The following is a 288,358-nucleotide window of genomic DNA, read 5'->3' as shown; positions in this document are numbered from 1 at the left end:
CACGCCAGGCCTCCCTGTCCATCACCGACTCCTGGAGTTCACTCACTCTCACTTCCATCGAGTTGGTGATGCCATCCAGCCATCTCATCCTCTGTCGTCCCCTTCTCCTCCTGCCCCCAATCCCTCCCAGCATCAGAGTCTTTTCCAATGAGTCAACTCTTCGCATGAGGTGGCCAAAGTACTGGAGTTTCAGCTTTAGCATCATTCCTTCCAAAGAACACCCAGGGCTGATCTCCTTCAGAATGGACTGGTTGGATCTCCTTGCAGTCCAAGGGACTCTCAAGAGTCTTCTCCAACAGAATAGGATAGTGCTAATATACATGCTTATAGACTTAAATGCAAAACCTAAAACTATAAAAGAAGTTAGAAGGAACATTAGAGAAAATTTTTGTGACCTTGGGTTAGGCAAAGATTTCTTCAATATGATATCAAAATCATGACCTATAAAATAAATAATTGATAAACTAAACTTTATTGAAATTAAAATTTACTTTCAGAAACACACTGTTAAGAGAATGGAAAGGCAGATAATAGAATTGGAGAAAATATGTTCAAGGTACATATCTGTTAATGCTTCCCTGGTGGCTCAGATGGTAAGAAATTTCCCTGTAATGAAGGAGACCTGGAGACACAGACTCAAACCCTGAGTTGGAAGATCCCCTGGAGAAGGGAATGGCTACCCACTCCAGTGTTCTTGGGGCTTTTCTGGTGACACAGACAATAAAGGATCTGCCTCCAATGCAGGAGACCCGGAGACTCAGGCTCCATCCCTGGGCTGGGAAGATCCCCTGGAGAAGGGCCTGGCAAGGGACTTGAATCCAAAATATATGTTCAAAGTATAATAATAATAAAATGAAGAACCCAATTTAAAATGAGCCAGTGCAAGGGAATTTGGGGAGTGGTATAACTGTTCTTTATGATAATGTGGTAATCAATATATGACTCTATGTATTTGTCAAATCTCATAGAAATGTACCGCACAAAGCATGAATATTACTGTATGTGAATATACAAATATCAAACAGACTGTGTTGTAAATGATTATTGTAAGGCTATAAAAAGAGTGTGTGTGTGTTAGTCGCTAAGTCCTGTCTGACTCTTTGTGACCCCATGGACTATAGCCTGCAAGGCTTGTCTGTCCAAGGAGTTCTCCAGGCAAGAATACTGGAGTGGGTTGCCATTCCCTGCTTCAGGGGATCTTCCCTACCCAGGGATCGAACTTGGGTCTCCCACACTGCAGGCAGATTCTTTACTACCTGAGCCACCAAGGAATAAAAAGAGAATTGTATAAATACTCTAGTTGGTAAATGTGTTTCACATGAAAGTGTGCTATTTTGAAGCTGGTTGCATGTATGCTATGGTTAAACAAATAAGTAGATAAATTGTGGAAAATGGGAACTAGGTTTCTCACTGTCAGAGAAGCTACAAATAGGCAAAGGGAAAAGGTGAAAATGAACTTTGGGGTTCTGGATTAGAGTTGAAGATATCAGTATGAACTCATATTTCTATACTCAGATATATATTTTAACACGTAAATAATTATATATGTTTGTGTATACATGAGCCAGCAACATATATTTTCTAGCTCTGTCTACTAAAAAGATCAGTAGCAATGATATCCTAGGAATAAGGTACAGATTCAGTGCCCAGATCTTGGTTTCTAAATCATATTTTCCAATAAAAGAAACCACAGCACCTTGGCGAAATTGGTGATGGTAGAGTTGGGGTTGGAAAAGCACAAAATTAGTTTGCAGCTTATTTTGTGTCAGAAAGCAAGAGAGTTCTCACAAAGCAAACAAAAGCATGTCAAGGGGATACAAGAGCCAATCTGAAAGATCCCCTAATGGTCAAGTCTGGAACAATTTGAGAACAAAATAAGTAAAATAGCATGGTATTGAATTATAACCCAAAGAGTGAAATAAATATATATGATTTTAAAAGACAGTTAAAGATTAATGATAGAGTGAGTAAGTAAATGGAGGAGAAGTGAGAAATATCCTTTACTAGAGCATTCCAAAAAATAAGTGTAGAAGGAATGAGGGAAATAGGAAATCACCATTAGCAAAATAGTGAAAATTGCTTCAGGAAGAACCACTGATCAAGGCTAAAGTTAGTGAGTGAATAGTTGAAAATAAATAAAATAATCAAGTAACTTCATATATCTCCCCCATAATATGTATTAATTCTTATATATAAATGGTGTAAAATTATTGTATTTATTAATTACTGTGATTGCTGTAACATATGGCCAGCCACTCATTCTTAGCTATGTCTCTCTCCATGAGATGGAGTTAAATTCTCCTCAGCTTGAGTGTGAACTGGACCCTGTGACTTGTTCTAACTAATAGAGTATAGAAAGGGAGAAAGAGTAACTTTACAGAGGAGAAAACTTGCAGGTATCACCGTAACCAAGTGGTCTACATCAATAATGCCAGTGGTTATTCATACTGATATCATGTACCCCTGATAGGATGTGACGAGAAGGGTACTTCATATCTCTGGTATTTGTTCCCTAAACCGACAACTGCAATGAAATCATGAGAAAATAATAGACAAAAACACAAATCAAAGAACATTCTACAAAATATCTGACTTGTCCTCTTCAAAAATACTGTGGTCATGAAAAACCAAGAAAGGTTGAGAAACAGTTGCTGATTGAAAGAGACTAAGGACATTCGCCAGCTAAATGAGAAGAGGTATCTTGAACTGGGTTTTGGAAAAGCAAAAGGAAATTAGTGGAAGAACTAAGTGAAATCTGGAAAAAGTCAATATTTTGGCTAATAGTATTACATTAATGTTAAATTTTAAATATTTTTTTAAATTGAAGTATAGTTTATCTACAATGCTGTGCCAATCTCTGCTGTACAGCAGAGTGACTCAGTTATACACATATATATATATTTTAAAAATATTTTCCATTATGGATTATCCCAGGAGATTGGATAAGTTTTTATTTTTAATAAATGCGTTATGGTCATGTAAGATGTTAACATTAGGGAAAGCAGAGTGAAGGGTATATGGGAACTCTCTGTACTCTTTACAACTCTTCTGTAAATTTAAATGTGTTTCAAAATTAAAAGTTTTATGAAAATGAGCAAAGTTTTAAACTAATACTTCACCAAAAAATGTATACTGATACCAAATAAGCAAATAAAAAGATTATCATTGTCATGACATATTAGGGAAGTGCAAATTAATACTACAATAGCAATACTGGTACAAACATTAGAATCACTGAGATTAAATAAAAATAAAATAACCCAGCTAACCATACTGAATGTTGGTAAGAATGCAGAGCAGCTGGAATTCTCCTAATTGCTGGTAAAAATGTAAAATAACCCTACCATTTTGGAAAACTGTTTGGTAGCTTCTTAAACAGTTAATTTTACAGCTACCATACAATCTAGCAAGAGAAAAATAGCACAAATTCATATATAGACTTGTACACAAATGTTCATAACCATTTATCTTATAATAGCCAAAAACATGCAGACAACTAAAATATCCATCAAGAAATGAATAGATAAATTGTGGATTGTTCATTTAATAAAATACTACTCCTCAGTCAAAGAAATAAAATACTGATACAGACAACAAGGTGGGTGAATTTCACACTGATTACGTTGAGAGAAAGAAGTTAGACAAAAATAATATTGCATTGGCCAAGAAGTCCGTTAGGGCTTTTACAGAAGATGTTGCAGAAAAACCCAAATGAACTTTAATGTATGACTTCATTTGTACCATACTCTAGAAAATGCAAACCAATTTCTATAGTGACAGAAAGCAGATGAAGGGTTACTTGGGGAGAGAAAGATGAGTCCTTGATGGAAGAGAGAGATTACCAAGAGGCATGAGGAAACTTTGGGAGTCCACCATCTGGATTGTGGCAGCATATTCATGGGTGCATACACATATTAAAACTTTTCAGATTATATATGGTAAATATGTCCAGTTTATTATATGCCAATCATCCTCCAATATATCTGTTAAGGGTATTATACCTATTCTTATATTATGTAATTAATCTTAAGAATATATGAATTTTAGTTAATTAGCACAATGCAATATGTAAATTTAAATCTAATGAAATAGTGGTTTAAAGTATTGGTTCTCAAACTTTAGCATGCATTGGAATCTCCTCCTGGGGCTTTCTCAAACACAAATTTCTGGGCTTCACTCCTAGAGTCTTTAATTCACTAGATTTGGAGTTGTACCTGATGATTTGCATTTCTCATAGGTTCCCAGATGATGCTGGCTTTGAGAATCTTGCTTTAAAGTATTGGTTTGGGGATCAGAAACACCTAGGTTTCAATCCTGGATATTTTGTTTACTAATAGCATGACTTCATTGCATTTTTTTATGTCTCTAAGGAATAGATTCCTCTAATGTAAAATGGGGATGGTAATATTTGTCTCACAGGATCATTGTACAAATTAAATGATTATAGTGATTAGCATAATAATTATTAATATAATAAGCAACCATTAAGTGGTAAATAGTATCATTATTATGACATATTCTAGGCCACTCATCTTTCAATGGGTGCTTTGGTTCACCCATATTTTGCAGAGTGGAGAAAATTAATGAATAAGCCAAGTATTAAATGTATGAGGCTTGAATAAGGACAAACTTTATTATTAACCACTGTAGGTATGGATTTTTCTTCCTTAGATGTTGATAGCAATGAAACTATAAACATGTTCTCCTGGGCTGGCTTGATTTTGCTTGCTCATGTTCTTGCTACTTCAAACAGTACTAGATGTACTTTGTTGAAAATTGCAAGGTCACATTTATACAATTAATATACAGGCTGCTGCTGCTGCTGCTAAGTCGCTTCAGTCGTGTCCGACTCTGTGCAACCCCATGGACAGCAGCCCACCAGGCTCCCCCGTCCCTGGGATTCTCCAGGCAAGAACACTGGAGTGGGTTGCCATTTCCTTCTCCAATGCATGAAAGTGAAAAGTGAAAGTGAAGTCGCTCAGTTGTGTCCGACTCTTAGCGACCCCATGGACTGCAGCCCACCAGGCTCCTCTGTCCACGGGATTTTCGAGGCAAGAGTACTGGAGTGGGGTGCCATTGCCTTCTCCGAATATACAGGCAGTTCTCATTAATCACAGATTTCATATTTGCAAATTCACCTATTCCCTAAATTTTATATGTAACCTCCCAAATCAATAATTGTGAGATTTGCACAGTGGACATGTGCAGAGTGGCAAACTATTTGAGCTTCTTAAAACTCACACTCTCAGCTGAGGTGGAACAAGATGACTCTCTGCCTTTTGTTTTAGCTCTCATACTATACGTCACTCTCCTTTTCACAATTTATTTAGTTCCATGTTTTGTGTGTGTGTGTTTTTTTTAATAGTTTTGTGTTTCTTGTTTGGTGATTTTACATTGAAAATTGCCCTCAAGCATAGTGTCAAAGTGCTGTTTAGGGTTCCTATGTACAAGAAAGCTGTGATGTGCCTTACTCGTGCATTTGGATAAGCTTTTCTCAGACATGGCTTACAGTCTGCTGTAAGTGCTGCTGGCTATAAGCCAGTATTAGTGGATCAGTCATATAAAATAAAATAAAGGGTCTTTGAACACACAAAAAACAAAGATTATCTACTGACTAGTTGACAAAAATGTTGTGCCCACAAGCCCTTAGAAATCTAATCCTGTGTTTCCCCTGGGAGCACTGGTTCAGCATTTGAGTTCCCAGCAACTTTATAAAACCACAAATAATGAGAACTGACTGTGTATAACCATGTACCACCTATGCAGTTGACCCCAAAGTCAAGGAAAAACCACCAGAGAAGCTGGCAAGCACCCAACATTGAAATCAGCATCTTGGGAAGGGGTGAAATGCTTACCAGAAGCTTTGTGGTATCACAGATGTCTGTTGTATTAATAAATATTTGGATATAGGTAAGGGTCTGGTCCCCATATTAATTTTCCACCCTCCTCCTCTAGGGAGGTGGTTCAGCCTGCACTGAAGAGCCATTTGCTTTACCAGTCATCTCTTCCCCTCTTCATGCCCTACTAAGGCAGAGAGACTAAACTGTTTGTTGCACATTGTTGTTGGTCAGGGTCAGGCCCTATGCATTTTTATGTCACAGAAAATGGAGAAAAAGGGACAGAAAAGAGTTGGAGAACACTCCCAGGGTATGTTGTAGAGAGAGACTAGTAATGGGACCCCTGCTTAAGTGACTAGTTTTTTGTTTTTTGTTTTTGTCTTGCTTACTGAGATTTTCCTCTAGCATTAATAAGAAGTCTTAATCATAGTGACATGTTACTGTTCCCCATTCAGATTTCTTTGACTTGTCAGTGGTTTCCCTCTGAAGTTTTGGAAGAAGATTACATGAAAATCTTTCATTCAAAAAATGAGGGGACAGAGACCAATTGTTGATGATCAGAGAGTGAAAAGAGGAGAGGAGTTTGTTTCAGAGAATATAGCAGAACTAGCCTTTAAATCTTTTAACATCTAGCCCTAAGGTTCTGATTTTTAGAGTTGAAAAGAATGCCACAAGTTATTTTTTTAAAGCATGGACGAGTTTTGACACTTCAGGTTGCACCTAAATAGCTGAAAAGCCTTTTAAAAATATTCTCTGAAGAAAATGTAACTGTGCATATCTGAACTGGAGTTTTGAAAATAGGTACTGTGCAGTTCTTTGGTAATACGATTTAAGGAAAATGGAAAAACTTCTTGCAGAGAACAATTTGGAAAGTATGGAGCTGGGGAGTAGATATGCATGCCTGACTCTATAGAATTTGTTCCTATATAGACAGAGCAACAGGAGTCTTTTTGAATAATATCTTTATGAGTCATAGGAAAAGAAACTGCAAGGGACTTTGGACTGATAGCCTCATCCTTAAGCCTTAAGGTTTAAGGTTCAAACATAAGTGGTAACATAGGTCATTTTCATCCTCTAGATGAGTGAGTGTCCTGAAAAAGGCCAGTTGACACTCTAAAGTAGGGAATCATAGACTCATGGATGTACCCAAGTTCCATGTCCAGGTACTGGCAAGGGATACCAGCTTTGAGTGAAGTATCAGATAACATCCTCAAATCTCCTAATTTGTCCTGAGAAAGCTGATCTATATGTCTATAGGAGGGTGCAGTGTGCAAAAAAATTGGGAAAGTAAACTCCCAATTAAAAGAGCTGAAATCCTGGTGGTAAGAGGGTCCTCTCAATTTAGAACACAGTCAATGTGTGTCTGGGTGTGTTGAGGTAAGGGGGAACAGAGCAGCAAAGTACCTGGTGACACTGGGTCCATATTGGCAGTGAAGTTGATAACAAATCTTAATGTAACACCTGAGGGTGAGAGGGTAACGGGCAGGAAGGCTAGGGGTCCCCAAATGGAGGAAATAGGCTGCAAGTGTCAGAAATTTTTTTCTCTCTCTTAAGCATATTGAAAAGCAGAGACATTACTTTGCCAACAAAGGTCCGTCTAGTCAAGGCTATGGTTTTTCCTGTGGTCATGTATGGATGTGAGAGCTGGACTGTGAAGAAAGCTGAATGCCGAAGAATTGATGCTTTTGAACTGTGGGGTTGGAGAAGACTCTTGAGAGTCCCTTGGACTGCAAGGAGATACAACCAGTCCATTCTGAAGGAGATCAGCTCTGGGATTTCTTTGGAAGGAATGATGCTAAAGCTGAAACTCCAGTACTTTGGCCACCTCATGTGAAGAGTTGACTCATTGGAAAAGACCCTGATGCTGGGAGGGATTGGGGGCAGGAGGAGAAGGGGATGACAGAGGATGAGATGGCTGGATGGCATCATTGACTCGATGGACGTGAGTCTAACTCCAGGAGTTGGTGATGGACAGGGAGGCCTGGCGTGCTGCGATTCATGGGGTCACAAAGAGTCAGACACGACTGAGCGACTGAACTGAACTGAACTGAACTGAAGCAGCAGGAGGAAACAAACCACAAGTGCCAGATGCTTTTTTCCCTTCTCTATACAAAATTACAGTCCATGGGGTCACAAGAGTCAGATACAACTTAACAACTAAACCACCACCACCACCACCATACAAAATTAAAAGGAAGTTTCTTTTAAAATTCTGTGTTGCCACGATGACACCTGGTTCCACTGGAACTTAACTTTTCTCAAACCTAGAGCTAACCATTGCATTTTTCTTATGGAAATGTTTTTCTTAAGCTATGTTAATGAACTATGTATTTACCTTAGACTCTGTCTTTCTTCAAGTCAGTTCCACCTAAGACTCAGAACAGATAATGGCTCAACAAACCAGTAGGTTTTACTCATGGAACTGTTCTCTTAAGCTATGTTAATGAAACTATGTATTTGCTCTGAAATCTGCCTTTCTTCAAGATTCATGTCAATTGTTTTATGGCCCAGGATGACTCATCTTGTGTCAATGCTATCTCAAAATGCATGCTGTGGGTGTGGGGCCTGGTGCCACTCTCTGAGTTTTGAGACATTTCCTTTCTCTAGTTAGCAGCCTGCTAATAGGTATATAACTTCTTGCTAAAAACTAGCAAGGGGGCACTCTTTCTGCTTCCTTCTGATGTCTATGTCAGAAGCTTTCTCTGTCTCTTTTATACTTTAATAAAACTTTATTACACAAAAGCTCTGAGCAATCATGTCTCGTCACTCTCCCCGGCTCGAATTCCTCTCCTCCAGAGGCCATGAATTCTGGCATCATTCACAGCTCATAGCAGCAAACTTTCAGAGGGGACTTCCCTGGTAGCCTAGTGGTTAAGACTGTGCTTCCACTGCAGAAAGCATGGATTCGATCCCTGATTGGGGAACTAAGATCCCACATGGCACAGCCAAAAAAAAAAAAAAAAAAAAAATCCCTAATGCAACACCTGATGATTAAAGCCCCATAAAGCTAGAAAAATGTGGCAGCAACAGATGGAATAGGGAAATTGTAAAGTCCAATAGGAAGTCATGAACTGATACTGATTCAGCCAAGGGAGATGAAGGGGACTTGGGTAGAGGACAGCTTGAGGTCCTCACAAATTTTCTGGTGGGGTGCGCCAATCCAGTGAGTATTTTCAGTATAATTGCTACTCTTATGCACATGACTAAAAGTCCTTCCCAGACTCATGCATTGTGACCTGAAGAAACAAGGATTAATCAAGCAGCATACTGCCCAGTGGCTGAAGTTTGGTGACAGAGAGAGAATCAAGTATAGCAAGTGTGTATAGAGAGCCACAGTGCATACTATTAATACATACTTAGTGGGAGTAAAGACACATTTAAAAATTTCAGAAAATAGTTGAAAGCACAAGGGTCATCATCAATACAATCAGCAATAATAGAACACTTACCATATACTGAATACTGAGAAGGCAATGGCACCCCACTCCAGTACTCTTGCCTGGAAAATCCCATGGACAGAGGAGCCTGGTAGGCTGCAGTCCATGGGGTCGTGAAGAGTAGGACACGACTGAGTGACTTCACTTTCACTTTTCACTTTCATGCATTGGAGGAGGAAATGGCAACCCACTCCAGTGTTCTTGCCTGGAGAATCCCAGGGATGGGGGAGCCTGGTGGGCTGCCGTCTATGGGGTCGCACAGAGTCGGACACGACTGAAGTGACTTAGCATAGCATGCAAAATGAGAACTATCAAGGCAAGCAAAAACTGTATTCGTGGTGTATTAAGAACTATACTACTGTGTGTGACTGATTAGAGCTAGAATAGAGGAAAAAATGAAGTGTTTTGGTTGAAGGAGCAAAAAATTGAAATGGCTATGAAATAGTGGCAAGGTGGTATATTGAAAAAAGGATTGGATCGGGAGTTGACGGCTGTTCATTTGGAATTTGAGTCCTGATTATAGCATTTTAAAATTAGAAAACTATATCAAGAGAGGTAATTGACCCAAATTGCAAGATTAGAGTATTGTTAGAATAGCGATTAGCTCTATCACTTGTAGACCATGCTCCTTCCACTCCACCTCACTTATGTATCCCTTAAGATACATAAGGGCAGTATCTTAAGCCTTATGGTCAGTGACACTTTTACAGAAATACTTTATAAAGAAAAGGGAGAGACTAGCAGCCACGTGTTATTTAGTCTTCTGGGTTATAGTGCCTGCATTTAGACATGATAACAGCATGTGCTTAAAAGCTCCAGCCTGCCTATTATTAAATATTAAAGACATTCTTTAGCACTCTTGCGGTTCTTAACACAGTAAGACTTTGCAGCTAACGTGGTTTCAGAGTTGGGGGAGATGGAATTTCGCAAATGCCTATTGTAAAACAAAGTAAAATTACCTTGGTCATAAAGAACATAATCATTTTCTTAATGAACACACCCTGGAACCCTAACAGCAGTATATCAGGATCATTTACAATCTATCAGGCAGTTAGTGACAAAGAATCTCCCTCTTGCCTTCTCCTCCTTCCACCACCCCATTGCAGTGTAGTCATGGGTCTGCTTCCAGAATGTGAAAATGTGTCTCTAGGGATATTGTGTTAGGCAAATGAAAGCAAGAAACTAATCTTGGGGATCTGGTCTACCTCTGAAGGAGAAGAACAAAAGGGCACTGAATTAATGCCTAGAATTTCATGTCAGATTCTTGATTGTTTGGGAAATGTTTTGACTGCACTATGAAATGCAATTTTTTTCTAAGTTGCGTTCCCCTTAGTCTTCCACTCCTCCCACTTAAAAGAGGCTTCATTAATGGAAAAATTGAGGTGTTGGGGTTCATCTCACTTATCCTGAAATCTCCTGCTATGGTGCTCCGGATCAACAGTAGTTTCTCTGATGCTCTGGCATACCTGGAGGTCAGTGGGACCAAAAAGCCTCCCTTAATTCACTGAAAGGTAACATGCATCTATTAGCATTTATTTTATGCTAAGTATTTGCTAAGTTTTATGCATTTTACTTTTTAATCCTCACAGAGGTAAGTATTATTGTTCCTACATGTCTGCAGATGATGAAATGGGTCTAGAGAGACCAAACAACATGTCCTGGGTTATATAACCAGTAAAAGGCTAAAGAAGACTCATAAATTCCCTGCTTACATGTTTGATGAAGATAAATGAATGAATTTCCAATAAAAAAAAATGTCTCCTAGCACTTTTCTATCCAATTTGGGACTCTTAGGTCTAACATAAAAGTCCTGGTGTTGCCTTTGAAACACTAAAATTTAGGAACAGAAACATCACTTTCTCATCCTATGGTAGACTCAGGATTCACCTTCAAATGAAAAAGTGTGCTTCCTTTTATTCAAATATTGCACAGGCCAACAACACATGAGTAAAATCAGTCAGTCAATCAATAAAACATCTGCATGCCATTTCCTAGACATCTTCTTTCCCCTCCTCTTACCTTCTGTCCTTATTCAACTTCTCAAATTCTTGTTTGGATGTATTAAAATGAAATTAAACCTTTTCTTAAAAATCTTCAATAATTTTTCACTCCTTAGCATGAGAAGAATTATTTTCCAGCTTCATCATGCATACTACAACTATATTTCTAAGAAATATAAAAACACCTAAGCAATGTAAATGCTTCTAGTAACACATCAACTGAAAAAACTCCCTTAAAAGTTCCTTCAAAAAATTTAGAAATTCAGATCTTGGTTTCTAATATCACTTTCCAATAAAAGGATCTAGGGCTTCTTGGGAAAATGACTGATTCTAGGACTCAGGTTCCATCCCTGGGTCAGGAAGATCCCCTGGAGGAAGGCACAGCAATCCACTCCAGTATTTTTGCCTGGAGAATCCCATGGATAGATGAGCCTGGGCTACAGTCCTTGGGGTCGCACTGAGTCAGACACAATTGAAGCAATTTAGCATGCATGCACAGAACTGGGGCAGGAAATACACAAGATGTACCTGGAGCATCTTGTAGTGCCAGAGAGTAGTGAAGTGCTCAAACAAATGTAACCACAATGATGGGGTAGGTCAAAGGGGCACATAAACCAGCTGAAAGAGTTTCCAATGGCAAAAGTTGGAACAATTTAAATTTACATTATAACCCAAAGTATAAGATAAATATCCATGAGTCCATTTGGAATATGAATGACTGACTGAATAGACAAATAAATGAGGGAGTATAGGCAAACCTTCTGTGTAGAATTTGAAATAATTTATGTAACTACTTTAACTCAAGTAGGTAGAACATAATTCTTCATTTTTTGAGTATGGACTACACTTAATGAATAGCTTCCAAAGAGTACGGTGTGGAAAGGAAGAGAAACAAAAGAGTAGCTTACACTGTAGAAATGTGACAAACTGTATCAGTGAGATGATCAAGGTTAACATCAACAGTGATTAGTTATGGTGATGGTATGCAATCTTGATATGATGTGCTGAGAATGGCACTTCACTCCTGTGATTTTTCTCCCCTAAACCTATAAGCCTAGCTCAATAATCAGAAAAAACATCAGACAAATCCCAAGTGAGGGATAATCTATAAAATACCTGATCACTACTTCTCAAAACTGTCAAAGTCATCAAAACCAGGGAAAGTTTGAGAAATTGCTATAGCCAAGAGGAGTCTAAGGAAGCATGATGACATGTCATATGGTGTCCTGGATAGGATCCTGGAACAGATCCCAAGGGACATTGGGTAAAAAACAAGAAAATCTGAATATTTTTAGTGAATACTGTATCAATATTAATTCATTAATTGTGACAAATTTACCATAGTAATATAAGATAGTAATAATAGGAGGAACATGGTGTGGGGTATTTAGGAATTCTTCATATTCTCTTCACAATTTTTCTATAACTCTAAAGGACAATCTCTTTAACAAGTGGTGCTGGGAAAACTGGTCAACCACTTGTAAAAGAATGAAACTAGAACACTTTCTAACACCATACACAAAAATAAACTCCAAATGGATTAAAGATCTAAATGTAAGACCAGAAACTATAAAACTGCTAGAGGTGAACGTAGGCAAAACACTCTCAGACATAAATCACAGCAGGATCCTCTATGACCCACCTCCCAGAATATTGGAAATAAAAGCAAAAATAAACAAATGGGACCTAATTAAAATTAAAAGCTTCTGCACAACAAAGGAAACTATAAGCAAGGTGAAAAGACAGCCTTCAGAATGGGAGAAAATAATAGCAAATGAAGCAACTTACAAACAACTAATCTCAAAAATATACAAGCAACTCCTGCAGCTCAATTCCAGAAAAATAAACGACCCAATCAAAAAACGGGCCAAAGAACTAAATAGACATTTCTCCAAAGAAGACATACAGATGGCTAACAAACACATGAAAAGATGCTCAACATCACTCATTATCAGAGAAATGCAAATCAAAACCACAATAAATGCTGGAAAGGGTGTGGAGAAAAGGGAACCCTCTTACACTGTTGGTGGGAATGCAAACTAGTACAGCCACTATGGAGAACAATGTGGAGATTCCTTAAAAAACTGGAAATAGAACTGCCTTATGATCCAGCAATCCCACTGCTGGGCATACACACAGAGGAAAACAAAATTGAAAGAGACACATGTACCCCAATGTTCATTGCAGCACTGTTTATAATAGCCAAGACATGGAAGCAACCTAGATGTCCATCAGCAGACGAATGGATAAGAAAGATGTGGTACATATACACAATGGAGTATTAATCAGCCATTAAAAAGAATACATTTGAATCAGTTCTAATGAAGTGGATGAAACTGGAGCCTATTATACAGAGTGAAGTAAGCCAGAAAGAAAAACACCAATACAGTATACTAACACATATATATAGAATTTAGAAAGATGGTAATGATAACCCTGTATGCAAGACAGCAAAAGAGACACAGATGTATAGAACAGTCTTTTGGACTCTGTGGGAGAGGGAGAGGGGGGGATGATTTTGGAGAATGGCATTGAAACATGTATAATATCATATAAGAAATGAATTGCCAGTCCAGGTTCGATGCAGGATACAGGATGCTTGGGGCTGGTGCACTGGGATGACCCAGAGGGATGGTACCGGGAGGGAGGAGGGAGGGAGGTTCAGGATGGGGAACACGTGTACACCCGTGGTGGATTCATGTTGATGTATGGCAAAACAAATACAATATTGTAAAGTAATTAGCCTCCAATTAAAATAAATAAATTTAAATTTTAAAAAATAAAAGTATTTTGAAATAAAAAGTTAATTTAACAAAATGAACTAAAAGCCAATTCAAATCATGCTGTACCAGTTTCCCAGGGGAAGAGGGTGGAAACTGAATATGGACCCCAGACCTTCGCTTATATATAAACATCTATTGAAGTACCCCTTAGGATCCAATTTGTTGAATTATTAACCCATCTGTGAGTTTCCATCACTCATGTTGACATACATCTGGTAATGGAGTTGGTATCTATATGTAGCTTCTACAGTAAGCTTCATGACCCCTCTTCTCCTTCCCCCTACTTCCCACTCACCCACTATACCATCTCAGAATCAAGCAACAGTGTTAACTCAAAAAATGTATATATACCACATTAGAGGACCTCGTTAAGAAATTGGTATCATAGGAGGTTAATTCACTAGATTTTTCACTGCTGACAATATTAATTTATTTTGATTTTTATTACTTTTTCACATTTGTGCTCTAACCAGTGCAAGTAAGATATTGAATGCAGTAAGTCTCAGTTGCTTTTTCCCTCGGTTTTCCATTTCAACACTCTTGTCTATGTCAGCACTGAATATGGGGTGGGTAAAGTTTAAAATAAGGAAGATTGCCTAGGATAGATTGAGAAAAGTTTGTACCTGAAGTGAAGTTTACTCATTATACTTCTTATATCCCCTTTTAAGTTCTCTAATTGGAGTCAGAAACTGAACTTTATTGTGGTTTCCCAACAAGAGCAAATCCAATCCTCCTAAAATAGAGTCTAATGATGCTGTTCTGCAAAGAATATAATCAATCTGATTTCTGTATTGACCATCTGGTTAATACATGTGTAGAGTCTTCTCTTGTGTTGTTGGAAGAGGGTGTTTGCTATGACTGGTGAATTATCTTGGGAAAACCCTATTACCCTTTACCTGCTTTGTTTTGTACTCCAAGGCCAAATTTGCCCATTACTGCAGGTATCTCTTGACTTCTTACTATAGCATTCCAGTCCCCTATAATGAAAAGGACATCTTTTTTGGGTATTAGCTCTAGAAGGTCTTATAGGTCCTCATGGACCTGTTCAACTTCAGCTTCTTCAGCATTATTGGTCAGGGCATAGACTTGGATTACTGTGATATTGAATGGTTTACTTGGAAATGAAGAGAGATCATTCTGTCATTTTTGAGATTGCATTCAAGTACTGCATTTCGGACTCTTTTGTTGACTATGATGGCTACTCCGTTTCTTCTAAGGGATTCTTGCCCACAGTAGTAGATATAATGGTCATCTGAGTTAAATTCACCCATTCCAGTCCATTTTAGTTCACTGATTCCTAAAATGTCAGTGTTAACTCTTGCCACCTCCTGTTTGACCACTTCCCATTTGCCTTGATACATGGACCTAACATTCCAGGTTCCTATGCAATATTGCTCTTACAGCATCAGACCTTGCTTCCATAACCAGTCACATCCACAACTGGGTGTTGTTTTTGCTTTGGCTCCATCTTCTCATTCTTTCTGGAGGTATTTCTCCACTGATCTCAAGTCGCATATTGGGCTCCTACCAACCTGGGGAGTTCATCTTTCAGTGTCCTATCTTTTTGCCTTTTAATACTGTTCATGGGGTTCTCAAGGCAAGAATATTGAAGTGGTTTGCCATTCCCTTCTCCAGTAGACCACATTTTGTCAGAACTCTCCACCATGACCTGTCTGTCTTGGGTGGCCCTACATGGCATGGCTCATAGTTTCATTGAGTTGGACAAGGCTATGGTCCCTGTGATCAGTTTGGTTAGTTTTCTGTGATTTTGGTTTTCATTCTGTCTGCCCTCTGATGGAGAAGGATAAGAGGCTTATAGAAGCTTCCTGATGGGAGAGACTGACTGTGGGGGAAACTGGGTCTTGTTCTGATGGGTGGGGCCATGCTCAGCAAATCTTTAATTCAATTTTCTGTTGATGGTCGGGGCTGTATTCCCTCCCTGCTATTTACCTGGGGCCAAACTATGGTGGGGTAATGAAGATAATGTGGACCTCCTTCAAAAGGTCCCATGCATGCACTGTCACACTCAGTGCCCCCGATCCTGCAGCAGGCCACTGCCAACCCACGTCTCTGCCAACCCACACCTCCACCGGCAACTCCTGGGCACTCACAGGAAGTCTGGGTCAGTCTCTTGTGGGGTCACTGCTCCTTTCTCCTGGGACCTGTTGTGCACAAGGTTTTGTTTGTGCCCTCCAAGAGTCTGTTTCCCCAGTCCTGTGTAAGTTCTGGCAGTTCTATGGTGGGGCAACCTCCTCCAAAAGGGCTTATGCCATGCCCAGGTCTGCTGTACCCAGAGCCCCTGCCCCTGTGGCAGGCCACTGCTGACCTAGAAGAAAAGCTATGACCAACCTAGACAGCATATTAAAAAGCAGAGATATTACTTTGCCAACAAAGGTCCATCTAGTCAAAGCTATGGTTTTCCCAATAGTCATGTATGGATGTGAGAGTTGGACTATAAAGAAAGCTGAGTGATGAAGAATTGATGCTTTTGAACTATGGTATTAGAGAAGACTCTTGAGAGTCCCTTGGACTGAAAGGAGATCCAACTAGTCAATCCTAAAGGAAATCAGTCCTGAATATTCATTGGAAGGACTGATGCTGAAGCTGAAGCTCCAATACTTTGGCCACCTGATGGGAAGAACTGACTCCTTGGAAAAGACCCTGATGCTGGGAAACATTGAAGGCAGGAGGAAAAGGGGATGACAGAGGATGAGGTGGTTAGATGGCATCACCGACTCAATGGACATGAGTTTGAGTAAGCTCTGGGAGTTGGTGATGGACAGGCAACCCTGGTGTGCTGCAGTCCATGGAGTCGCAAAGAGTCGGACATGACTGAGCAACTGAACTGAACTAAACTGATGTTGTTCTACCTCTTTATCTTCCCTTTAAACAATTCTTCTTTATTCAGTGCTTTTATTTTTGTCAGCTGTTAAAAGGGAAGAAATTCATATTCCTATTACATTAAGAAGTGACTGGTAGAAAACAAGAGCTGTTCTTCTTGAAGGTATTGCATGTTAAAAAGATTCCCTGTAATGGCACTCCTATAGTAAAGAGTATAACAGGAAGTTGTGAGGGATATGTTTTAATGCAGAGATCTTTCTTATATTCCCCAAGTTTAGGGAGAACATGCTTAAATCAGGTCTTGCCCAGGACAAGACCAGGCTTTCCCAAGACAATCATGTTATCACCTGTTGTCAAGGAGTAATTATGGAAACTGGTGGAAACTAGTTTTACTCTCAAAATTTCCCTAATTTGTATGATAAATTATATGAACACCTATCAAATTCACCCAAGGTGAAATCTCATTTCAGCACATCAGTTTTTATATATGAAGTGCAGAAGTGATGAGGAAGCCAGCATGCTAGTTACAGGGTATTGTTTGGCTCCCCTGGTGGCTCAAGAGGTAAAGAATCTGCCTACAAAGAGAGAGATCAGGGTTTGATCCCTGGGTCAGGAAGATCCCCTGGAGAAGGAAATGGCAACCCACTCCAGTATTCTTGTCTGGAGAATTTCATGGACTGAGGAGCCTGGTGGGCTGCAGTCCATGAGGTCACAAAGAGACGGACTTGACTGAGTGACTAACACACACTATTGACAACAAATGGAATTTTGTTGCTGACCGGATGTAACTCATTTGTTCCTAACTCCAAACTATTTTGATTTCTTTATAAAGTTAACTCAAGATGCCAGATGATTTTCACATTCAGTTCCACATTTTCAGAGAACCTCTCGGAAATGTTTTAAATTCCCTAGAAACAAATAAGAACAGTCAAATACACTGCACAACCACGTACACTGAAGTTTTCTGTTGAACATCTAAACTTTGTTCAGCTCCTTATGTGTGTAACCAGAGATATTGATGCTATTTTCAAGTTAATATTATGTGTGACATATTATTTTTATTGAAGCAGAGTTGATTTACAGTTTTGTGTGAATTTCTGCTGTATGGCAAAGTGACTCAGTTATACATATATACAGTCTTTTTCATATTCTTTTCCATATGGTTTATCAAAGGATATCAAATTCCCTGTGCTACACAATAGGACTTTGTTGTTTAACTTTTCTATATATAATAGTTTGCATCTGCTAACTCCCAATTCTCTATCCAACCTTCTCCCACTGCTCTCTCCTCCCTTGGCAACCTCAAGTCTATTTTTTATACCCATGAATCTGTTTCTGTTTTGTAAATAAGTTCATTTTGTGTAATATTTTAGATTTCACATATAAGTGATATCATATTCATTTACCTTTCTCTTTCTGAATTACTTCACTGAGTATGGTAATCTCTAGGTCTATCTATGTTGCTGCAAATGGCATTATTTCATTCTTTTTAATGGTTGAGTTAATTGTTCAATTGTGTAGATAGATAAATTCCATCTTCTACCACTATTGAATATTGTTCTCTGTGCTATACAGTAAGGCCTTGTTTGTCCATTCTCTGTATAGTAGTTTGTATCTGCTAATTCCAATCTCCCAATCTTTCCCTCCCCCCATGTGTGAGATGATATTATTATTGGTAGCTTTCAGGACCATTTTCTCAGAAAATGAAAATCAAGGACTTCCCTGGTGGTATAGTAAATAAGAATCCACCTGCCAATGCAGGGATCACTAGTTTGATCCCTGGTCCAGGAAGATTCCACATGCCACAGAGCACCTAGAGCCCACGCTCTGCAACAAGAGAAGCCACTGCAATGAGAAGACCACACACTACAAGGAAGAGTAGCCCCTGCTCTCTGCAACTAGAGAAACCCATGTGCAGCAACAAAGATCCAGCACAACCAAAAATAAATAAATAAAAATTAATTTTCACAAAAAAGAAAATGAAAATGAGATACAAAATCATCTTGGGGGTAGGAGAACAGTCATGAACTGACCTCTGTGAAACAACATCCCTTTGCTTGTTTGATTTGGGTTGCCCCAGGACCCATGTTACTGTGTGGCTCCCTAGGAAAGACTGTTTTCTGTCAAAAGCTTTGGTTTTGTTTAGTTCTTTGAGAGCTTTGGGGAAGTGAACTTTAGGGTTTTGGTTCTCTGACATTTTATTTGTGAAGGAACTCTAACATAGGAAGTAAAAGAGCATGTGAACACTCCTGCCTTCCCTTCCCTCTCTATCTCCCCACGTCAACCCATGATGTGACTCCATGGGAACTTTTGAGAAACTCTTGTAGCCCACTAGGCTCCTCTGTCCATGGAATTTTCCAGGCAAGAACACTCGAGTGGGTTGCCATTTCCTACTCCAGGGGATCTTCCTAACCCAGGGATCAAACCCACATCTCTTGTCTCCTACATTGGCAGGTGGATTCTTTACCACTGAGACACCTGAGAAAACCAATGACAACTACATAGGCCATGTAAGCACTAGGTCTGCCTGTAGCATTTGGTGTGATCAGGGGTCCATCCTTACAGATGACCACAGATGAAGAGAGAGGGGGAAGGAGGGATACAGAGGAGGAAAGCTCAGAAGGGTCACTTGTTAAAGACCATCAGTGACCCATGGCTAGACATCATCTCCCTACATTCTGAGAGAGGAGAAATCTGAGGAAATATCCAACATCTGGTAATTATTCACCTGTGTGCTAGCTAATAATTGTGGTAATGAGATGGAGCAAGGCCAATCTTCTTCCTGCTGTGCTTTTATTAGTGAGAAATGGCATCTACTTGTCATGTTTCCATTTTTACAGAATGTATAACCTGGGTGAGAAGAGGATAGATAAGATGCAGTTGAAATAGTGGGGTTGCAAAGTAGGGAGAGCAAGTAGTAATGGGACAGGGCCTCTTGGGGGAGAAGCTTGCTGGGAGTAAAGAAGATAGGAATGAGGTAGAACAGATTCTTGTTAGAAAAGAAATCTAGAAAATATACTAGTCACATCTTTCCACTGTTACAGAGAACTTTGCTGTGTAACAAGCAACCTTAAAACTTAATGACTAAACATTATGATGATTTTTGCTTGGAGCTTAGCTGAATCAAGGACATCTAGGATCTCCCTCATCTTCCAATAATCTAGCATCTTTTCAGCATGGCTCTGGCTTCATAAAAGAAACATTACAGGAGGGAAATCCTCAATATAAAAGGCTTATTGATAACCTACAAATGAAGAAAATCAGAATGCTAGATTCTAATTCTTGCTTTGCCTGCAACATTGTCAACTTGAGTGATTTGCTTTACTTCTGTAGATGTGGACCTTAGGTTCTTCTTTGAAATTAATGAATTGACTAAATAATTTAGAAGCTTCTTTACAGCATATTTACAAAGAATATGCTACTCTTGCCCATTTCCCTAGAACCTTGTATGGAATCTGGAAGCATGGTAGAAAATAGTGTATTGACTGCTATTACTTCATGGTCCAAATCAACCCACTCTCAACTCTTATTGTCCTCTGCTTCAATTCAGCACATCTACTTTAGTGTTCCATCAAACTTCCCTTCTACTTTCTTAGCTAAGCTGTTTCATTCATGCCTATCATAGATTGTCAGTACTCACCCAGATCTCTTAACTTCAAGTCTAGTGTACTTTTCATTACAGCTATCCCACTCCTAGGCATGCATCACTTACTCTCATCACCCCATCCCACTAAGCTTCAACCTCTAAAAACCTTCCTAATCCTTTAAAGCCTAATTCGATATGATCTAGCATATAACCCTTGTTATTCCAATAGAAAGTGACCCCTCCATACTTTGAACTACATTTTTTCCTGATAATTGCTGCTACTCACATGATATTCATCTGTATGGTTTACATTCCCAAATACAGTGTAATACAAAGAGCCCATTTCACAATTTTTATCAAAAGCCCAGTTGAAAGAATTGGTTTTTGTGGAGGATTGTTGAAATGATGTTCAGGCAATCTACTCTGTTAGACAGTTTAAAACTTATGCCTGGTTCAAGTTAGACCTTTCAGATCAGATCAGATCAGTTGCTCAGTCGTGTCCGATTCTTTGCGACCCCATGAATCGCAGCACACCAGGCCTCCCTGTCCATCACCAACTCCCAGAGTTCACTCAGACTCATGTTCATCGAGTCAGTGATGCCATCCAGCCATCTCATCCTCTGTCGTCCCCTTCTCCTCCTGCCCCCAATCTGTCCCAGCATCAGAGTCTTTTCCAATGAGTCAACTCTTCACATGAGGTGGCCAAAGTACTGGAGTTTCAGCTTTAGCATCATTCCTTCCAAAGAAATCCCAGGGCTGATCTCCTTTAGAATGGACTGGTTGGATCTCCTTGCAGTCCAAGGGACTCTCAAGAGTCTTCTCCAACACCACAGTTCAAAAGCACAGTTCTTCGGCACTCATCTTTCTTCACAGTCCAACTCTCACATCCATACATGACCACTGGAAAAACCATAGCCTTGACTAGATGAACCTTTGTTGGCAAAGTAATGTCTCTGCTTTTGAATATGCTATCTAGGTTGGTCATAACTTTCCTTCCAAGGAGTAAGCGTCTTTTAATTTCATGGCTGCAGTCACCATCTGCAGTGATTTTGGAATGCAGAAAAATAAAATCTGACACTGTTTCCACTGTTTCCCCATCTATTTCCCATGAAGTGATGGGACGGGATGCCATGATCTTCGTTTTCTGAATGTTGAGTTTTAAGCCAACTTTTTCACTCTCCACTTTCACTTTCATCAAGAGGCTTTTGAGTTCCTCTTCACTTTCTGCCATAAGAGTGGTGTCATCTGCATATCTGAGGTTATTGATATTTCTCCTGGCAATCTTGATTCCAGCTTGTGTTTCTTCCAGTCCAGCGTTTCTCATGATGTACTGTGCATATAAGTTAAATAAACAGGGTGACAATATACAGCCTTGACATACTCATCTTCCTATTTGGAACCAGTCTGTTGTTCCATGTCCAGTTCTAACTGTTGCTTCCTGATCTGCATACAAATTTCTCAAGAGGCAGATCAGGTGGTCTGGTATGCCCACCTCTTTCATAATTTTCCACAGTTTATTGTGATCCACACCTTTAAAGCTACATAATTGTACTGAACTGTCTTGTCCTCCACAATGAAGCTTTTTACACTGACTTGTGTCTTGGTGTCATGTCTTCAGGTTTCAGTGAGTAATGTTACAGAGTCTACTCCTCAATATGAGAGACATGTTCTTGTCAACATCATCCAGTGTCTCCCATCTCAGAAATATATTTTAAAGTAAATGTTTCACTTTCTCTGAAGTCATGTTGGCATTTTTAACTTATGAAGAATGGGAATTCTAATTCCACTGCTTTGTTGTTTTGGTTATTGCTGTTGTTGTTCTGTTTTTGATTGTTTATTTTGGATACCAAAAGCCCCAGAGTCACAATTGTCATGCAATTACAATGGATACTCTGTTCTTTATTAATTGAAAATTGTAAAAAACAAATTTTTTTTCTTAAATTCATCATTTATTTTGAAGGCTGTTTTTGGCTTCTTTACTGTATTAAATTCTACTCTTTTCTTATATATATATAGATATTTTTAAATTTGTTTTAAAATTTTATTTTTTCATGATTCCATCTTATTTAATTCTTTAATCCATCAAGAATTTATTTTGATATACTTTGTGATGAAAAGATCTATACATTAGTTCAAAATATTCAGTCAATATTAATAACATAGGCTTTTGAATAATAAAACCTCTCCTGATTATGAAGAAAAATGTTCTTTTTCTACATTTTGGAATATATAAGTAATGCATGAATACATTACCACTGTGACAAATTCCAAGAATGTAGGTAAAGCAAATTGCCCTACTCAGTCTCACAGAGCCCGTCAATTTCATTCTTTTCCCTAAAGGAAATTTTATCAGTTCAGCGATTATCCTTCCAGCTCCTTTCTATGCTTTTAGGTGCATATATAGACATGTCAAATATATAGTTTCTTATATGGGGATTTATACATAAATGTATTTATATAGTATACATTGTACTATAACATTTTTTTTTTAATTTCACTGATATTGTAGAGATCAATCTAAAGTAGAGTCTTTAAATAGAGTTGGTTCTTTTTTAATAGATTCACGATATCCCATTGGATAAATAATAGCTTAATTCATAACTTTCCTTCTGATAAGTTTTAGGTTATTTCCAATTTTTCACTCAGGAAAAAAAATGATTCAATAAACTTTCCATGCATCTTTACACTCCATAGTAAGCATTTACATTGAAAGATTGCCACATAACTGGAAGTGATAGATATATCTCCAGAAAGGCTTTATCAATCTGTACCTCTCCTGACAGTATGTGATAATAAATAGGTTTCATCATCCTCAACAAAAGTGGATATTTTAATTTTTTCCAAACTTTTGTGCATCTAAGTATGTCAGAATCATATTTAAGTTATCTTGTAGTTACTTATTTATTCAATTCAGGCAATATGTAGCATCCTTTGACTTCTTCAACTTCAACTGCTACCCATGTAATATAAGAAATGTAGAACCTTTTTCTTTCCCCAGCTCTTCCTTCCATACCTCCCAGTTTGAGAACAGGTAATCTGGAATTTCAGAGCCAGACAATCATCACTAAATACATATGTAATTTATATCTCATCTTTTTCAAAAAGTATTTTTTATGTTTCATTCTCTTTTGTAAGCCTGTTTCCAACCACAGCTGTATGATTAACAGTTTAGTGTTTAAATTCAGAGTATTATACTGCTACTTTCCTTTTTTATTTATTTTCATTCTTCCATTCTTACTGGAATAACTCTTTCCCTTTTGTTAAATTAATATTGTCTTAGGGCAGGTTCCCTGGAAACTGACTCAAAGACAGAGATCTATATACCAGAGGTTGACTGGCGAGTGATCTCAAGAATAACACTAGTAGGGCAGTGAGGGAAGTAGGGTCGACAGGGGCAAATGAACTGTCAGGCAGTTGCAACAAAGACTTCTGCCAATCCCATGGAAAGTTCTGGAAATGGAATGGTCCTTCACAGTTGTCCCCAAATTTGGGAACAAGAGGCCAGCCCTTTGTACCTCTACGTGGACCAGTTGTGTGGGCAGTCTGTCCTCTGGAGAAGTGTCATTTTGGATTTCCACCTGCTGAAGACAATTCCTAGAGAAAGATGCAACTATGAGGTCTCAGCAGTCAGCACTCTTAGCAGTTGATAGAATGAATATTTCTGTCTCAAAGTGAGAGAGCTACAGTACCTATTACATTAGCAAATTCATATGAAATAGCATTTTTAACTCCCAGATTCTTTCCACATGAAGTTGCATGGATACTGTTACTTGCTTTCTGGAATTTAATGGTGTGGTGAAAATATGAAGCTGGTTAGATTCTTATTCATTTCTAGATAACCTGTTTTGTCTGCCCAGACACATTTTTCTTCTTTGCTCCAAATTCAAAACTTCCACCAGAGTATGTCAGATATGAGTGCCTATTCATTAATCATACTTTGTACTCAACAACTGAAGACCATTTTCTTCTGTTTTACCACTAATTACTGCATTATTTCCTTTGTTTTTTCTTCAGGAACACTGATTTTCTTCAGGAAACTGAGTCTCCATGCTATTGTCTTCTTGTTCTTGATCTTCTCTTTCTTTGGTATCATTTTTTGCCTATTTTGTTCCTCATCTCCAGTGAATCCTTTTCAAACTGGTACTGACCAGGCTTCTTGGCCTTCCCCAATGAATAGAAATTGACTAGAGGCCAGACAAGAAAGTCAGTCAAGGCTTTATCAGGGCTCTTGGGCCACTGGTTACAGGAGGGAGCTAAAGCAAGTAACAAGTTTGCTTGCCTGCTCACCAAGATGGAGGGGGAGGGTACTTCCTTATCTGGGGTAAGGGTAGGGGTGTGTCCAGGGGTCCAGCTGGAAGGGTGGCTTAGGTGTTTAGCTCACCCCTTTGTGGTATTGAATGCACAGGTGGGGACATACCAGTACCTGCTTTTGTTCCCAACAATTTGTGTTTGCTCCTGGCTCTTCAGAAGTGACAAACGGGCTTTTTGTCTCTGTACCTTTTGGTCTAGCATTTGCCCCAACTGTGCATGCACACATTTTTTTTTTTTTTTTAGTCCATTTATAGTTTCTTTGTGTTTTGTTGCTGGAGGAGAGGTATGTCCAGGTGTAAGCATTGCAGCACTGCAGCAAAAGGTTCCCGGTCTCAGATCTATCTCAAAATTGGTGTTCTTCATCACTGATTTGCTTTTCTGCAGAGCTAAACCTTTTCTTTCCTGATTGCACTGTGAATTAAAATTTTATCATGACATTTATCAAGACACAACTCTTGGTGTCTTTTTCCCTCTCAGCTACTTCCCTCTTCATTTGAGCCTGTCTTATCTAGTCCTTTGTCATTTCAGCCACTGTTCCTATCATCTCACTTTTTATTCTCCTTGTTACAATCTATATGATTTAAATTTTTTTTTCTTTGAGAACAGCCAATGCTTTCTTTCCATAAGCTGTCTTTGTAATGTGTAGCATAGGTTTAAGGAAGTATGGTCATCTCTTGCACCTTGAAGTAAATTTTCCTGTTTTCTGATATTCTCAAAATTTTTTGTCAAGAATCACTTTTTTCACATATCATGAGATGATAATGTTCAATTCAGGCTCAATGTAGATTCTCCTCATCCTTTCTCACTGTCCAATCGAGTGCTAAGATCATTCCCCTTTGTGATATTTAGCTGAATGACAATTGATGTATATAGCTCCTAACCAAACATCTGGAGTCCAACAACCATTAATCCATTGTGCCTCTGCTAATCAAGAAGGAATTTTCTCCTGCTCCTGTGAATTTGTCCAGGTGACTCAGTGGTAAATAATCTGCCTGCCAATGCAGGAGATGCAAGAGACCTGGGTTTGATCCCTGGGTCTGGAAGATACCTTATAGTAGGAAACAGAAACCCACTCCAATATTCTTGCTTGGAGAATTCCATGAAAGGAGGAGCCTGGTGGGCTACAGTCCATGGGGGTCACAAAGAGTCAGACATGACTGAGCACACACACACACACACACACCCATCTGTGAATTTACATGAAGGAGACTAATTAATTCCCAATAAGCAGAAGCATTCTAGGGTTCTGTGGTTCTTTTTTATGTATGTATGAATTTATTTAGCTATTTATTTCACTAAAATATTGCCTAAAATCTCAGAGATTCTAGCATACAGAGCCTTGCTTCATCTCTTCCAGCTTAAGATTTCAGCAGGCAATTTACCACCATCTTGGCATTTAAGCACTGCTATGCACAGTGCTGGAGCAGTGAGTGGCCAAGAGGAGATACCACACATCCAAGGTCAGGAGCAGAGAAACCCCAGTAAGATGGTAAGAGGGGTGAATTCGCATTTAGAATCAAACCCCATTCCTGCTAGAGATGCTCAGAGGGCTCAAACAAACCTCATATGCACCAGGACCCAGGGACTCCACAGAGACTGAGAAAGAACTGTGTTTGAGCATCTCCTGTGGAAGTATGGGTCAGCAGTGGTCTGCCGCAGGGACAGGGGCTCTGGGTGTGGGTATGGCATAAGTCCTCTTGGAGGAGGTCACCATTAACCCCACCATAGAGCTGCCAGAACTTACACAGGACTTGGAAATAGACTCTCGGAGGGCACAACAGAATCTTGTGCACCAGGACCCAGGAGAAAGGAACAGTGATCCCACAGGAGACTGTCCCAGACTTGCCTGTGGGAATTTGGGAGTCTCTGGCAAAGGCATGGGTTGGTGGTTGCCTGCTACAGGGTTGGGGGCATGGACTGTAGCAGTACATGCATGGGATCTTTTGAGGGAGCTCACAATTATCTTCATCACCTCCACCATAGTTTGGCCCAAGGTAAATAGCAGGGAGGGAATACAGCTCCAACCATCAACAGAAAACTGGATTAAAGATTTACTGAGCATGGCTGTGCCCATCAGAACAAGATGCAGTATCCCCCTCAGTCAGTCTATCCCATCAGGAAGCTTCCATAAGGCTTTTATCCTTCTTCATCAGACAGCAGGCAGAATGAAAACCACAATCACAGAAAACTAACCAATCTAATCACATGGAACACAGCCTTGCCTAACTCAATGAAACTATGAGCCATGCCATGTAGGGCCACCCAAGACAGACAGGTAATGGTGGAGAGTTCTGACAAAACGTGGCTCACTGGAGAAGGGAATGGCAAACCACTTTAATATTCCTGCCTTGAGAACCCCATGAACACTATGAAAAGGCAAAAAGATAGGACACTGAAAGATGAACTCCCCAGGTCGGTAGGAGCCCAATATGTGACTGGAGATCAGTGGAGAAATAACTCCAGAAAGAATGAAGAGATGGAGCCAAAGCAAAAACGACACTCAGTTGTGCATGTGACTGGTGATGGAAGCAAAGTTCAATGCTGTAAAGATTAATATTGCATAGGAACCTGGAATGTTAGGTCCATGTATCAAGGCAAATGGGAAGTGGTCAAACAGGAGGTGACAAGAGTGAACGTCAACATTCTAGGAATCAGCGAACTAAGATGGACTGGAATGGGAGAGTTTAACTCAGATGACCATTATATCTACTACTGTGGGCAGGAATCCCTTAGAAGAAATGGAGTAGCCATCATGGTCAACAAAAGAGTCCGAAATGTAGTACTTGGATGCAGTCTCAAAAAGGACAGAATGATCTCTGCTCATTTCCAAGGCAAACCATTCAGTATCACGGTAATCCAAGTCTATGCCCTGACCAGTAATGCTGAAGAAGCTGAAATTGAATGGTTCTATGAAGACCTACAAGACCTTCTAGAGCTAACACCCCAAAAAGATGTCCTTTTCATTATAGGGGATTGGAATGCAAAAGTAGGAAGCCAAGAAACACCTAGAGTAACAGGCAAATTTGGCCTTGAAGTACACAATGAAGCAGGGCAAATGCTAATAGAGTTCTGCCAAGAGAATGCACTGGTCATAGCAAACACCCTCTTCCAACAACACAAGAGAAGACTCTACACATGAACATGACCAGATGATCAACACTGAAATCAGATTGATTATATTCTTTGCAGCCAAAGATGGAGAACCTCTATACAGTCAGCAAAAACAAGATGGGGAGCTGACTGTGGTTCAAATCTTGAACTCCTTATTGTCATTTTTGACTGAAATTGAAGAAAGTAGGGAGAACCACTAGACTGTACAGGCATGACCTAAATAAAATTCCTTATGATTAAAAAGTGAAAGTGACAAACAGATTCAAGGGGTTAGATCTGATAGACAGAAGAACTACGGATGGGGGTTAGTGACATTGTCCAGGAGACAGGGATCAAAACCATCCCCAAGAAAAAGAAATGCAAAAAAGGAATATGGCTGTCTGAGGAGGACTTACAAATAGCTGTGAAAATAAGAGAAGCCAAAAGCAAAGGAGAAAGGGAAACATATATCCATTTGAATGCAGAGTTCCAAAGAATAGCAAGGAGAGACAGGAAAACCTTCCTCAGTGATCAGTGCAAAGAAATAGAGGAAAACAATAGAACAGGAGAGACTAGAGATCTCTTCTATAAAATTAGAGATATCAAGGGAACATTTCATGCAAAGATGGGCTCGATAAAGGACAGAAAGGTATGGACCTAACAGAAGCAGAAGATATTAAGAAGAGGTGGCAAGAATACACAAAATTATACAAAAAAGATCTTCACGACCCAGATAATCACAATGGTGTGATCACTCATCTAGAGCCAGACATCCTGGAATGTGAAGTCAAGTGGGCCTTAGGAAACATCACAATGAACAAGCTAGTGGAGGTGATGGAATTCCAGTTGAGCTATTTCAAATACTAAAAGATGGTGCTGTGAAAGTGCTGCACTCAATATGCCAGCAAATTTGGAAAACTCAGCAGTGGCCACAGGACTGGAAAAGGTCAGTTTTCATTCCAATCCCAAAGAAAGGCAATGCCAAAGACTGCTCAAACTACCACACACTTGCACTCATCTCACACGCTAGAAAAGTAATGTTCAAAATTCTCCAAACCAGGCTTCAACAGTAAGTGAACCGTGAACTTCCAGATGTTCAAGCTGGCTTTAGAAAAGGCAGAGGAACCAGAGATCAAATTGCCAACATCTGTTGGATCATCAAAAAAGCAAGAGAGTTCCAGAAAAACATCTATTTCTGCTTTATTGACTATGCCAAAGCCTTTGACTGTGTGGATCACAATAAACTGTGGAAAATTCTGAAAGAGATGGGAATACCAGACCACCTGACCTGCCTCCTGAAACATCTGTATGCAGGTCAGGAAGCAACAGTTAGATCTGTACGTGGAACAACAGACTGGTTCCAAATAGGAAAAGGAGTACGTCAAGGCTGTATATTGTCACCCTGCTTATTTAACTTAAATGCAGAGTACATCATGAGAAAGGCTGAGTTGGAGGACACACAAGCTGGAATCAAGATTGCCGGGATAAATATCAATAACCTCAGATATGCAGGTGACACCACCCTTATGGCAGAAAGTGAAGAGGAACTCAAAAGCCTCTTGATGAAAGTGAAAGTGGAGAGTGAAAAAGTTGACTTAAAAGTCAACATTCAGAAAATGAAGATCATGGCATCTGGTCCCATCACTTCATGGCAAATAGATGGAGAAACACTGAAAACAGTGGCAGACTTTATTTTTGGGGGCTCGAAAATCACTGCAGATGGTGATTGCAGCCATGAAATTAAAAGACATTTACTCCTTGGAATAAAAGTTATGACCAACCTAGACAGCATATTAAAAAGCATAGACATTACTTTGCCAACAAAGGTCTGTCTAGCCAAGGCTATGGTTTTTCCAGTAGTCATGTATGGATGTGAGAGTTGTACCATAAAGAAAGCCAAGCACCAAAGAATCGATGCTTTTGAACTGTGGTGTTGGAGAAGACTCTTGAGAGTCCCTTGGACTGCAAGGGGATCCAACCAGTCAATCCTAAAGGAAATCAGTCCTGAATGTCCATTCAAAAGACTGATGTTGAAACTGAAACTCCAATACTTTGGCCATCTGATGAAAAGAGCTGACTCATTGTAAAAGACCCTGATGCTGGGAAAGATTGAAGGCAAGAGGAGAATGGGACGACAGAGGATAAGATGGTTTGATGGCATCACCGACTCAATGGATTTGAGTTTGAGTAAACTCTGAAAGTTGGTGATGGACCAGGAGGCTTGATGTGCTGCAGTCCATGGGGTCAGAAAGAATCGGACATGACTGAGCAATTGAACTGAACTGAATGTTTCAGTTCTAGGAACTTGAAATCGTCAAAAGATTTGTTTTTAGAGCAACTATAGGGGATGGAACAGCCCTGGCCAACTGGTAAGCACGCCATACGGGCTGTTATCTTGTTTCCTGGCTGGGTTGGTTCCATGTCTCTCAGATGGGGTGGTGGAGAAAAAGTGAAAGTGAAAGTATTCATTGCTCAGTTGTGTCCAACCCTTTGTGACCCCTTTGTCTGTAGCCTGTCAGGTCCTCTGTCCATGGGATTTCCCAGGCAAGAAAACTAGAGGGGATTACCCATTCCCTTCTCCAGGTGATCTTCCCAATTCAGGTATCTGAGGTGGATTCTTTACCATCTGAGCATCAGGAAAATCTATTGTGATAGATACCTCCTGGTAATTGGCAGACATTTTTTTCTTTCTCTTTTATTTTTTGGTTTTTAAACCCACAAGTTAGCTTGTGCCTGAGCCTCCAAAAGGCTTTTTTTTTTTTTTTTTTGCCTACTTCCTTTGAGCTCTAGTGTTCACCTTCTCTTGTTCTGCTCTATATTTTAGGGAGCACACCTTTCCTTACAGACTGGCTTCCCCATACTTCCCTGTCAGGTGGCTTCTGGTTAGGTTCTGTGAAAGAGAGACACTTCTGGGAGATTGAAATATAGCAGGAAGTAAGAAGCTGAAGTATTTCTCTCCCCCTCACTCTCTGCTTCAGGTATTGCCTCTGGCAGGGACTGTGACCCCTTCATGACTCCAGCCTCTTCAAGACTCCAGCTTTCAACAGACAGTTCCATCCACTTTCACCTTACAGATCCTTTCTTGATTTCAGCCTTCACCTGATGATCCCTTCCTAGGAACTTCTTGCTCTTCCCAACTTCTAAGTTGTTTCACTCTGCTGTATTTTGCTTCTCTGTTTTTCCATCAAGTGTGTAATCCATTCTCTTTTTTAGATCTTCCCTTTTTGAAAAACCTAGAGATGTTTCTGTTTTCTTGACTTAAACTTGACTAACACATTAATTTTTTCAATTTCATTTTTTCAAACTGGTTTCTTTTTGTTTAATAGAAATTCCTTCTAGGGTATGGGAGTTATAAATTTCCAGTATTGTTGCAACTTACATTCTTATCCATGGCTTGATAATACTTAATACTCTTAATACTCTTAATACTCATAAGAGTATTTCAATAGAGATAGTACAGGAGAGCAAATGAGATGCCATTAGCTAACAGCTATCACAATACATTTGTCTCTGGCTGCACAATTAAGTATAATTTAATTATATCCTGAGGCCATTGTTCTTTGCAGGAATCTATCCCCAATTACAAGGTGAAAACCATTGTGAAAAAACTTTGAGTCATTACTTTATCTGAAAACTAGTTTTATGATATGTTTTTGTGAGACTGGATATTCTACTATAAAGAGTTAGTGGCAGACAGAGCAAGGAATTTTTAGAGATGCAATATCCTAGGAAGTGATATTGTAGTTGATGAAGGTTTGCCAGTAATTGTTCCCATTTATGGTTCAGTATGTGCTATTAGAAATGTTCATTCTGGAAACATTTGGCATGGTATTTGTAGAGTTTGGGATACCCAGAACCACTGGCACTTCTGGCACCAACTGCAAGTTTGAGGACCTCCCAAGACCACCCTCTGATACCAATTTCATGTTTGGGGTCTCTAAGAACACTCTCAGCTTGAATAATTTAATAGAACTCAAAGAACTCACTGAAAGCTATTATACTCCTGGTTGAAGTTGTTGTCTAGTTTCTCAATCGTGTTCAACTCTTCTGCTACTCTATAAACTGTAGCTGGCCAGAATCTGCCTGCAATGTGGGAGATGCAGGTTCAATCCCTGGGTCAGGAAGATCCCATGGAGAAGGAAATGGCAACCCACTCCAGTATTCTTGCCTGGAAAATCCGTTGGACAGAGGGAGCCTGGTGGGCTACAGTCCGTGGGGTTGCAGAGTTGGACATAACTTAGCGACTAAACAAAAACAACACATACAAACTTTTTCATAACAAAATAAGGAGGAAATAGTCATGACATATACAGTCCCTGTTTCTGTCACTGATCACATGGTCACAGCTGGTATTTTTAGCTGCCTTCTTACACTACCCATTCCACATTCCCTTTGTCTTCCCTTTACCGTTGAGTTACCAGGGAAGCCCACCTAGTTGCAGTATATTACAGTCAAAAGATACAGATTAAGTCAGCCAAGGGGAGAGATATATGGGGAAAGTTTAGGAAAGATCCAAGTGTGAAGCTTTCAGTTGCTATCTTCCAGTGGAGATATGAATAGGATTAATTTTTCCTGGCAAAATTGTGTAATACCTGAGCCTTGTTGTCCAGGGTTATTGGAACTGAGTCACAGAAACACAATTGACTCCTGAAATGTGGCTAGTCCTTAGTCTACAACCTCTCTAGAGGTCAAGGTGATACTATAGGCCCCAAGTTTCTACCACAAGTCACATTGTCAGACTATCTAGTGTGACTCAAGGTTCTCAAGGTAAACATAGACACTCTTATCAGCCAAGACATTGCAAGAGCTCAGAGATCACCTCCCAGGAGATGAGGGTAAAGATCAGACCTTTCTTTGTGTATGGTTGATTCTTTACCACATAGTGACCAAATCTCCAGAACTAAGCTAGAGTTCAAAACTTTTATAGGAATGATGGAATTTAAGCTTACTGATTTTCAGGAGTCAATTAATGGGAAGGGGACCAGTAGCCTCTACAATAGGAGCTCATGGATAGTCTATGCTTTGTAGTTGACACAAGCATACATCATTGCAAGGTCAAACTTCCAGTGACTTTGTGCCTCATCAAATACAAATAGTGATGAATTATTTCTGATTGTAGTCTCTTATTAACATTTGTTTTTTCCCTCAGAAGAATAAAAATAAACATTGGAAATAAAGAAATATATTAGATGACCAGACTATGGACTCTGGTTCATAAATCCCATATAAAATTACCACAAGAATAAATTGTAGGTTAAGTGCTTGATGTGTACTGGAATTTTATCCTGATTATCAGCAAGTAGTAGGAAGTATTAGGGTTTCCCAAGTGGCACAGTGGTAAAGAATCCACCTGCAAATTCAGGAGACAAGGGTTTGATACCTGGGTGGGGAAGATTCCCAAGAGAAGGAAATGGCAACCTACTCCAGTATTCTTGCTAGGATAAGGACTCTTTGCTTGGGGTTGCAAAGAGTCACACACGACTGAAAGACTGAGCATGCATGCATGCATGCATGCAGTAAGAAGTACTATTTCACTTGAAAGGCGGGGGTGGGGGGAACTGCAAAGCAATTTAGGACTTATTAGTCTTGTGCTGTGCTTGTGCTTAGTCGCTCAGTCATGTACAAATCTTTGCAACCCCATGGACTGTAGCCCACCAGGCTCCTCTGTCCAGGGGATTCTCCAGGCAAGAATACTGGAGTGGGTTGTCATGCCCTCCTCCAGGGGATCTTCCCAACCCAGGGATTAAACCCAGGTCTCCTGCATTGCCGGCAGATTCTTTTACCATGTGAGGCACAAGGGAAGCCCAGTCTTATTAGGTCCTTAATCCTGTGGTTAAAGTACTCCTACTTGAAACTGGCGGGGACATTCTGGAAAGGATGTGCAGCACTTTCCAAAGTTGAACAGTGTAGCCATTTTTGCTTTTTGTTAGATGTTCAATATCTATATCTAAGCTTACTTCTCTTTACAATAAGGCGGTAGAGGTGTAAATGTCCAACACATAAGGAAAGTATATTCTCAGAAGAGCAAAAAGAAAAGAGCTTTATGAATAATTTAATCAAAGCTCACAAGTCAAAAGATGAAAATACTTGATCTACATTTGGTTTCATGGTAACTCTCTCATTCTCTTCCATGGGTTAAATATGACAAAATGACAGAGTAGGAGCTCCCAGACATGGTATAATTTGGGAAGGGACAAGGGAAACTGACTTTCTTCCCCAATTACTGATCTCCAGTGAAGCTCAGGTCCTCCTCACCCTCCAAACAAACATGCATTTCACTAAGTTTGCAAGAATTCAAGGACATTGACTTAGGTAGTAGACATAGGCAATTCTGTTTCTCCTTCAACTTTGGAACAGTTCCCATAGAGCATCTTCTGCCTCTATCCCCAGGAACTTTGAAGTGTGTTAGTTATATAAACTCTGCTCTGGGTCTTAACATAATACTCACAGCTTTTCTCTTCTTTCACTTGCTCTTCTTCTGTGAGGTAGGTTGCTCTTTCTTCACCCCTGGAATGGCAATATACTTTCCTAAGCAGTTTTATACTTCCTACTTACGTATCATCATTAGAAGTGTTCATGTGTTATTTTCCTCTTTTTACTTTATCCAACTGATTATGCCTAGGTTTGGGGAGAATATCTGCCCCCGAACTTCCATGAACCAGACTGTACTATACTCCTATTCTACCAAAATAACTGGGAAAGATGGTAGTCAGTTAATGTGATGCTATAACCAATAATTTTTGAAATCTCAAAAGTTTATTTAAATTCAATTGTATTTATCTCTCTCATGATATCATAGTCTAATACACTCAGTAGGGGACAGCTTTTCTTGACATGGCCATCCATAAACCTAGGTTCCTTCCATTTTTTAATGCTTCCTTATAATTTTAATTCCTTCATATGCAATATCTGGCCTGCAAGAATTCCACAGAAGGGAAAGAGTGGGATATATAGAAAGTTTTTCTTCTTTTTTGGCTGCATCTTGGTGGCATGTGGAACTTCACTAGTCAGGGATTGAACCTGTGTCCTCTGCAGTGGAAACATGAAGTCTTAGCCACTGGACCACCAGGGAAGTTCAGCTGGGGAGTTTTAAGGTCAGGCCTGGAAGTAGCCTACATCACTCTGCCCATATTCCACTGGTCTCAGAACTCAGTTACGTCACTTAGACCTGTGATGACCTTGTTGTGGTGATTTTGTTGAATATTTGTTCAATATGTTGTGCATATTGTACATTGTTCAACAATTTAAAATACATGTGTAACAGTTATAAATGGCCTCAAGAGACAATTTAAGCAGAAAGGAAACAAAATATCGTGAACATAAGATACTCTGAGCCCCACTGGACATGAGCATCTCAAGGCTAAAGTTGGAATTACACAAACCTTGCATCCTGTTGAATTCTAAGATTTCAGGGAAGTAGGCCAGGAGAGTGGGCCTTGTGCCAGTTCCAGTGGATAGCTAGAGTTACATAGTACAGTAATGGGAGAAAAGTGGTGACTGAAAAAAGGGCACTCTCCAGGAAAGATGGCAACATTGGCCAGCTGATGACTTTGGTAGCCAGGCTTAGGGACAGAGGGAAACAGCTATTCTCATGTAAAGGTTAGAAGAACAATCTTGGTCAGACTGTAAACTACCTTTGAGTACTCTGATGAACAATCATTGCACACAGAGTTGTTTCCTTTCCTGGCATATATTCTCCTTTATCCTTTAGAACCCTGCTGATCAGATCATGACAGGATTTCCTGTCTGCATTAGTGAGAGAGGAGTAGTGGTTGTAAATCATATTTTCAAATTATTTGACACTCCTTCATTAAGAGGTGGAGTTCAATTTCCCTCTCCCTGAATATGGATTAGCCTGAATGATTTGCTTCTAGTCAATACGATGCTGGTGGCTCAGTCAGTAAAGATTCTGCCTGCAATGAGGGAGACCTGGGTTTAATCCCTGAGTGGGGAAGATCCCCCAGAGGAGGGCATGGCAACCCACTCCAGTAGTCTTGTCTGAAGAATTCCCATGGACAGAGGAGCCTGGTGGGCTACAGTCCATGGGGTTGCAGTCAGACACACCGAGCAACTAAGCACAGGAATACAATGCAGTAAAATTGATGTTGTGTAACTTTCCCAGACTATGTCCTAAAAGGCTTTCATCTGGCTCTCTACTGCTCTTGGGACCTTTGCTCTTAGAACCCAGGTGCCATGGTGTGAGACAGTTCAGGCCACACAGAGATACAACATGTACACCTTTGGCTGACAGCCCCAAATGAGGTCTCAGCCAACAGCAAACATCAAGGGGCAGATATCTGAGTAAGGAAATCTTCCAGATAACCTCAGCTCCAGCTGACTGTAACTGCAAGAAATACCCCAAGCGACAGCCATCTAGCTGAGCCCAGGCAATCCCTAGAACTGTGAAAAATACTACTAATACTATTAATAATAATAACAATAACAAAGGTTTTTTTTAATACAACTAAGTTTAGGGTGATTTTTATGCAGCTCTAGATAATTAAAACAAGAAACAAGGCTATGGAAAAGCCATTCTCATTTCCCTCAAATTCCTGCATGCATTGAAGGCACTTTAAGCTATAGTGTTTGAAAGACTAGAATACTTGAAGCCTAGTGGCAGTACCAGGAGAAGGCTATGGCACCCCACTCCAGTACTCTTGCCTGGAAAATCCCATGGACAGAGGAGCCTGGTAGGCTGCAGTCCATGTGGTCGCTAAGAGTCGGACACGACCGAACGACTTCACTTTCACTTTTCACTTTCATGCATTGGAGAAGGCAATGGCAACCCACTCCAGTGTTCTTGCCTGGAGAATCCCAGGAATGGGGGAGCCTGGTGGACTGCCGTCTGTGGGGTCACACAGAGTCGGACACGACTGAAGTGACTTAGCAGCAGCAGCAGCAGTGGCAGTACCAAGGAGTGAGGAAAGTTTTCCAACAGTCTCCAAAAGTGACTCCACAAAGAAAAGAATATTGGAACAGCAAAAATATATGTTTCCTAGGTCTAATGTAAAATGTGAATGAAGAGAAACACCTTTGGAAAACTTTGATATGTTAATGCTTCTGTAATGAACAATCAAAGTAAAAACGTGTGAACAATACAAATGCAGGTTCAAGGCATAGGTTACAACCATTCCTACTCCTGTCCAAAAGCAGATGGCTTCCCTTAAGCCATTTATTCTCTCTGAAATTTTTATATCACTTACACAATGTTGATAACTTGCCTACCTTGCAGGATTCTTTTAAGAATAAAATGAGATAGTGTTTATAGTTCACTGAGCCCAAAGCTTGACAATACCCAGCAAAAACACAGTAAATATCAACCAATGTTATCACATGACATGTTACCACTATCAATAGCATCTGACGCTGAGCAAATAGTACTCTGGTAGCCATCTATGTCTGATAGGGCCCAGTTTGGTATTTTCATGCTGATTTCTCTCTCCTTTTGAGACTTGGGGCAGATGCCTGATTGTAGCTCAGCTAAGTGCATGCTGGATGATCTCGAATGAGTTTGTTGATCTCCCACATTTTCCATCTGTAAAATGGGGATGATAACAGATACTGTACAACGTGGTTATGAGAATTTAATGGGATTACACTGCTCCTTGGCAAAAAAGCTGTGACAATACTAGACAATGTATTAAAAAGCAGAGACATCACTTTGCTGACAAAGGCCCATCTAGTCAAAGCTATGATTTTTCCAGTAGTCATGTACAAATGTGAGAGCTGGACCACAAAAAAGGCTGAGTGCCAAAGAACTGATGGTTTCAAATTGTGGTGCTGGAGAAGACTCTTGAGAATCCCTTGGACAGCAAGGCTATCAAACCAGTCAATCCTAAAGGAAATCAACTCTGAATATTTATTGGAAGGACTGATGCTGAAGCTGAAACTCCAATACTTTAGCCACCTGATGCGAAGACTCGTTGGAAAAGACCCTGGTGCTGGGAAAAATTGAGGGGATAAGGAGAAGGGGGTGACAGAGGAGGAGATGGTTGGATGGCATCACCCACTCAAAAGAAATGAGTTTGAGCAAACTCCAGGAGATGGTGAAGGACAGAGGAGACTGGCATGCTGTAGTCCACGGGGTCACAAAAAGTCAGACACAATTTAGTGACTGAACAGCAATAATAACAACATGAGGACAAAGGCCACCTCCAAATCAGGAAGAGGAATAATTATCTCCTTTCCGAACAGTATCATTCACTCCAGTACTCTTGCCTGGAAAATCACATGGATGGAGTAGCCTGGTAGGCTGCAGTCCATGGGGTCGCTAAGAGTCAGACACGACTGAGCGATTTCACTTTCACTTTTCACTTTCATGCATTGGAGAAGGAAATGGCAACCCACTCCAGTGTTCTTGCCTGGAGAATCCCAGGGACGGGGGAGCCTGGTGGGCTGTTGTCTATGGGGTCACACAGAGTCGGACACAACTGAAGCGAATTAGCAGCAGCAGCAACAGTGTCATTTGCATTTTTTTAGTTCATAACTTTTTTTAAGAAAGTGTCTTTTTTTAAAAAAAATTATTTATTTGGCTGCACTGGATCTTAGTTGAGGCAGAGGAGCTCAGTTGACCCTCGACATGTGGGCATAACTTAGCAACTGAAAAACAACAAGAATGCGGGCTCTTAGTTCCCCAACCAGGAATCAAACTCGTATCCACTGCATTGCAAGGCAGATTGTTAGCCATTGAGCCATCAGGGAAGTCCAGTTCATAACTTTTAAGGAAGCTGTAAGGGAAACAATTATTAGGAAAACCAAACAATCTTAGTTATCTTTTTTTCTTGACGTGCAGCTAGTGTCTTTTATTTTGCTCCCACTGTTTACAAGTGGTGTCGATGGGGCACTACACAGACTCATACCAGTGGCATAGAACCTTCTGCCATCAATGACAGAGACAGCTCATGATAGAATCACCACAAATGGATATGGCAAGGCTCCAGAGCCAACACTACTCTCTCTCTGTTCTAAGCAGCCTGGGATTGAGGCTCTTCGAAGGGACATTACCTTGAATCATGGATAAATATAACATTATTTCATTGAGACTAACCCATGTTTTTTTTTCATTATTCTTTGTTTTTTCAAAAATAATTTTTTTCCCCTCTATTCCCTGTTGGGCAGAAGTGGGTGATTATACAGCCAATCACTGAATATTTCTGACAAGGGCCTCAGTTGCTATAGCAACACAACCTAATTAAATTTATAATTGAATTTGTAGACTTTTGATTTCCAATAGATGCCTCTTAGAGGGAGCATTTTTTGCATATTTACTCCCATTAAACACCACCCCATTCCACTCCCCACTCCTTGTAGGAGAATTGTCACTTAAAACAGCATCCATTTGTTTTTATTTACATTATTTTATTTTTTATTTTTCTGAGTATTGGTAAACATATTACATGCTGGAAATTGTCAATATTGATTCAGATTCCAAATAGAGAATGTGTTATAATTCAATATGTACTTTAAGAACGTATTAATATTTAAGAACCCAAACCTTCAAATTATACCTCAATTTGTCAGAGGTAATACTACTCTGTCTCAATATTTGGAATGAATTTAACATGCATATTTTTTCTCTCTCTACAGCCGCTTTTAGCCATAAAGAATTGAATTCATATCAATGCATAGTACACAAAATGGAGAAGGAGATTTGTAAATACTAATTATTCAAATCCAAATCTATATATTCCTATTTTTCTTCCTGATTTTAATACTGTCAACATTCAGGCAAATTGGTTTCTTTCTCAACATTTTTCAGTAGCACATTAAGTTGTGTTAAATTACAAGAAAAAATGAGAAATTCAGTACCAATGAGAAAGTACTACTGTAATGAGTGAAAAGTTGCTGCTTGAGAATCATGTCAATAGTTCATAAATTTACAACCAAAAAATGCTGTTCTCTTTTTAGACCTCCAGCACTTTCTCTTCCAAAGCTGTAGAACCTTAGTTACATGCCAATTTCTAGTTTGCTGTCTATTGCTCTATGATTCAGGAAACAAAAACAAAAATTATAGCTGAATGAATGCTCATTTCTTTATGTCACTTTAACCTTGTGAATGTTGTTGCTGTTGTTTAGTTGCTAAGTCTTGTCTGACTCTAAGTCGTGACCAGATGAACTACAGCATGCCAGGCTCCTCTGTCCTCTATTATCTCCCCGCATTTGTTCAAATTCATGTCCACTGAGTTGGTGATGCTATTTAAACATCTCTGTCATCCCCTTCTCCTTTACCTTCAATCTTTCCCAGCATCAGGGTCTTTGACAACAGGTATTTTTCCATATAAATATTTTAGAATAAGTTTATCAAGTTTCTAAAAGAAGTCATATTGGCATTTGATTGGAATGTCATTGCATCTGTAGATTACTTTTAATATTTAAGTGTTCTGCTATAACTAACTGCATTCCACATAATTTTATATAAAATTATGTCATTATAGTTCAGTTATAAATGTTTTCTAATTTTTAATATTATTTCTTCTTTGACCTGTGTGATACTTAGTAGTGTATTTCTTAATTCTATAACACTTGAATTTTTAAAATTATCTTTATAACATTGATTTCTAACTTAATTGTTTTGTGGTCAGAAAAGATAGTCTATAAAATCTTTTGGACCTTATTGAGACTTGCTTTATATGCCACTTTATGGTAAATTAAAAAAAACTTATTCTATGTGTATTTAAAGTTAACCTTGAAAAGAATTTAACCTTGACCAAAAGTTGTGGTAAACATTTTAGCTACTGATGTAAAATATTTAATGATTATAGACAGGTTCAGATTTTCAGTTTCTTCTTTTCATTTTAGTGAGATTTAATACTTTCATCAAATATTATTGTACTTTATATTTTTCTTATCATTTATTTATAATCTGCTGTTATATCCATTCATTGAGTTTTTAAAAATTTTTCAGTCATATTTCTGTCACTTTGAGATGCTTTAATTTTTTTCAAATCTTCCTGTCTATTTGCATAGTTTTATGTTCTTTATATGTATTTTAACTACTCATATCTTTAGAAGTATCTAACCTATTGAGAAAATTGATGGTGTTTCTAACTCAACACCTGCATTATTCTGAGACTGATTCTCTATTGTTTTTGCTGCTTTGCACTTAAAGATGTTTTGCACTTTTAATGTTTTACTCCTTTTGACTGTGAGATCCTATTTTAAGGAACCTGATTTAAGAGAATTCTTTGAGGTAATGCTGAAACTCAGTTTATTCAAAGGAGATTTGCATTTATTTCTGTTAAGCACCTAGGGCATGGTTAGCTGGGGACCACTTTAACTAAATCTCCTTAGGTTTTATCTGATCATCCAGATTGTGTCAATCCTAGCTGCAATCTACATGAGGAATAATTTGCTGTTACATGTATTCTCAAGGGAGATTTCCCCCTTCCATTCATTACCAAATTTTAATATAAGCATTTTCTTTTAGTCTCCTTGTGGGAAAAGGTGTCTGCTGCTGCTGCTGCTAAGTTGCTTCAGTCGTGTCCGACTCTGTGCGACCCCATAGACGGCAGCCCACCAGGCTTCCCCATCCCTGGGATTCTCCAGGCAAGAACACTGGAGTGGGTTGCCATTTCCTTCTCCAATGCATGAAAGTGAAAAGTGAAAGTGAAGTCGTTCGGTCGTGTCCGACTCTTAGCGACCCCACGGACTGCAGCCTACCAGGCTCCTCCGTCCATGGGATGTTCCAGGCAAAAGTACTGTCTAATTCACTCTTATTTTGAAGGCATAGTTAGTTAGTTGGGTTTTAGTAATAAGCATGTGTGTAGGCATATGAGTGCTTTCCTACTAGACCCTTTGCTCTGGGTAGGCTCAGAGCTTTGTATCCTATCCTTTATGCCTATGAGGCCAGGACATCATAAGCACAAATTCACCTGGTTTGGCAAATGCTTTCAAGATCAAAGATAGATTAATGGTTCCTTCACCTCTCTGAGTTTTTGCTTTAATTTAATTCTCAGCTCTGAGTGATGGCTACTAATTTGAAGGCCCATTGATAAACTACAAATAATTAAATGTTTTCTCTAACTGGTTTTGAAGTTATATTTAGTGGGAGGGTTTTTTAGGGCATGTAGACTGCTCTACTGCTGTGTAGGAAAGTGATTTCACATGTTTTTATTCTCAAGCTTCCTCAATTATATGTATTTAGTTTTAGGGTTTTTTTAAGTTTTATTTTTATCAGGGAACTTTGTAAAATGCTTAACAATTTTTGCTGCTTCAAACTGTATGAAATTAAAAAGAATCCAAGTCTTATATTTGATCAGTACAAGTAGAAAAGTACATTTTGTAGGAATAAAAATATGTTCCCCTGATAGTTGCAATTCAACGATTATTAGAACTAAGAAAAAGTGTAAGTGTGGAAATATTATAAACTGTTAACTTTTAAAATTGGTTTTTCTTTTTTTTTGGTAAGTGTATTCACTAATTCTATTCATTACCATATGACTTGCCATACCTCCTATGGGATCAGTGTACCTCCCCAGTTCACTCCTGGTTGGATAAGGGAGAAATTTGAATCCATTTTTGCATTCAATCATCAAAATTATTGGATAACTGTCATATTGAAGAGACTCTGCTAGGTATTGTGGGAAATATAAGGATGAATGGTACCACCTCTCTGCCCTAGAGTAGTGAACAGTGACACAGGAAAGACAGATGTATTCATTAAAAACACAAGGTAGACAATAATGAGGGCTTCCTTGCCACAGACGGTAATGAGTCCTAGAGACTACCAAGAGAGAATAGGGAGAGGAGGAATAAATTCCATCAAGAGAAGTTGGCAGTGGTATACTGGTAGATGTTTAACAACTGAACCTCTGGGGATAAAAGCCCTGATCTGTACCATTTGCCAGTTTCCATGGTATAAATATTTTCACCATGGCCAGTTTCAAGCTACCAGTGTGATGTCAATTGGCTCAAAGTTTTCTGAAAATGTGACAATTGACTTTAGAAAGGTGGTACAAGGTGGTTGCTGATCACCACTGTGTTGAGAACAGTTTCTTGTAGTAGAACTGAGCTATATGTCTTTAAGAAAATAATATTCTGGTATATGTGTAAGGAAGAACATTCCAGACAGAGAGGAAAATTTTAAAAAGGCAGAAATGTGGTAAGATCTAAAATATATTTGAATAATACCTGGTATGCAAATATGGATGCCTGCAGTGCACATGGTGGAAAGAAAGGGAAGAGGAGCACGAGAAAAAGATGTCTGGGAACCGTTTGGACTGGTCTGTATCCTTACGATGATAAATGGATTCACTGAAATGCAACAGATACATGCAAACTTCAAAGTCTTGACTTTTGCCTTAATTTTTTAAATGTATAAATGGTGATAAAACCAATAACAATGACCCACCATAAAACTACCAAATTAAACATTATTAATACAGTTGATGAATAGATTTATATATGCACTCACAAACATATATATAAACTTTCCTTTTTCTATACATATACATATATAAGAAATTATAAATCTATATTAACAATTATGTAAGTAATATACAGTATTGCTTATATATATTTAAACTTTATAAAAATATTTTATGGGAATACATGTCATATTTATGCTTCTGTAATTTACTTCTCCTTTCTCATTCATATTTTATTTGTCTTATTCTTTCATATTGATACTCATAGTTTGAATTCATCCTTATTGGTGTATAATAATCCATTGCATATATAGAACAAATTTTGTTTATTCCATGGGCATTTAGGTTGCTTCTCACTTTTGCTTATTATAAAAACTTCTGCTAAAAACACTTGCCTTTTATATGTGAGCTATAACCTCCCCAGGGCAAATACCTAAGCATGCATATGCTGCACTATAATGTGTCTTCATTTTCAACTTTACTAAATCTTACCGAGTTATTGCCTACAAATGATGGTATAATAACACCTCCACTAGTTTCCATTATTCTACATTAGTACTAGTCTTTTCATTTTTTTCCAATAATGTTGCAGGGAAATGGTATCTCATTGTGCTGTTAATATACATGTTCTATGACTTGTGAGGTTGAACATCTATTCATTTACTTTTAAGTTATTTTTTCACTCTTTTGTGAACTCTATTTTCATGTAATTTGCTGGCTCATTTTTTAGTTAATGTATTTATTAACAACGTTTAAAACCTCTATGCCCCGGCCTCTCTGTCACTCAAATTCGAGATCACTATCAGGCAACTTATATTTCCCAAGATACTGAAGCGATCTTATAAAACTGTTATGAACTTTAATCTCATTCACCCTCACAAATAGATGTTATTATACTTAGCACAGAAAAAATACTGAGAACTGTGTTAACAGACCTCTACCCAGTTCCCAGACTGACAATTGGGTGATGCACATGCAGGACAGATCTCAATACCACTGTAAAGTCTTTGAAAACTGAACTGACTTTGAGACCAGAGTCCACAGAAGATGTGTTAGAGGTTGCACCTTGGATCTAAGCAGGTCAAGTGCCTGCTAAAACAATTATATATATATATTCTCTATAGAGCATAGATAAGACTCAGTTCATGATCTAATATTTAAGCCAATCAGGATATATTCAAAAATTATATATCATATAGAGAATCATTAAAATCTCGACTCACATGGGAGAAGATAATTAACAAATGTCAATACTGAGATGGCAAAGATATTGGAATGATCTGATAAAGATGTTAAAGAATTCATTTTAAAAATGCTTGAATGGGCAATCATGGGATTTCTTAAAACAAAAGTTAAAACAGAAAGTATCAACAAAGAAAGAGACGATATACATAACAAAATGGAAATTTTAGAATGGAAAAATATAAACTGAAGCAAAAAATAAATAATGGAATAGAAATGATAATAGATAGACAGTAATGGAATGGAAATGACAGAATAGTCAGTGAACTTGAAGGTAAATCACTAGAAATTACCTAGACAGTAAAAGAAGAAAAATACAGAAAAAATAAAAAGAACCACAGAAACTGTTGGACAATAAAAAAAGACCTAACCTTCATGTCATTGCAGCTCCAGAGGGGAAGGGAAAAAAGGGTGAAAAAAGTTATTGAACTACATGCTGACTAAAAACACCAAAGATCAAACATTTAAGAAGCTGAGTGGCCCTAAGATAGGATAAACCTAAAGAAATCCATGCCCAAACATAACATAATAAAAGTGATGACAACTAAAGACAATGAAAAAAATCTTCAAAGCAGTCAGAAGAAAAGGACACATTCCTTATAGGAGAATAATATGCAAGTAACTGGGGATTTCTCACCTGAAAGCACTGAAGCAAGAATGCTACAACATTTTCAAGCACTGAAATAAATAGCTGCCATTCCAGAATTCTATATCCAGTAAAAAAAAAAAAAAAAATCTATAAAATGAAAGTGAAATTCAGACATTCTCAGATGAAGGAAATTAGAATCTGTAGAGATCTATCCTGAAGTAATTTCTAAAGAAAATTCTACAGACAGAATGAAAGGAAACTTGAATCATCAAGAATGATGGAAAGTAATATAAATGGTAAATATGTGGATTAATATAGAAGACTACTTGTTTTGAGTTCTTTAAAACATGTTTAATGGTTTTAAGCAAAAACTATGTCATTGTCTGATGGAGTTGTCCATATATGCAGTGTGTAATATACACACTACCAAATGCAAGGAGAAGATAAAATGACCTATACAGAAGCAAGGTTTCTATATTCCTATTAAAGTTGTAAAACATTGATTCTAACTAGACTGGGAAAGTTAAGTATGTATATTATAGTCCCTAGACATTACGTTGCCAACAAAGGTCTGTCTAGTCAAGGCTATGGTTTCTCCTGTGGTCATGTATGGATGTGAGAGTTGGACTGTGAAGAAAGCTGAGTGCCGAAGAATTGATGCTTTTGAACTGTGGTGTTGGAGAAGGCTCTTGGGAGTCCCTTGGACTGCAAGGAGATCCAACAAGTCCATTCTAAAGGAGATCAACCTTGGGTGTCCTTTGGAAGGAATGATGCTAAAGCTGAAACTCCAGTACTTTGGCCACCTCATGTGAAGAATTGACTCATTGGAAAAGACTCTGATGCTGGGACAGATTGGGGGCAGGAGGAGAAGGGGACAACAGAGGATGAGATGGCTGGATGGCATCACTGACTTGATGGACGTTAGTCTGAGTGAACTCTGGGAGTTGGTGATGGACAGGGAGGCCTGGCGTGCTGTGATTCATGGGGTCACAAAGAGTCGGACACGAATGAGCAACTGAACTGAACTGAACTGAACTGAGACCAACCACTAAATACATTATACAAAGATATGTAGTCAAAATTACAATAGATAAATTGCAACAGAATACTAAAAATTGGTTAAATATGGGAATTCTCCAGCCGCCCAGTGGTTAGGACATGGCACTCTCAATGTTGGGGCCAGGTTCAATCCCTGGTTGGGAACTAAAATCCTGCAAGGCACTTGACATGACCAAAAATGAATAAATAAATAAAAATTGGTTAAATAACTTTTGAAAAGGGCAGGAAAAGAAGAACCAGAGGAAACAAATAGGAAAAATAAACAGTGGTAGATCTGAATACACATATCAATAATAAGATAAAATGTAAATAATTTAATTATTCAACAAAGAGAATTTTGAAATGATATTTGAAGAAATAATCCATATGCTGTTTACAAGAAGCTCATTTCAAATATAACAATATAGTAGGTTAAAAATTAAGGGAAAAAGAAAGATATATCATGCAAATGCCAGTTTATAAAAACTGGAGTGGCTATATTAATATCAAAGTAGGCTTTAGCACAAAAAGAGATATTATAAGTTGATAAAAGCGTAGATTTTCAAAGAAGACAAAATCCTAAGCATGTAGTCACTTAAAAACTGCAAAATAGATGAAGCAAAAATTTACAGAAGCAAAAAGAAAAAAAAGTAAAAAACCCCCACAATTATAGTTGAAACTTTTAACATTATTTTTAGTAACAGAAGTAGTAAATAGAAAATCAACAAAGATACTGAACAAAGCCATTAATTGACTGGATCTGACATGGCATACGGTCCCATCACTTCATGGCAAATAGATGGGGAAACAGTGGAAACAGTGTCAGACTTTATTTTTCTGGGCTCTGAAAAAATCACTGTAGATGGTGATTGCAGCCATGAAATTCAAAGACTCTTACTCCTTGGAAGGAAAGTTATGACCAACCTAGACAGCATATTAAAAAGCAGAGATATTACTTTGCCAACAAAGGTCCATCTAGTCAAGGCTGTAGTTTTTCCAGTGGTCATGTATGGATGTAAGAGTTGGACTGAACTGGCATTTAAAGAACATCCCATCCAACAAAAAAAATAATATACATATATTTCAAGTGCACATGGAATATTCACCAAGACAAATCATATTTTGGAGCATAAAATAAACCTTCAGTTCAGTTCAGTTCAGTCACTCAGTCGTATTCGACTCTTTGTGACCCCATGAAACACAGCACGCCAGGCCTCCCTGTCCATCACCAACTCCCAGAGTCCCCCCAAACCCATGAGTCCATTGAGTCAGTGATGCCATCCAACCATCTCAGCCTCTATGGTCCCCTTCTCCTCCTGCCCTCAATCTTTCCCAGTATCAGGGTCTTTTCCAATGAGTCAGCTCTTTGCATCAGGTGGCCAAAGTACTGGAGTTTCAGCTTCAACATCAGTCCTTCCAATGAACACTCAAGACTGATCTCCCTGAGGATGGACTGTTTGGATCTCCTTGCAGTCCAAGGGACTCTCAAGAGTCTTCTCCAACACCACAGTTCAAAAGCATCAATTCTTCAGCACTCAGCTTTCTTCACAGTCCAACTCTCAAATCCATACTTGACCACTGGAAAAACTGTAGCCTTGACTAGATGGACCTTTGTTGGTAAAGTAATGTCTCTTCTTTGTAATATGCTAAGTTGGTCATAACTTTCCTTCCAAGGAGTAAGCATCTTTTAATTTCATGGCTGCAGTCACCATCTGCAGTGATTTTGGAGCCCAGAAAAATAAAGTCAGCCACTGTTTCCACTGATTCCCCATCTATTTGCCATGAAGTGATGGGACCGGATGCCATGATCTTCATTTACTGAATGTTGAGCTTTAAGCCAACTTTTTTACTCTCCTCTTTCACTTTCATCAAGAGGCTCTTTAGTTCTTCTTCACTTTCTGCCATAAGAGTGGTGTCATCTGCATATCTGAGGTTATTGATATTTCTCCCGGCAATCTTGATTCCAGCTTGTGCTTCATCCAGCCCAGCGTTTCTCATGATGTACTCTGCATATAAGTTAAATAAGCAGGGTGACAATATACAGCCTTGACGTACTTGTTTTCCTATTTGGAACCAGTCAATAAGCCTTGACAAATATAAAAGAATTTAAATCCTACCAAGTTTGGTCTTTGTCCATAATGTGTGTCCAATCAATGAGTTTTTATGTAAGATAGGGAAGAAGTCATGTTCTCTATGGCAAAATGTGCAACACAAATTGACAAGGGGAACTCCATCTACTTCAAGAATGGAATTGCCACTAAGGGATTTTGTGAATAAAATTTAGCTGCCTTGAATAGTTCTTTGACAGAGAATATGTGGTTTGTGAGAATTACAATTTTTCTTTTTATAGAAAAAACATTGCTGAAGATTAATAATAGAAAGCTAACAAGAATATCTCCAAATGTTTGGAAATTAAACAACTTATGGGCTTCCCTGGTGGCTCAGCTGGTAAAGAATCTGCCTGCAGTGTGGGAGACCTGGGTTTGATCCCTGGATTGGGAAGATCCTCTGCAGCAGGGAAAGGCTACCCAATCCAGTATTCTGGCCTGGAGAATTCCATGGACTGTGTAGTCTATGCTGTCGCAAAGAGTCAGACACGATTGAGCCACCTACACTTTCACTTTCACTTCTAAATAATCTGTGGGTCAAAGAGTAAGTCTCAGGGAAATCAGAAAATATTTTGAGTTGAGTGAATATGAAAATACAAATGTACAAAAATGTATGGGATATAGCTAAAGCTGTACTTAGTAGGGAAATTTATACTATTAAAATACTTCTATTGGAAAAATACCTGTTGTAAAATATTATTATATTTACATATTATTATTTATTTACAATTAGTAAACTATAAATTGGTAAATTGTAAAAAAGGCTTCCCTTATGATTCAGCTGGTAAAGAATCCGCCTGCAGCATGGGAGTCCTGGGTTCGATCTCTGGGTTAGGAAGATCGCCTGGAGAAGGGAACACTCCAGTGTTCTTGCCTGGAGAATTCCATGGACTGTATAGTCCATGAGTGAGGGACTTTCACTTTTCACTTTCATAACTAATAATATATTATTAAATTTCATAATAACATGGCCACAAAAACTATCTTTAAATTTCAGAGAAAAAGTAAGAATAATTTGTATGCCAATATAAAAGACTTGGATTAAATTTCTCAAGAGTAAAAGTAGAAGCTACGAGTCTTTGAGCAATTTTCTCTAAATTCTGAGGGAAAATGATTTCTAAGTTGGAGTTCCATTCAAATTACCAATCAAAATTAAAGATGAAAATCAATAACATCTTGGACACCGAAGGTCTCCAAAATGGCTCTTGTGCATCTGGCCAGGAAAATTCCTAGAAGGGGTGCCTAAACCAAACAAGGGAATAAACTAAAAAGGAGAAAAAAAATTGGTGTCCAAACACTAAAGGAACTAACTAGGCAGAGAAAAAGGAAATTCCCAGGATTATGTAGAGAGGGACTTCTAAGATGACAGCAGTAAAACATGCTTGAAAAACACACATTCAAATTTAAACAGAAAGAAGATGGAGGTATCCAAGTGAATGTCTCTTCCCACTATCCCTTTAAAGAAATGAACTGATATATTTCAACTGAGAGGAATTTCACAGCTTTATTGGTAAGTGTGGAAATAATTGCTGATAGGAAAATAAGAAACTAAGCAAATGAGCAAATGTGGTAATTATACTAATTTCCAGGAAAAACAAAGGTGTACAAGAAAGGAAAGATAATTATCACATACAAGTGGCTTAACTCTGTATAATACATATTGAATTATGATAATATAAACTCTGAATATTCAATTTGTCAAAAATGCGATATAACTGTTAGAAGAATAGGGAGGAACACAAAAGTATAAAAATACAAAATTCTGATTTCTTATCACAAGAAATTAATGTGTTATGTTTGAAGATGAATAAACAGCACCATGGTATGTTATTTAAAAATATGAAGATGAATACTAAAAAGAAAAATCTAGAGGAATTGAATTGCTCCTTCTGGGGAAAGAGAATCACATGTAGAAGTAATGTGATTAATGTTTAATTATAAACTTTTAGTAGTATTTCACTTTTTAAGGTATGTATAGTACTTTGATATAAATAAAAAGAATTTTCAGTGCTTAAGCATAATTACAGTCCTTTCCAGTAAATAGTAACAGTAGTAGAGGTATTGAAAGTGAAGTCACTGAGTCGTGTCCTACTCTTTGCGACCCCATGAACTGTAGCCTACCAGGATCCTCTGTCCATGGGATTTTCCAGACAAGAGTACTGGAGTGGGTTGTCATTTCCTTCTCCAGGGGATCTTCCTGACCCAGGGATTGAACCTGGGTCTCCCACATTGTAGGAAGACACTTTACTGTCTGAGCCACCAGGGAAGTCCTAAGGTATTAGCTAATCTTTATACACTGCCTACAGTGTGGCAGGGCCTATGCTAAGAGTTTCCCATTCATTGTCTTATGTAATCCTCACAGGCTTCATTTGAAGTAGGTACTTAGGTACTGTTTTTCAGAAATACATTAATATGTTAAAGTTTAGAGAGGTCTCATAAATTATCCAAAGTTAGTATTTGGCAAAAGGCTTTGCTAAGATAATGATCTTAGCCCCTGACTACAGGCCTCAAGTTCTATCTATAAAGTGAAGTCTCTCAGTCATGTCTGACTCTTTGCAACCCCATGGACTATACAGTCCATGGAATTCTCCAGGGCAGAATACTGGAGTGGGTAGCCTTTCCCTTCTCCAGGGGCTCTTCCCAACCCAGGGGTTGAACCCAGGTCTCCCACATTGCAGCTGGATTCTTTACCAGCTGAGCCACAAGGAAAGCCCAAGTATACTGGAGTAGGTAACCTACTCCTCCAGCAGATCTTCCCGACCCAGGAATCGAACTGGGGTCTCCTGCATTGCAGGCAGATTCTTTACCAATTGAGCTATCAGGGAAGTTCTATCTATACTCGGATTTTATAGTTTTAGCAGTCTTACTTACCTCCCTGGAGTTTTGTAGCCTTCCAGGGAGAGGATAAATGTGAAAGGTCTTTAAAAAGATTAAAAACTGTGGAAGAGCACATTGTCTTGAAAGTCACTAGCAGAATGTAAAATGTAAACTTTCCTTTTCTGCTGGATGCTTGCTTCACTGTTTCCATTGCCATTTCCACTTCCATTTCCATTTATACTCTAGATTTTGCTCCCTGATTATCTCTTCCTAGCTGAGTCCCAATCCAAAATATAGGCTGTAGTTTCAAAACTGCCATGTTTGGATGGGTGAATATAATACAGGAAGACGGTTTCTTCCTTCTGCTCTTACCACATATGCTTCCCCCTCTGCCCACCCCATTCTTCCTAAAATCAAAGAGTACAGTCACAAACAAAAATTCACTTTTATAACTTCAATACTCTTTTAGTCTTGGGTTTCTATCATTGTGCCACCTATTATACATATTAAACAACAAAAGATGATGTAAGCATTTCTTCTAGAACTCTGTAAAGTGACAATATAGGTTAGATGGCAGACAGTAAAGTTTTTAAGGATCTTGCTTATGCTTCAGTCATGTCCGACTCTCTGTGACCCCACGGACCATGGCCTGCCAGGCTCCTCTGTCCATGGGATTCTCCAGGCAAGAATACTGGAGTGGGTTGCCATTTCCTTCTCCAGTGATAAAGTATGAAGTGAGTGAAGTGAAGTTGCTCAGTCATGTCTGATTTTTTGTGACCCCATGGACTGCAGCCCACCAGGCTCCTCTGTCCATGGGATTTTCCAGGCAAGGGTACTGGAGTGGGTTGGTATTTCCTTCTCCTTTAAGGATCTTAGTAGGATAGAAAAATAAGTTTATACATACATACTCTTGCTTTTCAAAACAGGAAATTTGACATTTGGCTAGAGTTAGAGTTCTAAAAATAACTCTCATGAATCAAGTTTTCTTTGCCCCATCACAGCCTTCCATCATTGGCCAGTGCATTGTGGATAACATCCCAAATGTTCAGGTCTGTTCTTCATTTCAATTCCCTGTCTGCTTATTCAAGATGAGAATCCAGGGACAGAAATAACTCAGGAAAATAGCAGGGGAAAAGCATTTATCAGCAGGAAGCTAAGGAAAGCACATTCATGGATCAATCTCTTTTAAGTCAGCAAAAAAGGAATTCCTCTCCCCAGTGCCACAGACCAAGTATAGAGGGAAATTGAAAGCACTGGAGAAAATATTCAACTATTAAAAAGATTTCAAAATGAGTTATCTGAATAAATAACTGCCTCTCCATTAACTGCATTGATCACGTTCTCAGACACAATAGTAATGTTACAACGAACATTTCAGTCTTTTCAAGAGACTGTCTCAATTAAAAAGCTGCATAAAGGCTATGATTATCTCCAGGGACTGACATTATTCACCATCAACATGAAAATATGGATTGTAGTAGTTCGTAATGTGTCAAATTTGATCAATTTTGACATTGATACATCCTTAAAACATCACCACAATCAAGATAGTAAATACATCCATCACCACTCCAAAAGTTTCCTGATTATCTGCTTCAGTGGCGTCCAGACAAGAAAGTCCTCAGGGAGAGGTAGAATGGAGGACAAGAGAGAAAGAGTTTTCCTACATCCCATAACAGTTCAGAGAACTCTCAAGTTTTTCTATGTTATCTTCACCAGCCAAAGATCACCAAGAACACTTTTAAAGAAGTTAGTTTTATTATTATTGCAGCAAGGGAGACTGTACACCATGCAGAAACAAGGGTGTTTCTGAAAGAGGAAATGGGTAAGGGGAGGGGATTGCTTATTATAGAACTGAGTGTTGTGTTAGTTAGTTTTATGTGTATATTGTTTGTTTTGTGAATGGGAAGGTTCAGGAGACAAGGGTCTGTTTTGAATTCACTGCTGTCAGGAATCTGCAGTAATTTGAAAACTGATTCAGTTCAGTTCAGTTCAGTTGCTCAGTCATGTCCGACTCTTTGCGACCAACCCCATGGACTGCAGCAAGCCAGGCCTCCCTGTCCATCACCAACTCCTGGAGTTTACTCAAACTCATGTCTACTGAGTCAGTGATCCCATCCAACTATCTCATCCTCTGTCGTGTTGAACTTTTCTCCCGCCTTCAATCTTTCCCAGCATCAGGGAGTTTTCAAATGAGTCATTTCTTCACATCAAGTGGCCAACTACTATGCGTTTATTTTTACCTAAGAGGTAAGAGTGGCACAGACCATGAACTCCTTACTGCCAAATTCAGACTTAAATTGAAGAAAGTAGAGAAAACCACTAGATGATTCAAGTATGACCTAAATCAAATCCCTTACGATTAAACAGTGGAAGTGACAAATAGATCTGATAGACAGAGTGGCAGAAGAACTATGGATGGAGATTCATGACATTGTACAGGAGGCAGGGATCAAGACCATCCCCAAGGAAACGAAATGCAAAAAGAAAAAATGGTTGTCTGGGGAGGCCTTACAAATAGCTGTGAATAGAAGAGAAATGAAAGACAAAGGAGAAAAGGAAAGATGCATCCATTTGAATGCAGAGATCCGAAGAACAGAAAGGAGAGATAAGAAAACCTTTCTCAGCGGTCAGTGCAAAGAAATAGAGGAAAACAATAGAATGGGAAAGTATAGAGATCTCTTCAAGAAAATTAGAGATACCAAGGGAACATTTCATGCAAAGATGGACACAATAAAGGACAGAAATGGTATGGATCTAACAGAAGCAAAAGATGTTAAGAAGAGGTGGCAAGAGTACACAGAAGACCTATACAAAAAAGATCTTCAAGACTCAGATAATCATGATGGTGTGATCACTCACCTAGAGCCAGACATCTTGGAATGCGAAGTCAAGTGGGCCTTAGGAAGCATGATTATGAATAAAGCTAGTGGAAGTGATGGAATTCCAGTTGAGCTATTTCAAATCTTAAAATATGATGCTGTGAAAGTGCTGCACTCAATATGCCAGCAAATTGGGAAAACTCAGCAATGGCCACAGGACTGGAAAAAGTCAGTTTTCATTCTAATCCCAAAAAAGGGCAATGCCAAAGAATGCTCAAACTACCACACAATTGCACTCATCTCACATGCTAGTAAAGTAATGCTCAAAATTCTGCAAGCCAGGCTTCAATAATATGTGAACTTCCAGATGTTCAAGCTGGATTTAGAAAAGGCAGAGGAACCAGAGATCAAATTGTCAATATCCACTGGATCATCGAAAAACCAAGAGAGTTTCAGAAAAACATCTATTTCTGCTTTATTGACTATGCCAAAGCCTTTGACTGTGTAGAACACAACAAACTCTGGAAAATTCTTCAAGAGATGGGAATACCAGGCCTCTTGAAAAATCTGTATGCAGGTCAGGAAGCAACAGTTAGAACTGGACATGGAACAACAGAGTCATTCCAAATCGGGAAAGGAGTACATCAAGGCTGTATATTGTCACCTTGCTTATTTACTTCTATGCAGAGTACATCATGAGAAACACTGGGCTGGAGGAAGCATAAGCTGGAATCAAGATTGCCGGGAGAAATATCAATAACCTCAGATATGCAGATGACACCACCATTATGGCAGAAAATGAAGAAGAACTAAAGAGCCTCTTGATGAAAGTGAAAGAGGAGAGTGAAAAAGTTGGCTTAAAGCTCAACATTCAGAAAACGAAGATCATGGCATCCAGTCCCATCACTTCATGGCAAATAGATGGGGAAACAGTGGAAACAGTGTCAGAATTTATTTTTATGGGCTCCAAAATCACTGCAGATGGTGACTGCAGCCATGAAATTAAAAGACACTTGCTCCTTGGAAGAAATGTTATGACCAACCTAGATAGCATATTTAAAAACAGAGACATTACTTTGCCAACAAAGATCTGTCTAGTCAAAGCTATGGTTTTTCCAGTAGTCATGTATGGATGTGAGAGTTGAACTATAAAGAAAGCTGAGTGCCGAAGAATTGATGCTTTTGCACTGTGGTGTTGGAGAAGACTCTTGAGAGTCCCTTGGACTGCAAGGAGATCCAACCAGTGCATCCTAAAGGAGATCAGTCCTGGGTGTTCATGGGAAGGACTGATGTTGAATCTGAACCTCCAATACTTTGGCCACCTAATTTGAAGTACTGACTCATTGGAAAAGACCCTGATGCTGGGAAACATTGAAGGCAGGAGGAGCAGGGGCTGACGGAGGATAAGATGGTTGGATGGCATCACAGACTCAATGGACATGAGTTTGAGTGAACTCTGGGAGTTGGTGATGGACAGGGAGGCCTGGTGTGCTGCAGTCCATGGGGTCGCAAAGAGTTGGACACAACTGAGCGATGGAATGGAACTGAACTGAACTGAAGATGTAAGATGGGGAAAATGGGACTAGTGTATTCATTGAAGAAGCAGTTGTCACTCATGTTAACTTAGAAGGTGATGTGGTGGTGTTTGGTCATTCTTTGCCTAATGCCTCTGTTAATCTCTCTGACTATCACTTTGATCTTTGTATTTTTTTGTTTCATCACAGTCAAGAGGGAGACCTCATCTGATTTTGATATCCTGTGATATTGTTTTTGTCCCCCAAAGGAACACCATGCCCTAAATGGAAGCAACTAGATCAACTTCCAGGTATCAGCTGTCAGGATTGCTATATTCTTTTTCTTTAGAACAGCATTATTGAGTTATAATGGACACACAAATTACACATACTTAATGTGTATAATTTGATAAAATTTGACATATATGCATCCTTGAAACCATCACCACAATCAAGATAGTAAATACATTCATAACCCAAAAGTTTCCTGATGCCACTTTGTAATTCCTCCCACCCCCATTTCTCTATCCATCGACAGCAACCACTGATCAAATTTGGTCATGAAATAGTTTGCATTTGCTAATTTTATAAATTGAATCATACAATACATACTCTTTTGTTGGGCTTCGTTCACTTTTATAGTACTTTTGAGATTCACTCATGTTGTGTGTACCCGTAGAAAGTTCCCTTTTTTTTACCGCTAAAGAGTATCCCTTTGTATAGACATAACTATTAATCTGTTGGTGAAAATATATGTTGTCACTAGTTTTGGGCTATTACAAACTACACTGCTATAAAATTGTTATACTAGTTTTTGTATTGACATTTGCTTTTGTTTTTCTTAAATATCTTGGAGTGGAATGGCTAGATCATATGATAGATACATGCCAATTTTTTTACAAGGCTCTGGACTGGATTTGCCTGGTGTTCCGTCAGTTAAGAATCTGTCTGCCAACATAGAGGACACGGGTCCAATCCCTGGTTCAGGAAGATTCCACATGCTGCAGGACAACTAAGCCTGTGTGCCACAACCACTGAACCCCAGTGCTGCAACTACTGAAGCCTGAGTGCCCTGGAGCCCATGCTTGGCAAGAAGCCACCACAGTGAGAAACCTGCACACTGCAACTAGTGAGTAACCCCCACTTGCCGCAACTAGCCCCAGCTCAGCCAAAAATAAAGAAATAAAATTATATATATTTGTATATATATTATATATATATATAAACTCTGGGCTGTTTTTACCTTTCTCAACTTTTTGAGTTTTAAGTAAGATATCAGATATCTTAGAATAGGCCTTCCCAGATGGCACTAGTGGTAAAGGACCCACATGCCATTGCAGGAGACATAAGAGATGCAGCTTCCATCCCTGAGTCAGGAAGATCCTCTGGAGGAGGGCATTGCAACCCACTCCAATATTCTTGCCTGGAGGATCCCATGGACAGTGGAGCCTGGCGGGCTACAGTCCATAGCATCACAAAGAATCGGATGCAACTTAGCACAGCACAGCCCATCTTAGAATAAAACATTTCACCAGTGAGGGGGCAGGTGGAGGAAATGGTATTTGAAAACCACCTTTCAGCTAATCCATTTTGTTTAAGATAAGATAACTGAGACCACAAAGACTATATGAATGACTATAAGTAGGTAATAGATCCAGCACTAATTCCTTGGTATTTTAGGTCTTGCTTTAGTTCCAGGATGACCATCTATTTCTCTTTGGAAAAAAAAAAAAACCTGAAGATCAAATCAGAGTAATTATGTTTGTATTCCAGGTTGTTTCATGGTGCAATCACTATGTTAGATTTTAGTTTATTTCAGAATGTTGCTCTCCATTATTTTTCTCATTATCCTAGGTCAGATCTCTATCACTTTGTGTCCACACTTCTGTAGCATTATCCTTCCCAGGCTCTTTCCCCATTATATAGAGGGGAAAGTGATGATGGTTTAGTTTTCTGTCACTGGTTTCTTCTTTCTTACTCTGCTGAATTCAATCTCCTCTGTCTAGTTCTGAATACTGTCTCTCACCAGAAATCACTGATCATATCATTCTTGGGCTTTTCTAACCTCTGTGATCCTTAATTTCGCCAGTGTCTTAAAGTATCTTATACTCATTGTCACATCCCTGATTTCATTTCACTCCTGGAAATGTTTCTAAAAGATGTGCAGCCATAAAGCTGAATAGAAGCCTTTTCCCTTATAAAACAATAATGATTATAAATACAAACAAAATACATAAAACTAAAAATATAAACTTCATATGATCAAGTATGTTTCCCCAAAACTAAATTGATGGTGTTGGTTTTGATGAAAATAGGCAGATATATTTGAATATTTCATTATTTTTGCTTAATCGATCCATTTTATATTGAGAATGATGGGCCATCATATGTCTCATTGCTATTTTTACGAATGCAATTTTTCAATTTTAACACTGACCTAATTTTAAATCACCAATTCTTTACTTTGATGGTATATTCAATTTAACACTCTACTCCAAAATCCAATACTGAAAAGTTAAGAATAAGTTATTGTAGGTTTACTAGATATTATTTTTGTCTTTTTCTTACATAAAAAAAGGAGACTGCACAATAGTGGCATTGGTATTTTGAAGTAATCCTGACTGCAAGGGCTCTTAGTCGTTTCGTTTAATGAGACTTGTATTTTAAGAGCTGTTTGATAACTCAATTCTCCATCTGAACCTCTATAAAAAGCCTTTCATGCAGCAGGTACTAATACACTTGGCCTTTACTTGTGAGTATAGTCATAAACAATTTTGGTTCCTGGGATTCTTTAACAGTACTTGGTGATGAAGTAAGTGACAGTCATCCAGCTGATAAAGATTAAGTTTCTTTATATATTTTTAGACTGCAATTGAATTGAAATTTTCAATTTGTTAAAAAAAAAAAATCGTACTTTCTGTCTCCTAAGACTATGTCTAAGGAACAATAAATAGTAGTCTAGAGACCATAGGATGAAACATAGTTACCAGGCATTGCATTATATAGTATAATTGAGAAACAGGTGTTTTGTCAAAATCACCTCAGTGTTTATCTCATAGAAGAAAAAAATAGGACAAAGAAGATCACAGCAGACAATAGACAAGTAGGAAAAGGCTTCCTCTACTCCCAGGCCTTTTTATCTAGTCCCTTTAGAAGGTGGCTAGCAAATAAATTTGAGTATATAGCAATTTTTTTTTCCATTTTTCAGTCATTTGCATTCTTTGTAAGTGCCAGGAATGTAAAGAAATGTGATGTGATTGCAAAGTTTTCTCCTTGCTTTCTCTGTAGATAATAACATCCGTTGTGCTCAGCAGTCCTTGATAACATAATTCTGGATTCACAGCAACAAATGAGAGGCTGAAAAATCTTTGGTGATAACACTCTTTATGTAATTCTAGAAGAATTCACCCAGCTAATAAATAAAATGAAGTTATAAGGCAGAGTAAAATGGCCAAAGAAGCAAACAGAACAGGAAAAAGAGAAAATTAGAAGTACAAGAAAAGAAAATGAGAAAACACCCCCAGTGAGAGAGAATGAGAAATAGAGATAAGACACCAACTAGAGAGCAAGGTGAATATTCTCCTTTGGAGCCAATGGAAATATTCTATTTAATGGAAGCAATATAAATTGCAGTATTTTTTGTTTAATAACTGTGATTTACAAAGTTCTTTAAGAACATTCACAATAAAGTTTTAATTTGTAAATATTCAATAATAGGATTCATAACATTAAAATTCATTGAGGCTAAGTTAAGTATGATTCATATTGCTGATAAAGGGCATATTTTATGACTTAGTACCTTCATGATTTTTTTAAACTGAACTCTACCTTTTATTCAGATTGTACCAATTTTTCCATCAATGTCCTTTCTCTGTTATAGAATCCAATCCATGATACTATGTTTTATTTAATTGTCATGTCTCCTTAGTCTCCTCTGGTCTCTGATACTTTTAAAAATACATTTCTTATTTTTACTCATGACAGGAACATTTTAGAGATTAATGGTCAGATATGTAGACCATCTCTGAATTTGGGTTTTTCTCATGTTCTCGCCATGATTAGACTGGGATTATAGGTTTGGAGGACAAAACTCTTACACATGAAGTCCTCTTATCATTATGGGATATCAGCAAAGATATAATATTAACAACATGACTAATAACTGGTCATGTTAACCTACTTCACTTGCTTATGGTAGCATAGCTATGAAGTTACTATTTTTTCCCTTTTCCATACTCTGTCTTTTAGAAGGGAGTCTGCAAGGCCAAACCACACTTAATAGTGGAGGGAGAGTAAAATAAAAGTATTGTCATTACTGTTTAGTTGTTAAGTCATGTCTGACTCTTTTACGACCCTATGGACTATAACCCTCCAGGAGTCATGTCTGACTCTTTTACGACCCTTTGGACTATAACCCTCCAGGCTCCTCTGTGCAGGGGATTTCCCAGGCATGAATACTGGAGTAGGTTGTTATTTCCCACATCAGGGGACCTTCCTGACCTGGGGATCAAACCTGTGTGTCCTGCATTGGCAGGTGAATTCTTTACCACCAACGCACCAGAGAAGCCCAGAAGAATTAGTCACCTCCCAAAGTAAAGAGTACCTACAGAATAATATTTGGAACTCTTCTAAGGAAGATTTGTCTCTTCTTCACCATTTATTTATTTATTCTATTGCCTATTTATATCAGTAAAGGCACACAATTTTTCTCTTTATTTTTAAATTGAGTATACTTAATTTACAGTGTTGTGTTAATTTACTCTGTACAGCAAAGTTACTCAGTTATACACACACACACACACACACACACACTCTTTTCCATTATGATTTCAGTTCAGTCACTCAGTTGTGTCGACTCTTTGTGACCCCATGGACTGCAGCACTCCAGGCTTCCCTGTCCGTCACTGACTTCCAGAGCTTATTCAAATTCATGTCCACCCAGTCAGTGATGTCATCCAACCATCTCATCTTCTGTTGTCCCCTTCTCCTCCTGCCTTCAATCTTTCCCAGCATCAGGATCTTTTCCAATGAGTCAGTTCTTCACATCAGGTGGTCAAAGTATTTAGCATCAGTCCCTCCAATGAATATTCAGAGGGTGGGTTCAATCCCTGGGTTGGGAAGATCCCCTGGAGCAGGAAATAGCAACCCATTCCAGTATTCTTGCCTGGGAAATACCCATGGACAGGGGAGCCTGGCAGACTACGGTGCATAGGGTTGCAAAGAGTTGGACACAACTGAAGCAACTTAGCACACACACCATTGCCCTAGAATCAGCTATTTCTACAAGTATCCCTGGTTCTTTTAAATTGGAAAATGGTCTTTAGAAACCAAGATAAAAACCCTGGATTTGCTTGCTGCTACCTACATATCATTGCTTCTAGGCCCTCTCAGTAGACAGAGCTAAAAAAATATATGTATGTATTCCCACCCATATGTACATGCATATCTATAATTGTTTCTTTCTCTATCCATTTCTATCTATATTAAGCTTAAACATGAGTTCATACTGCTGTCTCCAACTCTAATCTGTTACTCCATGGATCATTCTAGACTCTGCTCTTGCATATCAGTTACTTCTCTCATCAACAGTGAGAAACTCGACTCCCACTATGCGTTATCCAATTATCTACTTATTCAACTCGAGTATCTACTAACTTGAGACAACATATACTGTTGCAAGAAACAAATTAACTAGAGTACAGTGTTTATACACAGTTCATTTTGTCTTCAGCTTTACAGTTTTCAGCCAAAAACACTGAAACAAATTCTTTAAATGGACTTATGACCATTTTAAAAAATGAATTCACAATTAAAAAGGCCCAGAAAGAAAAATCTCCAAAGAAACCACTACTGAAAAACTCTACCAAACATTTAACTGAGTTGACACCAATTTTACATCATTTTTTCAAAAAAAAAAAAAAAAACAGAAAAGGAGAGAACATTTTGAAATTCATTTTATGGGGCCAACCAGCACTAGTATGCTACCAAAACCAGCCTGAAAGTGTTAGCTGCTCAGTCGTTTCCAACTCTTTGCAACTGCATGGACTATAGCCTTCCAGGCTCCTCTGTTCATGAGATTCTCCAGGCAAGAATACTGGAGTGGGTTGCCATGCCCTCCTCCAGGGGATGGATCTTCCCAACCCAGGAACTGAACCCAGGTCTCCTGAATTGTAGGCGGTTTCTTTACTGTCTGAGTTACCAAAGAAACCCCCAAAATCAGCCTCAGTTCAGTTCAGTCACTCAGTTGTGTCCAACTCTTTGCGACCCCATGAATTGCAGCATGCCAGGTCTCTCTGTCCATCACCAACTCCCGGAGTTCACTCAGACTCATGTTCATCTAGTCGGTGATGCCATCCAGCCATCTCATCCTCTGTTGTCCCCTTTTCCTCCTGCCCCCAATCCCTCCCAGCATCAGAGTCTTTTCCAATGAGTCAACTCTTCTCATGAGGTGGCCAAAGTATTGGAGTTTCAGCTTTAGCATCAGTCCTTCCAATGAACACCCAGGACTGATCTCCTTCAGAATGGACTGGTTGGATCTCCTTGCAGTCCAAGGGACTCTCAAGAGTCTTCTCCAACACCACAGTTAAAACGCATCAATTCTTCAGCGCTCAGCTTTCTTCACAGTCCAACTCTCACATCCATACATGACCACTGGAAAAACCATAGCCTTGACTAGACAGACCTTTGTTGGCAAAGTAATCTCTCTGCTTTTTAATATGCTATCTAGGTTGGTCATAACTTTCCTTCCAAGGAGTAAGCGTCTTTTAATTTCATGGCTGCAATCAAAATCAGCCTAGACTGATGTAAAAAAAGTAATCTTTAGATACTCTTTTAGATACTTATTTTTTCTCTCATAAGCTTAGATGCAGTGTCTCAGCAAAACACTAGCAAACTAAGTGAACAATATATAAAAAGAATTAGATATCATGATAAATTCAATTTATTTCAGGTTTGCAAGGCTGGTTGAACATTAAGAATCAATGTATTCCATCATATCAACAGAGTAAGGAATAATCATATCAATTGATACAGAAAAGCACTTGAAGAACTCCAACCTCCTTTCATGAAAAAACTCTCAGCAGTTTAGGAATAGAGCAGAGTTGCCTTAACTTGATAAAAACTATCTACAGAAAACCTATATAGCTAAATCCTGCTTAATGATGAGTGACTCACTGCTTTTCCCCTAATATCAAGAAAAAGGTAAACAAGTCCACTTTTACTGCTATTACTCAACATAGTACTGAGAATTCTAGTCATTGCAATAAGGCAAGAAAATAAATAAAAGACCTACAGATTAAAGGAAGAAAAACTGCCTCTATTTGCAGATGACATGATTTTCTATGTAGGAATCCAAAGAAATCTACCAAAAACAAAAAACCCAAACCCCAGAACTCCTTGAACATTAGCTGCAGGATACAAGATCAATATACAAACATCAGTGGCATTTCCATACATGCACAATGAACACTGGGAAACCAAAATTAAAAACATAATACTACTTACAATCTTTTAAAGAAAATGAACATTTTAGGTGTATCTTTAATAAAAAATATATATATATATATATATACACACACATACATATAGGATCTATATGTTGAAAATTACAAAATGTTGATGAAAGAAATCAAATAAGGTCTAAATAAATAGAGAGATATATCTATGTTCTTGGATAAGAAGACTCAAGATGTCAATTCTCCCTTAAACTGATCTATAGGTTTAATGCAATTCCTATCAAAACACTAGTAAAGTTTGATATAGACTTAGACAAGCTTTTTCCAAAATTTATATGGAAGATACCCAAGACCTAGACTAGCTAAAACAATCTGGACAAATGAAAATAAAGTAAGCAGTGGAATATCCATAATCTTCTGCAAAATTAATTCAAGCTGGCTCATTGGCTTAAATATAAAATGTAAATCTATAATACTTTAAGAAAATACACAGGATAAAATCTTAGGGCTCTAAGGGTAGACAAAGAGTTCTTATATTAAGCACCAAAAGCATGATTAATACAAGGAAAATGGATAAATTGTACCCCATCAAAACAAAAAGTTTTGTTCTACAAAAGCATGTGTAAAGAGCATGAAAAGACAAGCTACGGACTGAGAAAGTATTTGCAGAAAACCACACATCTAACAAAGGACTAGTGTAATGAATATACAAAGAATTCCCAACACTCAACAGTAAAAACATCCAAAAAAATCTAATTAGAAAATGGGCAAAAGACATGAAGAGAAATTTCACTATAGATGGCAAGTGAACACATAGATGTTCCACATCATTATTTATCAATGAAAATCAATACCAAAGTATCCAAGTGTCAGTTAGTAGTATAGCATGATATGACTACATACCTATCAGAATGGCTAAAATAAAAAATAGATACAGCACTAAATGCTACCAAGAATGAGAAGAAACTGGATCCCTAATACATTTCTGGGGGGGGGGGGGAATATAAAATGTTACAACCTGAAAAACTATTTGGCAGTTTCTTATAAAACAAACATGAAATTAACACAAGAGACAACAATTTCACTATTAGGCATTTATCCTAGAAAAATTAAACTTTATGTTTGCACAAAATCCTGTGCATAAATATTCATGACGTCTTTAAACACAGTAGGCAAAAATTGGACTCAGCCTAGATGTCTTCCAACAGGTGAATGGTTAAACAAATTACAGCAAATACATGCCATAGAATACTACTCAGTAATAAAAAGAAACCAACTTGATACATTCAACAACATGGGTGAATCTCCAGAGAATTCACAGTGAGTGAAAAAATCCCATCACAAAGACAAATGGTATGAGTTCATTTATATGACATTCTCAAAATGACAAAGTTATGGAAATGCTGAACAGTTTGGTAGCTGCCAAAGTTTGGTGATGAGATAAAGAGTGCTAGCCGGAGACATGGCTGCAGTTATAGAAGAGTAATTTTTCAATCCTTTGGTGATGGAACTATTCTGTCTCGTCTATGGTGGTGGATACACAAAACTTAGATGAAATTAACTTGTAAATAAACTGTCTTTTTGTCACTAAGTCGAATCTGACTCTTTTGAGACCCCATGGGTTGTAACCCACCAGGCTTCTCTGTCCATGGAATTTCCTAGACAAGAATACTTGAGTGGGTTGTTACTTCCTTCTCCAGGGGATATTCCCTATCCAGGTATTGAACCCACATCTTCTGCATTGGCAGGCAGATTCTTTACCACTGAGCCACCAGGGAAGCCCTAAAAACTAAGTACACACACACACATAAATACAAGTGAGACTAGGGAAATCTGAATAAGGTTAACAGGTTGTATTAATGTCAGTATTCTTGTAATATTTTGCTATGGTTTTGTAAAAAAAAAAAAAACTGGATAAAAATATTGAGAAAAACTGGGTAAAATGTAAAAGTGATCACTTTGTATTATTTCTTATAACTACATGTACATTTCACATTAGTTCAATAAAACTTTCAACTGAAAAATCAGTTGACTATATTTCTGGGCTTTCCCAGAGTCTACTTCTAGGCTTTCCATTTTATTCCACTGATCTATGTATCTGGCCTTTTGCCAACATCACATTGTCTTGATTACCACAGCTTCATAGTAAATTTTGAAATTTTAAATTCTTTCTTATATTTTTAAAATTGTTCTTGCCTATTTACTCTTCTAGCTAAACTTTAAAATAATTGCACCTATTTACAAATATAATAATTTTGATTGGGATTGAGTTAAATCTTTAAATGAATTTGGTAAGAAATGCACTCTCTAAAGAATTTGATTTTCTCATTCAGCAATATGGTATGTTGCTGGGTTTTTTTTTTTTTTTTTTTTTTCAAATATTTTCTCTTGTTTGGTCTTATTCATAGAGATTCTGCATTTTCATGTTAGAGCTGTGCCTTTTAGGTTTTATGATACTGATACTATTATTGAATTCATATTTTAACTTCAACAGTATTTTCTGATATGTATGTAAGCAGATCTTTATCCTGAAATTTTATGGAACTTTTTAATTCTAAAGGTTTTCAGTTCTTTTTCTTAGGTCAAGTATATATCTGCAGATGATAGCTTTCCCCTTCCTTCTGGAAAGTTTTATCTGGTATTGTGATTGTATATTTTATTATGCTGTTACACTGATCAGGACTTTTACAGAACTGGAGTACAAGCCCACTAGCAGACTCTAGGAGATAGTGTAGAATAGACAGCTCAGAAGTATCTCACCTTCAGGTTCAGAAGTATGAAGGAACTGGTATAGTTACACTCCAACTCCTGTCAATCACTGGTTGGGGCATCTATCTAGCAGGTAGTGTGGTTGAAGGAAGACCCCAGAGCACTTCAAGCCTGTCCTGAAGGTGGACAAGGCCGGCTTTGAAGACCAGAGAATTTTCTTGGGCAAAGGAAGTCAGGGGCTGACAGTTGGCAATTCAGAACTAAAATGCTTTGACAGAATATGAGTAAAGCATCAACAACATCTGTTTGAGAAGTTTCTTTTCTCACTCTGCTACACTCCTCTCAAAAATTCTCACTGCCATCCTCCCATTTGTTACACACACATACACATACACACACACACATACACAGAAGGAAGGGATGTCATTCTCAGAAGCTGAAGAGTATCTGACTCTTCCTGAGTTTCAAAGACAAGGATATCATTACTATCCCCACTGATGATGAATCCTAGGCAAAATGACTTCCTGTAAACCGTTTTATTTGAACAAAACATATAAATGAAACAGAATTGTTCCACAAGAAAGAGGTTGGGACTGTCAGCAAGAGTAAGAACAATGTGGAGCAAAACCTTTGAAAGTGTGGGTTTTAGTGATGCCTGCTTCAGAGAGGCCAATGACCTGCAGGTTCTCCAGGAGATGCTCTGGGCATAGAAGCTTCAGAGAATTATGGATATCTGTTCCCAACCTGGACCTCACAACCTATCTCTCATGTCCTTGAGAAGCAATAAGATGAAGATGAAGTTCTAAGATTTCTTCTCTTCCAACCCTTTTAGATTCTTATTTTATAATAATTACTAAAATCCAAAGAAAACTCCCTGCTCTTTAAATGAATGATGTTCATTTAGTTAATCTTCTCTCTCTCAAATTCTGATGTCCTTTTCAATGTACTTCCTTATCATAACATGTTGTTTGTTGTTTAGTTGCTTGGTCGTGCCTGATTCTTTTGCAACCTCATGGACTGTAGCCCGACAGGCTCCTCTGTACATGGGATTTTTCCAGACAAGAATACTGGAATAGGTTGCCATTTTGTACTCTAGGGAATCTTCCCGACCCAGGGATCGAACCTGCATGTCTTACGTCTCCTGCTTTGGCAGGCAGATTCCCTGCCACTAGCGCTACCTAGGATGCCCATATTATAGCATATGGTGTTGATAAAAGAAGCCTAAGGCAGGAAATTTTAAAGGAGCAAAATATTTACTATTAGATAGGCCATGGCTTAGAACTGTATTCATCACTATTATTTTTATAATTTTAAGCTAATATCTTTTAACATAATATGAATGAAATTATATTGAGCCTATGAATATAGCTAGGATTTAGAGTGGCAGGTATTTGTTAATAAGTGTAAATAACAGATAGACAACAAGGTATGAATCCTCAAGTAATGAAGTACCTCTTTAGATATATTTGAATAAAGCCAAATGTATTTTGCTTTCCAGTTGAAGAGTAAAATCCTTTTGAAAGCAAAAAGCACGCCTTTTGAATTGGTCACAATGGATGGCCAGGATGTTAGAGCCTGGTAATGAAATGTTAATTAACCACTGCAGAGATTACCGCTGCTGTTGGCCTTTGAAACTGAAACACGGAGTATAGGCAATTTCATTACCAAAGCCCTCTGAAAAGAGAAAACAAACCTTCTGGTAGACTTCACTTTCTTTTCTCCTTCAAACACCTTATAGCTAATACCACACAAGGCTCAAAGATATAACTGCAAATACTGTTCAGTACAGGTGAAAGGTGAAGTTTTAATTCAGGTATGCATTATAAATTGAGTACAATTACTATTATAAAATTGTCATTTGATTTTGATTTTATTTTACCAGCTTCCATCTTTATCTTATTTATACTCATCCATCCCAATAAAGCAAGTTGAATATAAATGGCACATTCATGTTTATACCTGTACAGAGATGGGTTAACTCAGGAAAGGTGAGAATTTTAATTTAAAAAGTGAAATTTCTACTGGTGGGTTTTATCACTGGTATTGAAATTTAGAAGAGTGTGACAAAGAAAGATTTCTTTTAAATCAACTGCTGCTTTGAAAAAAAATTATTTTTAGAATTCAGCAGGTGGTTGTAGACTTTAAGAAATGCACAGCATGAGAGTTGCCAGTTAAGTTTTATTTGGAGAAAAATGAGACTGCAGCCCTGGGACAGAAACTCAGATAGCTCTGAGAAACTGCTCCAAAGAGGTGGGAAGGAGGTCATATGTGATTTTGGTGAAGGGAGAGTACATGCAATCAAGCACATTTTTTTTTTCCAGAAAGTTTTCGCTAGTTACAAGGAACAGTCATCACCGTGAACAATTTTAGTACTCTTCTAGATATGAAGAGATACAAGAATTGAGCTCATAAAATTGGCTCCTGAGAATATCTAACTATCCGAAGTCCTGTCCTGCCAGTCCCCACCCCAGCACAGAGTGCTTCATTTCTACTTTCCATGTTGAAGTCCTTTCAGGGGCTGTTGAAGATCAGTGGCTATAGCAGCTCATGATTTAATCCTTGTAGACGTACATGGCAAGTGCCTATGGCAAGTGCCAATTTGTAGTTGACATGATACAGAAATCATATAAAGGAATGGGAGCTGAATTATAAAATGAGGTGTCCAATTCTTGTATCTCTTTATTTTTATTGCTAGGTAGGATGGTTGTGGAATTTGTTATAAGAGTCCAATTAAGGATAAGAATTTCTATATTTAGTGAGCACTGGGATGTTAAAAAATATGGTCCTGAATAACATCTAGAATGGAGCATTTTAGATATGAATGGAGATGAGAAAAACATTCACATACTAGTTCCTAAAGCGTCGACCCAATGTTTACATAAAGTAAAAATAAATAGCCCATTCAAAAATCCTTAGTCATGTAATGAAGAGGATTTTATAGGGGAAATAGACAAGTTCAGGTGCTTAGAATATTGTACAAACATGCTCCTTATGAAGAAGACCTTCATCTGAAATAGAGCAGAGCAGGCAGAAATCATCCCGAAAAACCTGCTTCTTTGAGGATAGAAAGGCAAGGAAATTTCTGATAAGGTTTTTCATCTAAAACAGACTGTTTTATGAATGGAATAAATTTCAGGTATCTAGAAAACTTAGATTTTTTTTAACCTGAATCAACCAGATGTCACAATGAGTTCTTCTTAGATATTTCTCCCAAGTGGGGAAATGGCTTTAAAGCCACCAGAACTATATGAATCACTCTAGCTCAAGGAATATCAGGACATGGGCATGACCAGAAAATAATTCAGGAAGCATGAACTAAGAAGAATCATTGTATGCTTCTCCCAATTCCTTACCCCAAAATAGTTTTCTAAGATTTAGTGATGAATTAGTGATTTTCGCTCTAAATCATTGGTGAGCATTATCAAATCTAGCTATATTGTTGTTTAGTTGTTAAGTTGTGTCCAACTCTTTTGCAGCCCCATGGACTGTAGCCCACCAGGCTCCTCTGTCCATGGGATTTCCCAGGCAAGAACACTGAAGCAAGTAGCCATGCACTTCTCCAGAGGATCTTCCAAACCCAGGAATTACACCCAAGTCTCCTGCATTGGTAGGCGGATTCTTTACCACTGAGCCACCAGGGAAGCCCCATAGCTATATTGAAAGTTGAAAGTGAAGTCGCTCAGTTATGTCTGACTCTGTGATCCCATGGACTGTAGCCTACCAGGCTCCTCCTTCCATAGGATTTTCCAAGCAAGAATACTGGAGTGGATTACCATTTCCTTCTCCAGGAGATCTTCCTGACCCAGGGATTGAACCTGGGTCTCCCTCATTGTAGGCAGACGCTTTACTGTCTGAGCCACCAGGGAAGTCCCATAGCTGTATTACATGCTCTTTAAAAATGTCAATATTTATGTCTTTCATTCCACAGTTAACTGAACTTTTCCCTCATAAGAATTTCCAACCTAGGTAAACTATGTATCTTGCAGATGCAACTCTAGCAGCAAATGGAGGAGAAGGGAACAAAGGAGGATAAGACGGTTGAATGGCATCACTGACTTGACGGACATGAGTTTGAGCAAGCTCCAGGAGTAGGTGATGAACAGGGAAGCCTGGCATGCTACAGTCCATGAGGTCGCAAAGAGTCGAACACCACAGAGTGACTGAACTGAACTGAACTGAAAGTCTACTTCTCTAATAGAATCTAAAAGTTTTGCAATCTGGTTCTTGCTCTAATTACAAGGACTTTTTTATTTGGTGTTTAAAGATCAATAGTGTTCCACTTCTTAATCATTTTGAGATCAATATTAAATAACCAAAGCAGCCCTTAAAAAAAGGCGACTTAGCGATAAATTTTCACCTAAACTAGAATTGGAATAAATTGATTATATTCAAGTCTCAGCAGTCTTCCAATGTTTTATGACATTAAACCATTGCCATTATATTTAATGCTACAACGGGTGATAGAACAAGGTAACAAATGTCTCCTACAGCTACTACGAAAGCCAAAAAGGGGAAACTTACTTCGTGAAACTTACTGCTGTAAATTGCAGAAGGCCTAAATTATTTGGGAGAAGATTAACCCCATCAATAATTCATTCTGCCACTATAGGCAGCAGTAAAAGATTCTTGGAACCAGTTAATAGCATTGACGGTCATTGTGCTGTTGAGAGTAACAAAACAGAAACATGCAGCACTCTGTCCTTCCACTGTCAGACAAAAAGGGAAATAAAACTAAGTAAGTAAAGAATATGATAACCATCACAAAGGCTAAAAATAGAGCGATGATTCTATTTTGTTGGTTTGCATAGAGTTTTGTCTCTAGAAGTTCAGAAGCCCAATCAAATCGATATATTTCATGGTACTTATCACAAATACGATCAAAAGTAGATTATCTAATTGGTTGCTTATCGTCTGTATGTCCTCATAGAATCTAAGTTCCATGAGAACGTGGTCCACCTATGCTGTCTTTATTGCTGTATTGTCACTGCCCAGCACTGTGTCTGACACATAGGAAACTAGAATATTCATTGAATAAACACAAGAACCGAATACGTAAGTCATTCATTTGTACAAATATAAAATTGGGAAAACTTATGAATAACCTCCCTTAAAAAGTACATTTAAAACACTCATCACAATGATAAAAGAGTCATCCTAAGTCCCATTCCTCAGTTGTGAATTTCTGCACTTGGTGTCTCAAGACTTGCTGCAATCCAGAGATATTCTGGAATCACCTCACATGCTGAATCAGAGCTTTGAGGCTTCAGACAATCCAGAGCAGTGGCATACCCTTCACCCAGAAATAGGAAGTGGGAAAGATGGTCCCTTTGGTTTGGAGAAGTTGGGGATGAGGATGTGGAGAAGTGAATCTACCCAAGCAATTCAAGAACCACTACCACTCTCTTAATTTTCTCTACCCCCACTCAGAGCAGACCTTGAGATGTATTTTATTTGGGAAGTTATCCAAGGTTGCATAAGTGAGGAAATGGAGAAAGTGAGACATGGGAGGAGAAAAGTCAAAAGAGGCCATGTTAAAAAACAAGTTACTATTGTTACTGGGGCTCAATCCTGGTGGGAACACTGGGAAACTATGTGAAATATACTCTGGAAACTGAGACATTTCTCTACCAACTCCAATCCTCAGTTGTTTGAGGATTGTCCTGAGTGACATCAACTTTCTGCATCACCCTGTTCCATCAGTGTACACCTAAGCAAGCTCCTGTAGAACCAAAGGGCTCAGGTTGAGAAGCAGAGAGGCTCGGGTGCTTTAGGTTGGAACCAGGCTCATGGCCTCCCTGGTGGCTCAGTCGGTAAAGAGTTCACCTGCAATGCAGGAGACTGGGGTTCGATCCCTGGGTTGGGAGATCCTTTGGAGAGGGAAATGGCAACCCACTCCAGTATTCTTACCTGGGAAATCCCATGGACAGAGGAGCCTGGCAGGCTATAGTCCATGGGGTCACAAGAGTCAAACACGACTTAGCGACTAAATACTACCAGGCTCAGGAAAGACCACAGGTGAACTCAGAGGCTTCTAACTTTTCTAACAGAAAAGAAATGGTTTCTTGGGGATGGGAGATCTTTTGAGAAGAAATACAAGGGTGGAGAAGGGAAGTGGAGTAGGGCAACAGCAGTTTCTGCTCAGCTACTTTACCTGTGTCTTCTGTTTTCATATTTACAGTTTTTCTCCATGCAGTTATAACTGAAGCCTCACGAATACTCTGTGCTGTTGGAATTATTGATAACATTCCTCATTTTACATTTAAAGAAATGAAATAAATAAGCATCTCAGCCAGGTTTCAATCCTGATCCTCTGACCTCAGATCCACACATTTTGTGCCATATTACACCACCTCAAGAAGATAAGTTGGTTGGCTTCCAATTAAACAAGGATATAATCAGTCCACAAGGTGCCAATGCTACAACTTATTTCAATGGTACTTTCTGTTTCTTGCGGCAGAGGCAGAAAACAGTGGCCTACATTTAAGGTTGAGACTAAAAATAGGGCCCATCAGAAGAGTCAGCTACAAAAGGCCCTGCTCCAGGTAAAAAGAATTCTGTTAGAGAGAGCCACCAGAGTTTGACCAATGAGCCATATTGAAATCACTCAACTTTTCTAACAGAAAAGAAATGGCTTCTTGGGGAGGGGGATCTTTTGAGAAGAAATACAGTGTCATTAGCCAATCTGTTCATTAAGACCAAAGAAATGCTAGTAAATAGATAGCTGCATTCCCTGGAAACCAATGTACATTACAATCTCTCTTTCTTCAATCATCTGGAAACGTCTACAATACAAGTGTTAGGGGGTTATACTGTATTTAGTTGTATTTACCTTTGATCTCCAAGAAGCTGAATTTATTTTTGATTTGGGTCAGGCTAATAACTTAGTCTATTTTTGTCTGTGAACTATAACTGCTGATATTTGACACAAATACAGTATGTTTTATTTACTTTGGCAAGCTTGCAGGAAACTATATGCCACATATTTAAAATTTGCACAAAGACTTTGACGTTAGTTTTCATAGGTAGCACATTCTCCTGAAAGAAGATTTCAGCACTGAAGACACCTACTTTGTTTCTCCTATAGAATAACCCAGGTGGCGCTAGTGGTCAAGAACCTGCCTGCCAATGCAGGAGACACAAGAGAGGTGAGTTTGATCCCTGGGTCGGGAAGATCCCCTGGAGAATAGCATGGCACCCCACTCCAGTATTCTTGCCTGGAAAATCCCATTGACAGAAGAGCCTGACAGGTTACAGTCCATGGGGCCACAAGGAGTCAGACACGACTGAAGCATCTTAGCACACGGGGTAACATGGCCATTGTGATGCTTTCTCCCAAGGTCCTTTCAAGACTAAGAATTTACAGTCCCCATTAAATAAAGCATTTCAATACTAGGAAACTCAGAAAATCCTTCCAACTGTACCAGCCCTATCTCTGACTTTTTTTTTTTGGTTACACTTGGATATTCTAATCTTTGATGTAGAAGTTTTGGCAAAATTGTCTTATTCTTCCTGAGATGGTATATATATAGTAAGCTAGGGTACACTGGGATCCTGACTGTTCTGGGACTGATTAATCCTTTCTACATCAGCTGCTCTCCTAGCTTTTCCCTCAACTTCTTATTAGACCATTAATCAGGCAAAGCAGCAAAGTAAACACAGAGAAAGAAAATGTCACTCCACTTGGATTTCTCGCTCCTTATGAAGAGACTGACGCCTTTTATAAAGAGTGATTTAGCATTTCAATCCTTTCCTTCCAGAAAGGGGACAAATGAATGCTTCAGGAGACTTGACAACCACCATTTTTCCTTCTATCAATTAATTAGTAATTAACAAATAGGCAGTCTCCATAGAACCTTGGTTTTCTCAATTTTCCTGTGGTTTGTGCTTGTATGTGTGTATTTGAAAACCAACTACCGGTATCTTTTGTTCAGAGCAATGTTAACAAAAATCCATTAAGATTTTCATATGGTTGATACAAAATTCACATCCCATATAAATAGAAAAGAGGGAAGGTGGTACCAGATAAGGAGGGGTGGAAGAAGTGGTTTATCATTAATCAAGACAAACAATATTGCACCTTATATTTAACCTAGAGGGGTGGAATGGGGAGGGAGGTAGGGGGGAGGTTCAAGAGGGAGGGGACATATGCATACCTATGGCTGATTCATGTTGATGTTTGGCAGAAACCAGCACAATATTGTAAAGCAATTATCCTTCAATTAAAAATAAATAAATTTTTTAAAAGTTAAGACTCTGACTTTTTCACTTTCATCCACTTCAGTGTTATTTATTATTTACCTTATCATGTATTCACTGCCATATTTTCTCATCAAGAATAAAATTTCTTTTTGCTTTGGCTTTCTTTGAAAGAAAACTTTTTATATAAGTACATTATACATACAAAAGTACATAAATCATAGTGTACATCTCAATAAACTTTTACTAACTGAACTCACCTGTATAGTCATCACCCAGTTAAAGAACTAGAATATCATCAGAACGCTAGAAGCTTCCAAGGGACTGGAAGTGTTTCTTTCAGTCACTACCCTGCCCACAAGGGTCCCCACTATCCCAATTTCTAACCACACGTGTCTGTTTTTTAACTTTGCATAAAGTGAATAATACAATAGGTACTCTTTTTGTGTCTGGCTTCTTTCACTCAAAAATATGTGATAATTATCCACATTTTTGTGTGTGGTTGTAAGTTATTCATTCTCATAGCTACATTATACTCTATTGTTTGAACATACTAAGGTTTATTTTATTTTTTTTTTACTCTTGAGGGATTTCTGCACACTTTCTTGCTTGGAAATACTACCAAAAGTATCATAATATCCTTGAATATGTCTTTTGATAAATATATGTATATATTTTTTATGCATATACCTACAAATGGGTCACAGAGTATGCAAATGTTTCTGTTTAGTAGGTACTGCTAAGCAATTTTCCAAAGCAGTTGTATTGTTAATAATTTACACTCCTGCCAGCATTTTTTTTTTTTTGCTTTCTTTTCCTATTGATCAGTAATCAAAAGCATAAACAAATTTCACAAATTATTGCTCTGAGAGGGGCTTTTGGGGGTGGAAGAGAATAGAGGACAGAATAAAGGGAGAAGAGCTTCTGCTAATTTCAGTACAAAGATTTAACCTTAACAAATGGAGGAATGATGTGTCTGAGGTCATTTAGATGAGAGAATTTGGAGTCTTCTGGGAGAGAACTTTGGCCAAAAGAAGAGTCAAATTTCTGTCAAGCTTTGTCAGTGGAGGGATTTTTGAGGACAATATGGTACTTTTTAAAATCAAATTTCTATCCTGGTCCAGCCGTACCATGTATCCTGGGAAATGTGGAAAAGTGAATAAGCTTTATTCATGAATTTTGTATGGCATTGGGTTAGAATTCCCTGGTGATTTAGATGGCCTGCCAGGATCTTCTGTGCATGGAATTTTCCAGGCAAGAAATATTGGAGTGGGTTACCATTTCCTTCTCCAAGGGATCTTCCCAACCCAGGGATCAAACCAGCGTCTCTTGGGTCTTCTGCATTGGAGGCATATTCTTTACCACTGCACCACTTAGGAAGCCCATCTTGACTTGCTGCTAAGTCACTTCAGTTGTGTCTGACTCTGCACACTGCAGCCTTCCAGGCTCCTCCATCCATGGGATTTTCCAGGCAAGAGTATTGGAGTGGGGTGCCATTGCCTTCTCCGTCTTGACTTGCTATGCTATGCTAAGTCACTTCAGTCGTGTCCAACTCTGTGTGATCCCATGGATGGCAGCCCACCAGGCTTCCCCGTCCCCTGAGATTCTCCAGGCAAGAACACTGGAGTGGGTTGCCATTTCCTTCTCCAATGCATGAAAGTGAAAAGTGAAAGTGAAGTCGCTCAGTCGTGTCCGACTCTTAGCAACCCCATGGACTGCAGCCTACCAGGCTCCTCCATCCATGGGATTTTCCAAGCAAGAGTACTGGAGTGGGGTGCCATTGCCTTCTCCACTTGACTTGCTAGGTACCTTTAAAAGGGAGAAATTCAGCCTTCTATTTCAGGTTTTGACTTTTTACTTATGAGTTAATCTGTTCATTCATTCATTCTTTCTTTCAACAGTTGTTTAATACTAACAAAGCACCAAGCATGGTGCAAGGCAATAAGGATAAAATAGTAATCCAACAGATTTGATTCCTATATCCATTGAGCTTTATAGTTTATTAGGATTCTGTATAGTAATACTGACTAAGAAACATATTTGGTTGCATAATATTCTGGCATTTGGAATGATCTGACTACTCCGAGCACTCAAACTGAAAACAAAGTTCTCAATTGAAAGTTCATCTGGTAAATGTGGAATCAGAGCTGGAAAATAAATGTGTTGAAGAAAAACAGAAACAGCTGTGAGTTAGCTCCCCTTGTAATAAAGATATTTATTTGTAAGGACATGGTCCAGTCAATGAGTGGCCTGAAATTAGCACATGTCATTTCATTTCCCCTGATTATGTCCTTGTCTGTAAAATGGCATCATTACCTTCTGTAATTTACTTTACATGGTTACTTTGGTTATCAGCAAATGTAATTTAACTCAAAGCACTTCAACAGTATAGTTTGGTAACAGTGTAAGATATCATTGCCATCATTGTCATCATTGTAAAATGACAAATATTACTCAATGTAAAATGATCAAAGCAACACCTTCTACATTCACAGCCTATTAACCAATATGGAAAATAGAGTCCTATTTGTTTCCATTGTTTTGCTTTTACACATTCTAGATTATCTAACACTAGGAGAAGTGCACAAGGGGGATAGTTGACAAAAAGACTGAGTCTCTAAAATTTCCTTCCTCCACTTCATTTAACAAACATGTAAATTTAAGTCCAGATGGGTTCATTCATCCACTAGTGGTCCCAGAGTAAAACAAACAGGATGGCTGAAACTCATTAGAAGTGTCAAGCATAAATTGCAATAAAGCTAGTAGCTTTAACATAGTAGCAACACTTATACGCTATGCTAAGTACAAATAATAAGTAAGCAAGTGACTTGAGAGACATAGACTGAATTCTGAAGATGTGTTAAATAAACAGTAGTTTGGTAACCTGTAAGATATGTTCAGCATAGAATAAATGCAACACATGATTGAAAAAATCAAGTCTATTGAGAGTTAGGAAGGGATGGAAAGACCATATCATAACCATTACAAATAGCAAGAAGCTGTGTTGTTTTTTCTAAATCAACCATCCATTGCTGAGTATAGTCCCATTCTGGCCCCTCATGTGCTCTACCCAGAAAATGTAGATAAAATCCATGACTATTCAGCAGGTTTACTGGTGAACTACAGCTGTGGCCAGGTGTGCTTTACCCTGTGTCTCTCTGATAGAGTCATGTGTGCCTGGGACCCCTTCTGTGTGTGGTCTTCCTTGCTTGAGCTTCAAGTCTGGTCCCCGTAACCACAATGATAGCAGGGAAGATGGTTTCAGGAGAGAGGGAGAGAACCACAGCCAAACCTTAGATTCAGGAAGTGTGGTTCTTTTGCCACTGGTACCCTTTCCTACGTATGTGAACCTACACCATCTCTTTCCCCTTGCTTCTCATTGTGTGTTTTAAATTGTCTTCATGAACTGTGTGATTTGCACATCTTAATTTGGTCTAAGAGGCTTTCTCTTTCATGGCCTCTGGGGGAGCCCACATGAAGGCCACTCCACTATTCCACCAAGGTAATATGCCACATGACAATAACCAGATGACCTTTCTAACTCACATAGACCGTATGATACCAATGATGTAAAGTAAGAAACTTAGTCAAACTGCCATCAGGAAAGTAAAGCCTCTGACCTGAAATCTATGATAATAACAGAATATAAAATCCTTGAACTCAAGTCTCAGAAGACTAAATAAGAATTCCATGCATTCAACCAGAATTCCCCATAAACATGTTCATGCATTTTCAGATTGTAAAACCACCAATGAGGTGCTCAAATGTTTCAGTAAACAAAAGAATAACATATCTACCTATACAGCACATTAACTTTTGCAAAGGATTTCAGGGTATCTACGATGTTTTTACCTTCCATTTTTGTGAAATTGAAGATAATGGAAACCAACATAATATTTTCCCTCTTGAGTAAAAAGCTAATGTAAGTTGATGAAGAAAGGAAAGAATACTTTCCGGAGCTATTTGTAATGTTCTTTTGAGCTTTCTCAAAATTATAGAAAATTATAGGTTCAGTGACAGAGAGAAAGAAAATGAAACTAATAGTGTCTGCATTTATCTTATTCCATTTTTTTCTTGTTTATCTAATCCTGATTACTCATTAGGATTTAATAGCTTATAAAATATTGGATTCTTGTAAAAAATTCTTTATTATGAAAACTTTCCAACTTGAAGAAAATAGTGTGGTTAACTCATTTATCCAAAACCCAGAATTAAAAATTTTTAATATTTTTCCATATTTCCTCATGTATTTTTGACTGAAGTATTCTGAAATAAGCTGCATATTTCATGATATTTCATTCCAAAATGCTTCCATGTATATCTGTAAGCATTGTCTCACATAACTGTACTATCATTATCACACTTAACAAAATTAACTATTACTTCTAATATCATCTAATACCTGGTTTATATTCACATTGTTTCCAGTTGTCCCCAAAATGTCTTCTACAGCTGCTTTGTTTAAATGAGGATTACACATTCTATTTATTTGTGAGAACTCTAAAGTCATATAATCTACAACAGCTGTCACACTTTCTTTTTCCACGACATTGATTTGTTGAAAAATACCAGGCCAATTATCCTAAGAGTGTCCCATCTTCTATAAGTTTCTTTTTCTTCCTAGTGATTTGATTAATTGGTTCTCTTATGCTCTGTATTTCCTGAAAATTAAAAATAAGATTTTTAGGTCTGATTATTTTTAATTCAATTCCATTCAAATGGCAAGAATTCACCATATGTGTACTAGGGACTTTTTATTGTATCACATCAAGAAGCATATAGGTCTGGTTCTAAACTTTTTACATTTCTTGTTTTCCCAAAGTTAATTGTTGATTCAGTTCAGTTCAGTTCAGTTCAGTCACTCAGTCGTGTCCGACTCTTTGCGACCCCATGAATCGCAGCAGGCCAGGTCTCCCTGTCCATCACCAACTCCCGGAGTTCACTCAGACTCACGTCCATCGAGTAGTGATGCCATCCAGCCATCTCATCCTCTGTCGTCCCCTTCTCCTCCTGCCCTCAACCCCTCCCAGCATCAGAGTCTTTTCCAATGAGTCAACTCTTGTCATGAGGTGGCCAAAGTACTGGAGTTTCAGCTTTAGCATCATTCCTTCCAAAGAAATCCCAGGACTGATCTCCTTCAGAATGGACTGGTTGGATCTCCTTGCAGTCCAAGGGACTCTCAAGAGTCTTCTCCAATACCACAGTTTAAAAGCATCAATTTTTTGGCACTCAGCTTTCTTCACAGTCCAACTCTCACACCCATACATGACCACTGGAAAAACCATAGCCTTGACTAGATGGACCTTTGTTGGCAAAGTAATGTCTCTGTTTTTCAATATGCTATCTAGGTTGGTCATAACTTTTTCCAAGGAGTAAGCATCTTTTAATTTCATGGCTGCAGTCACCATCTGCAGTGATTTTGGAGCCCCCAAAAATAAAGTCTGACACTGTTTCCCCATCTATTTCCCATGAAGTGATGGGACCAGATGCCATGATCTTCATTTTCTGAATGTTGAGTTTTAAGCCAACTTTTTCACTCTCCTCTTTCACCTTCATCAAGAGGCTTTTTAGTTCCTCTTCACTTTATGCCATAAGGGTGGTGTCATCTGCATATATAATATTGTGTTAATAATCAAACTGTCATTAACTAAACTAGCCAGTTAGTAGATATTAACCATATCATATAATCATGGTCCCTTGGACTGCAAGGAGATCAAACTAATCAATCCTAAAGGAAATCAACCCTGAATATTCATTGGAAGGATTGATGCTTAAGGTCAAATACTTTGGCCATCTGATGCCATGTGCTGACTCATTGGAAAAGACTCTGATGCTGGGAAACATTGAGGGCAGGAGGAGAAGGGGGTGACAGAGGATGAAGCGGTTAGATAGCATCACTAACTCAATGAACAGGACTCTGAGCAAACTCCAGGGGCTAGTGAAGGAGAGGAAAGTCTGGCATGCTGCAGTTCATGGCATCGCAAAGAGTTGTACATGACTTAGAGACTGAACAACAGCAAAAACACACTGGTCTCTATTTTGGAACAAATACATCTTTCATTTAGTATTATAAAAGGAAGCATTTCTCAATTCAAATAAAATGTAATTGTTGGGGGAATGATTAGATACCAAGCTTTCATAGAAATACATTCAGTCTATAATGTGGTGAGTATATTCATTAAAAGACATAGCTTCTTCCCTAACTGCCTGGATCAGTCTTTATATACTGACCTTATATAATGTTGTGTTTTTCTTTCTTTTTTCAGTGGTTTAGGACTCATGAAAAATATCCCTTAAATTTCCTACCCTTGATTGCTAAAGTTACTTAATAAAGGAGTTTGAGAAGAGTTTTCCACTTACTACTTTTGGCATCTTTGGAAAAAACGTCTTTTTCAACAAATGCGTTTGCTACACCAGCAAGCAAAAACTCAGAAGAAATACTGTTCTTCCCTCTGCTCATATTCCTCAGTTTATTCTAGCCCTCTAAATTAGTTTCTGGTTTTCCTAAATTACACACAAACTCTAAGTAGGATTTCAGTTAGAGATCAGAATTTTAAACACACACTATAATTTTGGAAGGGTGATGCATTGTGGAAAACTTTTGGAGGGTTTGCCAGTCCATTGTCACCCCTTTTTCTAGAAACCATCCCATTACACACATTCCTCTCTCCTATGGCTGTTTGATCCATTTAGTGAAAGTGTTAGTCTCTCAGTCATGTCCGACTGTTTGCAGTCCTGTGAACCAGCCTCCTCTGTCCCTGGGATTCTCCAAACAAGAAAATGGAGTGGGTTGTTATTCCCTTCTCTGGGGTATCTTCCCGACCCAGAGACTGAACCTTGGTCTCCTGCCTTACAGGAAGATTCTTTACCATCTGAGCCACTAAGGAAGCCCTAGAGTGAACCCATCAGTAATCACTGAACTTAAGTCAGAACCATATAAAGCCAAAGCCATGAGAGAATTGGAAAATTGAAGCAGAACAAAACTGGTCTTCAGAAAGGGTAGGGTTGTAAATTGCCCAAAAGCCCAGGAGAGATCGATGCCAAATTCCATTTCTGTGTACTCTGGTGCTGAATTGAACATTGGAGACAGTTTTGGATGAAGTGGAAAAAGACAACTTTATTACTTTGCCAGGCAAAGAGAGCCACAGTGGACTCCTGCCTCAAAAAACTATATGTCCCTCTCCAGAGGATTTGAGGGCTTCCCGGTGGCCCTAGTGGTAAAGAATGCACCTACCAATGAAGGAGATGTAAGAGATGCTGGTTCAATCCCTGGGTCAGGAAGATCCCCTGGAGGAGGGCCTGGTAACCCATTCCAGTATTCATGCCTGGAGAATCCCATGAACAGAGGAGCCTGGTGGACTACAGTCACAGGGTTGCAAAGATTTGGACAAGACTAAATTGACTTAGCATGCAGAGGATTTGATGAGGGGTTTTATAACAATTGTTGAAGGGTGGAGTCTCTAACAAGATTAGGGTGCCTGAATAGGACTTCTACTCCCTTAACCGCATCTCAGGTGGTCTTTCTCCTACTCTAGATGAGCTTCTCTGGTTCCTTTAATCTTGCCTCAGATGGTTTCTTGGCAGCTCCTCCCTTGATTAAGCGACTGTTTGAATCTGCCCTTTGGAACTCAGGGAAGGCCACAGAGGCCAGAGTCTCACCTAACAAGGAACAGGTGACAAAACAGGCCTCTGTGCTCCATGCCTGGAAGCCCCATAGGGCCCTTCTCAGTTTTAAGAGCCCTAAGAAACAGAACACAATTCAGGTTTTTTAAGGACAAAGGAAACAATCTCATTTTTTCAATGACAGAGAAAAGAATCATTCTCTCACATATTTTCAGTTTCTTGTACCGGTTTCCATAGGAGCTGACAATATTTTCTTCTTCAGTATTTCTATATGATTACAGTGTCACAATGAGTTTGATTTGACCAATGGCAACTTGCTTCCCACCAAAGAGGGTTGTGATGTAATAGAGGTAGATACCACTTTTTGGTTTTCTAATCTAGAAAATGACAATAAATGAAAAGACCGCCTTCTTCCTCTTTGCAAACCTTTGTTATGTCTGAAATTTTTTAGCTTGGACAAGAAGAGTTGTATCTTCATGATGTTTTCTTTTTTAATACTTTTTAAAGTAATTGTAGTACTTCTCCATAGAATTTGGAGAAGCTTTATTTTTTGGTCTCCACTAATTAGGAAGTTTATTAAGCTGGACTTTTTCATTCAGATGACTAGAAAACTTAAAAATAAATTACAAATCCACATAGAACAATAGTTTAGAAGTTTGTAATATGTAATTTTCCATTAAACTCATGCTTCCATTCTAATTTCCAAAAATTATCTTATCCTTCCCTTTTCACCCATGTTTATCTTATATAATCTTGTCTTATTTTATAAACCTTTCAAATAAATATAAGTAAATGAATTATATCATACCCAATGAGTTTAGCACACAGCTGTGCACATCAAAGATGCTTCATAAATACCTGTTGAGTCTTCTTTCACTTAACACCACAAATAGTCTTCTCAATGAAATAAGCAGTGATTTACCTAATAGAAGACCTTGGAGCCTTAAATAAAAGGTTCTTCCCAAAAGGTCTGTGATCATTATCTCTATATATTTATCTATATTTATATGTATTTTTCAAAGTTCTAAAATATTCAATATATTAATTTAAATACATAAACACACATTTTAAGTTGTATTATATACAATATAATGCTTTATAATTTTTTCTGCTCTCATTTAATGAAACATTTATTCAAACCCTTGATAGGCATCTTCATCATCACTCACTAGCATTACTGTTCTTATAGAGTTTTTTTAAAACTTTATGTTATGAAAGTTTTCCAACATATTCAAAAGAGAAGCTTATAATCTTTCATGTACCTATTGCTTAGCTTCAACATCTATATGGATAGTTGTTTCATCTGTATCTTTACCCATTTCCCTTCCCTGAAAATAAGCCTTATAAAATACAATTTGAATTGGATGAACTTATGATGTATTTTATCTTGAAAATATTAGATCAAGCCACATGAAACTGCTGATATTCTACTATTATTTTTGTTTATAGAAAGGCAATTTCATATAGCTCGAAACCATATGGTTCCTTGCTATTCGAAAAGGCAAGAAACAATGGGCAATCTAATAGCAATGAGTATTTCTGGTACCTGAATTGTGGTCTGTAAATATCATTTCTCATTAAAAGGAACAAAGATTCTTTGGGGAAATGGCTAATTCTATCTCTGGAGCAGGAAATGTGCAAGCTAAGCTTGGAATATCTTACCACACCATAAAGCAAGGATATTGACAAAGGCCACTGGGATTGGGTTACAAGGACTCAGAAGCCAATTTAATGTTTTTGATGGTTCTTACACATGAATTAAGACAAGAGCATTTCCTTTTCACATTTTCAGAACTATGTAAGGTTGGGGGATTTGACTTGAGCTAGTTAATCAATAATAGCCTTTGTTGGTGATTTTCTCTTTTTCATTCTCCAGGAAAGCTACCTAACTCTAGAGGATTCATGAGTGATGTTTCATTGATAAACTTTCTTTCAGAACATTTAACACTTAACTCCAGAGAAGGTCAATGGGTTCTTCTCCACAATGGGTTAGAGAAGGTCGTAATTTGCATTTCTCGCCAAAGGACCCTGTCTATTTGAAAACAGATATGTTTAACTTCTTAGGAGTTCTCTATATAAAGAGATAAAGGTTCTTTAGTTCAGGGAAAAAACTAAAACAAACCTGGATGAGGGTCATTACCACAAATATCTACCAGGTGCCTTAGGACACAGGGGAGCTCATTGTGAATCTAGTGATTACTGTAAGGGGAATTTAACAGATTCTTCTAAGATACTATCGAATATCTCAAAGGAAACTGAATGATTATTTGCTTCTGGTAAGTCTGACCTCAATAGTAAATATAGATAAAAATATTAGAAATGTGTGTAGATGCTCCTGAATTCTTATATATGAGAACCAAGTGAAACAAAAGACATTAGGGATTCATCCTGAATTTCTCCTGGGCCACTTCTATCAGCAGACAGATGCAGAGAAATGGGCCAAGGTATGTGAAACCCTTATCCATTCTTGCCAGCTGGTGTTTTCTATATTGGGCATGAGACAAGTTCTCTGGACATGAAAACTAATACTCAGTGGAGGCTTTTGCAATATAGAATACTTTCCACTAGGGAGGTTAGAAGATACCCTGCTGAGATATGTGGATAAAACTAGACTAAACTGGGAGTAAACCTCTTTCTTTGGCAAAACTATAAACTGGCAATGTTTTTTTTTTCCTCTGAATATATCTTTATTTTAGAGTTTTTCCTTGTATTTTACTCCCCATATAATCAACTCTCTATTAATTCTACCTTCTAAATGTTTCCACTCTATCATTTTTTTTTTTCATTGCTGACCTTATATCCAGAAAGTCCTTATCACTTGCTTGGCCTATCCCTATAGCCTCCTGATCCCATACTCTTCCATTCCTGTTGATTATCAGTTTCTTTTATTTTGTTTCAATTTTGGCTGCACTGCATGGCTTGTGGATCTTAATTCCCCAACCAGTGATTGAACCTGCAGCCTGAGTAGTGAAAGCATTGAGTCCTAACCAGTGGATCAGGAGGGAATTCCCTTTTGAAACCAAGTCTCCCTAAAACTGAGTTCCTCTGCCAAGGAACTGTCTCTCCAAAATGTTATTCCCTTCTTTGTCCAATACCTGTTCTCTTTGTCCAATACCTGGTGAGGGCAAGTTCATTCGTGTCCAATTCTTTGCGACCCCATGGACTGCAGCCCACCAGACTCCCCTTTCCATGGGATTTCCCAGGCAAGAATACTGGACTGGGTTGCCATTTCCTCCTCCAGGGGATCTTCCTCACCTGGGGATCAAACTCACATCTCCTCCATTAAAGGCAGATTCTTTACCACTGAGCCATCAGGGAAATCAATGAAAAAGTAGGACTGAAACCAAGCAGGACCCTGCAGGTCACTCCCTGTATGAATCCTTTCCATGGCCCCATTTCTAGTTTGTAGAAAATAGGCTTCCTTCAACCTTCCAGGCCTTCCTTGTGTTCCAAAGGGCAGTTTCAAACATTTGCAAATCAGAGAATGAAGAAACAAAGGAGGAGTAATCAAGAAACAATTGTGCATCCTCCAGGCAAGGTCCTGGTTCTCCTGAAGGAATATACCTAATAATACTTTTGAGTTCCTCTGAGGAACTAAGGGCTTCCCTGGTGGCTCAAGTGGTAAAGAGTCTGGCCACAATATGGGAGACCTGGGTTAAATCCCTGGGTCAGGAAGATCCCCTGGAGAAGGAAATGGCAACCACTCCAGTATTTGTGCCTGGAAAATCCCATGGACAGAGGAGTCTGGTGGGCTATAGTCCATGGAGTCAGAGTTGGACATAACTGAGCAAAGTAGCTAAGGACCCCACCCAGGTGGAGGATGGTAACTTCAGGCACAGCACAAGATTCCTCCGTCACCGCCTTGTTATCTCACCACCCACCAATCAGAAGAAAGTCACACAGCCTTCAGCCCTCACCCTAAATTTAACCTGTAAAAACTTCTCTCTGAAAACCATAGCAGAATTTGGGGTTTTTGATCCTGAATCTCCTGTTCTCCTTGCTTGGCCTTGAAACCAACTTTTCTCGGCTCCAAATTCTGATGTTTTGCTTTGCTTTGCAACGGTCACATGAACTTTGTTCAGTAACACTTTCATTCCAATTGGTCTCCACACTTCATCTTGTTCTTGTTGAAAAACATGTATCACTGTCAAAATCTCACTCCTCAAGGCCAATTCCAATTCCATCTATTTCATGATCATCAGTAAAGTTAGTATCATAATTTCTAGTAGTTCCTTAGCGCCTCGTTTGAACCACTGTACCATTCTGCTTTGTTTTAGAGTTTTCTGCCTTTTACAGGCCTAATCACCTGCCTATGATATGGCAAATTTTAGGAAATGCTTCTAATCTTGTATTCCCCACACTATCTATCACAGTGTTTTATACACTGTATGTAATGATAAATCTATTAAATTGAATTGATTCCATTGAATGTAAAAGAGGAATAAAAAAAGCAAGACGTTTTGTTTACATCACCAATTTCCCAGGTCCACTTTCCACGTTGATCCCATGGTGAATTAATTCCTGGTAAAAAATCTTTTTCTGTCTTTGTATGGATATCTCCAGTTACCGCCACAATTTTAATACCTGTAAAATATAAGGTAGAGATTAATCTCTCAGAGTTATCCACACTGAATGATTTTCTTCTTAAAATTACCATGTAGCTGAGAAATAGAATGTGGTTGTTAAGCAAGTGGGCTTTGGGGCTAGGCAGATGATTGCATTCTGGCTCTGCTCTTTAATATCTGAGTGACCTTGGTCAAGTTGTTTAACTTCCTTGGAAGATTAATTTTCTCCAGGAAGTGATGGAATTTAGGGTATAGGATATTTATTTAGGAGGAGCTTGGGATCAACATCTGTGAAAGAGATGCAAAGGAAGAAGGAATGGGTAAAAGGAGAAATCTCATTGCAATGCAAACCCAACAGTAGCCTCCCCTCCAGGAGGGACTCTGGAACTACAAAGGTTCTACAGAGCTGGCTCAAGTTGGATCCAGATGTCAGACCTTTATGTTCCCATAGTCATTAGATGTGGGTAAATATTTGACAACTAGCTCTCTGGGGGATAAATAAATGACTAATCTGTGTAGTGTTTGCTGATTTCCAAGATGTAAATACCCCAGTCCATGAGTATTTCAAGCTATCCACATGATGTCATGGGGCTTCCCCGATGACTCAGTGGTAAAGAATCTGCCTGCCAATACAGGAGACATGGATTTGATCCCAGGTCTGGTTCCCTGGTGGCTTAGACGGTAAAGTGTCTGCCTACAATGCGGGAGACCCGGGTTTGATTCCTGGGTCAGGAAGATCCCCTGGAGAAGGAAATGGCAATCCGCTCCAGGACTCTTGCCTGGAAAATCCCATGGACAGAGGAGCCTGATAGGCTACAGTCCATGGGGTTGCAAAGAGTCGGACACGACTGAGTGACTTCACTCACTGGTAAGATCCCACACGCCATGGAGCAACTAAGCCCTGTGTGCTGCAACAGGCTTTTGAGCCTGTGTTCTAGAGCCTGGGAACCACAACTACTGAGCCCACTCGCCTAGAGCTCCTGCTCCACAATGAGAAACCCGAGCACTACAAGGAGGGGTAGCCCTGACTCATTGCAATAAGAATAAAGCCCCCACAGCAATGAAGACCCAGCACAGCCCCCACTCCCAAATAATAAATAAATAAATATAATTATAAAAAAATGCTGCCACTCTATATGATATTGGGAAGAAATATACACAATGGGCTCGAGTGGTACATGCAGGTTCCAGCACACACTATAAGGGTGTAACTTTGGGTGAGGGAGCTCTTTGCAACCAAGGTGATCCAAGAGGCTGAAAGGTGAAATGTGTCTGCAGAAAGCACTTTTGGCAACTGGGGCAACCAGTTGCTCATTGAATGGGCATCTGGGTGATATAACATGATATCTACCACAACCTCTGAGCCTTAATTTTCTCATCAGAAAAATTGAATAAAATTGAATAAGACTAGTATCTAATGCACACAGTGGCTGTGAAATAAAATTAGAAGATATATATTCATATGTTAGGTGAATGCAAGCTATCATCATCATCAATATTTACTTGGGACTAACAAAGACTATCTCTTTGACCAAATTTTAATCAGGCTTTTCTGAGTTCTGTTTTTGACCAGGTTTAGTCTTTGGCCCTATCTTGAGCCTGCTTAGTCCAGTTTTAGCAAGATCTTACGAAGTCTGTTTAGGGAGATGCTGCACCCTTGGTATCTGGTCACCTGTGATAACTGATCAGGTTCCTCACCTCTCCCCTGACTTTTAACATATAAATCATCGACCTGCCTTCAGCAAGAATCCCTTTAAGTCAGTTTATCAAGAATCCTTCTAGCCTTGATATTTCTTGTTTATTAATTTTTTGTCCACTGATCCCCCATCCTTCTTCTCATTGGCTATAAATACCCAGTTGTCTTTACTGAATCCACAGTCGAGCCTGATGTCTCTGCAACAGTCTTGACAACTATCATACTAGTTCTGAGTAAAGTCTTCCTTACTATTTTATGAGATGTCAGAATTTTTTTTTCTTTAGCAGGACACACTGTGCAGTGTGACATTATTACCTTTAGGGGTACCATGAACATGAACCCAAACAGTACCCACAGAAGGAGCACCACTCTCTCTGAGAAATTAGAGTGACCATGGCCTGCTGGGATTCTGACAAGGAGAAAGCATGAGCAGAACCGAAGCATTCACTGTAGAAAATAGATCCCAACCTTACTGAAGAAGAAAAGTTAAAATTTTACATAACCTCCTTTTCCTTCTGCCTCTGTAACTCAGCTTGCCCCTTGCAAAGTCTAGGTCACATAGGTCATATAGTCTCAGAAAGTGGGGACTTGCAACACTAGAAAACTGGAGTTTATCTCACTTTCCCTTGCCCTGCTGTTTGCAATTGCCCAGCCCCTGAAAACAAGCTTAATCATGTCTGTCCAGGTCAGGCAAACCCTTCCCCATTTTGACTGCTGTTCCTGCACACAAAACCCCTTATTTTAAACCAGCCTATTAACAGCTAGTGTTGTCCACTACAGTCTGTCTATAAAAACTCTGTAAACCCTTTGTTTGGGGCTCAGAGCTTGGAGTGTTAACTCCTCTGGGCCCACCGGTATAATAAACCTGAATTCTCCAACTCTCTGAGTGTGGTGCTTGGTTTCTCAATTACTGGTTTCTGCAACACTACCATTTGAGTATTACCTGTGTAACCAATAAAAATTGGTGCTATGACACAACATGACTCTTTTTGTAAATTGAAAGCATCTGGTTAAGGTTGACAAGACATCCAATCTCAGTTGTCTTGTTTGAGATTATAAAATCCAGAATATATGGTTAAGAAGCCACTTGGCACTTCCTGTCTGAGCTTTAGCCTTTCTACATCCCTTCTCCTTTAGGGAAGCTCAAGTTTAATTCCTCCATGGGCCTGATGCCGAAAAATGGCCCTTGTGTGCTGGTGCCAAATCAAATCTCAGAGACAGTTTGGGGTGAAGTAGAAAAGGATAGCTTTATTGCTTTGCCAGGCAATGGGGGACACAGCAGTCTCCTGCCTCAAAAATGGTGTGTGCCAACCCATGAAGCTCCAATACTTTGGCCACCTGATGTGAAGAGCTGACTCATTGGAAAACACCCTGATGCTGGGAAAGATTGAAGGCAGGAGGAGAAGGGGATGACAGAGGATGAGATGGTTGGATGACAAGACCGACTCAATGGAAATTAGTTTGAGCAAGCTCTGGGAGATGGTGAAGGACAGGGAGGCCTAGCATGGTGCAGTCCATGGAGTTGCAAAGAGTTGGACATGACTGAGTGACTGAACAACTGAACAACAACCCAGGAGGTTTTGGTGATGAGTTTTATAGCAGTGGTTCAAGGGCAAGGTTGCCAATAAGGGTCAGGGTGTGTACAGGGCTTGCACTCTTTTAATCTGGCCTCAGGTGGCCTGATGAGTTTCTGTCGTTCCTTTAATCTGAAATGAAGACTGCTACATTTGGAAGCATTTGTTGGAGATTTTAGTTCTGTAAAGAACTAAAAAATACTGCTATGTGTGTATTCCTTGATGGGGACCAGGACTCTGCCCCAATGTTGCACTATTGTTTTTTGGTGGTTCCTTCCTTGTCTCTGGCTCCCCTTCCTTCCCTGATGAACAATTGTTTAAATCTGCCCTTTGGAACTCAGGGAAGGAGGTTGAAGTCTGTTCTCTACACATAAGAAATGGAGGACAGAAAGGCTGTGTCCAGGAGTCCGACAGGGTCTCACTCTATGTTTCAGGCCTAATGTTCCTTATAAGGACTTGGGCAAGGGTTTCTTTCAAGGCCATATAAAACAAAGACTAGCCATTTCCTGCCCCTGAGGTAAAGCTTAGAAGATCCTAGATCTTAAAACAGTTTTGGTTGTTCTGCCCAGGAGGAGACAGAACTAAAAAAAGTACTTTAGAATCTTTCTTGTCTCCTGCTACAGCAAGAACAAGGCAGACACTGAAATCTCCATAGACATTCCGGGCACATTGGCTTATAGTAAGTTTCAGCTCTTCTCATCATCCTTTGAAATATGTTTTTTTTTTTTTTTCCTTTTTTCCACCTTTGACTATAATAGTGAATCCTAACATCTTTAGCTGAATTACTACAGGTAGTAAAAAGGAAGTGGACTTCACACTCCATACCTCTCTCTCCAGGACTCTAATTACATTTTTCTCTCTGGATAGGCAGTTTGTCACAAGCATTTCCCTTGAGGGCCCTTACTAAGCATAGAAAATGATCCAGGAGTGTTAGGGGACTCATACTTCTTGCTCTTACTAAAGTGGAGGCAGAAGTTCGAGGTACTGGGAAATTTTAGTGACTGAAATCCTTAGTGACTGAAGGTCAAGTCTTATAGCCCCAAGGGTAACTTTTGTGTGGACCTGGAGGCAAAAACATTTCACTTTTTCACTACAACTCTTTTCCCCTGGGGCAAAATAGAAGATTAAAATATTTGACAATAGTTACATTTAACAGTTTTCAGAGTTGTTTTAATAAAAAATATTCTGTGGACTTATTTAAGAAAATAAAATTGTATAAAGAATCTTCATCTTGAATCTGTAAAACCAAAATAAAAGTGAATATTATTAGGTAGTAAAGTTCAATGGCAACATCATAGCCACATGTGATCTATGGCATGCAAGGCCAATACCAGCATAATAATTCCTTGCCCTCAACACATCTGTCATTTTAAAATCATTAATTAATTAATTTTATTTTGGGCTTTCTCTAGTCCTAGAAGAGTGGGGGTTACTCTCTAGTTGTGGTGCACAGGCATCTCACTGCAGTGGCTTCTCTTGTTGCAGAGCACGGGTTTTAGGGCACAACAGCTTCAGTAGTTGTAACACATGGGCTCAGTAGTTGTGGCTCCTGGGCTCGAAAGCACAGGCTCAATAGTTGTGTCACACAGGTCCAATTACTCTTTGTGGGATCTTCACACCACAGCATGTGGGATCTTCCCGGATCAGGGGTCAAATCTGTGTCTCCTGCATCTGCAGGCAGATTCTTTACCACTGAGCCACCAGGGAAGCCTGAGTCTGTTCATTTTTGAAATAAAATTAATGAAATAGAATGTTAAAACTCAAAAGGACACTAAAGATATTTTTTAGATGAGAAACTGAGGTTTAGAGAAGTTAAATTACTTTCTCAAACACGTTTCACTTCTAGGAACTCATGGCAACCCTTGTGTATCTAGGAATTTTTTCTCTACCTCAAAAATTACTGTTTCAGGAAAACTTGGAAAAAATGGAAAATATTTGACTTTATTGCTGCCTTCATGCTATTAACAAGACAAAAGGTACATATTTTTCTAGTTCTCAAGATTCAGCCTTTACCCTACAGGCTGAGAAAATTTATTCTTACTAACCAACAATCGGAAGCAACCCAAATATCAATCACCAAAAGAATGTATGGACTTCCCTGGTAGCTCAGAAGGTAAAGAATCTGCCTGCAGTGCAGGAGGTGCAGGTTCCATCCCTGGGTCAGGAACATACCCTGGAGAAAGAAATGGCAACCATTCTTGCCTGGAGGATCCCATGGACAGAGGAGCCTGATGAGCTACAGTCCATAGGGTAGCAAAGAGTCAGACACAACCGAGAAACTAATGTTTCAATACATCAAAAGAATATATAAATGCACTGTGGTATAGTCATATGATAGAACATTACTCAGCAATAAAAAAGAATAAACTAATGATAAGCATGACATTATCAGTCAGTTCAGTTCAGTCACCCAGTCATATCTGACTCTTCGCAACCCCATGGACTGCAGCATGCCAGGCTTCCCAGTCCATCACCGATTTCCAGAGCTTGCTCAAACTCATGTCCATCAAGTTGGTAATGCCATCCCTCAGTCTCATCCTCTGTCATCCCCTGATCCTCCTGCCTTCAATCTTTCCCAGCATAAAGGTCTTTTCCAATGAGTCAGTTCTTCACATCAGGTGGCCAAAGTATTGGAATTTCAGCATCAGCATCAGTCCTTCCAATGAATATTCAGGACTGATCTCCTTTAGAATGGACTGGTTGGATCTCCTTGCAGTCCAAGGGACTCTCAAGAGTCTTCTCCAACACCACAGTTCAAAAGCATCAATTCTTCAGCGCTCAGCTTTCTTTATAGTCCAACTCTCACATACATACATGACTACTGGAAAAACAACATTATGGATAGACCTTATATACATGCTGAGGAACAGAATCCAGACCCAAAAGAGTATACAGTTTACTATTCCATTTACATGAAGTTCTAGAACACCTAAAATTAATCTCTGATGATTGAAATTAGATTCAATTCAGTTCATTTCAGTTGCTCAGTCGTGTCCGACTCTTCACGACCCCATGGACTGCAGCACGCCAAACCTCCCTGTCCATCACCAACTCCCGGAGTTTACTCAAACGCATCTCTGTTGAGTCGGTGATGCCATCCAACCATCTCATCCTCTGTCATCCCCTTCTCCTCTTGCCTTCAATCTTTTCCAGCATCAAGGTCTTTTCCAATGAGTCAGCTCTTCACATCAGGTGGCCAAAGTATTGGAGTTGCAGCTTCAACATCAGTCCTTCCAATGAACACTCAGGACTGATCTCCCTTAGGATGGACTGTTTGGATCTCCTTGCAGTCCAAGGGACTCTCAAGAGTCTTCTCCAACACCACAGTTCAAAAGCATCAATTCTTCAGCATTCCAGCTTTCTTTATAGTCCAACTCTCACATCCATACATGACTACTGGAAAAACCATAGCCTTGACTAGACGGACCTTTGTTGGCAAAGTAATGTCTCTTCTTTTTAATATGCTATCTAGGTTGGTCATAACTTTCCTTCCAAGGAGTAAGCGTCTTTTAATTTCATGGCTGCAATCACCATGTGCAGTGATTTTGGAGCCCCCCCAAAATAAAGTCAGCCACCATTTCCACTATGTTCCCATCTATTTGCCATGAAGTGATGGGACCAGATGCCATGGTCTTAGTTTTCTGAATGTGGAGCTTTAAGTCAACTTTTTCACTCTCCTCTTTCACTTTCATCAAGAGGCTCTTTAGTTCTTCTTCACTGTCTGCCATAAGGGTGGTGTCATCTGCATATCTGAGGTTATTGATATTTCTCCCACAATCTTGATTCCAGCTTGTGCTTCCTCCAGCCCAGTGTTTCTCATGATGTACTCTGCATATAAGTTAAATAAGCAGGGTGACAATATACAGCCTTGACGTACTCCTTTTCCTATTTGGAACCAGTCTGTTGTTCCATGTCCAGTTCTAACTGTTGCTTTCTGAAATTAGATTAATGGTGGTCTATTGGAAGTAATTTCTCAGGTGATAGAAATGTTCTGTATCTAGTTTAGAATACTAATTAGACAGATACCTACAACTATTAAAACTCATTGAACACCAAGATTTGTGCTCTGTGTGTGTATTTTATACACACACACACACACACATATATGTGTGTGTGTGTGTGTGTGTATGCTATGCTAAGTCACTTCAGTCGTGTCCGACTCTGTGCGACCCCATAAACGGCAGCCCACCAGGCTCCCCCATCCCTGGGATTCTCCAGGCAAGAACACTGGAGTGGGCTGCCATTTCCTTCTCCAATGCATGAAAGTGAAAAGTGAAAGTGAAGTCGCTCAGTCGTTTCTGACTCTTAGCAACCCCATGGATTGCAGCCTAACAGGCTCTTCCGTCCATGGGATTTTCCAAGCAAGAGATATATAACAAATGATTTAATAGAACCGTAGAAATATTCAGCAGAACTTTTAATGAAGAAAACACGGAAATCAATTTATAGTTGAGTCATTTTTTGCTTCTAATCCTTGTGATCAAATTCTTGGCTCTTTCCATTTCATCACCATATGTGCTTTTGGATTTCAATGGTTTTTCAATAAAGACATTGTTTATATCATGTGGAGCTCAGATTTTTTTTATATATTGGCTTATTCTTTTTAATAAATGAAGTGTATTTTAGAATGTCTAATTTTACCACTTCTCCCTCATCACTTATATCAATTAGAAATGTTTTTAGCTGCAGGTAATAGATAACTCAACTAAAATGGCTTAAAACAGTCTTATTCATTTAATAGAAAGCCCTTAAGCGGGTGGTCTTATAGGTGGCCCAGTGTTTTAATGTACTGAGGACCCAAGTTTTTTCCACTTCTATTCTGCTGTTAGTTCAGCTGGTAAAGAATCTGCCTGCAAAGCAGGAGAACCAGTTTGATTCATGGGTTGGGAAGATTCACTGCAGAAGTGATAGGCTACCCACTCCAGTATTCTTGGGCCTCCCTGGGGGCTCAGATGGTAAAGAATTTGCCTGCAATGCAGGAGACCTGGGTTCGATCCCTAGGTTGGGAAGAACCCCTCGAGGAGGGCATGGCAACCCACTCCAGTATTCTGGCTTGGAGAATTCACAAAGAGTCAGACACCACTGAACGACTTTCACTTTCACTTTCATTCTGCTGTTAACAGGATTATGGTTTTCTACCTGAGCTTGTTGCTTTTCCCGGAGTGGGTCATGTTTGCTTCCAAAAGGAAGACTTCTTTAGCAAAAAGAAGGAGAAATGGCTTTTGAGTGAGCAGCCAATAGCAAATGTCTCAATTTTAATGCCATATTTTAGGAAAATAGAAGTCCTCTCCATCTACCATATGCAAAAGGACAATGTTACAAACAGCAATATAATTGTAGCTACTCAAATGAATACTGGTATAATTCTAATTAGAGTGAGCATGATTGCTGACATGCTTCTAATCCATGAAGCCTCCCTCATAAAAATTCAGTCCAAATCACACCTCATATACTATTTCCTGTTTTCTCCCCTCATCATTTTTTCTAAAAATTCCTTGGCTGGTCTTAAGCATTTGTCTTCTAGGTAACTTGAAAATTAGCTTGCTTCATTCTATTTTTTAACATCCTGTAGACATTTTGATTGGAATGGGATTGCATTTCCAAATTAATTGGAAATTGCATACAGTTTTGGGAATACGTGAAAACACTTTCTCTGTACATTGATGAATCTTCCAGTCAACAAGATCCTTAAAGGGGCTGACATTATGCAGGTTGACAAGGATCAAGTGGTTGTAACATTCAGAATCAATGGAAATAAGAATAGAATTATAACACATATTCATCAGCAAAGGTATAGAGAAATGGGATATGACCTGGCATTAAATTTCCCACTATTCACAGTGACTCCTTAATTAGGAGTTTCCAAAACAAAATAAGAGTAATAAGGTTTAGCCTTGCAGGAATATTATTTGGCACTAAAGGAACATTATTATGCTGAAAGCACTCATCTACTGAGATAAACTCTGTATTCAGCTATCATCACAATAACAAAAGTGAGGTCTAACATTATCCATAAGAGACATGTTCCTCTTTGCACAAGATCAGCATTCTCCTACAATGAGTCACAGAGTAACTCAGCTTCCCTCTGCAGCTATAATTTATTGTCAGAATTAAATTAGATATTGTATAAAGTGCTTGATACATTGCCAGACATGTAGTGTGGGCTTGGTAAGTGGTGACTTTCACTATTAATAGACCAATATAAAGGTGAATAGTATTAGCTCCACTTTCTAGTTGTGGATAATGAGGCTCAGTCTCCTTAAATAGCTTTTACTAGGTGTGTTCCAGAGAATACACACCTCCTTGACTCTTAATTTATGCTATTCCCACTGTACTTTGCTGTCTTCAATAGGTACCAGGATCTTAAGCTGGGGAAGCCAGTTCTCAAGCCCTCTTTGTTAAAGATGATTATATCAAGTTGACAATTACCACCCCCACCAAATATAGATATATAGTGTGACGAGAATATTCTTGAAAAAATAAAGCAAACTACTTGTTTTGAAAGGTTCCTGAAAAAGTGGAATCTATGGACATGAAAGTTCTAATAAACATCTTCAACTACATTTATTTGATTTTGAGATTTTCATAGAATCAGAGGTTATTAGACCTTGGAGATCACTTGGTTCATCCCTTAGAAAATCCCCCATAGAATGATGACATCTGAGCAGGGGAGGAACTTGTCAGAGTCAACACTTTGGTGGATGTGGATTAGAATCCAGTTCACCTGATTCCCAGTCTAGTCCAGTTCTTTGAATTAATATTATGGACAGAAAATATGAATTGTACCAATTTGGGTATGAAAACCATAAGTAAAATTAAGAACAATTATGCACTTCACTGTATTTAAAATTATTTTAAATGTTGTTTTAGGTTTTAATTTTTTTCTGTTTGCAATTTGTTTTAATACATCTTTGATATATACAGTTTGCTTTTTGCTTCCAGTTTTATTGAGATATAATTGACATACAGCACTGTTTAAGGTGTACAGCACAATGATGTGACTTACATCATGAAATGATTCTCACAATAAGTTTAGTAAACATCCACCATTTCACATGGACACAAAATTAAAGAAATAAAAAAAAATTTTCCTTATGATGAGAACTCAAGATTTACTCTCTTAGAAACATATATATGACACAGCAGAGTTAATTATTTTAAGCATGCTGTACATTCAGTTCAGTTCAGTCACTCAGTCATGTCCAACTCTTTGCAACCCCACGAACTACAGCACGCCAGGCCTCCCTGTCCATCACCATCTCCCAGAGTTCACCCAAATCCATGTCCATTGAGTCAGTGATGCAATCCAACCATCTCATCCTCTGTCGTCCCCTTCTCCTCCTGCCCTCAATCTTTCCCAGCATAAGGGTCTTGTCAAATGAGTCAGCTCTTTGCATCAGGTGGCCAAAGTATTGGAGTTGCAGCTTCAACATCAGTCCTTCCAATGAACACCCAGGACTGATCTCCTTTAGGATGGATGTTTGGATCTCCTTGCAGTCCAAGGGACTCTCAAGAGTCTTCTCCAACACCACAGTTCAAAAGCATCAATTCTTCAGCATTCCAGCTTTCTTTATAGTCCAACTCTCACATCCATACATGACTACTGGAAAAACCATAGCCTTGACTAGACGGACCTTTGTTGGCAAACTAATGTCTCTGCTTTCTAATATGCTATCTAGGTTGGTCATAACTTTCCTTCCAAGGAGTAAGCGTCTTTTAATTTCATGGCTGCAATCACCATCTGCAGTGATTTTGAAGCCCAGAAAAAAAAAAAAGTCAGCCACCGTTTCTAATATGTTCCCATCTATTTGCCATGAAGTGATGGGACCAGATGCCATGGTCTTAGTTTTCTGAATGTGGAGCTTTAAGCCAACTTTTTCTCTCTCCTCTTTCACTTTCATCAAGAGGCTTTTGAGTTCCTCTTCACTTTCTGCCATAAGGGTGGTGTCATCTGCATATCTGAGGTTATTGATATTTCTCCCACAATCTTGATTCCAGCTTGTGCTTCTTCCAGCCCAGTGTTTCTCATGATGTACTCTGCATATAAGTTAAATAAGCAGGGTGACAATATACAGCCTTGATGTACTCCTTTTCCTATTTGGAACCAGTCTGTCGTTCCATGTCCAGTCCTAACTGTTGCTTCTTGACCTGCATACAGGTTTCTCAAGAGGCAGGTCAGGTGGTCTGGTACTGCCATCTTTTTCAGAATTTTCCACAGTTTATTGTGATCCATACAGTCAAAGGCTTTGGCATAGTCAATAAAGCAGAAATAGATGTTTTTTTTCCTGGAACTCTCTTGCTTTTTCAATGATCCAGTATTACATCCCTAGTATTTATTTATCTTATAACTGGAATTTTGTATCTCTTGACTATCTTCTCCCACCCCCTAACTCTTGTAACCACAATGCTTATCAGATTTTCTATGAATTTTTTGAAATATAATTGATCTAAATGCTATATTAAGTTCTGTTATACAATATAGTCATTTGGTATTTCTATACATTTCAAAATGATCATCACTATAAGTCTAGTTATGAGGTGCCACAAAGATATTACATAGTTATTGGATATATTCTTCACTTTGTACATTTCATATCTGTGACTCATTTCTTTGCAACTGGAAGCTTGTGCCTCTTAATCTCCCTCACATATTTCTAAACAGACAATTTAAATTGACAAATCACTAGTGACAGAATAAAATAAATAATAAAGTTTTATTAATAATATAATTTTTCAAGACTACTTAGATTGTAGTTTGTATTTTAACATACCAGGTATTATAATAAGTATCACTGCAAAAAAATTAAAACAATGCAGAAGTAAACAGAGCAAACCCTTTCTACATTTCCACTCTATTCCTCAGCAGTAATCACCTTGAATAACGTGGTGAATTTCTTCCATTTTTCAGACAATTTATTTATATACATGATATTTAACTTGGTAGATTACATCTGAATCATTTCCACTTGTTTCTTCAAAAGCAATACATCTTGGTGAACTTTCTGTGTCAGTACAAATAGGTGTACTTCATTCTTTATAACTGTTGTATATACCCAATGGCATGGATATTCCAAAATTTATTTGATTATACCCTATTGATGGTCATTTAGGTTGTTTCTAATTTTTCACATTTGTTATTCCAAAAAACATTGCAATTAATCATCCACAAGCTTCTTTGTGCACTTGTGTGCCAAGTCTTTCTCAGACATGGCTACCAGGAAAAACTTAAACATGTTTAAAGGGAAAAGGGAAAGGGAAGTCACTCAGTTGTGTCTGACTCTTTGCGACCCCATGGACTGTAGCCCACCAAGCTCCTCCGTCCATGGGATTTTCCAGGCGAGAGTACTGGAGTGGGTTACATACTGCTAAATTTTCCTCCAAGATGATTTTGCCAATTTACACAACTGCCAGTAGTATATGAGAAACTCTGACTCTCCAAAATTGTGCTAATTTTTGATATTATTAATCCTCAGTTTTTACCTGATGGCCAAATAATGGTGTTTCTTGTTTTTATTCACTTGAACGCTTGTAATTATACAACGTCAGCACAATATTTATATTTCTTCTTTTTATCTACTTTTTACTCTTGTGTTAATTGTGTTTTTCATATTATTTTGTAGGATTTCTTTACACATTCTTGATATTAATCCATTGTATGTTATATGTCAATACTGGAGTGGGTTGCCATGCCCTCCTCCAAGGGATCTTCCTGACCCAGGGATTGAACTCATATCTGCATTGCAGACAGATTCTTTACCCATTGAACCACTTAGGAAGCTCCTGTCTTCTTCCATGTATTTGTATTTAGGGGGACATAAAACTTTCCTTCAATTTTCAGATGATAAAATTAGTCATTCTTTTCCTTTTTTATGTCTATGTTTTTCTTACTTGAAACTTTTAGAAGGACACTTTAACTTCTACTTTTATACCTTGGATTTTTAGGTTAACTTTCTTATCCATCTTGAATTGATTCTTGGCATATGTAAGTGTGGAGGATTCTGTGGTTTAGTTAATAAAGTTGCAGAATTATGTTACAAAGTGATAGACATTCAGAAAACAAGAACTCAATTGCCAAAAGAATAAAAAATATGAAGAAAAGAAAAAACTTCCCATTTACCCCAGTCAGAGGGGCTCTATTCATTTTTTAGGGACATAAGTCTGTCCACATTTGGTATGAGGATTTATATGTTTGCACACATTTCTTCAGTCTTATTTATATTCACTATTTCTCTAGCCTTATGTTAATTTGTATTTACCATATTTTGGCTTTTTTTTATTGTGTTTCCTGCATTTTGTTGAATTTCAACTTCTCTTTGTTTACTGTTCCCCTACAACACATCCAATTTCTATTATTTCAATTGAAATTTTACTATGTATGAAATATATATGTGACTTTCTCTATATTACTTTATATTTAAATGTGAAAATGCAATTAACCATTAACTATGGCATTTATCTTTTTATGACAAAACCTTAGCATGCTTTTACTTTTTCCACCCCGTATCCCTGCTTCAACAACACACAGACACACATACACATATACTTCCCACATTCAGTTGAGATTCTCTGGAGTTTTCAGTCTAGACTAATATTAAATTCTGTGATTCAATCAGAAAATATTTAAACAGAAATAAAAGTTTGGCTACTGTGCTTGTCAAAATGAAAAACAAATCTCTAGAAAGGAAGATATTGACCTCAAGAAAAGGTAGAGACAGAGTACAATTATTCAAATAAGCTTTTGTAAACTGAAATTTTCAAATGTGTTGAATGTCCACCATATTCTATTTTCACACATGAAAGAATATATGTGCATATATATATGCTTATGCATATAAATAAACACATGTATACATTTATGTGAGCACATACATGTACAAGAAGGTTCACAACAGTGTTATTCATAAAAACCAAAAAGAGAAAATAACCTAATTGATGAATACATAAAGAAAATTTTGTATATCCATACAATGAAATATTACTTGGCAAAAAAAAAAAAAAATGAAGTACTGAAACATGTTTCAATATGGATGAACCTTGAAAACATTATGTTAAGTGAAAGAAGCCAGACAGAAAAAGGTCACATATTATATTTCATTTCATTAAATATCTGGAATAGGAAAATTCACTGAGACAGAGAGTAAATCAATGGTTTTCAGGAAATGGTGAGAGTGTGGAATTGATAAGTAAGGGTTTTATTTTGCGATGATATAAATGTTTTGGAATTAAATACTGGTGGTAGTGGCATGACTTTGTGAATATGTTCTTTAAAAAATCACTAAGTTGTATATTTTTAAATTGTTAAAAAGGCAAATTCTATGTTATGTGAATTTTATGTCAAAAGTCTGTTCAAAAAATGTAAAATTAATGTATTACTATCAGTGAAAACATACAAATATTAAAGTAAAAACTTAATAATCTCTTCATTCCATTCTCCTGCTCCTTCAACCTGAAAGCTAATATTTGCAGCCTGGTATGAGTCCATTCACACTTTTTTTATTCTGCCCACACAAATATAAACATACACACATGCACACACACAAGTATTTTAAAAATTATTTTGTTTATATTAGTGCTGATGGAATCATACCATATGCATTATATCATTTATATTATACTTCATGGACATCCTTCAAGTCAATAAATATAGCTTTAGTTGATGCTTTTTGACAGCTGCATAATATTCCAAACTATGGACTGGCAAACTACAGTCCATAGAGTTGCATAGAGTTGGACACAACTGAAGCAACTTAGCACACATGCCATGTGTATTAGTCAGGTGCCTCCATAGAAACTGAAACAATAGGGAGTGTATATGTGTGTGTGTAAGTGTGTGTGTGTGTATATATATAAGGATATTTTTTTAATAAAGACTAGGCTTACACAATTATGGAGGCTGACAAGTCCCAAGAGCTGCATTTGGCAAGCTGGAGACTCAGGAGAACCAAAAGTATAGTTTCAATCTGCATCTTAAGGCTTTAGAGCCAGGAGAGTTGATTATTTAAGTTCTAGTCTGAACGGTGGCAGACATTAAACACAGGGTCCAAAGGCTGGAAAGAATCAATGTCCCAGCTCAAAGGCAGTCAGGCAGGAGGAGTTCCCTGTTACTCAGTCTTTTTAGACCTTCAACTGACTGGATTAGGTCCACCCACATTAGGAAGAGAAATCTGCTTTAACCAAAGTATTGAATTTAATATTAATCTTACCCAAAAACATCCTTAGACACGCCCAGATTATTTGTTCAAATATCTGTGCAGCCTGTGGCCCAGTCAAGTTGACATAAAATTAACCATCACAGCATGTATAGAACACTACAATTCATTCAACTGTTCATACACTGTGGACATTCTGGTTCTTCCAGTCTTTCACTACTACAAATTTACTGCAGGAAATCATACACATGTGTACACATACATACACATGTGCACACGTGTGTATGTGTCATTATTTATGTTAATATATATGTATATATACATGTAAAGCAAACTTTTGTGTTTATTTCCATAGAATAAATTCTAAAACTTTGATATTGCTAAGTCAAAGACATGCATATTTTTAAAAAATTAAATAGATATTGACAAATTTGTTTCCAAAACTGTTGTAGCAATTCAGATCTATAACTCACTTTCCTAGATTTAAAGTCATAAATCATTGTTGTCTTGGCATTCTGATGAGTAAAATTATGTTTAGTTTTGATTTAATTTGCATTTTCTAGGTTGCATTTATAGTGCCTTTTGCCATACTTTTCTTTTTGATTTTTGTCTTATTGTGGTCTTAAATGAATGTGCATGTTAAGTTGCTTCAGTTGTGTCTGACTCTGTGCAACCCTATGGACCATAGCCCACCAGGCTCCTCTGGCCATGGGATTCTCCAGGCAAGAATTCTGGAGTGGGTTGCCATGCCCTCCTCTAGGGGATCTTCCCAACCCATGGGTTGAACCCACATCTCTTATGTGTCCTGAATTGGCAGGAGGATTCTTTACCACTAGTGCCACCTGGGAATCCCAGTGATCTTAAATAGCCTTGGTGTTTTCCAATATAACTTCTAAATTCCTGTTTTCTTTAGGGTGATAATTCTATCCCACTATGAAATTATGCAAATATCCTCCATTTAAAAATATTTTTATTTTTTATTTAAATTGTGAATTCATCTGACATTAATTTTTATAGGTAAAGATCTAGCCTTTTAATTCCAGATGGAAAATCAGTTATGCAAGTACCTCCAGTAAAATAGATCTTCCATACTTTATTTAGTTGGAATAAAACTTTTATCATATGTAAATCTTCACATTTATTTGGATCTACTTCTGGACTTTTTATTCTATTTCACTGATATGTTTGTTTATTCCTGTGTCATTTCAATACTACTTTGAGTATAATAGATTTATAGCTATCTGGTAAAGTGAGTTCCTTACCCACTATTTTTATTTTTCATAATTTACTTGGCCAATGTTTTGACTGTTACTCTTTTATATATGTTGTAATATAATTTCTTATCTAGTTCACATAAAAGGAATGCTTATTAAAATTTCAATAATGGCTATGATTAATGAAGAGACTGCATGCACGTTAAGTTGCTTCCATCATGTCCTACATTTTGTGACCCTATGTATGTGGGGTCACCAGGCTTCTCTGCTCATGGGATTCTCCAGGCAAGAATACTGGAATGGGTTGCCATGTCCTCCTCCAGAGGATCTTCCCGACCCAGTGATCCAACCTGTGTCTCATGTTTCCTGCTTTGGCCAGTGGGTTCTTTACCACTGTACCACCTGGGCAGCCCCAATGAAGGGATAACATACTTTTATATAATATGAAGTAGTGTGTCTTCCTTCTCTAAGTGTTGCTTTACATTCTTCAATATAGTCTTATATATAAAATTTCATTAAGTTTTAAAATATATATATAATCTTCATGTAGTATTAAGACCTTTCTAGTTAAATGTGAAAGTGTTAATTGTTCAGTCGTGTCTGACTCTTGCAACCCCATGGCTCTCCTCTGTCCATGGAATTCTCTGGCAAGAATACTGGAGTGGCTTGTCAGTCCCTCTCCAGGGGATTTTCCCTACCCAGAGATCAAATCCAGGTGTCCTGCATTGCAGGCAGACTCTTTACTTTCTTAGCCACAAGGGAAGCCTAGTATAAATGTATTACTAGATAATTTCCATATTAAAATGGCTATTGCAAAAACATAGATAAAAGGTATTGATTGTTGAAAATTAGGTTTTTACCCAACTATTTAAAATTAAATTTAGCAGTTTTAAATTTCCTTGACATTTTTGGACATAGAGATTTATCAGTTCTCTCTCTTTAGATATAGATATAATTATAGATATAAATATAGATATATAACAGCTAAATCTCTATACAACTGTATCTCCATATAGTTGTTGTATAAGTAATTTCACTTTTCAAAACATAGATTTTTTTAAACTGTTCTACTATTTTACCATAGGAATATATTACTTTTAAAATAAGAAATAAAAACTATTTCACACACAGAAAGCTAGTTTTAAAGTTGATTTTTGCTAAAAAATAAAAATCAATTGCTTTTCCAGACGAAAATAACTGTAAAGATTAATATGAGAGTTGAACTTCAAAATAAATAGAATCTCTAGCACTAGCAGGAACCATCACTATTGATTGGAGTTACTGAATATGCTTATATTATTTAAAGTCAATTTTCCAGATTTTTAGAAATGGTGTATTTGGTCTCATAAAAAGGAAAAGATAAAAAGGCAAAGAACAAAGAGAAACAGAAATAATGCAGGCAACTACTTAAAGCAATCTAGGCATATGAAGTAGATATAATTGTCACATCTATAGGAGACCATTCTAAGTTTGTATTGTCATCCATTGCCTACTTCCTCATGATTAATGCCATGCATCTGTAAAACAGTAGGCTTGGGGTTAGAAGTGCAATTTGTTTCTATCCAATAGAACAGAGTCAGCAAGTTCACTTGAGGAGTGAAAAGGAGATGAAGACTTACTTCATCTCTGCATAAATGGCTGACCAGTTGAGATAAACAAGCCATTTGCCATTCTCCCATTATTTAAAATCACTGGTCAGGATCACAATCATGATCATGTTTCCAGTAGTTAAGAAGAATCATCACACTGTAATTAAGGAAAGATCAGTTTGCATATGAGAATACTGTGGAGGAAACTTCTTTGTATTTAATGGATTTATTTTAAATAGAGTCTCAATAATTCTGGGTAAACCAGACATACAAGACCAAAACGTGCCAAGAATGAAAAGAATAATATATCTCACGTATAAGCAGATATTGGTTACTCTTTTTATGAACTGGAAAACATCCAAGATGATAATTCTCAATAGTAATATACCTTCACTGTTTCCCTACAGTATGTGTGTGTGTGTGTGTGTGTGTGTGTGTGTGTGTGCGTGTGTGTGCATGCATCCAGTCATGTCTGACTCTTTGCAACCCCATAGACTGTAGCCATCCAGGCTTCTCTGTCCGTGGGATTTCCCAGGGAAAAATACTGGAGTGGGCTGCCACTTCCCACACCAAAGGATCTTCCTGACCCAGAGATCAAACCCACATCTCTTGAGTCTCCTGCACTGACAGGCAGATTCTTTACCACTGCACCACCTAGGAAGCCCATCCCTCTAGAATAGACAGTCACAAACAGATTTTTAAAATATATTTATTTATTTGGGCTGTGCTGGATCTTTGTTGCTGCTCGTGGGCTTTCTCTAGTTGCAGTGAGCAGGGGCCACTCTCTAGTTGATGAGCACGGGCTTCTCATTGCTGTGGCTTCTCTTGTTGCAGAGCATGGGCTCTGTGGCACAGGCTCAGTAGCTGTGACACTTGGGCTTAGTTGCCCCAAAGCATGTGGGATCATCCAATACCAGGGATCAAACCAGTGTCTGTTGCATTGCAAGGCATATTCTTAACCACTGGACCACCAGGGAAGCCCACAAACAGAATTTTTTAATGCCTTTTACAACAGTGAGTTTCTATTGATAGTTTAAATATTGCATAACTCAAGTGGTAGGTTTATAGCAGTCTTATTTTATTCGGTGTCATGACTGATTGTGACAAGTCCCTCAAGAAAACATTTACACAGTCATAACCAGAAATATTAATTAATCATTTGTATCCACAAGGTAAAGAATATCATAACCATTGATAGCAGCAGACAACAGATATACCACAGGCTGGTCAGGGCACAGCCATTACTTTGTTGACAAAGGTCCATCTAGTCAAAACTATGATTTTTCCAGTAGTCATGTATGGATGTGAGAGTTGGACTATAAAGAAAGCTGAGGGCCAAAGGATTGATGCTTTTGAACTGTGGTGTTGGAGAAGACTCTTGAGAGTCCATTGGACTGCAAGGAGATCCAACCAGTCCATCCTAAAGGAAATCAGTCCTGAATATTCATTGGAAGGACTGATGCTGAAACTCCAATCCTTTGGCCACCTGATGCAAAGAATTGACTCATTGGAAAAGACCCTGATGCTGGGAAAGATTGAAGTCCGGAGGAGAAGGGGATGACAGAGGATGAAATGGATGGCATCACCAACTCAATGGACATGAGTTTGAGTAAGCTCAGGGAGTTGGTGATGGACAGGGAAGCCTGGCATGCTGCAGTCCATAGGTTTGTGAAGAGTCGGACACGACTGAGTGACTGAGTTGAATTGATTGAAGAAGAAATTGTTCAGGATTTCATGCAGTGGCACCATCTTGATGGAATCCCAAAGTTTGGAGTCTGTTCCTCGTATTTGCAGATCTACCAAATTAATTTGGTCAATCTACTCTGTGCTGATCAGGATCTCAGAGACAGACTACATATAACCAAACTTAGAAGATACCGGTGTACAAATTACATCCAAATAAATCCATTGCTAGAGAAATGCCCATGAACTAGAATGATCACATTATTTATTGTCCACACTGCAACACTTTTAAGATTGAAAAAAAAAGGGAGGAGGGAACTGTCAACAATTAAGCTGGGACAAGAGGTACAAACTGATCATTTAGAACAAAGCAGGACATATGGTCATTTTACCTATAACACAAACACTCATCTCCACGGTCCAGTGCATCTCCTACCTTGTATCAAGGTCTCTGTGAAATCAAAATAGTAATTTATAAGTTGTGTGGTCAGCAGGATCTTATAATCAAAGGAGATGGATAGTTTTGGCCATGGATAAATCTCCTGTAGTTGGACAAGCAAGCATAGTGCACCAAACTACTTATTTGTTGATGTAGTAGAAGTGTGGTCCTCAGGTCCAGTGTGTCTCCCTCTCTGGACATAGTTTCTTACTCCTCTTTTCTAGGTTCATCTTCCTCCATCTATTCATGTTGAATACAATGCAACTGGTTAGAATTCAACTTTCTAAGTGACAAAGAACATCCAGTCTTGTCTCCCTGAAGAGATATTCTCGTCAGTTGGACCTCAACATTTTCCAAGTCTCAGCAAAATCCACATCACCTTATCTTAGTTTACAGCTACAGGTGTTTGATCTCATTTATTAAACATTAGAAATAAACTACCTTCTGAGAATGAAACCAGAAAGAAGCAAATTCTTAAGCCTCCTGATTTTATATACTGATAACAATATTTCTCTGCACTGATTTATCCAAAATTATACTAAAGTCATGTGCAATTTATAGTTGAAATAAAACATATTATTAAAAGAGATCAAAAGGTTTGTTTTAGCAATTCAGGATAATTACCACCAAACTGATTACAAGCTAGGTTGGTGGCAAGTAAAGAAGACATATGACAACTGGTTAGAAAACTGGACATATAATTGGAGGAAGCAAAGTTTTGGCTTTTGTAAGATGCATACTATATTAACAAGATTAATCAGAACTTAGTTTAGATATCAACAGTGAGCAACCTGCAAGTATGTACTTTTAAGCACATTAACAAAATAGTGAAGGCCAAATGAAATGCTATTTAGAAAAATAGCACTTGTATGACATTCTGGGAGACCATTATAATAATAAAGGAGCAAATGTGATCCAAGAAACATTGAGAATATTAAGAATGCAATGGAATGTCGTGGTTAGTAGAAAATTTTGTAAATGTATTCAGAGAAAGAAAAATGGAAATTATTATCTTGGTCAGAGACACTAAAGTGTGCAGAGAAACTAGACTGACTGATTTCAGTAATCAGGGAGTTTGGACATATACTGACTATACTTTATCCAAGTAAATCGTTCTTTGAAGCCAGTTTTGGAAGCTAATGCCTCTATTTTACTGGATCACGAGCCTTAAATGAATACTAGTGAGTATTGATATTCTTCAAGACTAAAAGGACAATTAAGTGGGATTGCATAAGGGCAACAATAAAAACTCCAGGGGCAGGAAGGCAAAAGTTTAAATTACTGAATGATAAAATTAAACATACCTGATAAGGAATGGGGAATGAAATTGACAAAGAAGGCTTTAGAAGAATCCAGATATTTACACTCCTACTCTACCACACCAACGCTGAGAAATGTGAGAATAAAAGCCCTCATCCATGCTTGCCTTTCTTCCTCTCCTTTTGCCTCCCTTCTTTCTTATTTTATATTTGAGTATAATCAATTAACAATGTTGTGATAGTTGCAGGTTCACAGCAGAGCAACTCAGCCTTACATTACAAATACATGTCTCCCTTCTTTGTTTTATAATCCCACAATTCAGAAGAGGTGGGCTCAGTGCCTTTCCTTTTTCCTGTTCTGGAACAATCAAACCCATATCTTGGCCTTCACACAGCAGGAGAGGTATTTTCTCTATCTCATGGAAGAAAATACAATGATTTCAGCCTGTTTTAGGCAAAATAGAATGGAGTTATGATACAGTAATAAGCAACCCCCGAGTTTCAGTGGATTAACACATGAAGTTTATTTCTTGAACACACAAAGCCTATTGTGAGTCAGGTGACCCTCCACTGCAACCGTCTTCCATGAGATTACACAGCAATTCATGCTGCGTCAGTGTTGCAGCTCGGCCGTTTTAATTCACCGCTCAAAGCTCACCATTGAAAGGAAAAGTTGAACCAGTATTTTGCTGTTAGTCCAGAAGTGACACACATTACTTCTGTGTATGGTCCATTAGCCAATAGCAGATGCATAGCCTCACCAACTTCAAGGAGTTCAGTAGAGTATTGGTGAAGACTAGAAATATCTAGGAAGAACTTTCCATGCTTGATCTTTGATATCTTAAAAGAATTTATTCAATTTTTCCCCTCTCCCCAAAGCATGATTTTCAAGCATACTGTGCTCCTAGGAATGAAAAGGCAAAATGATAGGATACTGAAAGAGAAACTCCCCAGGTCAGTAGGTGCCCAATATGCTACTGGAGATCAGTGGAGAAATAACTCCAGAAAGAATGAAGGGATGGACCCAAAGCAAAAAGAATACCCAGCTGTGGATGTGACTGGTGATAGAAGCAAGGTCCGATGCTGTAAAGAGCAATATTGCATAGGAACCTGGAATGTCAGGTCCATGAATCAAGGCAAATTGGAAGTGGTCAAACAGGAGATGGCAAGAGTGAATGTCGACATTCTAGGAATCAGTGAACTGAAATGGACTGGAATGGGTGAATTTAATTCAGATGACCATTATATCCACTACTGTGGGCAGGAATCCCTCAGAAGAAATGGAGTGGCCATCACGGTCAACAAAAGAGTCCGAAATGCAGTACTTGGATGCAATCTCAAAAGCGACAGAATGATCTCTGTTCGTTTCCAAGGCAAACCATTGAATATCACAGTAATCCAAGTCTATGCCCCAACCAGTAATGCTGAAGAAGCTGAAGTTGAAAGGTTCTATGAAGACCTACAAGACCTTTTAGAACTAACACCCAAAAAAGATGTCCTTTTCATTATAGGGGACTGGAATGCAAAAGTAGGAAGTCAAGAAACACCTGGAGGAACAGGCAAATTTGGCCTTGGAATACGGAATGAAGCAGGGCAAAGACTAACAGAGTTTTGCCAAGAAAATGCACTAGTCATAACAAACACCCTCTTCCAACAACACAAGAGAAGACTCTATACATGGACATCACCAGATGGTCAACACTGAAATCAGATTGATTTTTTTCTTTGCAGCCAAAGATGGAGAAGCTCTATACAGTCAGCAAAAACAAGATCAGGAGCTGACTGTGGCTCAGATCATGAACTCCTTATTGACAAATTCAGACTTAAATTGAAGAAAGTAGGAAAACCACTAGACCATTCAGGTATGACCTAAATCAAATCCCTTATGATTATACAGTGGAAGTGAGAAATAGATTTAAGGACCTAGATCTGATAGATAGAGTGCCTGATGAGCTATGGAATGAGATTCATGACATTGTACAGGAGACAGGGATCAAGACCATCCCCATGGAAAAGAAATGCAAAAAAGCAAAATGGCTGTCTGGGGAGGCCTTACAGATAGCTGTGAAAAGAAGAGAAGTGAAAAGCAAAGGAGAAAAAGAAAGATATAAACATCTGAATGCAGAGTTCCAAAGAATAGCAAGAAGAGATAAGAAAGCCTTCTTCAGTGATCAATGCAAAGAAATAGAGGAAAACAACAGAATGGGAAAGACTAGAGATATCTTCAAGAAAATCAGAGATATCAAAGGAACATTTCATGCAAAGATGGGCTCGATAAAGGACAGAAATGGTATGGATCTAACAGAAGCAGAAGATATTAAGAAGGGATGGCAAGAATACACAGAAGAACTGTACAAAAAAGATCTTCACGACCCAGATCATCACGATGGTGTAATCACTGACCTAGAGCCAGACATCCTGGAATATGAAGTCAAGTGGGCCTTAGAAAGCATCACTACAAACAAAGCTAGTGGAGGTGATGGAATTCCAGTTGAGCTATTCCAAATCCTGAAACATGATGCTGTGAAAGTGCTGCACTCAATATGCCAGCAAATTTGGAAAACTCAGCAGTGGCCACAGGACTGGAAAAGGTCAGTTTTCATTCCAATCCCAAAGAAAGACAATGCCAAAGAATGCTCAAACTACTGCACAATTGCACTCATCTCACATGCTAGTAAAGTAATGCTCAAAATTCTCCAAGCCAGGCTTCAGCAATATGTGAACCATGAACTTCCAGATGTTCAAGCTGGTTTTAGAAAAGGCAGAGGAACCAGAGCTCAAATTGCCAACATCTGCTGGATCATGGAAAAAGCAAGAGAGTTCCAGCAAAACTTCTATTTCTGCTTTCTTGACTATGCCAAAGCCTTTGACTGTGTGGATCACAATAAACTGCGGAAAATTCTGAAAGAGATGGGAATACCAGAACTCCTGATCTGCCTCTTGAGAAATTTGTATGCAGGTCAGGAAGCAACAGTTAGAACTGGGCATGGAACAACAGACTGGTTCCAAATAGGAAAAGGAGTACATCAAGGCTGTATATTGTCACTCTGTTTTTTTAACTTATATGCAGAGTACATCATGAGAAGCACTGGACTGGAAGAAGCACAAGCTGGAATCAAGATTGCCGGGAGAAATCTCAATAACCTCAGATATGCAGATGACACCACCCTTATGGCAGAAAGTGAAGAGGAACTCAAAAGCCTCTTTATGAAGGTGAAAGTGGAGAGTGAAAAAGTTGGCTTAAAGCTCAACATTCAGAAAACGAAGATCATGGCATCTGGTCCCATCACTTCATGGGAAATAGATGGGGAAACAGTGGAAACAGTGTCAGACTTTATTTTTGGGGGCTCCAAAATCACTACAGATGGTGACTGCAGCCATGAAATTAAAAGACGCTTACTCCTTGGAAGGAAAGTTATGACCAACCTAGATAGCATATGCAAAAGCAGAGACATTACTTTGCCAACAAAGGTCCATCTAGTCAAGGCTATGGTTTTTCCAGTGGTCAGGTATGGATGTGAGATTTGGACTGTGAAGAAGGCTGAACACCAAAGAATTGATGCTTTTGAACTGTGGTTTTGGAGAAGACTCTTGAGAGTCCCTTGGACTGCAAGGAGATCCAACTAGTCGGTTCTAAAGGAGATCAGCCCTGGGATTTCTTTGGAAGGAATGACGCTAAAGCTGAAACTCCAGTACTTTGACCACCTCATGCAAAGAGTTGACTCACTGTAAAAGACTCTGATGCTGGGAGGGATTGGGGGCAAGAGGAGAAGGGGACGACAGAGGATGAGATGGCTGGATGGCATCACTGACTCGATGGACGTGAGTCTGAGTGAAGTCCGGGAGTTGGTGATGGACAGGGAGGCCTGGCGTGCTGCGATTCATGGGGTCGCAAAGAGTCAGACACGACTGAGCGACTGATCTGATCTGATCTGATCTGAGGAATGCAAATAAAAATTTAATTTGACTCTTGATGCTGAGATATGCAGAGTTCTCATGGTGGGTATATCTACCCTTCCCTTGAAACACTGGAACTCCACAGCTCTAGTAGACAAGAGCCTAGTTGAAGAATGTGCAGACACATGGCATGGTTTCAAAAATATGCTCCCATTTCATGGTGGTATTAAAATATAATATCTGGCCTTTATAATATGTAGGAAATAATGCTTATTTTATGTGCAGAAGAAAGGGCAAAATCGGCTGAGTTTAGTAAAATAAAATCTCGTCATCATTAAAAGGAATTTAACTTCCTCAATGAAAAGTAAGGGAAACCCTTACATACAGATAACATATAAGCAAACAAAATCCTCTTTCATCTCTTGTTGCAAAAATCCATTCAGGGAGTAACCATGAATTAGAAATCAAAACAAACAGCTGGGATCTAAGTATAGGCTTCTGAATATGGAGCTTTTTGGTTGACTGTATCTAAATATGTGATACTCTTAGAGGAAGTCAACATGGTTACCTCCTTCTGTTAAATGCATTATTTAGAAACAATGAGGCAGGAAACTTCTAAAATATATGCTGGAAGGCTTAATCCAAGGAGTGCCGTTTACCCCATTTGATGAAGCGTCAGGAAAGCGCTTTGAGTGTTGTTAACATGAAAAGCAGTTTGTATACAACGAACCTCAGTAAGAAGTAATGCTCACAGATTTACCTATAAAATGGTACACCTCTCCCTCTCAAATATTTATCCTGCCAAATTTAATTGGACCAAAGCAGATAAAACTGTTAGAGCATGAAAGCCAGTAATTGTAATTCATAAAGAGGATTACGCACATGCAATACTTCTAGAGAAACAACTTGTCTGTAAAGGAGCACAATTACAACCAAGTGTCCTACAAATAAGACTCTTTAATGGTCTACTTACCTATAGGAATAATGCAAGAGTCAGTGCCCCTGGGGGGATGTCAGGGGTCAAATCTCAGCTCTAAGCTCACACAGCTAGTGTCAGGTTTAGTTTCTAAAGCTTCATCTACATGTCAGGCAGCTAAATCAGCCACAGTCATCTATGTCCTGGTAAAGCTGGAACAAGCAAGACTTACTACTAGGTCTTCCTTGCTAATGAGTTTCCCAGAGGTACCCACTGGAACAACTGTTGACCTTGTCCTCCCAGTGTGTGTAATCAACACAAGCCTAAAATCCAAGCAATAAGGAAAGGTGTGTGTGTGTGTATATACATAAATATGTATATATATATGTGTGTGTGTGTGTGTGTGTACTTGAGTGCTAAGTCTCTCAGTCATGTCCGACTCTCTGAGACCCTTTAGACTGTGGCCCACCAGGCTTCTCTGTCCATGGGATTCTCCAGGCAAGAATACTGGAATGGGTTGCCATGCCCTCCTCCAGGGGATCCTCCTGACCCAGGGATCGAACTCACATCTCTTAGTCGCCTGCATTGGCAGGCGGGTTCTTTACCACTAGCACCACCTATATATATACACACACATATATGTATATACTTTGTTTTTCCATCTCCTTGCTTTTTGTGGTCTTGACATTAATTCAAATCTTCCCCCAGGCTGTGTATCTCTTTTCTCAATACCTTGTTCAGTCACTCAGTCATGTCCAGCTCTTTGTAACCCCATGGACTACAGCATGCCAGGCTTCCCTGTCCTTCACTATCTCCTTGAGTTTGCTCAAACTCATGTCCATTGAGTTGGTGATACCATCCAACAACCTCATCCTCTGTCACCCCCTTCTCCCCTTGCCCTCAATATTTCCCAGCACCAGGGTCTTTTCCAAAGAATCATCTCTTTGCATCAGGTGGCCAAAGCATTAGACCTTACATCACCATCCATCCTTCCAGTGAATATTCCTTTAGGTTGATTGGTTTCATCTTCTTGTAGTCCAAGAGGCTCTCAAGAGTCTCCTCCAGCACCACAGTTTGACAGCATCAATTCTTCAGCACTCAGACTTCTTTATAGCCCAGCTCTCACATCCACACATGACTATAGGAAAAACCATAACACTGACTATATGGATCTTTCTTAGCAAAATGATGTCTCTGCTTTTTAATACACTGTCTAGGTTTGCCATACTTTCCTTCCAAGGAGCAAGTGACTTTTAATTTCATGGCTGCAGTCACAGTCTGCAGTGATTTTGGAGCCCAAGAAAAGAAAATCTATCACTATTTCCATTTCTCCCCTTCTGTTTGCATGAAGTGATGGGACAAGATGCCATGATCTTAGTTTTTTGAATGTTGCATTTTGAGACAGTTTTTTTTTCTCTCTCCTCTTTCACCCTTATCAAGAGGCTCTTTAGTTCCTCTTCACTTTCTGCCATTAGGGTGGTATCATCTGCATATTTGAAGCTGTTGATATTTCTTCTGGAAATCTTCATTTCAGCTTGTGATTCATCCAGCCCAGCATTTCACACTATGTACTCTGCATATAAGTTAAATAAGCAGGGTGACAATATACAGCCTTCACATACTCCTTTCCCAATTTCAAACCAGTCCATTGTTCTGTGTCTGGTTGTAACTGTTACTTCTTGACCCACATACAGGTTTCTCAGCAGACAGGTAAGGTGGTCTGGAACTCTCTTCTCTTTAAGAATTTTCCAGTTTGCTGTGATCCACATAGCCAAAGACTTTAGCATAGTACATGAAGTAGAAGTAGATTTTTTTTTTAATTCTCTTGCTTTTTCGATGATCCAACAGATGTTGGCAATTTGATCTCTGGTTCCTCTGCCTTTTCTAAACCCAGCTTATACATCTGGAACTTCTCAGTGTATGTACTGCTGAAGCCTAGCTTGAACAAATTTGAGCATAACCTTGCTAGCATGTGTTGTTCCTGCTGTTTAGTCATTTAGTCATGTCTGACTCTGCGACCTCGTGGACTGTAGTCTGTCAGGCTCTTTTGTTTATAGGATTTCCCAGGCAAGAATACTGGAGTGGATTGCCATTTTCTTCTCCAGGGAATCTTTGCAACTCAGGGATCAAACATGCATCTCTTGCATTGGCAGGTGGATTCTTTACCGCTGAGCCATCAGGGAAGCCCTACTAGTATGTGAAACAAGTACCACTGTATAGTAGTCTGAACATTATTTGTCATTGTCCTTCTTTGGGATTGGAATGAAAACTGACATTTTCTAGTCCTGTGGCCATTGCTGAGTTCTCCAAATTTGCAGACATATTGAGTGCAGCACTTTAACAACATCATCTTATAGGATTTTACATAACTCAGCTGGAATTCCATCACCTCTACTAGCTTTGTTTGTAGCAATGCTTTCTAAGGCCCACTTGACTTCATACTCCAGGATGTCTGTCTAGGTGAGTGATCACACCATTGTAGTTACCTGGGTCATTAAGACCTTTTTTGTACAGTTCTTCTGTGTATTCTTACCACCTCTTCTTAATCTCTTCTGCTTCTGTTAGGTCCTTACCATTTCTGTCTTTTATTATGCCCATCCTTTCATGAAATGTTCCCTTGATATCTCCAATTTTCTTGAAGAGATCTCTAGTCCTGTCCTGGAACTCTGTGTTCAGTTGGGTATATCTTTCCCTTTCTCCCTTGCCTTTCACATCTCTTCTTTTCTCAGCTATTTATAAAGCCTCCTCAGACAACTACTTTTCTTTCTTGCATTTCCTTTTCTTTGGAATGGTTTTGGTCACCGCCTCTTGTACAATGTTACAAACTTCCATCCATAGTTCTTCAGGCACTCTGTCTACCAGATCTAAACCCCTGAATCTATTGGTCACCTCCACTGTATAATCATAAGGGATTTGACTTAGGTAATACCTGAATGTCAACAAAGGTCCATCTAGTCAAGGCTATGGTTTTTCCAGTGGTCATGTATGGATGTGAGAGTTGGACTATAAAGAGGGTTCAGCACAGAATAATTGATGCTTTTGAACTGTGGTGTTGGAGAAGACTCTTGAGAGTCCCTTGGACTGCAAGGAAATCCAACCAGTCCATCGTAAGGGAAATTGGTCCTGGGTATTCATTGAAACAACTGATGTTGAAGCTGAAACTCCAGTATTTTGGCCACCTGATGCGAAGAGCTGACTCATTTGAAAAGACCCTGATGTTGGGAAAGATTGAAGGCAGGAGAAGGGGACGACAGAGAATGAGATGGTCCATTTTTGCCTTTGCATCACTGACTCTATGGATATGAGTTTGGGTAAACTCTGGGAATTGGTGATGGACAGGGAGGCCTGGTGTGCTGCAGTTCATGGGGTCACAGAGTCGTACACAACTGAGTGACTGAACTGAACTGAACTGAACTGAATGGCATAATGGTTTTTCCTACTTTTTCAACTGAGGCCTGTATTTTTCAATAAGGAGTTCATGATCTGAGCCACAGTCAGCTCCAGGTCTTGTTTTTCCTGACTGTATAGAGATTCTTCTTCTTCAGCTGCAAAGAACATAATCAATCTAATTTTGGTATTGACCATCTCATGATGTCCATGTGTAGAGTTGTCACTTGTATTGTTGGAAAAGGGTGTTTGCTATGACCTGTGTGTTCTCTTGACAAAACTCTGTTAACTTTTGCCCTGCTTCATTTTGTACTCCAAGGTCAAATTTGCCTGTTATTCCAGATATCTCTTGACTTACAATTTTTGCCTTCCAATACCCTATGATGAAAAGTACACCTTTTTTTTTGGTGTTAGTTCTAGAAGGTGTTGTAGGTCTTCCTAGAATCAGCCAACTTCAGCTTCTTTGGCATCAGTAGTTGGGGCACAGAGTTGGATTACTGTGATGCTGAATGGTTTGCCTTTGAAATGAACCAAGATTATTCTGTCATTTCTGAGACTGCATCCAAGTACTGTATTTCAGACACTTTTGTTGAATATGAGGGCTACTCCATTTCCTCTAAGGTATTATTGCCCACAGTAGTAAATATAATCGTCATCTGAATTAAATTCACCCATTCTTGTTCATTTTACTTCATTGATTCCTAAGATATTGATGTTCACTCTTGCCATCTTTTACATGACCATGTCCAATTTACCTTGATGCATGAACCTAACATTCAGGTTCCTATGTAATAGGATTCTTTACAGCATCAGACTTTACTTTCACCACCAGACACATTCACAACTGAGCATCATTTCCACTTTAGCCCAGCCACTTTATTCTTTCTGCAGTTATTAGTCATTGCCCTCTGCTTTTCCCCAGTAGCATACAGGACACCTTCTGACCTGAGGGGCTCTTCTTCTACTGTCATATCTTTTTGTCTTTCTGCACTGTTTATGGGGGTCTCCAGGCAAGAATACTGGAATGGGTTGCCATTTCCTTCTCCAATATATGTACATATATATATGATTAATACATTCATTAATTTCATCAGGGAAATTTTAATTGGGCATCTACTCTGTACGAGGTACTCTTCTTGGGATGTAATGGAATCAAGACTAAAGATCAGACCAGTGCAGGCCACAAAAACCAACAATGTCTCAAGCAAATACAGTGAGCAAACAAGACCAAATCAGGTTATTGTCCTATACCAGTTAATTGTTTACCTGGCAGACTTCTGTGGAATTGTTAGAATAGAAATTCTTTAAAAAAAAAAAAAAAACAATATCAGTTTTGCCATTCAGATCAATGGATAGTGGGGATATTAGTATGTGGCTGCCATGAAGCCATCTTGGGAGCATTTATTCATACAGAGAAACTAATGCTATCACTGAAACACCATGCCAGGAAATTTCTTCACAAATGTACAATGAGGCTTTAAGTAAATAAGCCATGAAAACACCACATTTAAGGATAATAGAAAATGCCACAAAGTTGAAATGCTTCAGGAGATTTTGTGGATTTAGGAGGATGCTTTAGGAGAATTTACAATAGTGGCGAACACTGATGCATTCACCTCATATCTGTAGGGACTTCATTCTTCAGGACAGAAAAATATGCTTTGCACGAATTGTGACTCTATTATTTCACCATTAACTCCAGAATTTATACGAGTGCAGGATTGTTGCCCAAATCTAACACATAGTTGGCATCCTTCCAAACCAGCAAGTCATTCTCAGGCCACTGAGGGGACCTTAACTCCTAAAGCCTGGAAATATGCTTATTTAGTTTCCTTTTGTCATCAGTGGACAATAGATGGAAAAGGGTAACATTTATACCTGTCAGGGACAACCCACCAAGAAGCAGACTTCCTTGGAGTCAGCACTCAGAGAAGCAATCCTTCTGAGAGAGGTGATAAACTATAATTTGGTTGGAGGAAGGATATGCATTTATGTCATGATCAGCCTGTATGCTTTGCAGATTCATTTATTAATTTAGTTCCCAAGTACCAGGCTTCATTTCCCCCACATCATCATCCTGAAGTGACCTTCCTTGAACTCTGTGTGGACTGAGTTTCTCATCACTTCTTTTCTACAACATCTTTCCCTCAGTGAATGCTTATTTTCCAACAGGGGAATTGAAGTTTTCCACTCAGAGATATTGGCTAGAAAGGGATCTTATGTCTCTACTGCAGGCTAAAAATCAGGACAAAAGACAGAAGTAATAAGTCAAATATCTAGCTGCCCCAGGACTCCTGAAAAAGACGCATCCCAAATGTGACCACTATATGGAAAGTGAATGACTGCTATTTTCCAATATCATTTTTGTTCATTTTCTGAGTATTTCAACCTCCCAAATCCAATTAATCTTGTTTACCAGATTAAAGATGTCTCTTATGAACTCTTAAACTTTTTCTCCCTTCTTATCTTCCCCAGATTCAGGGCACCTGGAGGGCAAGCTGAGCTAGCAGGACCTTCATAAATATGATGACCACTGGGAACCAATGGAGCTTTACCAAATTATCATGTCTTAATGACACAGTAGGAGGAGGAGTGGGGCTTTAACTGGCTTGTAGTTGCCATCATGAAAGTCTGGTTTTTACAGGCAGTTATAAGTACTCTTAGAAAGTGAGGAAATGTGACTGGTCTGTAGCAAATGAAGCATGTTGATTCTAAAAACTCAGAATTCAATTAATACTATGGGGTGGGAATAAGAAAAGGAAAAACAAACAATGTATTTCCTGTCACCACTCTAAGACATATAAAAAGATGGGCGTGTCTATCTATCCCTTTGCCTCTCCTGAAATAATTTCTACAAACTCCTTCCCTCCCTGTGCTTCCCAGTTACCTCTGAAATATGTTTACCATACCTAGGAAAAGATATTTATTTTTCAAGTTTTTGTTCCAATGCATAAAAATCCTTGTTTGAAATTGTCTGTTCATTTTTAAGATTGTGATGCTATCCAGATTAACTTCCCAACATGTCTTTATGATTTTTCAAGGGCTGAGATAATGCTAGTATAGCCAACAAATTTCACAGTAAGGACAGCATCTTTAGCTGAGGTCAAAGGATAAATTTTACACTTCTTGATTAATATTTAGCTGACAAAGGCAGTACAGATCCTGCTCTTTTTTTTCAGGGAATAGAAGATTTCATGCTTCTTGTGTGTATTTTTAAGTAATCTAATCTTCTTGATGCTTTTTTTTTTCCCCTTAGTAACTACGTTCCTAGCTCAGTTTGGGAATTTTGGAGCTAAATGATGATTTTTGAGAAAATCATATGGTGAACTTTTTGGGTAAGAACAGAGGAAAGCTAAGGATTTAATTGTTAATTGTACCCAGAAACACAAAAGGCAGGAATGCTTGTGGTCCTGATGGATGTCCAGATCTAGTAATGAAGAAGGAGCCCTGATTTCTTAATATGGATGCTGTGGTTGCTCCTGTGCATGTTTTGGTCACATCTGGCCTCTAAGGAGGGAAGTGTGGGATGGAGGATAGAATTTAAATTGTTCTGTCCACTCCTGATGCCTGTCCTTTCATTTTCTATGGCTGGGGCCAGCAACTCTGTGCCATCTTTGCAATCTCCCTCAGGGGCTTCCCTGATGGCTCATATGGTAAAGAACCTGCCCGCGATGCAGGAGACCTGGGTTTGATCCCTGGGTCAGGAAGATCCCCTGGAGAAGGGAATGGCTACCCACTCCAGTATTCTTGTCTGGAGAATTCCATCTACAGAGGAGCCTAGTGGGCTACAGTCCACAGGGTTGCAGAGTCTGACACGACTGAGCAACTAACATTTTCACTTCACTTCAGCCTGAGCATCTCCTGCTTCCTCCCTTCCCCTCATCACTATGTCCCACAGTAACTGATTTTCCTGCTGCTGCTGCTGCTGCTAAGTTGCTTCAGTCATGTCTGATTCTGTGCAACCCCATAGACGGCAGCCCACCAGGCTCCCCCGTCCCTGGGATTCTCCAGGCAAGAACACTGGAGTGGGTTGCCATTTCCTTCTACAGTGTATGAAAGTGAAAAGTGAAAGTGAAGTCGCTCAGTCGTGTCTGACTCCTAGCGACCCCATGGACTGGAGCCTACCAGGCTCCTCCATCCATGGGATTTTCCAGGCAAGAGTACTGGAGACTGATTTTTCCTACCAGGGCATTTTTCACTGATGCAATGGATATAATTTGGGAGCCTTTGATGGAAGGACTTGAAAGAGTCATTAACTTTATTTTGCTTCATTTGTTTTCCAAGTCAAAGAATCCCAAAGAGAACTGCTGTGAAAAATAAGAGCATCTTAACTGACTGCCTTGAAGCTATGCATTTTAGACATCACGGACAGAGGCTGAGTTCTTCCTGGAGGATGGACAGATATAAAAATATTGTCTATGGTTGGAATTCCCTCGGCCTGTACCCAGGTCTACCCTTCACTCTCTTCCAGTCTTCTGTCTTTGAGCATCAACTCTTCCTTTGCAGTTTAGAACCCTACTTTGCCCTGGGAATTGAAGATTGCAAACCTCTCTTGAGAGTATCGCAAAGTGATTTTATCTGCTGGAAATTTAATTTTTCTTAGAAATTTTTAGCTTGAGTAGGAGTTAAAAGAGTCCACCTGAATAAGCAGTATTTTATTGTTCAGTGACTCAGTCGTGTCCTACTCTTTTTGACCCCATGGACGTGACTCATGTCCACTGAGTCAGTGATGCCATCCAACCATCTCATCCTCTGTCATCCTTTTCTCCTCCTGCTTTTTATCTTTCCCAGCATCAGGATCTTTTCCAATGAGTCAGCCCTTCACATCAGTGGTATTTTACCATTTGCATAATTAACTCATATCTTTTTCATTGGGTTCAAATGCTGGTTATATCATTTACTAGCTGGTGACTTCCAGAAGCTTCCCAGGGGCTTATCAGGTGGTGCTAGTGGTAAAGAACCTGACTGCCAATGCAGGAGACACAAGAGATGTGGATTCAATTCCTGGGTCGGGAAGATCCCCTGGAAGAGGGCATGGAAACTCACTCCATTATTCTTGCCTGGAGAATCCCATGGACAGAGGAGCCTGGTGGGCTATAGTCCATGGGGTCGCAAAGACACAACTGAAGTGACTTAGCACACACCACCTCCAGCAAGTTACTAAACTTACTTTGCTTATTTATGTCATGAGGATAGCAAGATTAAATGAGTTGATAATTTTTAAATATTTAAAATGGTGGCAGACATATAGTAAGCTCTCAAATATGTGTTATTATTATTACTAATAGGAGTATTATAAATTCTAAGTTTTAAGATAAAAGTTGGATTTCAGTATACTAGGTCAAACTAGGAACATAGGTTGCCTACCTAGATAAAAAATAAAATATGCACTAACATTTTAATTTGTGTTCTATATTTTTTATAAAGGTAAGAAGATTCAAGAGGAGTTTTCTAAAACTAGGTCTTAAGGAATAGGGTATGTGAAACTTCTATTTATAAGAAAAGAATGATGATAGATTAGTTAGAAAAAATCACATCTAAAAAGATTTAGTGTAGTTACCAAATACTTAGGACTGCAGGAAATAAGAAAGGGTGTTGTATAGTTTATTAATGCAGAAGGGTGTGTGGTTGTGTGTGTGTGTGTGTGTGTTACGTAAATAATAGCTAAGCACGGGCAGGACAATAACTATTTTAGGCACTTTCATACTTGATCTTTTTCCACAACCTGGTGAGATCCCTGGTTATAGATAAAGAATTTAAGGCCTAAATAGTCTAAGTATCTAAACCCAAACCTTCTGAATCTAGTTTTCATTACATTATTCTAAGCATCAGTGCTCTTTTGACTCTACAATAATTGTACACGTACTAGGCAGAGGGGATAGGACAGAGCAAGATAGACATGGTCCCTACCCTCTTGAAGTTTCCAATTTAACAAAGAATAAAAATGTTGAAAAAGTAATTAGAAGCCTTAAAAAATTAATAGAACTTCTAGGTCACTGAAGGCAATGGCAGCCACCAAGCAACCAGTCTCCCACTATATCTTCCCAAAACAATTCCAAATAACAAAATGAGAAATGTACACTTACACAAAAGCCAAGCCACCAGCATAACCTGAAGATATAATATTCCAAAGCTTCAAAGTAACTGTGTGTAAAAAATAACAAATCATGGATTGGAATTACTCCATGCTGTCAGCTTCACTCACCACCCGCCAACCATTAGGCAAAAGGAGAAAAACTGGGGAAGACAGAAGAGTGAAGCTAGGGAAGGGGCATAAAAGTGATCCAAAATCAGCCTCAGAAAGATTAAGTCCATGTTAAGTCTGAATATTCTAAAAAAGCATCTGAGAGATCAGAAAGTGGATTACGAGGATGGGGATATAAAAGTACTTATGTTTTAAGGAAGTAATATCTAAAACTCCTAGCTTCTGGAAGAGAATAACTCAATAAAGAAGAAAGAAACTTCCTTTGGCAATTATATGGGGAAAAAAGAAACTAAGGGGAAGCAGGGAATGTAGGGTCCTATAGGACAGAAAAAAGATCATAAAACTAGGGGACACACAGCCTTTACAAGCCCCACCCAAACAAACAAACAAATCTGCTTACAGTGCCTAGACTTCCTTATCTTGGGAGAACGGATATCTGTCAACTAGGAATCTTACAAAATATTCCAAAGCCACAGAGAAATGAACAAAAAAATCAGCAAATCCACCTAGAGATATTCTAAAAAATCAGAAAAACAAAATTTAACACATATGAGGAAATTTCACACATATCAGGAGAATTTCACACATATGATGAAAAGTTCCCATAGGGAAAACAACAGTAAAGCAGAAGAAAACTGTAAGAATTAAATATAATCAAACACATATTTGAGGCTATGAAAAACTACATTATAAGAAATTGAAAAGCTAAAGAAGGAAACAGTCAAAATCCAGGGAGATATGAAAAGAGAGTTGACTTAATTCAAGAAAGGATTTTAAAAAAGACAGAATTATCTCAGACATAAAGAATCAATTATCAGATACCCAAGGGAGAATAGAGATTCAAGTGAAATTTAATACAGGGTTATTGAAGAAAGACACGAAAACACCAAAGACAATGGAAAGGAGATAAAGGAAAGAGTAAAATGCCGATAAGAGAGAAAGTAGTAAAAATGAATGACAGAAAAAGTAAGAATAATATTCTTATCATCAGCAGCTATCTACCATAGGGAATTAAACTAATCTACAACTTGATTAGAGCCTTATGGGAGACCTTGAGCTAGATGCATTCAGCTATACCATGCCAGGATTTCTGTTCCACAGAGACTATGGGATAAAAAAGGTTTGTGTTTTAAGCAGTTAACTTTTGGGGTAATTTGCTATATAGTAATAGATAGTGATACATAGATTTTTGATAGTGAGTATAGATTTTTTTTTAATCCATGCTACAGGACATACAAGATCTTAGTTCCCTAACCAGGGACCAAACCCACTCTCCCTGTAGTGGAAGTGCAGAGTCTTAACCACTGGACAGTCAGGGAAGTCCCTTAGTACAGATTTTTGTACTTAGAAGTCTAGTACTGCTGTGTTGTTTCTGTTGTTGCTGAGTTATGTCCTACACTTTGTGACCCCATGGACTGCAGCATGCCAGACTCCTCTGTCTTCCACTATCTCCCAGAGTTTGATCAAATTCATGTCCATTGAGTCAGTGATGCTATCTAACCATCTCATCCTCTGTCACCTCTTCTCCTTTTGCCTTCAATCCTTCCCAGCATCAGGGTCTTTTCCAAGGAGCTGGCTCTAAGTATTGGTGCTTCAGTTTCAGCATTGGTCCTTTCAGTGAATAGTCAGCACTGATTTCCTTTAAGATTGACTGGCTTGATTTTGCAATCCAAAGGACTCTCAAGAGTCTTCTCTAGCACCACAGTTCAAAAGCATCAATTCTTCAGTGCTCAGCCTTCTTTAAGGTCCAACTCTCACATAAGTACACAACTACTGGAAAAACCATAGCTTCGACTATACAGACCTTTGTTGACAAAGTGATGTCTCTGCCTTTTAATACACTGTCTAGGTTTGTCATAACTTTCCTTCCAAAGAGCAAGTGTCTTTTAATTTTATGGCTATAGTCTGTACTGCCATGACAAATAACTAAAATATGGGCATGGCATTCAAAATGTGCAGCAAACTTTGAAGAGCATTTTAATGAATGTTTAAAATGCCTTGAACACACTGCAAAATGTTGGAATTTGAAGAAGATACTAGTGAGAGTTCTAGAGGAAGTAAGAAAGATGTTCTTGGAAACTTAAAGTCTATTCTTGTGATTTAGGGGCAGAATGTAGCTGTTTCCTACAGTTGTGTGCAAAGTAGAAAATGTGCCTGATGAACTAGGTGATCTATCTAAGGCTATTTCTGAGCAAAATGTCAAAGGTACCACCTGGTTGCTTCATGCTATTTATAATAAAATGTGGGAGGAGAGAGATAAATTGACGGAAAGACTGTAAGAAAAGGAGCCAAGACTTATGGGTTTTGAAAATCCTCTACTTCTCCAATTGGCAAACAAGGCTAAAATTAAGAAATGGCTTCTGAGCCAAGATCAGATCTATGACACTTTCAGGAAAACATTGAAAAATGGAGTTAAAGGTGTGACTGTAAAATCCCTTGTGAATACTTCAGAAATATCATAGATACTATTTACATCATTAGAGTTATATTCAGTCACAGAGGCCCTTTCAAGAGATTAAGCGTGTACCTCACAGATCATTGGGGCTTTCCTGATGGCTCAGATGGTAAAGAATCTGCCTGCAATGTGGGCAACCCAGGTTCGATCCCTGGGTCAGGAAGATCCCCTGGAGAAGGGAATGGCAACCCATTCCAGTATTCTTGCCTGGAGAATTCCATTGACAGAGGAGCCTGGCAGGCTACAGTACATGGGATCACAAAGAGTCAGACACAACTGAGTGACTAACACTTCATAGATCATTAAAACAAAACCTTAAGGGTTTTGTCCCATAGTTCACTCAGCACAAATCAGAGAAAGATTCATCTCATAGAAATTTGTAGGTGTGGCTTTTCTTTAATGGAGTGAATTCCAGTGAAATTTACAGAAGACTCATAGAGTTAATGAGAAAACTACATCAGCAAAAAACACTGCCAGTGTGAACTATAAGGGATGAGAGAAAGCAGAATGAAAAGAAGCCAGCAGCTACCCAAGGTCTATTGGTATGTAGCAGGCTGAGAAAACCACTAAGCCACAAATGCTGACTCAGAGGATGAACACAAAACCAGACAAATGAAGTCAAGAATATAAGCCTGATCAAACAACATAAAACATTTCCTTGGCTGGATTTCAAAATTTTGGTGGACCAGTGAGTCCTTTGTACTGGCCATTCCCCTCCCCCCATTTTAAATAGAAATCTGTACAGCATTTATGCTATGCCTGTCCCACAACTATATGTTGGGTGTGTTGGGGAGAAGATAACTTGTCTCTAGTTTTAGAACAAAAAAGAACAAAGGAAACTACACCCAAGTTGCACCTGGACCTGATTTAGATGAGGAGATTCTGAATTTTGAGGTGAAACTGTAATAGTTTATGAATTTTGAGGACCCTGAGGGGGTGTGAGTGTATTTTGCACATGGAAGGGAAGTGAATCATTAAGGGCCAGAGGGCAGATTATAGTATATGAACTCTAAGATGCTCCCAAAGAGCCCTGCTTCCTTCTGATACTCAAGCCCATGGGTAGTTCCCTCCTCTTGAGTGTAGGCTAAAGTTATGACTAGTTTCTAATGAAAGAAAGTGGAAGTCGCTCAGTGGTGTCTGATTCTTTGCAACTGTATAGTCCATGGAATTCTCCAGGCCAGAATACTGGAGTGGCCTTTCCCTTCTCCAGGGGATCTTCCCAAACAAGGGATTGAACCCAGGTCTCCTTCACTGCAGGCGGATTCTTTATCAGCTGAGCCATAAGACAAATCCAAGAATACTGGAGTGGGTAGCCTATACCTTCTCCAGCAAATCTTCCTGACCCAAAAATTGAACCAGGGTCTCCTGCATTGCAGGCAGATTCTTCACCAACTGAGCTATCAGGGAAGCCAGATATCAGGATGTTTCTAATGAATTGTAATGAATTGTGAAAGTAAAGGGATGTCACTTCCAAGATTAGATGACAACAAAAAATTATGGCTTCTGTCTCACTCTCTTATTTATTTATTTTAATTGGAGGTTAATTACTTTACAATATGGTAGTGGTTTCTGCCATACATTGACATGAATCAGCCATGGGTGTACATGTGTTCCCCATCCTGAACCCCCCTCCCATCTCCCTCCCCATCCCAGCCCTCAGGGTCATCCCAGTGCTCTGCCTCTAAGCACCCTGTCTCATGCATCAAACCTGGACTGGTGATCGATTTCATACATGGTAATATACATATTTCAATGCTATTCTCTCAAATCATCCCACCCTCGCCTTCTCCCAGAGTCCAAAAGCCTGTTCTTTATATCTGTGTCTCTTTTGCTTTCTTGCATATAGGATCATTGTTACCATCTTTGTAAATTCCATATATATGCATTAATATACTGTATTGGTGTTTTTCTTTCTGACTTCACTCTGTATGATAGGCTCCAGTTTCCTCCACCTCATTAGAACTGATTCAAATGCATTTTTTTAATAGCTGAGTAATATTCCATTGTATGTATGTACCATAGCTTTCTTACCCATTCATCTGTCGATGGGTATCTAGGTTGCTTCCATATCCTAGCTACTGTAAACAGTGCTGTGATGAACACTGGGGTACACGTGTCTTTCAATTCTGGTTTCCTCGGTGTGTATGCCCAGCAGTGGGACTGCTGGGTTGTATGGCAGTTCTATTTTCAGATTTTTAAGGAATCTGCACACTGTTCTCCATAGTAGCTGTATAGTATGCATTCCCACCAACAGTGTAAGAGGGTTCTCTTTCTTCTTCACCCTCTCCAGCATTTATTGTTTGTAGACTTTTTGATAGCAGCCATTCTGACCAGCGAAAGATGGTACCTCATTGTGGTTTTGATTTGCATTTCTCTGATAATGAGTGATGTTGAGCATCTTTTCTTGTGTTTGTTAGCCATTTGTATGTCTTCTTTGGAGAAATGTCTATTTAGTTCTTTGGCCCATTTATTGATTATGTCATTTGTTTTTCTGGAATTGAGCTGCTTGTATATTTTTGAGATTAATTCTTTGTCAGTTGCTTCATTTGCTATTATTTTTTCCCATTCTGAAGGCTGTCTTTTCACCTTGATTATATTTTCCTTCATTGTGCAAAAGCTTTTAAGTTTAATTAAGTCCCATTTGCTTATTTTTGCTTTTATTTCCATTATTCGGGGAGATGGGTCATAGAGGATCCTGCTGTGATTTATATCAGACAGTGTTTTGCCTATGTTTTCCTCTAGGAGTTTTATAGTTTCTGGTCTTACATTTAGATCTTTAATCCATTTTGAGTTTATTTTTGTGTACGGTGTTAAAAAGTGCTCTAGTTTCATTCTTTTACAAGTGGTTGTCCAGTTTTCCTAGCACTAGTTGTTAAAGAGATTGTCTTTTCTCCATTGTATATTCTTGCCTCCTTTGTCAAAGATAAGGTGTTCATAGGTGAGTGGATTTATCTTTGGGCTTTCTATTTTGTTTCATTGATCTATATTTCTGTCTTTGTGACAGTACCATACTGTCTTGATGACTGTAGCTTTGTAGTATAGTCTGAAGTCAGACAGGTTGATTCCTCCAGTTCCATTCGTCTTTCCCAAGATTGCTTTGACTATTCTAGGTTTTTTGTATTTCCATACAAATTCTGAAATTATTTGTTCTAGTTCTCTGAAAAATACCGTTGGTAGCTTGATAGGGATTGCATTGAATCTATAGATTGCTTTGGGTAGTATACTCATTTTCAGTATATTGACTCTTCCAATCCATGAACATGGTATATTTCTCCATCTATTTGTGTCCTCTTTGATTTCTTTCATCAGTGTTTTATAGTTTTCTATATATAGGTCTTTTGTTTCTTTAGGTAGATTTATTCCTAAGTATTTTATTCTTTTCATTGCAATGGTGAATGGAATTGTTTCCTTAATTTCTCTTTCTGTTTTCTCATTGTTAGTGTAAAGGAATGTAAGGGATTTCTGTGTATTAATTTTATATCCTGCAACTTTACTGTATTCATTGATTAGCTCTAGTAATTTTCTGGTGGTGTCTTTAGGGTTTTCTATGTAGAGGATCATGTCATCTGCAAACAGTAAGAGTTTTACTTCTTCTTTTCCAATCTGGATTCCTTTTATTCCTTTTCCTTCTCTGATTGCTGTGGCTAAAACTTCCAAAACTATGTTGAATAGTAGTAAGAATGGTCACCCTTGTCTTGTTCCTGACTTTAGAGGAAATGCTTTCAATTTTTCACCATTGAGGATAATGTTTGCTGTGGGTTTAGAGTAAGCCTTTGACAAAATTCAACATCCATTTATGATAAAAACCCTCCAGAAAGCAGGCATAGAAGGAACATACCTCAACGTATTTATTTTTGGCTATGCTGGGTCTTCATTGCTGCCTGAGGGCTTCCTCTACTTGTGGAGATCTGCGGCTATTCTTTTGTTGCAGTGGGTGGGCTTCTCATTGCAGTGGCTTCTCTTGTTGCAGGGCACAGGCTTTAGGGTATGTGGGTTCGGTAGCTGTGGTGCATGGGCTTTGTTGCTCTGTGGCATCTTTCAGGATCAAGGATTGAACCCATATCCCCTGTGTTGGCAGGCAGATTCTTAACCACTAAACCACCAGGGAAGCTCTCACTCACTCTTTATCACTGTTTCTGAAAGAAGACAGTTGCCATGTTGTGAGCTTCCCTATACAGAGGCTTGCATGGCAGGGAACTGAAATGTCCAGCAAACAGACAGCAAGGACCTGAGGCCTGACAACAACTACAAGAACACGAAAGTGAATCCTCCCCCAACTGAACCTTGAGATGACTGTAGCTCAGGCCAGCAACTTGTCTGCAGTCCTGTAATAGACCGTGAGACAGAGGATCATGACTATGTGACTCCCTGATTCCTGACCCATAAAAACTGTGTCATAATAAGTTTGTTGTTTTAAGCTGTTAAGTTGTAGAGTTATTTGTTTGTTTAGTTAATACATCCATTTACTAAAAGAAAAATATTTTTAATCTTCTCACAAAATACAACCTACCTATATGCCTCAGACACGATGCACACCTCCAACTAAGTGATTCAGAAAGCCAAAATGAAGGAATAAGAAATGTATACCAAGCAGATAGAAACAAAAAGAGAGCAAGTATAGAGGTGCTGATATCAGGCAAGTTTAATTGAAGCCCCAAAGCATTAAATGTGACAAAAGATGTTTTCTTGTGTGAGCTAAAAGCCATCATACAACATGAAAACACAATGAACATGAATATTTACGTGCTAAATTACACAGCAGCCACACTTAGGAAACAAAAACTACAGATATGCAAGGAAACATGTAGACACACACTACAAATAAAAGATGTTACTGTAACACCCTCAGTATAAGAGAGATCAAATGGATATATAATATGTAAAGATGTAGAATACGTGAACAAAATAATTAATAAGATTGATATCATGAATGTATAAAGAACTACACATCCTGATATACTTTCTGCTCGAGCTTTATGACACTTTGACAAAATTTGATCATATATTCAGTCACAAGAAAAATATCAGTAATTTCCATTATGTAGAAGTATTGCAAATAGCATATCTGATCACAGAACTATAAAACTGGAAATTACTGACAAAAGTAAACAAGTAAGATGAATTAGTACTTCCACCTGGAAATGAAAAATTCTTCTATTAAACAACTGCTGGGTGGAGGAAAAGCACAGACTGAAATTACAGAATCTTTAGGAAAAAATATGTAAAAATGTGGAATCTAAAACATAAAACAAATGAATGTATATAATAAAACAGAAATAGACTCAAGGATATAGAGAACAAAGTAGTGATTACTGGGGGGAAAGGGAGGGAGGGAGAGGTGAAAGAGGGGGTAGGGGATTAAGAGACACAAACTACTGTGTATAAAATAAATAAGCAACAAGGATCTATTGTACAGCATAGGGAAGTATAGCCATTATTTTTAATAACGTTAAATGGAGTACAATTCTATAAAAATATTGAATCACTATGCCATATACCTGAAACTAAAATAACATTTTAAATCAACTATACTTCAAAAAATAACATAAAAACTATATAATGAAAACAGCACATACCAGAATCTATGGGTTACATTTTAAGCAGTGATCACAAGATAATTTATAGGATTTAAAAAAAAAAAAAAAAGTTGAGGAAAAGAATAAAGCAAACCAAAAGAAAGCACAGGGAAAGAAACTATAAAGATAAAAGCAGAGGTTGAGAAAGAAAAAAAAAAAATCTAAAAGCAGAGACTGAGTATAGAAATCAATAACCTCATTGATAAATCAAAATCACATTTTTAAGAAAAAAATTTTTAAAGGAGATGCATTACTATCTAACTTATTAAAAAGCAAAGAGAAAAGGCACAAATATATAAACTAAAAAATGACAAGAAGCAAATAACCACTGAAACAGATGAAATTATTTTTAAAAAATCTTAAGGGACTACTTTGGAGACCTTTATAGAAATGAATTTTAAAATCTAGATCAAATGGATAATTTCCTAGAGAAATACACATTACCAAAATTTGCTCTATTAGACTTCAAAAGATCAATTTCCATAAAAGAAATAGAAAAAATAATTAAGGAATTATACCACAAAAAAAGAGCAAAGTCAAGGTGGTTTCCCAGAGAGAGCCTCAGTTCAGTTCAGTTCAGTTCAGTTGCTCAGTCGTGTCCGACACTTTGCGACCCCATGAATCGCAGCACGCCAGGCCTCCCTGTCCATCACCAATTCCTGGAGTTCACTCAGACTCATGTCCATCGAGTCAGTGATGCCATCCAGCCATCTCATCCTCTGTCGTCCCCTTCTCCTCCTGCCCCCAATCCCTTCCAGCATCAGAGTCTTTTCCAATGAGTCAACTCTTCGCATGAGGTGGCCAAAGTACTGGAGTTTCAGCTTTAGCATCATTCCTTCCAAAGAAATCCCAGGGCTGATCTCCTTCAGAATGGACTGGTTGGATCTCCTTGCAGTCCAAGGGACTCTCAAGAGTCTTCTCCAACACCACAGTTCAAAAGCATCAATTCTTCAGCGCTCAGCCTTCTTCACCATCCAACTCTCACATCCATACATGACCACAGGAAAAACCATAGCCTTGACTAGATGAACCTTTGTTGGCAAAGTAACGTCTCTGCTTTGGAATATGCTATCTAGGTTGGTCATAACTTTCCTTCCAAGGAGTAAACGTCTTTTAATTTCATGGCTGCAATCACTATCTGCAGTGATTTTCGAGCCCAAAAAATAAAGTCTGACACTGTTTCCACTGTTTCCCCATCTATTTCCCATGAAGTGATGGGACCGGATGCCATGATCTTCATTTTCTGAATGTTAAGCTTTAAGCCAACTTTTTCACTCTCCACTTTCACTTTCATCAAGAGGCTTTTGAGTTCCTCTTCACTTTCTGCCATAAGGGTGGTGTCATCTGCATATCTGAGTTTATTAATATTTCTCCCGGCAATCTTGATTCCAGCTTGTGTTTCTTCCAGTCCAGCCTATCAAACCCTTAAAGATAATTCCAATGCTTTTTATATTATTCCAGAACACTGAGAATAAGGGAAAACTTCTTACTTCCATTCATGATGCCAAATCCAATAAAGACAGTACAAGAATGAAAAGTATGGGCCAATATCACTTAAGAATGCAAATACGGAAGGAAAAAAAACCCAGATAAAATACTAGCAAAAATATTCCTGCATTACAGTGAGAAAAATAACACACCATGGCTGAGTGGGATTTATTTCAGAAAAATGGGTTGATATTAAAATATCCATCAATATTATACCAGATTAATATATTGACCAAAAACATATATAATGATCTCCACAGATGCTTAAAAATCCACTGACAAAATTTAAACAACCATTAACATTAAAAGCTCTCAATGAAATAAGAACTGAAGGATATTCTTCTTAACTACGGAGTAAATATTTTAGTTCTGATACCATTATCTTATCCTACTTACCCGGAGAACAGGAGAGACGTTTCCACTCATATCAAAGCAAGTCAAACAAATAAAAACTAGAAATCATGAAAGTTTCCCACTGTCTCTTGACCATTTTTGTAATTCAACATTGTAAACTGGAGTAAAAGTTCTCTCACCAGTGCCTCTCCTGTCTAGGGCCCAGGTAAACAGCAGCTGGAGACAAAATCCCCAGGCTTTGCAGTGGATAACTGATAACTGAGTGACTCAATATATTTCTTGTTAAAAAGCTGAGATAAGCCATTTTGACAGTCACTGTGAGACAAGGAGAAAAGGCAAAGGAAGGAGAGGTAGAATGATGGATAGTAAGAGAACGAGGAAGGGTGAAAGAGAGCTAGCACCGAGAACATCTGGCTCTCAGGGGCAGAATGATCTGTCCAGGACATTAGCCATTGATAAGCAATAGTGTCAAGTCACTTCACTCCAGTGAAGGAATACACTGTTGATTCCCATATCTGGCTTTTCACACAGTCTAGCAAAGTCCACTTTGTTTTGAAAGCCTCTCACAGCAATAAACAGGGGCTTCCCAGGTACTCAGTGGTAAAGAATTTGCCTGCCAATGAAGGAGCTGCAGGAGACGTGAGTTTGATCCCTGGGTGGGGAAGATCCTCTAGAGGAGGAAATGGCAACCCACTCCAGTATTCTTGCTTGGAGAATCCCTTGGACAGAGGAGCCTGGCGGGCTACAGTCCACGGGGTCACAAAGAGCTGGACACAAATGAGCACACACACACAACTTTCTAAATGATGCCAGTCTCATGGTGGTTTCAATTTTCATTTCTCTGGTTACCTATGATTTCGAACTTCTCTTTTAGAAAAAAAAAAATTTATTTAGGTTGCTCTGGGTCTTCCTTGTGTGGGCTTCTCACTGCAGTGGCTTCTTACTATGGAGCACAGGCTCTATGCACAGAGGCTCAGTAGTTGCGGTGTGGGGGATCACCTGCCTCAAAGCATGTGGAATCCTCCCAGACCAGGGATTGAACCTGTGTCCCCTGAATTGGCAGGCGGATTCTCAATCACTGGACCACCAGGGAAGTCCTCGCAAACTTCTCTTCATTTACCTATAAGACTTTAAGCTTTCCTGTTCTGTATACTGTCTGTTCATATCATTGGCCCATTTTAAAAGTGACATTTACTGTTACTATTTTGGTTGTTTTATAGAAGCTCCTTGTACAATCAGAAGCACTCCTCAATTTGGGGCATCACTGTCTTCTCCTATGTGTAACCTATCTGGCCATTTTAGCACCTCACTGAACAGAATTATTTAATTTTGAGGTCCCCCAATTTATCAGGGTTTTTTATCATTATTTTTTTATTTTTAATTAAAGGATAACTGCTTACAACACTGTATTGGTTTCTGCCATACAACATCACAAATCAGTCATAATTATATATATTTAATATATGTATTAAATAAATATATTTTTATGTTATAAAATTATATATTTATATAAAATGTATTTTATATATATATATATATATATATATACCTTCCATTTTGAGCCTCCCTCACACCCACTCCACCCCTCATCCTGTCATTTTAGGTCATCTTCATCAGGTTTTTTGCTTCATGATATTTGCTTTTGAGAGTTTGGTTATTCTATCCACCCACCCACAGGTGGCAAAGATATTCTCTTGTGTTTAATTAACTTGATAATTTTACTTTTACTCTTACCTCATTACTATTTCACATATTGATCATAAACTAATATGCTGAAGAAAGCATATTCTGTCCAAAAGAAAGTCAGAGCATGTCATTTCTCTCTTCAAAATCTGGTGATGGGGAATTCCCTGATTGTCCAGTATTTAGGACCCAGAGCTTCCACTGCAGAGGGCCCAGGTTCAATCCCTGGTCAGGGAACTAAGATCCTACAAGCCATGCAATGAAGTAAAAATCAAACAAAAATAAGACAGAAAGAAAAAGAAAAAAAAAAAAGAAACCTGGTGGTGGCTCCCCACTTTAGAGTGAAAGCCAAAGCCCAGTTAAGAGTTTAAAATGTTCTTTATGACTGCTGCTTCCCTCTCACTGGTCTGAGCACATCTCCTTCTTTTCTCCCTCACTCATTCTGCTCCAGCTGCACTGGCCTTCTCTATGATCTGCAAAGATGTCAGGTGCATACACATATTTTTTTTCTACTCCTGGAATGCTCTTCACATATGTATCTGCATAGAAAACCTCTTTATCCCCTTCAAGTGTTTGCTCAAAAGTCATTCTCTGAGAACTTCTGTCCATCCCCACCACTTCTGATCTCTCTTGCCCTGACTTACATCTTTCCCTATTCATTCCCTATTTCCATACTACTCATCATTTCCTAACATAGTATATAATTTACTCATTTTTATGTGTATAGTTTATTATCTATTTCCTTCCACTAGAATGTAAGCTCCCTAGAAGCTGGGGAGTTTTTGACCCAGCTATAACCTGGGCGCTAGGGGCTTCCAAGGTGACGCTAGTAGTAATGAATCCACCTGCCAATGCAGGAGACTTAAGAGACGTGGGTTCGATCCCTGGGTCAGAAAGATCCTCTGGAGGAGGACATGGCAACCCACTAAAGTATTCATTCCTGGGGAATCTCATGGACAGAGGAGCCTGGTGGGCTATGGTCCACAGGGTCGCAGAGTCAGACACAACTAAAGCAACTGAGCATGCACACACATAGCCTGGGCCCAGATCACTTTGTGTCTGCCCCAGATAAACTCTTTGTCATCATTCGCTAAATGATCAGTCTTGTGACTCTTTCCCAGTGAGTGCTGGCAGTAGCAGTGGCCCCCGTTTCCTCTCTCCTAGTGTCAGCTTCCAGCAGCATGGCCAGTATGGTGCCACGTAGAGCATGATTTGGGACATGATCCTCGATTATGGGGCTTCTGAGTCCATCTGGAGGCAAGCTCTACAATATCCTGTTTCATAAATCCCTTAATTTAACTGAACTTTGTTGATATAGCTTATACTACATATGAAGGGGTACAAATGCACATCTGAAATAAATCAGAAAGAAAATATAATTTAACTCATGTTTTCTCAAAAACTCTAATTCATTGAACTCAAAATGAAGAATGGTCCAATTTCCTCCAAAGTGACGGTGTCTTGGAGTGGTATGATAGCATTGTCAAAGATAGTCTCAGTGCATCCTCTTATGATCTTCTGCAATGTAAAATCTCCTCTCCTCCTAACAAGGGATGAAGTGTTCTCCCCACTTCCTTAAGTCTGGACTGACCTCTTGACTTGCTTTAACTAACAGATGCAATGGAAGTGACTCTGTGTCAGTAGTAGGTTTAGGCTTAAAGATCTTGTAGGTTCCACGATTATTCTCTCAGAATGTTTCAAAGAGACTATCACATAGGGAAGCTGATCTATTCTATTAATATTTGAGGATGAGAATCAAGGTGCCCCAACTGATAACCAGAACCAGCTGCTGGATGTATCAGAGGAGATGCTTGCTGCATCCCAGCCAGTGGTCCAGCTGACAGCAGTTGCATGAGCGAGCTTAAGTGAAACCAACAGGAGAACTGCCCTGCAAACCTACAGAATAGTGAGTTATTTGTTATCTAAAATCACTAAATTTGGGGATGGTTTGTTATCCAAGGGGATGATGCCACTCCAAAATATGCTACTTTGACATAAGGATTATTTTGACTTACAGGTAATTGAAAATCAACAGATGCCGAAAGAAGCTTTCTCAGGGCTTTCCTTACTAACCTAAAAGCAAAAGCCTTCTCAAAGAGCTCAGTTGTTGTCAATTCCCTGCCCAGAAGCAGGAGACAAGAAGTCAGCACCACACCCAAACAGACATTATCACAAGACTATCATATTCTCTTAAGGGCCCATTTGTCTTTCAGAAAAGTCATTCATTTTCTCCTAAGTGCATTTTCTTCCCCTCCCTTTTCACCTACTAAGATGGTTCTAAACTCCAATTCTAACTATTCTTTGGGTTACTGATCACTGAGTACTACTGTGTGTAGGCAATGTGGCATATGTAAATATATTTCATTTTCTCTTGCTACTCTATCTTTTGTTAGTTTAATTCAAAGGTGCCAAGTACTGAACCTGAGATGATTGAGAAGAAGTTTATTTACCCCTACACTACACAGCTGACTCCCTCATTGGAAAAGACTCTGATTTTGGGAAATACTGAAGGCAGGAGGAGAAGGGAATGACAGAGGATGAGATCATTGGATGGCATCACTGACTCAATGGACATGAGTATGAGCAAGCTCCAGGAGCTGGTGATGGACAGGGAAGCCAGGGTGTGTTGCAGTCCGTAGGGTTGCTTAGAGTCAGACAGGACTGAGCAACTGAACTGAACTGACATTACACAGCAATAGATAAGTGATATAACTGGAAATACTACTTACCACAGCCAGAGCCAGTGTATCTTTTCTTTCCCAGTATTTTTGAGATGAATTGGTATAAGTTGTACTTGTTCAGGAGAGTTATATGGCGTTGGTAGGCAGAATTAGCTGAAATTCTGCAAACTTAATAATATTGATATAGTTGTTCATTAGGGGCAAATTATCTACTTTATTATCTAAATTTTAAAACTTTTACTATGCCTCCCAAGAAGATGGCTGGTTGAGTGGGAAAGAAAATAATCACAAGAAAAAAACTAACAGAAAGTGAGAGCCTTCCTCCAAAAAGTGATTTTTCTCAACAAGAAAGAAAGAAAAATAGAATATAAATGTTGAACAAGACACTTTAAATTAAACCATGAGGAGGTGACATTTGACATAGACCTGAAGGTAGTAGGGCTTCCCTGTTGGCTCAGATGGTAAAGAATCTGCCTACAATGTGGGAAACCTGGGTTTGATCCCTGGGTTGGGAAGATTCCCTGGAGAAGGGAATGGCTACCCACTCCACTATTCTGGCCTGAAGAATTCCATGGACAGAGGAAACTGGCAGGCTCCATGGGGTCACAAAGAGTCGGACACAACTGAGCGACTTTCACTTTCACTTCACTGAAGGCAATAGAAGGTTTAGATGGAGTTATCTGGGGGAAGAGCATTCCAGATGAAGGGGTTAAACAGTGCAAAAGTCCCAAAGTGTGAATGCACTAGTTATATCCTTAGCGTGATTGGTTTATGATATCCATTTATGGTAAGAACAGTGTGGAAGAACAAAATTAAAGACCAGGTAAACTTTAATTAGGGCTTCCCTGTTGGTTCAGATGGTAAAGAATCTGCCTACAATGCAGGAAACCTGGGTTCAATCCCTGGGTTGGGAAGATCCCCTGGAGGAGGGCATGGCAACCCACTCCAGTATTCTTGCCTGGAGAATCCCATGGACAGAGGAGCCTTGTGGGGTGTAGTCCATGGGGTTGCAAGGAGTTGGACACAACTTAGTGACTGAACAACAACAACAAAACTTTAATAAATTCCTTATTTTCATAAAAAATTGATAAAAATTTGACTTATAGACAAGCAGCTTCTCTCTTACTTCCATTATGCTATGCTATGCTAAGTCACTTCAGTCGTGTCCAACTCTGTGCGACCCCATAGACGGCAGCCCACCAGGCTCCCCCATCCCTGGGATTCTCCAGGCAAGAACACTGGAGTGGGCTGCCATTTCCTTCTCCAATGCATGAGAGTGAAAAGTGAAAGTGAAGTTGTTCAGTCGTGTCCAACTCCCAGCAGCCCACCAGGCTCCTCTGTCTATGGGATTTTCCAAGCAAGAGTACTGGAGTGGGGTGACATTGCCTTCTCCGCTTACTTCCATTAAGCAAGTGTTAAATATTTAAAGGGCTTTCCTCGTAGCTCAGTTAGTAAAGAATCTGCCTGCACTGCAGGAGACCCCGGTTTGATTCCTAGGTTAGGAAGATCCCCTAGAGAAGGGATCGGCTACCCACTCCAGTATTCTGGCCTGGAGATTTCCACAGACTGTATAGTCCATGGTGTCGCAGAGTCGGACACGACTGAGCGACTTTCACTTTCTAAATACTTAAAGGACAACAGTTTAAGTATTTGTTTACCCAGGAACTGGTTCTAACCTATGTTTTTAACTCTAATTGCCATCCCAAAGACCAAGCTGGTCTCTGAAGGTCTTGCCCACATCTCTTGCTCTGAGCCCATGTGTGTTTGAAAGCAGGTCAAACTAGTCAACATCACAACAACTGGAACTGCAAACATCAAATTGTTCTGGGGTACCTGCAATCCAAAGTTTGTTGCTGTGTATCCTGAAAAAAAGCCCAGAGTGTTACATTGTCTTTCCAAGAAATAATATTTAAATGTTGTGATTAATAATCCAGTAGAACTCCAAACATAACTTCTTGTTCACTACTAGACATACATTGAGGTCATTTTAAGGTTTTTCCCTTCTAATAATTAATGAATGTTTTAATGTGTCTAAAAACCTAAAGAAAAACTTTTGAAAAGAAATTACCTTAGATAGCTTCATTATACAAAAATGTATGCTACTTTGAAAATTTCAAAAATACAGATAAGAAAAAATAAGCCAAATGCAATTCTGCTACTGAAAGATACATACTGCTTGCATTTTATATTATTCCATTCTTGAGCATATTCTTATATATAAATATATGATAAAATAGGCTCAAACTCTGCTTTATTTTGTAATTCATTTTATTACCTCATTTGTATATCATGAAATTTCATCCTTGTCAATAAATATGTGTGTGCTAGGTCACTTCAGTCTTGTCCAATTCTTTGTGATCCCATGGAACTTGTAGCCCACCAGGCTCCTCTGTAGATGGGATTGTCCAGGCAAGAATACTGGAGTGGGTTGCCATGCCCTCCACTAAGATCTTCCCCACCCAGGGATTGAATGTGTGTTTCATGTCTTCTGCATTGGCAGGCAAGTTCTTTACCATTAGCGCCACCTGGGAAGTCTGTCAATAAATGTCTATATTGTCATTTTTAATGACTACACACTAGTCTCATATTTCACCACTACCTTACTGTTGACCACTGTTTGTGTAAATATAGAATGGCTATGAAGGTTATTTCCATATGTATAGTGAAAGTGAAAGTCACTCAGTAGTGTCCAACTCTATGCGACCCCATGGACTATACAGTCCATGGAATTCTCTAGGCCAGAATACTGGAGTGGGTAGCCTTTCCCTTCTCCAGGGGATCTTTCCAACCCAGGTATCAAACCCGGGGCTCCTGCATTGAAGGTAGATTCTTTACCAGCTTAGCCACAGGGGAAGCCCATATGTACATCCATGGCTAATTTCTAAAGGTCAATTTCTGGAAATTAAGAGGACAGATATTATACATATGCACTATGGGACATTTCATTGCAGAATACATTTTGCCACATCACCAAAATTCTTTTTAATTATTTAGAATGAAAATTTTTAGAAGTTTTTTTAATCAGTGCCAATCAAATGGGGAACAAATTGTGTCTAAATTTTAAATTTTTAAGTTTTGATTACTATTTCTATAGATATTAACAATAATTCCATAATATGATCTGATGTGAAGTCTGTGTTAAGATTGTTCTGATTGTCCCAAGAATGTTTTATATGGTAATTTTTTTTTTCAAACCAGGGTCCAATAACAATTCAAGCCTTGTATTACACTACACTGTTAGGCTTCTTCCCACCCTCATTTTAATGACGTTGATTTTGAAGATTGCTGATTCACACACTGGTCCCCATACACAGAGGGCAGGGAGACACCAAAAAAAGAAGGAGACCACTCCAGATTGGTGTAGGTGGCAGTTTTAATCAGCAAGGAAACTTACATGTGAGACTTGTGTTGGGTGGCCACAAAACAGAACTCTGCACTTGCCCATCAGAATCTTAGAAGTTGATACATAGGCCTTAGTGAGATTTATTCGTGTGTACTGTTAACACTTTACTCTCTCAAGGCTGTGTCCTTTAAAGAGCTCCTAGTGTGGGAAGAATGGGCCTTATGTACATTCCAAGGACAGAGAAAGAGGTTAGGAAACTTCCATTACCTAGGTCCAACTCTTGTGTCAATCAGTGATCACATCCTCTCAATGACCTTCTCCAACCAAGATTCTAAGCCAGCTGTCCTATAGAATATTGCACATGCTTGATTTATTTGATTGTTTCTTCATGATGTAATTTAACTTGCCCTCTCAGTCTGGGATATAGGCAAAACATTAGGCCTAAGAATCTTAAGTGAGATTGTGGATTTCATATTGCATGATACTAAGAAGCTTATAATTCCAGGTTGACTCAACCTGGGTGCTAGGTTTGATGCTAGGTTTGATCGTTTGGTAAAGGTAAGAGATTAACAGTTTCTCCATTGTGAAAGTACATTTCCCCACTATGTGATTCTGAGTAATCTGTGGGCTAACACATTGATTAGCACCATGTAAATATTTTCTTCCCTAATAGCTTTCATCTAATAGTCTTAGTATCCACTGATGACCGTTCCTGAATTATATATTACATTGGGAATTGCAGAATGGTAGTTTTAAAATTTTGTCATAAATTTTACATTTACCATTTGGCATACTTTTCAAAGAGGCTCTCTCTCAATTTCTCTTCATATTAGTATGGATTCAAAGATTTTTATTTATTCATTTTGTTAGAATAAATTGCAGATATTTAATTTTTGGATCCTCAAATTATCCCCAATTTTTGCCAATAGGGGCCCTTTCTAGGCAGCCCCTTTTTGACATGATCCCATTTGTCTTTGAGTGTTTTCTAGTTTTCCAGTGCATTGAGATGTTTTTGGCTTGCTTTGCAATTTTCTGCCCCAGATCTGGAAATTGCCATCTGTGGAAAGAGAATTCCAGGTTGGTGGAATATCAAGTGCAAAGGCCCTGAGGTCGAACCACATACTATGTTAGAGATATAGAAAGGAAACCAGTGTGACTAGAATAGAGTTACTGGAGGGGGAGGGTTAAGAGATGGGATCAGATCTTGTAGGGTCTTATAAATTAGGGTAAAGTCTTCGAATTTGACTTTCAGTGAGTTGGAAGCCACTGGAATGTTTGATTAGAGGACTAACTTTATCTAACTTAACTTTGATGAGATCCCTCTGGTATGTTTGTAGAGACTAGGGCAGAGGGCAGGGTTAGAAACAGATATACTAAATTGGGAATATAGTATATTATTTATTTATTTTTTAAATTTTATTTTATTTTTAAACTTTACATAATTGTATTAGTTTTGCCAAATATCAAAATGAATCCATCACAGGTATACATGTGCTCCCCATCCTGAACCCTCCTCCCTCGTCCCTCCCCATAGCATCCCTCTGGGTCGTCCCAGTGCACTAGCCCCAAGCATCCAGTATCGTGCATTGAACCTGGACTGGCATCTCATTTCATACATGATATTTTACATGTTTCAATGCCATTCTCCCAAATCTTCCCACCCTCTCCCTCTCCCACAGAGTCCATAAGACTGTTCCATACATCAGTGTCTCTTTTGCTGTCTCGAACACAGGGTTATTGTTATCATCTTTCTAAATTCCATATATATGCGTTAGTATACTGTATTGGTGTTTTTCCTTCTGGCTTACTTCACTCTATATAATAGGCTCCAGTTTCATCCACCTCATTAGAACTGATTCAAATGAATTCTTTTTAATGGCTGCGTAATACTCCATTGTGTATATGTACCACTGCTTTCTTATCCATTCATCTGCTGATGGATATCTAGGTTGCTTCCATGTCCTGGCTATTATAAACAGTGCTGCGATGAACATTGGGGTACACGTGTCTCTTTCCCTTCTGGTTTCCTCAGTGTGTATGCCCAGCAGTGGGATTGCTGGATCATAAGGCAGTTCTATTTCTAGTTTTTTAAGGAATCTCCACACTGTTCTCCATAGTGGCTGTACTAGTTTGCATTCCCATCAACAGTGTAAGAGGGTTCCCTTTTCTCCACACCCTCTCCAACATTTATTATTTGTAGACTTTTGGATCGCAGCCATTCTGACTGGTGTGAAATGGTACCTCATAGTGGTCTTGATTTGCATTTCTCTGATAATGAGTGATGTTGAGCATCTTTTCATGTGTTTGTTAGCCATCTGTATGTCTTCTTTGGAGAAATGTCTATTTAGTTCTTTGGCCCATTTTTTGATTGAGTCATTTATTTTTCTGGAGTTGAGCTGTAGGAGTTGCTTGTATATTTTTGAGATTAGTTGTTTGTCAGTTGCTTCATTTGCTATTATTTTCTCCCATTCTGAAGGCTGCCTTTTCACCTTGCTAATAGTTTCCTTTGTTGTGCAGAAGCTTTTAAGTTTAATTAGGTCCCATTTGTTTATTTTTGCTTTTATTTCCGATATTCTGGGAGGTGGGTCATAAAGGATCCTGCTGTGATGTATGTTGGAGAGTGTTTTGCCTATGTTCTCCTCTAGGAGTTTTATAGTTTCTGGTCTTATGTTTAGATCGTTAATCCATTTTGAGTTTATTTTTGTGTATGGTGTTAGAAAGTGTTCTAGTTTCATTCTTTTACAAGTGGTTGACCAGTTTTCCCAGCACCACTTGTTAAAGAGATTGTCTTTAATCCATTGTATATTCTTGCCTCCTTTGTCAAAGATAAGGTGTCCATATGTGTGTGGATTTATCTCTGGGCTTTCTATTTTGTTCCATTGATCTATATTTCTGTCTTTGTGCCAGTACCATACTGTCTTGATAACTGTGGCTTTGTAGTAGAGCCTGAAGTCAGGTAGGTTGATTCCTCCAGTTCCATTCTTCTTTCTCAAGATCGCTTTGGCTATTTGAGGTTTTTTGTATTTCCATACAAATTGTGAAATTATTTGTTCTAGCTCTGTGAAGAATACTGTTGGTAGCTTGATAGGGATTGCATTGAATCTATAAATTGCTTTGGGTAGTATACTCATTTTCACTATATTGATTCTTCCAATCCATGAACATGGTATATTTCTCCATCTATTAGTGTCCTCTTTGATTTCTTTCACCAGTGTTTTATAGTTTTCTATATATAGGTCTTTAGTTTCTTTAGGTAGATATATTCCTAAGTATTTTATTCTTTCCGTTGCAATGGTGAATGGAATTGTTTCCTTAATTTCTCTTTCTGTTTTCTCATTATTAGTGTATAGGAATGCAAGGGATTTCTGTGTGTTGATTTTATATCCTGCAACTTTACTATAGTCATTGATTAGTTCTAGTAATTTTCTGGTGGAGTCTTTAGGGTTTTCTATGTAGAGGATCATGTCATCTGCAAATAGTGAGAGTTTTACTTCTTCTTTTCCAATTTAGATTCCTTTTATTTCTTTTTCTGCTCTGATTGCTGTGGCTAAAACTTCCAAAACTATGTTGAATAGTAATGGTGAAAGTGGGCACCCTTGTCTTGTTCCTGACTTTAGAGGAAATGCTTTCAATTTTTTACCATTGAGGATAATGTTTGCTGTGGGTTTGTCATATATAGCTTTTATTATGTTGAGGTATGTTCCTTCTATTCCTGCTTTCTGGAGAGTTTTTATCATAAATGGGTGTTGAATTTTGTCAAAGGCTTTCTCTGCATCTATTGAGATAATCATATGGTTTTTATTTTTCAATTTGTTAATGTGGTGTATTACATTGATTGATTTGCGGATATTGAAGAATCCTTGCATCCCTGGGATAAAGCCCACTTGGTCATGGTGTATGATCTTTTTAATGTGTTGTTGGATTCTGATTGCTAGAATTTTGTTAAGGATTTTTGCATCTATGTTCATCAGTGATATTGGCCTGTAGTTTTCTTTTTTTGTGGGATCTTTGTCAGGTTTTGGTATTAGGGTGATGGTGGCCTCATAGAATGAGTTTGGAAGTTTACCTTCCTCTGCAATTTTCTGGAAGAGTTTGAGCAGGATAGGTGTTAGCTCTTCTCTAAATTTTTGGTAGAATTCAGCTGTGAAGCCATCTGGACCTGGGCTTTTGTTTGCTGGAAGATTTTTAATTACAGTTTCAATTTCCGTGCTTGTGATGGGTCTGTTAAGATTTTCTATTTCTTCCTGGTCGAGTTTTGGAAAGTTGTACTTTTCTAAGAATTTGTCCATATCTTCCACGTTGTCCATTTTATTGGCATATAATTGTTGATAGTAGTCTCTTATGATCCTTTGTATTTCTGTGTTGTCTGTTGTGATCTCTCCATTTTCATTTCTAATTTTATTGATTTGATTTTTCTCCCTTTGTTTCTTGATGAGTCTGGCTAATGGTTTGTCAATTTTATTTATCCTTTCAAAGAACCAGCTTTTGGTTTTGTTGATTTTTGCTATGGTCTCTTTTGTTTCTTTTGCATTTATTTCTGCTCTAATTTTTAAGATTTCTTTCCTTCCACTAACCCTGGGGTTCTTCATTTCTTCCTTTTCTAGTTGCTTTAGGTGTAGAGTTAGGTTATTTATTTGACTTTTTTCTTGTTTCTTGAGGTGTGCCTGTATTGCTATGAACTTTCCCCTTAGAACTGCTTTTACCGTGTCCCACAGGTTTTGGGTTGTTGTGTTTTCATTTTCATTCGTTTCTATGCAAATTTTGATTTCTTTTTTGATTTCTTCTGTGATTTGTTGGTTATTCAGCAGCGTGTTGTTCAGCCTCCATATGTTGGAATTTTTAATCGTTTTTCTCCTGTAATTGAGATCTAATCTTACTGCATTATGGTCAGAAAAGATGCTTGGAATGATTTCTATTTTTTTGAATTTACCAAGGCTAGCTTTATGGCCCAGGATGTGATCTATCCTGGAGAAGGTTCCATGTGCGCTTGAGAAAAAGGTGAAATTCATTGTTTTGGGATGAAATGTCCTATAGATATCAATTAGGTCTAACTGGTCCATTGTATCATTTAAAGTTTGTGTTTCCTTGTTAATTTTCTGTTTAGTTGATCTATCCATAGATGTGAGTGGGGTATTAAAGTCTCCCACTATTATTGTGTTATTGTTAATTTCTCCTTTCATACTTGTTAGCATTTGTCTTACATACTGCGGTGCTCCCGTGTTGGGTGCATATATATTTATAATTGTTATATCTTCTTCTTGGATTGATCCTTTGATCATTATGTAGTGACCTTCTTTGTCTCTTTTCACAGCCTTTGTTTTAAAGTCTATTTTATCTGATATGAGTATTGCTACTCCTGCTTTCTTTTGGTCCCTATTTGCATGGAAAATCTTTTTCCAGCCCTTCACTTTCAGTCTGTATGTGTCCCCTGTTTTGAGGTGGGTCTCTTGTAGACAACATATGTAGGGGTCTTGTTTTTGTATCCATTCAGCCAGTCTTTGTCTTTTGGTTGGGGCATTCAACCCATTTACGTTTAAGGTCATTACTGATAAGTATGATCCCGTTGCCATTTACTTTATTGTTTTGGGTTCGAATTTATACACCGTTTTTGTGTTTCCTGTCTAGAGAATATCCTTTAGTATTTTTTGGAGAGCTGGTTTGGTGGTGCAGAATTCTCTCAGCTTTTGCTTGTCTGAAAAGCTTTTGATTTCTCCTTCATACTTGAATGAAATCCTTGCTGGGTACAATAATCTGGGCTGTAGGTTATTTTCTTTCATCACTTTAAGTACGTCTTGCCATTCCCTCCTGGCTTGAAGAGTTTCTATTGAAAGATCAGCTGTTATCCTTATGGGAATTCCCTTGTGTGTTATTTGTTGTTTTTTCCCTTTCTGCTTTTAATATTTGTTCTTTGTGTTTGATCTTTGTTAATTTGATTAATATGTGTCTTGGGGTGTTTCTCCTTGGGTTTATCCTGTTTGGGACTCTCTGGGTTTCTTGGACTTGGGTGATTATTTCCTTCCCCATTTTAGGGAAGTTTTCAACTATTATCTCCTCAAGTATTTTCTCATGGTCTTTCTTTTTGTCTTCTTCTTCTGGAACCCCTATGATTCAAATGTTGTAGCGTTTAATATTGTCCTGGAGGTCTCTGAGATTGTCCTCATTTCTTTTAATTCGTTTTTCTTTTATCCTCTCTGATTCATTTATTTCTACCATTCTATCTTCTAATTCACTAATCCTATCTTCTGCCTCTGTTATTCTACTATTTGTTGCCTCCAGAGTGTTTTTAATTTCATTTATTGCATTATTCATTATATATTGACTCTTTTTTATTTCTTCTAGGTCCTTGTTAAACCTTTCTTGCATCTTCTCAATCCTTGTCTCCAGGCTGTTTATCTGTGATTCCACTTTAATTTCAAGATTTTGGATCAATTTCACTATCATTATTCAGAATTCTTTATCAGGTAGATTCCCTATCTCTTCCTCTTTTGTTTGGTTTGGTGGGCATTTATCCTGTTCCTTTATCTGCTGGGTATTCCTCTGTCTCTTCATCTTGTTTAAATTGCTGATTTTGGGGTGTCCTTTCTATGTTCTGGCAGTTTATGGAGTTCTCTTTATTGTGGCTTTTCCTCACTGTGTGTGGGTTTGTACAGGTGGCTTGTCAAGGTTTCCTGGTTAGGGAAGCTTGTGTCGGTGTTCTGGTGGGTGGAGCTCTATTTCTTCTCTCTGGAGTGCAATGAAATGTCCAGTAATGAGTTATGAGATGTCTATGGTTTTGGGGTGACTTTGGGCAGCTTGTATCTTGAAGCTCAGGGCTCTGCTCCTTTGTTGCTGGAGAATTTACTTGGTATGTCTTGCCCTGGAACTTGTTGGCCCTTGTGTGGTGCTTGGTTTCAGTGTTGGTATGGAGGCGTTTGATGAGCTCCTGTCAATTAATGTTCCTTGGAGTCAGGAGTTCCCTGGAGTCAGGGTTTGGACTTAAGCCTCCTGCTTCCAGTTATCGGTCTTATTTTTACAGTAGTTTCAAAACTTCTCCTTCTATACAGCACCATTGATAAAACATCTACGTTAAAGATGAAAAGTTTCTCTACTATGAGGGTCACTCAGAGAGGTTCACAGCGTTACATGGAGAAGAGAAGAGGGAGGAGGGAGTTAGAGGTGACCCAAATGAGATGAGGTGGAATCAATAGTAGCCAGTAATCACTTCCTTATGTGCACTCCACAACTGGACCACTCAGAGATGTTCACGGAGTTATACAGAGAAGAGAAGAAGGAGGAAGGAGACAGAGGTAGCCAGAGGGATAAAAGGGGAGAATGAAAAGGAGGGAGACAGATCCAGCCAGTAGTCAGTTCCCTAAGTGTTCTCCACCATCTGGAACACACGTAAGCTCACAGAGTTGGGTAGAGTAGAGAGGGGTTAGGGAGGAGACACAGGCGACCTGGTGGAGAAAAAGGAGAGTCCAAAGGGAGAGAGAGCAGTCAAGCCAGTAATCTCGCTCCCTAGTGAAAAATGGGTCCTGAAGATTGGGTTCTTAAAGGTACAAAATTGGTAACAAATACATAAAAGCAAAAATTAAAAATCTAGAGTAGAGTTTGGAATTTCAAAAATACGATGTTAAAGAAAAGAAGAAGGAAAAGAAAGAGAGAAAAAACGAACAAAGAAAAACAAACAAGGTCGCGAAAATTATAAAGAAAATACAGGTACAAAATTGATAACTAATACCAAAAAGCAAAAATTAAAAATCTAGAGTAGAGTTTGAAATTTCAAAAATACAATGTTAAAAAAAAGGAAGAAGAAACATAAAGAGAGAAAACAAACAAACGAAAACAATGTCGCAAAAATTATAAAGAAAATATAGGTACAAATTTGATATCAAATACAAAAAAGCATAAATTAAAAATCTAGAGTAAAGTTTGGAATTTCAGATATACAATGTTATATAAAAGAAGAAGAGAATGAAACAGAAAAAAAAAGTCACAGAAATTATAAAAAAAAAACTGTAGGTACAAAATTGATAACATATACCAAAAAGCTAAAATTAAAAAACTAGAGTAGAGTTTGGAATTTCAAAAATACAATGTTAAAGAAAAGAAGAAAAAAAAAAAAAACAAGGTCAAAAAATTATAAAATATATATATATGAAGTTTGCTGAAGAAGAAAAAAATAGGGTCTTTTTTTTTTTTTTTGCAAAGTAATAGGTTATAAAAGTGAAAATTAAAGGAACAATAGAGGACTTAAAAAAATTTTTTTTAATTAAAAAAGAAAGAAAGAAAGAATGATCGTAAAAATAGTAAAAATATATCTAGGACTTTCTCTGGTTTTGTTGTATTGTGGGTTCAGTTCATTTTTGGCTAGTTCCTTGGTCCGACTTATATTTCTCAAGATCTATAGGCCCCTTCCTATGTAGTCCGTAGTAACCACGGGGTTTTAATCTATTGCCCGTAGCTTCCAAGGCGTTTCCCTCTGTTGTAACTTCTTCTGTTTGCTGGTCTCTTCAGTGTCTGGCTTCCGCCCTGACACAAAGGGGACGGTGGGGGAAACTTTTTTTTTTTTTTTTTTTTTAGGCTCATTTGTTCAGTCGCGCTGTGGGGAGGGAGGGAGGGATGCTGCAAACAAATAACACTGGCGTGCGCTCGCAGTGCCTCAGCCACACTGGGTCTGCCCCCACTAACGGCGCGTGTAGCCTCCCTGCCCACACTGCTCGGGCTCTAGGTTGTTCCACCGAGAACAACCCGAGGCCAGCCCTGGGCTGCATGTACCTCCCAGGTCCAAGCCGCTCAGGTTCAGGCACTCGGGTAGTCCTCAGAGGCGCAGACTCAGTTGGGCCTGCATTTTGTGCTCTTCCCAGGTCTGAGCAGCTCAGGTGATGAGGTGTTTGGCGAACGCCAATGCTGCGACTTATTGCCTCCCCACCACTCGGTTATCTGGGCGTAAAACCGGCGCACCTTCTCAGGCAGATGTTGACCATCCAGACCCCCAAGAAGTTTTAGTTAGCAAAGAAGCCTGCTTACAGTTTTATAGATAATGTCTCTCTGGGGCTGCGATTGCCCCCTTCCGGCTCTGGCTGCCTGTCACCGGAGGGGGAAGGTCTGCAGCCAGCTATCTGTGTTCAGTCCTTTGTTCCGTGCGCGGGCCTGGCGGTGTCTTAGGTTGGGGCTGGCTTTTCGCGTGGTAGATATCCCACAGGCTGGTTTGCTAGCCCAAATTATTTCGCTCAGATAGTGCTCAGGGTATTCAGGCCAGATTCTTTGAGTGATGCAGCTGGCGCCGCACCTCCCTGCCCAGCCCCCGCTTGCTAATGGCGCATGCAGGCGTCTGCGCTGCTTCTCCCCTGGGGGAGTTACCGTAGGGCTCGCAATCTGCGAGTTTTACTTGTTTATTTTTTCTCCCTGTTATGTTGCCCTCTGTGCTTCCAAAGCTCGGCACAGATTAGGCAGTGAGAAGGTTTCCTGGTGTTTGGAAACTTCTCTCTTTTTAAGACTCCCTTCCCGGGACGGAACTCCGTCCCTCCCTCTTTTGTCTCTTTTTTTGTCTTTTATATTTTTTCCTACCTCCTTTCGAAGAGTTGGGTTGCTTTTCTGGGTGCCTGATGTCCTCTGCCGGCATTCAGAAGTTGTTTTGTGGAATTTACTCGACGTTTAAATGCTCTTTTGATGAATTTGTGGGGGGAGAAAGTGTTCTCCCCGTCCTACTCCTCCACCATCTTGGCTCCTCCTATAGTATATTATTTAGGGTAAAGATGAGGTGGCTTTGACCAGGCAGACTGGTCAAAGTATAAGAAATGGTTGATTCTTAATTCATTTTGAGGCTAGAGTAAAGAAATTGTGGGATGCAGGAGGAAGAAAGGAGCTAAGAAAATTAGACATTTTTAAAAATGAGCATGACCACTAAGAGCAAAATTACAGAAGGGGATTAAGTAAAAGAGCAAATGTTTGATGTGAATAAAACTGAATTATTTGAGGGAAGAATCAGGTAACAATTATTATTTACAGCTCTGGGATACAATAAGACATACATATTTGGCTTGGGCACACAACTCCAAAAACCCTTGGAATCTCCAAAGTAACCGGAGTGTCCTTTGTATGTTAATGAAATTACTGGCTGGAGCCCCTAGGTACATCATGATGGGTACTGGTCACAAGAAAAACCAATTCATAATTAGAAAGTTGGAACTTTAGCCCCGCCACAGGTGGCACTACTGGTAAAGAACCTGCAGGCCAGTACAGTAGACCTAAGAGATACAAGTTTGATCCCTGTGTTCAATCCCCTGGAGGAGGACATGGTAACCCACTGCAGTATATTCTTGCCTGGAGAATCCCATGGACAGAGGAGCCTGGTGGACAGCAGTCCATGGGGTTGCAAAGAATCATACATGACTGAAGCGACTTAGCATGCACACACTCTTGGGAAAGGATTGGGATGAAGATTGAGATAATCACCAATAGCCAATGATTTAATTAATCATGCCTATATAATGAAACCTCCATTAAAACCTCTAAACAATGGGGTTCAGAGAGCTTCCAGGTTACAAACACATCAAGGGACCAGGAAGATGTTGTATCTAAAGTTGGCATGGAAGCTTGGCGCCCCTTTCCCCACACCATGCTCTATTTATCTGTTTCATTTGGCCGTTCTTGAGTTGTATCCTTTACCATAAACTGGTAATAGTAAGTAAAGTGGGCTTCCCAGGTGGTGCTAGTGGTAAAGAATCCGCCTGAAAATGCAGGAGATGTGAGTTCAATCCCTGGGTTGGGAAGATCCCCAGAGAAGGAAATGACAACCCACTCCAGTATTCTTGCCTGGAGAATCCCATGGACAGAGGAGCCTGGTGGGCTAGAGTCCAGTAGGTCGTACAGAGTGGGACATGACTAAAGAGACTCAGCACACAGTTGCTCTCAGTTCAGTTCAGTTCAGTCACTGAGTCGTCTCCGACTCTTTGTGACCCCATGGACTGCAGCACGCCAGGCCTCCCTGTCTATCACCAACTCCCAGAGTTTACTCAAACTCATGTCCATTGAGTCGGTGATGCCATCCAACCATCTCATCCTTTGTCATCCCCTTCTCCTCTCACCTTCATCTTTCCCAGCATCAGAGCCTTTTCAAATGAGTCAGTTCTTCAAATCAGGTGGCCAAAGTATTGAAGTTTCAGATTCAGCATCAGTCCTTCCAATGAATATTCAGGATGGATTTACTTTAGGATGGACTATTTGGATCTCCTTGCAATCCAAGGGACTCTCACTAGTCTTCTTCAACACCATAGTTCAAAAGCATCAATTCTTTGGCACTCGGCTTTCTTACAGTCCAATTCTCACATCCATACATAACTACTGGAAAAACCATAGCTTTGACTGGATGGACTTTGTTGGCAAAGTAATGTCTCTGCTTATTAATATGCTGTCTAGGTTGGTCATAACTTTTCTTTCAAGGAGTAAGCATCTTTTAATTTCACGGCTGCAATCACCATCTGCAGTGATTTTGGAGCCCCCCAAAATAAAGTCTGCCACTGTTTCCAGTGTTTCCCCATCTATTTGCCATGAAGTGATGGGACACATCTGGTCCCATGATCTTCGTTTTCTGAAGGTTGTACTTTAAGCCAACATTTTTACTCTCCTCTTTCACTTTCATCAAGAGGCTCTTTAGTTCTTCTTTGCTTTCTGCCATATGGGTGGTGTCATCTGCATATCTGAGGTTATTGATATTTCTCCCACAATCTTGATTCCAGCTTGTGCTTCATCCAGCCCAGCATTTCTCATGATGTACTCTGCACATAAGTTATTTGAGCAAGGCTGTAAATATACAGCTGTGACATACTTCTTTCCCTATTTGGCACCAGTCTTTTTTTCCATGTCCAGTTCTAACTGTTGCTTCCTAACCTGCATACAGATTTCTCAGGAGGCAGGTCAGGTGGTCTGGAATTCCCATCTCTTTAAGAATTTTCCATAGTTTGTGGTTATCCACACAGTCAAAGGCTTTGGCATAGTCAATAAAGCAGAAATAGATGTTTTTCTGGAACTCTCTTGCTTTTTTGATAACCCAATGTATGTTGGTGATTTGATCTCTGGTTCCTCTGCCTTTTCTAAATCCAGCTTGAACATCTGGAAGTTCATGGTTCACATACTGTTGAAGCCTGGCTTGGAGAATTTTGAGCATTACTTTACTAGCATATGAGATGAGTGCAATTGTGCAGTAGTTTGAGCATTCTTTGGCATTGCCTTTTTTTGGGATTAGAATGAAAACTGACCTTTTCCAGTCCTGTGGCCACTGCTGAGTTTTCCAAATTTTCTGGCATATTGTGTGTAGCACTTTCACAGCATCATCTTTTAGGCTTTGAAATAGCTCAATTGGAACTCCATCACCTCTGCTAGCTTTGTTCATTGTGATGTTTCCTAAGGCCCACTTGACTTCACATTCCAGGATGTCTGGCTCTAGGTGAGTGATCATACCATCGTGATTATCTGGGTCATGAAGATCTTTTTTGCACAGTTCTTCTGTGTATTCTTGCCACCTCTTCTTAATATCTTCTGCTTCTGTTAGGTCCATACCATTTCTGTCTTTTATTGAGCCCATCTTTGCATGAAATGTTCCCTTGGTATCTCTAATTTTCTTGAAGAGATCTCTAGTCTTTCCCATTCTATTGTTTTCCTCTATTTCTTTGCACTGACAGCTGAGGAAGGTTTTACTATTCTTTGGAACTCTGCATTCAAATGGTATATCTTTCCTTTTCTCCTTTGCCTTCCACTTCTCTTATATTCACAGCTATTTGTAAGGCCTCCCCAGACAACCATTTTTTCCTTTTTGCATTTCTTTTCCTTGGGGATGGTGTTGATCCCTGCCTCCTGTATAATGTAACAAACCTCCGTCTGTAATTCTTCAGGCATTCTGTCTATCAGATCTAATCCCTTGAATCTATTTGTCACTTCCACTGTATAATTGTAAGGGATTTGATTGAAGTCATACTTGAATTATCTAGTGGTTTTCCCTAGTTTCTCGATTTAAGTCTGAATTTAGCAATAAGGAATTCATGATCTGAGCCACAGTCAGTTTCTGGTGTTGTTTCTGCTGACTGTGGAGAGCTTCTCCATCTTTTGCTGCAAAAAATAAAATCAGTCTGATTTCAGTATTGACCATCTGGTGATGTCCATGTGTAGAGTCTTCTCTTGTGTTGTTGAAAGAGGGTGTTTTCTATGACCAGTGCATTCTCTTGGCAAAATTTACCTGAGGCCAAACTATGGTGGAGGTAGTGAAGATAATGGTCACCTCCTTCAAAAGATCCCACACATGTCCTGCTACACTCACTGCCCCCAACCCTGAAGCAGGCCACCACCGACCCACGCCTCCACTGGAAACTCTTGGACACTCCCAGACAAGTCTAGGTCAGTCTCTTGTGGGGCCACTGCTCCTTTCTCCTGGGTCCTGGTGCCCACAAGGTTCTATTTGTGCCCTCCAAGAATCTATTTCCCAGTCTTGCATAAGTTCTGGCAGCTCTATGGTGGGGTTAATGATGACCTCCTCCAAGAGGGCTTATGCCATACCCAAGTCTGCTGCACCCAGAGCCTCTGTCCATATGACAGTCCACTGCTGACCTGTACCTCCACAGGAGATGCTCAAACACAGTTCTGGCTCGGTCTCTGTGGGATCCCTGGGTCCTGGTGTGCACAAGGTTTCTTTGAGCCCTCTGAGCATCTCTGGTGGGAATGGGGTTTGATTCTAAACACAAATTCGCCCCTCCTACCATCTTGCTGGGGCTTCTCCTTTGCCTTTGGTCGTGGGGTATCTTCCTTACAGGTGCTCCAGTGCCAGGCAGCCCCCACTCCAGCGTCTACCATCTTGCTGGGATTTCTCAGACCTTGGACGTGGGGTATCTCCTCATGGCCGCTCCAGCAGTGCTCAGCTGCTGCTTCAGAGCAGCTCTATAGACTCACAATACTTGGCATTTTTATTCTTCTTCATTTTAACCACTGGGTAGATATATAGTGGTATCTCATTGTGGTTTTATTTTGCATTTTTGATAATTAACAAGGTTGAGTGCCTTTTCACATATCCTCAGGAAAAGATAGAATATGTGCATTCAGGGTTATAAACTTCCTTATATACATAGCTTTAGATGTATTTCGCTAGTTTGTACTTGAATCATTATTTAGTTTGGAATATTCTCTAACTGCTACTGTAATTGATTCTTTGACAAATTGTCTATTTAAACATATGCTGCTAACTTCCCAGACACGAGGGGATTTTCTGGTTATCTTTCTGTTAATGGTGTTTACTTCCTCATACTTTGATATTTATTCTAGACCCAATGTAAGTGAATTTTGGTAAATATTTTGAGTGCTTTTGTAAGCAGTGCACAATCTATCATTGTTGGGGTCAATCTTCTATATATGTCAAGTTAGAACAAGCAGGTAAGATAAAAACTGAAAAAAAAAAAAGATAAAAACTGATAGGTTCTAGAGGATTCATACAATATGAGACATAAGATTGACATCTTTGGCATGTATAGAAGCAGAAAACATGCCCTGATCACAATAACACAAAAGTTGAAATTAACAACAAAAACAGAAAGAGAAATACAAGTAAAATGCAATCTTTTTCCTAAACACTTGATACAAGAGGGGAAAAAACTCATTTCAAAATAAGTACAATTATATAAATGTTATATATCAGATGAAAATTACAGCAATATTCAGAGAAACAAATCTTAGCACTAAATATTTATATTAATAACTAAGAAAAATAAAAATAAATTAATTAAACTCAGTAGGTTAGAAAAAGAACACAAAATTAAGCCTAAGGGAGGGAGAAAGAAAATGAAGCAAAAGTAGAAATTGTTGATAGGAAACAAGACCTCTATATTTAACAAATAAATCAAGAGCTTATTCTTTGAAAAAGTCAGTAAAATGGATAACTTTATTGTATTAGGATTAAGCTAAGCTTAGACTGTGGTTATAAACAACCTCTAAATCCAAGTGGCTTAGCACATAAATTTGATTTTTCATGCACACAATGTCTGCTATAGGTTAAAAGACTCTAAGGCAACTGTTTTTCCAGCAGTAACTCAGCCATTTGGGCTGCTTTGACTTGAGGTTCTACCCTGTTAACAGATGCCCTCCAAGCTTACTGTCAGTAGGGAAGAGAATCTGGAAAGGTTTCACAAGGGCTTTTCATTCTGGAAGGTTTTCAAGGACTTTTCATCCTGGGATGTCTCCAGGGCTCCAAGGGAGATAAGTTTTATTACACTTTGAATGGATGTATATAGCTCCAAGTCTAATACCTTAAGAATGTGAGGAGCCAGTGGGTCTGGGGTAAAGGAGCCATTCTCTGACATGTTAGTTTTCTTTGCTCAGGACGTCAAACAGCGCAGAAACCTGAAAATATTTACTTCCTGACACTAGTATTTACTGGAAAGCAATTAGAAGTGAAATTACTGGATTGCATCTTCAACTTTTCTAACCATTGATAAGTCAACCCCCCCTCCAAAGTAGCATAATCAATTTAAACACTCATTGGCGGCGTACTCAAGTTACTCTTTTTCCACATCTTCATCAAGAAATAACATTGGCAGACATTATTTTTTTTTTATTGGCAAACAGATAGCTGTTACACTATGTCTCACTGTTTTCTAAATTTTTATTTCCTTGATATAGCAAGGTGGAAGGAATTTTTAAAAAAAATATTTTGGCCATTTGAATTTCTTTTTTTTCTTAATTGCTTGTTCATATTCTATGCCCATATAGCTTATTGAGTATTTGTGTTATTTATTGATTTGTAGGCATCGTTATATATTCTGGAAGTAAAACTTAGCTATTTGCATGCATTGCAATATCTACTTCCAGTCTGTACCATCTCTAATTGTTTCACTCTAGTAATGGTCTGTTGTATAAAACTTTAAAAATATTTAGTCAAAATGTATCAGTGTTTTTCCTTATGGAGTTTTTTGTTTCTAGCTTTTAAAATGTTCTCAAATCAAAAGTCACACTTATATTGTCCCACTAGTCATTTTGAAACTAGTAGTTTGGTCTTCACATTTAGGTTTTAATTTTATTTGGAACTTATTTTCTAAAAAATATCATTAAGTGTCTATTATATTTGGTTGTTACTTTTATATAGACACCTGTGGGGAAAGAATTTGAGATCATGGCCCACAGAGAAAATGTGGTGTCAGATGCACTGAGGTAAAAGGACACTGAAGGAAAGCCAGGGGGTGGTCTGTCGAGAAACAGACTGTGGGTACACTGGAAAGATGGAGGCAACATTATTGATCTGGGCCATGATTCTTCCTTCTTTCATTAGACAAAGACTTGGCTTTGTTCTTGCTGAATACAATTTGATAAAAGCAGACCTATTTTTTTAATGTGAATATTCCTTAAACAGAAGCACCAGTTTATGAAAGTTCTCTGGACTAGTGATGTAGGTTCAACTATAACAGAGCAATGGCACAGTCACAATTAGGTTATTTTCTGCTCTGATATTGTCTCTGGCTAGTATTCATACTTTATGAATTTAGGGGAGGAGGAAAATGAAAAAGCCATTTCAATTTATGCAACATCTGCTCTGGCTCTGTTTGGTTATCTCAGTTCCATTAAGTTCTGTAGTTGTGCCTAAATTAATTGGCACTTATAGCCAGTTTGGGGGAAGGGAGTCTCTTCCCACAAGTCTGTTATTCACTAGATTGCTAAAATATCCAGTTGTCCCAACACAATTTATAAACTAGTCTACCTCTTACCTTTGATTTGTAATGACAGTTTGGCCATACATCATATTTCAATATAGGAATGCTTTTGTTTATGGGTGGCTCTCTATTCTGTTCCCTGGGTTTATTTGTCCCTGCAACAACAACTTACTGTGATTAATTACTATCTTTATAATAAATCTTAATATCTACTAGTGGGAGTATTCACACTTTATTTCTTTATGATTATTTGGGCACAATAAAATCAACCCTCCCCCAAAAAATCCATGTGAATTTTAGGATTATCTTGGTAAATTCATTTAAAAATTGTATTGTATGTTGTGTTTATAATGTAATTTAATTCAGAGATCAGAATAGGCAGAACTGATATTTTGCTATAGATTTGCCTTATCCATGAACGTGGTCAGTCTTTGCAATTTATCACAACTTCATTTATGTCCTTCCATAATGTTTCTATGAATAGCTTGTCCATATTTTGTTACCCTTGTCTTCCCCTGTAGGTTTTCTTATTATTTTGAATATTAGCATTTTTAGATTACTTTTTTGAATCATGTGACAGCCATGAAAGTGGGTCAATCCAATCCTCAGATTTCTGTTCATAGAAAATTAGCTTCCAGTGGCAGCACCTTTGAGATATACTGCAGTGTATGAATCAAGGGGATACTTTGCTCAGTCAGCTCCAGCCACAAACAGAGCAAAATAGGGATGCCAGATCCTGGGCAACTGTACCCAAGGTAGAGCTCCTCTGGAAGCAACCTCTGCTCTGGACTACTGTGTTGTGCTGGTCTAGCTCTCTATTCTGGTTCTTATTCAATTTTTAATTTTTTGAGATATTTCTCTTGTCTATACACCCAGGAATATCTTTTCACCTCCCCTTCTTAATATTTTACCGATCACTTCAATATGCCTGAAAGCCTGCTCTTACAATATCGTCTTGACCAAAGTGTATTCCTTTTTTGCAGAGAAAGTATTCTTTTTTTCTCCCTCTTTTTCTTTCTTGCAGCTTTCAAGGTTTTCAACTTTACCTTTTATCTTTCTAGTTTCACTGAGATGTTTATAGGAAATTTATTTTTATTCATTTTGTTTGGTACTGATATGAAGACTCTTGTGTTTCTTTAATTTTAGAAACTTGATCATTATCATTTCAAATATTTAATCACCACCATTCCATCAATTCTTCCAAAACTATAAAACGTGGTACTCCTTTTTCTTTTATGCATCTTACTTTCCTTCTTCCATGAAATGCATTTGCATTGATTGAATTTTTGTGATATGCTATATATAGTGACAGGCATTAAGAGTAAAGAAGCAAATATGTGCACTGAAAGGCTTGAAATACTGTCTCAAAATTATAAGAAATTTTGAAATGATTAAACCAAAAGTTTTGGGACACTTGGGTAAAGAGGAAGTGGGGAATGCTCAAGAAAATATCTCCCTTAGCTTCTACTTACAATATTTTTTCCTCACACAGATCCACAAGTGAATTAACAATGGAAGGAATCTCCAAGCCAGTTCTTTATTCTCTGTTTTCAAATTATTCATGATAATTGACTCAAGTTCAAAATTCTTATGCAAGTTATTCCTGAGACACTTTTTTCATGAGGGCTATATACTTACTATGGCTGAAACCCAGCAAGGGGTGAAGGTTTGCTAAACCCGGAAGCTCTGCTACTTTGGGTAAGGGAATTTGCATCTTCCATATTTATTATTGGTATTTCTAGGCAGTATTTTTGTTTTACTTTTATTAGTATCAGTAAACAAAAACAGTTGCACTTTATTCACTGTAAAAGTAAATGGCCAAAACATACAGAAATAAACATTAGCACCTTTACATCTGACAATCTTCTATGTAACACTTTAACAGTCATCATAGGACAGAAAAAGATTAAAGAGTATTATCAATACCACAGAAATGATCCTGTCATATGTTGTCACACCCCAGTCTTTAAATATATTGCTTTCTCTTCAAAGATAATCACTATGCTTCTCTATAATATATTGGATTTGTATCCTTCTGAGTACTCTGAAAATTAAATCATATGGTTGTCCTTTATATATGAGTCTGTTTTTTTCTCAATATTATATTTTTGTGATCTATCTATGTTGTTAGATATAGTAGTAGTTTCTTAATTTTCTTTGCTGTATACTATTTCATTATATTAGTGTGCCACAAATTATCCATTTTTCCTGTTGATGGTTATTTAAAGAGTTTCCATTTTGGAGCTATTAATATCCTTAAACTTATACGTGTATGAATATATGTATGCATTTATGTTACATATATACAAGGAGTGCATGTGCTAGATAATAAGTTAAGCATCTGTTCAAATTTATTGAAAGTGACAGTGAAATGAAGCTAAAGAGTTACAACATGATTTCATAAATGTGTATCCCATCAGCAGTGCGTGAGAAATCCAATTCTTGACTAGAGCCCCTGTACAAAAGACAGATTAATAGAAGCATACAAATTTATTTAACATAAATGTTTTGTGATAAGGGAGACTTCATAAGGAAATGAAGAAGCAAAGAAGTCATTAAACCTGAGCATTTTTTAATGCTGGGTTTGATGAAGAGTGGAAAGTTATGGGAAAATGTGATAGGACAAAGAGTCTGAGTTATTAAATGTAGCAGACTGAGGGAAACTGCAAGACTTATTTGTTCAGATTTCTATGGACGTCCTTCCATGTTTGGAGATAAGGATGCTCTTGTTCTCCAGGTGAATGGAAGGTACTTTTTGTGTGAGAGTCTTACGACTTGCTTCAGGGGACTATTCCCAGCCTTCCATGAGTACTGTGTGGTTCCTTAATCCTTCCAAATGTTTCTTTCCCTGGCTTTGTGTAGTTTCCTATCACACATGGTCTGATTACTCTGCTGAATAGACACAGAGGGTCCTGTACAGATTTCTGAGTCTCTAGAGTTCTCTCTCTGAGAATTTCTCTCCTCTCCAGCATTCTGCATGAATGTTTAGCTCTGTCTCCTCAACTCAAGGAGCTTGCTGTGTTCTGTCTAGGTTGCTTCTGCATCTGCCTCAGCCTGGAAACTTTTTTTAGTCAGTAATGTGGGTCATTACAGGATTTCCCTCATTTGTTCCCCATCTCATAGGGATTGTTGTCCTTCATCACTTGATATCTATTGTCTTGAAAACTGCCATTTCACATATTTTATTTCTCTTTTATTTCATTGTTTCAGGTATAAGGAAAACTCCAGGCCCCATTACTGCATCTTGGTCAGAAGAGAAAGCCTTAATTTGCATTCTTTATTAGAATTCTATAAGAATTTGAATATCTTATATGCCTGTAAGCCATAATATTTTGTATTATGTGAAATGACAGTTTATATGTTTTGCCCACGTTCCTACTATAGCCATTTGTCATTTCTCATTATTGTTGAATACTTTCTTCTGTATTAAAGATATCAAATCCTTGTCTGTCATATATGTTATGAATATTTTATCCATTTGTTATTTGCTTTTCATTTTGATTTATTTATTTTTTCTGTAATGCAACCACTTTTAGTTTTTACTTAATTAGATTTCTTATTCTCTTGATATTTCTTCTTACTGATTCTATCATTAATAATTTACCAGTATTACATGCACACTTATAATGTCTTCTAATTATTTTATGATTTTTCCTAAAATTGTGAGGAATCATAAGGAGATAAGGAAGCAGAATCCAGCTTTCTGGAAAGGCTGTAGCCCAGAGGACAGAAATGGTATGAACATAACAGAAGCAGAAGATATTAAGAAGAGGTGGCAGGAATACACAGAAGAACTATACAAAAAAACCTTCATGACCCAGATAACCACGGTGGTGTGATCACTCACCTAGAGCCAGACATCCTGGAATGTGAAGTCAAGTGGGCCTTAGGAAGCATCACTATGAACAAAGCTAGTGGAGGTGATGGGATTCTAGCTGAGTTAATTCAAATCCTAAAAGATGATGCCGTTAAAGTGTTGCACTCAATATGCCAGCAAATTTGGAAAACTCAGCAGTGGCCACAGGACTGGAAAAGGTCAGTTTTCATTCCAATCCCAAAGAAAGGCAATGTCAAAGAATGTTTGAACAACTGCACAGTTTCACTCATCTCACACGCTAGTAAAGTAATCTCAAAATTCTTCAAGCCAGGCTTTAAGAGTACATGAACCATGAACTTCCAGATGTTCAAGCTGGATTTAGAAAAGGCGGAGGAACCAGAGATCAAATGGCCAACATCTGTTGGATCGTGGAGAAAGCAAGAGAGTTCCAGAAAAACATCTACTTCTGCTTTATTGACTACATCAAAACCTTTGACTGTGTGGATCACAATAAACTGTGGAAAATTCTTCAAGAGATGGGACTACCAGACCACCTGATCTGCCTCTTGAGAAATTTGTATGCAGGTCAGGAAGCAACAGTTAGAACTGGACATGGAACAACAGACTGGTTCCAAATAGGAAAAGGAGTTCGTCAAGGCTGTATATTGTCACACTGTTTATTTAACTTATATGCAGAGTACATCATGAGAAACGCTGGACTGGAAGAAACACAGGCTGGAATCAAGATTGCCGGGAGAAATATCAATAACCTCACATATGCAGATGACACCACCCTTATGGCAGAAAGTGAAGAAGAACTAAAGAGCTTCTTGATGAAAGTGAAAGAGGAGAGTGAAAAAGTTGGCTTAAAGCTCAACATTCAGAAAACTAAGATCAGGGCATCCAGTCTCATCACTTCATGGCAAATAGATGGGCAAACAGTGGAAACAGTGGCAGACTTTATGTTTTGGGGCTCCAAAATCACTGCAGGTGGTGATTGCAGCCACGAAATTAAAAGACGCTTGCTCCTTGGAAGAAAAGCTATGACCAACCTAGACTGCATACTAAAAAGCAGAGACGTTACTTTGCCAACAAAGGTCCATCTAGTCAAGGCTATGGTTTTTCCAGTAGTCATGTATGGATGTGAGAGTTGGACTATAAAGAAAGCTGAGCACTGAAAAATTGATGCTTTTGAACTGTGGTATTGGAGAAGACTTTTGAGAGTCCCTTGGACTGCAAGGAGATCCAAACAGTCCATCCTAAAGGAGATCAGTCCTGGATGTTCATTGGAAGGACTGATGTTGAAGCTGAAACTCCAATACGTTGGCCACCTGATGCGAAGAGCTGACTTATTGGAAAAGATCCTGATGCTCGGAAAGATTGAAGGTGGGAGAAGAAGGGGATGACAGAGGATGAAATGGTTGGATAGCACCCCTGACTCGATAGACATGAGTTTGAGTAAGCTCTGGGAGTTGGTGAGGGAAGCCTGGCATGTTGCAGTCCATGGGGTTGCAGAGAGTTGGACACAACTGAACAACTCAACTGAACTGATAGCCCAGAGCATTTTTCATGGAATTTTAAAACAAATGACTTTCATTTTTTCACTTCACCTTGCTCTCATTCTCTAAAACCGAGGGTTGAGACTTAGGTCAAATGGGTCGAACCTCTCTAGATGTGTTTCACAGCTGTTGTTTCCAATATATAAAAGTACACTGTCTTCCTTACAGCTGGAATATACCAAGGGAACACACTCTGGGGTCTTCCTCAAAGAACTGACTTGGGAGACTCAGACTACAGGCTCAGTTGAATATCTCAATCTGGGATCACACTAGAATCTGTGAAATCGTAACCGTAGCTGGGTAAATCACTTCTAGCAGGAATCAGTGCATGGTTACAGAACAAATTGAAAAATCAGGTTTCATACAGATTTTTCAACCATTATTTTTCAGAGCCATTTTCCATGCTTCATTCCACTGCCTACATTCTTCTTTCTTTCTTGCCCTGGTTTCTATGTCTTTCTCTAACCAGAAATTTCTTCTTTTCTTTAGAGAACTTTTAAATGAAGGGTGTAAGAGTATGCAGGCTTCCCTGGTGGCTCAGGTGTAAGGAATCCACCTGCCAATGCAGGAGATGTGGGTTCCATTCCTGGGTCAGAAAGATCCCCTGGAGAAGGAAATGACAACCCACTTCGGTATTCTTGCCTGGGAAATCCCAATGGACACAGGAACCTGGTGTGCTACAGTCCATGGGATCACAAAGAGTTGGACATGCTGCTGCTGCTGCTAAGTCACTTCAGTCATGTCCGACTCTGTGCGACTCCATAGACGGCAGCCCACCAGGCTCCCCTGTCCCTGGGATTTTCCAGGCAAGAGTACTGGAGTGGGTTGCTATTGCCTTCTCTGAGTTGGACATGACTGAGCAAGTAAACAACAACAAGAATATGCTCACTCCAATGTCTCTTTGGCTCATGGATCATTTTGAGCCAAAGACCATTGAAAACCAACACATCAGGAAAAGAGGGCACAAGTTTTCTTTTTTTTTTAAGTTTTTATTTTGTTTTGGGGTATAGCTGATTAATGAACAATATTGATAGCTTCAGGTGAACAGCCAAGGAACTCAGCCATATATATATACATATATATCCATTCTCCCCACAAGCTTTCATTTTGAAAAGGGAAATTTCCATAGATACAGGAAAAGATGCAGAATTGGGGCTATATCACACCTTGTAATAATGCCAGCTTTCCAATTTTATGCTGAATGAGTTCTCAATAAGATGCTTTTCCTACAGACGTCTTGCTTCTTTGGGCCATCTGACTCCTTCCTCCAAGAGGGCGCCAGTCAGAACATATAACCTCAAAGACCTTATCAGGGTAGAACAAAAGGTGCAAGCAAGTTCCATTCAGAGCACCCTTAAACGCAAGTGAGTAATTTCATTTCTGAGGACTTTCAGACAAGGAATTGCTTACATTCCTAAACTTAGGTGCTTCTTAGGATCACTTGAAGAGGTTTTTGAAAATACAGATTCCCTGGTTGCACCACCCAGAAGAGTTGGTTCAATTGAGCTCTCTATTGAGCTTAGAATTGTATGTTTGAAAAGGCTCTCCAAGTGATTCTGTGATGCAACCAAAGTATGAATCAGTGATTGAAGGTATTTCTTTGCTGAACTCATGTTTATTGATTTGGTTTGTTCTGATAATATGTTCACTCATTCATTCTGCAATTATTTATTGGGGCACCTATTAAGGTAGAGTTTCAGCAGGGGCCTGGAAAAGTCTGCTAGCAGAAAAACAAAGTTAAGCTTCATAACTTTTATCTTTAAACATTTAAGCAGCTCTTCAACTCCTGTCTTATAAAATCTAAGGACTATAAATAAGATAGTAAGATTTCTAGGTTTTTACTCACTTTGTGGATCTTAGGTCCTTATTTTAAATACATAATACCTGTAAACTGGTTAAAAGTAACTTCAGTAGTCCCTACTGGATTTAAGACATCAGTGAAGTAGAAATCTTATTACTAATACCCAGTAACCATCTAAGATCTCAAGAAATTAAAGCGATACATCTGTAAGAAGGGCAAACTGTCCGGGACATTCTGAATTAAGGCAAAGGTGCATTCTGACTAATCACATTATCTCTTGACAAGGTGTTGTGAAATGAAAATCAAAATGGAGTTGGTATTGCTAAGAGAGCTCTTTAAAATGAAGCCATTTGGGACACTTCCTTGGAACACTCTCCAGGTTACCCAAATCTGTGCCACCTGAATTGCAACTCTTAAGACCCCCCGATAAACTATTTTCTTATTTTCAGCCTCCTGCATTGTTTTCTAGTTGATGGTATATGTATTTGTACATTCCTTACCTCCCTGACTTTAACTTAGCCACTTGATAATGTTGGTCACCTGCAATTAATAAAATATTTATCTGGTGTTCCTATGTGCCATATCTATTATATAAATTTTACAAATAAAGGAATTTAGTGCTCAGTAATTTTCCCAAGATCCCTTGACTAGTAAAAGGCAAAAATAGGATGAAGATGTTCCGCTCACACTCTTAACTACTTGGCTGTTTCTTCCTCAGTTGTGACTCCACCTCCCACCTCATCACCAACCCAAAGCTTTTGAAATCATTCCTGGCATACTTCCTAGAAGGAATTGTGGATCTGGATGGGTCCTTGATAGTAAATACTGAAGCAGAAAAATAAATTTATTTTAAGGATATTAATAGTTAATTAATAGTTACCGTAATTAATATTATATAATACTAGCATAATTTAGTAATATTATAGCTCTTAATATAATATATAGTTTATATGCAGCACTTATTTTTTATCAGACACTTAAAATGTTTTAATTCATTTAACACTCACCACAATCCTATAAAATGGGGCTTAATACTGGGTTGGCCAAAAAGTTCATTCGGATATGGATGTCCAAACCCGAATGAAATTTTGGCCAACCCAATGCTGTCTCCCTTTTAGAGACGAAGAAACCAAGGCTTAAAGTGATAGCAGGACTTGCAAATGGCCCCAAAGCTATCAATGAAGATTCAAATCCAGGCAGTCTAATGTTACAGCCAATGATCTAAACTATTGCAGGATACTGCCTCAGGATACTGAGGTGGCCCTGAGATCCCAAGAACAAGAACATAGCTGCAATGCAGGCAAACACTGGAACAAGAAGCTTGTATATCATCGAGTATCTTCAGCCCTGCTCTGACTCTCTTCATTCTTTTCTATCTCTGCAAACCAGCTACATCAGCTCCACAATCCACAAGGAGGAACATGGCCACCAACAGTTCCAACATGTTTTTAACAGGTGATGCCACTGGAGAAGGTGGCCTGGATCTCTCAGGTACCTCTCAGCGGCCAGGTTCAGGTAACCCCTGTGGTTGAAGCAGCTGTGGTAAGGCATGTCAACTGCAAGAGCAGGCCATATGGCCATGCCCACTGCCACCATGTGTTTGAGGGGAGATAAACTCTTAGGAAAGGGGGAACTGAGCAGAAAAGTCAAAAGATGTACCCTCCTAAGGTGTCTCAGAAGCTAAATAGCATTTGGGATTATTGATTATTAAAAATCATTCTGTTGACTGTAGTCATTTCTAGGACATTTTCATACATTTTGAAATGATCCTATTCCTTAGTGTGTTTATTTTACACTTGAGATTCCTCCTTGATGTTAAGTTCTCAGGAATCTCCAAAAGAATTGCCCAATTTGATTCAAACCCATTATCTGTCTTACATGTTAAGTCCATTGTTTAACTCCTTCAAACCTTTTTGCATGTTTGCATTTCTTTCATTGAAGTGTAGTTGATTTACAATATCATGTTAGTTTCAGGTGTACAAATAGTGATTCAGTTATACATATAGATAGATAGATAGATATATTCTTCTTCAGATTCTCTTCCCTTATAGGTTATTGCAAAATACTGAGTATAGTTCACTGTGCTATACAGGAAGTACTTGCTGGTGATCTATTTTTGTATGGTAGTGTCTAAATATCATGTAATTCTGAGGGAAAAAAAAACAGGAGATTAAACAAATTTCAAGAAATTAAGGGCATTAGAGTTTAATTTCATTTTGTAATATATGGAAATTTGTATAAAGGTTTGTTTCTATACTAGTAAATATAGAAAATATAAATATAAGTATAAATATAGCATTATATAAAAATAGAAATATAGATGTGCAAAAATAAAAATCTCCAAGATTTCACAATTCAGGAGTATTTTACTGCATGTTCTTTCAAACTTTTTGCTATGACTTGGTCTTTCTTATCATTAGTGATTTAGAGGTTTTATTTAACTGTTTTTGTAATTATCTACATGCTAAAATATATTTTTCATTTGAAACAACTGAAAAATAATGGGCTCGTTTATTTTTACTTAAACAGAAAAACTAAAAAAATATTAGTACATTTTATTTTTATCCCTTCCTTTGCCATTTTTGTTGGAATAATCTGGGATGTTAAAACTACATTATTTTATAATTATATATCTTGTCTTTCAAAAATTGCTTTATATTTGTTACATTTCCATATTAACAATTATTTCAACATTGAACATAAATATTACTTATCTCAGCAGTAACTACAATTGCTTTTAAATCACGTTTCTCTCAATTGAAGTTACATATTGTGATTTACTTTTGGTTTGTTGGAATTTATCCTTTTCCTTAATTTATCCAGTTCTTTGTGGATGGTACACTTTCTAAGTTCATACACGTTTGTAAATGGCTTTCTGTTCCATGAACTGTAGCTTAGATAGGCTCTCAAAATTTTGTTGATGCTGCTTCAGCGTCTTCTGACCATTAGTATTACAGAAGAAAGATCTGAAACCAGCCTGGTCTTTTAAACTATTTTATCAACTTATTTTCCCCCTTTCAGCCCTTCACTCTATCCTAGGGAATTTTTTTTTTCATTTAAGAACAAGAATCTCTTTCATTATCTTCTCCAACTAGATGGGCCACTCTGATCTAAAGCCTCAAGTTTTTCCTCTATTCTTGCTATTATTTTTTTTAATTAGTGGTTATATCAATCAGGATCCCACTACCATAAAAATTACAGAATACTCAAATAAGGTAATTGAGTAGAGTCAAATGAGTTACAAAGGACTTCCCTGGTGGCTCAGATGGTTAAGGTGTAGAAAGGGTTAAGGAAGACCAACTAGATGGTGAAGTACCTAGAATAAAACAGCTGGGGATTCATTATGACACCTGGGTCTGAAAAGGTAGAGGGAAGGAGTGGTTTCTAGGGCTTCAGAAGGAGCTTTGAGCACAGCTGGGTCAGTATCTTTAGGAGAGGCATTGTTAGCTAGGGACCAGCTGGAGGGATGGTATCTGGGCCTTGCTCTCCTCCCACAAGTGCCTCATCTAGACTGAACCAAATAAGAAGTCCTTGTAAAACATCTGTAAAGGTCAACCTTACAGGAAAAAGTGCAGGATGGAAAAAGGGAGTGAGTGGATCTGGAATAGCAAACAGAATATTTGCTTGAAATTTCTATTTCATTTAATTTGCATCATCTGATTTTTGGGGAAAATATAAAAGAAAACACATTGTTATATTTTTATTCATTTTAGTCATAAGCTTTATTTCTTCATCTTTTCATTCTACTGTTATGAAAAAAAAAAAACATTTTTTAAAGTATTTTTAAATCTGCTCTTTACTGCCTCTTGTGCTTGTGTTTAGTTGCTCAGTCATGTCTGACTCTTTTCGACCCCATGGACTCCTCTGTCCATGGGGGTTCTCCAGGCAAGAATACTGGAGTGGGTTGCCATGCCCTCCTCCAGGGGATCTTCCTGACCCAGGGATTGAACCCAGGTCTCCTGCACTGAAGGCAGATTCTTTACTGTCTGAGCCACCATGGAAGCCTCTATTCCGTATTTAAATTTAATAATCTTAGTTTTTATCTGACTGCAGTCTTTCTTGATGTTATATTATATTCTTTCCATGAGTACCGAATTCCAACAAGTCTTACTGAGGATGCAAATTAAACTGTTTTTAAACTTTACTTTTTTGGTATAAAACTGTTTCACATGGATACACTTATTCGGAATCCCCAAGTGGCTCTTTTAGTTTGCTCAGAATATTTTTCAGAAGTCTAGTGGTTTTTCTTTATGACCTCAACTTTACTCAGTTCGTAAAGTTATTTGAGTACTGAGATTTGAAATGGATTCTGTGTCAGAATCCAAATCTTCTAGTCCTGGAAAGTGAACATGAAAGTATTTCTATTTGCTGTAGCTCTATTTTGTTACAGGTTGAATTAAATTGTCTACATGGAATAGGGTGTCAGCTATGGGGAGAAAAGCCTCATGACAGGAAAGTTAATTGATTTTCCAGTTTCTTTTCAGTGACTGCATGTTTGAGTCCTGATGGGTACAGCTCAAACAGCCTTTGTAGGATTTAGATTGGTTTCAAGTAACCTCCTCCACAGCCTAGCTCATTCACCCTGGGAATATGGTGGACCTGTCTCAGACAGATTCCATGTGCCCCTGGGAGAACATCCTTTGCAGAAAGGAACTAGGGTACTAGTGTGATGGTTAATATTGTGTGTCAGCTTGGCTGGGCCACAGTGTCCAGATGTTTGGTCAAACATTATTCTGGATGCTTCTGTACAGGTGTTTGTGGATGGGATTGACATTTAAACTGATGGACTTCGAGTAAAGCAGGTTGCCTTCCATAATGTAGGTAGGCCTTATCCAATCAGTTACAGCTTTAATGGAACAGTGACTTCCCCTAAGCAAGAGGGAATTATGCCAGCAGATGGCCTTTGGATTCCAGCTGCAACTCTTTCCTGGGTCTCCAGTTTTCTGGTCTATCTAACAGATTTTTGGACTTGCCATGTGTCAACAATCATGAGACTCAATTCCATATATATATATATATATATATATATATATATATATATATGAGAAAGAGAGAGTTATTTAAGCTTCTGAGGAGGCTTAGTGGTAAAGAATCCACCTGCCAGTGCAGGAGAGGAAAAAGATACCGGTTCAATACCTGGGTTGGGAAGATCCCCTGGAGTAGGAACTGGCAACCCACCCCAGCCCACCCTAGTATTCTTGCCTGGAAAATTCCATGGATAGAAGAATCTGGAGGGCTATAGTCCATGAGGTCACAAACAGTTGGGTATGACTAAGCAACTGAGCATGTACACACATACATATATGTAAATACACACACACATACACATACATATATGTATTGATATATACATACACAAACACACATATACATATACATCCTGTTGCTTCTGTTTCTCTAGAGACCACTAATACCACTAGGAAGAACTCAATATAAAAGGAGATGTTTCTTTTCTGAATTATTTTGTTTTAATTTTTGTGGGTAGGTTGTAGGAGCCCAGCCTTCTCCTTCTGAGAGATTCCTCCATATAAGAATACATATAATAGCATTTTTACTTACTTCTGTTTGCATCAAGAGAAAGCTAAGAATGAATGCTATATTTAGCTGATCTTTCTGACGAATTTTGGTATGAATCCATGTGAAGTTTGACTTTCATGACACCTCCTTCATCCTGGAAGCCCTTTTTTATAGCCTCTCCTTCTCAGAGGTGATTTTCCTGGTTCTGTGGAGTATGGCACCCCACTCCAGTACTCTTGCCTGGAAAATCCCATGGACAGAGGAGCCTGGTAGGCTGCAGTCCATGGGGTCACTAATAGTCGGACACGACTGAGTGACTTCACTTTCACTTTTCACTTTCATGCATTGGAGAAGGAAATGGCAACCCACTCCAGTGTTCTTGCCTGGAGAATCCCAGGGACGAGGGAGCCTGCTGGGCTGCCGTCTATGGGGTCATACAGAGTCGGACACGACTGAAGCAACTTAGCAGCAGCAGCAGCAGCAGCAATGCTAATATTAATTGCTTACTTCCTTTACTTGCCAGTCAATCTTAAAATATGTGGTATTTTTTACTTCCTCTTTGCATGTGTGCTAACTCACTTCAGTCTTGTCTGACTCTTTGTGACCCTATGGACTGTAGCCCACCAGGCTCCTCTGTCCATGGGATTTCCCAGGCAAGAATACTGCAGTGGGTTGTCATTCCTTTCTCCAGGAGATTTTCCTGAACCAGGAATCGAACACACATCTCTCGCATCTCCTGCATTGGCAGGTGGATTCTTTACCACTAGTGCCACCTGGGAAGCCCCAAATACTATGTAAATAGGTATGAATACAATATAAATGCTATGTAAATAGATGCCAGCATGGCAAATTCAAGTTGTGCTTTTGGAATTTGGGGATTTTTTTTCTTTCTTTTTGGCCATCCAGTGGGGCTTGCAGGGTCTTAGTTCCCTGACCAGGGATTAAACTCACTGCAATGAAATGCCGAGTCCTAAACACTGGACAGCCAGGGAACTCCCTGGAGTGTTTTTTCCAATGTCTTTTAACCACAGTTGGTTGAATCCATGGATGTTGAACCAATGTATATGGAAGGTTGACTGAATTGCCACTTAGCTGGTGTTATAATTAAGTCTTCAAAACACAGAACATTCCACTGTTCTATCAAGCCAGTTGCTTCAGGATGGTAAAAAACATAGTTAGACTAGTGAATTCCATAGCATAGGCCCATTGCCACACTTCATTTGCTATGAAGTGAGTTTCTTGATCAGAAGCAAGGCTACATACAAAACCATGTTGATGGTTAAGGCATCATGTAAGCCTATGGATGATAGTTTTGGTAGAAGCATTTCATGCATGTGTAAATGCTAAGTCATTTCTGTTGTGTCCAACTCTATGAGACCCTATGGACTGTAGCCCACCAGGCTCCTCTGTCCATGGGATTCTCCAGGCAAGTACACTGCAGTGGGTTGCCATGCCCTCCTCTAGGGGATCTTTACAACCCAAGGATCGAACCTGCATCTCTTATGTCTCCTGGCAGGTGGGTTCTTTACCACTAGTGCCACCTAGGATGTGACATGCATTCCATGCAGGGAAGGAAAATCCATACCCCAAATAAGTATCTATTCCAGTAAGAATAAAGCACCACTTCGTCCATGATGAAAGCAGCCCAGTATAATCTACCTGCCACCAGAGAGCCAGCTGATGACCCTGGGGTTGGTAACTGTCAGAGACTCAGTAGTTGCTGATGCTGACGGATGGGGCACTCAGCAGGGACTGAGGTCAGCCTGGGTGAGTGGACATCCATGTTGCTGAGCTCACACATAACCTCCATCAATGCTACCGTGCCCACTTTTTCATGAGTTCATTAGGCAATGGCAGGAATACCTGGGGAAGGAAGCTGAAAATTACACATTTTAGTTAGTTAATTACACTTTGCCAAAATATTCTTGGTTTCCAGAGACAAGTGAGTATGCTGTAAATCATTGTATCATTTAGGAATTACATGTGGCTGCTCATAACAGTGACCTTTCAATAACAGTGACTTAAAAGATCTACATGTTTATCTTTCTCTTTCATAAAAGAAGTCTAAAAATAGTCAATGCAGCCCTGGCATGGAGGACCCATAACCATCAGGAATCTAGTATTTGCCTCTCATTTGCTGTGATATCCTTAGCGAATGGTTTCTATCCACAAGGTTGCTTCATGATCAAACATAGAGCTCTAGTAATTTCATTAAACTCAACGTTAAAAAGCACAAAGTGGGAAATGCAAAAGGAGTATTCATAAGTTATCTATTTCCCTTTGCAGGAGATTTTCCAAAATTTTCTCCCAACAATTCCATCTATATCTTACTGGACAGGTTTTAGCCATGTGGCCAAACCTAGAAGGTTAGGTAATATACTTTTCTGGCTAGCTCTATTATCTCTCCAAATAAATTGGGGGATTTTTAACTGAGAGAGAAAGTCAGAGTGAATGTTATAATTGGCAACCAGCGATCTGAGAGAGCACTTTTTTTTTCTAATCAGCACTTTCCATTTGAGATGATGTGTGGTTCTAAGAATATATGCTTTTATTGCTGTAACAGAATTGAAGTGGATGAAACTGCCTCTAACTTCTTTATATCTAGTTACTCAGTGAATACCTTAATCCAGTTATGAAACCCATAAGACTTTATTTATTTATTTGTAAATTTTCCAAAATTCACTTTCTCAAATGAAAAAAGTGAATAATGGTGTGTTTTTTTTTGTAGTTTCTGTTTTCCTATGCTCTATTTTTGCCTTAATAACTATATACATATGGCCTATATATATATAGGCCTCCCGGGTGGTGCTAGTGGTAAAGAACCTGCCTGCCAGTTCAGGAGACATAAGAGATGTGGGTTCATTCCCTGGGTTGGAAAGATCTCCTGAAGGAGGGCATGGCAACCCACTGCAGTATTCTTGCCTGGAGAATCCATGAACAGAGGAGTTTGGCAGGCTACAGTCCATGGGATTGCAGAGAGTCAGACACAACTGAAGCGACTTAGTGTGTATATATGGCTAAGCCACATTTGACATGAAAATGTTCAGATTCTTCCCCACTCCATCCCCACCAAGAAACTTACTCTACAAAAAGAGAATAACAGAAACTAAACAGCAGCCATACTAATGGATAATACCAGGTTACAAAATGAAGGGAAACCCCAATATCACCCCAACTCAGATGATATAGCAGGTTCAATGTTGAGCCTTTTCCTGGGTATCTACACCAGACAAGCTCCTCTGAGGGGACTTCAAAAATTGCTAGCTTCAAGTAGGGACAAAAATCTCATTTTTTATGAGCTTTTTCACGTTTTCCCCTCTTTTCTTCATTTATGAACAATGGTAAACAAGCTGTGACGGACTTGCCCTTTAAAGGTAATGATTCATTTTGGCATACCTTCCTTTTTTTTTTTTAATAACCCTAAGCCCTGAGAAAATCAGCATAAGACCCCTGTGGGTGGGGCAGCCATCAAATAACTGTAATTTTCAGGTGATCATAAAACCTTCACTACTTAAGAGTATACACCACAAAAAAGAGAATTCATTTGAGTGATTTCTAAGCTTTTAAAAATAACCTCCCTCTTTGGAGAAATGTCTATTTAGTTCTTTGGCCCATTTTTTGATTGGGTCATTTATTTTTCTGGAATTGAGCTGCAGGAGTTGCTTGTATATTTTTGAGATTAGTTGTTTGTCAGTTGCTTCATTTGCTATTATTTTCTTCCATTCTGAAGGCTGTCTTTTCACGTTGCTTATAGTTTCTTTTGTTGTGCAGAAGCTTTTAATTTTAATTAGATCCCATTTGTTTATTTTTGCTTTTATTTCCAATATTCTGGGAGGTGGGTCATAGAGGATCCTGCTGTGATTTATGTTTTGCCTATGTTCTCCTCTAAGAGTTTTATAGTTTCTGGTCTTACATTTAGATCTTTAATCCATTTTGAGTTTATTTTTGTGTATGGTGTTAGAAAGACATACAGATGGCTAACAAACACATGAAAAGATGCTCAACATCACTCATTATCAGAGAAATGCAAATCAAAACCACAATGAGGTACCATTTCACGCCAGTCAGAATGGCTGCTATCCAAAAGTCTACAAGCAATAAATGCTGGAGAGGATGTGGAGAAAAGGGAACCCTCTTACTCTGTTGGTGGGAATGCAAACTAGTACAGCCACTATGGAGAACAGTGTGGAGATTCCTTAAAAAACTGGAAATAGAACTGCCTTATGACCCAGAAACCCCACTGCTGGGCATACACACCGAGGAAAACAAAATTGAAAGAGACACATGTACCCCAATGTTCATTGAAGCACTGTTTATAATAGCCAGGACATGGAAACAACCTAGATGTCCATCAGCAGATGAATGGATAAGAAAGCTGTGGTACATATACACAATGGAGTATTACTCAGCCATTAAAAAGAATACATTTGAATCAGTTCTAATGAGGTGGATGAAACTGGAGCCTATTATACAGAGTGAAGTAAGCCAGAAAGAAAAACACCAGTACAGTATACTAACGCATATATATGGAATTTAGAAAGATGGTAACGATAACCCTGTATACGAGACAGAAAAAGAGACACAGATGTATAGAACAGTCTTTTGGACTCTGTGGGAGAGGGAGGGGGGAGGATTATTTGGGAGAATGGCATTGAAACATGTATAATATCATATAAGAAACAAACCGCCAGTCCAAGTTCGATGCAGGATACAGGATGCTTGGGGCTGGTGCACTGGGATGACCCAGAGGGATGGTATGGGGAGGGAGGTGGTAGGGGGGGTCAGGATGGGGAAGACGTATACACCCGTGGCAGATTCATGTTGATGTATTGCCGAGGTCCAGCCCCGGCTGATCCAGGGAGTTCGAAGCGGGGATGGCGTCGGCGAGGATCAGGATACAATAGCTTCAATTAGATATTAATTAGAGATATAAAGAGTAATAGAATGAGGATAGCTCAGTAGGAAAATTCAGTGGAGAAAAGAGGCTGAGTAGCTTGGTTTACGCGGGAGACCAATAAAACTTCAAGACAAGAAGCTTGCACCACTTATGTAGGCCGCAGGTGTCCTTCCGTTCTGCCGAAGGAGAGGAGACACTGAGGCCTCCCGGTCGGATCTTAGAAGCCCAGGCAAAGTTAGTAAGCTTGGAGGGCTCCGCACTCCAGATGGAGACTCAGCCAGAGTTTGAGAGAGAGACATGGGGAGACCAGTCTTTCGAGGAACTGATCCCAATTCTTTATTTTCCAGAGTCTGTTTTTATACACTGAGATGTTATACAAAAGTCACGCGGGGTCAGCAGTCCTGACTTTTATTAAAGTCAGGTGCTTCATACAAATGTATACAGAGGTCATAGGGGTGTTACATCATCTTCTGGCCAGGGGGGCCTGCTGACAATTTACGACCCTCTCCTTGTGAAAGCAGTCAGTCAACATTTATTTCTCCAGGGGTGATTATTCTTAAAACAGACGCCACCCAAATAAAGTTACATTCCTATAGGGTGAGGGTATAGTGGGTTTTAGTTAAGGAAAGAATTTACTTAGCCTAAGGTCTAATGTGATTTATATCAAAGGTTAATACTTATTTCTTCTATATATTCATTAATGTGTGTAAGGGCAGGGGATATGGAGACTTAGCAGTAAACATTGGCTCAACAAATGAAAAACCCTTCACCAATACAATTTCTAATCAGCCCACTATACTTATACTAATAGTTTTCTAACTTCTCTAAAGAACCTGTTTTTAGAAGGTTTGAAGCATCTCGTGCCTCTCACAGTTGGGAGGCTGTGAGCAATCACATGTGGCTGGACAAGCCTGTCAGGCAGGCTAGAGAACCTTCAGAGGAGTTTGTAGGTTAAAACACTCTTGTCACGCCCAGGAGTTTTTATTAACTGGAGCTCTAAGTTAACTCCTTCTCTGAAAGAGGTGGTGGGGGACAGCCCCCCGTAAAGTCAGAGGTGTAGGTGAGAGCACAAAGTAGTAAAGTAGGCAGGCTCTGGTTATGGGGGTAGATGCTCGAGAATTTCCAGGGGGACTCCTGAGGCTCGATCCCGCCTTTGCATATGTCGAGCCTCCTTCCTCATGACCTTTGCCATGGGTGGAGGTCCGCCCGCCGGCTCCCCGCAATGTATGGCAAAACCAATACAATATTGTAAGTAATTAGCCTCCAATTAAAATAAATAAAAAAATAAATAAAATAAAATAAAAATAACCTCCCTGAGAAGAAAGCTATTTTAATTTAGGCTATTATTCATTTCTTCCTAAATATAAATTAATTATATCAGATGTTTTCTGCTTAACACATAAATGAAAAGCTTAGTGTCAGGGCTTAGGGTTTTGAATGAGATGATAGGATGAATGCTGAATAGGGAACAGGGAAGAAGGGGATGCAGAGCAGTTTTATAGGAAAAAGAGAAAAGAGGTAGGGTTGGATTGGATCCTGCATTTGTAGGACTAGGGAGCATGGTAAGTATACTAGGCAGCTAAAAACTAGTGTTAGCATGCAGAGTGCTTGGAGCAACATAAAAGATGACTCTACTGAAGAAACAAGAGGCTGATAGCACATACGCACAGGCAAAAGAGAGAGAAAAAGTTAAACGTGAAATTCTCAGCAATTGCACTGAGCTGACTCCCTTCCTTCCTCTCATTTATTTGTTTGTTTATTGTTTCTTGGTTTTTCAAACTTTTTAAAATTGATAGTTAATTTACAATGTTGTGTTACTTTCTGGTGTATAGCCAAGTGATTCAGTTATACCTACATATATGTATTATTTTCCATTATAGTCTATTACAAGACTTTGAATATAGTTCCTGTGCTATACAGTAGGTCTTATCGTTTATCTTTTATATACAGTAGCTTGCATCTGCTAGTCCTAAAGTCCTAATTTATGCCTCCCCACCACACTCCCCTCTGATAATCATAAGCTTGTTTTTTATGTCTGTGAGTCTGTTGCTGTTTTGTAAATAAGTTCATTTGTATTATTTTTTACATTCCACATGAGTGATAGCATATATTTGTCTTTCTCTGTCTGACTTACTTCACTTATTATGATAATCTCTATATCTATCTATGTTGCTACAAATGTCATTATTTCATTCTTTTTTATGTCTGAGTAATATTCCATTGTATATATGTACCAAATCTTCTTTATCCATTTATCTGTTAATGAACACTTAGGTTGTTTCCATATCTTGGCTATTATAAATAGTGCAGCTATGAACATTGGGCTGCATGTATCTTTTTGAATTAGAGGTTTTTTTTTTTTCATCATAATCTCTATTTAAAATAGACTTAAAATCTGACCATTTCTTTGTATTTCCATCATTACCACCTTATTCTCCTGGATTACTGCAAAAGCCTGCTCACTGATCTCCTTGTTTCCTTCATTGTCCCCCAAAAAACAAACAGAACCATTCTTTTTAAACGAAATTAAAAAATTAAACAAAATTCAGAGAGTTCCCTGGTGGTCCAGTGGTTAGGACTTGGTGCTGTCACTGCCATGGCCCAAGTTCAGTCCCTCATCGGGAAACTAAGATCCCACAATCCAAACTGCCAAAAAAAAAAAAAAAAATCAGATCATCACACTCTGCTTAAAACTTTCTGATGGCTTCTTTTGTCTTTCAGAAGCAAATCCTAACCGTGGTCTCTGAGATGGGCCCCTGGATTGCTCTTGACTTCGTCTCCCAACTCTTTCCCTGGCTCAACCAACTCTAGGCACTCTGGTCTCCTCGCTGGGTCTGTAATATACAAACAGTTCCTGTTTTCTGGGTCTTTGCATCTATGATTCCCTGTCCCTAGAATGTTCCTCCTTCAGAAATCTTCATTCACTCACTTCCTCACTTGATTCATATCTCTGCTAATAAGTCAGTTTTTTTACTGGGCTTTGCCTAAACACATGACCTAAAAAGACACAAGCACCATGCATTATCACATCTTATCTTTTTACCCTGCCATATGTTTCCTCATAGAACTTATCACAACTAGACATGGATACTTACTTATTGATTCATTGGCTACATTTTCTCACTGGGCAGCTTATTGCTTGTGAGCAGATTTCATGTCTGTTTCATTCTCTGCTATATAAAGAGCACCTAGAAAAATGCCTGGCACATGACAGTGGCTCAATAAATTTTTGTGGGATGACTATATAAATTGCATGAGGCCTCAGGAAGGTTTTGGGTAATTTTAGAGGAAAAGTTGAGACACTCTTACTATAAATGGAGTAAATTTTCAGCATCTCTACAATCAGAAGCTGAATGCTTTTGTTCTGACATAAGCGTTGATACTGCTTTGCTGAATCTCTGAAATAAGTGTTTCCATGGAACATTTAAAATGCTGACTATCATAGATTACATGAAAAATACTTCCATCCAATTATCTATAATCCTTCCTGGGACAATTATCAAATGTGCTTGTTAATATGAAATTTATCTTTCTGTTAAACATTTTGCTTTGGGTGTGATCATTTTGAATATAGAAGAAGTCATGTATTTGTGCCAGACAAATCCCTTTTCAACCTCACTAATGATGAAAAATAATTTGTGTTCACATGTGACACACTTTTAATTTGTGGAGTTCTGAAGTTTCCTAGATATTTAATATGGTTTTGACCCAGTTGGGGTTACAATTTATTTTGTACACTTTGTAACTGTTCATTCTCCCAGCTTGGTTTAGTATTTTCACATGAGTGTGGGTTTAGTCTGAATCTTACTTTGCACAAGCTATCTTGTGATGGCTATGTCATGTGTCAACTTGCTGAGGCTGAAGTCCATTTCCCAGAATTCATCATGTTGTTTGTTTCTAGTTAAGGTCTGCTGCAAAGAAGATTTGTAGGAGATTTGGAGGCTGGAAGGTAAGCTACAAAATGGCCATTTTGTAGCTCACACATGTTGTGGTTGATCTGCTGACTCAGCAGCTGGGCCTGCAAATGCTCTAGCTTAATCTGATCCTCCTTTGGCTTCTTCAACTCTCAGGCCAGGAGTTTGTGTTTAGCTCTATTACAAAGAGTCTCCACCCCCCCCCCCCACTCCTTCTGCTGGATACCTTCATGGCCAAGGTCAGAGGACACAGTAAGTGACACAAGTTGTAGCTCTTCCCTATGGGGTTCCAGCTCGAGTGTGTTGATTTCAGTCTGCTTACACTCTTCTCTTCCTGACTGCCTTCCTTATGGATTTGAAGCCCTAGTATCATATGTGGAGAAAACAGCCTTATAGAGACTGCTTAACCTGCTCCCACAATCATGTAAGACCAGTTTCATTAAAGAAATCTATCTCAGATAAATATAGATAATATAGATATAAGAATAGATATAGATATGGGTATGGATATGGATATGGGCTTCCCTGGTGGCTCAATCGGTAAAGAATCTGCCTGCAATGCGGGAGACCTGGGTTCAATCCCTGGGTTGGGAAGATCCCCTGGAGGAGGGGGCAACCCACTCCAGTATTCTTGCCTGGAGAATCACATGGATGGAGGAGCCTTTGATACTCTATGGGGTCACAAAGAGTCGGACATGACTGAATGACTAAGCACAGCACACATATGGATATGGATGGGCTCCCCAGGTGGTGCAGTGATAAAGAATCTGCTTGCCATTTCAGGAGACACAAGAGATGCAAGTTCAATCCCTGGGTTGGGAAGATCTTCTGGAATAGGAAACAGCAACCCACTCCAGTATTCTTGCCTGGGGAATCCCATGGACAGAGAAGCCTAGCGAAGTTGCAGAGTCAGACATGACTGAGCAACTAACTCTTTACTTTTAGTCTGTGACTGCTGACCTTATAAGAGACAGAAATTTAGACACAGGGAGAATATGAAGTCATGATGAAGGCAGAGACTGGAGTGATGCAGCTACAAGCCAATGAATGCCAAGGACTGCTGGCGACCCTCAGAAGCTAGGGGAGAGGTATGGACCAGATTCTTCTTCACGGCTTCCAGAAGGAGCAAACCTTTGTAACACTGTGCTTTTATGCTTTAAGACTCCAGAATATGAGGGGATAAAATTTCTGTTGTCTTAAGCCACCCAATTTGTGGTACTTTGTTGTAGCAACCCTAGGAAACCAGTATGATTGCCAAAGACAAGGTGGCATAGCTACTATAATGGGCAGTGACATCAAAGCAGTCATCAGAATGGTCTAACTTGGAGAGATCGTCAGTATTGACTAGTGGATCATGGTATATCTAGAAAAGAAATAGATGGGCAGTTTATTAAATTCTTAATTGATCTGTATAAGCCTAATAGTTCTAGGGCTAGTGAACAAAAGGCCAAATTGAATCCCCCAAATATCAGAGCTCCTCAATTAATTCCAAAATTTGAGCCAGTTCACAAAACTACAATCTTTGAATGAAGGAGAGACCATGTCCCCTTGAGAAAATTGCCTGCTATGCTGGCAAATACCTATATTGCTAACCTTCTTCCTAGGAAAGAAGGATTTCTTCTTCTGGATTTCTTTCTTCCCCAAAGAAACCTGAAGTAATTTACCATTTATTAGGGTGACTGTGCATTTGGAAAAGGGAAATAGCCAAGATTGAAGGGTATTACTGAACACTGGTGCTGAACTGACACCAATTCCTGGAGACCAAAAATCTTTCTGTTGCCTTCAAAGCCAGAGTAAAGACTTATATAGTCAAAGGTCAGGTGATCAATGGAGTTTTGGCTCACCTCCAACATGCAGTGGTCCCAGTGAGTACTCATACCCACCATGGAGTTATTTCTCCATTTTCAGAATGTATAATTTGAATAGATGTACTCAGCAACTTTCAGAATCACCACATTGGTTCTCTGACACATAAAGAGAGGACTATTGTGGCAGGAAAGGCCAAGAGGAAGCCACTAAAACTGTCTCTAACTATAAAAATAGTAAACCAAAATCAATAATTCATCCCTGGAGGCATTGCAGAGATTCATGAAACCATCAAGTCTTTGGGTGTGGGTAGGACCTGTGACTTGCTTCTAGGAAATAGGATATATAAAAGGAGATGAGATGTCATTCACTTGATTTGGTTATGTTATATAGCAAAGGTGATGGAATGTTATTCCCACTATTAGATTACATCTTGGCTGTTTAGATGTACAGTACTCTCATTCTCGGAGAAGGCAATGTCACCCCACTCCAGTACTCTTGCCTGGAAAATTCCATGGACGGAGGAGCCTGGTGGGCTGCAGTCCATGGAGTCGCTAAGAGTCGGGCACGACTGAGCAACTTCACTTTCACTTTTCACTTTCATGCATTGGAGAAGGAAATGGCAACCCACTCCAGTATTCTTGCCTGGAGAATCCCAGGGACAGAGAAGCCTAGTGGGCTGCCGTCTATGGGGTTGCACTGAGTCGGACACGACTGAAGTGACTTAGCAGCAGCAGCAGCACTCTCATTCCGGGCTTGAAGAAGCAATATGACATGTTGTAAACTTTCTATAGAAAGGATCACATGGCAGGAAACTGCAGATGACCTTAAGACCTGAAGACAACTTCCAGCCAGCAAAAAGATAGATCCCTCAGTCATATAACCTGAAGGAAACAAATTGTACCAACAAGCTCAATGAGGTTTGAAGCAGATTCTTTCCAGTCAAAGCTCCACATAAGAATGTAGCTTGTCCAAAATCTTGACTGAATCCTTGTGAGACCCTGAGCAGAGAATTGAGGTAAGCTGCGTCTAGACCCCAGACCCACAGGAACTCTGAGATTAAAATGTGTGTTATTTTAAGCCAGTATTTCAAATTGTAGTTGTAGGCATTTGAAAATCCAAAATTGCCTTCTGAAAGTTGAACGAAATACTGTGTCTGAAAAGAAAAGAAACTAAGCAAACGATGATGGCTGAGAGGCCAAAAAGCTGAGGAGAGCTTCTAGAAGTTTTATAGGATTGAGGGAGTAATTAAAGTTCAGAGGCTGTGCAGGAGAGACCCTGCTAAACACCACTACCTTTTAAGCTGGGATTCCTAAAGACCTCTAATTCAAGAAATAATGGTGGATGGCAAATAGTCCTTCCTTCAGAATGACTGAAATCCAGCTTTGAAATAGCTCAATATCTAATTGGTCAAGGTGACAAATCCCAGCTGTAACTGCTTTACAGAAACAAAGTCAAATCCTCACTGAAGGAAGAAAACAATCCAAAGCTTCAAATTAGCTCTACAGTTTTTCATACCCTGTGGACAATATGCAATGAAAGCAGGAAAATAGACAAGGAGAAATATTAAACAGTAGGAACACAGCTTCAGGAGAATCAGATTTTGGAATGATCAAACACTAAAATAAATGTTATTAATACATTCAGAGATTACAGTAGAGAACTACAAACTATAAATAAAAAATAATCCAATGGAAACATTATAACATAAAAATATAATATCTAAAATAAAAAACACAATAGGTACATTTAAGAGGAGATTACATATAGCTGATGAAAAATTATAAAGTTAGAATATAGAAGAAATAAAGAGTTTTAAAAAGTGAACATGTAAGTAATTCTAGGGCTTCCCTGGTGTCTCAGACATTAAAGAATCTGCCTGCAATGTGGGAGACCTGGGTTTGATCCCTGGGTCAGGAAGATCCTCTGGAGAAGAGAATGGCAACCCACTCCAGTATTCTTCCTGGAGAATTCCATGGACAGAGGAGCCTGGTGAACTACAATCCATGGGGTCGCATAGAGTCAGACATGACTTAGCGACTAACACTTTTACCTTTTTTTTCAAGCAATTCTAAATGAATATAGAATGTGTAAAACTCTATCATTAATGTCCAAGACTTTCAAATTTCAAATTAAGATACATTTTGATGATAGAAAAAAAGAAAATAAGAGATGTTTTGGTTAGCATCCATAGGTTATGTGGCAGTAACAGACAATTTCCAAAGTCTTAATGGATTAACAAAACAATTTGTCTCACATTACATATTGGCTATGGTAGCTCTGGATTGGCTTTGGTTCCTCTTTATATATTGTCTTCATTTCAATATCCACAATATAAGTAACTACTATTTGAATCATACTATTCTCATATTAGAACAAAAAGAGAAATGGCAGAATTTTTCAGTGGTTTTAAAGTTTCTGCTTCGATATCACATAAAATCATGTCCACTTAAATTCTTTTGGCCAATGTACGTTGTATAGCCAAACCTTGGGTCAATGTTCAAGACAAATCAACACAGGGAGGTACTTCAAATCATATGACACTGGGCAGGATTATATGATCTTTTATTAAGAATAAGTATGTAAGTAAGTGAAAATCGCTGCTGCTGCTGCTGCTGCTAAGTCACTTCAGTCGTGTCCAACTCCTTGCGACCCCATAGACGGCAGCCCACCAGGCTCCCCCATCCCTGGGATTCTCCAAGCAAGATCACTGGAGTGGGTTGCCATTTCCTTCTCCAATGCAGGAAAGTGAAAAGTGAAAGTGAAGTCGCTCAGTCGTGCCTGACTCTTAGCGACCCCATGGACTGCAGCCTACACGTCCAACTCTTTGCAACCCCATGGAATAGTCCATGGAATTCTCCGGGTCAGAAAACTGGAGTGGGTAGCCATTCCCTTCTCCAGGGGGATCTTCCCAACCCAGGGATTGAATCCAGGTCTCCCGCATTGCAGGAGGATTCTTTACCAGCTGAGCCACCAGGGAAGCCCAAGAAAACTGGAGTGGGTAGCCTATCCCTTCTCCAGTGAATCTTCCCAACCCAGGAATTGAACCAGGGTCTCCTGCATTAAAGGAGGATTCTTTACCAGCTGAGCTACCAAGGAAGCCCATATAAATACAGAAGTCAAAACATGTTTTTAAATCTGAAAAAATACAATCTACCAGAGTACAAATAAAATTAATGTATTCCAAGGTCCTTATATTTTCAAAGAAGTGGGAAAACATCTGATTTATATTATAACCTAATAAATAAGGATCCATGTTTTAATCTCTAGTGTAATCTTGAAAAGTAAAAGAATGTATAAATAATAAGGTAATTAGAAGAGAAATAGAGTAACAGGAATATTTTATTAATGCAAAGAAAGTAAAAAAAGAAAAAAGAAGATAACATTTATGGACTCTGTAGAAAAGCAAGCATGATGGTAGATTTCCATGCAGGTATATTAAATGAATTATATTAAATTAAATGATATAAATATTGTAGAGATTATCAGACTGGATAAAAAGCAAACCCCTACCATATTCTGTTTATAATATAAGAATGAAAAAAAATTTGAAAGGAGAGGTCAGAAAATATATATACAACAAGTTACTATAAGAAATCTGATGTAAATGTACTAATAATCAGACAAAGTAAACTTTTAGGCAAAAAGCATTCCTTAGAGACATTTTATTCTTAAATAAGAGTTGATCTACCATAAACCTATGACAATTCTAGATTTGTCTGTCTCATAACATACTTCCCAAACATACAGAGCAAAAGGTAACAGGATAAAATGAAGCCACTGCCAAATTCTAAAGAACTATAGTAAATCTTAATTCACTTTTCTCAGTTACTGCAAAGCCAAGTTTACGAATTATATTATTCAAGTCTTCTATAGACTTGCCAGCATATTGTCTACTTTTTCTATTGCTAATTTGAGTTCAACATATTTAAGTATGGGATTTTTTTTTCCATATCTTTTATAATTTTTTAGAGTTGAGCTAATATGAACTAGGAAAAGTATATCAAAGCCCCCTAATAATAATCTAATTTTCTGTATTTTTCTTACATTTATTGTAACTTCTATTTCATTTATGATTAAAAAATATCTGGTATAGAAATACTCATAGATGTTACATCTGCATTAAACAAGTATTACTTAGAAATTGTTTGATTTTGAGTAGCTGAGATATCTTTCTTAATATTATTTTAAGACTGATTAAAATTTTATTTATCACATAAAAATGTCTGGAGGCAGGGGGTCAGGACTAGTAAGAAGGGCGTTTAAAGTCATTAATTACTGGTCTAATTAAAAAGAAAACTACTTGACCTGTGTGCAGAAATCACAAAACAAAGAAAGATAAAACATAATCAAAAAAACAAATTATAAATCAACTATACTCCAATAAAATTTTTAAAAAACAAATTAATAACATGTGTTGTATCAAGCATTGACTTAAAGGCTAAAAGTTAAAAACAAATTTGTCTATAATTCAAACAATGTACAAGCAGTGCAATCTTGTTTTAAAAAAATCTTAAAGCAGGAGATAGAAAATAAGCTGTCAATAAAAAGGAAATATGACAAATAAAAATAAATATTAGAAGTAAATGAAAATGTTACAGAGGAAAATATTACATCCAATGCCACTAAAACTGGAATAAACAATATTTGAAACCACAGTCAGGGACATGTAAATTAAGCTTCCAAAAAAATCACACAAAATGAGATTACAAAGAAATAACACATAAAATTATTATAAAAAGATGATAGATATGTAGAGATGAAAGAAAAGGGAAATAGATAAGATGAAAAAATATTCAAAAATTTAATAAAAGTGGTTTTGAAATAAAAGTTTGACTCTGATGATCAAATTAGATTGACTATTTCCTCAGAAAAGTTCCTGGTGAAGCTATTGATATTCAAAGATTAAGAAAAAGTGTTCCAAAGGAATATTAGAAAAAAATCAACGTACAAAAGGGAGAATAATTATGCTGCTTTGAGATTTCTCTACAGGATATTACTTACCAAGATAATTAGAAGAATTCAAAGAAATAATGTAATTATACTAGTCTTGGATTGGCACCAGGGCATTCATAAACTTACTGAAATTCTATTCAAAATATTGTTTGTGCACATATATGCAAATTTTCTAGGATGAGAACAAATGGATTTTTACCTGATTAACAAAGAGATGGCAAATAAATTAAAAATCACAGCTGTAGGGCATGTTTTCCCAGTAGAGGATTTCATTTTTCTAGTAGTCCATGGAAAGAGTACTGTGTCCATGAGTTGACTGCAAGGTTTTTGCCTGTGACGTGGGAGACCTGGGTTCTATCCCTGGTGAGGAAGATCCCCTGGAGAAAGGAATGGGTACCCACTCCAGTATTCTGGCCTGGAGAATTCCATGGACAGAGGAGCCTGGTGGGCTACAGTTCATGGGGTTGCCAAGAGTTGGACAGGACTGAGCGACTAACAATTTCTTTTTTCATGTGTGAGTTTCCATTCAAATTGTGTCTGCAATTAATGTGAATAGCATATTTTGTATAATGTGGTTGATTATCTTATAATTGAACATTCATCTATTTCAATGCATATTTGCATTTGTGCTTAGGTGACCACTTTGCACAGAAGGATCATAAAGTGACAGCATTTAAGTTCTAATATGCTAGTAAGCACATTCTTTGCTCTTTTTCACCTTTCATAATGTCACAAATGACAGCTTTCTAACAGCTACCTTTGTGTAGATATTGATTTCCTAAAACAATGATGAATGGAGAAAAAATTCTAGACTCTTGCTTTTAAAAAATATTACTGTATGTGAGTATTCAGTTTTGACGTAAGCTACTTATTTACATGAGTCCAATGTGACATCCTGTAAATGACTCTGTACTTTGAAGCAATGTTCTATTTTAATTGTCTTGGGCTCATGGAAAAAGACAGAAGCAAAATTAATATGTGAATGGCCCATTCATATGATGAAAGGACTAAATGATATTCTAAGAAGCTATAAAATAAAAGGCCTCAAAATTGTTTAAACAGAGAAAACAGCCATCATATGACAACTAAACATTTGTATGTATTATAACAATTGTGAGCACTGGTTTGACTTCAACAAAAAAAATTATCTGTTATATAAAATTAACAATTTTTATTTAAATTTTATTGGTTTGTAATGTGATTAATTTCACTTTTAATTTAGATTTTATAATTGTATAAGGGATAATAGCATAAGGAGTTCATTCTTAGGTTTACATCTATATGTATTTATAGGTCATTATAATAACATTAAAAAGAGTTCCTGTCATCACTATGGATGAGCAAAAAAAATTTCTTTTCACTTTGTAAGTGTAAAAAAATTCCCGTACAGAGCATAATTCACCCAAACTGCTCATTGTCTCCATCTCAGTATGGCTTTGCTGCAGGCAGGCTGCCTTTATTCTCTAACTACAGCAACTCCACTCATCTGTCTCAAACCATGGGAGATGGAGAGTCATACTCCAGCCAATCAGGGTCATTCTTGAATAGGACTATTATTGATTTGTGTTCAAAACTCAAATCAGGGACTTCTCTATTGGTCCAGTGACTAAGACTACATACTCCCAATGAAGGGGGCCTGGGTTCCATCCCTGGTCAGGGAACTAGATCCCACATGCCTCAGCTAAGAGCTCACATGCTTCAAGAGTAAAGATCCTATCAGATGTAACTAAAAGATTCCACATGCTGCAAGGAAGATGGAAGATCCTGTGTGGTGTACCTAAAACCCAATGCAGCCAAATAAATGAAGAAATAATTTTTAAAAATTCAAAACAAACAAATCCCATAATTCCATATTTACATAGTAGAAAATTAACAAATGCCTGAAAAGTTAGTCTTCTATGTTTTGTTTTATCCTGTGCTGTGCTGTACTTAGTCATTCAGTCGTGTCCAACTCTTTGCAACCCTGTGGACTGTAGCTCGCCAGGCTCCTCTGTCCATGGGGATTCTCCAGGCCAGAATACTGTAGTGGGTTGCCATGCCCTCCTCCAGGGGCTCTTCCCAACCCAAGTATTCACCCCAGGTCTCATGAATTGCAGCAGATTCTTTACCATCTGAGCCACCAGGGAAGCCCATTTTAGTCCGAGTTCCCTAGAAAATAGAGCACAAAGGCATGACGTTTACATGTTTGCTTTTGAGGTAGAGTGCACTTTTAGTGAATGAAGAATGAGGGAAAAGGAAATTTCAGTCAAGGAAGGAGAAAAAAAGTAAGACAGGATGATGTGTTACCAAGATGCTCATAGCTGTACAGGAAAACCGGCTGATGATTGGTTGTGTAGGATAGCGGTCCCCAGCCTTTTTAACACCAGGGACCAGTTTTGCAGAAACAATTTTTCCACAGACCAGGGGTTGGGGGGATGGTTTCAGGATGATTCAAACATATCTAATGTGCACTTTATTTCTATTATTATTACATCAGCTCCACATTCGGTCATCAGGCGTTAGATCCCAGAGGTTGGGGAGTCTTCATGTAGCATACTTTCAGAATGGATGTGTGGAATCCCTGCTTTCCTGAACTGTTTGGTTTTGTTTGAAAGAGAGGATGGGCAATCAATTTATCTGCCATTTCCTTTCTATCTCCTGTCTCATTAGTCAAAGTTCACCTCATGGGACATTAACACCCCCATGTGACCCCACTAGACAGTAACTGGAGAAGGCAGAGTCTGTGTGTGTCCAGGAGATCAAGCTGGAGTCTTGAAACCATTGTGGCTTTTTCTAGGTTGAACATGATGGTGGCTCAATCCTTGCCCTCAAAGGCAGGGGAGATAATCTATGGTGTCAAGAGACAAGGAGCCTGTGCTGGAACAGAACACATACCTCCAATATCTGATATCATAGAGCTCAGGGTTCAGAGGAAGAAAGAAGCTACTTTTTAAAAACATGTTTCTAAAATATTTACTGTGAATATCATGTGGTTGCCTGTGCCTGTGCGTGCAAAGTCACTTCTGCTGTTTCCGACTATTTGTGACACAATGGACTGGAGCCTGCCAGGCACCTCTGTCCATGCGGATTCTCCAGGCAAGAATACCAGAGTGGGTTGCCATTTCTTCCTCTGGGGGAATCTTCCTGACCCAGGAATCAAACCCATGTCTCTTCTGTCTCTTGCACTGGAGGCAGGTTCTTTACCATGGAGCCACCTGGGAAGCCCTTAGGGTAGTTTGTTATACAGCAAAAGCTAACTAATATGTTTTGTACCTAAAACATAGCTTATTTTCCCTCTTTTCTCAATTGATAGTCACCTTTCAAATTTACAATGTCAATTAAAATGTTGGTCCCCCTTCCCAAATAAATACAAAATAAATTGTATTTTTTTGAAGGGAAGACCAGCTACTAGGAATTTCAACTGGCATTTTAATATGTTCCATGACCACAGATGAAACTTTTTCTTCACAAATTTTCCTTTTACTTTATAGCAGAGAAGAGTTGTTTAGCACAGAGAAAAATATTTATGCTTTTTGAGAATACCAAGGAATTGTGTTTTCTGCAAAATGTATGATCTCTTTCTCCTCCTTAAACATCTACATAAGGTTTTTTGGAGGGAATACAAAAAAAAATTATTGACATATTTTATGAATCAAATCTCATTAATCCTAATCTTCTGACTATACTCAGAGCCAGAAGCTTTGGAAACTCTACATTCTCATTCAAGTAGTACCTGATCTGGGAAGTCCAACTGAACTAAGAATCTCAGAGATGAAATAGTTAGTTCAAGCTTGCTTTACTTTAGACTAATATATTGGTACTTCCTTGATGGCTCAGTGATAAAGAACCCATCTGCTAATGCAGGAGACAGGGGTTCAATCCCTGGTCCAGGAATATCCCCCATGTGGTGGAGCAGCTAAGCCCATGAACTACAACTATTGAGCCTGTGCTCCAGAGTCTGGAAGGCACAACTACTGAGCCCACATGTCGCAGTAACTGAAGCCCATGCACCCTAGAGCCCGTGCTCTGCAATAAGAGAAGCCACTGCAATGAAAAGCCTATGTGTCACAGCTAGAGAAAAGCCCACACAGCAACAGACTCAGCATAATCAAAAATAAATAAAATTATTTTAAAACCAATATATTAATTATAACTAATACATTAACCTATTGGCAGTGGAATCTAAGTCAGGGCAGAATTGCCAGTAGCATTGCACTAGTTCAGAAAAAAAATTGAATATTTTCTTCATAAACTGCCAGGTAACTACCATTTAGGGAAGACGAAATAGGAAAGGACAGTTCTTTTAAATACCAACTGCAGAAATTCTGCATGGTATCCTGCCAACAAGGAAATAGAATACATGATTTGGGGGATCAGCATTTCTTGTTTCATAGTGGAGCTCTCAAAATTAATGTTTTTAAAGACTTACAGATTCAGAAATAAAAAGTATTTTACAGATATGATGATTATGATTAGTTTGAAAGAAAATATTATATATGCTCCTTAAAATGGGATAAAAAAAGAGCTTTTATTTCTAGTTGGATGAAGAACAAGAAATCTACATATAATAAGAAAAGAGTCATGTGGTATTTGCTATAAATATACTTATTTATTATCCTTTTGTTATTTGTTTTGTTGGTCAGCTTTAAGCCATGAAAAAGATAACACACACCTAGGGAAATAATGAGAAGGGTTAATGTCAGCCCATATAATTTTGTTTATTAAATTGGTACCAAGCTTTCCATTTAAAAGCACATGTTCTCACAACTGCAGATAATTCAATTGTGCACCTTGAGATCAGTCTATTATATACCAACTACAGTGAAAATAAAGGAATAGAATGGCTATCCTCCAGATAGAAAAAAAATCAATTAACTGAGCACCCTGCAATTCTTCGACATTACTAATCTTTCCACGTAGCCTCAGCAGGATTCTTTTAGAAATGAGTACACTTTCCAACAATTATCCAAACCTCCCCAGCAAGTCACATCCACTAGTGCAGTGAAAAATTCAAGAAGGTAAAAATTCCTCTATACTCCAATGGTTATTAATATATTTTTTTCTGGAAGACAAAAAGGTACTCCTTTAGAAACAAACAGATCTTTTTCTAATAAGTGGCTCTACTATGAAACAAATGTTTTCTGCAGTGTACACTGACTTCCCAAATCAGCTAGTTTATCAGAATGCATGTGTGTGTGTGTATTTGTATACATGCAAATAGAGATAGTTAGAGAATGAAATACAGACCTTTTTTTTCTGAAGAGATTTAAATACATATTCTGAAAAATGTCAATGGTAAATAGACGCAATTAAACTTTAAATATGATTTAATTCAAATAATTTTGCATGCTAAAAAGCATGTTGCTTTTCAGAATAGACATAGGAAGTTATTATGATCATGTAATCTCTTGCTAGCCCCCTCGAAATCAGGGGTAGCCTCATTCTTACAAAAGAGGAAAAGCAGAATTATAAACCCAAAGAAGAGTTGAAGGAGATTTAAATAGCTGCACATTAAATAATGATAAAAGTTTTCACTGATAATCTTGTTAGGCTGAAGATAATCAGTTTATGGGGAGTGTAATTATTTAACAATAGGAATCACTGACATTCATTCAACAAATATTAGTGAATTACTGCAATTTACCAAGCACTTTTCTAGGCACTGAGTATGTTGTAGGGGTATAAATAAGCTCCTGCTCTTATAAAGAGTACATTCTGAAATAGAGAAACAGGAATTGAACAAGTAAATATAATAAATTCCAATATGGATGAAGAAAATAAAACAGGGTAATGACACAGTGACTAAAACAGGGTAGGGCTGAGAACTGGTTACTTTATGTCTCATGTTAAAACAAAGCTTTGTTGAGAAGGTAACATTTATTTCAAGGCCTGAATGATGAGAATCTTCAGTTCAGTTCAGTTCAGTTGCACAGTTCTGTCCGACTCTTTGTGACCCCATGAACCACAGCACGCCAGGCCTCCCTGTCCATCACCACCTCCCAGAGTTCACCGAAACCCATATCCTTTGTGTCAGTGATGCCATCCAACCATCTTATCATCTGTTGTCCCCTTCTCCTCCTGCCCCCAATCGTTCCCAGCATCAGGGTCTTTTCAAATGAGTCAGCTCTCCGCATCAGGTGGCCAAAGTATTGGAGTTTCAGCTTCAACATCAGGCCTTCCAATGAACACCCAGAACTGATCTCTTTTAGGATGGACTGGTTGGATCTCCTTGCAGTCCAAGGGACTCTCAAGAGTCTTTTCCAATACCACAGTGCAAAAGCATCAATTCTTCAGCACTCAGCTTTCTTCACAGTCCAACTCTCACATCCATACATGACCACTAGAAAAACCATAGCCTTGACTAGACGGACCTTTGTTGATAAAATAATGTCTCTGCTTTTTAATATGCTGTCTAGGTTGGTCATAACTTTCCTTCCAAGGAGTAAGTGTCTTTTAATTTCATGGCAATCACCATCTACAGTGATTCTGGAGCCCAGAGAAATAAAGTCAGTGACTGTTTCCACTGTTTCTCCATCTATTTCCCATGAAGTGAGGGGACGGGATGCCATGATCTTAGTTTTCTGAATGTTGAGCTTTAAGCCAACTTTTTCTCTCTCCTCTTTCACTTTCATCAAGAGGCTCTTTAGTTCTTCTTCAGCTTTTGCCATAAGGGTGGTATCATCTGCATATCTGAGGTTATTGATATTTCTCCCACAATCTTGATTCCAGCTTGTGCTTCCTCCAGCCCAGTGTTTCTCATGATGTACTCTGCATATAAGTTAAATAAGCAGGGTGACAATATACAGCGTTGACATACTCCTTTTCCTATTTGGAACCAGTCTGTTGTTCCATGTCCAGTTCTAACTGGTGCTTCCTGACCTGCATATAGGTTTCTCAAGAGGCAGATCAGGTGGTCTGGTATTCCCATCTCTTTCAGAATTTCCCACAGTTTATTGTGATCCACACAGTCAAAGGCTTAGGCATAGTCAGTAAAGCAGAAAGAGATGTTTTTCTGGAACTCTCTTGCTTTTTCCATGATCCAGTGGATGTTGGCAATTTGATCTCTGGTTCCTCTGCCTTTTCTAAAACCAGCTTGAACATCAGGAAGTTCACGGTTCATGTATTGCTGAAGCCTGGCTTGGAGAATTTTGAGCATTACTTTACTAGTGTGTGAGATGAGTGCAATTGTGTGATAGTTTGAGCATTCTTTGGCATTGCCTTTCTTTGGGATTGGAATGAAAACTGACCTTTTCCAGTCCTGTGGCCACTACTGAGTTTTCCAAATGTGATGGAATTTGAGTTGAGCTATTTCAAATCCTAAAAGATGATGAGAATGAGGCAGCCATATAAAAAAATCTGGAGTTTAACTATGTCTCATTTGTTTATTTTTGTTTTTATTTCCATAACTCTGGGAGACTGATTGAAACAGATATTGCTGCAATTTATGTCAGAGTGTTCTGCCTGTTTTTCTCTATGAGTTTTATGTTGATAGTATCTGGTCTTACATGTAGGTCTTTCATCCATTTTGAGTTTATTTTTGTGTGTGGTGTTAAAGGATATTCTAATTTCATTCTTTTTACATGTGGCTGTCCAGTTTTCCCAATACAGAACAGTATGGAAGTTCATTAAAACACTAAAAGTAGAGCTACCTTATGATCCAGCAATCACACTCCTGGGTATATATCTAGAGAAAAACTTGGTTCAAAAGTATACACATACACCCTAATGTTCACTGCAGCACTGTTCACAATAGCCAATACATGCTGCTGCTGCTGCTGCTAAGTCGCTTCAGTCGTGTCCGACTCTGTGTGACCCCATAGACGGCAGCCCAACAGGCTCCCCCGTCCCTGGGATTCTCCAGGCAAGAACACTGGAGCGGGTTGCCATTTCCTTCTCCAATGCATGAAAGTGAGAAGTGAAAGTGAAGTTGCTCAGTCGTGTCTGACTCTTAGCGACCCCATGGACTTCAGCCTACCAGGCTCCTCCATCCATGGGATTTTCCAGGCAAGAGTACTGGAGTGGGGTGCCATTGGCTTCTCCGAGCCAATACATGGGAGCAGCCTAAATGTCCATCCACAGATGAACAAATAAAGAAGATGTGGTACATATACACAATGAATATTACTCAGCCATTAAAAAGAATGAAATAATGCCATTTGCAACAACATGAATATACCTGGGGATTAACATACTCAGTGAAGTAAATCAGACAAAGAAATGCAAGTATCATATGGTATCACTTATGCAGAATCAAAAGAAATGGTACAAATGAACTTATTTACAAAACAGATTTACAGATTTAAAGAATGAACTTATGGTTATCAGGGGAGAAGGGTGGGGAGCAGGAATATTGAGTTTGGGATTGACATGTACACACTGATATATTTAAAACAAATAACCAAAAAAGACCTACTGTATATAGCACAGGGAACTCTGCTTCATTTTCTGTAATAACCTAAATGAGAAAAGAAGTTGAAAAAGAATAGATACGTATATGTATCTATGTATATATATGTATAACTGAATCACTTTGCTGTACATATGTACATCTGGAGCTTAGAGTTTTAGGTAGAAGGAATAACAATGTTTGAAATAAACCTCCTAAGGCCAAAGATTAGAAAGGCCAGTATAGCTGGGGTTTGGTGAACTGAGACTGGTTCATGTTGGGCCACTGATAATCATGATAAGGAACTGAGATTTTAAGTACACCAAAAGGCATGTAAAGCTATTCAGCTGGGGAGAAACATAATATGACAAGTTTTTAAAAGATCAATCTGGTAGTTATATTAGAAGTGGAAATGGAAGGAGTGAGCCCAGTTAAGAGTTTGTTATAATAGAACAGAGGAGGGATATTAGTGGCTTGTTCCAGGGTGGAATTTGTAAGGGGTGTATATATTGGAAATGGACAAAGTAGATGGATTGTGGGTGTAAAGTGGGAATAGAGTCAACAGGACAAGGGGACAGATTTGATATGGGTGACAAAGATGACTTTTAGATTTTCAGTTTACACCATTCAATAAGAGACGAGATACTAAAAGTGGATCACATTTGGGGTTGTAGAGTTTGGAGATTATAAGTATTTTGTTGAACTTGTTGAATTTGACATATCTTTGAGCCATTGAAATGGGGAAGTTGAGTAGAAAATTGGACATGTAGACCTGGGACTCAAAGAAGTCTGGACAAAAGGACTAATAAGATCACCCTTATCCCTTGGCCCCAATACCACTATCCACAGAAGGATTCAAGATAGACCTACAGAGCATTGGTTTCTGGTAAATTTCTCTTCTTGACCTGACACAATTCTTGGTAATGAATAAAATAGGTCCCTAGGGCTCAGGGTGCTCCAGGTAGGACAATATCTACAACACAGCTTGACACTGTCAGGGCCATTGATATCAACTATCAGTCTCAATAGAACTGAGACCAATCTAACTTCTAAGAGACCAATTTAGAACTAAATAATCCTTTTTTCACACATCCCATCAACCTCCCTCCCATCCCTGTTTTCATCAGCTACTACCAGAAATCCAAATTCTCAGACTTTTGCCCCATCTAGCTCTGTATGTGGTAAGTCTGATCTCATCACCTACATGTTCCTGATCCCCAGTCCTATATCCTCTGAGACTCGTGGCTTGTTATCAGCAAAATTCCCCATATCCTTTTCTTCATTTCTTAATGTTCCCTTCACCTTCTTGTTCTTTCTTTATTTTTGTCTGTGCTGGGTCTTCTTTGCTTTGCATGGGCTTTCTCTAGTTGCAGTGAACAGGGGCTACTCTTTGTTGTGGCGTGCAGGCTTCTCATTGAAGTGGCTTCTCTTGCTGTGGAGCACAGGCTCTAAGTGAATGGACTTCAGTAGTTGTGGCTCTCAGGTCCTAAAGCACTCAGGCTTCAGTAGTTGCAGCATGTGGGCTCTGTAGTTACAGCTGGAAGGCTCTAGAGTGCAGGCTCAGTAGTTGTGGAGCATGGGCTTAGTTGCTCTGTGGCATGTGGAATCGTCCTGGACCACGGATCAAACCCATGTCCCCTGCTATGGCAGGCAGATTCTTATCCACTACACCACTAGAAAAGTCCTTGCCTTCTTGTTCTAATCATATTCTGGCTCTTTCCTAAGAACAATGTCTCCTTTGCAGCCCTTTTAAATGCTACTTATAGGACCTTGAGGCAGTATAGGTGCCCTAGTTGCTCTACAATTATTTTATCTTCATTCTGTATCAAAAACCACAGGTCTTTAAACTGCATTACCCTATGCCTCATTCTATTAGAAGTTGTCACATATTGCACTCTTGGTTACTCAGCCAAATTCACGATGAAGGATATCCTTCAACTTAACTTTAGACATTACAAGCTCTCATAACCCTTCTGTGTTTCCAAATTACTAATCTGGTACCCTGATTCCATCTATTTCAAAATCTTATCAGGATTCCAACCCATTGACCAAGTTGATGCTTATCTTATGCTTCATCTTAATTGTAGAGTTGCTGTGCTACTTTTTATGATGCCTATTTCCTACCTTTTTTCATCTTCTCCAACCCTCCAATATATCCACATTCTTCTTTATTCTCATTACATCTATCATTTATTCTGCCATAATATTTTCTCTGTTACCTGTATAAATGAATAAATAATGACAACCCCTATACTTATACCTTGAATCCCCTTTCTCTGTACCACCTGAGGTCTTTGCTCTGGAAATTAACCTCTTTCTACAGAATCATTTCCCTCATCATATAAACTTTCTGTAAAATATTCTACTTTAGACATAATATTTCCAATATTAAATAAGATACTTTCCATTATCTCATGTCTCCTTCCAGCTCTGATCTCATTTTTCTCTTTCATTTGAAAGCAAAATTCTTCAGATTGTTGTCTATACTTACTGTCTCAGATTCGTCATCTCCTTTTCATTCTTTAATCCACACTAACCAAAATTTTCCCTCTCCATTGCATGGAAAACACTTCTGTCATGGTGAACGGAACTTCCTATCACCAACTCAAGTGCTGAGTTATCTGTCTTCATTTTACAAAAGTGTTGAACAGCATTTCACAGAGATGACAGTTTCCCTTTTCTGAAAATACCTTCTTCATCTGGCATTTAAGCTACATTCGCCTGGCTTTCCTCCTGCGTCATTGTCTGCTCCTTCTTAATCTCCCTTTCTGGCTGCTCTTCCGCTTCTTATCTCTCTACATTGCAGTCCCCCAGGGCTCATCCCTCAGACTGCTCCTCTCCTTTATCTTCAGCATTTCCCTTAAGTGAATTCATCCAGTCTTGTGGTTTGAACATCCTTTATATGCTGATAATTTCCAAATTTGTCTTTAATCCAGACTGCCTGTTTGAGCAGCAAACTTACACATGAGTATTCAACTACTTCTGTAACATCTCCACTTTGAGGTCTAAAGGCATATCAATCTTAATATATCAGAAACCAAATGTTTGGCATTTGTTCCCAAGCCTGCTATTGCAGTTTTCCTCATTCAGTTAATGGCAACTATAATACATTTTTCCATCTGCTCAAAACTCAGGGGTTGATCTGTGTCTGTTTCCTGTCCTCATTATGCACATCAATGCTAAGCAGTTATTATCAGCTCTACCTTCAGAATCTATCCTGATTCTGGCTACCCCTCGTGCTACCACTTTGGGACATGCCACTATCATTTATTACTTAGCTTCCTAACTGGACTTTCTCCCTTATTTTGTCCCCTGTAGAGCAGCCACAGGGCTTCCCAGGTGGCTCAGAGGTAAAAAATCAGCTTGCCAATGCAGGAGATGCAAAAGACCTCAGTTTGATCCTTGGGTTGGGAAGATCCCCTGGAGGAGGAAATGGCCACCCGCTGCAGTCTTCTTGCCTAGGAAATCCCATGGATAGAGGAGCCTGGCAGGCTACAGTCCATGGAGTCTCAAAGAGTCAGACACAACTGGGCACACAAGCACCACCAGAACAGCCACAGGGATTTTTTTTTTTTTTTATACATCAGATCACTTGTTCAAAATTCTCTAAAAGTTTCCCATCACACTTAGAAAACCATCAAATTCCTATCTATGAAGTCTCTGCCCATCTTTCTGTCATCATCTTCTTACACTTTCCTCTTTGTTCACTCTATTCCAGTCTTCTTGCAATCACTTGAACATGAACAATCTGAATTCATTCCTGCCTCAGAGTCTTTCTATTCACCGTACTTTCTGCCTGGAATGATACTTATCCATCTATTCTTGTTCTTGCTCCTCTTCAATCAGATTTCTGCTCAAACCCTACATTGGCACATAGACCTTCACCCATCATTCTATTTAAAAGACCCATCACCACCCTCCCTAACCTCCTTCATATTGTTCTCTATCCACTTATTTTGCTTGAAAGTATTCACAAAACTTTCATTAGATGGAGGCATTTGATTAATTTCCTATTTTGGTCTTATTTCTTCCCTGGAATGAGATCAGAGCAGAGATTTTATCTTTTGTTCACTTCTGTATTCTAAGAGTTTCAACATTATCTGGCATAGTAAGCACTCATGAAACATTTGACTTATGAACATATAAATTAAGAAAATAATAAATGAGTAAATGAATGTTGTCAGAGACATCCACAGGAGGAATATACTGTTTGGAAGAAGATCATAATTTTCATTTTGCATTAGCTGAATTTGAGATGCAGGCCAAGCACCCAAGTAAAGATGTTTAGAAGATTTGAAAAGTCAGTTCTGAAATTTGGAAGAATTTTCAGAGTGAGAAATAAAGAATTGAAAAGGCATCTGTATTAGTTTCCTACTGCTGCTATTACAAGTCACCATGACCTTAGTGGCTCAAAACAACACAAATTTATTCTTTTCAGAGTTTGGGAGGTCAAAAGTTCTGAAGTGGCAACGCACTCCAGTATTCTTGCCTGGAAAATCCCGTGGACAGAGGAGCCTGACAGGCTACAATCCATGGAGCCGCAGAGAGTTGAACACAACTTAGCGACTAAACAGCAAAACAGCAGGCGGGGCTCTATTCCTTCTGGCAGCTCCAGAAAAGAATCTGTTTCCATTCCTTTTCTATAAGCAGAGGATACTGACTTTCCTTGGCTATGGCCCCTACCACCATCTTCAAAGCCAACAATGTACCACCTTCAAATCTCTCTGTCTCTTACTTTTGTTCTAGCTCTCTCTTTTTCACTCTCTCTGATTTCTGCTTCCATCATCACATCTCCTGCTCTGACTCTGACTCTCCTGCTTCCTTTTTATAAGTACCTTTGTGATTATGTTGGACACTACTCAGATAATTCAAGAATAATTTCTCCATTTAAAGATCCTAAACAAAACCACATCTGCACATTTCCCCTTGTCAGGTAATGTGATATACTTGCAGGTTCTGAGGATTATGATGTGGACATCTTGGGGGGGGCAATATTCTGTCTACCACAGAAGTCAGTAAAGTTATCTATACGTCTCATGTGGTGGTGGTTTAGTTGCTCAGTTGTGTCCAACTCTTTTTTTTTTTTTTTGGTTCTAAATCTTTTTTTTAATATATATTTTATCTTATTTTTAAACTTTACAATATTGTATTGGTTTTGCCATATATCAACATGCATCTGCCACAGGTATACACGTGTTACCCATCCTGAATCCTCCTCCCTCCTCTCTCCCCATACCATCCCTTTGGGTCATCCCAGTGCACCAGTGAATGGCATTGAAACATGTGTCCCACTCTTCTGACCCCGTGGACAGTAGCCCACCAAGCTCCTCTGCCCATGAAATTTCCCAGTCAAGAACACTGGAGTGGGTTGCCATTTTCTTCTCCAATAAGACTCATAAGTTATCTTTAAGACTGATATGGACTTGTCTCCAAATAGGTGAATAAAATTCCAAAATATTGGAATGCTGTGGAATAGAGATTTTCGGGAAGGAAAGAATTGTCCACATGATAAAATGCTGGAGAAGCATTACAAAAGATAAGAAGAGGCATACAGATGACCAAAAACACATGAAAAGATGCTCAGCATTGCTTATTATTAGAGAAATGCAAATCAAAACCATAACGAGGTATCGCCTCACACTGTTCAGATTGGCCATCATCAAAAAGTCTACAAACAACAAAAGCTCGAAAGGGTGTGGAGAAAATGGAACCCTCCTACACTATGGGTAGAAATGTAAAATGATGCAGCCACTATGTAGAACAGTATAAGATCTCCTAAAAAAGCTAAAAAATAGAGCTATCTAATCCAGCAATCACACTCCTGGGCATATATCTAGAGAAAACCATAATTTGAAAAGATACACATACCCCAATGTTCATTGCAGCACAATTTACAATAGTCAGGACATGGAAGCATCCTAAATGTTCATCAACGGATGAATGAATAAGGAAGATGTGGTACATATATACAATGGAATATTACATGGCCATAAAAAGGAACAAAATAAGGACATTTGCAGTAACATGCATGGACCTAGAGATTGTCATACTAAGTGAAGTAAGTCAGACAGAGAAAGATAATATTATATGATATCACTTGTATGTGGAATCTAAACAAAGAGTATTTACAAAACAGAAATAGATCCACAGACTTAGAAAACAAACTTATGGTTCCAAAAGGGGAGATGTGGCAGGGGAGGGATTAATCAGGAGCCTGGGATTAACAGATACAAACTACTCTATGGTGGGATGGGGGAGGGGATTGAGGTTCATGAGGGAGGGTGTGTGTGTATATATATATATATATAAAATTATGACTGATTGGTTTCTGTATGGCAGAAACCAACACAACATTGTAAAGCAATGTTCCTCCAATTAAAAAATAAAATTAAAAAATAGATAAACAACATGTTTATTATGAAGAAGTTCCTACTTCATAGTTGACCCAACTACATGTTCAGTGGATACCTATTCAAAGAGTTTTGATACAGAAAGACAGGAAGGAGGTAGGTAGAGCATGGACTATTTTCAGGAAGTAGTTAAAAGGGAAGAAGGGGTTGGGGAGAAAGAACAAAAGACAAACTAGGTGGTGAAGGGACAGCAAATTTTCCTTTTGGATCCAGCTCCAGAGAAGATGGAACTTGAACCACATGCCACAAAACTCTCTCTTCTCTAGTATCAAGGAATTTGTATGTGGGCTGTGGGATGTGTCAGGTAAGCATTCAGATGGGTTTCTGCCTTGCTTCCATGAGAAAAAACCATGGTGGGCTGAGGATGTGGAGATTGTATACACTTGGGAACAAAAAAGCAGGATGAGAGCAGAGTGTCTGCTCCAGTGATTATCACTTAAACGGGCCAGAACAAAATAAGAAAATAGATTTTGATTTCCTGGGCTTTGTCCCAAGTGAGTTATCCTCTCACTCTAAGAACTCAAGCCCAATATGAGAAAGGGAAAGGAGGCAGAGAGGGGAGAAGGAGAAACAGAAAGCCAACTGAAGGAAAACTTGGGTGAGAGGGATAAATTAAGAGTTTAGGATTAACATACACAAACTACTATATATAACATAGATAATCAACAATGACCTATTGTACAGCACAGGGAACTATATTCAATATTCTGCAATAATCTATATGGGAAAAGAATCTGAAAAAGAATGCATATATGTATATTATATATAGCTGAAACACTTTGCTGTATTCATTAAACTAGCACATTATATACATCAACTATAATTCAATAAAAAATTTTAAATGAAGAAAAAAAACTGAGAAAGGAAGAAAAAGCCAAAACCAGAGTTCTGAAGTGAAACTTCTGTGTGGTGCACAGCTCAGAAATGTGGGCACTTAGAACAAGTGAAGGAAAAAGATAAGTCTCAATTAATAAACTTCATTTCTGATTCTAAACTTCAGTCGGAAGATAGAAATGCTTGTGAATAGGCCCATCATTTTCTTATTTGAATAAAGCATCAAATCAGTAGGTTTTGAAGTCAATTTGATTGAGGTACTTAGGGAGAACACAAAAGCTCCAGTTTTATTCTTTTCACTGGGCACAGATGACCCTGATGAGCCCTTTTCCAACAATGAGAGGGATCACTTTCATCCCACTTTATTAAGCCCCTTCTGTGTATAGGGGATACAGAGAGGAAGAGAACACAGGACCCACACTGCAGAATGACTGTGTTTCCTGAGTGAGTCAGTATTCTTGGGAGGTGAACCTGGGTGGACCATCGACAGACTCCCTTGCCCTCGCATTGCCCTTTGGGCTTCACTTGTGGGGGGAAATTGGAAGATGTCAACTGAAAGATGCACAACATGAGAGTTGTGAGTTAAGTTTTATTTGAGGCAAAATGAGGACTGCAGCCTGGGAGACAGCACCTCAGATATCTCTGAGAGACTGCTCCAAAGAGGTAGGGGGGAAGATCAATATATAACATTTTGGAGAAGGGACAGTTTATTGCAATCAAGCGCTTACTTTACAAGTTTTCTGCTAGTCACCAGGAGCTGATGTCATCATGAAGGGATTTTTCCATGCCCAAAGTAAGAGAAACCCAAGTTAAGATGGTAGGTGTTGCAAGAGGGCATCAGAGGGCAGACACACTGAAACCATACTAACAGAAAAGTAGTCAATCTAATCACACTAGGACCACAGCCTTGTCTAACTCAATGAAACTAAGCCATGCCTGTGGGGCAACCCAAGATGGGTCAGTCATGGTGGAGAGATCTGACAGAATGTGGTCCACTGGAGAAGGGAATGGCAAACCACTTCAGTATTCTTGCCTTGAGAGCCCCATGAACAGTATGAAAAGGCAAAATGATAGGATACTGAAAGAGGAACTCCCCAGGTTGGAAGGTGCTCAATATGTTACTGGAGATCAGTGGAGAAATAACTCCAGAAAGAATGAAGGGATGGAGCCAAAGCAAAAAGAATATCCAGCTGTGGATGTGACTGGTGATAGAAGCAAGGTTCAATGCTGTAAAGAGCAATATTGCATAGGAACCTGGAATGTCAGGTCCATGAATCAAGGCAAATTGGAAGTGGTCAAACAAGAGATGGCAAGAGTGAATGTTGACATTCTAGGAATCAGCGAACTGAAATGGACTGGAATGGGTGAATTTAACTCAGATGACCATTATATCTACTACTATGGGCAGGAATCCCTCAGAAGAAATGGAGTAGCCATCATGGTCAACAAAAGAGTCCGAAATGCAGTACTTGGATGCAATCTCAAAAACGACAGAATGATCTCTGTTCGTTTCCAAGGCAAACCATTCAATATCACAGTAATCCAAGTCTGTGCCCCAAACAGTAACGCTGAAGAAGCTGAAGTTGAATGGTTCTGTGAAGACCTACAAGACCTTTTAGAACTAACACCCAAAAAAGATGTCCTTATCATTATAGGGGACTGGAATGCAAAAGTAGGAAGTCAAGAAACACCTGGAGTAACAGGCAAATTTGGCCTTGGAATGTGGACTGAAGCAGGGCAAAGACTAACAGAGTTTTGCAAAGAAAATGCACTGGTCATAACAAACACCCTCTTCCAACAACACAAGAGAAGACTCTACACATGGACATCAACCAGATGGTCAACACCAAAATCAGACTGATTTTTTTCTTTGCAGCCAAAGATGGAGAAGCTCTATATAGTCAGCAAAAACAAGATCAGGAGCTGACTGTGGCTCAGATCATGAACTCCTTATTGCCAAATTCAGACTTAAATTGAAGAAAGTAGGGAAAACCACCAGACCATTCAGGCATGACCTAAATCAAATCCCTTATGATTATACAGTGGAAGTGAGAAATAGATTTAAGAGCCTAGATCTGATAGATAGAGTGCCTGATGAACTATGGACTGAGGTTCGTGACATTGTACAGGAGACAGGGATCAAGACCATCCCCATGGAAAAGAAATGCAAAAAAGCAAAATGGCTCTCTGGGGAGACATTACAAATAGCTGTGAAAAGAAGAGAAGCAAAAAACAAAGGAGAAAAAGAAAGATATAAGCATCTGAATGCAGAGTTCCAAAGAATAGCAAGAAGAGAAGAAAGCCTTCTTCAGCGATCAATGCAAAGAAATAGAGGAAAACAACAGAATGGGAAAGACTAGAGATCTCTTCAAGAAAATTAGAGATACCAAGGGAACATTTCATGCAAAGACGGGCTGATAAAGGACAGAAATGGTATGGACCTAACAGAAGCAGAAGATATTAAGAAGAGATGGCAAGAATACACAGAAGAACTGTACAAAAAAGAGCTTCACAACCCAGATCATCACGATGGTGTGATAACTGACCTAGAGCCGGACATCCTGGAATGTGAAGTTAAGTGGGCCTTGGGAAGCATCACTACGAACAAAGCTAGTGGAGGTGATGGAATTCCAGTTGAGCTATTTCAAATCCTGAAAGATGATGCTGTGAAAGTGCTGCACTCAATATGCCAGCAAATTTGGAAACCTCAGTAGTGGCCCCAGGACTGGAAAAGGTCAGTTTTCATTCCAATCCCAAAGAAAGGCAATGCCAAAGAATGCTCAAACTACCACACAATTGCACTCATCTCACACGCTAGTAAAGTAATGCTCAAAATTCTCCAAGCCAGGCCTTAGCAATATGTGAACCGTGAACTTCCTGATGTTCAAGCTGGTTTTAGAAAAGGCAGAGGAACCAGAGATCAAATTGCCAACATCCGCTGGATCATGGAAAGAGCAAGAGAGTTCCAGAAAAACATCTATTTCTGCTTTATTGACTATGCCAAAGCCTTTGACTGTGTGGATCACAATAAACTGTGGAAAATTCTGAAAGAGATGGGGATACCAGACCACCTGATCTGCCTCTTGAGAAATCTGTATGCAGGTCAGGAAGCAACAGTTAGAACTCGACATGGAACAACAGACTGGTTCCAAATAGGAAAAGGAGTATGTCAAGGCTGTATACTGTCACCCTGCTTATTTAACTTATATGCAGAGTACATCATGAGAAACGCTGGACTGGAAGAAACAAAAGCTGGAATCAAGTTTGCCAGGAGAAATATCAATAACCTCAGATATGCTGATGACACCACCCTTACGGCAGAGAGTGAAGAAGAACTAAAAAGCCTGTTGATGAAAGTGAAAGTGGAGAGTGAAAAAGTTGGCTTAAAGCTCAACATTCAGAAAACAAAGATCATGCCATCTAGTCCCATCACTTCATGGGAAATAGATGGGGAAACAATGGAAACAGTGTCAGACTTTATTTTTGGGGGCTCCAAAATCACTGCAGATGGTTATTGCAGCCATGAAATTAAAAGACGCTTACTCCTTGGAAGGAAAGTTATGACCAACCTAGATAGCATATTTAAAAGCAGAGACATTACTTTGCCAACAAAGGTCCGTCTAGTCAAGGCTATGGTTTTTCCTGTGGTCATGTATGGATGTGAGAGTTGGACTGTGAAGAAGGCTGAGTGCCGAAGAACTGATGATTTTGAGCTGTGGTGTTGGAGAAGACTCTTGAGAGTCCCTTGGACTGCAAGGACATCCAACCAGTCCACTCTGAAGGAGATCAGCCCTGGGATTTCTTTGGAAGGAATGATGCTAAAGCTGAAACTCCAGTACTTTGACCACCTCATGTGAAGTGTTGACTAATTGGAAAAGACTCTGATGCTGGGAGGGATTGGGGGCAGGAGGAGAAGGGGATGACAGAGGATGAGATGGCTGGATGGCATCACTGACTCGATGGACGTGAGTCTGGGTGAACTCCGAGAGTTGGTGATGGACAGGGAGGCCTGGCGTGCTGCAATTCATGGGGTCGCAAAGAGTCGGACACGACTGAGCGATTGAACTGAACTGAACTATTATGAAGAGATGCAAGGACTGGGATTATGAAATCAATTCCTGAAGATATCTACCTATCTAAAGACCTGTTTCACGAGATTCTCTGGAGTACAGAGTGCCTCACTCTCCACCCTGAATTCCCCTCAGGGGGTGTTGAAGGTCAACAGTTGCAGCAGCACAGGGTCCAATCTCTGCAGAGGCAGATGGCAAATGCCCTTGCTGTTGTTCAGTCACTGGCAAATGCTCTTGGAGAGTGGCAATTTGAAGTTGACAGAGGGAAGAGAACAAGTTTGGAGGTTATTTTCTCAGCTTTCTTCTTGAAGGGTCATATCAAGCCATCTATGTGTTAATGCCTGTCATCATTTCTCCCCTGTAACCCAGTGGGTCTCTAGGTTCAGTTAACAACAAGCTTCCTTTCCAAGACCTTTAGGGCCTACAGTAGGTAAAGGATAAAGTGCCCAGCCCCTTGTCACTAGCCCTAGGTATTGTCTCATCTTTTCTGGCTTCCCCAGGTGGCATCTATGTTTTCTACATTTTTGTAAATAGTCCTTTAATTAAACGTTCCTCAAATATTGTAACTTAAACATGCCATCTGTTTGCTGGTGTGACCCAGAAACCATAAGAAAGACAGGCACATGACATTTTCTGCCCTAGAATATTGGTCATTATGTTTAACTGAATAAAGAACAAAACAGAATTGAAAATATCAAATGAAATATAAAACTCTCTCTACCCACAACAGCTGTGCCTACCAGAAATCATCATTGCTTTAAGAAAAAAAATATGTAGCACACTGCTTAATTAATGGTTTAATTGAAAGCTATTTGATTAAAAGTTTAATTAAATAGGTTTGATAGAGGTAAAACCAGCCAGAAATAATGAAAGGCCTAAACCATACAATTATATATATGTTATTCCTTACAGGTAGACAAATATTGATTAATGGCTAACCACATGTTCTAGAACAGAAGTCTTTCTACCTATTTTCAAAGTTAGTGAGTACTGCTACTTGATTCCAATGCTTTCAAACACATGTGGACCTAGTCATTTTGTTTAAGAAGATCAATACTTTTCCTGAATTCTTATTACTTTCACACACCAATATTCTTCTTAGAATTAACATAAATTTTTACATAACAGAGCTTTAGCAGAGCTGTGCTGTGCATGATCAGGGAACCCTGAGGCAGGATCTAAGAGTTTTGTGTTCAGTGCTGTTTAGATACCTTAAGGTTGGAGTTGGAGGAACATTGTCTTCAATGTGCAGCTTGCAAAATGATTGGATGATCATGAGAGAGTTTGTTGGAAGAGCCCCATGTCCTACTCCTGGGTGGTGAGGCAGAAGGGCAGAAGGTTCTGAGAGCACATGCAGCATCAGTCATGTGTTTTAAGTTCCCAGATCTCGTTTTCCTCATCTAGAAAACGGATGATGTTAACAGCTTATATGGAAGGGGAGTGATGAAGATTAACTAGATAACACCTCTCTACCACTTACTGTATCAGTTGGCTTACAGTTAGTATGCCATAATGTTGAACATTATTGTGTAGAAATGTGATAAAGAATGATCTCCTGCTTCTTCTTAAGTGACAGAAGTAATTTCAGATATCGCTCTTCATTTTGGTTCTTGCTGTCTGTGTTCTGTGAAAGCCAGGTGTCTCTGCTTTAGTGTCACCTTCTAGCCCTGAGCAAGCACTGATGTGGAATGGTTCTCTGGGCCTCTGAGCAGATTGTCTCACAGAGAGCAATGCACAATTCACAATGGCCATGGCAGCAACTCAACAGGCAGAACTGTCTCTCCATTTTGATGTTGTGAAATGAGGTAATCATTTATGCACATGATGATTATACTAGCCATTTTTACCTCACATCTCCTACAAAGTCACCCCTAAATCTTCTTCAGTCAGTGTAGGGATAAGCCTCCAGTAATATTGTACCGGAGGTGGTGATCAAAATCATCGCAAAGAAAAATAAATTCAAGAAGGCAAAATGGTTGTCTGACATGGCTTTACAAATAGCTGAGAAAAGAAGAGAAGTGAAAGACAAGGGAGAAAGGGATCAATATATCTAATTGAATGCAGAGTTCCAGAGTATAGCAAGGAGAGATAAGAAGACCTTCTAAAATGCACAATGCAAACAAATAGAGGAAAACAACAGAATGGGAAAGACTAGAGATCTCTTCAAGAAAATTGGAGCTACCAAGGGAACATTTCATGCAAAGATCAGCTCGATAAAGGACAGAAATGGTATGGACCTAACAGAAGCAGAAGAGATTAAGAAGAGGTGACAATACACAGAAGAAGTATACAAAAAAGATCTTCATGACCCAGATAACCATGATAATGTGATCACCCACCTAGAGCCAGACATCCTGGAATGCATAATCAAGTGGGCCTTAGGAAACATCTCTAAGAACAAAGCTAGTGGAACTGGCAGAATTTCAGTTGCTATATTTAAAATACTAAAAGCTGGTGCTGTTAAAGTGTTGTATTCAATATGTCAACAAATTTGGGAAACTCAGCAGTGGCCACAGGACTGGAAAAAGCCAGATTTCATTCCAATCCCTAAGAAGGTCTATGCCAAACTATGTTCAAACTACTGGTCAATTGAGCCCATTTCACATGCTAGCAAGTTAATGCTCAAAATCCTTCAAGCTAGACTTTTGCAGTATATGAACTGAGAACTCCCAGATGTACAAGCTGGATTTAGATATGGCAGAGGAACCCGAGATCAAATTGTCAACATTCGTTGGATCATAGAGAAAGCAAAGGAATTCCAAAAAGAAACATCTACTTCATTGACTACGCTAAAGCCTTTAACTGTGGATCAGAACAAACTGTGGAAAACTCTTAAAGAGATGGGAATACCAGACCACTTTACCTGTCTTCTTAGAAACCTGTACACAGGTCAAGAAGTAAGAGTAAGAACCAGACATGGAACAACAGACTGGTTCAAAATTGGGAAAGGAGTACCACAAGGCTGTATATTGTTTATTTAACTTATATGCAGAGTACATCATGTGAAATGCCAGGCTGGAGAATCACAAGCTGGAATGAAGATTTCTGGGAGAAATATAAACAATCTCGATATACAGATGATACCACTCTAATTGCAGAAAGTGAAGAGGAACTAAAGAACCTCTTGATGAAAGTGAAAGAAAAGAGTGAAAAAGCTGGCTTGAAATTCAACATTTAAAACACTAAGATCATGGCATCTGGTCCCATCACAAATAGAAGGGGGGAAAATGACAATTTTTTTTTTCCTTAGGCTCTAAAATCACCATGAATGGTGACTGCAGCCGTGCAATTGAAAGATGCTTGCTCCTTGAAAGGAACATTATGACCAACCTGCTGCTGCTGCTGCTAAGCTGCTTCAGTCATGTCCGACTCTGTGCGACCCCATAGACGGCAGCCCACCAGGCTCCCCTGTCCCTGGGATTCTCCAGCAAGAACACTGGAGTGGGTTGCCATTTCCTTCTCCAATGTATGAAAGTGAAAAGTGAAAGGGAAGTCGCTCAGTCATGTCCAACTCTTGACAACCCCATGGACTGCAGCCTACCAGGCTCCTCTGTCCATGGGATTTTCCAGGCAAGAGTACTGGAGTAGGGTGCCATGACCTTCTCCAATGACCAACCTAGACAGTATTAAAAAGCAGAGACATTACTTTCCCGACAAAGGTCCATATAGTCAAAGCTATGGTTTTTCCAATAGTCATGTATGGATGTGAGTTGGACTATAAAGAAAGTTGAGCACTAAAGAACAGGTGCTTTCAAATTGTGGTGTTGGAGAAGACTCTGAAAGTCCCTTGAACAGCAAGGAGATCAAACCAGTCAGTCCTAAAGGAAATCAACCCTGAATATTCATTGGAAGGACTGATGCTAAAACTAAAGCTCAAATACTTTGGCCACCTGATGCAAAGAGTTGACTCATTGGAAAAGACCCTGATGCTGGGAAAGATTGAGGGCAGGAGGATAAGGGGGCAACAGAGGATGAAATGGTTGGATGGCATCACCAACTCAATGGATATGAGTTTGAGCAAACTCTGGGAGATAGTGAAGGACAGGGAAGCCTGGCACACTGCAGTCCATGGGGTCACAAAGAGTTGGACATGATTTAATGAGTGAACAACAGCAACAACATAGGAATTAGGAAGAGAGGAAAGGGTACTGTGTAGAGGGTAGAATTTTCTTTGATTCTGGAAGGATCGAATAACTAAGTTGGATGTTCAGTAATGAGCTGTCAATTTAAATGGAATTAGCCTACATATATATTTCATAGATACACATATAAAACTGAATCACTGTTCTGTATATCTGAAACTAATGTGATATTGTAACTCAACCATACTTCAATAGAATAACTTTTTTTTTAATGGAGATAGCTCTTGGAAACCGCCCTTAGCTAAGTCCTATGCACATTCCCTTTATCGTAATCAAAAGGAAACCTTCAATAGGGGTTGTTGTCTTCTATAATTTTTAATAATGGGACCCAGCATAAGTAGAAGGGAGAGAGAAGTTTTCAGAGGAGCCAAGAGATAAACTGAGAATTCTTAAGTCTGCCCATGGCCTCTCTTTGCAATTAAGGTACATTAAATCCAAATAAAATGTTAGGTGCAAATAAGAAGATGCAGAGAGTGTAATCAAATAGTGTCATAAAGAACACATATACTGAAAAAAATAGGGCAGAGTTAGTTGAATCACAAATTTGATTACAGAGTTTATTAAACACTGTTAGGTCTCTGCTTAGATCCCTTTTTTCCATTTCTGCAAGTCTCTTCCTAGTTTTTGGATAGTTTTACTTCTAAGGGTTCAGGTCTTTATTAGAGAACTCCCCTTGGCTATTAAAAGCCCCTTTGACTTGACATATTTTTGTTGTTTAGTCACTGAGTCATGTCTGAGTCTTTGTAACCCCGTGAACTGTAGCCTGCCAGGCTTCTTTGTCCATGGGTTTTCCCAGGCAAGAATACTGAAATGGGTTGCCATTTCCTTCTCCAGGGGATCTTCCTGACCCAGGAATAGAACCTGCGTCTCCTGCATTGGCAGGCAGATTCTTTACCTTTGAGCCACCTGGGAAGCCCTTGCAGGGACATACAGAAAGCCTAAAATGCCTGGAAGTTTATATCATGGTCAAGAATGTGATAGTGGCCTCATATACCCAAGAGCAGGAGAAAAAGAAGCCTCTGCCTTATTTGTTCATTTCAAGGGGATAAGAAGTTTAAGGATACCTATCAGTTTCCTGCCCAGAAATAAAAGCACAACCAAAAAGCAGGTGAAATAACTTTCCCATTAATATTTTAAATTTTCTACATCAAATATAAGTTCCAAGAATTTTTTCTTATTTTATAGATTTTAATATAGGATTTTCTTTCTGTTTCATCAATGAAATATTTTCATTCCTCAGTTTTGGGCAATAGTCATAATTATATTATATTATAGTTATAATAATTGTAGGTCTTTTAATTTTTCTTCTACTTCCTGCATTGTCTCTGTTTCTTCTAAATTTCTTTTTCTTTTTTCCCTGTTTATTGTTTTCTTCTTCTCTAATTACAGGCTTTCTTCAAATGTCTGGTGATATTGGTGAGGCAGAGACTTTAAGGAATTCCACATGGAATGCAGCAGAATGGAGTAAGTAAGTGTGGGATAAAATGAAGTGTCAGTGGAGAGTAGATTTGAGAGTGTTGTTAGCAGACTGAAATATTTAGATAACAAGGTGGTAGATCTATCAGAGGTATACATTGAAAAGCAGGAGAAAGGGAGGTCTGGCTTGACCTATGTGTTATTCTAATGGAAATGGGTTCACGTCTTAGCATATTATGGTGAGTAAAAGAGGGCCACCAAGATGAGGCTGAGCTAGGATCATTTCTCACATTCTAAGTGTGGGCTGGGAACCCTTCCCCAGGGCATGCAGAGCCTGGGGTAGGAAGTTAGAAAGTTCCTGACATAGAGCTCAGGCAGCCTCACCTAGCAGATGGTACCTGAATAGGGGAAATTTTCAGATAACTGAAAGTCAAAGACACAACAATCAGGTAGAATCATTTTATTTTCTTTATTTTCTTTTAATTAATTTTTACTGGAATATAGTTGCTTTACAGTGTTGTGTTAATTTCTACTGTACAGTAATACGAATCAGCTATGTGTGTGTGTGTGTGTGTATGTGTATCATATATCAAATGTATCATATATCACCTTTTTGGATTTGCTTCCCATGTAAGTCACCACAGAGCGCTGAATGGGCTTTCCTGATGGCTCACATGTTAAAGAATCTGCCTGCAATGTGGGAGACCCAAGTTTGATCCCTGGGTCAGGAAGATCCCCTGGAGAAGGGAATGGCAACCCATTCCAGTATTCTTGCCTGAAGAATTCCATGGACAGAGGAGCCTGGCAGGCTACAGACCATAGGGTCGCAAAGAGTTGGACATGACTGAATGACTACACTTTCACTTTCTTTTTTTCAGAGCATTGAATAGAGTTCCCTGAGCTATATAGTAGGTTCTCACTCATTATCTATTTTATACGTAGTATCAATGGTGTATATATGTCAATCCCAATCACCCAATTCATCCCGCACCCCCCATGCCCCCTTGGTATCCATATGTTTGATCTCTGCATCTGTGTCTCTATTTCTGCTTTGCAAACAAGATCATCTATACCATGTTTCTAGATTCCACATACAGGCAATAATATGCAATATTTGTTTTTCTCTTTGAGACTTAATCATTTTAGTGGCTTTGTCTACCCTCATCAGTGTCTAATCAGTGACTGAAATGGGAGGGGGGGATCAAAGTCTCCAATTAAGGAAACTAAGAAAGGTGAGAATTCTGGATAAGAGAGCTGAGGCCACTACCCAAGAGGAAGTCTTGATATGAGCAATTGCCAGAAGAGACCTCAGAAGAAGAATTGACGTGGAAACATGTTCCTACACACTGAGTCATGGCTGACTGGGAGGAACCAGGGATTATTGAACATCATCCCAAGTCTGGGTGGAGTACAGGAAAAAATATCCAGCCCCAGCTTCAACTCACTCCCATTATAAACTGGATCTCTGCCTGCTCAGATTTGACCCAGGAAACAGGCTGGGTCTGGGCCAGGAGATGTAGCTTGCCGATAGATCTGGTGGTAAGAGCTGAGGGAAGGCAAAGGCAGGTGAAATGAGACAGCGAACTGACATCAGAATTTTGACCTGCAGAGGGCAGGGCCAGGTCAACCAATGATTCTGAAGTTTCACCACGTGTCAAAGTCAACCGAAAAGCTTGTAAAAGTACAGTTGCTCAGACCCCACGCTCAAAGATGTGGATTTATCTGGGGTAAGAACCAAGGATGTTTATCAATTTAAGAAACTTCTAGAAGAGTTTTAGATATATGGACAGAATCAGTATACAGAAAAAATAGTACAGAAAAGTTCTCATATATCCTACACTCAGTTTCCCCTGTTAACACCTTACACTAGTATAGAATCCCTGTGAAAACCAATGAATCAATACTGAAACATTTTTATTAACTAACACTCACACTTGATTGTGATTTCTTTAGTTTTCACCCCATGTCCTTCTTCTGTGTCAGGATTGCATCCAAGATACCACATGACATTTAGTTGTCATGGTCTTCTTAGGCTTCTAGGAATTGTGAGTTTGTCACACTTCCCTGGCTTTTGATGACCTTGACAATCTTGAGGATTACTGGTGAGGTATTTTGTAGCCTGTCCTCAACTAAGGTTATTTTCATGTTTTTTTCATAATGTGTGTGAGTGCATGCTCAGTTGCTTCAGTCGTGTCTGACTCTTTGAGGCTCTATGGACCATAGCTCCTCTATCCATGGGATTCTTCAGGCGAAAATACTGGAGTGGATTGCCATGCCCTCCTCCAAGGGATCTTCCTGACCCAGGGATTGAAGCAACATCTCCTGCATCTCCTGTATTGCAAACAGATTCTTCACTGATGAGCCACCAGGAAAGCCCTTTTCTTATGATGAGACTGGAGTTATATATTTTAGCAAGAAAGATCAGAGAGGTACAGTGTCATTTTCATCATGCCAATATTGATGGTGCATGCTGTCAACATGACTTGTCATTGCTGATGTTGACCTTGATCACCTGGGTGACGTCTGTTAGGTTTCTCCACTGTAAAGCTACATGTTTTTCTTCCTTTCCATTCTGTCCTCTATGGAAGAAAGTTGCTACACACAGCCCATTCTTAAGGAGTGGAGAGTAACATTCTACCTCCTTGAGGTTAGGGGACCTACTATATTTTTTTATTATGCTAAAATATACACAATATAAAATTTACCAATTTGACAATTTTTAGATGTTTTATTTATTTTTTTCAGTCTCCCAGTCATTCTAACTTGAACCTGGTTTGAGAACCACTCAGATCCATGGAGGAAGGAGATGATGGAGATACACAGGTGTTTAGAATCCCACTGAACATCAGACTGGATGTTGATATCTTTAGTGGATAATTTGGAGAGCCACATGTACCCTCCTAACTATCTGCCACTTCTTGCAGTTGCTATAGCTTATCTGTGCCTGAGAGGGAGAAGGTTTTGGTCTGAGTGGGAACATGCAATACTTGAGTAGAGGCAGAAATCTCATCTCTACATCTTTGTTTCTCCCATAGCCTCACATGCAGTGGTTGACACAGAATATATGAGACAGTTTATTACTGAAGAAAATATGCTATTGATAAGTATTAGTGTTAGTCGCTCAGTCGTGCCTGACTCTTTGCGACCCCATGGACTGCAGCCCACCAGGCTCCTCTGTCCATGAGATTTTCCAGGCAAGGATGCTAGAGTGGGTTGTCATTTCCTTCTATTGAAAACACATTGTCAGATTTCACCACCTGACCTAGGTAAGCATACTCCCCTGACACCCAGGTATTGTTGACCTGTCCCAGAGCTAAGACTTGTCTTAGACCATCCCCCTCTTGAAATCACATGCTCATCCTCTTCTCATGCCAAATTCTGAACCCCTCAAATTGACCCAAGGCATCCAATCACATGACCACTTGGAAGAAATAGGAAAAGAGTTACTCCTCTCTGTAAAACAACATTGTGTGATCTTCACACTTCTCCAGAGGCCTGAGAACATGGGCCAAAAGGGCATCCACCTCCAGAAGCAACTTCTCAGTAAATGTTTCCACACCTCTCAATAAACATTTGCTAACTTAAGGCCCCCGATAGGAGGATCAGTGAGGATATTATTACAAGAGCTTGAATTAGAGAGGACCAGACATTTGACTATAATGATGGATAAGGTGATAAAGATGAGAGGAAACCTGTTTCTGCAGCCTATAGTGATGACTTTAAGTATCAAAGAGACAAAAGAGAGGAAAGGGTCAACTATTATTCTAAGACTATCTTGATGGCCAACTGGACTTTTATAGTGGTACTGTCTCTCACTGTGAGAAAAAAAAGCTTAAGCCTGGGGAGATGGTGTCAGAAGAAAAAAAAAAATGAAGGCTTTAGTCACCACTGATTTTAGTCTCCAACGGTGAAGAGCCAGGGAAGCAGAAATAACTGCAACCCAGAGGGCGATGCAAAACCCAGGAACTGCGGTTTGTGGAATGAAGCAGCAGGCAAGTCACTAGTGGAGAGGTTTGTAGGGAGAGAGGAGAAATCACATTTCCAGGCTCTCTTATGTCTTGGCAGCGGAGACTAGGGGAGACAAATGAGTGTAGACAAGAACACAGCCAGGGAGTGTCAGTACATCTGCCGACAGGAAGCAGCTTTTCAACGCTGCAGAGCCGAGCCTGAGTTTGCAACACAGGAAAGGGACTTTTGTCAACACAGCTTCCAACAATTCACTGCAACTCTTTTATGAGATCCTTTGTTCATGCCAGATTCCAAAGACAGCAACAGAGATGTCCTATTCTGAAGATGGTGGCTAAAGGCAGGCTGAAGAAGTAAGAAGCCTAGAAATGATGAGAGATCTGAGGAGACTTGGAGTCTACAAAGCTATCATTTGGTTGAAAATAATCTAATCTGAGTGCTGTATTTTCATTGGTCAAGAGTCTCCTCTTCCAAAATAATTCAAAATAATGTGCCCCGAGCTTCTCAAAGGGAAAGCTCTTGCAGGACCATTCCTCTCCTGGCAAGGTTTCTGAGTGAGCTCAGAAGGCTGCAGGCTTTGGGCAGGGATGGGAAGTGGGGGCATGGCATCCCTTTGCCTGGGGCACCTAGGATTTCCATTTCTTTTCATTTCCACTAATGAAAACAAACAAAGGCAATCAGCTATGGGGAAAGATACACTCTCTGGCTCTTATAAAGGACCAGGGTACACTTGTCCTGAGACCTGTGATGGACAAGCTTATTAGCATGGAACATTTAAATAACTGGGAGAAACTCCAGGAGAATTCACAGAAAGCACACTGGCACATGGCCACTTAGATGCATCTATGTAACCTCTCTATACCTGCATAACATACACATGTGTGTGCATGCATGCACACACACACACACACACACATAAGATCTACTGAAAAAAAAAAACAACAACAACAAAGAACAATTTCTGCTTTCCCCTTCACCCTTTCTCCACAGTTATTCTTGGGTATATTCCCTATTTTTAAAATGAGAATAAGAGAAAATATTCTCCAAATAATAACCCTCAAAACTGATATAGAGTTTTAACAGGTTTGTCCCCATTGCCCTAGGAAAGGAATGTGTAAGTATATGGTCCACTGTTAAAATATGATAACAGATTCCTATGTTCTTGATATCAGAATCTGCCCCTTCTATCCTTTCTGTCACCTAGACAAGGAGTTTAGGAAAAGATTAAAGATATCTAATGGGAACATCACGTACCATTTTAATATGGTACAATGAGACCTTTCCTTTATTTGTTCCTGAATTCCTCAGAGAAAATATCCACTTCCAGTCATGTGTTGTAGACTTGGTTCTGTTTGGGGGGACTCCTATGAAATTCCAACTCTGAATTCAAAGTGGGTATGAGGTAAGAATCGAGGAGGCAAATGAGATATGAGCTACCCAAGAAGACTTTTATTCCATTTGAGTTTCTGTATTTACTTTTCTTAAAGGCTGTGTTTATACTTCTTATCTTTATAGCTTCAGCATTGTTGATTACTTGCCTCCTAGAAGAAAACCAAGTGAATCATATTTGTAATATTGTACTAGGCAGTTGCAAACAGAAGGAAAGTTATGACCAACCTAGATAGCATATTCAAAAGCAGAGACATTACTTTGCCAACAAAGGTTCGTCTAGTCAAGGCTATGGTTTTTCCTGTGGTCATGTATGGATATGAGGGTTGGACTGTGAAGAAGGCTGAGCGCCGAAGAATTGATGCTTTTGAACTGTGGTGTTGGAGAAGACTCTTGAGAGTCCCTTGGACTGCAAGGAGATCCAACCAGTCCATTCTGAAGGAGATCAGCCCTGGGATTTCTTTGGAAGGAATGATGCTAAAGCTGAAACTCCAGGACTTTAGCCACCTCATGTGAAGAGTTGACTCACTGGTAAAGACTCTGATGCTGGGAGGGATTGAGGGCAGGAGGAGAAGGGGATGACAGAGGATGAGATGGCTGGATGGTATCACTGACTCGATGGACATGAGTCTGAGTGAACTCCAGGAATTGGTGATGGACAGGGAGGCCTGGCGTGCTGCGATTCATGGGGTCGCAAAGAGTCGGACATGACTGAGTGACTGAACTGAACTGAACTGAACTAGGCAGTTGCAAACAGCAGAATCAAATTTAGTGGTTTCCATCGTTAAAAAAAAAAAAAAAAGATTACAGGTAAAGACAAAGATGTTAACTCAAATAATTATTTCCTAGAGAAGTGGTCGAAACCATATCCCAGAACTGGTCTGAGAACTGGAAATCTATGCTGTCCTAGCTAAACACTAAATGCCAAGAAGTCGACTATACTGAACCATTACTGCTGCCAGCCACAATGCATCAGGAACTCAAGTCTACAGCACTAGAACGCACTGCCATTTGAAAGCCAAATGCTTTGGTTATTATCTGTGCTGGCACAAACAGAAGCTCCATACCAGGAATTTTTTTTTTTTTTTTTTTGCTTATCTCCAAATTCATGGAACCTAAGTCATTTGATAACATGCTTACTGCAAAGAAGGCTGGGGATTTGATTTCAGGCTTCAACATTGCAGGACTCATGCAGGAAGCAGGACTCTTGAGGCAGGGGTTTCTCCAAATGTAGAGAAGCTCTTTCACAGATGATGGAAAGATACAGTTATCAGTTCAGTTCAATTCAGTCACTCAGTCGTGTCCAACTCCTTGCGACCCCATGAACTGCAGCACGCCAGGCCTCCCTGTCCATCACCAACTCCTGGAGTTCACTCAGACTCACGTCTATCGAGTCAGTGATGCCATCCAGCCATCTCATCCTCTGTCGTCCCCTTCTCCTCCTGCCCCCAATCCCTCCCAGCATCAGAGTCTTTTCCAATGAGTCAACACTTCGCATGAGGCAGCCAAAGTACTGGAGTTTCAGCTTTAGCATCATTCCTTCCAAAGAAATCCCAGGGCTGATCTCCTTTAGAATGGAATGGTTGGATCTCCTTGCAGTCCAAGGGACTCTCAAGAGTCTTCTCCAATACCACAGTTCAAAAGCATCAAATCTTCGGCACTCAGCTTTCTTCACAGTCCAACCCTCACATCCATACATGACTACTGGAAAAACCATAGCCTTGACTAGACGAACCTTTGTTGGCAAAGTAATGTCTCTGCTTTTGAATATGCTATCTAGGTTGGTCATAACTTTCCTTCCAAGGAGTAAGCGTCTTTTAATTTCATGGCTGCAGTGACCATCTGCAGTGATTTTGGAGCCCCAAAAAATAAAGTCTGACACTGTTTCCACTGTTTCCGCATCTATTTTGCATGACATGATGGGACCAGATGCCATGATCTTAGTTTTTCGAATGTTGAGCTTTAAGCTAACTTTTTCACTCTCCTCTTTCACGTTCATCAAGAGGCTTTTTAGTTCCTCTTCAATAACAGATGTTTACTAGAACAGTAGCTGGGTATATCTCTCTTTTATTCTGTCAGTTCTATTTGTGTTCCAGTCATTTCTCCAGCCCATGACTTCATCAGCAAGATTTCATACTATGCTTTCCAATATTCTGATACTTGAATATTTGCATGTGTAACCTAACTGACTTTCATTCCACAATCTGAGCTGTATTGACTAGGTTAAAGTTCTCCGTTGAGATGAAAGGATAAAGAAGATGTGGTATGCACACACACACACACACACACACACAAAATGGAATACTACTCAGCCACAAAAAGGAATGAAATTATGCCATTCCCACACAGCACCAGAGGTAAAGAACCTACCTGCCAGTGCAGGAAATGTAACAGATGCAGGTTCAATCCCTGGGTCAGGAAGATCCCCTGCAGGAAGGCAGGCCAACTGACTTCAGTATTCTTGCCTGGAGAATCCCATGGACAGAGGAGCCTGGAGGGCTCGAGTCCATAGGGTCAGAAAGAGTCGGACACGACTGAAGGGACTCAGCACACACACATACAGCAACATGGAAAGACCTAGAGACTTATCATACTAAATGAAGTGAGTCAGACAGAGAAAGACAAATGTCATATTATATCACTCATATATTGAATCTAAAATGTGACACAAATGAATTTATCTGTGAAACGGAAACAGACTACAGACATAGAGAACAGACTTGTGGTTGCCAAGGGGGAGGGGGTGGAAGAGGAAGACTGGGAGCTTAGGATTAGCAGATGCAAACTATTATTATATACAGGATGGATAAACAGCAAGATCCTACTGTATAGCACAGGAAACTAGAAACAATATCCTATGATAAACCATAATGGAAAAGTATATGAAAAAGAATATGACAAAGTACATTTAATAAATAAGATGACGTGTAAAAAAAGAAAAAAAGTTCACCATTGAATGCTCCAAGCCTTCAATTTTAGTTAACCAGCAATACTACTCTATTCAAAAACATAATTATCTATAACATATTTATAACTTTGCTAGCCTGTACCTACTCCAGTGTTCTTGCCTGGAGAATCCCAGGGACAGGGAAGCCTGGTTGGCTGCCATCTCTGGGGTCACACAGAGTCGGACACGACTGAAGCCAGTTAGCAGCAGCAGCCCGTACCAGACCACTTTTTTTAGAGGCTTTCTTTAACACCATTAATGCCCTTGCTCTTTTTTCGATCAGAATTGTTTCCCATGCTCACGTATTCTTTGGCACCAAACTCATAGATTCTGGACCTAGGAATTGCAGCTATGGCTTTATATGCCTAAAAGTCTGTATTTAGTGGAAGACCTGTGTATGAAAGGGGCTATCTATTTGACAAGCAGACCAATGCTAAAACAACAAAACCAAGAGCAAACCCAACCCTATAAAAGGAAAATTGTATTCTACAAGCAGTGAATACTTTTATAACGCGCTGGGCACTGAACAGCAGACTACGGGTTGAAAGAGAAGTAATAGAGATGCTACATTCCAGGGTGATAAGACTGAGTCTAGTAAAATGGCAGACACATGCAGCGTGATGGAAGAGGAAGGGAGCTCCACGAAGCTGACAAGGTCTGGCTGTGCAGCTGATGAGGGGATTGTGTGAAGAGGGGGAGAGACAACATTTGGGGTCATAATTTGCACATCTTAGGAATGACTTTCTCTGCCAGTGTCTTTCATTTAACAGTATTGGTATGGGGGACTTCCCTGGTGATCTGGTGGTTAAGACTTCACCCTCCAATGAAAGGGGTGCAGGTTTGATCTCTGGTTAGGAAGCTAAAATCCCACATGCCTCATGACCAGAACATTAAAAAAAAAAAAAAAAAAAACAGAAATATTGTAATGAATTCAATAGAGGCTTTAAAAAATTATCTATTTATTAAATAAATAAAACGTGGATGGAGCAAATGTAACAAAAGGTTAACATCCGGGGCATCTGGATGGAAGGGTTTCTGTGGATTCTTTGTACTATTCTCACACCTTTTCTATAGGTCAAAATTATGTCAGTATAAAAGTTAACAAGAGAATAAAAAGCATTTCAGCCATTACAACTTCATAAATAGATTGTGCCTTCCTAATACCATCTCTATATCTGGTTTGTGGGCAAGGAATTTACATCTCTAGGAGGTCTCAGTCTACTAAATATTTGACACATTCTTGACTTTTCTTACTGATAATGTCATATCTCCATGTAGAGGAAAATCAAGCTGGACTCTTACTCTGGGCTTAATTCCTACCAACAAGAACAAGAGAGTTCTTTGTTTGATTGTTTGTTTTGAGAGTTCTTAAAATGAGGATGACTGGAACTTTGAAAGAAAGTGATCCTCTTGGAGTTTCTAAAAGTGAAGTGTTGGCAACAGAAATAAAAGTACAATAGATTTTAGATTAATTAATTAGTTTTACTGAAGTATAGTTGATTTATAGTGTTATGTGAATGTCTCCTATACAACTAAGTGATTCAGCTATACACACACACATATATATATTTTCATATTCTTTTCCATTATGGTTTTTAAATTTTATTATTTTTGGCTGTGTTGGGTCTTCATTGCTGTGGGTGGGCTTTATCTAGTTTCTGCTAGCAGAAGCTGCTCTCCAGTTGTGGTGTGCAGGCTTCTCATTGCGGTGGTTTCTCTTGTTGTGGAACACTGGCTTCAAGCACACAGACTCAGCAGTTGTAGGGCACAGGCGTAGTGGTCCCATGGCATGTGGAATCTTCCTGGACGAAGGATCAAACCCATGTCCTCTGCATTGGCAGGCAGATTCTTAACAACTGGACCACCAGGGAGGTCCTCCATTATGGTTTATTACAGGATATTGAATATAGTTCCCTGTGCTATACAGTAGGACCTTGTTGTTTATCAGTTTTATGTGTAATAGTTTGTATCTGCTAATCCCAAACTCCCTGTCAATCCCTCCCCTACTCCTCTTCCCCCTTGGCAATCACATTGTCTGCTCTCTGTGTGTCTATTTCATAGATAAATTAATTTGTCTCATATTTTAGATTCCACATACATGATATCACACAGTATTTGTCTTTCTCTTTCTGACTTACTTCACATAGTATGATAATCTCTAGGTCCATCTATGTTTCTGCAAATGACATTATTTCATAGAACATCATATTCTTAAAAAGTCAGATAGAATGTGATTATAATCTCATGATCAGGGTTTCTAAAATGTGTTCAAGGGAGATGAAAGAGTCTATAAATTCTTATTGAATGAGAAATTAGACTAAAGGGAAATAAAAAGGAAGAGACATCTAAAGAAAGCAGTGTGCCAACTCAGAGTTCTTCTTATGCACCCAAAAGATAAAAGGTGGAGAAAAAAAAAAAAAAAACAAGAGAAATATGGGAGGCTGGTGCCAGTTTCATTCCTGCATTGCCTAATGCCTTATACCCAACACTGTGGGATGGAAAAAAGGCATAGAAAATTTAAAAAGTATTTACTCAGTCATCACAACAGGGCAGTGATGTGATTGACACAAAGACATCAACCAACACTATTCTGGAGGATAGAAATTTTCTTCAATGGCAAAAGACACAAAAACTTACAGACATGGCCATAGAAAGTGGGAACTAACACATTATACTCCACACTGTGTGTAGAACATCCTGGATCTCCCAAAGTTCCCCACAGAAACATGGAACCAAGGAGGAGTGGCATGAGAATTCCTCCTTGACTGGGTTTACACCCTCCTAGCCACCTACTGCTTGACCGTTGAGAGTCTGACTGCCACCTGGAGTAAATACATTATATAAAAATGGTGGCTCAGTGGTAAAGAATCTGCCTGAAATGCAGGAGACAGAGGGGATGTGGGTTTGATTCCTGGGTTGGGAAGATTCCCTGGAGGAGGGCATGGCAACCCACTCCAGTATTCTTGCTGGGAAAATCCTGTGGACAGAGGAGCCTCGTGGGCTACAGTCCATGGGGTTGCAGAGAGTTGGACACAACTGAGTGACTAACATGCTCCTTATTTCCTAGTTCTGAGATTGTTGAAAACATATACACGTCCCCTTCTGCCAGCCCTGAGAGTTGGAAGTTTGAAGAGGCCAGTCTCCCCCTTCTTAATGTAGGAAGCTTGTTTTTCCCTAAGCAAAATTATACCTTTAATCATAGTCAGTTATTTGCCATTTTAGTTGTATCTTCACAATCCCATTTCAATTAGTTGACTGAGTAACTGTGGGTGATCTTGGAAATGATGACATGTAGCTATCTGTTTTTCAATCATATTTAAACAAGCACATCCCAGCAAGCCTCTATGCAACCAAACATTTATCTTCTGCACAGAAGTTTCAAAAAGAAATTGCTTCTTGTACACTTTAATCAACGGATGTTTTATACCTCATTGAGACACTTGTGATTTCCACTTGAAGTGTCTGGTCCAATGAGAAAATTATTTTTGAGTGGCTATCTCGAGACACATTAAAAAAAACCCAATTAGTTGGCACAAATCTCAGAGCTCCAAGGTCAGAGCTGACAGTAAAGGAAAGATTAAGTCACAAAATTTAAAGCATAATTATTCATGATTAAAACTGTAATATGGACCCAGGTAATCTTTATCCATTTTTTCAGGTAAGGTCAGGGTTGAGCTTTCCTTAATTCCATCATTATTGTGGCCACTTCCCCCCACATTTAAGACTTCTTCCTTCTTAAATTCTTATTGTTCTAAAAATCGGCTGCCTCTGACAAAATATAAAAGGCAAAGAATTTTATCTCCTTATTTTCACTACCCTTACCCCCACCCTCCTGCCCCATTCACATCTGAAATGTCACAAGTATCCAATTTATTCTGAAGAAACAGCTTTGGTCTCAATTTTCATTACTACCTGGACAGGATATTGCAATTTCATTTTCTGCTATCTCTTTCTTCAGGTATCTCTTACTACCCTTCGGCTTGAAGCAGCCAAGAAATTATAACTGTGACCACTTCCAATATTCAATCCAGAATGCCAAACTCTGTGGAATCAGGAAGACAATTGACATACTTGACAAACCCTTCTTCCTTTATTCCTAGCCACATTTTTTTTTTTTTTTTTTGCAACAACAATGGTCCACTTGATTTTGTAGAATTCTTGTGTTAACACCTTTGTGGTTTCTCTAATTCTTCTTATCAACTCAGCTATCTGGACAAAAGGACTTTGCAGCAATTCCACTTAACAGTTATTCAGTGATATGATCCACAGAAAGACAACAATGGACACACCTGGAAATGTGAAGCTTCTATGGAGATGGCTATATGAAGGAGAAGATCCACAACATACCCCTGGCTTTTTAGCGTCCCAAAGTTCCCTACAGGGACATTCAGGGTTAGATGGCACAACCAACATGGGCCAAAGATTACACTAAGCACAAGAAATTCCCCTTGCCAGTCTTATGGAGGACTTCAAAAAGTCCTCCACGACCTGTGTGATTATTCTGGACACTATCTACCATTCCAACAGCTTCAAAACAATTATAGATCATTTCTCAGCATTTGCTACAGGTTTAGATGAAGAGAGAGCTTCCCTCGTAACTCAGTAAAGAATCTGCAGTGCAGGAGACCCTGGTTCGATCCCTGGGTTGGGAAGATCTCCTGGAGAAGGAAATGGCAACCCACTCCAGTATCCTTGCCTGGAAAATCTCATGGACAGAGGAGCCTGGTGGGCTACAGTCCATGGGGTCGCAAAGAATTGGGCACGACTGAGTGCCTAACACTCACTTACTTACTTATTTAGATGAAGAGAGGGTAATTTTTCAAAAGCATCATCTGGTAGTCCCAGGCCTTAAGCCTATCTGATGTTTGCCCTGGTAGCACCCAAGTCAAAAGTCTTATCTCACCCTGTAACTCTTTTTCCTTCTGTGTATCACATACTGATTGTGAACATCAGGGTACAATCAGGCAGAGAGGAATTTCAGAGCTATCTTTGGCTTCTTTTTTCATCCTTGCAATCTAATCAGGATCCAAGTTGTGTTCATTCTTCCTGTAAAAGTCCATTCCTTTTTCTCCAGTCCCATAGTTCCTACTCTAGGTCAGACCTCCATTACTTCTTACTCAAAACTAAGCCAGCAATTTCTGAGCTGATTTCCATGCCCCTAAGCTCTCTTCTCTTCTCTCTATCCATTCCCAACATACCTTTACCAAACAGACCTTATTATCTTCTTTCTGTACACAGTATTCCAAGGTGAGCTCATCTATTCTCTTGGATTAAAATATTATAATTTTGCTAATGAGTCATAATTTTATCTCCAGCCAGAGGAACTCTTTGAATCTCAGACTCACACATCCCACAGAGCCTACTTGATGTTCTCATTTGGATGTCTTATAGCTATCTCAAACTTCTTGTTGTTCAGTTGCTCAGTCATGTCCAACTCTTTGCGACCTCATGGATTGTAGCACTCCAGGCTTCCCTGCCCTTCACCATCTCCTGGAGCTTGCTCAAACTCATGTCCATTAAGTTGGTGATGGCATCCAATCACCTTGTCCTCTGTCATCCCCTTCTCCTCCTGCCTTCAACCTTTCCCAGCATTAGAGTCTTTTCTAATGAGTCAGCTCTTTGCATCAGGTGGCCAAAGTATTTGAGTTTCAGCTTCAGCATCAGTCCTTCCAATAAGTATTCAGGATTGATTTTCTTTAGGATGGACTGGTTGGATCTCCTTGTGGTCCAAGGAACTCTCAAGAGTCTTCTCCAACACCACAGTTCAAAATCAGTTCTTCGGCGCTCAGCCTTCTTTATGGTCCAACTCTCACATCCATACATGACTACTGGAAAAACCATAGCTTTGACAAGATCGACCTTTGTTGGCAAAGTAATGTCTCTGCTTTTGAATATGCTGTCTAGGTTTATCAAATTTAACATGTCTAAACAAAACAATTCATTTCCCATCCAAAATGTATTCCCTTCTCTCAATCTTCCCCATCTTAATAATTGATATCAGTTCAAAGATGTGCTCTACTATTCTTAGTCACTCAGTCATGTCTGACTCTTTGTGACCCCATGGACTGTAGCCCACCAGGCTCCTCTGTCCATGGGGATTCTCCAGGCAAGAATACTGGAATGGGTTGCCATGCCCTTCTCCAGGGGATCTTCCCAACCCAGGGATCGAACCCAGGTCTCCCACATTTCAGACAGATTCTTTACCATCTGAGCCACTAGGGAAGCCCGAGAATATTGGAGTCGGTAACCTATCCCTTCTCCAGAGGAACTTCCTGACCCAGGAATCAAATTGGGGTCTCCTACATTGCAGGTGGATTCTTTACCAGCTGAGCTACCTGGGGAAGCTCCAGTTCAAAGAGAGTCATCCTTAATTCCTCCTTATCCCTAAGTCCCAGCATCCAATCTATACAGTAAGTCATGATGATGAACCTCAAGTATTCACAGTTCTTCATCCCCATAGTCACCACCTTGCTGCTGCTAAGTCACTTCAGTCATGTCCGACTCTGTGCGACCCCATAGACGGCAGCTTACCAGGCTCCCCCGTCCCTGGGATTCTCCAGGCAATAACACTGGAGTGGGTTGCCATTTCCTTTTCCAATGCATGAAAGTGAAAAGTGAAAGTGAAGTCGCTCAGTCGTGTCTGACCTTCAGCGACCCCATGGACTGCAGCCTTCCAGGCTCCTCCATCCATAGGATTTTCCAGGCTAGAGTACTGGAGTGGGGTGCCATTGCCTTCTCTGCCACCTTAGTCTAGGCCACCATTATTCCTCCATCACATGTCACTTAGACTACCACAACAACTGCTGATCTGCTCTATAACATTTTTTTCTTGCTCCTTTTTAATCCAGTTTTGATGCCATATCAAGAATACTCTTTAAACGAGTGTATAACTTGGGTTACATCACTTGCTTCAAACCCCTTAGATGTCTTTCTGTTTATTTAAACTCCTGGTCATAGCCTACAATGTCCTATGTCTCCGATCTCAACTCAAACCATCAACTCCCAATTTGTCCAATAAGCTCCAGACACACTGAACTTCTTAAACTCGTTCCTTCTTCAGGCTTTTGCAAATACTGGCCTTTCTGCTTAGAATGCTATTTTCATTAGTGTTTCCATGACCAACTTCTCATCTTTTATCCATGAGCTCTCTTGTAGACACTCCTGAGGCCTGCCTGCTGTATCTAAAGTAGGACTCTCCAGCAAAACCACTTGTTTTCTTCATAAGACATAATTTGTAATACTTAATATTTGCTAGTCTATCTCTTTGTTTTATTTTTACTTTATGTGTAGTTCTCACATCATCTGGCATATACTTAGATCTCAGTTGTTTATTATTGAATAAATTATTTTATATTTCTCCTTTGCTTAAAAACTTTTGCGGCTTCTTACTTGTCTACAGGATAAGCTACACTCCAGAGTAGCCTAGGCTACCATCATCCCTCCATCATCTGTCACTTAGACTACTGCAGCAACTGCTGTCTGGTCTATAACATTTGGTACTCTTCATCATATGAAACTAATCTACTTTTTCAGCATCTTACTTACCATTTCCAGCTCCATTGTGTATCATTTAGTGTTTTGCTCATTTGCAAACAATGGAAAAACACAATTCCCAGTGATTTCAGTAATGGGAATACTTGTTTCTCATGCAGCCGAAGTCTGAAAATAGGTCGCTGGGCTGGCAGTGTCTCAACAGTGCCACAAGAACACAGGCTTTATTTGCCTTGCTGCCCTGTCACTGTCAATATGTGGCTTTTGTTTTCATGATTGCAAAAGGGTTGCTGAACCTCCAAGTGTTACATCCACATTCCAGATCAGAAGCAAGCCTTCCCCTATATGGTTATATTCTATCTTTTCAGAAAAATAAGCCATTCCCAGAGAGTCTATCCCATCTCATTGGCTAGAACTGTGTCACATGGCTACCTCTGACTCCAAGGGAGAGTGGAGAATTGAGAATTTTTAGCCAGATACATTTTTTGCCCTGGACAAAATCATGGCCCTGTGAGTAAGGGGGAATGGATATCAGGTAGTCTCTATTAGTATGTATCTTACTATGAGTCATCCTGTTCTCTAGTTATCCTGAACTATTTTTCATAGTTCCCTGAAAAACAATGCAATTCTACAAAGCTTTTTATCTCTTTGCATTGACTGTTATCTTTACTTGGAAAGTCGTTGTGCTTCTCAACCTAAAATATTCCACTCATCCTCCAAGATTAACCTTGAATGCCTCCTATCAGGAGCCTTCATTCATCCTCTGAGGCAAGATTCTCTTTGAATTCCTACAAGGTGGTGTAGAAAACAAGGGCCTTGTCTTATGGTTGCATCATCAGCATTTAATCAAGTGCCTGGAATATCATAAACCATCAAACAGTGTTAACCAAACTGAAAGAGGGAGAAAGTCCACAAGTACATGTTTCTCTTTTAATCCTCACAAAAATCTCATGAAGAAGCTATTACCTCTGTTTTACAGATAAAGAAATTAAGCTTCAAAGAAATAAAGTAACTTGCCACACAGCTAATAACATGATCCTTTTGCTTTGTCCCCTGCCCCATCTCCTGCCACCTTTTTTTTTTAATCCAGGGATCAGCAAACTAAGGCTCATAAATAGGCCATTTGTTTCTGAAAATTAAGTTTTATTGGAACACAGCCATGCGCATTCCTTTATGTATTATCTATGCTGCTTTTGCATGTTACAACAGAAAAGTTGAGTCAGTGAGACATACCATATAGCCTGTGAAACCTAAAGTATTTACTCTCTGGCTCTTTATAGATAAAATGTGCTGACCTGTCTCTGCGCTATGCCATATTGACTCCTGAATTCAATTGAAAGATAAATGCCATGAAAAGAAAGGTTTAAAATTATTATTTTTAGAGTAACATTACACAGAAGAAAAATGTAGAATCTCTGCTTGAAGAAGATGTAGCATTAAAGAATGGTAGAAGGAACAAGGAAATTCAGTAGTTCTGACTTCTTTCTGTGTTCAGTGAAAAAGAGGACCAGCATTCAAAAGAATTGGTCTGAAAAAGAATTGATTAACCATTATAAGAATAAATCTTACTTCACAGGGCTGCTGTAAAAGTGGAATGAGCTAAAGCATGAGATAAGGCACAATGCCCAGCATATAGTCAAGGTTCAATAAACAGTGCTTGTGCTCCAACGTGGCCCAGTCTTCATCAGGTATTGTTGCTTCTCAATGTGACCTTTCCTTATCCTTATCGTCAGGACCACTCTTTGAGGGTCAAGGGAAGAAAGAAAGGCCATCTGTACTATTTTAAGCCTAGAATTCCATAAGATTGGAAAATCACCATGATCTATCTTGGTCCCACTTTCTCCCGAGAGCCATTCCCATATCTTGGAGGAAATTGCACTCTCGGGTAGGAAAGCAATTAAGTTTTAGCCAATTCGCTTATCCTCTGTCTGTCTAGCCCAAACAGCCCATTTGTTACCATCACTGCCCTTTCACACAGGAGAAGTCAGGTGCTGGGGAAACAGGATGAGAATAAGGTAGTCCCAGGGTGACTTCAGTGAACTGCAGAGGAGTGCTTATCACAATTCTCTCAGATTCCTTGGAGGAAATCTTTCCAGATATATGAGGAGAGGGAGAAACCTGCCTAGTTAAAGCCTTACATAACCTCAGTGCAGAAACCAGCTGGGTCCTAGTAAATGCAATATAGTCATCTCATTTAAGGCCAGTGCATTTACCAGAGGCTACATTATTAATGATCTGAGAGAGAGTGCAAATTGTAATTTGAAGAAGATGAGCAAGAAAGAAGCAACAGCCATTTAGATCAAAGGTAGCAAAACATTCAACACAAACCGTCTATGACTTTCTGACCAAAAATAACTTATTCACAACAGGGGGTTTTGGCTTTTAGAGATCTGAGCCTGGATGTATGTTTTCTGTGGTCACTTGTTTTATAGCCCAGGTTAAACTCTGGGGAAAGGATGTTAGGGAGCCAAGTCTTCTTACATATTCTTAATGATTGTAAAGTGTCTGGATTTACTGCATGAAAAACGCAGACTGTAAAAGCAGAGTGGTGCCTACTATATAAAAATTGCTGTTTGTTCCTCTTTCATAGAATACAGTCAAATTGTGGCAATGCTTAGTCCAAAGTTGCAGTTGGAAAGCAAAAATAAAATATCCCTTAATAATGCAGTCAAACAGGAGACATCCAATCATTAAAGTTTTGCTTAAGTGTACTGCCAGCTATGAGTCGGAGCAAACCAAACACACCAAACGCCATGTAAATGATAATTCTCAGAGATTCAGGAGCTCCCCACTGTTGACATGAATAATTCTGACAGCCCTGCAAGTACTAATAGTTAAGACATCAAAATAAAACACAACATCAAGGAGAACCTTAATAGAACCAGTTCTGCTTATGCTGAGAAGTGCAGGAATCCATGAAGCAGCCATCTTTTTTTCTTCCTGTCTCTTGACTGAACATCCTTGACTGCATAGATTCTGAAAACTCAGCAAAATATTGGGAAATGCTGCTACTAGCAGCTTCCCAGCTCTCTGAACCAGACTATGGGAGTATACATTGATAAGCTTATACCAATTTACTGTGGCCGATAAATATCATTTCTCTTTGCAGTGCCATTTTCTGAAGTGTGCATTCTGTTTCTATAGCAACTTTCATTTTGTTAACCTGTTACTCACATTAAAAGTCTGTTATTTTTAGCATAACATTTCCAGAAGTCTTTGACAAAGAAAAATGGGAAAAGATTGCTACTTAAAGATGAATGTGATGTCCAATGTGAATTCTAATATGTAGCATGTTTGGTCAGTATATCATCTGTTGTGAGGTTGCAGAAATATAGATTTTTTTTTCAATTGTATGTTTATGGACTTTGTAGAAAAAACCATATTCCCTATCTTTTTTTGGAGCAAGTTATCATATAAATAAATAGCAATATCCAAATGGATTTATTTTCTACAAATTTTCACTTATATAAAATCCAAGGAGAGAAATTATTGCTGAGGATTTTTTTGTGCATGGTAGAGTCAAGGCTTTTGCTGTTGGATTGCAATTTTAAAGATACTGCTATAATGCTAGGACACGTGGGGCTAAAGGGATGAATTACGGCTATGGAAATGCCATGTAGTAAGAAATTAAGTTGGGGGGAGCAGCTCTGTAGATAGCTGACGCTCATGATAAATTGTGACACAGCCTACTTTTTGACCTTCCCAAACAAATTGCTTCCTCTTTTTCCAAAATATTGTGTGTTTTTTTTTTTTTTTCACTTCCCCTGTCAAAAATGAAGTTCCATGTAGTTTGATACAACATGGCTGGGAATGAGCAACTTTATACACTGAATGGTTTCCCCCTTTGGATTTGGGTTGGAAAGACTTTGACCTTCATTTATTATAAGTCATCCTGGAAATTAAATTTGACTTGATTTCTAGACAGGAACAATTATTTTCTAATGCTACAACTAATATTCTGTAATTATTAGAAAGGCGGGGGAATGCAGTGGATAAGGGTCTGGCTTCTGGAACCAGACTGCCTGGGTTTGAATCCCAGCCTGACCAGTCACTAACTGTGTGACCTTTGGCAATTTATCTATCTGTGCCACATCTCAGTTTCCTCATTTGTAGGACGGGGATGATAATAGTACCTATTACAGGGTTGTTAAGAGAGTTAAATAATTTGTACATGTAATGAGCTTAAAAGAGTACTCAGTCCATAGTCAGCTTTATCAGTAGTATCATTATGTTTACCCCTTAACCTCAAGCTATATAGCTTTCTTTAGCTGCCTTAATTACAAAACACACACACACACACAGACACACGCACAGAGTTACTTATCCTTTTACAGGCTGGTGATACAGCTGAGTATAAACTAATATGTTGTTTTCTAATAAGGAGATTGCCAAAGGTCACACAGTTACCTCAGACTACCTGAGATTCATACCCAGGAAGTCGAGCCCTTATCCACTCCACTGCCTTTCTAATAATTAGAGAATTTTAGTCAGAACTTTAGAAAAGAATTGTTTTAATCTAGAATTCAAGTCATAGATGCACTGTATCCCCTAGCCCCTGCCTTCAGTAAAATACACATTACCCTAAATATTGCATCCCTGTATGAGTTCTCCATAGACTCATAGACTCATGCTTATGGGAACTAAAGGACACTGGCCAGGCCCTAGAACTCAGTCTTTCTCTACCCGAAGTTTATTGAGGTATAATTTACATAGAATAAATTTCATCTCTTTAGTGTACAGTTCTACACCCTTTGACAAGTGCATATAGTAACCACCATTATATTATAAAACATTTTCATCATTTCCCTAAATTCTCTCCTATCCCTTTGGAGTCAATCCCTCTTCTCCCACTCTTAGCCCCCAGCAACTGCTAATCTATTTTCTGTCTGTATGGTTTTGCCTTTTTCAGAATGCTATATAAATGGAATCATACAGTAAATAACCTTTTAAGTCTGGCTTCTTTCACTTGAAATAATACATTTGAGGTTTATTCATGTTTGATGTGTCAGTAATTCATTGTTATTACTACTGAATAGTATTCCATTATATAAATGTCCACAGTTTTAGAACTCAGTCTTAAGGAGCTGGCCTTTTTTTCCTGCTCCAAGAGTATACAATTCTAAACCAGATAAGGATTACATAAGGACTCTTTACCATAGTGGAAATAACTGATGTTACTTGATATAAGAGAATTCCAGGAGCTTGAGTCATTGGAGCCTCTGAAATAGTTACTTTTATTTTAAGTATAAAATAGCTGATTTGTGAAATCTCTCATCTATGGTTCCAGCGTGTGTGTGTTCTGTTGTGTCCAACTCTTTGTGACCCTATGCAGTGTAGCCTGCCAGGCTCCTCTGCCCATGGAGCTTTCCAGGCAAGTATACTGGATATTGGAGTGGGTTGCCATATCCTCCTCCCAGAGATCTTCTCGACCCAAGGATCAAACCTGTGTCTCTTGCATCTCCTGCATTGGAAGGCAAATTCTTTACCACTGCACCACCTGAGAAGCCCATGGGTCCAGAAGGGAGGGCAGAAAAGGGGAGAATTAAAAAAAATTAGCTGAGACACAAATCCTATCTCTGGAGAGATTGTTAATTAGTAGAGAAGGACAAATGCGATAAAGTACAAAAGGTAGACAGACCCATCTTAATCAGTTATCATCATAAAAATGGTACTTTTCTCCTTCCTATCAATGTCCTTTACCAAACAAGCAGCAAAGGAGAAACATGAGGTATATGAAATGTATCAAGTATAGGACTGTGATGATCCTCATTTCGAGTACACCTGGGGTGAAACTCACGTCATTCACCTTTGCCATTTTCCCTTTGGATACATGGTATATGGTAACTGGGAGGTGCTCTTAAAACATTTGCTCAATAAATGAAAAATATGTTCTTTTCCAATAATGTTACCAAATAAGGTGTTGTAAATTTGGCCCATGATCTCTCAAAACTCCTATCTTTTCATGGCTGATCTGGGCTCAAATACAAAAATTTCTGGTAGTGGTCTTCCGGTTGCACCATACCACCTTCCTAAGACTTCCCAACTCAATCATAATTCTTCTAGAGTGTTCACAGACAAATGACTTTATTTTCTCTGTTGCCAAGGAAGGAGGATGGGGAAAGAAGCATTTTTTGATCACTGCCTTCCATGATTCACCCCAAGTATTTGAGAATTCATTATCTGTCTGTCTGAAGGAATGCTTATTACTGATTTTTAGTTATTACCTATTTTTGAAAGAAAGACTGAATATTATCAGTCATTTGACCCTCAAGTCATGGTCACATAAAAAAGTTAACCTTTTCCCCATTAGGATATTTTCCAATGCAGTAAAATATTCTTGCTGTAAATGATAAGAGTAAGTAGGAAGAAAAATTGTTTGATAATCTCTGGGTAAAGGCTAATTACTCCCATGAGCGAGACTAGAATTTTAAGTATAAAATTTTGATATTTGTTAAGTTTTTCAGGGCTTAATTTCCTTGACCAGTGAGTGCCTGCATACTCAGGTTTACCAGCGTGAATTACAACATGTGCAGAAAGGAACATCTCTGGCTCCATTCACTTGTGAAGGGGTTGCTTACCTTGTCTGCACATTCTGTACAGCTAAACTGTAATTATCATCTGGATTCACCAAGTTCAAGTACTTACATAGAAGCAGATTTTGAGGGGACCTTTAGTTAAAGCTCTAAAACTTAATAAAGATGAATTGAGAAAAACTGAATGTACACCAGGGGGAGAAAACCATATTCAATTAACTTTAACATGATCATACACAAAAAATATAAATAATTAGAATTATAATTCTGGAACTTCAGTGTAGATTCTTTCTTTCCACTTTATTCCAAGATGGATTTACCATATTAGTCACAGGAGATGAAAAGACATGCACAGAATTCTGAATATCTAGATTCTCAACCAACTATTGGTGTCATGAGAGTCAGATCAATGGGAGGACTTTGATCTCTCTGCTAGAGTGAAATACAAGCTGCTCTTTGTGCTTCTGTATGTGGTCCACATTTGGAAGAGACTGGATGGCCTCCACGGAGAAGGCAATGGCTCTCCACTCCAGTACTTTTGCCTGGAAAATCCCATGGGCGGAGGAGCCTGGTAGGCTGCAGTCCATGGGGTCGCTAAGAGTCAGACACGACTCAGCGACTTCCCTTTCACTTTTCACTTTCATGCATTGGAGAAGGAAATGGCAACCCACTCCAGTGTTCTTGCCTGGAGAATCCCAGGGATGGGGGAGCCTGGTGGCTGCCGTCTGTGGGATCACACAGAGTCGGACACGACTGAAGTGACTTAGCAGCAGCAGCAGCAGCAGCAGCAGGATGGCCTCCAGGGCCCCTTGCTCCTAGTTCACTTGCTAATCTTCAGCCTCAGTATTTTTCCAGTTGATTGCAAGTAAATTTAAGGAAGTATTAATCCAAGGCAAAGAACATAAAAAGAAATATCTATTCCCTCCACAGACAATAGCACAGCTCTCTGGTATAGTTTGTACATGTGCATGCTCAGTCACTTCAGTTGTGTCTGACTCTTTGTGGCCCCATGGACTATAGCCTGACAGGCTTCCTCTGTCCATGGGATTCTCCAGGCAAGAATACTGCAGTGGGCTGCCAAGCCCTCCTCCAGGGGATCTTCCTGACCCAGGGATTAAACCCGGGTCTCCTGCATTACAGGCAGATCCTTTACCACTGAGCCACTGGGGAAGACCACCCATATACTTGGGAAAGAAACATCCTCAGAAAGAAAATTCAAAAGAGATGTAAAACCTAAAGCCAAAGAAAAGATGACTAGGAACTTCTTCTAACCAATATGAAGTAACAGGGATTAGATTTATCTCCTTATCTGAAAAAATAATACTAGATAAAATGTATGAAACAGTGGTTTTTAAGTCATTGGACATCAGTCTATGCAGGATACTATCCCTGAGAGATGGGAACCTACTATCATCCCAGCTTACTGTTTTGAGACAGTTTCCAGGCTGTGGTGTATTGAAGGCACATCCAGGTGGAATGAATCAAATTCCTCGAATTGAGGAGATATTGCTAAGAGGCCTGGGAGCACAAAATATGGACAGTTAACATAACACTGGAGAGAAGAGAGATGCAGAGAGAGAAAACTTCTGTAGATTTCTAGAAGGTCCTTCTCAAGTGTTCAGCAAAATACCCCTCAGCATGTGCATATAAGGAAACTACTCATAGAAGGTAAGGAGACAACCCAAGGTCAAGGAAAAAAATCATCCCAAATGATTAGTGGGGACAATACGTGGTAATAACACAGGGTGGTTAACAGTGTCTGTTCTTACCAGCCAGGCTGATAATTTTCATAATTCATGGAGGGTTGGGTAGAGTCAGATGAATTTTACCTCGGTAATGAAGACTGATTAGCCCAAGACTAAATGCTCTGCCATTCTTCACAAACAGGTGTGAAAAGCAAGACCCAAAAAGATCATGTAACTTAATCTCACAACAAGATCAAGAATATTTAGAGGAATACAAAAATATCCAGCATCCAAAAAAGTAAAAGTAAGATTCACAATGTCTGACAGTCTATTAAAGACTATCAGGCAAGCAAGGAAGCAGCAAAGCAGAACTCAAAATGAGAATAATGAATCAGTGAAAACAGACCTAGAACTGGCACAGATATTTGAAGTGGTAGACAATGACATTAATAGCTTCTAACAACTCTTCCCTTGTAGCTCAGTTGGTAAAGAATCTGCCTGTGATGCAGGAGAGCCGGCTTCAATTCCTGGGTCGGGAAGATCCCTTAGAGAAGGGAATGGCAAACCACTGCAGTATTCTTGCCTGAAGAATCCCATGAACAGAGGAGCCTGGCAGGCTACAGTCCATGAGGTCACAAGAGTTGGACATGACTTAGCAACTAAACCACCACCCATATAATTTTATTTCATGTGTTCAAAGAGTTAGAGGAAAGACTGTACATGTTAACTAGAAACATTGAAGAAATACTTTTTAGAAGACCTAAATCAAAATTATAAAGATTAAAAACAAAAATCTGTGATATGAAAATATATACTAGATGGGATGGAAGGGAGATTTGATGCTGCAGAATAAATAATTAGTGACCTCAAAGACATAGTATTAGGAACTATCAGTAACACAGAAACTAAAATACAGAAAAGAAAGAAGTTTTACAAAATAAACAGGTCACCAAAGAGCTATAGGACAATTTCATACACCTAGTGTACATGTAATTGATATACCTAAAGGAGAAGAAAGATAGATGGGAATAGAAAAAAGTATTTGACAAATAATAGCACCCAAAATTTCAAATTTGGCACAAACTAAAATCCTAGAGATCTAAGAGGATCAATGAACCTGAAGCACACACACACAAAAAGAAATAAATAAAGAAAACCAGACAAAGGCATGCCACAATCAAATTCTCAAAACCAATCCTAGAGAGAAAATCTTAAAAGCAGTCAGAAAAAAAAGGTATGTTGGATGACAGCAGCTTTCTTAACAGAAATAATGCAAAAAGGACAGTAGATCAACATCTTTAAAGTACTAAAAGAAGTAAATTGTCAACTTGGAATTCTCTAGTTAGCAAAAGTATCATTCAGAAATGAAGGTGAAATAAAGACATTTTCAAATATAAATGTTTGAAAGAATTAATCACCAGAAGACTCGTATTACAAGAAATGTTAAAGGAACTTGATTAAGCATAAAGAAAACCATACCAATGAAATCTGAATATACTAAAGGAATGAAACACATCAGAATGGTAGCTACTTGTGTAAATACATGAGATAACTTTGCTATTTAAATCTCTTTAAAAGATAATTGAATGCTTAAACAAAGGTAAAAATAATGTAGCATGGGATTCACATGACATGTATTAGTAAAACAAATGATAACAAAAGCACAAAGCCAGGAAGGAAACAAATGGAAATATATGGTTTAAAGTTCTTATACTTCATGTACAGTGATGTACTATCAAATGAAGATAGAATTTGAGCAATTTAAAATGTATACTAATTCATAATAAAGCAACCACGAAAAGAACAAAGCAAAGAGTTCTTGCCAATAAGCCAACAAAGGGATGAAATGGAATTATTTAAAAAAAAAAATTTTTAAGAAAGCAGAAAAAGAAGAACAAATAACACATGCAACAAATAGAAAACAAATAGCATGATGGTAAATGTAAATCTGAATACACTAACTGCATTATTGTAAATAGTCTAAACAACCCATTAAAAAGCAGATTGTCAGATTGGATAAAAAGCAAGATCCCACTGTTTGCTTCCTACAAAATACACACTTAAATATCAAGGCACAAACAGATAAAAAGTAAAATGATGAGAAACTACCCAAAACTACCCAAAAGAAAGCTGGAGTGGCAATATTAATAATTACCTAAGAGATTTGAGGGCATATATTCACACAAAGACTATACACAAATGCTCATAAAATCTTTATTTGTAATGGCCCCAAACAGGAGACAACCCAAATGTCCATTACATGAATGGATAGACAAATTGTGGTATTTTCATACAAGGGGGTATCATTCAGTAATAAAAAGAAATGAATTATCAATGCATACAATATCATGAATGAATCTCAATGTACAGTATAATTCCAAAATCACAGTGGTGTCACCTGCTCTGATCGATTCCAGCACTCTTCATTCTTGAGGATGAATTTAGTGGGAGGGAGGGAGACAGAGAACAGATTTGAATTCACAATTAGGCAGATTTTAAATTTTAAATACGTGTATAACAGATTGCTATAGATGTATATGTATAGCAAAAAAATGGAAATAGAATAAATAGATATAAATAAAGCAAGTGATACAATAAGCAAGTTGCAGAACATGTACATAATAAAAGCAAGTTGAAGCCAGATGTGAGGTTAGGAAGCCAAATGCATAGTGTAAAGACCTATGCAATCCCAAGAAAGGAGTGATGAACTGGTCTCTAAGTTTTCCAGATCAACTCAAAGGGGAAAAAAAAAGTTATTCTATGTGACCAAAAAATAAAAACAAAAAGGCTATCAGAGGTAAAACGCAGACAGGAATTTCTTTCATGGAGTCATCTAAATGAGATAATTAATGTAACAAAAAAAAAAAAAAATCCAAACTTTGTCAGAAACATTTTACAATAAATACAATAGAACTACTTTTATTGAACTTTTCCTTGTAATGTCCCTCAGTATAGATCAATGATGGGCTTCCCTGGTAGTTCAATGGTAAAGAATCCACCTGCAATGCAAAAGGCCAAGGTTTGATCCCTGGGTCAGGAAAATCCCCTGGAGGAGGAAATGGCAACCCACCCCTGTATTCTTGCCTGGGAAATCCCATGGACAGAGGAGCCTGGTGTACTACAATCCGTGTGGTCACAAAAGAGTTGGACAGAACTTAGTGACTAAACAACAACATATACCAATGACATAAAGTCAAAGTGTGATTCAGTAACAGGATTGAGGGAGGGGAGAGGGCAGAAGGTGGGAACAGTTTGCAAAAACAACATGGTCCAAAAAGCAAAACAAACAAAAAACCCCAACATGGTCCAGATGTGTGGCTCTCTGAAGGTCTACGTTAATGAAAGGATACATTTTAGAGTCTTTAAAGAAATGGGTGCTTGCATGTCTCTTGACTGTCCTCTATTCACAGAATGAGGGGCGCTTTTTTTTTTTTGTCATATTAGTCAAGAGTGAATTCAAGGTTATACTCCTGGAATGTATCTAAAATCCATATATTCTATTTTGCTGATAAAATGTACAACTAAGCTACATTTAATTTTTAAAAATTAAAATGGGAAAATTGTGCAGTCAAATGAGAGCAAGTTCTAAGTTGTTCATAGAGGTAATCAAAAACTACAAGCAGAGAAGTCTCTGGATTTTCTAAAAAATAATTTTGAAAAAAAAATTTGGCTCTTTCCTTCCATATGAATTAATAATAGTGATTGAGAATCAAGTCATAGCATAGAATAAGCATGTAGGAATTTTTAGCCTAAAAATCTTCAAAGTGGCTATTACTAAATACCAACTTTGATCATAAAAGACATAGGTGGATGATAAGGAATTAAGTAGATGTAGTAGGTTGGTAGTTACATTTGTTGATAGATATAGTGTTTAAATTCAAGTCAGTGAACATCTTAGGAAATCCTCCCAGAAGAAGACTATCAAATGTGATGGCATTTTTTTTAGCCAGAAGATATTTACATTGTTTTGGAATGAGGGTGAGGGCATTCCTTCCATCTAGACAGTAGTGAAATCCCTATGGGTGGAATCTTTTGATCTGTCTCTGAGTTTTCTTTTCCTATCATTGTGTGTACATGTGTGCGTGTGCCATGCCACTTCAGTCATGTCCAACTCTTTGTGACCCTATGGACTGTAGCCCACCAGGCTTCTCTGTCCATGGGATTCTCCAGGCAAGAATACTTGAATGGGTTGCTGTGCCCTCCTCCAAGGGATTTTCCCAAACCAGGGATTGAACCTGGGTCTCTTATGTCTCCTGCACTACCAGATGGGTTCTTTACCACTTGCGCCATCTGGGAAGCCCTATCATTGTGCAAGTTCTACTTATTCTTTCCTGAAGGACTCTTTCCTGTTTTATCCCACATTGGCCTCTTATCTGTCATGTAGGTTTCCTTGTATCAGACCTATATCACTCATTACAGTAAGTTTTCAGAAACTGTAGGCAATCAATTCTAAAGACTATTCTGAAAACTCCCCACACTTTCTGTGATTCATTTACTAATCCCAAGAATGGTTTGCCTATTTATTTTCATGACTTTTCTCCCTTTGGCCCTTTTCCTAAGGACCTCTTACTGCTTCAGTAGAGTAATGGCTTGGGGGCAGTAGTGTAAACACCTCTGCTTTTATCAGTGACAGTAATCTCCAGATTTGTTGTTGTTCAGTTGCTCAGTTGTGTCTGACTCTTTGCAACCCCATGGACTGTAGCACGTCAGACTTCCCTGTCCTTCACTAGCTCCCTGGGTTTGCTGAAACTCATGTCCATTGGGTCAATGATGCCATCCAACCATCTCGTCCTCATATATTCTATTTTGATTCCATTCTCCTCCTGCCTTCAATCTTTCCCAGCATCAGGGTCTTTTCCAACGAGTTCTCTTTGCATCAGATGGCCAAAGTATTGGAGCTTCAGCTTCAGTATCAGTCCTTCTTCAGTTGTATAGAATGCAAAACAGTCCTTTACATGCTTCCTGTGTGACACTCCAGCTCCTGCAATAAGGGTTTCCTCATTCACACCTGCAACTTTTAAGGTCGGGAAGTTACTAGTTCAAGGTTCTTACTTGAACTGTAAATAAATTTTAAGCTTTTCTTCAAGAGTGACTTCTTAAACAGTGACTCTCTCAGAACTATTAGAAATCATCTTTGTGTGGTTCTGCACTGAAACCTTGCCATGCATTATCCCATGTAAACTAAAGTTGCTTACTCTTGTGACCCTATGGACTGTAACCCACCAGGCTCTTCTGTCCATGGGATTCCCCAAGCAAGAATACTGGAATGGGTTGCCATTTCCTTCTCCAGGGATCTTCCTGACCCAGGGATCAAACTCATGCCTCCTGCATTGGCAGGTGGATTCTTTATCCCTGAGCCACCTGGGAAGCCCAGGACTAAGGCTAAAAGAAGCCTCTCTACTTGCCCCGTGGCCACCTCCTCTCTACTTGACATTTGAGATGGTCTCTTCATTTACATCCATAAAATTTACATCTACACAATAATGTCTACAGGGGGACACTTCCTTATTTACTTTTGATCTGACACTCTCATCCATCCCCTGCTACGTCCATAGTCAGAGAGATCCCTATTTGCCCTCTCTTATATAGAGACATTGCATTCTTACCACTGCATCTTTGCCCATGGCAGTCCAAGGCATTCACACCGTGTTTCCCTATCCTTTATAACTTACTATCCTTTAAATTTCACTGGAAGCCTGGTCTCCAGGACTCTCCCTCTATGATTTCCAACATTCTCATCAACAGCATGTGTATGTATGTTAGTCGCTCAGTCATGTCCAACTCTTTGCAACCCCATGGACTGTAGATTGCCAGGCTTCTTTGTCCATGGAATTCTCCAGGCAAGAATACTTGAGTGGGTTGCCATCTCCTTCTCCAAGGGATCTTCCCAACCCAGGGATCATCAACAGCATTCCTCTGCACAAATATGTGTGAAAACGGGACACACAAGTGGATTAGATTGGAGTAGTAGGTCTGCACTGTGTTAGCTGTGCCATCTTGGGTAAGTCATTTAGCCTGTCTTACCCTCTCTTTGCTTATTAATAAAATGAGGATGATGTTACTTAAACTCCTTTTAACTCACCCAGGTTCAAGATGTACATGGGAAAGAGCTTTGCACAAGTTTTACTCATTTTTTCCCTGCATGACTCATACTGTTTTTGACACTCATTGGTCCCCTCTAAATGCAAGTTTCTCTGTATCAGATCTTCATCCCTAATTATAGTAAATTCTCAGAATCTGTCTACAATCAGTGTGGTTGCCAGGCCAGCAGAATCGACATTAACTTGGATTTTGTTAGAAATGCAAATTCTCAGACTCCACCCCCAGGACTATTGTCAGAAATAGTGAGGTGGACCTAGTCATTTATGTTTTAACAAGCCTTCCAATTGATTCTGATTCACACTGAAGTTTGACTGGCTAATTATCTTCTAACATTTCTATTCATCTGCACTTGTTCTGTTCACTGTGAATGTATTTGCTACTCCCTTGAGATTGGAAATTTTCTGTGAGAAGGATATGCCCCGAATATCTGTCACCAGCACTCACTAAGATCCTGTGGAAGGGTTATTTCAAGATAAATTATCTTAATATGAGTCTGTATTGCAGCCTGAAAATATCAGTTAGCATTTTCATTTTTACAAAGAAGATCATTTGGATTCATAATACTCACAGAAATGTAGTTAATTGACCCATTTATTTTTTGTGAAATGTTGAAAAACGCCAGGCAAGACAGTGCCAAATACAAAGCTCAGTTGGCAACTCCTACACGCCTCCATCCTCAGACGATTTTCCCGGGACTTCAAATGTCAGAAGCTAAAGTGAGGCAGGAGGGAGGAGAGGAAGGACTTAATAAAACAAGCCCTGAACTTCTCCCAAGGCCTCAACATTACAGGAAGTACAGCACCCAGGGGGATGGCAATGATGCACCAGGCTTGACAAATTAGGATAAATCAACAAAGCCAGCTCCTGAACTATATTCTGATTTTAATTTACACGTTTTTTACTAAAGCTGGACTATGAATAAAATGCAGCTAAAAAGCTATTGCGAATACTGTGGAAAATTTGTAGAGAATAATCAAAACTGGAAATCAAGACCTTTTTAAATTTTAAATGGAGAGTCATATTTTCCACCTGATATCACTCTATGCAGAGGTTTCTGATATTCAGTGAAGTCACTGAAAAATACATATTAGTAGAAAGAAAAATGATGACAATTTTGTCTTTTTCAGATCCATCTGAACATAGCACAAGGCTCATCCATATTGGAATTGTCACTGCTATAATCTGGTTACATAAGATAATATTAGATATTATTTTTGGTTTCTTTTTAAATAAAAAGCCTAGTGAATATCTGAACATAGTTTCATCTGGCTTTCATAGGCAAGAATATGTTCTATATATTGTGCATACCTCACCCTGAAGTTCTACCAAATAATAAGAAAACTATATTCTCAGATGATCTTTCTGTCCCAGCAGAGTAAATGTCCTAGGGATTTCTTGTCATTTCATCTTCTGAAAGTTTAACATTTAGAAAAGTACAAGTCATGAAGGACTCTAAATATTAGTTTTTATTGGCATCTCTGTATTTCTGTTTTAATTTTAAAAGAGGACAATGGAAAACTAAGAAGGAATATCTTTCTGACTTATGTGATTATAAAAAGGTCTTGCATTGCACTCATGTGGCAAGTAAAAGCAATCTTTTCCATTATTCTGTCAATATTGACTTTTAGGAAATTGTTCATTTCAGTTTAGGCTGGTATCCTATGAAGCAGCCTTAGTAATAAAGCTCCAGATCCTTTCTTGTTGACTAGTCACTTTAATTTTACCTTTTATTTAATATCAATTTCTTTTTCCTAATTCCGTGTTGTTCTTTTTTCCACATGTACTGGTCCTTCAAATGAATTTTCTTATTTTTCAGGTTTTCCATTATTGTGAGTTGATTTTTTAGCATTGAAAAACATCAGGGGGTTCTGTTTTCCCTGAGTCATTTTTTTTTTTTACTCTTACTCCTCTGAAAATTTTTCCTGAATCTTTATCCTCCAAGTATTCCTGATACATCTCAAAAATTGCATATTGAATTGGAGAACCTTTCTAAGTAGTATATCATCCAGGTAGTTTTAAAGAACTAAAAGAAATGAAGGAGAATGGCAAAAGAAGACAATTGGAGCTACCATTCCAATCACAAATATCAAAATAAAAATCATTTCATAGTAATAGAGTCAAATTCTCCTAATTTTCATACCTATAATGCCTGTCTAGTGGATCAGGAAAGATTCAATGAGAGAGCTAAAAGGTATAGTCATGAATGTTTAAATATGTAATGGTTTCAACCTCACCTCCTAAAAATCTCCATGGATCTCTAACCTGTGTCATTCCTGTGGAGCTTTGCTACTTTGATCCTTAGGTCCTGAGCCTGATTCTCCATTTTGTTTCTGCTCCCTCTCTTAGAAGGACAACCTCTTTCTATGCTGCCAAGGACAGCATCTGACTTAACATTTAGCTTTTAATTACTGATTACTCTATTAATATTTTGGTATTTCATGTTCTTTACCTAATGCAATGGCCCCAAACAACAGCGATCCAATCCCAGATTCCTCAAATTACTACCCCTCCAAACATCTCAAATACCTGAGGTATTGTTCCCACCAATGCATTCCACTCTGCCAATATCCCCTATGAGTTTACTGCAGAAGTAAATTTTAACAGTTGTACAACCACAGCATGCCAATGCCTTTCAGTACTCCACCTGTCACCAGTGTCGAAGTCTGTTTTGTCAGCCAGCCTGCAGATAATCCATCTATACAGTAAATCACTTACATATGAGCCTTCAAATTGCAAACTTTCAAAGATGTGAATGTGCTTTCACATGTCCAATCATGTAAGTTAACATGTCTGGCGTACATTGTCATGTGCGTGCACCCTCTATAAGTGGTTGTGCTTTTGTGTACCCTGTTGTACACTACTGTATAGAGTAGTACAGAAACTTTATTTCAAGTCCCGAATGTCTGGTGTTAGTGTAAGTTGCTCAGTCGTGTCTGACTCTTTTGTGACTGCATGGACTGTAGCCTATCAGGCTGCTCTGTCCATGGAATTCTCCCAGCAAGAATACTGGAGTGGAACTAGTACAGCCACTATGGAGAACAGTGTGGAGATTCCTTAAAAAACTGGAAATAGAACTGCCATTTGACTCAGCAATCCCACTGCTGGGCATACACACTGAAGAAACCAGAACTGAAAGAGACACATGTGCCCCAGTGTTCATCACAGCACTGTTTATAATAGCTAGGAAATGGAAGCAACCTCGATGTCCATCAGCAGATGAATGGATAAGAAAGTTGTGGTACATATACATAATGGAATATTACTCAGCTACTAAAAAGAACACATTTGAGTCAGTTTTAATGAAGTGGATGAAACTGGAGCCTATTATACAGAGTGAAGTAAGCCAGAAAGAAAAACACAAATCAAGTATATTAACACATATTTATGGAATTCAGAAAGATAGTAATGACAACCCTTCTACGTGAGACAGCAGAAGAGACACAGATATATAGAACAGACTTTTGGACTCTGTGGGAGAAGGCGAGGGTGGGATGATTTGAGAGAATAGCAATGAAACATGTATATTACCATATGTGAAATACATGACCAGAGCAAGTTCGATGCATGAAGCAGGGCACTCAAAGCTGGTACACTGGGACAACCTAGTGGGATGGGATGGGGAGGGACATGGGATGGCGGTTCAGGATGGGGGGACACACGTACACTCATGGCTGATTCATGTCAATGTATGGCAAAATCGACCACAATAGTGTAAAGTAATTAACCTCCAATTAAAGTAAATAAATTCATTTTTAAAAAGAGAATACTGGAATGGGAAGCAAGTGTAAAAGCAGCAGCGGTGATGTAGCTGGTACTGCTAAGAAGTGTCAAGCGATGACAATGGAAACTAAAGTGAAAAAAATTGAGAGTATAATGACAAGGGGAAGAAGTAACTGAAGAACAGAAGAGAATCATGACACAGGAAATGACAAAGGGCTTTTCTTCATTTGAGGAGCAACTATTAATTTTTGAGGCTGAGGACCTGAAAGTAGAACAGTACTGTGTCATCTGATGAGGGGAAAAAAGAGCTACTAGCACACAAACACACACATACACATATACTCAGACATAACTGCATGGCTTTTTCAGGCTGCCGTCTATGGGATCGCACAGAGTTGGGCACGACTGAAGGGACTTAGCAGCAACAGTAGCCTCTGCTATTTCTATTTCTCTTCCCTTTTAATATTAGTATATTGAGAGTAAGCTAGATAATTTTCTAATAAATATTGGTATTATTTATTTGTATGTAACAAGTGGCTTGGGAGAAGGCAATGGCACCCCACTCCAGTACTGTTGCCCGGAAAATCCCATGGATGGAGGAGCCTGTAAGGCTGCAGTCCATGGGGTCGCTAAGAGTTGGACACAACTGAGCAACTTCACTTTCACTTTCACTTTCCACTTTCATGTATTGGAGAAGGAAATGGCAACCCACTCCAGTGTTCTTGTCTGGAGAATCCCATGGACGGAGAAACCTGGTAGGCTGCAGTCCATGGGGTCACACAGAGTCGGACACAACTGAAGCGACTTAGCAGCAGCAGTGGCTTATTTTGTTAACAAATCCTTTGAACATGAGATGAAAGTGAAAACTTTTGGCAAAACACCACCACATCCATATGATATCCATCACAAAAAGACATATAATTGAATTAGGACAAGTACATTCAAGTAAAAAAATCAATCCACAGAAAAGGAAATTCAAATGGAAAAAAATGTTCAGTCATATGAGAAATTAGGAAAATTTGAATTAAAAACATATATTTTTATTCATCAGATAATACATACGTGTAAAGACTGGTATTATTGATTAGTGATATGAGAAACACTGGGCTGGAAGAAGCACAAGCTAGAATCAAGATTTTCGGGAGAAATATCAATAACCTCAGATATGCAGATGACACCACCCTTATGGCAGAGAGTGAAGAGGAACTAAACAGCCTCTTGATGAAGGTGAAAGAGGAGAGTGAAAAAGTTGGCTTAAAGCTCAACATTCAGAAAACTAAGATCATGGCATCTGGTCCCATCACTTCATGCGAAATAGATGGGGAAACAGTGGAAACAGTGTCAGACTTTATTTTGGGGGGCTCCAAAATCACTGCAGATGGTTATTGCAGCCATGAAATTAAAAGACGCTTACTCCTTGGAAGGAAAGTTATGACCAACCTAGATAGCATATTCAAAAGCAGAGACATTACTTTGCCAACAAAGGTCCGTCTAGTCAAGGCTATGGTTTTTCCTGTGGTCATGTATGGATGTGAGAGTTGGACTGTGAAGAAAGCTGAGCACCGAAGAATTGATGCTTTTGAACTGTGGTGTTGGAGAAGACTCTTGAGAGTCCCTTGGACTGCAAGGAGATCCAACCAGTCCATTCTGAAGATCAGCCCTGGGATTTCTTTGGAAGGAATGATGTTAAAGCTGAAACTCCAGCACTTTGGCCACCTCATGCGAAGAGTTGACTCATTGGAAAAGACTCTGATGCTGGGGGGGGGGGGTATTGGGGGCAGGAGGACAGGGGGACAACAGAGGATAAGATGGCTGGATGGCATCACTGACTAGATGGACGTGAGTCTGAGTGAACTCTGGGAGTTGGTGATGGACAGGGAGGCCCGGCGTGCTGCGATTCATGGGGTCGAAAAGAGTCGGACACGACTGAGCGACTGAACTGAACTGAACTGAAGAACAGAAATAGGAACATCACTCGTTGCTAATAGGAATATGTCTGAGAACATTATTGGACAAATTGGACAATATTTGATAGCATTAAAATTAAAAAGAAAGTGCCTATTTCTTCAAAATTAACTTATAGATTTAAAGTACTACCAATGAAAAACCCAGATAATAATTTGTGTAATGTACAAGTTGACTCCAAAGCACAAATAAAAATGTAAAAGGTCAAAAATCATCAAGGCAGTCTTGAAGAAGAAAAGCAATTGGAAAGTTTTCATTACCAATCAGTCAGTTAGTTAGTTCAGTCGCTCAGTCGTGTCTGACTCTTTGCGACCCCATGAATCACAGCATGCCAGGCCTCCCTGTCCATCACCAACTCCCGGAGTTCACTCAGACTCACGTCCATTGAGCCGGTGATGCTATCCAGCCATCTCATCCTCTGTCATCCCCTTGTCCTCCTGCCCCCAATCCCTCCCAGCATCAGAGTCTTTTCCAATGAGTCAACTCTTTGCATCAGGTGGCCAAAGTATTGGAGTTTCAGCTTTAGCATCAGTCCTTCCAATGAACACCCAGGACTGATCTACTTCAGAATGGACTAGTTGGATCTCCTTGCAGGCCAAGGGACTCTCAAGAGTCTTCTCCAACACCACAGTTCAAAAGCATCAATTCTTCGGTGCTCAGCTTTCTTTCTAGTCCAACTCTCATATCCATGCATGACCACTGGAAAAACCATAGCCTTGACTAGACGGACCTTTGTTGGCAAAGTAATGTCTCTGCTTTTGAATGTGCTATCTAAGTTGGTCATAACTTTCCTTCCAAGGAGTAAGCGTCTTTTAATTTCATGGCTGCAATAACCATCTGCAGTGATTTTGGAGCCCCCCAAAATAAAGTCTGACACTGTTTCCACTGTTTCCCCATCTATTTCGCATGAAGTGATGGGACCAGATGCCATGATCTTAGTTTTCTGAATGTTGAGCTTTAAGCCAACTTTTTCACTCTCCTCTTTCACCTTCATCAAGAGGCTGTTTAGTTCCTCTTCACTCTCTGCCATGAGGGTGGTGTCATCTGCATATCTGGGATTATTGATATTTCTCCTGGCAATCTTGATTGCAGCTTGTGCTTCTTCCAGCCAAGCATTTCTCATGATGTATTCTGCATGTAAGTTAAATAAGCAGGGTGACAGTATACAGCCTTGACGTACTCCTTTTCCTATTTGGAACCAGTCTGTTGTTCCATGTCCAGTTCTAACTGTTGCTTCCTGACCTGCATACAGGTTTCTCAAGAAGCAGGTCAGGTGGTCTGGTGCTGCCATCTCTTTCAGAATTTTCCACAGTTTATTGTGATCCACACAGTCAAAGGCTTTGGCATAGTCAATAAAGCAGAAATAGATGCTTTTCTGGAACTCTCTTGCTTTTTCCATGATCCAGCGGATGTTGGCAATTTGATCTCTGGTTCCTCTGCCTTTTCTAAAACCAGCTTGAACATCTGGAAGTTCACGGTTCATGTATTGCTGAAGCCTGGCTTGGAGAATTTTGAGCATTACTTTACTAGCGTGTGAGATGAGTGCAATTGTGTGGTAGTTTGAGCATTCTTTGGCATTGCCTTTCTTTGGGATTGGAATGAAAACTGACCTTTTCCAGTCCTGTGGCCACTACTGAGTTTTTCAAATTTTCTGGCATATTTAGGGCAGCACTTTCACAGCATCGTCTTTCAGGATTTGAAATAGCTCAATTGGAATTCCATCACCTCCACTAGCTTTGTTCATAGTGATGCTTTTGAAGGCCCACTTGACTTCACATTCCAGGATGTCTGGCTCTAGGTGAGTGATCACACCATCGTGATGATCTGGGTTGTGAAGCTCTTTTTTGTACAGTTCTTCTGTGTATTCTTGCCACCTCTTCTTAATATCTTCTGCTTCTGTTAGGTCCATACCATTTCTGTCCTTTATCAGCCCATCTTTGCATGAAATGTTCCCTTGGTATCTCTAATTTTCTTGAAGAGATCTCTAGTCTTTCCCAGTCTGTTGTTTTCCTCTATTTCTTTGCACTGATCGCTGAAGAAGGCTTTCTTATCTCTTCTTGCTATTCTTCGGAACTCTGCATTCAGATGCTTATATCTTTCCTTTTCTCCTTTGCTTTTCACTTCTCTTCTTTTCACAGCTATTTGTAAGGCCTCCCCCAGACAGCCATTTTGCTTTTTTGCATTTCTTTTCCATGGGGATGGTCTTGATCCCTGTCTCCTGTACAGTGTCACGAACCTCCAACCATAGTTCATCAGGCACTCTATCTATCAAATCTAGTCCCTTAAATCTATTTCTCACTTCCACTATATAATCATAAGGGATTTGATTTAGGTCATACCTGAATGATCTAGTGGTTTTCCCTACTTTCTTCAATTCAAGTCAGAATTTGGCAATAAGGAGTTCATGATCTGAGCCACAGTCAGCTCCCAGTCTTGTTTTTGCTGACTTTATAAAGCTTCTCCATCTTTGGCTGCAAAGAATATAATCAATCTGATTTCGGTGTTGACCATGTGGTGATGTCCATGTGTAGAGTCTTCTCTTGTGTTGTTGGAAGAGGGTGTTTGCTATGACCAGTACATTCTCTTGGCAAAACTCTATTAGCCTTTGCCCTGCTTCATTCCGTATTCCAAGGCCAAATTTGCCTGTTACCCCAGGTGTTTCTTGACTTCCTACTTTTGCATTGCAGTCCTCTATAATGAAAAGGACACCTTTTTTGGGTGTTAGTTCTTAAAGGTCTTGTAAGTCTTCATAGAACCGTTCAACTTCAGCTTCTTCAGCATTACTGTTTGGGGCATAAGCTTGGATTACCATGATATTGAATGGTTTTCCTTGGAAACAAACAGAGATCATTCTGTCATTTTTGAGATTGCATCCAAGTACTGCATTTCGGAATCTTTTTTGACCATGATGGTTATTCCATTTCTTCGAAGGGATTCCTGCCCACAGTAGTAGATATAATGGTCATCTGAGTTAAATTCACCCATTCCAGTCTGTTTTAGTTCACTACTTCCTAGAATGTCGACGTTCACTCTTGCCATCTCCTGTTTGACCACTTCCAATTTGCCTTGATTCATGGACCTAACATTCCAGGTTCCTATGCAATATTGCTCTTTAGAGCATGGAACCTTGCTTCTTTCACCAGTCACATCCACAATGGTACTGTTTTTGCTTTGGTTCCATCCCTTCATTCTTTCTGGAGTTTTTTCTCTGCTGACCTCCAGTAGCATATTGGGCACCTACCAACCTGGAGAGTTCCTCTTTCAGTATCCTATCATTTTGCCTTTTCATACCGTTCATGGGGTTCTCAAGGCAAGAATACTGAAGTGGTTTGCCATTCTCTTCTCCAGTGGAGGGATTAAGAAAGGGTGGTATTGGTATAAGATTTAAATAGTAAGCAAATAGAACATAGTAAGAAGCCAAGAAACAGACCATCCCAATCAACTAGTTTATAATCAAGCCAGCCATGAAATGTAGTAAGAATGGCAGACTTTTCAATAAATGGTGCTAAGTCAAGTAATTAGATTTTCATATGGAAAAAAAAATAAATCTTGACTCCTACTCATCTTATATTGAAAAATGAAATTAAAAAGAATAGAAACTAAAATAAAAAATAAACTACAAATGTCAGAGACCTAAATGTTAAAGGCAAAACAATGAAGTTTCTGAAATAGCACTATCCAATACCACTTTCTGAGATGATGGAGATACTGTCTTTCTGTGCTAACACAGTATCTACATGTGGTTATTGAGCACCTGACACTTGGCTCCTGTGACTGAGAAACTGGATTCTTAATTTTATTTAATTTCAATTAATTTCAACTTAAATAGCCACACAGGGCTCCCATATTAACACTGCAGTTCTGAAAGGTAACATAGAAGAATATCTGTGATAACTATTTGATATGTTAACTTGACTAGGCTGAACTATAGTTTCAAAGGAGATTCTTTGGCAAGAGTGAGGAAATGGAAGGGAAGCAACAGCCATTTTGTAGCATGCTCAGGTCTAATCTGGGTGCCGTTGTAAAGGGATTTTTTAAATTTCTTTATTTTATATTGGAGTAGAGTTGATTAACAATGATGTGTTACTCTCAGGTGTACAGAAAAGTGATTCAGTTATACATCTATTTATTCTTTTTCAAATTCTTTTTCCACTTAGGTTACTACAGAACACTGAACAGAGTTCCCTGTGCTACATAGTAGGTCCTTGTTGGTTATCTATTTTAAACATAGTAGTGTGTATAGTACATGTCAATGCCAAATTTCCAATTTATACCTCCCTTCTCCTTTCTCCCTAGACGATTCAGGTATGACCTAAATCAAATCCCTTATAATTATACAGTGGAAGTGAGAAATAGATTTAAGGGCCTAGATCTGATAGATAGAGTGCCTGATGAACTATGGTTGGAAGTTCATGACATTGTACAGGAGACAGGGATCAAGGCCATCCCCATGGAAAAGAAATGCAAAAAAGCAAAATGGCTGTCTGGGGGAGGCCTTACAAATAGCTGTGAAAAGAAGAGAAGTGAAAAGCAAAGGAGAAAAAGAAAGATATAAGCATCTGAATGCAGAGTTCCAAAGAATAGCAAGGAGAGATAAGAAAGCCTTTCTCAGTGATCAATGCAAAGAAATAGAGGAAAACAATAGAATGGGAAAGACTAGAGATCTCTTCGAGAAAATTAGAGATACTAAGGGAACATTTCATGCAAAGATGGGCTCGATAAAGGACAGAAATGGTATGGACCTAACAGAAGCAGAAGATATTAAGAAGAGGTGGCAAGAATACACAGAAGTTCATTCTATAAGTCTTTGCTTCTGTTTTGTAAATAAATTCATTTGTATCACTTTTTAGATTCTGCATATAAGCAATATCATATATTTATCCTTCTCTATCTGACTTATTTCACTTAGTATGATAATCTTCAGGTCCATCCGTGTTGCCACAAATGGCATTGTTTCATTCTTTTTAATGGCTGGGTAATATTCTATTGTATATATGTACCACACCTTCTCTAGCCATTCATTTGTCAGTGGCCATTTAGGTTGCTTCCATAGCTTGATTATTGTAAATAGTGCTGCAATGAACACAGGGGTGCATGTGTTCTTTTGAACCATGGTTTTCTCTGGACATATATCCAGCAGTGAGATTGCTGGATCATATGGTAGCTCCACTCTTAGTATTTTAAGAAAGCTCCATACTGTTCTCAGTAATGGTTGTATCAATTGACAGTGCCACCAACACTGTAGGAGGATTCCTGTAAAGGGATTTTGCAAATGTGATTCAAGTTCATAATTAGTTGACTTGTTTTTTTTTAATGTAAGTATAATTGATTTAGAATGTCATGTTAGTTTCAGGTATACAGCACAGTGATTCAATTATATATACATATAATAAATGTATATATTCTTTTTCAGATGCCTTTCCCTTACGTGTGTGTGTGCTTAGTCATGTCTGACTCTTTTGCAACCCTATGGACTGTAGCCTGCCAGGCTCCTCTGTCCATGGAATTTTCCAGGCAAGAATACTGGAGCATGCTGCCATTTCCTACTCCAGGGGATCTTCCTGATGCAGGGATTGAACCAAGGTCTTCTGCGTCTCCTGCATTGGCAGGCGGATTCTTTACCACTGTGTCACCTGGGAAGCCCCTTTCCCTTACAGGTTATTATAAAACATTGAAATAATGAATACAGTTCCCTGTGCTATACAGCAGGTCCTTGTTGGTTCAGCTGACTTTAAGTTAATCAAAAAGGACATTACCTTTGTGGACCTGATTTAAACAGCTGGAAGAGCTTTATTTAATAAAGGGCTTTAAGCCTTTTTTGAGTTCAGCAACTCCAAATGGCACCCGGGTCTGCAATGGCTCTCCCATTTCTCCTAGATGTTCTTTCCTAACTGCTGCCTGTGGACAATAAATGTAACTCAGGCTGTGCTGTCCAAGACTGCTGGAGATCTGCCATTTGACCTTCTTGCCTGTGAGTGAGCTTCAGCCGGGGCCCATAATGGGCTAGGCTGCTCATGGTCCTACCTTCCCAATTGCCTGCCCTACAGATTTAGGATTTGCTTAGCTAGTCCCTACAAAATGCACTAACAATAAAGAAAATCACTGGACAATTGCCACCCATTACAATTAGGAACCTCTCTTTATCAAAAGACAGTGAAGAAGCACAGCCCAGATTGGAGGAAGATATTTGAAATATATATATGTCATGTCTCCCGTCTGACTCTTTGAGACCCTGTGGACTGCAGCACACCAGGCCTCCCTGTCCATCACCAACTCCTGGAGCTTACTCAAATTCATGTCCATTGAGTTGGTGATCCCATCAAACCATCTCATCCTCTGTCATCCTCTTCTGCTCCCACTTTCAATCTTTTCCAGCATCAGGGTCTTTCCCAATGAGTCAGTTCTTCACATCTGGTGTCCAAAATATTGGAGTTTCAGTTTCAGTAACAGTCCTTCCAATGAATATTCAGGACTGATTTCCTTTAGGATGGACTGGTTGTATCTCCTTGCAGTCCAAGGGACTCTCAAGAGTCTTCTCCAACACCACAGTTCAAAAGCATCAATTCTTCAGTGCTCAGCTTTCTTTCTAGTCCAACTCTCACATCCATACATGACTACTGGAAAAACCATAGCTTTGACTAGATGGACCTTTGTTGGCAATATCTCTGCTTTTTAATATGCTGTCTAGATTGGTCATGTCTAGAATATATGTATTTTTAAATGCCTCCAGAGATAGGGACTTTAAAGAAATGATAATGTTGAAAGGAAGTCACTAGGATGGGCTCTCATTCCATCGGATTGTGTCCTTATAAGAGGAAATTTGGACAGAGACACACATGGGGAAAGACCATATGGGGACACAGGGAGACACAGGGTCATAAGCCAAAGAGAGAGGCCTCAGAAGAAACTAACCCTTCTGACATGAGGATCTTGGACTTGCAGCTTTCAGAACTGTGAGCAAATAAACTTCTGTTGTTTAAACTGAAAACAACCGAACAAGAAAACAAAAGAAGCCTCGTAGTCAGTAAGAGGAGAAGGCAATGGCAACCCACTCCAGTACTCTTGCCTGGAAAATCCCATGGACGGAGGAGCCTGGTGGGCTGCAGTCCATGGGGTCGCTGAGGGTCAGATACGACTGAGTGACTTCACTTTCACTTTTCACTTTCATGCATTGGAGAAGGAAATGGCAACCCACTCCAGTGTTCTTGCCTGGAGAATCCCAGGGACGGAGGAGCCTGGTTGGCTGCCGTCTATGGGGTCGCACAGAGTCGGACACAACTGAATTGACTTAGCAGTAGCAGTCAATAAGAAACAGATGCTCCATTTCTTTTTTCTTTTCAATGTATAAAAGAGTTTAACAGTCCATTCACAAAGGTGCTCAGTTAGAACCACAATGAGATACACACAAACCAGAATGGGTAAAATCAGAAACAGAAGAGTAAAGTTTAAAAACCTTATAGTACCATGTGTTGACCAAGATGCACAGCAACTAGAAACTTCTTATGCTACTGATAGAAGTATAAATAGTAAATTTGCTTTGGAAATCAGAACAGAGGGGTGTGTTTGTGCTTGTTCAGTTTATTAATATCAGAATTTTTTATCTATGATTAGTGCTTCTTCTGTTCTGTTGAGAATTTTTACCAACTCCAGGATCATATATTCATATACTCATTATATGCTCCAATTCATTTTCCAAGAGGCTTTATATTTTAAGCTTTAATATTTAGGTCTATGATACATATCAAATTAATATTTATATATGTAGGAGGTAGAGGTTAAGAATCATTTTTTCCCATACAATATTCAGTTGCTACAGACCCATTCAGTTATTGCTCACTGAAAAGACTCCCGTATCCTCCATCAAATTGCATTGGCATCTCTAGTTCCTTGTACCTTAAACTAAAAATAAAAGTTGCATGATACATGGGATTATCTTATTCTTTGGTAAAATAATTTTTTAAATTTTGGATATTTTAGTATGAGAATCTAGAAAGATATAGAAGTTACACACTGAACATTGAACATCAGTTTCCTTGAAGGAATGGAGGAGCAGATTATAAATTATTTCTTTACATGCCTTAGTATTACTTGATTTGTTGTTATGTGGTGTTTCTTTACTCTTGTAACTTACAAAAGTTTTGATAAAATGATAAGGCAAGACAACACAAGGAATGTGATCTTTCCCTCTTTTGAAATGTCTCTTCTGGGGCCTAACATCTACCTAGCATCAAAGATGGTTTGTGTTTCTGTCCTGGTTGCCACTCTTAAACAACTTGTCATCAAGTAGTGGGATCACTTGATGGTCTTCTTTGCAACTCCAGTGCCAGCCCCTTCCAGTGCCATGGAAGGTTGCAAACAGATGAAAGACAATAAACAAAGCAGGGCTTTCTCCTCAGTTTGGCTCCTCAGGTGATATTTGTGAATTAATTCTTTTATGGTAAATAATTATTTCCTTTGCATGAATGCTAGATCATTATATGCCCTCTTTCATTGTAAAATCTCATTATTAATAGGAGTACAAGCCTTTTAAACTAGATACAGAATAAGATGAGTTCAAAAGGCTAGCTTTGAAAACTAGCTCAGCCATTAACATGGACTATACTGCTTATAATCTGAAAACCATGCTGAGGATTCATCTATTTCTCTCTTTTAACTTTTGCATCTAATTAATCTTTGTCTGAAGGGCATATTCCTGGTATTCACAAGCATGCCTCAGTGGGGCTAATGTGCAGCAGAGTGACCTTGACTGAGAAAACAATTTTCACCCAATCTTTTTCTAGCCAATTATCTCCAAAGGTACAGAGAAGGAGTATTTATTATGCTCTTCTCTCTCACAAGGGAAGAATATCGAAAAATTAATTTTGTTTCCCTAGGAGAGATTGTAAACCTTCACATAATATATTATGAAAGGGCAAAGTATTGTTGACATGATTTCAATATATCTCTGAATTTTCAGGCAGGCCTAGGGGATCTCCAAATACTGTTTAGTTGCCTTTAATGTATGCCTAGTAAACAGGAAACTCCTAGAATGAAGACCTAAATATTGATATGGGAGCCTTTTTAAACACATGTGAAATTTTTACATATGCTGTGTAGAAGTTGTACTAATGAGCACTTAATCAAGTGGCATTTGGGGCCTCCCCAAAAGACACAAGGTTGGCAAGAAATTGCTCAAATAAATTAAAAGTTTTTCAAGCAACAAACTCCAACACCTACAATGCTATGCTTCTTTCTTACAGTTGTCACCAACACTAAGCACATGAAACGGTAGAAAAAAAATGTTGAAAATCCATAGCCTGCTGAAAAATTTTTTTAGATTAAGAGAAAATTTTTAAATCTATTTACCAGACTATAGTCAAGTCTCTAAAAAGTACAGTTAGATCGTGGAAGTCCCAAATGTCTTGCTTTGGAGTCTGTGGAGAGTCCATATGCTGATGTCATAGATCAGATATTGTCACAGATTCCCCAAAGGAATTCGATAAAATTCAATATCTTGTACTGGTAAAACTCAGTGAAAAAGTAACTATTTTATCATAGGAAATCATATATTGCATTGTGACCAGTACCATTCTATACATTTCACTATTTTTTGAACACATAAATTACTTAATCCTCAAAGCCAAATGTTAAAAATATTTTAGCATTTGGTAGTTTTATGGAACAGACACTTTAGTATAACCAGAGCAGAGGGTACAGAAAGGAAGTAGCTGAGGTTGGAAATGAAAGCAGGGGTTATATCATGAAAGTTCTTGAATGTCTTGCTAAAGAATTACACTTCATCTTATGCAAGTAGAATGAGTTCAAACAGGGGTGTGACATGATCAGATGAATGTTAAAGACAAGTGAATCCATGAAAGGAGAAATGCCATATAAACATCACTATAGATGCCACAAGGTGGCTCAGATGGTAAAGAATATGCCTGCAATGCGGGAGACCCAGGTTTGATCCCTGGATCAGGAAGATGCCCTGGAGAAAGGGAAGGCAACCCACTCTAGTATTCTCACCTGGAGAATCTTATGGACAGGGGAGCTTTCCAGCTACAGTTCATGGGATTGCAAAGAGCTGGACATGACTAAGTGACTAATACATACATACATACATAAATGCCACAAAGGCATTTGATAAAACTCAGTCTCTAATGTTGATAAAATTTTAATTAAATCATAACAATCATTAATAGTACCTATATAATACATGAAATATCATTGTTTTTATTAAATATATGTTGTACAACTATATATTGCACTATATTATGAGAGTTGGACTATAAAGAAAGCTGAGTGCTGAAAAATTGATGCTTTTGAACTGTGGTGTTGGAGAAGACTCTTGAGAGTCCCTTGGACTGCAAGGAGATACAACCAGTCCATTCTAAAGGAAATCAGTCCTGAATATTCATTGGAAGGACTGATGCTGAAGCTGAAACTCCAATACTTTGGCCACCTGATGTGAAGAACTGACTCATTGGGAAAGAGCCTGATACTGGGAAGGATTGAAGGCGGGAGGAGAAGGGGATGACAGAGGATGAAATGGTTTGATGGGATCACCAACTCAATGGACATGAGTTTGAGTAAGCTCCAGGAGTTGGTGATGGACAGGGAAGCCTAGCGTGCTGCAGTCTATGAGGTTGCAAAGAGTCAGACGCGACTGAGCGACTGAAATGAACTAAACTGATATTATGCCATATTATATGATACACAATTAAGCATTTATTTAGCAATTATTATGAACCAATTTAGCAATTTATTATTATTATATTATTAGCAATTTATTATTTTTATATTTTTAACATATTTAATGAATTTAATTTTGAAAAAGTCCTTTGAGGTAGTGTTATTATTGCCATAATATTCAGATGAAGAAATGAGCACTAAAAGTTTCAGTAGCTTGTCCAAACAAGTACATATTACACAGTACATAAGTGGCAGACCCAGAATTTGAGCCAGGATAGTTCTTTACGTGATGTATACCTCAAACCAAAGGCCAGCATCATGTTTAATAGTGAGAAACTCAACAAATTCTTATTAAAGCAAGAACAAGGCAAAAATATCCATTATCATCAGAAATTATTATGTTCTGCTTGCCAAGATGTTAAGTCGCTTCAATCATGTCCTACTATTTGCAACCTTATGGACCTTGGCCCTTCAGGTTCCTCTGTCCATGGGATTTCCCAGGCAAGAATACTGGAGTGGGTTGCCATTTCCTCCTCCAGTGGATCTCCCTGACCCAGGGGTCAAACCCATGTCTCTTGCGTCTTCTGCATTGGCAGGCGGGTTCTTTACCACTAGTGCCACCTGGGAAGCCCATAATGTTCTGGAAATACTAGTAAATATAAATAGACAAGAAAAAGAAATCAGAGGAATAAATGTTGGAAGAGAGAAGGTGAATTTTTTCGCAGCTTTTCTTTTTTGGCTGTGCCACATTTTTTTCTTTTTTTCGCAGGATCTTGTGCAGCATACAGGATCTTAGTTCCACAATAAGGGACCGAATCCATGCCACCTGCATTGATAGCATGCAGTCTTAACCATTGGATCACCAGGAAAGTCCCTGAAGGTGTGTGGTTTTAAGTCACTAAATTGGTGGCAATTTGTTACTACAGCAGTAATAAACAAACACAGAGCCCAATAAGAGAGTTCATAAAATGAGCGTGTAGCCAACAGTGTCACATGAGGCTAAAACAGCAAGTCTGAAGTCTTTGTATTTAGCAACATGGATATTACTGTTGTCCTTAGTGAGAGCCTTGTTGAGTGATGGGACCAAAAGCCAGATGGAAGCAGATGGAGAGAGGAGTGGGAGGCGAGGAAAGTTCTATATTCTGGAATCACAACTGGAAATAAGTGAGCATCTGAGGAGGCAAGGAGAGTTATTTTCCATTTGTAACACACTGTATTAGAAAAAGGAATAATTCTTGTCTTTGGTTTAAAAAATAGTGAAAAATGTCTAGTTTTATATGGTATAAATAAAAAATTATTTAAATAGCAAATGAAGAATAGATTGGATAGGAAAATTTGAAAGCATAGGGATCACCTAGGAGGTTAAAACAATAGTGTAAGTGAGCAATTATGACTTCAGTTGAGCTAATAGCATTGATGGCAGAAAGGAAGAATAAATACAAGAGATATTAAAGACGATCTTCTTTTCCCCATCAAGTTATAAATTCATGAAAGTAGGGATGTTTCATTTCTATTTTCTCTACCTTCCTTTGCCCCAGTGGGAACCAGGATCTACAGACAATCTCCCCCCTTTTAACCCAGACATTTGCTTAGCAGGAATTTCTGTGTGTTCCATCCCATGAGAGATATAGTGCAGGGTGCAGGATTAATTGGAGAAGGCACTGGTGACCCACTCCAGTACTCTTGCCTGGAAACTTCCATGGACGGAGGAGCCTGGTAGGCTGCAGTCCATGGGATGGCTAAGAGTCAGACACGACTGAGCAACTTCACTTTCACTTTTCACTTTCGTGCATTGGAGAAGGAAATGGCAATCCACTCCAGTGTTCTTGCCTAGAGAATCCCAGGGACGGGGGAGCCTGGTGGGCTGCCGTCTATGGGGTCACACAGAGTCGGACACGACTGACGTGACTTAGCAGCAGCAGGATTAATAGAATGTTGTCCATATCTGTGGATCTGTGGAACTAAGGTCCAACCAGGGCTGTTGTGGTACTTTAGAAGTATTAGTTAGTGGAAAAGGAGACTAAGCTAGGACAGGAAAGTCTAGGAAAATTAGAGGTTTGCCTTAGCAAGGATAGCTAGACAGATAAATTGATGGTCCTAAGGGTGTTGCATGTTTAGACTACAGGGGAGCAAAACTTGCCACTCCAAAATATCTCTTTGGCATGAGGAATATTTCAAGCTGAAAATAGTCAAAGCCCCCCAAACGCAGAAAGAAAGTTTGATCTTCCCCCTAACTGCCTAAAAAGAATGAAGATAGAAGGCCTGGTCCTAGAACAGAGCTATCATTTCTGCAGAGAATATGGTCTAGGTGCAGTAGGGGAAACTCTGCTGCTGCTTCTGCTAAGTCACTTCAGTCGTGTCTGACTCTGTGCGACCCCATAGACAGCAGCGCACCAGGCTCCCCCGTCCCAGGGATTCTCCAGGCAAGAACACTGGAGTGGGTTGCCATTTCCTTCTCCAATGCATGAAAGTGAAAAGTGAAAGTGAAGTCGCTCAGTCATGTCCGACTTAGCGACCCCATGGACTACAGCCTCCTACCAGGCTCCTCCATCCATGGGATTTTCCAGGCAAGAGTACTGGAGTGGGGTGCCATTGCCTTCTCCGAGGGGAAACTCTAGGCAGGGCCTAAAAATCAGAGTCCTCTCTATGTCCCATTGTACCTTTGCAAGGCCCAGCTAATACTTACTTACCAAACTTTTGCTTTTCAATCTCCATACATCCCCAGCATACCTGATCCTTAGTGTATTGAATCAAAACTGAATTCTAAGCTCTTCTTGTTGATGAGTTGGAGCTTCAGATACTTATGGCATCTGGAATTCCCTCAGGGCCTAAGACATGACCTCACAGGTAGTCACCAATTTCTGCCACACTGCATTCCTGCATTTCTAGGAGCAGAGCATAGAGTCCTGAAACAGGTCATGTTTCTCCTTAAGGAACAATGTAATCATTGGGATTGTGTTTCTAACTGAGAATATGATATAAAATAAATTATAAGCATAAACAATAGTATGCTATAAAAGCCAAGATGTAACAACTACAGACCTCTGTAACAATTTAAAAGAGTAAAATTATGTGTCAAGTCCTATATAATGGGCAGAAATATATTTGCACATTGATTATGCAAAAGGGACTCCGATGTACCATAAAGACTACATATAGCACATAAAACTACAGCTCTCATGAATCATGAATTTGACCAAAACTATTATGCTAAGTACAACATTAAACATTTACTTAATAATTTCATGTGTCTTCTTAAAAAAATTCAAGGGCTTTTTAAGAGATGGTTTTGCCAACATCACTTTGAAGAGATTGCATCCAACTCTTTGTGACCCCATGGACTGTAGCCCACCAGGTTCCTCTTGTACATGGAATTTTTCAGGCAAGAATACTGGAATGGGTTGCAATTTCTTCCTCCAGGGAACTTTGCAATAGTAATGTGTTGAAGATTATTTCACTGTCCTTAAGGATGCCATAATAACAGTAAGGTGATATTGTTTAATCCAACATACATTTATCATGTCTATTAAAAATTGGGCCCTGTGTTAGGTACTAGAAACATAATGATGACAGAATATGCCTTTGTTCACAGTTCCTCAGAGTTGGCTTCTTCTAGTTACCTGTCCCTTCAGAGCAATGATATTGCAGCATTGGTTCTCATTTACATCTCTCTGTACCCAGCTAGACTGGGAGTTACTTGAGAACAAGAACCTCCTTTCTTTGTCCACACATCCTCAACTCTTAGCAATAAGCCCCCCTCAAAGAGTAAAAGTCAATGATATTTTTTTGTAGAAAACTACTGGATATATATTGCCTGTGATGATTTTCTTTTCTTTTGAAATTCAGGAGGGATTCAACATGATTGATTTTACCTGCCCCTAACTCTTCTTAGGCTATTCAAAGGTATAATGCCAACTGTTCAGTCTCTAACCAGATAGCAGACCAAAGTACTGATGATAGGAGAGAGAAAAAAAAACCCAGAAATGGTTGTTAAAGGCCTCTTTCTTAGTGCTCACAGCTACAGAGAAGAGAAAGCTATTGACAGCTATTAGGAGGACTTCACACTTCATTGGAAAACCATAAAAAACAATTACCAGGTCTTTGGCACAGATTTTTCAAGAGGAGTTTCAAAACATCTCTCACAGAATTGCTAAGACAGGCATAAAACTGGAAACCCATTGTCTGCTCTTTCTGACTTTATACTTGGATTTTGATGGTATGACTCCTAAAGACTAGGTAAAGTGAGAGAAAATTGAAGCATGGATGTTAATTAATAAGCAAGTTTTCCTGGGGCTCACCAAAAGATAGAGATTGCCATAGAATAAGTGCATCCCTTTTAGAAAAAAAAAAAAAAAAATAGCGGGCAGTTAATAATTAGAGCTTCAGTGTTAAGCAAGGCTTGATGAAGGGGAAAAATTGAGTTTGAACACAGGAAGGGATTGGCGGAGGTGAGGACCTCAGTATAGACATGGATTTATAGGTGACCCTCATGTTTCCTAGTCAGTGAGAAAGCCAACTTGCATGCAATAGATTAGGTATGTTATTCACTAATAGGTTAGATTCACAAGATGCGGCAAAATCAACAGAAACTTGAAACAGGCTTCTGAGTTGACTCAATATTTTCCTTGATTAACAATTATATTCCAAGTGTGGACTAGACAAAGAGCAGGGCTATGTGGGACTCTTGGGCACAAAAGTCTTTCTGTATTCCCCATTCCTTTGATTATTGGAAATAGGCTTCATCCAGGCTTCATTACCTTTCCAGAGTTCCAACAGGCAAATTCAAACAATTGCTTATCAGGGAAGGGAGGGGACAGAAGAGGAAGGAGAAACAGTCAAGAGAAACAATAGTACAGCCTTGGGGCAAATTCCTGGTTCCCCCTCAAGGGACACATAACAATATCTTCTAGCTGTTTTGCAGATACTGAAACCCCCACTAGATGGGTGAAGTTAACTCTCTGCTGCCCACAAGCATGTAGACCCCAGACACAATAGAACCCGAAGGTTGATGATGCTGACTCCCACTTACCTCACCACCAACCAATCAGAAGAAGGTCCACAAGCTGATCACGCCCCCTTTGAACCATTACTATAAAACTCCTCACTACTCACTCCAGGTCAGTTCGGGACACACAGTTTTAAGGGTATTAACTCACCTTTCCCTACCCACCCTTTGCCTGGCAAAGCAATAAAGCTATTCTACTTCACCCAAAACTCTGTCTCTGAGATTTAAAACAGTGTCAGAGTACAGAGGCCAGATTCAGCTTCAGATTCATCGTTAATATAAAAAGTACATGTCTGGCAACCAATTTTTGTAATGAAAGTTCCAATTCAAATATCTTCCAACCATCCCTCCTGCATATATCAACTAAAATTTAGTTCTTAAGCATAGCCAATGACAACTCATATGAGTATACACACACTGAAATATGTGTGCTGATCTTCCCCATTTGTGGGTTAATGAGGTTACAAGCCTTCTTAGCATCAGACTCAACAAATTCCCAAGAATCTGAAAAAAAAAAAAAAAGTAGTGAAATATGGACCAAGGAATTTCCCTGATTTTCCTTCCAATTTGGGCAAGCCTAAGCATAGAGCTTCTAGGACCCTCAGTTCAGTTCAGTTCAGTTCAGTTGCTCAGTCGTATCTGACTCTGCGACCCCATGAACCGCAGCACGCCAGGCCTCCCTGTCCATCACCAACTCCTGGAGTTTACTCAGACTCATGTCCACTGAGTCAGTGATGCCATCTAACCATCTCATCCTCTGTCATCCCCTTCTCCTCCTGCCTTCAATCTTTCCCAACATCAGGGTCTTTTCAAATGAGTCAGCTCTTTGCATCAGGTAGCCAAAATACTGGAGTTTCAGCTTCAACATCAGTCCCTCCAATGAACATCTAGGACTGATTTCTTTTAGGATGGACTGGTTGGATCTCCTTGCAGCCAAGGGACTCTCAAGAGTCTTCTCCAACACCACAGTTCAAAAGCATTAATTCTGCCCTCAGCTTTCTTTATAGTCCAACTCTTACATCCATACATGTCTACTGGAAAAACCATAGCCTTGACTAGAAGGACCTTTGTTGACAAAGTAACGTCTCTGCTTTTTAATATGCTGTCTGAGAACCTAGGATGGTATGAAAATGAATATGAGAATTCCAGTCTAAGCTCTGGAGATTAAAAGTGGCATCTATTCCTGGGGGCAAGACAATTTATCTCATTATAAATCAATGGAAGTGTTCTTTAAATGAAATTCCCACCAACTCCCAGCCTTTTGTGGCCTTTGAAATTCCGGGCAGTTGGATAGTTAAATGTTGTTGTTCAGTGGCTCGGTCATGTCAAACTCTTTGCGACCCCATGGACTGCAGCACACCAAGCTTCCCTGTCCTTCACTATTTCCCAGAGTTTGTTCAAACTCATGTCCATTGGGTCAATGATGCACTCTAACCATCTCACCTACTGTCACCCCCTTCTCCTCCTGCCCTTAAATACTCACTTAGAATAAAAGAAAGCTACATCTAATGCAGTTTTGGCCTTTTCTCCCCAGGAGTAAAAAATGCTGGGCTGCTGAACACAATATTCATCATACTTTGGTCTCTGGAACTCTACAAGTATGCTTAGCAGACCAAATCAGGTTATTTTTTTAAGCTATAAGAAATGGTAGATAACATGGAAATAAAGTCCACCATAAGATAAGCTACAATCAGACAACACTATACTAAAACAGTCTATTATGTCTCAAGGCTCCAAGTACTTGTTTTGTGACTTTGAATTTTTTCAACAAGGCTGCTCATTTCATTCCGAAAGAAAATAGATGCTTAGAATGAGAATGTACCAGTGACGTATAGGGCATTGTTAGGAAGAAATTTTCCTCTACCCTTTTAGGTTCTTCTAGCTGCTTTAAAAGTTAAAATGACATGAGATAGATGAACAGGAGAAAATCAAACAAAAATTTAATAACATGTATACACGAGAGAAACTCAGGAGAATTGACTAATTCTCCAAATAGCCAAAATCCTCACCTTAAATATCATCTTCGGCTAAAGACAAAAGAGGATGTTGGGAGGAGTGTTTTAGAACTTATAAGAGGAAGAAGACAATTCACACAGAGATAGAAAAGCTAAACTGTTAGCAAACAGATGCTTGTTGGGCCATGGAGAGACAGGGGGATCCAGAGAGAAATTTTAACAGACTTTGCTAGGTTCCTCCTTGTCTACCATACCTAATTCATACCATAGTTGATTACTCCCTTCCTGGAACATTATTTTAGGCAGTTAGGAAGAAGGTCAAAGGTTCTTTTTGAGTCTCTGAGTCTTAAAAATAATCATCCTAAATTAATACTCATGCCAGAAACACAATTTGGAGGTGGTGAATTTTGTTCTCTTATACCACTGACCTTGACACCTAGTAAGTCACCAAAAAGTCAATTTAGTAGAGTATGATGTACAAAATCAATCTTCCATAGGAGCCAAAAATGAACATGGCTCAGAAGATGTGCTGGCCTCCATTTTTCTTTTACTTGCTAGGTACCTATTAATGCCTGACTGTAATATAAATGTAAGTGTCAGTTGGATGCTATGTAAATTAGCATTTGTGGTTCTACAGTTAGATTTTAACATGCATACAAAATAAAATCAAAAAATCATCATGTCTAGCCTCTTTTCAAAGAATAGAATGAACTCAAAGTTTTACTCTACTCTCTCATTTTCATATTACTGTATTTTAGCTCCTTCTTGTTTTAAACACCCCAAAGTTAGTCTTTTTTTCTTCTTTATCTCAATTCTCTCAATTATTCTGTAATTGTTTAGAATTACTATCATCCTTACCAATATCTTTGTTCACCATTGTTTTTTGTATCCTACATGTTCTTTCTGGATAATTGTTGAAGCATTTTCTTTTGTTCTTTCAGCAAGGTTCTGTGAATAGTAAACTTTCCTGGTTTTCATATAACACTAATGCCTTTTTCTGACATTGAATTCTAGTGTAACAAATACATACTTTCAACCTCAAAAATTTGGAAGTGCTATTCTTCCTTCATGACGGACCAAAAGCTTGCCGTCTATCTTTCTAGTTAAGGCTCTCGTTTCTCCTTGACTACTTTAAAAAATTTCTCTCTCTCTTTGTTATTCTTCACAAAGATTACAATGTATCCAGGCACTGAGTTTTAAAAAAATTCTTCTTGGGACTCAGCATGCAACTTTAATTTGTATTTCTATCTTGACTCAACTAACAAGACTTATTTTTCTTAATTTCCAGTAGATTGTTTCTTTCTGATTATATATTTGTCGTATTTTTGCAATGGAACAAAAGAATGTTTCTTGGCTTTGTTTTGTGTTTTATTTTTGGAATTAACTGAGCTTTTTGTTTTGTTTTATTGTTCTTCATAAGGCAATGTGCATGTGTGCTCAGTTGCTAAGTCGTATTCAACTCTTTGCAACCCTATGGACTGTAGCCCTCTAGGCTCCTCTCTCCATAGGATTTCCCAGGCAAGAATACTGGATCAGGATGCCATTGCATACTCCAGGAGATCTTCCCGACCCAGGGATTGAATCCTCATCTCTTGCATCTCTTGCATTGGCAGGCAGATTCTTTACCACTGTGCCACCTGGGAAGTCTTCATAGACTAATACAAGGGTTTTTTTTTTTTTTTTCATGACTGCTTAATGGGTTCTAGAAAAGGTTAATTTTGTATTTTCACAATAGAGTTTGATATGTGTATATTAGATCTAGCTCTTTAATTACATTTGGACTTTATATTATCAGAAAACAGGTGGGGTATACTTCAATTGGATAATTTGAAAGTAGTTTAATAAAGTGAAAGTTGCTCAGTCATGTCAGACTCTTTGCATGGACTGCACAGTCCATGAAATTCTCCAGGCCAGAATACTGGAGTGGGTAGCTGTTACCTTCTCCAGGGGATCTTCCCAACCCAGGGACTGAACCCAGGTCTCCCAATTGCAGGCAGATTCTTTACCAGTTGAGTCACCAGGGAAGCCCACGAATACTGGAGTGGGTAGCCTATCCCTTCTCCAGAGGATCCTCCCAACCCAGGAATTAAACAAGGGTTTCCTGCATTGCAGGCTGATTCTTTAGTGGCTGAGCTACCAAGGAAGTCAAAGGGATATGCAATGGTATATGCAGAGTGCTACTGCTACTGCTAAGTCGTTTCAGTCGTGTCCGACTCTATGCGACCCCATGACGGCAGCCCATCAGGCTCCACCGTCCCTGGGATTCTCCAGGCAAGAACACTGGAGTGGGTTGCCATTTCCTTCTCCAATGCATGAAAGTGGAAAGTGAAAGTGAAGTTGCTCAGTCATGTCCGACTCTTAGCGACCCCATGGACTGCAGCCTACCAGGCTCCTCCATCCATGGGATTTTCCAGGCAAGAGTACTGGAGTGGGGTGCCATATGCAGAGTAGAGGGAAAGCAAAAAATTAGAGCAGTAACTCAAATATTTGAGGGGCATGTCATTGCCATGTATTGGCTGGAAGATAAAGGAGAAGGAGCAGTTACAGAACTTGAGATGTTAGGCATCATTCCATTTGTATGGGATGAGGCAAAAGTTTACCTTCTGTAACTTCTTGCTGACATAGGGCACCATATTCTTTGAGTGGAAGATGTTGACGTTGGTCTGTAGAATTTCTTTACTGACAATTTTAGTTGTGTGGTTATGTATTAGCTACAATTATTTTGATGCCAGATGGTTAGATGGCCTCACCGACTCAACGGACGTGAATTTAAGTAAGTATTTTGAGGCCAATTCTTGAAATTGTGCTAGCCATAGACTCAACACTGCTCAAGATGGCCAGCTTATGTTATGGTTACAGTCTGGTCACTACGCAGTTAGCCTTTTCCCTCTGGTGGCAGTTATATTATCTATAAAAAACTCAGGAATGTGCATCAGACATTGAGTCTGTGACTCTATTATCTTCATCATTACCTGCTTGATCTTGCTCTTTAGTGGCTCTGGGAAGCCTTGGAGACTTCAGCTTTTCTACAAACAAGAGGCAGGGGACACAGAGGGGCCTTCTTACTTAGGGGTCCCATAAGGTTTTGCTTGGTTCCTTTTGTCAGTAGGTCTGATGTCTGGTCTTCTTCAGGGACACTTTCTATGGATATTTTCTCTGTTTATGTGTAAAGTTTTCTTGTTTATTTTCATTTTTTATAATTTAAATTTGTGTTGAAAATTGAACATTTGAAGTAATATAATGCAGTAACTCTGAAAATCAAATTATTTCCTCTCCCAAGTGTATGTCGTTGTTTACTTGTAGTTTTGGTTTTGGTTTTTTAGTAAGTTTTCTGAACTAATTCTGTAAAGTCTGTATCTTTGTCATATGTGGCCACTGAAGACTTAACTTGGTTAGATGAGTACTCAGCTAATAATTGGACAGAGATTTTCTTAAATGCCTGAGGTCAGTTCATCTCTCCCAGTATTTGCTGAGGGCTCTGTACCTGTGTTGGAGTATGCCTTCAATACTCAAGCCAAGTAGTTTAAAACTTTGACTTAGCCTTCATTTCCTACCTGTTGCAACCTCAAGATCAGCCAGAGGTGAGAGCTTAAGGCGTCCTCAGATCCTTCCTGTGAATGTGCATAGCCTTGGGTGTGTAAACACCCTGAGGCATGAAAACAGCTTTAGGCATATGCCAGGACTTATAGATTTCTGGGAATATATCAGAGATTTTGAAAGCCCCTATGGAATTTCATTCCCCAGCTTTTGCCTTCAAGTTTTCTGGTTAGTGTATTGTTTGCCTCTACTGTTATCCAGTGCCTCAGGCAGCCATGAAACTCAGCAATGGTCTGTAATTGCTTTTTGATAAATGTTCCTGAGTGATAAAGCTTTTCACACTGGCAAAGTCAGATAAGATACAGACAACTTGCAAATATGGTCTTGTAGGGGACCACCAGGCAGGTCACAAATTGACAATTTGGGGGAATGATGCTTGGAAAAAACTCCAGCCCTATTCTTCTCTCCTATAGTTGCCAGTCTTCACCATCAATGTGAGTTGTTATATTTCAAGGCAGCTGTACTTCTGGAAATCAGAGAATAGAACTGGGAAAAGCTAAAATGTTCCAAGGCCTTGCTATTTTCACCAAGATCTCCCAACCGTTTCTCTTTAAGAAATATTCCCTGGGTTGCTACAACCATATAGTTAATTTCCAGAGTTCTTAAAAAGCTGATTTTGATCATTTTTGCCAGTTTTCTCATTGCTTTTATGAAGGAGTGAATTTTTGGAAGTCTTACTTTGCCATTTTTACTTTATAAATATAAATTCACACAATACCCTTAATCTTCCCTTTCTTAAGTAGTATCTACAATCTGAGTAATGATAAATTTAGTATAGTCTTCTTTCCTCTTCATTTCCTTGCTTCCCTTCTACCACGCAATTTTAGTTAATTATACTATATTTTTGTTTACCATTTATAGTTAACTATGCTTCTATGACTTTATTTGCAACTTTAAATTATCTCCTTGGACTCCCAGCAATTACAGATGAAGCAGATATGTATAATACTGTATAGTTTCTTTCTCCCTCCCCCAATCAATTTTCACTAGTTACATTGTCTTAATTTGGGTTCCCTCAGAGGCAGACCATGTGACAATGATTCAAGTGTAACTTCTTTATTTGTGAAGAACAAGAAATGTGTGTAGAGGAAGTAAGGAAGTATACAGGAAAGGCAAAGCAACCAATACAAGAATTATTATGCCAGTTATTTATGTAAGTGACTAGAACCTAATAATACAAAGAATTTCTGGGAAAGATTGTAATACATATGCCTCGGCGTTATATGTATTCACCAAATCCATCAATCATTTGTTGAGGGTTTCTCCTGGGGGATTTTAACTTAATTGTAGTTCTTTTATGCTGCCCTCAGAAAAAAGACACATATATCATTAGATGGAATCAGCTAAGACAAACTAAAGTGGTAAAGCTGCAGTGATATAAATGGGACACTATAAGAGTCCCCTACATATTACATCATTTCTCCATTATTATATAAAACTTTTACATTCTGTTTTGTGCTTCCTTCCTCACATGTGTTTTAAGCTTGTTTCTACTGTTAAATATATTAATAATTCATAGTGAGTTCTTTCTCCATAATTTCTCTATTAATCTCTTTATTGTCTTAAATTTGTCCTCCATTAATTTTCTCAGGAAGGGCTCATAGCAATGATATTCCCTGAGCTCTTGAATGTTCAAAACTTTTTGTTTTTATCCTTTTGTACTTTAAACACAATTTGATTGGATAGAATATTCTTGGCTCACATTTCTGCCAAACTGCTACAAGAAGTTATGAGCATCAGTGATGGTTTCTTACATGTCTTGACTTAACCGTTGCACTAAGCTGAATAGTGTCTCCCCAAAATTCATATCTACCTGGAACCTCAGAATATGACCTGATTTGGAAATAAGATCTTTTCGGATGTAATCAAGTTAAAATAAGATCATACTGGATTAGAATGGACCCTATTCCAAAAAGAGATTGGAGTGATGGCTATAAAAGAAGACTTAATAAGTTTTAAAGGATTGAAATCATACAAAATATGTTCTCCAACAACAATAAATTAAATTAGAAATCAATAATAGACAGTTTTAAAATAAAAGAAAATATGTGGAAATTACCCAATATACTCCTAAATAATCAGTAACCAAGAAATTGCAAAGAAAATGATCTAATAATTTGAGATGATGAAAAAATGAAAAGTCAACATATGAAAAAAATAGCACTTAGAGGGAAATACATGTGTATATTTTATATCTATACATATTACTTTCTTCAGGGGATCTTCCCAACCCACAGATCAAACCCAGGTCTCCTGAATTGCAGGCAGATTTTTTACTATCTGAGCCACTGGGGAAGCCTATATATACATATATTTACATTAAAAAGAATATCTAAAATCAATAACCTAACTTTTCACATTAAGAAACTATTACAATAAGAAGAAATTAAGTCCAAAGCAAGTAGAAGGAAATAATAAAGATTAGAACAGATTTGACTGGAATAAGAAAATAGAGAAAATCAATAAAACCATAACTGATTCTTTGAAAAGATCGATAAAATTTACACACTAGCTAAACTGAGTAAGATAAGAGAGAAAACTCAAATTGTTAAAATCAGGCACAAAAGAGGAGACATTACTACTGACCTTATATAAATAAAAATATTATAATTCTGTGAACTGCTGCATGCCAACAAATTAAATAACTTAGTCGAAGTGAACAAATTCTTAGACACAAACTACTGAAACTGACTCAAGAAGAATTAGAAAATGTGAATAGATGTATAACTAAAGAGATGTATAAAAACTAAAAACCTGAATTAGTAATTAATAAATTTCTCCCAGAGAAAAGCCCAGCAACAGATGACTTCACTACTGAATTCTACCAAACATTTAATAAAACATTAACACCAATATTTCACAAACTCTTCCAAAAAATTCAAGGGGAAAGAACACTTTCAAATCATTTTATAAGGCCAGAATTACCCTGATATTGAGTCCAGATAAAGTAGTCAAATGATATCAGATCAAGAAATAAATCAATTTAAGAAATTATAAGAACACAGATTTTAAAATTACAGATTAATATTTCTTATAAATATGAACACAAAAATCCTCAACAAAATATTAGCAAACCACATTCAGTAACATATAAAAGGATTTTACAACATGACTAATGGAATTTATTCCAGAAATGTATTATTGGTTTAATATCCATAAATTAACCAGTATAATACACAATACTAATAGAATTAAGGCCATTAAAAAATAACCATCTCAATATACAAAAAAATAAGTATTGGGGAAAATATCCAACTATCTTTTACGATGAAAACTCTGAAAAACTAGAAATAAAAAGGAACTTCCTCACCCTGTTAAAGACTATCTGTGAAAACTCCACAGATAATATCATACTTAATGGTAAAAGACTGAAAGCTTTCTCTCTAGTAACATCAGAAACAATATCAGGATGTCTATTCTTGCCATTCTATTCAACACTGTACTGGAATTTATAGCCAGAGCAATTAGGCAAAAAAGAAAGAATAAAAGAAAGAGGGGAGGGAAGGAGGAAGGGGGATAGAAAATAAGTAAATAAAAGGCATCTAAGCTGGAAAAGAAAAAGCAAAGCTATCTTTATTAAGAAATGATGTGATCTTAGGTATAGAAAATCCTAAAGAAACCACACACACACAAAAAACTATTAGAATTAAAAAAACAAATTCAGCAAAGTTTCTGTGTACAAGATCAATACACAAAAATCAGTTGTATTTCTACATACTAGAAATGAACAATCTGAAAAATAAATTTTAAAAAGATCCATTTACAGGCTTCTCTGTGGCTCAGTGGTAAAGAATCCACCTGCAACGCAGGAGCCACAGGAGACATGGGTTCAGTCCCTGGGTCAGAAAGATCCCCTGGAGGAGGGCATGGCAACCCACTCCAGTATTCTCGTCTGGAGAATCCCATGGATAGAGAAGCCTGACAGGCTACAGTCCATGGTGTCGGAAAGAGTCGGACAGGACTGAAGCAACTTAGCTCACAGGATGTACACATGCACTGGTGGTCCAGCAGACATGGGTTTGATTCCTGTTCCAGAAAGATCCCACATGCTGTGGCGAAACTAAGCCTGTGCGCCACAACTGCTGAAGCCCAGGCACCCAGAGCCCATCCTCTGCAACAAGAGAAGCCACTGCAATGAGAAGCCACGCCCTGTGACTAGAGAGTAGCCCTCCCCCATCCCCCGCCCCACTCGCCACAACTAGAGAAAGCCCTTCAAAGGCAGCAATGAAGACCCATAGCAGCCAAAAATTAAATAAATAAATAAATCTCATAAAAAATAAAAATTCCGTTTACAAGACCATCATAAAGAATAAAATACTTACGCAAAATTTAACCCAGCAAGTGGGTAGAAAACTTCTACACTTAAGACTATAAAGCATTGCTACAAGAAATGAAAGGGAACCTAAACAAATGGAAAGGCAGTTGGTGTTCTTGGATTTGAAGACTTAATAATGTTAACTTAATGATGTTAAGATAGTAATACTAACCAAAGCTATCTATGCTGCTGCTGCTGCTGCTGCCAAGTCGCCTCAGTCATGCTGAACTCTGTGCGACCCCAGAGACGGCAGCCCACCAGCCTCCCCCGTCCCTGGGATTCTCCAGGCAAGAACACTGGAGTGGGTTGCCATTTCCTTCTCCAATGCATGAAAGTGAAAAGTGAAAGTGAAGTCGCTCAGTCGTGTCCGACTCCTAGCGACCCCATGGACTGCAGCCCACCAGGCTCCTCCGCCCATGGGATTTTCCAGGCAAGAGTACTGGAGTGGGGTGCCATTAGATTCAGTGAAATTTCTTTGACTACCCCAGGATGACATTCACTTGTTTATTTATTTTTATTCATTCATTTACCTATTTGCTTCTATTCAATAGAAATAGTTGGTGTCTTTTTTGTGAATACAAATCATCTGTGATCTGGAGTATTAATTAAATGTTTATTGTCTCTTTAGGCTTCCCCGGTGGTTCAGCTGATCTGCCTGCGATGGTCGACCTGGGTTCGACCCCTGGGTTGGGAAGATCCCCTGGAGAAGGGAACAGCTACCCACTCCAGTATTCTTGCCTGGAGAATTCCATGGACACGGTCCATGGCGTCACAAAGAGTCGTTCACGACTGAACAACTTTCACTTTATATGTTAGACTCAGTTTCACTTTAAATGATCATTTCTCTATATATTTCTTGCTCAAAGAGGAAACTCTGAGAGATGTTGGCAACACAATGGTAATTAAATAGTTTTTCTTTCTGTTTCATCTGTTAATATCACACCCTCTCCCCCAGTTTGGCACCAATCCACGACCTGGCAATTTCTTTTCTTTTACCACACAATTACCCTCGTGATAGAATACTCTGTACACAGCACAATGGCCTCCCAAACTTCTCCCCAGCCCTTTCTCAAATTGAAGCTAGCTAGACCACCACTTCTCTGGCCCTGATTACTATCTAGTTCATTTGCATGCAACTTGTTTCATTTCTAACATGGGAAAAGGTTAGCAAGAAAATAAAGCAAGGGTTTTGGACAAGGTAGGATTCACATAAACTTTTCTGCTATTCCACTGGGTCCCCACTGCATTCTATTATCTTTGATTGTAAGAATGTATAAGTTATTTGATCTTTGTCATATTTCTATAAATATTAAAGTTCTCCTATTATATTTTCCTAAGTTGGTAAATAGCGTCAACCATAAAATATTCCCATTTATCATCCCATTATTGTCTTCCTCCTTTTGTAAGATCTCTCAGTAAAGGAAATTGTTATTTTATAACCTTTATGAATGATATCTGATAAAATTACTCTTTTGATTTTTACCAAACTCATCAATACATGCTTATCTCAGCAATATAAAAGCTTCACAAATTGCACTATATTTACCTCATTCATTCAAGTGTATTTTTTTAAACATACGCATCAAGCACTGTGCTAAGTGCTGAGATATGGTTCCTGAATCCCAGTAGCTCCTAGTCTTATGAATAATGTAATCAGCCCTGGAGCAGTGACATGTATGAAGTAGTAGAAAAGCATGGAGGAGATCATGCCTGGAGGCATCCAGGATAACTTCACGAGGAGGTCGATATTCACTATTTCAGTCCTCTGGTAAATTACTAAAATTTTAATAAAAAAATAAAAACCTTATCCTTTAAATCTAAGATGTGTTTCTTTCTACTTTTCCCTTTTGTCTTCACTGCTAACTGTATCCTATCATGTTATTTTTCTGCTAAGTACTGTTGAGACTGTGCAAAACATGTATGATTTTCCTTACTGACTTTTGAGCCCCTATTGGGCTTCCCTGGTAGCTCAGATGGTAAATAATCTGCCTGCAATGCAAGGGACCCGGTTCAATGCCTGGGTCAAGAAGATCCCCTGGAGAAGGGAATGGCATCCCATCCCAGTATCCTTGCCTGGAGAATCCCATGGACAGAGGAAGCCTAGTGGGTACAGTCCATGGGGTAGCAAAGAGTTGGACATGACTGAGCGACTAACACTTTCACTTTGAATCTGAATCTTATTATGAGCTGTGGCATGGCACAGATGGTAAAGAATCTGCCTGCAATGCAGGATACACAGATTTGGTCCCTGAGTTGGGATGATCTCCTGGAGAAAGGAATGGCAACCCACTCCAGTATTTTTGCCTGGAGAATTCCATGGACACACGACTGAGTGACTAACACTTTCACTTACCTGTGCAGACAATAGAATATGTGACTCGCATTAGTCAGAATGCTAATATATCTTTTTTCAAGCAAGAAGCCATGAAGAGCGGGCCTCAAGATACATTTGACAGATCCAAGCCACCTCTGGTCTAGGAATTAATCTCAGGTGGATTGCTAGGCAGCACAAATGACATGAAATTTATATCTGATATTTTCTTTTAGAAAAAGTCTTCTACCACCCCCAACATTCATGAACTTTTCCCTTTAGAGGAGATCAGCTATAGAACTACTATAAATGGTTACCAAGCATTTTCTATAGGAGCTTATGGAATACCTTGAAATTTGGTCCATATTTCGGATATGAATATCAACAAGAAATGTAGCAGAAATAGTCTGGTAACCAGATTCTGATCTCTCGCTCTTTTCTATATGGGTATTTATTTTGTTAACCCTGACTTTAGGATATGACAGCTCTGTGGCAACACTGTATTCTACACAACTTCCTTCCTTCCTCACAGCTCTAACCAACGTTAAGCCAGAAATATTCCACTTCATCCTAGAATGATGTGTACTTTGGCCACCTGATTTGAAAAGCCAACACATTGGAAAAGACCCTGATGTTGGGAAAGATTGAAAGCAGGAGGAAATGGGGGTGACAGAAGATGAGATGGTTGGATGTCATCACTGAATCAATGGACATGAGTTTAAGCAAACTCTGGGAGATGGTGAAGGACAGGGAACACTGGTGTGCTGCAGTCCATGGGGTCACAGAGTTGGACACAACTGAGTGACTGAACAACAACAATCCTGGAATGAAATCTACAATGACTCACCCTCTGACGGCTGTGATCATGTCAGAGTCACTTAGATGCCGTGAGAATCATTTATAATAGGAAACTCAATAAATAACAACATTTCTTACATTTCCCTTGGCATGATGCCTTTCTCTGTGACATCAGGGTACCTCAGTAATGAATGCTTACTTCTCTTCTTGCTTAAGTTTCTGCTATCCCAGCCAATCACACAAGAGAAAGACTAGCTTGGCTTGAATCAGTCCTGAGTGTTAGATTGCTACAAAATAGTCCCCAATAAATTATACTACCCTGCATTCATGACTCATAGAGTCTTGTCTAACGCTGAATTGAGGTTGACTTTCTTACTTACTTGGGCCAATAGAATGTGACAGAAATGATTCTGCACAGCCATAGACCTCTAAGGTCTTAAAACTTCTTATTTTGTTCTCTTGGACAGCTAAGATGATCATGCTGCAAGAAGGCTGGAGTGAAAAACCACCTGGGAAGAGAAGTTCAACCTCCTAGCTCTTCTAACAGAACTCAGTCCCCACCAGCCCTCTTCTGCTCAACACAGCTGTGTAAGTGATTCCAGGCAAAACCAACCTGAGAACCACCCAACTAACCCATGGAATGATGAGAAGTAATAACTTGTTGTTTAAAGCCATTAAATATGACCACAGATAAATGAGATGGCTATCATCAGTAAAGGTTTCAAGGCCTGGGATCCAGCTTCCCTTACAAGGCTAAACTACTTGGACTTAACAGTTCCAGGCTCCTGCATGGACCTATAGTTACAAGGAGAGTGGGAGCCAAATTTTTCATCTGAGCCTGCAAGGCAGAGTTTTACGATGATGAATGTTTCTCAGTTCCAGTTTATATTAGTATGTACAGAGTCTGAGAGTGCAGCAGAAGACATGACCTGCTTTTCTAAGAGCAACTGGCAAAGTGCCTAGTGAGCAAAGGAGAATACAAAAAGCTTTGCAAGTCTAGGCAACTCTGTCCATGTTTGATTATTTCATTTGGCAATGGCAATGTCCCAGCTGTGCTCTGATGTCTCTGCAGCTTACATCTATGTTCAAATGGGAAGTCTTCCTAATCTCTCTCTTCTGCTATTTTCTTATCCAAGTTTCTTGGTTTTCCTGCCCATTTATGATTGACATAGCTTTGGGTGAAGTACTTCTGTGCTTAGAGCATTATTTATGTTATTCATCACACTGTAAATAAGTGAGAACAGCCTCATTTTGCCAATACAGCCACCACCAAAAAGAGAACCTAACCATGAAAAGAGGCATAATAGTATGAACGCAAAGCACATAGGTTCTGGAACAAGATTGCTTGGCTTTGAATTCTAGGTCTGTCAATTACTAACTGTATGATCTTGGATATATTATTTAACATATCTTTGCTTTATCTTTCTTATCTGTCAAATGTGGACGATAATAGTCAAATATAAGTTGGAGATATTTTAAATTAAAATGTCAGCTTAGCACTTAGTAACTATAGTAGTTTGGCTGTTAGCATTATTTTGATTATTGTCAAAGAACTGAATAGTTGTAGACCCAGATCTTTGATAAACTAAACACTTGACCTTGAGTAAATTAATATGTATCTGGGTCTCAGTTTTTTCATCTGTGAAGTAAGTACAGTAAGGAACCTTTTGACTCTAAAATTCAAGAAATCTATGAAATGTGAAAAGAAAGGCTAATTTTGACCATTCAGATCATAACCACCAAGGGGAAGGCATTTATTTTCCTTGCCAAAAGGGACCAGAGAAGTCCTGAAGCCTGCCATTGTTTCATCCATAAATCAAGGCCTCATTTTGTTTGAAAATCTGATTTCAATTGTAAACAGGGCTATTTCTCACCTGAGATCTGATGAATAAGGAATGGCAGAAATTAAGGATTAAATATATACATGACATCCAATGTTATATATATTAGCCAGTTGTTAATAATATCATATATGTATAAATATACACACACACACATATATGCATATATGGGGGCTTCCCAGGTGGCACTAGTGGTAAAGAACCCACCTGCCAATGCAGGAGACATAAGAGACATGGGTTCAATTCCTGGGTCAGGAAGATCCCCCTGGAAAAGGACATAGCAATCCACTCCACTATTTTTGCCTGGAAAATTTCATGGACAGAGGAGTCTAGCAGGCTACAGTCCATGAGGTCACAAAGAGTAAGACACGACTAAGCAACTTAGCATGGATGCATGCATATGTACATATATAAATCCTTTATATGTAAATAGAGAGAGGTTTATTATAAGGAATTGGCTCATGATTACAGAGGCTGAGAAGTCCCAAGATCCACAGTCAGCAAGCTGGAAACCCACAAGGGCTGATGTGTAGTTCTGTCTGAGCCCAAAGGCCTGAGAACCAGGAGAGCTGATGATATAAGTTCCAGTTCAAAAGCTGGTGGGGTCAAGGCCCAAAATCTCATCTTTCAGTCTGAGTTTTAGGACTGGAAAAAAACTCAATGTTCCAACTTAGTCAAACAGGAGGAATTCCTTCTTACCTAGCCTTTTTATTCTACTCAAGTCTTCAACTGATTGGATGAGGTTCACCCACATTCAGGAGGATAATCTGCTTTACTCAGATTAGGATCCAAATATTAATCTCATCCAGAAACATCCTCATGAACACCCCCAGAATAATGTTTGCCTAGTGGCCCTGGCAAGTTGACATATAAAATTAGCCATTACCGTTATCTTACTATAACTCCCAATTCTTGTGTTTGCTTTAAAAGCAAGGATCTTCAGACATTTGGGGAAACATCTACACATGAGTCGAAAAAAATTAAAATAAACAGAGAACTAGTTTTCTAGAGAAAGAGAGAGTTTTAGAAGCAGAGAAAGAGAGATAATTTTAGAAGCATATGAACACTTAAAAGAAAAGCCGTGTGCACAAAGATTTGTAGCATTATTACATATGTAAAACAAGAGGATGCAATAGTAAAGGGATGATCCACGATTAATAAAGTTTTCTTTGAAATTAAAAATACATTTACTGGAATATCAAGCTCAAGAAATGGCTGTTAGATAAAGTTCTGATTCCTAAAAGACAAAGTGAATGAAATTATGAAAAATGTAACAGTGCAGAAAATTACGTATATTTTAGAGACATATACCAAAAAGTACAGAGGATAAAGTTGATCAATAATAAGAAACTTTCCAAAATCCAAGGACAAAGATGATTCTTTAATTGGGAAGTCTAATTTAAAGATCTACTGGGTTAAATTAAAAAACTGAGATTTCAACATATTGAAAATAAAGAAAAAATTTCTAAAACCTTCCAGAGAAAAACAGGTGATTTTCATAAGCATGAGGATTACCTTACCCTAACATCATCATACACATTGAATGTCAGAAGAGAATGGAGCACTCTTTTAAACGTACCATTAAGTAATGGTTTTCAAGTAGAATTGCATTCCAACCAAATCATCTGTGTGTACTTAGTTGCTCAGTCGTGTCCGACTCTTTGCGACCCCATGGACTGTAACCCACAAGGCTCCTCTTTCCATGGGGATTCTCCAGGCAAGAACACTGGAGTGCATTGTCATGCCCTTCTTCAGGGGATCTTCCCAACCCAAGAATCAAACCCAGGTCTCCCACATTGCAGGTGAATTTTTACTGTGTGAGCCACCAGGGAAGCCCACTAGTCACTACTATAACAATTAATCAATAAATTGACAGCCAATCACAGAACTGTCTCACTCTAAAACAAGAAGGAAGCTATCAATCACTTCTGTCATTATGATATGTAGGCTCTTATGTGTTTTTCTATATTAATAAGAGCTGAAATGATTTTGTTTTGTTTGAACATAAATAGCGGCTTGCTTTCCAGCTTAAGAACATATCTATTCTCTATATGTATCCACCTAGGGACCCCACATCATTGTTTTTAACAACTGTGTCATATTTCAGAGTATGAATGCATGACCATTTATTCACTCATCTATCAATGGACATTTAGACTCTTCTCTAATTTTTGTTCTCTTTTATAAACAATCTGACAATGAACATCCTTGTACAAGTCTCTTGGTGTCTGGGGTTCTAATTTTCTGCACAAAATATTTATTTATTTTTCAGTCATTCATTCTTGCCTATGGATGGATGTTCCCAGGGCCTCCTTATTTCTCTGTCTTAGCTTTCTGTGAGTGTGACAAGTTTTGTTATGTAACTCGGGGTTCATGATTTTTTCTTTCCTTCTGTGTTGTGTTGAGTGAGATTAAGGGGCCTTCTGACAGAAATCTCTAAACTATCATTTTTATGATTCATTTCATTCATTTCTTAGACATTTATTCAGTATTATAGAATTATGATTTCTTATCTCAAGGACAAAGATAGGACTAAATTCCCTAAGATGCTTTTCTTGACAAATAACTTAAAGGTAAAAATCAAGCTGCTAAATCTTTTCCTTTTATGTCTGTTAGCTTTGGGTTATTCTACAACTTGGGCTATAAGGGTAAATTAGCTGTTTTAATCATTTCAACTAAGAATTGGTCAGCAGTTAGTTCCTGAAAATCTATTCTTAAGATTTCTAAAATATCCATAATCCCCTTACATTACATCCTTCTTAGAAGTCTCTTTTTATAGAAATTTTCTTTCTGTGTTTAGTGATTGCTCTTGAAAGAAAGTCACAAACAAGAAATGCATTCAAATGCCTAAATATGCCATCAATGATTTAAGGAAAGACCAAGAATCAGTGACATTTATTGGTGTCGTAGATTTATGCATTATATAACTTAATCCTTATCATAAATATTAAAGGCAAATATTGCCTTCATTTTATAGAATTTCTAACTAAAATGTGGGAAGAAAAAGTAACTTTCTCCTAGTCTCGCAACTTGTAAGGGATACAAAGGACCTCAATATATCACACAATCTTGTTTAGTGCAATGAACACAATTTCAGTTTGAATCCCAACTAGACGTCTCTTTAATAATCTACTCTTCAGAAAATCATTTTCTGTTTCCTACATCTCCATTTTCTTCTCTATAAAATAGTGAAAACAAATTTGTTTATAGTCCTAAATTTATATGCATCATTTACTGAATACCTGTTAAATATTAGTGCTGATATTTAATGTTAGTGCTGATATTTAATACACATCTTTTACTGAATACCTGTTAAATATTAGTGCTGATATTTAATGATAGTGTTAAGTGTGTACTTACTCTATGGAAGATTAGTAAATGAAAGTAAGTAACTTTAAATGAAAATTTAAAATGCTCTATTCTAATTCCAGCTCTGGAAAGTTGGAGAAAGTCTCCCAGAGGAAGAGATTTTGATCTGAAAGAGAAATAGGAGTTATCTAGCATGGGAATGAGATTGGAGATGTGGAAGATCAACAAGTTTTAACATTGGAAGGGGCTTTCCTGGTGACTCAGACGGTAAACAATCTGCTGGCAATTCGGGAGACCTGGATTCGATCCTTGGGTTGGGAAGATCCCCTGGAGAAGGGAATTGCTACCCACTCCAGTATTCTTGCCTGGAGAATTCCATGAACAGAGGAGTCTGGCAGACTACAGTGCATGGAGTCAAAAAGAGTTGGACACAGCTAAGGAACTAAACTTTCACTTTCACTTTGATAGGAGAGAATATGGCCAGCAGATGGACCCAAAAGAAAGTCAGTATGATTAAAACAGGGAAATCTAGAAGAATCATGGCATAAGATGAGGGGCCAGACCATCTAGGTATGTAGACCTTGTGAATATTCTGGTCTTCATCTTAAGAGTTACAAAAAGGTAATTGGGGAAGAAGAGACTTGACTAACATGATCAGAATTGTCTTTTGAAAAGCATACTCAGGACACTTCAGTTCAGTCACTGAGTCGTGTAGGGCTCTTTAAGCCCCCATGGACTGCAGCACACCAGGTTTCCCTGTCCATCACCAACTCCTAGAGCTTGCTCAAATTTATGCCCATCAAGTCGGTGATGCCACTCAACCATCTCATCCTCTGTCATCCCCTTCTCCTCCCACCTTCAATCTTTCCCAGCATCAGGGTCCTTCTAATGAGTCAGTTCTTCACATCAGGTGAGCCAAAGTGTTCAAGTTTCAGCTTCAAGATCAGTCCTTCCAATGAATATTCAATTGATTTCCTTTAGGATTGACTGGTTGGATCTCCTTGCAGTCCAAGGGACTCTCAAGAGTCTTCTTCAACACCACAATTCAAAAGCATTGATTCTTCAGCACTCAGCTTCCTTTATAGTCCAACTCTCATATCCATACATGACTACTGGAAAAACCATAGCTTTTACTAGATGGACCTTAGTTGGCAAAGTAATGCCTCTGCTTTTTAGTATGCTGTCTAGGTTGGTCATAGCTTTTCTTCCAAGGAGTACGTGTCTTTATTTCATGGCTGAAGTCACCGTCTGCAGTGATTTTGGAGCTCCCCAAAATGAAGTCTCTCACTTTTTCCATTGTTTACCCAACTATTTGCCATGAAGTGAGGGGACCAGTGCTATGATCTTAGTTTTCTGAATGTTGAATTTTTAAGCCAACTTTTTCACCCTCTTCTTTCACTTTTATCAACAGGTTCTTTAGTTCTCCTTTGCTTTCTGCCATAAGGGTGGTGTCATCTGAATATCGAAGGCTATTGATATTTCTCCCAGCAACCTTGATTCCAGCTTATGCTTCACCAGCCCAGCATTTCACATGATGTACTCGGCTGCTGCTGCTGCTGCTAAGTCGTGTCAGTCGTGTCCGACTCTGTACAACTCCATAGACAGCAGCCCACCAGGCTCCCCCGTCCCTGGGATTCTCCAGGCAAGAACACTGGAGTGGGTTGCCATTTCCTTCTCCAATGCATGAAAGTGAAAAGTGAAAGTGAAGTCGCTCAGTCGTATCTGACTCTTAGTGGCCCCATGGACTGTAGCTTACCAGGCTTCTCCGTCCATGGGATTTCCCAGGCAAGAGTACTGGAGTGGGGTGCCATTGCCTTCTCCGGATGTACTCAGCATATAAGTTAAATAAGAAGGGTGACAATATACAACCTTGACATACTCATTTCCCAATTTGGAACCAGTCTGTTGTTCTATGGCCAGTTCTAACTGTTGCTTCTTTACTTTCATACAGTTTTCTCAGGAGGCAGATAAGGTTCTGGTATTCCCATCTTTTTAAGAATGTTCCACAGTTTGTTGTGATCCACACAGTCAAAGGCTTTGGCGTAGTCAATAAAGCAGAAGTAGATGTGTTTCTGAAACTCTCTTGCTTTTTCTATTATCCAACAGATGTTGGCCATTTGATCTCTGGTTCCTCTGCCTTTTCTAAATCCAGCTTGAACATCTGGAATTTCGGAGTTAACATACTGTTGAAGGCTGGCTTGGAGAATTTTGAGCATTACGTTGCTAGCCTGTGAGATGAGTACAATTGTGCAGTAGTTTGAACATTCTTTGGCATCGGGCTTCTTTGGGGTTGGATTGAAAACTGACCTTTTCCAGTCCTGTGGCCACTGCTGAGTTTTCCACGTTTGCTGGCATATTGAGTGCAGTACTTTCACAGCATTATCTTTTAGGATTTGAAATAGCTCAACTGAAATTCCATCACTTCCACTAGCTCCACTAGCTTTGTTGGTAGTGATGCCTCCTATGGCTCACTTGACTTCACATTCCAGGATGTGTGGCTCTAGGTGACTGATCACACCATCATGATTATCTGGATCATAAAGATCTTTTTTGTATAGTTCTTCTGTGTATTCTTGCCACCTCTTCTTAACATCTTGTGCTTCTGTTAGGTCCATACCATTTCTGTCCTTTATTCTGCCCATCTTTGCATGAAATGTAACACCCTTGGTATCTCTAATTTTCTTGAAGAGATCTCTAGTCTTTCCCATTCTATTGCTTTCCTCTATTTCTTTGCATTGATCACTGAGGAAGGCTTTCTTATCTCTCCTTGCTATTCTTTGGAACTCTGCATTCAAATGGGTATATCTTTCCTTTTTTCCTTTGCCTTTAGCTTCTCTTCTTTTCTCAGCTATTTGTAAGGCCTCCTCAGACAACCATTTTGCCTTTTGCATTTCTTTTTCTTGGGGATGATCTTGATCCCTGCCTCCTGTACACAGTCATGAACCTCCATTCATAGTTCTTCAGGCACTCTGTCTATCATATTTAATCCTTTGAATCTATTAGTCACTTCCACTGTATAATCATAAGGGATTTGATTTAGGTCATACCTAAATGGTCTAGTGGTTTTCCTTACTATCTTCAATTTAAGTCTGAATTTGGCAATAAGGAGTTCCTGATCTGAGCCACAGTCAGCTCCTGGTCTTGTTTTTGCTGACTGTATAGAGCTTCTCCTCCTTTGGCTGCAAAGAATGTAATCAATCTAATTTCAATATTGACCATCTGGTGATGTCCATGTCTAGAGTCTTCTCTTGCATTGTTGGAAAAAGGTGTTTGCTATGACCAGTGTGTTCTCTTGCTACTCTGTTAGCCTTTGCCCTGCTTCATTCTGTACTCCAAGGCCACATTTGCCTGTTTCTCCAGGTATCTCTTGACTTCATACTTTTCCATTCTAGTCCCCTATAATGAAAAGGACATCTTTTTAGGGTGTTAGTTCTAGAAGGTCTTGTAGGTCTTTATAGAGCTGTTCAGCTTCAGCTTCTTCAGCATTATTAGTTGGGGCATAGAGTTGGATTACTGTGGTATTGAATGGTTTGTTTGGAAATGAACAGAGATCATTCTGTCATTTTTGAGATTGCATCCAAGTACTGCATTTCAACTTTTTTGTTGACTATGAGGACTACTCAATTTCTTCTAAGGGAGAAGTAGTAGATATAATGGTCAACATTATATCTATAATGGTCTTGCCCACAGTAGTTGGAGAAGGAAATGGCAACCCACTCCAGTGTTCTTGCCTGGAGAATCCCAGGGATGGGGGAGCCTGGTGGGCTGCCATTTATGGGGTCACACAGAGTCAGACATGACTGAAGCGATTTAGCAGCAGCAGCCCCCAGTAGTAGATATAATGGTCATCTGAGTTACATTCACCCATTCCAGTCCATTTGAGTTCACTGATTCTTAAAATGTCAATGTTCACTCTTGCCATCTCCTGTTTGACTACTTCCAATTTACCTTGATTCATGGACCTAAAATTCCAGGTTCCTATGCAGTATTGTTCTTGACTTCCAGCATCAGACTTTACTTCCATCACTAGTCACATCTACAACTGGGTGTTGTTTTTGCTTTGGCTCTGTCTCTTCATTCCTTATGGAGTTATTTCTCCACTGTTCTCCAGTAGCATATTGGCCAACTACCTACCTACCTGGGGATTTCATCTTTCAGTGTCCTATATTTTGCTTTTTTATACTTTTCATGGGGTTCTCAAAGCAAGAACACTGAAGTGGTTTTCCACTCCCTTCTCCAGTGGACCACATTTTGTCAGAACTTTCCACCATGACCCATCTGTTGGGATACATGGCATGGCTCATAGTTTCATTTAGTCAGACAAGGCTGTGGTCCATGTGATCAGATTGGTTAGTTTTCTGTGATTGTGGTTTTCATTCTGTCTACCCTCTGATGGAGAAGGATAAGAGGCTTATGGAAGCTTTCTGATGGGAGAGACTGACTGAGGAGGAAACTAGGTCTTGTTCTGATGGGCAGGGCCATGCTCAGTAAATCTTTAATCCAATTTTCTCTTGATGTGTGGGGCTGTGTTCCCTCCCTGTTGTTTGACCTGAGGCCAAACTATGGTGGGGGCAATGAAGATAATGGCAACCTCCTTCAAAAGGTCCCATGCATGCACTGCCACACTCAGTGCCCCTGACCCTGCAGCAGGCCACTGCCCACCCATGCCTCTGCCCACCCACACCTCCACTAGAGCCTCCTGGACACTCACGGGCAAGTCTGGGTCAGTCTCTTGTGGGGTCACTGCTCCTTTCTCCTGGGTCCTGGTGTGCAGAAGATTTTGTTTGTGCCATTGAAGAGTCTGTTTCCCCAGTCCTGTTTAAGTTCTGGTGGCTCTATGGTGGGGTTAATGGTGACCTCCTCCAAGAAGGCTTATGCCATAACCAGGTCTGTTGCACCCAGAGCCCCTGCCTCTGTGGCAAGCCACTGCTGACCCATACCTCTGCAGGAGACATTCAAACACTCATAGGTAGGTGGCTTAGTCTCTGTGGGGTCACCTGGTGCACACAAGGTTTTGTTTGAGCCCTCTGAGCATCTCTGATGGGTATGGGGTTTGATTCTAAATGTGGTTTTGCACCTCCTACCATCTTTCTGGGGCTTCTCCTTGCCCCTTGACACAGGGTATCTTTTTTTGGTGGGGTCCAACATTCTCTTGTTTATGGTTGTTCAGCAGTGAGTTGTAATTTTGGAGTTCTCACAGAGGAAAATGAGCACACATCCTTCTACTCTGCCATCTTGATTCTGTAGGCTTGACTTTTCTCCAGATTTTTCTCCCTCAGTCTCTTTGCTTTGTTTTTTTTTTTTTTTTTTTTTGAAACTACTTCATTACCTTCAATCAGCAATTTCAGGTAAAGTAATTTTGTACAGAGGCAATTTCCACATCCCTTACATCTTACTTCCCATTCTGGAAACTTATTTGCCCAATTGCCATCTGAGGAAGCCAAATTCAAATCAGTCACTGCCAGCTGAGCTTACACTTGGCTGCCTCCTCGGGAAGGAAACATTTTCTTGAAAACTTTCTAAACCAGTCAATGTGGGCAGATTCTGAAGAAAACGGGATGGCCACACGTTTCTGTTAACCAATTCAATGCTGAGTAACAAATTTTATGAAGGAGTAAGGATGTGTGGGAATATTTTGCATCTCTCTAGCTTGGAGTTAACCCTGGATGCCCCCTCCCAGGCCCCGATGGCTACAACAGGTGTCAAGCCTGCAGGGGAGGAGCTTCTGCTGTCCAAGATGAGCCAAAGGCTGTGCAGAGGAATGTCCATTCCTGGATGCTTAGTTGGAGCCCAGGTGCCGGGTTTCCCCTCTCAGGCCACCAACCGACAGGTTCGCAGTTGCCATCAGGATCCTTGCTGCTAAGTCACTTCAGTCGTGTCCAACTCTGTGCGACCCCATAGATAGCAGCCCACCAGGCTCCATCCCTGGGATTCTCCAGGCAAGAACACTGGAGTAGGTTGCCATTTCCTTCTCCAATGCATGAAAGTGAAAAGTCAAAGTGAAGTCGCTCAGTCGTGTCCAACTCCTAGCGACTCCATGGACTGCAGCCTACCAGGCTCCTCCATCCATGGGATTTTCCAGGCAAGAGTACTGGAGTGGGGTGCCGTTGCCTTCTCTAGGATCCATGGTGGAGAACGAATTAGAAGGAAACAATGGATGCAAGGAGCTCACTTAGGAGATTGTCCAAGTAAGAGGTGATCATAGATTGGACTGATGAAGCCATAGTAGAAATGGAGTTGAATGGATATACTCATTTTATTTTGGAGATGACAACAAAAAAGAATTGGCAATAGTTAGGAGTGATAGATAAGATATAGGGGATGCAGAAAAGAAAGATGTCAAGGGCGACTCTAGTCGTTATTTGCCTGCTTGCTTGATTTTGCACTACCAGGAGAACTATGGTACTACTCACTGAAATAGGGCACAATAGAGGAAGTCAGACAGAAGTGATTGTGAACTTGGCTTTGAAGTTGCTGCATTTGAAAATATTTAAGACACAGAAGTAGAAATACCAACTAAGAACCTGGAAATCAATGATCTGGGTCAGAGATGTAAATATAACCAAAGAGTCACTGCATATAGATGGAGATTAGAGCCTTGAGCATGGATGGGATGGCTTAGGGGCAGAGTAAAGAGGAAAAGAGAGAAGATCCAAGAATTTAGCTTCGAAGAAGGCTCTAATACATTCAGAAAACTAAGATCATGGCATCTGGTCCCATCACTTCATGCGAAATAGATGGGGAAACAGTGGAAACAGTGAGAGACTTTATTTTGGGGGGCTCCAAAATCACTGCAGATGGTGACTGCAGCCATGAAATTAAAAGATGCTTACTCCTTGGAAGAAAAGTTATGACCAACCTAGATAGCATATTCAAAAGCAGAGACATTACTTTGCCAACAAAGGTCCTTCTAGTCAAGGCTATGGTTTTTCCAGTGGTCATGTATGGATGTGAGAGTTGGACTGTGAAGAAAGCTGAGCGCTGAAGAATTGATGCTTTTGAACTCTGGTGTTGGAAAAGACTATTGAGAGTCCCTTGGACTGCAAGGAGATCCAACCAGTCCATTCTGAAGGAGATCAGTCCTGTGTGTTCTTTGGAAGGAAAGATGCTAAAGCTGAAACTCCAGTACTTTGGCCACCTCATGCGAAGAGTTGACTCATTGGAAAAACTCTGATGCTGGGAGGGATTGGGGGCAGGAGGAGAAGGGGACGACAGAGGATGAGATGGCTGGATGGCATCACTAACTCGATGAGTTAGTTTGAGTGAACTCCAGGAGTTGGTGATGGACAGGGAGGCCTGGCATGCTGCAGTTCATGGGGTCTCAAAGAATCGGATATGACTGAGAGACTGAACTGAACTGAACTAATACTTATCAATTGGTGGAAGAAAATGCACAAGTGGAGAAAAAGATTATAAACATTTATGGAGGTTTTTTATATGTTTCTGTGGCAAAATGTTTTCTGGGTCAAAACTGACCTGACCCATCTAAAATCTTTCAAATTTAATTTCTCTTAAATACTAGCCAAGCAAACAACTAATCTGTGGTCAAATGTGGCCTCTTGACAACCATATTGTGACTTTTAGGGAAATTAAAGAGTATCTGGGCATAGATAACATTTGGAAGAATTATGTGAGTGACAGTAAAGCACCACTCCTACTCAGGTTGGAAAAATAATTCTTGGGATGGGGGAAGAAGGATAGACAGAGGGGAAAGTGAGGAGAACAGAGGCTGGAATAATTCTGGGCCTTTCATTTTGGGTTAGTGTTCTAGGGAGTTGGAAAGCCCCAATGGGAAGCTAGAGGACCAAAGGGCCAAGGGATTTATACCGTATAAGTCTGCTTGGATTCCCAGGGTGACAACAAAGTCTACGAGAGAAAATTGTTGTGTAGGGGCCATGCAGAGAGGAATGAGGTGTCTCAATGTGGCCTTGAACAGACAGATGGCCAACAATCCAACAATGCCTTGGCATTTGACAAGGATATGTGGAAAGGGTCTTCCTCTTCAGTACATTGTTTGTCATATGATTTGTGGATCTAAATTTGGTATTACTTATCAACACAAATAGGGCTTCCCACCTGCCAGTGCAGGAGATACAGCTTCCATCCCTGGGTTGGGAATAGCCCCTGGAGAAGGAAATGGCAACCCACTCCAGTATTCTTGCCTGGTAAATCTTATGAACAGAGAAGCCTGGCGGGTTACAGTCCATGGGGTCCCAAAGAGATGGACACAGCTGAGCAATTGTGCACAAGCACATGATCAAGATAAATAATGTGTATGTTTTAAACAAGAAATTCTATGTAACAATTTAATCTGACAGTGAAAGAATTAGAGTGGTACTATTTTGCAGTCCAAAACTGTATTTAGTAAATGCAGAGATTCTGTGAGGTACCTTCCATTCTTTATTAGATACGCTTCTGTGGTGGCTGCCTAGAATGGACTCTGTTGCTTACAACAAAGGATTCTGAATTATACACTAAGAATTATACACTAAGAATCACAGAATTTTGAAGACATTTAGAGCTCATTTTCTCCAAAGCCTTTTCAGCCCTAATAACTCATGTTTTTTATTTTTCCATTTGAAAATATTTTTCTAGAAAACAAAATTATCCTTGACTTGTTCATCCTTTTTATAAATAAAAGACACAAACTGCAGATTATTAACAGTTCAGTTGCTCAGTCATGTTTGACTCTTTGCGACCCCATGGACTACAGGATGCCAGGCTTCCCTGTCCATGACCAACTCCCAGAGCTTGCTCAAACTCATATCTATCGACATGAACAGTAAGAAAAGGCAAATTATGATGGACTAATATAATTCTAAACAAAGGCAAAAATGGATATTGTATTTGCTCTCTACAAATACAATATGGATAAAATATCAGATTTTCATCATCATTCTTGTAATGTTAAAAATAGAGAGAATTCATTATTAATTTTTTGGTTCTAGTTTGAAAGATCCTGCTATATCCTTCTCATTTTTTTTGATGAATCAAGTACAGCTCAAGAATATGAATACTTTGTCTAAGATGATATAGCTAAATGAATGCAGAACTTGAATGAGATCCAGCCTTTGG

Source organism: Bos grunniens, chromosome X, assembly GCF_055505025.1.
Source record: "Bos grunniens cultivar Pamir isolate PY7600 chromosome X, Bosgru_T2T1.0, whole genome shotgun sequence".
Classification (NCBI taxonomy): Eukaryota; Metazoa; Chordata; class Mammalia; order Artiodactyla; family Bovidae; genus Bos; species Bos grunniens.
Note: the sequence above shows the minus strand (reverse complement) of the source record.